At 36.5% G+C, this 225,445-nt stretch overlaps 1 protein-coding gene across 1 annotated transcript; it reads right to left on the bottom strand.

Annotated features, from left to right (window-relative positions):
* Positions 1–20,192: 20,192 nt before the first annotated feature.
* Positions 20,193–185,501, bottom strand: NOX4 (NADPH oxidase 4). The gene is made up of 18 exons (XM_042905676.1): positions 185,418–185,501; positions 184,666–184,761; positions 162,893–163,003; positions 160,968–161,052; positions 157,532–157,629; positions 153,659–153,686; positions 146,887–146,959; positions 142,224–142,304; positions 123,986–124,202; positions 121,485–121,649; positions 121,290–121,352; positions 96,813–96,873; positions 70,439–70,520; positions 44,237–44,356; positions 41,902–42,010; positions 33,969–34,037; positions 32,438–32,538; positions 20,193–20,723 (listed from the first exon to the last, which is right to left on the bottom strand). The coding sequence occupies exons 1-18, from the start codon at positions 185,472–185,474 to the stop codon at positions 20,603–20,605; spliced, it is 1,737 nt and encodes a 578-aa protein (XP_042761610.1). The 5' UTR covers positions 185,475–185,501; the 3' UTR covers positions 20,193–20,602.
* Positions 185,502–225,445: the final 39,944 nt, after the last annotated feature.

The raw sequence follows: 225,445 nt of genomic DNA, 5'->3' as shown, positions 1-225,445 counted from the left end.
AGGCTGGCCTAATTTCTTCCATAATACTTAAGATAGTTACCTTTTTATGTATTATACATCAGACATAATTCTAAGCACAATTATTACATAATTGCTACTTCTTGTACAAATCCTTCAAGTGGATGTGTTATCTTAATTTTAATAAGGTAGAAACTCAAAGAACAGAGGCCTGTCCAAAAGTCACAAAACTGGACTTTCAATTCACACCTGTCTGCTCTACCATACTGTTTTTAGACTTTCATACCCATCTTCTCTATTTAATAAAATTATCATTGTTATTCACAGCATTGAGTACTTACTTTGTGTCCCTAAAAACTTCACATCTATTCATTCATTTAATTTTCGTTCAATAGATAAGAAATCTAAAGCTAAAAAAGTTAATTAAAAAAATTGCCCAAGATAACAAAGCCAACATTAGGCAGGATTTTAACTAAAGCAGTATGACTCTAAAATTCAGGGACTTTGTCTCAAAAGGGAGTGTAACCATTGTGTTATGTGGTCAACTCTTGAATTCCATGGATCCAGAAAGACACTGATAAATGAAGTGAATTAAAGCAAGTCATTAGCCTCCATCTTGACAGAAACCTAAAGGCTGCTTGACAAAGCATAACCCTAAAAATGTGGCACTTGATACACAATCAAATTGGCATCATCGTGTCATGTGTTGACTGTATGAGTGCTGTTTCAGGTGGGGTGATTCTTCTGTATGAAATAAACCAAGTAATGGTGGGAAAACTGGTCTCTGGTACTTTTGAAGTGTGTAATAAAAATGGCTGATGGAGTAAAGTTTGTTTTTTCCTGGGAATATAAGCTGTTCTGTAAGTTAAGTAAGTTACAGTTAGAATTATGAGATTTGATAAAGAGAGATAGGTTGGACAATGCAAGCGAGAGAAAAAAGAAAAAAAAATGCTATCTTAGAACAGCTAATCCTCACAGCACAGCCCACATTCACCACAACGCACTAAAAAAAAAGCTGGGGACAGACAGGTTGGAGAAGAGGATGGGTAGAAAATAAAAAGAAACTGATAAGGAGTATCAGGGTTGTGTGTGGTATTTTAATGACATTTAGCAAAAGGGATCAAAGAATGTTTGAATCCTGCTCTGCCAATTACTTCTGTTTTGCGTCAGGTACTCTTATTTTGTGTGTGTCAGGTATTATATAAGAGGTAACCAATATGTAAAGGGGAGAGAAAGTGGTGTTAGTAACCGGGCCAGTGTCTAACCCCAATTTGGGGTTCTCTGGAAGAGGTAAGTTGATGCATAGGACTTAAGCGATAGTCTCAAATGGAGCCTTCAATTGTTTGTAAAGGATGACTCCAAATCGAGGGTATTTGCTGCCCTTAGGCTGTCAGATGGAGAAAAGAAAGTGAAAAGAGAAAAGACACAACAAAGAAGATAGCAACTTTCAGACAGGCTGCTTTAAGGATCAGCTATACGCCCTTAGAAATGGGGGAGACAACTGAGAGTATGGGATAAGGGCCTGTGTCCACTGCCTCCCAGGCACATAGGGGAATAGTGAGACACAACATACCAAGAGGCATGAAGGTTGCATCGGGGTGCCCAATACAACATAGGTTTGGTGACTCTCTAGGAAGACTCACAGGACTCTGTGTATAGTTGTACTCACAGCTAAGATTTATTACAATGAAGGATACAAAGGAAAATCAATAAACGGGAAAGGTGTGTGGGGTGAAGTACAGAGGAAAAAGGGCACAGGCTTCCGAGAGGCTCTCCTAGCGGAGTCATACAACATACACATGATTCCTCCAGCAACAAGTTGTGAAAATCTTTGTGAAATATCTATAAGGAAAGCTCAGTAGGGACTCAAAATTTTTGCTGGGGATTGACCACACAGGTACCCTCTGCCTAGCACTTATCAAAATCTCTGACTCCCAGAAGAAAAACAAGTGTTCAGTATAAACCTTACTGTTTTTTTTATTAAAAAAAATTTTTTTAACGTTTATTTATTATTGAGACACAGAGAGACACAGAGCATGAGCAAGGGAGGAGTAGAGAGAGGGGGAGACACAGAATCCAAAGCAGGCTCCAGGCTCCGAGCTGTCAGCACAGAGCCCGATGCGGGGCTCGAACTCACAAACGATGAGATCATGACCTGAGCTGAAGGCAGAAGCTTAACCGACTGAGCCACCCAGGCGCCCCTAAACCTTACTGTTTTAAAGTTAAGTCACATCAAGCCAGTCTTATCAGTTATGGTGGTGGGAACACACCTGAAATATAAGTTCCCAAATGCCAGCGAATAGCCAACCTTGCAAGCGAATGGCCAACCTTGCAAGCAGGCCTTGCTAACAAGGACATCAGTCACAGGGCTGGATGTTAACTTTTTCCTGAACACAAGTATATGCACAATCTTTTACACACAATAACCCTACCTATTAATAAATACGAGCAAATAAAAATTTCATACTCTGTCCAATCGAATCAACATTTTATATTTTTGAGGTGGAGGAAGGAAAAGGGTTAGAAGAGAAGAAGACCAAGATGGAGAAGTGCCTTTCTCATCTATAGAGAAGATGCTACAGGTTAGTTCAAAATCAGCAATAAGTGAAGAATAAAGATAAAAGCTACCAAAGGGCACAGAATCTTCCTTCCCAGTCACAATATCTAGGAAAAGTAGACATAGTCGAACCTTGTTATTCATGGATTCCTTATGTGCCAGTGACCTACTTGATAAATTTTTTGTAACCCTAAAATCAATATTTGCTGCACTTTCTTGGTCATTTGCAGACCTGCACAGAGCAATGAAATATTTGAATCGCTTGAGGCCCGTGTCCCCAGCTGATGTAAAATATGGCATCTCTCTGCCTTCTTGCTTCAGCTCCCATAATGCAGTCAAGTGTCCTGTTCATGGTTTATTTAGTGCCACATTTTTTTGCATGTTTGTGCTTTTTCTTGGTGATGTTACTGCTTAAAATGGTTCCTAAAAATAATGAAGTCCCATCTAGTGTTCCTAAGTGCAAGATGGCAGTGATGTGCCTTATGGAAAACATACTGCATTAGATAAGCTTCATTTGGGCATGAGTTACAAGTGCTGTTGGCCATGAGTTCTACTAAATGAGAAACACACATATGGTTATGTACCGATTGGTTGAAAAAGTATTGTGATCAGAGGCTCACAAGAACTGAAATGGGAGTAATGGTTTAGTGTTCACTAATTCTGTATGTGTGTGGCATCTTTATAGAAGAAAAAACTACCAGAAAAAAACAAGACCTATCTGTAGCTGGAACATCACTTCACATGTGAATAAACTCTAAGTATAAAGTTTACCATAATGATACATGGTTCTATAGTATACTGTGTGTGAATGGCAGTCAAAGTGACCATGGGCACAGAGAAGCCATGGCTGGTCAGGGCCAGTGCCTGGATGACTCCTGTAAGCCCTGAAACAAAGGAAAGTCATAACCAAGGACAGTAGGTTAATTCAGGGGTTGAATGGAAAACAGAAGCAGAGCCTAGGTTAATCCAAGGACCTAAACAAATAGGCTATAGGACCCAGGGGTTCTAAGATCTACAGCTGGGTTAGGAAACAACAGAAAAAAATTATATCCTCACAAAGGTTCCAGGTTAAAGCTGGTTTCAAGGAAATAGATAAAGAATGGAGTTTATATAGGCCATGGAAAAGAGAAACTGTGGTCATAGCAAGGTTTCGGGTCATGGCTGTGGCTCCCAGGGGTCTGCCAGTTGATCTACTTAGGAGCACCCTTCCTGTAACTGACAGATTGCGGTGAAAGGGGAGGCCAACAGCTCTGAAAGGCAAGCCTCACAAAACCTACACAGTTGTAACACATCACTAGGCATATTGTTTCCATCTGCTCTGGAAGATCAAAATGTGTTTTCCCCCCAAGTATCCCATCAGGGATTTAAAAACCAATAATTAACCACTTCTTACCACCATCATAAAAGAAACCTGAGGCAAACAGACAGCTATTTTAAAAACTTGAAGTCTGGATTTGTTTAATAATCAAAACCTCCCACTAAAGTCTTTTGTTGGAACAAACTGGACATTTCATTTCATAACTCACCTTGTCAAAATGCGTGCAAGGTGACTTTGAAATCTGTCACAATTAACAGTCACTCTAAGTCACAGAAGTGTTTTTTACACAATACCTTGGGTCTATATCTGAAATGCAAAATCAAGTTTTAGATGTTTGCTTACATTTCCCAGTTGATGACACATTTATTAGCAAGCTGCAAACAGAGTCCCTGCAACACAAGCCACTTAAAAAGATTTCTTATAGATTTCAGTGCCTAATAAAAAGTCTGATGAGGAACTTTTACTGTCACACATTTTCATATTTCTGAGCTCTGGCAAACACATTCCTGACAGCAGGGTAATCAATATGAATAAAGGAAGGCATTTTAGAGGAACTTTTAATCTTCAGAATTGAGATTTACATCAAAGTCTCCTTGATTTTCACACCCCCAAAACATTTTTTCCCCATTATCTTTTGCGGTTTTCCCTTGCTGGCTGCTGCCGCTGAGTAATTTTACAACACTAATGCTATTAAAGCATGCACTCATGACCCCTTTGCGACACAAAGCAAATAATGCACGTAGGGAATGCGAACACATAACTGCTAATCTTGCCTTTAAATGCATTTGAACCTGACCTATTGAAATGCCCATTACAGAATGCATGACATCCTGGCAAAATACAGGACTAAGACACCATCTGAGGAAAGCAGACTCTTTGAACATAAATCACTTGGAGGACTGCAACGTGGTAGGAACTGATTGGGAACAATGCACACTACCACACAGTGAAATAACCTGCTTAAACCCTACAAACAAGTCACCACTTATAAGAGCTCCAAAATTAGAGCCCTGTAGCATCTTACTTGACCCATGAATGATGTTCAGATTAGAGAAAACAATGAATAATACTTTAATGTAAAGAACATACATTTATAACCACGGAAAGTATAACATCCTTCACTCTGAAGCAAATAGCTTTTCATTCTCCTAGTGCAAAAGGGCTTTTCAACTTTGTATACCTTGAGAGGCATATCTTAGGACCTAAAGGTGGACCACAATCATACATACTGAAGCATTTTCACTCATCCTGTCCACCATCAAATTAAAGGTTCACAGCCAACACAAGAAGACCACATGGAATGAGTCTTAGAAAAATTTCTCATCTGCGTTATTCTGATGGGAAAATCACACAGCTAGTTTTCAGATGGTGCTGGAACACAGGTGTCTCTAAGACAGAGCTTATGGCAGCCTGCTCATTTCCCACCTAAGTAAATGTCAGGAAAACCTGAGTTACTCTACTGGTATCCTTATTTTGTGTAATTCACAGGCTTTTAAACAAGGGAGATGGGGATATGTTGGAAAAAATATGCCTCCTGTCCATTTCAAGACCCTCAGTGGATGCCTGAAACGACAGTAGTGAACCCTGTGAATACCATATTTTTTCTATGTATACATATCTATGATAAAATTAATTTATAAGTTAGGCACAGTGAAAGATTAAAAAAAATAAAATGAACAATGATAACAATATACTGTAATAAAAGTTATGTGAATGCAGTCTTTTTCTCTCTCAAAATATCTTATTGTACTGTACTCACCCTTCTCGTGATGATGTGATGATAAAATGCTGACGTTAGGAGATGAAGTCAGGAGAGGGGCCAACATGATGGAGAAGTAGGGGGATCCAAAGTTCCCTCGTCTCTCATACAAAGCAGTGTTGAGGCCAAAGGACTTTGAACTCCAAGAGTCCGGGCGGCAAAGCAACAGAGATGCTTCCAGGGACCCAGTGAGACAAGACAGGCCATAGGTGTGTGATTGAGAACTGAGAGAGATAAAACAAACAGAGAGGAGGGATCCCCTTCTGCAGAGAGACTAAGGGAAGAGAAAGAGAGGCTGCGGAAGTATAGGATTGTATCTGGACAACAAAAAAACCACGGAGCCGACGGAGAAAGGTCCAATCTCTAACTGCGGGGCTTTCTCTGGACTGGGGCCGTTCGCCCTGTTCCCGCAGCTGGGGAGGAGTGGAGCCAGCCCCCGGCTCGATAAGTAGCTCAGAGGCACAGCCCTCAGTGGAAGAAAGCAATTTCCTCCCCAGAGTGCTGTGGGAAGAAGGTATATATCCGCTCAACAGACCAGCACTTCCCTGAAGTCAGGGCACACAGAGGGGGAATCTTAAATACACTGGGGTTTAAGCCCCAGCCTAGTGCCAGGGAAGCATGGGAGTCAGCAGAGTGGGACAAATGGCCTCGTTTGTGCCCATGGCACAGTAAGGATGGCTTGAACAGAGTGGTTTGGGACACCGGGTTGTAGAGGAGGGACTGGGGTGTCGCATTTTTCTCCCCACCACCACCAAGGCAGGGCCTCAGGGATCGGTTTGGCGGAGCCCACAGCGGAGGCGGGACCCGCCTACACCAAACCACGCCCCTCAGTGCCTGATAACTGAGGATAGACGCTGATGAACCAGACAGGCCCTACTCCAGACCAGCGCTGCTGTACTGCCTGGATTAATTCTTGGAAGATTCTTATTATATAGATATAGTCTTCCTTCCTTTTCTCCTTCTTATCTCTTCCCCCCTGTAGTCTGGTTACTTTGGTCGTTGGTTTGTTTAAGCAGACATATTTAATCTATTCTCTTGATACATGTTCTACACCTCCTTTATTTTCCTTTCTCTCTGGATTAAGCTGTATAGTTTCTCTGGTCAATTTTCTTTTCTTTTTCCCTTCCTCCTTCTTTATTTTCCTTTCTCCATCTCTGGATTAAGCCATATAGTTTATCTGTCTGGTCCATTTTTATTTTATTTTTCCCTCCCTGGCATTTCTCTCTTTGTAAGGAAAAAGGCCTCTTCCATCAGCACTGCCTCCACTCTGTTGTTTAATTGTAGCTGGGGTTTCTAGTTTTTTGGGTTTTCTGTTTGTGGGTTTGCTTGTTTCTTCTTTTCTGGTTGATTTTGCTTCTTTGTTTGTTTTCCTTTCCAGGGCTACATCAAGGAACAAATCAAAGCACATCTAGTGGAAGGTCTAAAACATCACTATGAGTAGGGAGATAAAGTGACTAAAGTCACACAACAGAGAGCAAGTAACCCTCTCAAAACAACAACAACAAAAAACCTCCTGAAGGGCCAGGTCCTGGATAGCGTATGACCCCTCTTTGATGTTAGTGCTCACAGGTTCAGGGCACATAACAAGCTTTTAAAACACATTAGGGACAGAAAACTAGCCAAAATGATGAAATGGAAGAATACTCCTTAAAAGAAATTCCAGGAAGAAATGACATCTAAAGAATTGCTCAAAACACGGGGCGCCTGGGTGGCTCAGTCGGTTAAGTGGCCGACTTCGGCTCAGGTCATGATTTTGCTGTCCATGAGTCCAAGCCCCGCGTTGGGCTCTGTGCTGACAGCTCAGAGCCTGGAGCCTGTTTCAGATTCTGTGTCTCCCTCTCTCTGACCCTCCCCCATTCATGCCCTGTCTCTGTCTCAAAAATAAATAAACATTAAAAAAAAAAAGAATTGCTCAAAACAGATATAAAGAATATAACTGAACAAGAATTTAGAATAATAGTCATAAGATTAATTGCTGGGCTTGAAAAAAGTATTGAAGACAGCAGAGAATCTATTGCTTCAGAGATCAAGGAACTGAAAAATAGTCGTGATGAATTTAAAAATGCTGTAAATGAGGTGCAAAATAAACGAGAGGTGGTAAAAGCAAGGATTGGAGAGGCAGAGGGGAGATTAAGTGAAATAGAAGATTAAATGAAATAGAAATTTTGGAAAAATATGAAGCTGAGAAAAAGAGAGATGAAAAAATTCTGGTCCATGAGGGGAGAATTAGAGAACTAAGTGATTCAATGAAATGGAACAATATCCATATCATAGGAGTTCCAGAAGAAGAGGAGAGAGAGAAAGGGGCTGAAGGTGTACTTGAACAAATCATAGCTGAGAACTTCCCTGATCTGGGAAAGGAAACAGGCACTGAAATCCAAGAGGCACAGAGAACTTCCTTCAGATGTAACTTGAATCAATCTTCTGCATGACATATCATAGTGAAATTGGCAAAATACAAGGATAAAAAGAGAATTCTGAAAGCAGCTAGGGATAAACAGGACTTAACCTACAAGGGTAGACACATAAGGGTACTAGCAGACCTATCTACTGAAACTTGGCAGGCCAGAAAGGAGTGGCAGGAAATTTTCAATGTGTTGAATAGGAAATATATGCAGCCAAGAATCCTTTGTCCAGAAACCCTGTCATTCAGAGTAGAAGGAGAGATAAAGTTCTTCCCAGATAAACAAAAACTGAAGGAATTCATCACCACTAAGCCAGCCTTACAAGAGACGTGAAGCTATGAGTGGAATGTTGCAAAGACCACAAAAGACAAGAGACATCCCTACAAGCATGAAACCTACAGATAACACAATGACTCTAAACCCATATCTTTCAGTAATAACACTGAATGTAAATGGAATAAATGCTCCAGTCAAAAGACATAGGGTATCAGAATGGATAAGAAAAACAAAAAACAAAAAACAAAAAACAAGACCCATGTATTTGCTGTGTACAAGAGACTAATTTTAGACCTGAAGACACCTTCAGATTGAAAGTAAGGGGATAGAAAACCATCTATCATGCTACTGGAAGTCTAAAGAAAGTTGGAGTAGCCATACTTATATCAGAGAAACTAGATTTTAAACTAAAGGCTGTAACAAGAGATGAACAAGGACATTGTATCATAATTATGGGGTCTATTCATCAAGAAGAGATAACAATTATAAATGTTTATGCAACCATTTGGAAGCACCCAAATATATAAAACAATTAATCATAAACATAAGCAATTTTATAGGTAAGAATGTGGTAATTGTAGGGGACTTTAATACTTCACTTACAACAATGGACGATCATCTAGACAGAAAATCAGTAAAGAAACAATTGCCCTGAATGATATATTGAACCAGATGGACTTGACAGATATATTCAGAACTTTTCATCCTAATAGCAGAATATACATTCTTCTCGAGTACACATGGAACCTTCTCCAGATAGATCACATACTTGGCCACATAACAGCCGTAAATAAATAAAAAAGAATTGAGATCATACTATGCATGCTTTCAGATCACAATACTATCAAACTTCAAATCAACCACAGGAAATGCATGGAGGCTAAAGAACATCCTACTAAAAAATGAATGGGTCAACCAGGCAATTAAAGAAGAAATTTTTAAAAATACGGAAACAAGTTGGGACGCCTGGGTGGTTCAGTCGGTTAGTGTCCAACTTCAGTTCAGGTCATGATCTCACGGTTCATGAGTTCGAACCCCACATAGGGCTCTGTGCTGACAGCTCAGAGCCTGGAGCTTGCTTCAGATTCTGTGTCTCCCTCTCTCTCTGCTCCCCCCCTCCCACTCACACTTTCTCTGTCTCAAAAATAAATAAACATTAAAAAAAATACAGACACAAGTGAAAATGAAAACACAATAATCAAAACCCTTTGGGATGCAGCAAAGGCAGTCTTAAGAGGAAAATACATTGCAATCCAAGCCTATCTCAAGAAACAAGAAAAATCCCAAATACAAAATCTAACAGCACACCTAAAGGAACCAGAAGCAGAACAACAAAGAAATCCCAAACCCAGCAGAAGAAGAGAAATAATAAAGATCAGAGCAGAAATAACAATATAGAATACAAAACAAAAAAGAAAAGAACAGACCAATGAAATTCAGTTATTTTCGTTTTGAAAAAATAAACAAAATTGATAAACCCCTAGCCAGACTTCTCAAAAAGAAAAGAGAGGAACCAAATAGATGAAATCACAAATGAAAATGGATTTATCACAACCAATCCCTCAGAAATACAAGCAATTATCAGAGAATACTATGAAAAATTATATGCCAACAAATTAGACAACCTGGAAGAAATGGACAAATCCCTAGACACCCACACCTACCAAAACTCAAACGGGAAGAAATACAAAATCTGAACAAACCCATAACTAGTGAAGAAATTGAATCAGTTATCAAAAATCTCCCAACAAATAAGAGTCCTGGAAGAGATGGCTTCCCTGGGGAATTCTAGCAGACATTTAAAGCAGAGTTAATACCTATACTTCTCAAGCTGTTCCAAAAAAATACAAAGGGAAGGAAAACTTCCATAATCATTCTATGAGGCCAATTTTACCTTGATTGCCAAACCAGACAGAGACCCAGCAATAAAGGAGAATTACAGGCCAATATCCCTGATGAACATGGATGCCAAAATCCTCAACAAGATACTAGCAAATCAAATTCAACAGCATATAAAAAGAATTATTCACCATGATCAAGTGGGATTCATTCCTGGGCTGCAGGGCTGGTTCAATATTTGCAAATCAAACAATGTGATACATCACATTAATAGAAGAAAATATAAGAACTTTACGATCCTGTCAATAGATGCAGAAAAAAGCATTTGATAAAATACAGCATGCTTTCTTGAAAAAAAAAAAAAACCTTCAAGAAAGTCGGGATAGAAGGAACATACTTAAACATCATAAAAGCCATTTATGAAAAGCCCACAGCTAATATCATCCTCAATAGGGAAAAACTGAGCTTTCCTCCTGAGATCAGGAACACGACAGGGATGTCCACTCTCACCACTGTCATTTAATATAGTGTTGGAAGTCTTAGCATCAACAATCAGACAAAAAAATAAAAGGCATAAAAACTGGCAAAGATGTCAAACTTTCACTTTTCACAGACATGATACTCTACATGCAAATCTAAAAGACTCCACCACAGGCTGCTAGTACTGATACATGAATTCAGCAAAGTCGCAGGGTATAAAATCAATGTACAGAAATCAGTTGCATTTTTATATACCAATAATGAAGAAACAAATAAAGAAATAAATAAATGGATCCCATTTAAATTGCACCAAGAAACATAAAATACCTAGGAATAAACCTAACCAAAGATGCAAAAGAAATGTATGCTGAAAACTATGGAAAACTTATGAAGGAAATTGAAGAAGACACAAAGAAATGGAAAAACATTCCGTGCTCATGGATTGGAAGAATAAATACTGTTAAAATTTCAATACTACCCAAAGCAATGTACACATTCAATGCAATCCCAATCAAAATTGCACCAGCATTCTTCTCGAAGCTAGAACAAGCAATCCTAAAGTTTGTATGGAACCACAAAAGACCCCGAATAGCCAAAGTAACATTGAAGAAGAAAACCAAAGTGGGAGGCATCACAATCCAACTTTAGCCTCTACTACAAAGCTGTAACCATCAAGACATTATGGTATTGGCACAAAAACAGACACATAGACCAACGGTATAGAATAGAGACTCCAGAATTGGACGCACAAAAGTATGGCCAACTAATCTTTGACAAAGCAGGAAAGAATATCCAATGGAAAAAAGACAGTCTCTTTAGCAGATGGTGCTGGGAGAACTGGACAGCAACATGCAAAAGAATGAAACTAGACCACTTTCTTACACCATACACAAAAATAAACTGAAAATGAATGAAAGACCTAAATGTGAGACAGGAAACCATCCAAACCCTAGAGGAGAGAGCAGGCAACACCTCTTTGACCTCAGCCGCAGCAATTCCTTGCTCAACACATCTCTAAAGGCAAGGAAATTAAAAGCAAACATGAACTATTGGGACCTCATCAAGACAAAAATCTTCTGCATTGCAAAGGAAACAATCAACAAAACTGAAAGGCAACCTATGACATGGGAAAAGATATTTTCAAATGACATATTGGATAAAGGGTTAGTATCCAAAATCTATATAGAACTTACTAAACTCAAAACCCAAAAAATAAATAATCCAGTGAAGAAATGTGCAGAAGACATGAATAGACACTTTTCCAAAGAAGACATCCAGATGGCCAACAGACACATGAAAAGATGCTCCATGTCACTCATCATCAGGGAAATACAAATCAAAACCACACTGAGATGCTACCTCATGCTGGTCAGAGTAGCTAAAATGAACACCTCAGGAAATAACAGATGCTGGTGAGGATATGGAGAAATGGGAACCCTCTTGCACTGTTGGTGGGAATGCAAACTGGTGCAGCCATTCTGGAAAACAGTGTGAAGGTTCCTCAAAAAATTAAAAATAGAACTACCCTATGACCCAGCAATAGCACTACAAGGAATTTATCCAAGGGATACAGGAGTGATGATTCATAGGGGCACATGTACCCCAATGTTTATAGCAGCATTTTCAACAATAGCCAAATTATGGAAAGAGCCTAAATGTCCATCAACTGATGAATGGATAAAGAAGATGTGGCTTATATATACAATGGAATACTACTTGGCAATGAGAAAGAATGAAATCATGCCATTTGCAGCAACGTGGGTGGAACTGGAAGGTATTATAATGAGTGAAATAAGTCAGTCAGAGAAGGACAGATTTCATATGTTTTCTCTCATATGTGGATCTTAAGAAACTTAACAGAAGACCATGGTGGAGGGAAGGAGAAAAAATAGTTACAGAAAGACGGAGGGAGGCACACCATACAAGACTCTTGAATACAGAGAACAAACTGAAGGTGGATGGGGGGCTGATGGAGAGGGGAAATTGAGCAATGGGCATTGAGGAGAGCACTTGTTGGGATTAGCTCTGGGTGTTGTATGTAAGTGATGAACCATGGGCGTCTACCCCCAAAACCAAGAGCATACTTTACACACTGTATGTTAGCCAATTTGACAATAAATTATATTAGAAAAATAAAAAAAAGAGATGAAGTCCGGTGAACAACACAGGCAGCTGGACATAGTGTTTTGCTGCTACAACGATTAACCTTCTGACTATATGTCAGAAGGAGGATCATCGGCTTCCAGAACACCGTTGACTGCACATAACTGAAGCCAAAACCATGGAAAGCAAAACCGCAGATAAAGGGGAATACTGGAAACAAAATCCTTTGAGCAAGAGTTAATATATGGGCGTAAATCTTTACAACATACTCAATGTTTAGGTAAAACTGAAACCATCAGTGATAAAGTATAAAATCTCACCATTTAGACTTCATAATGAACATTACATTTTATTAGTTTTCTATGCATAAAAATATAATGTTGACATCTTAAAATTGTATAAATATTTCAATGTTTTAATGGACATTATTATGTCATTTAGGAATAATACCACGAAAAGAAACCAAGGTAAAGCCTTGGAAAGGCTAAAGCCAATATCCCAAACCCAGGATATTAAACTTAGAGATTAGAAATCTATAACTCCCAATTATACATCTGATGAAATGAAAGTTACAAGAGTGTTGAGAAACTTGAGATTAGAATACTTTCAAGGTTTCAAAGTAACATGTCTTAAACACTACTTGTTTAGTATCTTCATAAGTAAGATTAGTGTGATAATTGGGTCCTTCATTAGGATGAAAATAACACTAACTTGTTCTAAAAACCCTGGAAAAATTCTTGATTATTAGCGCCAACGGTACACAATTAGTTTTTAATGAGAGGGACTTTAAGTATATTTGTCCAACTTTTATTTGCTTAGCTTTTAAGCACTATGCCATTTTCTGAAACAATATTTTCTAAAACATACCATGTCTTTACAATAATAAAATTATTTTTAAAAAATAACTGTATATATTTTTCTAATTCTTTCCAAGTTTTGAATCTGGGTTAGTGCTTCCTCTCTAGCAGTGTATAAACACACACCTCAGTTTAGCCAGACAAGAATCAAATGCCACACCTGGATTGCTGAGCATAGCACATTTTGATGGGAGAAATATGCTTCCTCCCTTTGCATACCTGCTGCCATCAGATGCTTAGTTATGAAAGTTGGAAAGTGTCATTCTACACTACTGCAGAATGTCATTTTCATTCAGGCAATTTACTCTCTCTCTCTCTCTCTCTCTCTCACACACACACACACACACACACGCACACACACACACACACACAATTTAAATACAAATATCTACGATATAACAAAGTTTTGATGAAGATACAGTGTGAAGTATCTTTGGTGAGAGTTAAAAAAAGATAAATTAATTTTATTCCATCTAGGAAAAAAGTAGCTACTGTGTAGTGCTTTTTTTCCCCCTACTATAGAATTACTTAAAGTTCTAAGATAGAGGCCTTGGTTTTAATTCAGTAAGATGTCTCATATACACCTGCTTTTTCCTACACCAAACCTTAAGTAAGTAGGATAATGTATATCACCCTCCAGCAATTCCTAGCTTGATTGTCATATCAATACAGCTATCTCTAGCCATATTGGGCCTGACCAAAATCTTAAGAGGAATCCAGAAGGCAGCTATATTGGATACAACAACTTTGTGTAGGGGAATCTCCAGAAAACAAAGATAGAGAGTGGTGTTTATGTTTTCTACTTGTCCAGAAAACATAATTAAATACTGACCCTTTCAGTTACAGTGGACTGTGACTCATAAAAGCCTGGGTTTTTACTTTCTCAGAGTGGCATTTTATTTTTACTATATTATCAAAAAAAACCCACTAAGGAACATTTACCTAGGACATTTCTCTTTCCTGACCATTCTTTTCCTCTTCTCCCCCATATGCTTGCCCCACTACATCCCAGTACAAGGGATTTAGGTAGAGGTAGAAATTACACACATTTTTAGGTACATAACTGAATACTCTTCAGGGATAAAGGCTGCAAATTCTCTGATTTCTAACCTAGGGTTCTGTTTACTCTATACACTGGAGGTGGCTGGATAAAATGATGACACTGGCATTCTCCGGGTAAACAGAACTTCAGTCAATCACTCCCACTTTTCAAAGTAATTTCTACTTTTCCCAACTTTGAATCTGAATCACATTTTAATGAGACGAGAAAAAAATTTCCCTGTTAATGCCATTTGGTAAGCAAATAACGGCCATCTTTAAATAAGGATATAATTGCACCTGGTGGGCACCCAACCGTGTGATGAAAGATGCTAAGCTGACTTAAGAGCTAGAATTTTCCTGAACTGGACAAAATCAAGAGTAAACCATCTAATCACAGAGCACGGAAGTACAACTCAGGTCATATTCCAACATATGTGTGCTAAGGAATTTTATAATCCTTTAAGAATCAGTGGAGAGGAAAACCTAGAAGATTGAAGTACTTCTCCCTAGCCAATGTTTTTCTACCATATATTTTTTAGCAGACAAGCAAGGCCCCCATTTTATTGTGGAGATTTCTCACCACTAAAATGGATTATAGTCATCCTAATTGATAATTAGTTTCAAATGAATGTGCTGATATAGGTGAACAGACACATTGTTAAGATACAAGAGGGAATTTCTGTATCTCAGGATCCCCATTTGTTAAGAAGGTTTCATTCTCTGGGTAGAAGGATAAGAACTGAGAAATATGACCTTGCACTGACAGAATTTTAATATGCAGTGTATGCAGCTGGCAAAATCCATGGCAGACTCCCCTTCTTTATTGCTACATATATTAGAGCATTTACACAGGGCTGGCTCTCATCTAAATGGGGTTGTCTCTAGGTCAACCAGCAGCTTGTCAAAGCTCTAATTCTTATAGAAGCCAGATGTAATTCTGATCAAAGGTAAAGTTTCTGCTAAAATTCTAGTGGCAATCAAAATGTGAAATGACCAAACATTACATCTTCCCAAAACACAGTAATAGTCAGTTCTGCCACACACTTGAACATCTATAGAGTTATGAAAAGAAAAGCATTATCATGTCCTGATGTGTTAAATAATTTTTCTTTGACTCCTTTTTTTCTTCCTCCTAGTTTTGCTTTTAGGAGGCATTTCTTGCCCTTACCAAGCTTACATTGTAGCCTAATACTGCATTAAGATTACTGGTAATATTTGCCAGTGTAAAATAAGAAATCCACTTTTAGATATTACCAAGAGGAATATGAAATTTCGTATAGGAGAAAGTAAAAATTCTGTATATTCACTTCAAAAAAAATTCTGGTCTCTGTTCTAAAGCAACATTGCTTAACTCTTTACTAATTTTAAATTACTGGTATGGTCTTTTTTTGCTTTTTCTCTTAATGGACCCTTCTTTGATAAGTATTGGAAGTCTTCTGCTTCTTTTCTTTAGAAAACTTCATCTAGCTAGCTTTTGCAACTCTGTCCTTTGAGAATACCACAGTGTGGAATAAAGAAGCAGGGGTAATGGAGTGGAGATTTAGACAGAAGGAGACAGAGAATTCTCATTGTTCTGTGCTGGTTGAAGTAAATGCTCATTATGCTTGATTTCATTTATTTCCTGTCTTACTAGTTAACAAAAAGCTGATTCTTTTCTCCTCAACATTATGGTCATATGAGTAGAGAACAATAATCATCTGTTTTAATATCAACATTTCCCTGGGAGGTTAGAAAGCAGGGAAGTTATGACTTCTGTTTACGAATCCAAATTTAAAGTTAAATATTAGTTTTTCCTAAAAATTACACTATTACACATTTCTCCACAACAAAGTTCTGGAGAACATAATCCCTTTAGCACCATTGCCATACTTCAAAACTGACTTCTGGAAATAGGTTCTAATTGCAAAACATAAAGGACTGCCACATTTAGAATCGGAAGATACATAGGGAATAAGAGTGATTCTCTGCACCTGAATCTGGAATTAACACATAGCACCTTTTTTCCACCTACCACTAAATAGGCTTCACAGGGAGTAAGATACGTCTTACTAGATGTGTATGTATGTCATGGGGAGGGAAAACACAGAGATGGGGAAAGCTGAACCCCAGTTTCAGCTCTGTGACAAACTCAATGGATGACTTTTTTTCCCCACCACAAAAAGTGCAGCCGCCACCTGTAACCATAAGTTACTGCAATGTTACTATGTATTCCCTATGCCATACTTCTCACTCAGTGGATGACAAGCAAGTTACCACTTCCCTTTATGCCTCAGTTTTCTCGACCACAAAATAAGAGTACTCCTAACTTCAGTTATGTTTGGATAACATGGCTGGATATGAAAATGTCCTGGATAGCACACAAAAAGGAAATGTTTACCGTAAGTAGCACTTAAAAATGTGTCTCATTGTTTTAAAACAACAACAACAACAACGTTCAGCTGAGTTAACCTTAAGTAAATTTTTTTCCTCTTTAATATAATGAACACTCTTTAGCACTAGCATTATCTGTTGATGACTGTGGCTCATTTGCTTCTGGTCATCCTCTTTAACAATGCCTTAATTATTATTAATTAATATTAATTAATATTAATTAATTAATAATTATTATTATTAATGCCTTAATAGACTTATGATTTAAGTCTATTACCTCTCTGAATGCTCCAAGTAAACACTGATTTGGGGAGTTGTAAGTAACTTGGAGATGGAGACTAAATCAATTCAGCCTATGCTTTGTCATGTTTTTATTTCTTTGCTTTAAGTGACTCTATCATTACAATCCTCCAACTGGCATTTGAAATCGCTAAATAAAAAAAAAGAAAACTATCAATCTTTTCATTTTTAACCTGACTTAAAAGAAAAAAAAGGAAGCCCTGAATTTATGTGTGGTATATATGTATTTATGTATGTATATATGTATGAATGTATGTATGTATCTGTATGAATCTGAGTCTTTCATTATTATTGTTATATAAAATCACAGCCTTCTCTTGCATAAAGCAGGAGAACTTGGATTCTGTTTGAGAGCATATGAAGAGAATTTCCTTTCCTTTGTCCACAGAGTTAATTTCCTAATATAATCTTATAAAAATGGATGGTTTCTTGCAAAAAATATCACAGAAAAGCATAGGTAGAAAGACCTAGAGTGATGGATTATTTTGTTCAGAGGTTCTTAAACTGGGGTCCTTGCTGTTGGAGGTTATTTGTAATCACACTGTATGTAATATTGTGTATTAATGTCATAATATTCACTTTTTAAAAAAAGTTTATTTATTTTGAGAAGGTGAGAGAGCACGAGCAGGGGAGGGGCAGAGAGAGAGAGAATCCCAAGACAGAGAATCAGTGCAGAGCCCAAGGTGAGTCCAGAATTCACCAACTATGAGATCATGACTTGAGCTGAAACCAAGAGTCTGTCGTTCAACCAACTGAGCCATCCAGGCGCCCCTCCCCCCATAATATTTACTTTTAATCAGGTTTCCAAAGAGATATATTACCCAGGTATGATTGATAACTACTAATCTAGTTTAAATGAAAAATTTTAATCCCAGAGTGGGAGCAACTTGTTATATTCACACCACTAGCCAATGACATCCAAGGCCATAGAACTCAAAACCCCTCGTGAAGGCCTGGGTGGCGCAGTCGGTTAACTGGCTCTTGGTTTCAGCTCAGGTCACGATCTCGTGGTTTGTGGGTTTGAGTCCCACATCAGGCTCCACACTAACAGTGCATATCCTGCTTGGGATTCTCTTTATCCCTCTCTGCCCCTTCTCCTGCTCACGCTCGCTCTCTCTCTCTCTCTCAAAATAAAATAAAATAAAATAAAATAAATAAACTTAAAAAAAAACAAAAACAAAAACTCAAACCCCTAAGGTTGCTCATGCATGCTAACATGCATGCAAATAGACTGTTTCTTCAACTTGCATCATCTTGCGAAAAAACTGTCTGCTTGTTGCAAAGGGTGAGGTTATAGACATCTCAAAGATTCCATTTCAATTTTAACATTTATTGCCACCAAAATGACCGCATGACAAAGATCTGTATGACAAGAAGTAGCCCCAGAGCAAAAAATCCCTCAAAAAACAAAACTCTCTTCTACATGTGTGATGAAAACCTAATTTATTACTACCTACAGAAGCAAAGATTAGCTGTGTTTAACACTTCATGTTTGAACATCAGCTAGAATTTAAAAGAGACAGGATGTTCATTTAGAATAGTAGACCTACCAAGAAAGAGGTTTCTTTTTTTGAAAAATCTTCTACCTGTTTTACTGAAATTAGGTGTATTAATACAATCACATAAATAAATGATGATCAGTAAAGAGTCAGCATTGCACATCAAGCCTGTACTAACTCACAGTTCTTTTTCCTACTTCTGTTATGTGTGTTTATGAAAATTCTTTTTAGTTTAGCAGGTGTTGCCAAGATGTATTGGTTATCAAATATGCCTTCAGAGCTAAATCTGCAGGAATATTGCACATTTCCCATATCCTTTTCTGATTTTCCTTCCACAGAAGGAAGAAGAAAAAATTCCAAGGGAAGGAAGAAATATCTATAAGTAATATGTTTATGGGCATTCAATGCTAGATGTTTTAACATGCTTGATTGCTATCAGTGAATCAGAACAAAAAGTAACAGTAGCATTTATCATGTTCTATTATACCATGCAATATTTTAACAGACAAGTCATTCTGCTTATTTCAGCTATATTCAATAGCAATTGATAGATGTCTACACAACAAAATCACTAAACTGCAAAAATGCCTTAATTCTTAAAGTAGGGAAGAGGACTTTTCCTCTGAGCCAAGAATGAAATGGCCAGCAAGCCTAAATTGATAGGATCATGCAGTGTAGTCCCAACAGTGATTGAAATTCAATAATTAGATTCTATCAAGACTCAGAATACCAGATGGTGCAACAAATAATATTCTTGATTCTGAACCTAAATACTAATGAAGTATTTCTTCTTGTGTAGAAAGTAAAGTACATGTTCTTTTGTTCAGGAATGGCACTGTACTTTCATTGTCTCCAGTATAAACCAATGTGTGGCAAAAGAGAGATGTCTTCTATCTTGGTGACCACTTAGAGACACAATGCTCTTTGGTCTCAAAGTGCAAATTAAAGTACCTTAACAGGCTAAAAATAAGACAATCTATTCTGGGGCCGGGGGTGAGGGGGAAGTAAATAAAAATAATAGAGGCCAAAATGCTGAAAAAGGAAAGTCTATATATTTCTTTATAATTTAGAGTAATGATAGTTTCCTCATTACTATGCAACAGTAATAGATTAAGTAAATTGTGGATGGAAAGGGCCTATTAAATCACTGTCTCTAATGCATGCAAAGGAGGGAAGATTTCCTTATAGACAGGAAAAAAGAAGAAAGAAAAATGTAAAAATAGATACTATATCAACATTTATAAAAGTTCATTTAGCATAAAGTCTACAGACATCAAACAGAGGTATTAGCATCAGTAGTGAGGAAGATTAGATACAAAGTACCCGTATTAATAGAGTCCTGTGCTATATCTTCAAACATCTAATATATTTGCCTGAAGCTTTTCAAAATCAAAGCTACTCTTGTTTATACTCACGTAGAAAATGTAATCTGAGTTTCAATGAATTTTTAATTTTGTTCAATGTTGCATTTGTTCAACCAAAAACAATTTAAAGAGGACCAAGGCTATCAGCGTCACAGTGAGCAAGCACAGCTCCTCACTAGGGAGTTCTTGAATCTGCCATAAAAATCAACAGTGTGCATCTAATAGTTTTCTTTTAATCTGAGCATTGAAAAGTGAATCATCACATCAACTATTCTTCAGGGCCTCTTTGGTTTCCAGATTAAACATGTAATGTGACCTGTCATCTTGCCACATTCTCTGTATTTCCATTTTAAATAATCATAAATAAGAAAACCTTGCTACTCTTTGGTATGACACAGCTGGTTGATTCAGCTGAGTTTCAGTCTTAGAAATTGCACTCATTCCTTGTTCAGAGTCCTGGTTCATCTCAAAGGTTTTCAGCTGAAAGATTCTTTATTGTATTCAAATCTTGTCCCATATGAATTGTTTCGGTTACTCAGTTTATGAAGGGTCTTAGAAATTGAACTGGGTCCACAGCAGAAAACACCAACTGTTTTCCTGGTAAGACAGAGGAGAAAATGGAAAATCAGGTGAAAAATTAGGCAGAACATAACAAGAAGTATGTGCTACAAACATGTTTAAGGTATTAACAAAATTCATTTATTGCTGCTTTGCATACTGAGTTAATTAATTTCTCAATTATTTCCAAATGTAAGTGATCACCATGAAGATACATTATTTACTTCATGCTATTCCCACTAGAAATCAGGATAGTTCAAAGAATGCAACTACGAGCACATATTTGCTTATTATCAGACAGAAAGTGAGAAGTCTGCCTTTAGCCTTTCCGTTACATGCAGAAACAAAATCAAGAACAGCAAGTGATAGATGTCCGTCCACATTGGATCATGTCAGTCTTCTCTTACTAGATGCTTTATATGCATTTCTCTAAAGAGCCCATGAATTTGCACAGGCAGTGATGGTTAAGACAAAGAAAAGCTACTACCAATTTGAAAGGATAATTTTAAGTAACTAATTTATATCCAAGTTGAAACAAAAGCATATTAATCTGTATACAATTCATTTTTATTTATACACTCTAAGAACTGTAATAAATGCCAAACAGATTTTATTATTTGCTAACATAAAATTTTAGTAGATAAATTATACATATCCCTAACAAATAGACTAAATAAATCCCAGGAAATAACTAGTATTTCACATTGATCTTCTTCCAAAATTTATTATTTGCATTGAATTCTTCCTGGGATATCAAAATCACTAATAATTCATATCATATCTTAGGCAAATATAGTGTGTCCTCATTAGCTTGGCTGAGAATAATTGGTGCTGGAAAAAAAAAAAAACCTGGTAAATCCACTTAAACGGGTATCAAGATTTTATAATAAATACTTAAACAATGGTTTTACTAAAACATTTCACCTTGAAAAATGAAACAAAGAACTACAAAAATAGAACTTGCACTTGCAGCCATGATGGAGTAGTGGAGACTAGATTTACCCTCATGCATTGAAAAACTAGGGGAAAAACCCCAATATATGAAGTAACATATTTTCAGATACTTGACAGTGGGTAAAACAGAACAGCGATTCACTAGAAAAAGAGAAAAAAAACAAAAAACAAGAAACCAAGATGAGTCCAGCAATTGTCTCTGCTTATTGCCTGGAGGCAATCTACAGGCTGCAAAACAGAGAAATTCATGCTGAGATTGGGGCTCGGAGCTGAAGAGACAAAGAATGGAATTCACGGGGGACAAAACAGCTAGAATCTGTGAAGAATGTGGAAAGGAAGAGAGATTGGGGCACCTGGGTGACTCAGTCAGTTGAGTGCCCAACTTTGGCTCAGGTCATGATCTCATGGTTTGTGGGTTCGAGCTCCATGTTGGGCTCTGTGCTGACAGCACAGAGCCTGCATCATATCCTCTGTTTCCCTCTCTCTCTGTCCCTCTCCAGTTTGCATGCACTCTTTCTCAAAAATAAACACTAAAAAAAAAAAAAAAAAAAAGAAAGAAAGAGTGATCCACAGAAGGAAGCTTTGGGGATCTGTAGAGGTGAACCCTCAAGTCTTTGGCTGAATACTGATTTGCTCAGGTGTGAGAGGAAACTACATGAATCTGCGTAAGGAAGTAGCAGAAAGCAGTAAGACAAAACCATTCCGAGTTTACACAAGGTTGTAAATAATTCATATTCCCACAAACCAGAATGAAAAGATCTGTATTTCATATGTGGGCAATGGATAGTATTCTAGAAAGTTATCACCTTGCTTGAGGCAAGAGGAAGGGTGGATGTTGGAAAACTTTGCCATAGATGGAAGGTGCCCTGGATCTATACTAACAAAGCTTAAAAGCAAGACTTAGGAAGATCAGACTGAATCCATGTCACAAGACTGCATGCCTGAAACAAGTCCAACAATATTGAAAAGAAAGATCAAAATTTGGCACTTAACATCTAATGTTTATTTATTTATTTTGAGAGACAGTGGCGGGGGGAGCGGCACAGAGAGAGGGAGAGAGAGAATCCCAAGCAGGTTCTGTGCTGTCAGCCCAGAGCCTGACGCAGGGCTTGATCTCACGACTGTGAGATCATGACCTCAGCCGAAATCAAGAGCTGGATGCTTAACCGACTGAGGCACCCAGGCACCCCATGGCATTTAACATCTAAACTTCAAAATGTACAGTATCCAATAGAAAATTAGTAAGAGCTTTATAGAGCAAGAAATTATGAACCTTAACTAGGAGTGTTATGGGCTGAATTATGTCCCTTCAAAATTCGTATGTTGAAAAACCAAACCCCCAATACCTCAGAATATAGCGGTATTTGGAGATAAAACATTTAAAGATGTTATTAAGTTAAAATAAAGCTGTCAGAGTGTATCCTATTCCAGTCTTCGGAATGTTTATAAGAAGAGAAAATGTGTATACATGAAGAGACATGAGAGGAGACACATGCACAAAGCAAAAGACCACATGAAGAGACAATAAGAGGGTAGTCACCTGTAAGCAGAGGAGGGAGGTCTCAGAGGAAATCAACCCTGCCACCATCTTGATCTTAGATGCTCTGCCTCGAGAAACTTGAGAAAATAAATTTCTGTTGTTTAATCCACTCAAGTCTGAGGGATTTTGTTATGGAAGCAAGCCCTATCAAACTAATACAGGAGAAAGATCAGTCAATACAACAGGCCCAGAACAACAAATTTGATGCAATTATCTATCAGACATCATTGAAACAGTGATGAGAAACACCCTTCATTATATTCAAAGGTAAACATCAACATGATGGGAAGAGAAACAGAAGATTTTTTAAAGGCCTAAATGGAAATTCTAGTGATTAAATGCAATATTTAAAATGATAAATATACTGATGGGTTAACAGAAAAATAGGCACTGCAGAAGAAAAGATAATTAAACTTAAAGACCTAGCACTACAATCTATCCCAATGGACTACACCAAGAACAAAAATTGGGAGAAAAAAAAAAATGAATAGAGGCTCAGTAACCTGTGGTACAATATCAACTAGTCTAACATGGATGGAATTGTAGCCCCAACATGAGACAAGGCAGAGGGAAAGAGAAAAAAAAACACTTAAGAAATAGTGGCCCTTTTTCCAAATTTGAAGAAAACAAATACATAGATCCAAGGATCTAATGAACCCCAAAGAGAACATACACAAAGAAAACCACGGTAAGTCAATTTAAAGTAAAAGCGAAAATGACAGTTTTCAAAGAGAAAAACAAAAACAGCCAGAGGGGTAAAAGGACACTTTACAAATAATAAACAGCAGATGAAAGATGGAGTTCTTGTCAAAAACTATGCATGTCAGAAGGCAATGAAGTGACCTCTTCAAAGTGCTGAAAGACAAGAGAAAATGTCAACTGTACTATATCAAATTCTAAACAAAAATAATTTTCAAAACTGAGGAAGGAATACAAACTTCTTAAACAAAAGGTGAGAGAAATCAGCACCAGCAAACCAGCACTATAAAGTATATTAAAGGAAATTCTTTAGGACGGAGAGTGATATCAGAGGGAAATTTGAATCTACCTAGAGGAATGAAGAGCACCAAGATGGCAAATTGGCGAATAAACACAATGTGTATTTTACTTAATTTTTAATCTCTTTAAAATATAATTGATAGTTAAAACAAAAGTAATAACTATACATTATGGAGTTTACAGTATATGAAGAAGAAAGATGAATAAGAACAATAACCAAAGTGGGGCACCTGGGTAGCTCAGTTGGTTGAGCATCTGACTCTTGATTTTGGCTCAGGTCATGATCTCAGGGTCCTTAGATCTCAGTGCATTAGACTCTGCACTGAGAGTGGAGCCTGCTTAAAATTCTTTCTCTCTCAGGGCACCTGGGTGACTCAGTTGTTAAGCGTCCAACTTTGGCTCAGGTCATGATCTCACGGTTTATGAGTTTGAGCCCTGCGTTGGGCTGTCAGTGCAGAGCCCACTTCAGATCCTCTGTCCCCTTCTCTCTCTGCCCCTCCCCTAACTCATGCTCTCTCTCTCAAAAATAAATAAGTATTTTTTAAAAATTAATTAAATAAAATAAAAAAAAAGATTCTTTCTCTCCCTCTATCTCTCTCCTCACCCCTCCCTGCTCATGCTCTCTTTCTTTCTCCAAAGAAAGAAAAGAAAGAAAGAAAAAGAAAGAAAAAAGAAAGAAAGAAAGAAAGAAAGAAAGAAAGAAAGAAAGAAAGAAAGAAAGAAACAACAGCCAAAAAGATGCAGGGGGAATGGTAGTACATAAAGCAGTATAATATTATTCAGGGTGCACTGTGAAGCTAACGATATACACTCTAAACCTAGAAAGTTTCTCTGATTTCAGCCTCATCAAAAGTACCTGAGGGACTTCCCAGACCACAAACCACCTGGTCCATGGACCACCCCTAGAGCTTCTGATACAGGAGACTTTGGAAAGGGTTCAAGAATCTAACAAGTTCCAGGAGATGTTGGTCCAAGGAATGAAGTTTGGGAACCAATACCTCAAATAAAACACTAAAAGCAAACAGAGAAGTATGGCTAATATGCCAATATAGGAGTAACAAATGGAATCATAAATGTACTCAATCCAAAAGAAAGTAGATGAAGAAAGAAAAAGAACAAATGTGATAAATAGAAAACAACAGTAAACTGCTAGATATTTACATGCAAAAGAATGAAACCAGACCCCTATCTTACACCACTCACAAAAATTAAGTCGGAGAGAATTAAAGACTTAGAGGTAAGATCTGAAATCATCAAATTCCTAGAAGAAAACAGGGGAAAAGCTCCTTGATAATAGTCTTGGCATTGATTTCATGGATAGGACACCAGCAGTACAAGCAATAAATGCAAAAATAAATATGTGGTATTACACCGAATTAAAAAGCTTCTACACAACACAAGAAATGCTCAACAAAATGAAAAGATAGCATATGGGATGGGAGAAAATATTTGTAAAAATACATATCGAATAAAGGGTTAATATCCAAAATATGTAAGAAATACATACAACACAATAGCAAAAAAAAGAAATAATAGAATAATAATTGAAGTAAAAATAGGCAAAGAACCTGAATAGACGTTTTCTGAAAAAGATGTTCAAATAGCCAAACGGCACATGACAAAGTGCTCAGCATCACTAATTATCAAGGAAATGCAAATCAAAACCACACTAGGATATCACCTCACACTTGTTAGAAAGGCTATCATCAAAAAAGATAAAGAGACAAATGTTGGCAAGGATATGGAGAAAGGGAAACTCTTGTACACTACTGTTGGGAATGTAAATTGGTACAGCCACTATGGATAACAGTATGGAGGTTTCTCAAAAAGTTTTAAACAGACTAGGGCTCCTGGGTGGCTCAGTTGGTTAAGTGTCTGACTTCGGCTCAGGTCATGATCTCCCGGTTCATGAGTTCGAGCCCTGCATTGGGCTCTGTGCTGACAGCTCAGAGCCTGGGGCCTGCTTCAGGTTCTGTGTCTCCCTCTCTCTCTGCCCCTCCCCTGCTTGTACTCTGTCTCTCTCTGTCTCTCAAAAATAAAAACAAAATGTAAAAAAAAAAATTGTAAATAGAAGTACTATATGATCCAGCAATTCGTCTTCTATGTATACATCTGAAGGAAATAAAATTATTATCTCAGAAAGATACCTGCCCCTCCATGTTCATTGCAGCTTTATTAAAATAGTCAAGACATGGAAACAACCTCAGTGTTCATCAATGGATAAATGAATAAAGAAATCATGTGATATACATATAATTTATATATTAACTATTAATATCACACATACATACACACATACACACAGAACAATATTATTCAGCCATAAAAAAGAACGAAATCCTGCCATTTGCAACAACATGATTGCAACTGGAGGGTATTGTACTAAGTGATATAAATCAGACAAAGAAAGACAAATACTGTGTAGAAACAGAGAACATATTGGTGGTTGTCAGGGCCAGGCAAAAGAGGTAGGGAATGGGTGAAGGCTGACAGAGAATTATAAACTTCCAATTGTAAGAATAAGTTCTGGGAATGTAATGTACAGCATGGTGACTATAGTTAACAATACGGTGTTGTATATTTGAAAGGTGCTAAGAGAGTAGATTGTTAAAGTTTTCTTTACACACACACACAAATTGTAATTACATGAGGTGATGGCTGGCTGTGTTGACTAACTAACCTTCTTATGGTAGTCATTTTGCAATATATATACATATATCAAATCATTATATATATCAAATATTACATGGTACATATTCAATTTATATAATATTATATGTTAATGATATCTCAAGAAAGCTGGAAAAAATCAAACAATATTTTTTATTCCATGAAATAATAAAGTGTAATATATTTTGTAATGAATACATATAATATTATACATATAATAATAATAATAATAATAATAATAATATGTAATGAAATAGTTTAAACACTACAATTAAAACCTCCAACTAAAAAAGTCTGATATACATGAAACAAAAACTAATAGGACTATAAAGACAAATAAAGTTAGAGTTACAGTTGATGATTTCAACACTCCTCTCTGTAACTGATAGAAAAAATAGAAAATCAGTAAGCGTACTGAAGACCTAAATACCATTAACAACCAATTGTAACTAATATTTACAGTGAGCTCTATCCCCAGACAATGGAATATAAATTCTTTTCAAGTGCATGCGGAATGTTCATCAACACAGACCATATTTTGGGCAATAAAACACGTCTCAATACATTTTAAAGGATAGAAATCACAAAGAGTATATTTTCTCAACAGAACCCAATTGAACTAGGAATCAAAACCAAAAAGATATATGTAAAATCCCCACATGTTTGGAAATTAAACAACATACTTCTAAAATAACCAATGGGTCAAAGAAGAAATCACATAGAAAACTTAAAAATATTTTGAAGTGTATAAAAACACAAACAAAACATATCCACATTTGTGTGATGTAGCTGAAGTGTGGAGAGGGAAGGAAATTTATAGTATTGAACACTTTTATTAGAAAATAAAAAGGGTCTGAAATCAATGATATAAGGTTCTACTTTAAGAAACTAGCAAAAGAAAACCTAAGTAAACCCCAAGTGAGAAGAAAATTAAAAAGAAACATGAAAATAAATTGCCTTATACATAATAAAATTTAGATTATTATTAAAACCAGATCTAGACACACTAGATCTGAAACCTAGTAACACACTAGGTTACTTAGATTGAATAAAATTGAACAATTCAATTTACACCACCAAAAAACAAAAACAAACAAAAAACCTAGTGTGGCTTTCATGAAAATGAGTAGGCAGTGAGTCACTGTTTGTTTGTGTACATTCTCTGTCATGCTGCGTTACAGTAAGATAACATTACTTTCTTCACAGGGCAATTATAAAGTTCATTTTTCAATTTTTACAGATTTCCTGATGGCTTCTCTTAAATTATTTTTTTTTTTGAGAGGGAGAGAGCATGAGTGGGGGGGGGGGGTTGGGAGGGAGGGGGAGAGAAGGAGAGAGAGAGAGGCAGAGAGTGAGAGAGAGAGAGAGAGAGAGAGAGGGAGTCCCAAGCAGGCTCCATGCCTAGTGCAGAACCCCATGCAGGGCTCTATCTCACAACTGTGAGATCATGATCTGAGCTGAACTCAAGAGTTGGATGCTTAACCCTCTAAGCCATCCCAGTGCCCCTAAAATCATCATTTTTAAGGCACCCATATATCATATTTTTTACATTTTTGTATTTCAGTTGTTAACTAGGTTAACTCTAGTAGATCTTTGTGTAATTTGAGGAGTTCCCCAGTGTGAGTTTCACTAACAATGAGATCCTGTAACTTTTTCAAGATCTACACTTAATCTCTGCAATCCATTTGCACTATTTGTATTTGGTTTCTGCAGTCCAACAACCATCTGGAGATTTATCTACAAAAACTTTGCTGAGATGGGTAGAAATAGATGTTAAGCAGAGAATGTTGTTTGGGGCCAGATGTTGGGAACTAGTTCCATAATTAATGTTCAACATATTTGTACATATTGTATATTTGTGCATATTATACCAATCTTTGTTTTTCCGTGCAGATTTGCAAGTGTGGGATCTCATAATAATGACAGTTTATTCACTCCTTGTGAATATAGATTCAGAAGGTTTGAGTGACTTGACCCAGGGACATAAAATCGAATGTGAGAGATCAGACCCAGGTATATTTAAAAAATACAGCATCTCTTCTTGATAAAAACCCTCAACAAAGTAGGGATAAAGGGAACACACCTCAACATCATAAATATACAAAAGACCCACAGCTAGTATCATCCTCAATGGGGAAAAGCTGAGAGCTTTTCCTCTAAGGTCAGGAACAAGACAGGGATGTCCACTCTCACCATTGCTATTCAGTATACTACTGGGACTAGAGATCCTAGCCTCAGCAATCAGACAACAAATATAAATAAAAGGCATCCAAATGAACAAAGAAGAAGTCAAACTTTCCCATTTGCAGACGACATGATACTCTATGTAGAAAACCTGAAAGACTACCCAAAATTGCTAGAATGGATACAGAGATTTGTATTTTTTAAAACACCAGGAGGAAGATATACAGATACGGTCTCAAACATTTTACTCAATCCCAGAGTATTAGTTCTCTACTCCAAAGGCCACATAAAGTTAATCCTTTATTTCTCCTTTTGTATAATGCATAAATTTGACTAATTTATGATATGATATGCATTTTTATTACAAGTAAGAGGAAACTGGACTTTGGTTAGGCATAACAAAAAATTTCCTGACATGCTTTTAATACTGAATGGCTTACGAAGTAATATCTAGAATCTTTTTATACTTTTGAAAAATTAGTTGTTGACTTTTAGTGTATTATAGTTAATATTCTGCTGTAATACACATAATGGACACATCTCACTTGCAACATCTCACTGTCCCTAAGAGGGACATGGTAAAATAAAATTGCTATTCTTTCTATTTGGGACAATGTTTTGCTGTAAATGAAGCACATTGAACTTTACAGTCAGAAGATAGGGTTCATGTATAAATTCTGACTCATTAACCATGGCTTGAGATAAATCATTACCTTTTGGGCCCTAGTTCCTCCTTTTGTCAAATAATGATGAAAATAGGGTGACTTCAAAAGCTCCTTCACTTTCCTTGATCATGTAATACCATTACATAATTCATTTCCTGAATTTAAAAAAGCCACACAAGGAAGGAACCACCTCATACATGTGTGCAAAGTAAATTGAGCATAAACTGATTCAGCCTTTTGGTTTTGATAGGACAGTATTTAAATGTGTATACTCTTTGAGCCAGCAATTCCATTTCAAGGATTCTAACCTTGAACTGCAACTCCCAAAGAGCCTGAGAAAGTATGTGCAAAGATAATTACTATAGCACTGTTAGTAATGGTAGAGAACTGGAGGTAACCTATATATCCATACTGTAGAATACTGGGAGGTAGAATTACATGGAAATCATCCATGAACAATATATGAGTGTATCTGAAAAAGACTACATTAAAGAATTCTATGTAATAGATTCATTCAATTTGCATTAAAATTTAAGGTTCATATTTTCAGTATATAGATTTTAAATATATATGCATACATATACATGTACATGTATAAGTATGTATGTATGTGACTTTATATATTCTTTCAGTAATTCATGTACATGAGGTTAACCAAAATTTTATATCTCAAATGAGGACTTCTCTTTAAGTATCACCTTTTTTCTAGTTAATGAACCTTAAGATGTTCATCCATTCTTTTCCTAAATATGCCATGTAAAAATTCTTTAAAAATAATGCGTTTTTAGGTGTTTGGCCAGAGCAAATACAGAAAGTGAAAGTGTTGTACAAAATGTCAACAGCAGATGGTATACACTTGTTCTTCTTAAACCAGCTTTGCTGTTTGAAGGAAATGAACAACCAAGCAAATAAACATACAAAATCAATCTAAATCATGAACAGTTTAACTGATGAGAATTCTTAAGAAGGAACCAAAGAAATCAAGAATCCCAATCTAATTTCTTACAAATGATCCTTTCCTGTAATAGAGTTTGGTTTGAGGAAAAACAATAGCAACAATAACAAAATTGCAAGGTTTTCATCACTATACCAAGAAAATTAATAAAAGGATGCTTGTCAGGAGTCAACCATATATTTTTTTAAAATTTTGTTCCTGAGGCTCCAGGAGCCATTACAATTCCTAAAACAAAATCTCTGAAGATGGAGCCAGGAGCCATGATACATCAGTGATTCTTTCAATAAATTGTATTTATCTAGGAGTTCATGAACTGAAGCATTTTTAAAACTCTTCATCTGATAAGCTGTCTCATTCATTCACAAATATCCTTTTTATATTTATAAAAATGTATTTTTTTAAATTGTGAATTGATTAACTATATACTAGTAATTGTAATAGTAAATCAATCTAGGAGAGCAACAAAGGAAATTTTAAAAATTAAAACTTCAATTTATGTATATTCTTATTACAGAAGCATGTTTACTTAAGTAACAAAAATACAATTAGTTCAAATGTAAAAACATATTGAATTTTGATAAATTCTATAGGTTAAATACAATGGAAATACAAGTTCAAGTAGAAAAAATAATGTATGGGCGCCTGGGTGGCTCAGTTGGTTAAGCGTCTGACTTTGGCTCAGGTCATGAGCTCGTGGTTCGTGAGTCAGAGCACCATGTCGGACTCTGTGCTGACAGCTCAGAGCCTGGACCCTGCATTAGATTCCGTGTCTCCCTCTCTCTCTCTCTCTCTGCCCCTCCCCCACTCATGCTCTGTTTCTCTCTCTCTCTCAAAAATAAGTATTAATAAAAAATTTTTTTAAAGAAAAAATAATGTAAAATTTCCAATTGCTAGCGAAAGCTTTTTGTGTATCTTTACAAATATATGAGGTTGGTATCAAAAAACTGGTATTTCAATTCCAGTAGACAGGTTTAAAAGAGTTACATTAATTTTAAAATGTCAGCATGTGCAATATTGTTAGAAATTAGAGCCTTTGCAACTATTTAACTTATGATGAAACTATTTCAATACCAAATTTAAAATGTGTGAGTGGGTATATTGTTTTCAAAATACCCTTAGAATTCTTATAGACCACTGCCTTGAACAATAAGTTTACAAAAAAAGGGGGGTTGTGGCTAGTCTGTGCCTTACAGTGAATGCTTTCCTTAAACGGTAATCTCTTTAGACCATAGACACGTATTTCATAATACTAAGATTCTTCATAGAATTATAGCTTCCAAGAAAAAAAATTATGTTTGGAAATAATCCTGTATTAGAGACTCCATATTACCACTAAGGATTTTAAAAGTTTATTCATTCTGATAAAAAAAAATGCAAATGCCTGATTCTTAAGTGCATTCATTCATTGTTAGAAATGCTGGTAGAATTCCCTTGTTTGCCAACATGATTTTGAAAAGTTTTTCCAGTGATCACCTGATACATGATGTTGGAATGAATACCCATTTTAATATGGGTCTATGCAAATTTGAAAGTACGTAGGATAGTTTCTTCATAAATTCTTTATAGACTATTTCCAAGCCAAATTTTAATTATTTGATGTTACAGATATGTGTGAGGTGGTCCCTGACTTGCTTCCTTCTTTGAGAGTGATAATTGAGTGTTTAAGTGACTTTGCCATTTGTAAACCCATTACCTAATTCATCTTTAAAAACTACATGTTATGACTTGAGAATATTTTAATTTGATCATTAGCCACATGGTAAATTTCCTGAGAATTAGTACTTACCCTCTGTTACATTTTGCTATTTCATCAAACAGAAGTTTCCACCGAGGACGTCCAATAAAAAGTCTTGAATTCAGTGCTTGGTATTTTTCTCCAATTATCTTCTGCCAAAAAGAAAGCACTATATTTTATATGACACAGAGTTGGACGAATAACTTATTTCTCTAACATCATTTCTACTGGTGCTGTGGCTTCCTACCAAATTGCTGTGATTTAAAGAATATAAGTATCAAATGGCAAGCTATTAAGTATAGTCATTTAGAAACATCATTTCCTTCCTCTTTTCCTTTAAAATCCATTATCTTCTTGAATTCCATTATTACAAATGGCTGATTTTCCTAGACTTCAGTTAGTTGCTTCATTTTTAACAACCACAATGTTAAAGAAGGCATTTTAATTGCCTACTCTCAAAAAGGGTGTAGCACATAAACTTTATTGAAGTGTTTTTGCACTGCAAATACAGTTGTCATATTTGGCTCATTGTAGGAGTAAAATACTACAAATTGTCATCATAAATTTGGGGAAATGATCCTAGACAAGACAGCCTAAGACAGAAGAGCTCCACATCTTGAGTCGATCAACAAAATAACTTCTAACGGGTTGGTGTTTGCAATTAACAGAATATTAGATCTGGATCGGCAATGAAGGGTCAGAGGGAAGTGAGAAGAGAGGGGGAGAGTGTCTGAGTCCCAGGCAGACAAACGGAGAACCAATGCAATTTATGCTCCATACCTTAATTACAGCCATACCATGAGGAATAACGATACTGACTTGCTTCATGAGAATAGGAAAATGAAATATTTTTTTACATACCAAATGGGGTAGAAATCTGACTAGAAAAAATAGGGTTAGGTTAGTTTTGAAGTAACTGACAAGCATTCATAGTTTGTATTCAAAGTATTATAGAAAATATATAATGGAAAATACTAAAATAAAACTTGTAAAAGCATTCATGCCCAGATTTATACACCTGTGCAGCACTTCCATGCCATCTGTAAACCTCAGTTTCCTCATCTATAATGTGAGGATGGCAATATCATCTACCTCTTGGATCTGTTGCAATTACACAAGATAATGAATATGAGATGCTGAGCACAGGGTCCCTAGTATAGTAAGTACATGATGCGTAATGGCTATTTCTATGTTGTTTAGTTTCCCTTGAAGAGAAATAAGCTTAACTACATATGATCTTATCTTGTCTCTCCACATAAAAACTCCCCTTGATGAACACAATCATGAGACTGTTCGCTCATGGTCTGATTTCTGGAGGTGAAGAGTTTGAGATAACAGTGAAAAGGAGAGAGATGAACTCAAAGGTCTGTTCCCGCTCCCTGTGAGAAGGACAGATGAAAGACCTAATACCGTTAGCTTCAAGGACAAGCCATGGGTTTTCTGGACACATTCCAAAAGAGGCCTTCCTCTGGGAAACTTCTATTCAAACCACCTGCAGAAATGTTCTTCCAGCATGGCCCTTAGAGGAGATCTTCTATTATCAAGAGGCTTGTTTAATTTATGAAAACATCCAACCACATACCTGTATCCCATCTGTTTGACTGAGGTACAGCTGGATGTTGACATAGTCAGGTCTGTTCTCTTGCCAAAACTGAGAGGACATAAAAGTAAATAGACATGAGAATTCCTTCTGTGTACTCAGACTTTCTCCTATTCTAACATATGTGATTCTACAATTTAAGATGTATGGTGTCTAATCACAGTCAACCTTTACTAGCAAATGTGTATATATACATAGGTACATATATGTATGTCATATACATGCCAGATTCTGACATTAAAAACCTGCTCCTATTGGCACAATTAGTGCAAGCAGTAGTAGTAGTGATAAGGGAATAGTAGATGGTAGCAGTGCAAGACCATAATCCTGTCATCTTATTTCACTTTTTAATTTTTTTAGAGAGAGAGATAAAGAGAGTGAGTGGGCGAGAGAGGGACACAGGGGGAGAGAGACAGAGAGACAGAGAGACAGAGAGAAAGAGAGACAGAAGAGAGAGAGAATCCCAAGCAGGCTCCACACTCAGCATGGAGCTACACATGGGACTCAATCCACTACCCTGGGATCATGACCTGAACTGAAATCAAGAGGTAGGATGCTCAACTGACTGAGCCACCCAGGAATCCCTATGTTATCTTTATACATACAAAACCAAGCATGTGAAATATTACACTGATATCCCCCTAAATCCTTTCCCTATATCTCTTATTTTATTCCTTAAGAGTCCCTAAATTAGAACCAAGAGTTCACTCCTAAAGAACATGATTTTCTTTAAAAAAAAAAAAAAAAACACAAATAATGATATAAAATATGCATGCTAGGAATCACAAAAAAAAAAAAAACAACAAAAACAAAAGGCAGAGTTCTTATTCTTGCCTTCCTCTTAGTCAGCACTAGTTTTCCTTGTACAAAAATGTATGAGGCTGTAAACATACCTGCCAAAATAAAATAGTCTCAAAAAAAATCTCAAACATTTCAATGCCTTGAAAAATAAAATAAGAAAAATATCACCTACAGGAAAATAAACTCAGCAAAGAGGGTAAAAGGGTTGTTCTTGTCTCTGTATGCTGCCTTTTTCTAGAAGACAAAAATGAACCTACTAATAATTCGCCTTCCTCTGAATGAACCCTGACTTCTGAAATCTGTTATTTTAAAAATATTTTTGCACTTGAAATTAATATTACACTGCATGTTAGCTAATTGGAATTTAAATAACTTAAACTGGAATTTAAACAAAAATTTTAAAATATTTTTAAATGTTATACAAATACAAGTTTAAAAATAATTTTTATAATATATTTTTTTTATTTTTAAAAGTATTCTTCTTCTTAGGGCCTCCTTTCATCACCCCGATAAGGACAAGGCATCAAAAGTGGAAGAGAAGGAGAGGAGCACCTCCACCTGGTGGGCTCCTTGGAGAACAGAGAGGAGTGTTTGAGGTGTGGATCCCAGGAAAGGCATCAATAGGAACAGCACTTCTTCAAAAGACAAACCATTTCTTGAACAGAGATCAGCATAGTGGGTTTGCTTTAGATGGTAATGTTTTGTTGGACTTTACTGCAGCAAGAGGATCCACTGATTCAAAGTATTATTTCTATATTATACTATGATACATTATCTACATTACCTACAATGGCCAAGTTTATAGCAACATTATCTACAATGGCCAAGTTATGGAAACAGCCCAAGTGTCCACCGACTGATGAATGGATAAAGAAGATGTGGTATATATACAATGGAATATTACTCAGCTATAAAAGCAAATGAAAACTTGCCATTTGCAATGACATGGGTGGAGCCAGAGAGTATAATGCTAAGTGAAATAAGTCAGAGAAGGACAAATGCCATATGATTTCACTCATATGTGTAATTTAAGAAATAAAACAAACACGCATAGGGAAAAAAAGAGAGGGGGCAAACCAAGAAACAGACTTTTTTTTTTTTTTAATACACTCTTAACTATACTGAATGGTTATCAGAGAGGAGGTGGGTGGGGATAGGTTAAACAGGTTATGGGGATTAAGGAGTGAACTTGCAAAGAGCACCAGGTGATGTATGGAAGTGCTGAATCACTATATTGTACACCTGAAACTAATATTACAGTGTCTGTTATAACTAACTGGAATTTAAATAAAAATTTAAAAATAAGTATTTAATTTAATTTAATTTAATATAAAAAAATGATACATTGGGACTCAAAGTAGAAGTTTTAGGAATGCAAAAAAAAAAAAAAAGGCACATTGCAAATGGTGGGGGGATTAAGTAGGGTTTCATCACCCCTCTGGCCCCATTTACCGTGGGAGGAACACGTGGCAGGTGACTTGTCTCTCTTCCCATATTGGCCCTGAGACTTCTAAGGATTTACTCACTCATCTAGGCCTCAGGTTTTTTCATCAGGACAATGGTAGGGCTGAATGTCATCATCTCTTTTCAGATGTAAAACTATACATTTTCTGACAGGTGGAAACTCTGAGTTATAAAGCCCCAATAAAAACATATTTACTTTAAAAGTGATAAATGATCATTCTCAGCTCCCATCATACTCTTAAAATATAATCGTTAATTATATACCATCAAATAGCTTCCTCAAGTTACAGCCAAATGCTAAATTCATTTTTAGGCCCTTTTGGAACTGAATCAGGATTTATGACTTTTAGTTCCAAAAAAACAGAAGTTTCTAGATGCCAGTGATGAATAGCACCTCAAAAAACACATGGCTTTTGTTGATTCTTGTCTTAAATGTTTACCAGGATGCTGTTCTGAGATCAGTCCAATGACTCCTGCATCGATAACTGGTATTTGGTACCCACAGCCCCTAGTAAGAACTATGGAAATTTGAATGATGTTTTTAATGATGTCAATGTCTCCACTTTAACCTACCCCTCACTGAAGATAATAATATCTACTAAGGGAACAATTTTCTACAAATAAAAGGAAAAGGGAAAAAAAATAAGGGAAAAATAAATATATGGATCAACACAATCTTGCAAATAGATTAGGACTGTAGGATCATGCACAAATATTATGTTCTTCATTTTTACTTCTCCTGCCTATCACCCTTCCTTATTTTTCTCACAAATAAAAAATAACAGGATGTGAGTCCTGGAAGGAACTTTACAGATCACTAAGAGGAATCATGGTAATCATTTCTTAAATGCCTTCAAAATGATAGATACTTTAGATATATTAAAGCTAAGTCTCACATCAGGTTTCAAGTGCTGGTAGCCTCCTTTACAAATTGAAAGCATAAATCAGGTTTATAGAGATTAAGTGATTTACTCAAGGACTTGCAGTTCATATGAGGTAGAACCACTGTTCCATTGTAAATGACAGAATCCGAATGCCTGATGTAGCCTTGATCCCTCATTTTGATTTTGCCAATATGACCCACAGAGGTGAAGTGACTTGGAGCAAGTCATGTGGTTAGATATTAGCAGAGCTGGTACCAGATCACCTGACATCTGGCCCCGTGGTCTCCTTCATTCACCAGGTTGGACAATCTGCCCAAGCAAGATCCACTTAAGATCCACATTTGTCATCACGGCAGATAGTCTGACACCAAGACAGTCACTAGGGCAACTAAGGTAACTCTGTCTTAGGCATTCTAGAATAATGTGAAACACAGTTGGAACAAGATTGAAAGACTCTATATTTTCATTGGTTTTCAAAAACATTTTCACCTACTCTCACATAAACTGTATGTAAAGTCACTATGCTGTATTGCAGTTGATCTCTCTGTCTCTCTGTCTCTCTCTCTCTCTCTCTCACACACACACACACACACACACACACACACACGCTGAACTTGGTAACACAGTTGCAAACACATCATCCTTAGAAGCATAACTGAAGGACCAATGTTCATCCCGCTGATGTGAAAAATCAAAACCTGGGTGCAGAAGTGTGTATAGAAGATAGTCATCACTGTATTGTTTACACTAGTTTAAAGCTTGTATATTATTTACTCCACAGAATCTTAAGGATAAAGCACATCCATCAAAAAACTTGAAATGAAAACATAAATCTTAAGATTCAACTCCTTTGAAGGTCTAGCCACTTAACATTCTTGTCTTTCCTTTAATCCTTTCCTTCCCTACTACTTGCCTTATACAACATCTATTATTCAAATGTGCCTTTTCTCATCTTGGATCCACTTATGGCCTCTTATTTTAAAAAAAAGTACAGGTTTTAGATATCAGTTCAAGAAAGATTAAAAAATTAGAAAAACAAAGGTAGAATTAGGAAATCCCATAAGTAATACAACTGGTTAATAATCATATGAAGAGAGGTTCAATCTTATTAGCATTCAGGAGAAAATAGAATGAGATCTCGCTGTTTAAGAGATTGGTAGAGATTAACAAGATTGGTAATATAATGTTTTAAAATAAATGTCTCTCATACTCTTTGGTAGAAATGAAAATTTCTCTTTGGAGAGTGTTTTGTCAGTATATATTAAAAATTTAAATTCATTCACAACCTCCTCATAACCTCCAACTCAGGAAGTCAGTCTTGGGGATCAACCCAGGAAAAAATACTCACAAATCGAAGAGTGGTGATTTTGTTCTTAAAAGTTTTTCCTCTTTAGCCTCAAAGACAGAACTCTCTCATGGTTTTCCTGCTAACTCACTGGCCAGTCTGACCAGACTCCTTTGTTGGCTGTAATTCATCTTCTGTGCCTCCAGAAACTGCAATATCCCAGAGCTTGATGTTTTCACACACACTTCCAAGATCTACATTTATATCAGTCTTGCTCAAATCCTTTCAATGGCTTCTCATCCCTCCCGTTTGTCCCCTCCTGATTCAGCAGGTCCCTGGTAGGTCCCAGGAATCTGTACTTTTTTTTTCCAATTGTAGTAAAATATACATAACTGTCCTTAAGTGTACAGTTCGTGACATTAAATACGTCCACACTGCTGTGCAGCCATCACCACCCTCCACCTCCAGAACCGTGTCATCTTTCTAAACTGAAACTCCATGCCCATCAAACAATAACCCTCTGTTCATGTTTCCTGAGTCCCTGGCAACCACTGTTCTACTTTCTGTGTCTACGAACTAGACATCTATGTACCTCATATAAACAGAGTTGTACTATATTTGTCCTTTTACGTCTGATTTAATTCATTTAGTATAACATTTTCGAGGTTCATCCACACTGCATTTCTCAGAACTTCATTCTTTTTTAAGAAATATTATTCCCTTCTATGTATATGCCACATTTTCTTTATCCATCAGCAGGCGTTTGGGTTATGTGGCTATTGTGAATAATGCTGCTATGAACACCGGTGTACAAATATCTGTTCAAATCCTTGCTTTCAGTTCTTCTATCTCCAGAAACCATTTATTTTTTGCATAAAATCCAAAGACTTTATGTCATCCACTTTTCCCCCAAAACAGCATACACACCAGGTCTCTCTCTGATTGATTCTCTTACTATTTTCCCCCTTTCTTACTTTGCTTTGCCCACACAGATTTCTTTCATCTTCTTCCCAAACTACCAAGCATACCACTGCATCAGAGCCCTAGCCTGTGGAGTTAGATCCCCTTTTCCACAAGATTTCTGCCTAGTCTGCTCATTCATTTCACTAAGGGCTCTGCTAAAATACCTTTCTGGGAGTTGAATTCCCAATTACACAATATATAATTAGTGTGTCCTTTATGGTTTACTCTGTTGCTTTATCCCACTTTCTTTTTCTTCTTTGTCCTAATCAGAATCAGGCATCCTATGTATTTAGTAGTTTGTTGTCTATCTTCCCCACTTAGGATGAGCTCAAAAACTTGTTTTTGTTTTGCTCTCCAATGTAGTTCCAGGTCCCAGAACAGTCTGTGATTCATGGCAGGCAATGAGTGATTATTTGATGAGTAACAGAATGACAGACTGAATAAATGAAAATCTGCATACAAAGACATGTATGATACTCACTGCAGTGTTCTTTGTTATAAAAAAGATCCATCATTAAGGGACGGTTAAATAAAGTACTAAGTAATCTATATTGCAAAATACTCTATAGCAGTAAAAAGAATGAGGTAACTCTATTATGTGCTATTATTAAAAATGTTCAAGACATAGTGATAAGCTTAAAATAAGCAATTCATAGAACAATCAAATAGTACGGTAGAATTTATACAACACTCTTGAGTTACCTCTGGTTACACAGATTGGGTGAGGAAAATATTAAGGAAGGATTTGGTTTATCTGAATGATTTGACACTTTTCCAAAGAAAGCATATGGATTACCAAGAGACACATGAAAAAAAATGCTCAACATCACTAATAATTGTGAAAATGCAAATCAAAATCACAATGAGATATCACCACACATCTGTCAAAATGGCTAGTATTAAAAAAGAAATACTAAGTGTTCATGAGGACATGGAGGAAAAATAACCCTCATGTACTGCTGGTGGCAATGCAACCACTGTGGAAAACAATAAGAGAAGTACCTTAGAATATTAAAAATGGAAATACCATATGACCCAGTAATTCCACTACTGGGTAATTTACCCAAAGAAAGTTCAAACACTAATCTCAAAAGACATATGCACCCCTATGTTTATTGCAGCATTATTTGCAATAGCCAAATTTTTGAAGCAACTTAAATGTTTTCCGATACATGAATGGAATGATCATATATATATATGTATATAAATAGAGAGAGAGATAATTGAGAAACATATATATATATATGATATATATATAATGAGAAATAAATCTTGTCATTTGCAACAATATGGATTGACCTAGAGGGTATTATGCTAAGTGAATGAAATCAGAGAAAGACAAATACCATATGATTTCACTTCTATGTAGAATCTAAAAAACAAAACAAATAAGGCACCCAGGTAGCTCAGTCAGTTAAGTGTCCAACTTTGGCTCAGGTCATGATCTCACGACTCATGAATTCAGGTCCTGCATCAGGTTCTGTGCTGACAGCTCAGAGCCTGGAGCCTGCTTTGGTTTCTGTGTCTCCCTCTCTCTCTCTTCTCCTCCCCCACTCACACTCTCTCTCTCAAAACTATAAATATTAAAAATTTTTAAAACACAAAACAAACATACAGAAATAGGCTCATAAATACAGAGAACAAACTGGGGGGTAGCCAAAGGAAAGGGGGGTTGTGGTATAGATGAAACAGGTGAAAAGGATTGAGAGGTACAGACTTCCAGTTATAAAGATGAAAATTATAGCATAGGGGAGCTAGCCAATAATTTATAATAACTTTTTATGGTGAAAGATTATGACTACATGTATTGTGGTAAGCAGTTTGTAATGTGTAATTGTCAAATCACTATGCTATACATCTGAAACTAATAAAACACCGTATGTCAACTATTCTACAACTAAAAAGAAAAAATTTATAGCAAAAATGCATATTTGTATTACTTGTATAATTTGCAAAAATTAAGATATATATATATCAATAGATAAATAAAAAGCTACATGTAGGATAGATGAAGGAGGCCTGCTTTTTATTTAAGAAATAAAACTCAGAATTTGGGATTTTCGACATTCTGCCTAGTGTGCCAAAAGTTTGGTGATGGTCCATTTGGAATATTAAAGGTGGAAATAAGAGATTAGAGCTAACAGAACGAAGGATGGAAAGTGTAGTAGCAACCACCTGCTGATGTGGCCCTCTACGTGCTTTCCCTCTTCACCCCATATGCATACCTCACCGACCATAAGCCTACATTTCCAGGTTAAAATATTCTACATTAAAACACAAATATGAGCATTTCTATGTTAAAAAATACCATAGATATATACACATATTCTCAGATAGCAACATCTGAAAATGTGTGTACTAAATTATTAACATGCTTTTCCTGTTCTCTTAAGAATTTTTTCTCGTTCTTTCAACTTATCTGCATATTTCCTGGTTTATTCTATAATAAGTATTTATTATTTTTGTCATTTGAAAAAAATACTATTTTTAATGAAAAAAATAACCAACCGAATTTTACCTTGTTATGTAACACACAGAGTAAGTCTGCAAACCAACGGAAGGACTGGATGTCTCTGCACACCCAAATAAAATATAGTCTTCTGAGCTTGTACGGTTCCCAGTCATCCCTGTAAAATTAAAAGAACGCAGCAGGGATTAGGATGAAAAAAAAATTAAGAATCCCTGTATCTGAAAATTTGCTTTTCATTAGTAAGCAAGCAACCCACAGAAAAACCAGTCATTTACATTTTATCATTTGTCATAGGACTTACTACAGCTCTTAAACGAATTTAAAATGCAATATACCCACTCAGAGGAATGATACACTCCATGAATTAAAGTGTTTATTATTTGTGAATATTATATGCAGATCACCCATTTCCAGTGTGAAGGCAATAAACTCCTGGACCAGAATAATATGAACCCTGCATCTCAGAAAAAAGTTCTCTATTTTCTGTGAATTCTATCACTCAGCAGGGCTCCACTGGTCATCAGGCGTGCCCTGGCCTCCAGGCAAAATGAGCCAAAACCATTCCAGAAAGCTGGTTGTTTATCCCCTTCTCAATAATCCTTAAAGAAAGAGATGTAACAGCCACCTACTATGTAATGCATTCCAGTAACTCATAATTCCAAGTCTGGATTCCTATTTATAATTATGAAGTCGACTTGAGGTTAAGAAAATATTTTCTCTTTTTCTTAACTTGGAGTGCCCAAATAACTTGCAGTATGTTTTCAGAAGCAAATGATTCCTGGCTTGGAATATGGTTATTTTTCTAAGAACCTCCAAAAAGTCCCAAATTTGTAACAAGTATTTAAAATTGAATATCATTCAAACACATCATTTCAACTTTATTATTCTTTGTTTTAGTACACCATAAAAGAGTTTTAATGCAAATTGTGCCTTCTTGAAAAGTGAATGGAATACATTTGAGAATAATTTTTTACTATTATGTTTATTTTTTCATGAAAATTAATATTAATCAATTAATTTTTGCTTATAATCTTAGAACTAAAATAACTGAAAAAGTATTTACTCGGTAAGCAGTCTCATATTTGAAATTTTTATTCTTCAGTCTGTTATAACTTTGCTGAGTAATAGGCCAAGGCATCATGTGCTCATTTGTTAACTCCTGAGAAAAACTTTTCCTAACCAAAATTCTACAATGACCCCAACCCTTTATTTTTTTTATCCCATTATCCTCTCTTCTTTTTATCATAGTTCTAATATTTTCTGAAATAATGTTATTATGAATTTCTCACTGGTTTATTTTTCACCTGCTCCATCTGAATGGAAGCTTTTTAAGGGCAGGGACTATGTTTCATTCATGACTTTATTACCAGTCCCTATAAGATGGTTTGGCATGTAGGTGCTCCAAAGTATTTGTTGACAGAATGGATGAAGAGTACCACTTACTATTTATGAGGAAGTAGAGAAATGAAGGTTGGTGGAATAATTTTCAAAGGACACAGGAACGGGGAGACTGGGTTGCTCCATCAGCTGAGCTTCTGACTCTTGGTCTGGGCTCAGGTCATGATCTCACGGTTCGTGAGATGGAGCCCCACATCGCGCTCTACATGCTGACAGTGCGGAACCTGTCTGGGATTCTGTCTCTCTCTTCCTCTCTCTCTGACCCTCCCCTGTTCGCTCACTCTCTCACAGAAATGAAGAAATAAACTTTAAAAAATAATTTTAAAAAAGGACAGATGAATGCCAAATTGTGATATTTTACAAGAGAGCATGCTGAAAGCCACAGACCACATATTGAGAAACACTGAATTACTCCCCTCATCAATCAGTAAATGGAGTTCCATGAACAACAAGTAAAGTAGTGCCTCCTTATCTGTGGTTTCACTTTCTGTGGTTTCAGTTACCCTCAAGGTCATCCGCGGCAGGGAAGCAGATAATCACTGCTCCACCTGACATATTGTCGGAAGGTCAACAGCACACAATGCTTACATCATTCGCTTCACTTCATCTCATCACCTAGGCATTTTATGATCTCACCTCATCACAAGAAGGGTGACTACATTACGATAAAATATTTTGAGAGATACCACACTCACAAAACTTTCATCACAGTATATTATAATTTTCCTATTTTAATATTTGTTATTATCTCTTATTGTGCATAATTGATAAGTTAAGCTTACAGAAAAAAGCAGAGTATATGTAGGGTTTAGCACCATCTGCAGTTTCAGGCATACACAGGGGATCTTGGAATGTATTCCCTGTGTGCAAGAGGGAGGACTACTGTAGACAAATTCTGTGAGGAATTATCTCATACTAAATGGGAGATGTTTAAAATATTGATAGTTCCCTATTTGAACTAATAAAATGGATCAAAATGACATACAGCAGGGTGTTGAGTATTGATGCAAATGGAGTTACTCCAATGCCTCCGGCCACACAGAGGCTAACCTCGTAGTTCAAGGATTCCTCAAATGGACTTCCAAATGGACCATCAATGTACAGCCTGTGGAGAAGGCAGACAAAGGTGGGAAAAATGAAAAGAAGTTAAATTAATTCTCCTTAGTATGTAGCAAACATGCTGAATCCAATTTCTAGGCTCTGTATGGCTCAGGCCTTATTTCATCACTTCTCATACTGACAAACCTAAAGGAATAAGAAATGTTATGTATAAACTCTCAATACTAAAACAAGTACATCTGTTTCTAAGCCTTCCCTTTTGAGGGAAAATAAAATAAAAAATATTTTAACATTAATTAAAAGTATAGAGAAGCATTTATAGGACCATGACAGATAGCTAAGGACAAGTTAAAGCTCTGATCATATTAGTATATTTGATTAAATTAAAATATCAATTGGTTTACTGTGTCTAAATTCAGTAAGTAAGGGTTCTCTTCAATAGCAAAGTCAGTAGTAGCAATATTTACAGAAACATTTACTATGTGAACAGAAAAGTAATAGAAGAAAAAAATAAAGAAACTGTTCCTCCTCTCTCCCTATTGAGGTTTATTAGTATAGAAACAGCTGGAGAATAATCTCAAAGGAATCTCCACTTACTTGGGATTGTATATTCAAGCAAGTGTGTGTGTGTGTGTGTGTGTGTGTGTGTGAAATCCTTAACTTCAACAAAACTTGCTAATTGTTCACTTAATATTTTTCCTCCATACTTTCTTAATAACAAAACATTAATTTATTCAGGGAAGCAAAGTGACCAGCTGAAACACTACACTGCCTAAAATCTATTGCATTTATTTTGACTGTGTGACTATGAACTTGTTGATGTAACGTAAATGGAAGTACAACCGGAAAAATTGGAAGGCTTCCTGAAGGAAGCTGTCTCAGTTGAAAGGTGCATCTCTTTATTCCTCCCTTTCCTTTTTTTCTTTCTTCTTAGTACCTAAAATGTTGACTTGATGGCCTTAATACTTGTCTTTGATGGCTGTAAAATTAATATAGCCTCTAAAAAACTACCTTGTTCTAGGTATCTTAATGTTAAAGATATGTTAAAGGCACTGCCATTTTAATGCTCTTTTTTATATATTTTATATATATTTATATATATATTTATATATATATATTTATATATATTTATATATATATTTATATATATATATTTATATATATTTATATATATATTTATATATATATATTTATATATATATATATAAACTTTGCTAAAACATAGCAACTGTCCCCCGAAGTATATTTATGTTGTCAGTGTTATGATACACGTACCTTTTATTGTAAGGAACGACTGCAATGATAGATCATTTAATATCAAGCATTTGTGAACTTACTGGTTAAATGCTGAATGAATTAATGAATGGACGGTCTTTGGACCTCTGAGCTCTATGCATGTAGTCTAAGTTGTATACCACTACCCATGTCAGGATTTGGTTTCCTTTCCTCCTGGGTACTTATAGACTATACTTCTCGGAAGTTTTTGTGGTTATATTGAGCCATATATCTAATTCTGACCACTGGGCTGTGAGTAGAGGCAATACTTGCTACTTCCAGAATAAGGCAGAGAAAAGCGTTGTCCCCTCTATCAGAAGAACTAAAAGCCATGAGTTGAACCGGAAGATAAAAGGCAACTGAATCCCTGACTTATCACTTGAAGCAGTTGTTTTGGATCCACTGATTCACAAAAGTCACTTCATGAGTAAGAAATAAGTCTGTTTTGTGTCTTATCACATTTTCAGGATATTTCAAGGTTGACTAGTTACTATAGCAGAGCTTAGACCATCATGACCACCACGTATAGGGTTTATATTTAAATCCTCAAAGGACTTTGCAAAAGTACTGCTTTAAAAAATACTGTATCTAATAAAAAAAGCTACTTATTGTACCTCAAGGAACAATAACCAAAGTTTGAATGCTTAAGGTAGTGTTCTAAACACAGCAGAAATTCAGAAAATATTGACAGATCAGATACCACAATATACCAATTCTTACTACATCCATCTTATTCATACTTTATAAATTATTCACTCAATAAACATGCACTATGTGCCAACTAGCTCTGTGATACTATTTTGGACTCAAAGATAAAACTGACACCATGACATCAAAAATGACTTTACTAGAGGGGTACATGGGTGGCTCAGACAATTGAGCATCTGACTCTGGCCCAGGCCATGATCTCATGGTCCGTGAGTTCGAGCCCCTCATCAGGCTCTGTGCTGACAGCTCAGAGCCTGGAGCCTGCTTCAGATTCTCTGTCTCCCTCTCTCTCTGTCCCTCCTCCACTCATGCTCTGTCTCTCTCAAAAAATAAACAAACATTTTTTAAAACATTTTAAAGAATGACCTTACCAGAGCTTTTGCATCTTCATATGAAAATCACATTAAATGGATTGGAAGATGAAAAAATTACTACAATGCTTTGATCTTTTTGAAGATAAGATCTTGGGGCACCTGGGTGGCTCAGTCAGTTAAGCATTCAACTTTAGTTGGGTCATGATATCAGAGTTTGTGAGTTCAAGCCCCACATCAGGTTCTGTCCTGACAGCTTGGAGCCTGGAACCTGCTTCAGATTCTGTGTCTCCCCCTCTCTCTGCCCCTCCCCCACTCACGCTGTCTCTCTCTGAATAAACGTTAAAATGAATAAATGTTAAAATGAATAAACATTAAAAATGAATAATTTTTTTTCAAAAAAAATTTTAAAGATAGTATCTTTAAAAACATCAGTGATAAAATTGGCAGATGGTTTTAATATGTATTTAAAAAGCAGAATTTAGGATAGGATTCTTTATATTTATCTAAATGTATTTAGCTCCTCAAGTGCAATGCGTATTCTCATTTTATAAAGGTATTTTCACTAAACAGAAAAAGAACAACCTTAAAACAAAGCTACTAGAAGATATTTGAAAACTAAAGATTACTACATTAGATTATTGATAGAAATCTCAACATTATCCGTGGCTCAGAAACAACATATGTGAATTGATTCTACCATTTCTCACCATGTAAGCAAATCTAGAATATAAACATTAACTAAGAAAATTGGGCTTAAAAATAAATACTTCAACTGCAAAAACAGATCATTGCAAATGTCTACAGCAATGGAGGATTCTACTTTAGAATCCATTACACCTAGTACAATCTTCTCTTAGTCATTCATTCATTGAACAAATGCTCTTATGCACCTGTAATGTGACAGTGTTTGACGTGTCAGGGAAACAGAAATGAACAAGGAAGAAAAAGTCCTTGGCCCCTTGGTTCTTTGATTCTAGTGGACGAGGAGCTAGCCCATAAATAAAGACACAAAAATATATATAATGTCATAGAGTGCTAAGTGCTTTTAAAAACAGGTAAAATGTAATAATTACTGAAGTTATGTGACTGTTACATAAAAATGCATTATACTGTTCTGTTTACTTTTATATATGCTTGAAATTTTGCATAGGCAGTTTAAAGGGATAGTCAGAGAATGAGTCTCTGTGCATATGGCAATTGAACAGAGACCTGAATGAAGTGAAAGGGCAAGATGCAAAAACATCTGGAAAAAGAATCTTTCCAGCAGGAATAACAGGAAGTATAAATAAACAAAGCATTTTGGCTGAATGATATGTTCACACCAGCTAAACTCTTCTTGGGAAGTTTCAGCTCAGTTTCTTCATTCAATCTCCTGCTAACTTTATTTATGAATTTTTCTTTATCAGGACTGATACTCTGTTTGGATCAATCCCCGTCCTTTGTTCATTAACAAAATTTTTAGCTCCTATCCAATAAAAAGAACTTTTTAGGCTCTGGAAATTATGGCAGTGAACAAGAGACAAATATCCCTGTCCTTGGAGAGGGCTTCTCTCTGGTGTGATTATCTAACCCATCTTTCATTTGCATATACTTAAGAATCTTTTTTGTACAAAGTCCTAGAGATAGACAAGTATGTCTCCTCAATTATGGTGCTGCCCACTTCTTTACTTGTGTCTGCTTCTTATAAGAAAAAACAGACACAAGGACAGACATGTTATGTGACCAGCTAAGGATAAGAGCAAAATCATGAAAAACACCTCTCTCCTACTTGTCTGCTTTACAACCCACCCACCCCGCCCCCCACATACACCCTCCCCACGTCTGATGTTCCAGAATAAGTTTTAGAAAGAAGACAAGAATTCAGGGTTCTAGACATTTACTAGGGTTGGGATCATGGGCCACATACTTGTCCTCTCAAAATCTGATTTCCTTGCTTCAAAAAGGACCACTGAAATGTGGTGACACAGAAAAAAGTCTGCTTAAGAGTTGTACAGGGCCACCAATATCAGAAATGCTCTTTGTTAATGGCATCAATGAGCACCTGCAGTGCCCTGTCAGGCCAACTGAGAGGTCCAGTGTGACATGAGAAATGTTGATGGGAATGTGGTGTGAAGGACCTTAGATAATCAGCTGGGGTTTTTTCGTACCTTTCCATTTATTTTTTTCCTTATTTTTATTAAGGTTTTTTTTTTTTAATTCCAGTATAGATGATACACAGTGTTAAATTTGTTTCAGGTGCACAGTATAGTGATTCAACGATTCTATACATTAGTCAGTGCTCATTATGGTATGTGTACTCTTAATCCTCATCACCTATTTCACCCATCCTCCCACCCACATCCCCTCTGGTAACTATCAGTTTGTTCTCTATAAGAGTCTGTTTTTGGTTTGTCTCTTTCTCTTTTTTTCCTTTGTTGCTTTGTTTTGTCTCTGCATGGTATTTGTCTTTCTCTGACTTACTTCTCTTAGCATTATAATCTCTAACTCTATCCATGTCGTTGCAAATGGCAAGATTTCATTCTTATTAAAATTTTTTTTAATGTTTATTTATTTTTGAAAGAGAGAGAGAGAGCAGGGGAAGGGCAGAAAGAGGGGGAGACACAGAATCTGAAGCAGGCTCCAGGCTCTGAGCTGTCAGCAGAGAGCCCGACGTGGGGCTCAAACTCATGGACTGTGAGTTCATGACCTGAGCCTAAGTCAAATGCTCAACCAACTGAGCTACCCAGGACCCAAGATTTCATTCCTTTTTACAGCTGAATAATATTTCATTGTATGTATATACCACTTCTTTTCCATTCATCTATCGACAGACACTTGGGCTGCTTCCATAATTTGGCTATTGTAAATAATGCTGCAATAAACATAGGGATGCATGTATCCCTTTGAATTAGTGTTCCTGTATTCTTTGGATAAATACCAGTAGTGTGATTACTGTAGTAGGGTAGTTCTATTTCTAACTTCTTGAGGAACCGCATTACTGTTTTCTAGAGTGGCTGCAGCAGTTTGCATTCTCAACAACAGTTGTTGTTGCATTAGTGTTCCTTTATCTCTACATCACCATCAACACTTGTTTCTTGTGTTTTTGACTTTAGCCATTCTGACAGGTGTGAGTTGGTATCTCATTATACTCTTAATTTACATTTCCCTGATGATGAGTGATGTTGAGCATCTTCTCATGTGTCTGTTGGTTTTCTGTATATCTTCTTTGGAAAAATGTCTATTCAGGTCCTCTGCCCATTTTTTAATTGGATTATTTGACTTTTCAGATGTTGAGTTGTATCAGTTCTTTAAATATTTTGGATACTAACCCTTTATCGGATATGTCATTTGCAAATATCCTCTATTCAATAGGTTGCCTTTTAGTTTGGTTGATTGTTTTCTTCACTGTGCAGAAGCTTTTTATTTCAGTGTAGTCTCAATATTTTATTTTGCTTTAGTTTCCTTTGCCTCAGGAGACATATCTAAAAAAATGCTGCTACAGCCAATTTCAGAGAAATTACTGCCTATGCTCTCTTCTAGGATTTTTATGGTCTCATATTTAGGTCTTTAATCCATTTCCTGTTTATTTTTGTATATAGCGTTAAGAAAGTGGCCCAGTTTCATGCCTCTGCATGTTGCTGTCCAGTTTTCCCAACACCATTTGTTGAAGAGACCATCTTTTCCCATTGTATATTCTTTTATACTTAGTCAAAGATTAATTGAGCATATAATCATGGGTTTATTTCTAGATTTTCTACTCTGTTCCATTGATCTATGTGTTTGTTTTATGCCAGCACCATACTGTTTTGATTACTACAGTCTGTAATATAACTTAAAGTTTAGAATTGTGATACCTCCAATTTTATTTAGCTTTTTCAACATTGCTCTGGCTATTCAGGGTCTTTTGTGGTTCCATAAAAAATTTTAGGATTGTTTGTTCTGGCTCTGTGAAGAATGCTGGTGTTATTTTGATAGGGATTGCATTGAATGTGTAGATTACTTTGGGTAGTATAGACATTTTAACAATATTTGGTCTTCCAATCCATGAGAATGGAATGTCTTTCCATTTCTTTGTGTCATTTTGAATTTCTTTCATCAGTGTTTTACACTTTTCAGAGTATAGGTCTGTGTTTTACACTTTTCAGAGTATAGGTCTTTTATCTCTTGGTTATGTATATTCCTAGGTATCTTATTGTTTTTGGTGTAATTGTAAATGGTATCACTTTGCGCCACTTCATTATTAGTGTATGGGAACACAACAGACTTCTTTACATTGATTTTGTATCTTGTGACTTTACTGAATTCATTTATCAGTTCTAGTATATTTTTGTTGGGATCTTTAGGATTTTTCTATTTATACTATCATGGCATCTGCAAATAGTGAAAGGTTTACTTCTTCCTTAACAATTTGAATGCCTTTTATTTCTTTTTGTTGTCTGATTGCTGTGGCTAGGACTTCCAGTACTATGCTGAATAAAAGTGGTGAGAGTAAACGTTTTTATTTTATTCCTGACTTTAGAGGAAAAGCTCTGTTTCCCCCATATAGTATGACGCTCACTGTGGGTTTTTCACATAAGGTCTTTGGTAGGTTAAGGTATGCTTCCTCTAGACCTACGTTGTTGAGGGTGTCTATCATGAATGGATGTTGTACTTGTCAAATGCTTTTTCTGCATCTATTCAAATGATCATATGGTTTTTATCCTTCCTCTTATTGATGTGATGTATTACGTTGATTGATTTGCAAATATTGAACCACCCTTGCATCCGAGGGATAAATCACACTTGATCGCGGCGAGTGATTTTTTTAATGTATTGTTGGATTTGGTTTGCTAGTATTTTGTTGAGGATTTTTGTATCTATGTTCATCAGAGATATTGGCCTGTAGTTCTTTTTTTGCAGTGTCTTTATCTGGTTTTGGTATCAGGGTAATGCTGGTCTCATAGAATTAGTTTGAAGTTTTCCCTCCTTTTCTATTTTTGGAATAGTTTGAAAATAGGTATTAACTGTTCTCTAAATATTTTGTAGAATTTGCTTATGAAGCCATCTGGTTCTGGACTTTTGTTTGTTGTGTTTTTTTGATTACTGATTCAATTTCTTCGCTGGTCATCAGTCTGCTCAAATTTTCTGTTTCTTCCTGCTTTAGTTTTGGTAGGTTATGCCATTTGTGCTGTGGCTTGGTAGTTTTTCAGTTGGGACATATTTCTTTGTGTCCTCATTTTGTCTAACTCTTCATGTCTGTTTTGGTGTTTTAGGTAAGTCAGCTCAGTTATGCCTCTTGTTCTTGATGGTAATGATATTATGAAGAAGAGGTCCTCTAGTGCCCTGCAGTGCAGTATCCCCAGGGCCTGGCAAAGGGAATATCTACTAGGTGTGATGGTGTGCTCTGCTGTTGTCTTGGTCTTTTTCCTTCATTCCAGTTGCCTGCAGAGGCTCCCTTTTCTTGTTTTGGGCAGTGTTTGCTCCCTAGCTGGGTGGGACACATTTTAATGGGTATGCAGTGGTATGCCTGCAAAATGACACCTGCCACCACTGTGTGATGTGGCCCTGAAAAACATGCAGGTTGGGAGATATGGTGCGGCTTATGCAGGTCTTCCGGGGCAGGGGCCCATAGTACCAGGACTGAGGCAAATGTTACTGGGAAGGGAAGATCTGCTAAAGAACAGGGGGTGAAGTGTGGTGCAAGCCAAGTTAGGTTGCAGAGCCTTATTGGTTCCCACAGGTGGCTGTTGTTTATGCTGGGGGGTAGGGGAATGAAACCGCACAGACCAGCTCCTTTGTTCCTGGAGTCTCCCTGTGATCCCTGATCTCTGGGTCACACTCTGAGATGAAGAAATCACTCTCCCTCTTCTCATCCCACCGTTTTTCAAACTGCTGCTTCCACGTTGTGTCTCTGCTGATTGTGGTCCTTTATCTCTCTTTTTTAAATTTTTAATTCATTAATTTAAAAGTTACATCCAAATTAGTTAGCATATAGTGCCTTCTCTTTAAGGGTGGGGAATCAGCTTCCTAAAGCCGTCCAGGTTCTCCCAGAGCTGAGCACACTGGCTTTTAAAATTCCAGGCTTTAAGTCCCACTGGTTGTAAGAACTCATGAGATTGAGCCCCTCTTGCTTTCACACCCAAATGTTATGGTGATTTGTCCTCCCTGTTCAGGAGCTAGCCAGTGTGCAAGTCTGTTTCTCACCCTTCTCCACATCCCTGGCTCTCTCCCCACTGTGGACAGTCAGGGGGCCTGTATCTGGAATCCTTGGGTGTGGGTGGGAAGTTGTGGCCCCTCCTGCTGGGAGGGAAAAAGCCACCCATGCTGTGGGAAGCTGAGTTTGGAAGAAACAGGGAAAGGAGACTATTGGTTACAGTTGGTTTATTGTCCAGGAAACACAGAGTGATCTCCTGGGGTCATCTGCAGACTATTCTGTCTGTTTCACCACTGGCATCGGTCAGTATCATCAGGGCCATTTTACTCCCAAATCACACCTTCGCCCTTCCTACCTTCTGCAGTATGTCCCCTTCTCTATCTTTAGTTGTGGAGGTTGTTCTGCCAATCTTCAGATTGTTTCCTGTGTTATCAACACCGATGTCAATGAGTGTTACCTAGTTGTATTCATGCGACGAGGCGAGCTCAGAGTCCTCATACTTGGCCATCTTTCCAGCCTGTATCTTCTCTGTCTTTTTTAAATTTTGTTTTGTTTGTTTGCTAGAAATGTGTTTTCACACAAGGAGAAACAACATTTTGCTTCTTTGGGAGGAAAGATGAAGAATGAAATTACTGGTAATTTGGCAACAGCTGGGTTTTTGAGAGAGGCAGAAAGACAAACTACTGAAGTCATTTTTCGTATATTTAATGTGATTAATGTGTAAAATCCATTGCCTTTAATTTATGAGCAGTGATTTTTCTCCCATGTTAGTACCTGCTCTTTAAAGGAATGCTATATTCCTATTATTGTTATATATGTGACAAAATTACAGAAACTAAAAGCAACTCTCCAAAGTCTTGTAACAACATAATAGAGGTGAGATCAACCTGACATATTTTTAAACTTCAGCTGATGACTAATAAAAAGTTCCATTGTGAAGGACTCTGGAAAGAAAAGAATTCTAAGAAGAGGAGAGGTCCTCTTTCCTGGACCATTCGAACATATATAAACATTTTTTCAAAAACTCAGTAAGTTTTTCCTTGAAAGTAGAATCCACTTAACATATTTAAAATTGATTTACTTGTTTTCATGTGTAATGTTAATCAGCTGATAGACCAAGTATATCAGATCTCTTTTTTCTCAATGGAAAAATCCATCATCTGCAAATTGATCCAACTATATTAACAAATAAAATTACAACCAACACTTCTTGAAATCTTGTTCCTCAATAGTTCCTATTACTTCCCTCAAAACAAATTGATATAATAATAAATGAAAATAGAACTTAGACAATCTGAGAATTTATAAAATTATTGTAAGAAAGATGTTTATTAATTTAAGAAAATTGGGGCAGCTGGGTGTCTCAGTCGGTTAAGCATCCGACTTCGGCTCAGGTCATGATCTCATGGTTTGGGAGTTCGAGCCCTGTGTCGGGCTCTGTGCCGACAGCTCAGAGCCTAGAGGCTGCTTCAGATTCTGTCTGTCTGTTTCTCTCTCTATCTCTCTCTCTCCCCTCTCCTGCTTGCTCTTTCTCTCTCAAAAATAAATAAAAACATTTATGAAAATAAAAAAAAGAAAATAGATACTAATTATACCAATATTTCCCAAAAGGAGTTTCAAAGAACAATACTGTAAGGGAGAAAAAAGTATTTTGTAGTCAAATAAATTTGGGAAATGTGTTAAGGAAGTTTTTATTTGTTTATTTAAAAATTTATTTAATTCAAAACTCCTCTAGACCTTTCACATGCCAAGAATGCCTTATAAATCTCCAGGCAGGGGTAAACAATACTTTGTAAACATTATTTCATCATAAATTGTTTCTCCATAAAATATCTGCCAAGATTTTAGAGAATAGGGAACAAGTTAGAAATGGAGAATCAAGACAAAATATTACTCTTTAACAGACTCCTGTCCTTGCTAGGTTTCAGAAAGAATACCTTTTGCTACAATAGACATTGCAAAAATTATTTTAAAGATTAAGTGGGTGGGAATTAAAGTGCATTTATTTATTTAACATGTAATAATGGAAAGTTACCATAAGTAAAGCCCACTACTACCTGCTGCAGCAAAACAAACAAACAAACAAACAAACAAACAAACAAAAACAGAAAGACGATTAATTGTAATGTCTGTCCACAAGAGGGATGCAAAGTGGGAAGTGGCAGGGACACTGCACTTAGTATAAAACGAAGCACCATCTGAGAAGTTACTTAACGTGTGTTATATATCCATGTTCCATATATACACAACGCTTTGTACTTTTCACATATTATCTGTCATAATCTTAACACCTTATGAGGTAGTTATAGTACTATTATCCCCATGTAGCAAATGAGGACCCTGAGACCAGGAGAAGTGCCATGACCAGTCTGAAATTCCACATGTTCAGATGGAGGATGAGGAAGAGTAAAGGTGAGGAGAGACAGATCAGGGTCAGGGTCTAGTCTGTAAAGAGAACCTTCTAGTTTGTGCATCTGTCACAGATCTAAATACATCTTCCTGCTCAGAAATAAGATGTGCTTTCCTGATAGCCATTGGTCAAATGTGAGAATTACCTGGAACTAACTCTGCCTGCAGGAAAGGAAGAGCACCATTGCCATACAGCTGCTTTGTCTGAGCAGCCGTGGGTTCCATCCTACAGGTGATAAAAGTGGAAAAGAATGCATATAGACACTTTGCCAATGATAGTCTTTGCAGTGAGAGGAAGAGGAACCACTGCCCTCAGCGAAAGCTAAATGGGTTTAAATGTTGGAACTGTTCAGTGGTGTTTAGGTGTTACACCCATGCACTCGCACTGTTAAAAAACACTTCCGTTGTGGAGGTTCCACCAAGGACAGACATGGGGGTGGGGAGGTTGAATAGCTCTGTGGTTACCATTCTGAAATTCTCCATCCTTGATTTCTCTGTCACCATAAAACTACTGTTTAATTACATTTTGATAAACACAAGTTTCTTAGGAATTAAAAATATCACATTATAGAAGAATAGACTATACTCAATAAATATATTTTAAAAGAATAAACAAAGGATGCGATGTGCTAGCCTAAGACATAAAAGATCTTGGAATTATTAGCTGGATCCACTAGAAATGGAGGGTGTGAAAAGGCAGTATACGAAGATAAGATGAAATAAATATTTTTTCTTAATAGTCACTAGGTGGATAACAACACTCAACAATTCCATGGTGTTTTAAAGATTAAAAAACACATTTGTATGAATTTCTGATTTGATCTCAGACCAATTGTGTGTCAGCAAAATATGGCAAAAATGTACATTCCTCCATATATTCTCTCTGGGTTGATGTCAAAGGAAGTATTGCTTTCAATGATGTTTCAAGGGATAACAAGCCTCAGGAGCAGTGAGGTTTCTACAGGGAATTGCTATCTTTAATTAACTATACAGTCAAAGGATTATTTTTCTGACCATAATAAATTTATAGGCCTACTCTTTTTGTTTATGGAAAGATACTACAATGCAAAACCATCACCCTTTTCCTTGCCTATCCTGACAACAATGGAGCTATGTGTGGTTGGCACAGTGCTAAATGCTCTAGATGAATTATTTATCATTATTAAATGAGAGCTAAATGTTATTATTTGACTTCATTGATTAGGAGACTGAGGTTCTGGAAGTTTAAATATTTGCTCAAGGCCAAACATCTAATAAGGGGCTTATGTCTACCAACTGAAAGAACTCCATTTCTGTTTAGAAAACAAACAACCCAAAACTTTCCAAAACAGGAGTTTTCTAATCAGAGAAATAATAATTGAATGTTTTATAAACGATTAGTAACTCCCTTTACACACAGAAATATTTTTACCTTAAAGTCTATTTTATCTGAAATAATTTTGCTTTGATTAGAATTTCTCTACCATATTCCTCACCTGCTTTACTTTCAGCCTTTCTTTATCTTTCTGTTTTGAGCAAATCTCTTGAAAACTGCCTACTGCTCTATTATTCCAGTGTTACAGCCTTTTCTTTGAACTGTAGAACTGAGTTCAGTTAAGGCGAGCCACTTACAACAGTGTCATCTTGTCCTGTTTAGCTGTCTCTCTTTGACTATTTATTTCTTCCCCTCTCTTCCTTCCTTGACTACTTTTATATTGTTAGTCTCTGCTTTCAGTTTTCTGTAAGTAAATTGTAATGTTTCACATGGTGAATTTATTTTTATGATGTTGCTTGGGATTTACTGGTACCTCTGAATTTGAGCTATTTTTTCTTCAAATATATAGCCTATATTCTTTCTTTTTCCCCTTCCTAATGGAAGGCTAATATAAAGAAATGCAGGAACTTCTCCCTCCATCCACTATTTCTTAAGCCTTTCTTTCCTACTGTCCATATTTGTGTCTCTTTATGCCACATTCTTGATAATTATTTCAGTTCTATTTGACAATCTATGGTTGTGTTAATCTGCTAAGTTTATGATATTGTATCTTTCATTTGTAGAGGCTCTATTGGCCCCCTTTCCAGGCTGCCTTGAGAAGTTTGTCTTTTGTCTCTTAATCATTATTCTAATGCTCTGGTTTATTCTTTTAGATATACTAAGCATTTGTTTTATACTTTTTGAATATAAAATTTCTATTAAAATATACTCATGGTATTTTTCCCCTCATTTTTAGAACTATGAGCTCATATTCCTTGGTGTCTTGTATAGAGGAATCCTTTGGAGATTAAAATGTGTCCCCCAAAGAGGATTTTCATTTTTCTCTACCAGATAACAGGAGGATGCCATGAATTTACAATCACTCCAAATTTTTGTCTCTGGGTTTATTGGGCTACATACATATTATGATTTCACTGTTCCAATCCAAGCGAGATGGAATGTATGGTCACTAAGTATTGGGGAAGAATTTTTTTTTAATTCTTCTCAGAGCCAAGGACAAAGTGAGTCAATCATCCCCACTATCCCCTTCTGTATATCAGGCTATTTAATCTCTACTTAATACACTGTGAATGGATTCTAGGCCATTTGCAGGGGTCTCTGATTCACTCTCCTACCCTCCTCAGGGTCCAGACCTCATCTCTTGTCCATCAACATAAGCCCATTGAAACCAGCTCTAACATTTGGGGATAGATAGACACATTGGTAAGAGCAAATATGAGCTCAAGTACTCACTTCACTTACTAGTCTAGATAGCAACTTCTTATGGCTTATGACCCAGAGCAATGTCATTCATTCATGTTCTACCATCTCAAACATGTATTAAAAACTATTTGAGTGAGTGTGTGTGTGTGTGTGTGTGTGTGTGTGTGTGTGTTAGGAAACATTTTTAGATTTTTTGCATGCTGTATTATCTAGTATGCTATATTTATTTTTCACTCTTAAGCACACACACACACACATACACACACATGTAGATGAATCCTTACTATTAAACTTAGTCCCTATAGAAAATTAAGGAGAAATGCTTTTTCTCTTTTTATTTTGTTTTATGTATTGGCTAATGTAGGCTTGATCTGCTGGCATGCAACTTGAAACTTCTATTCATATGCAAAAAACAGTTAAAATAACATTAAAGAAAAGCCAGCAAACTGTTCAACTGTTCAAACACTAGTACTTAACTGGAAACATGAATTACAAGCTGACCAATCCCTACTAAATTTTCAAGTGTAACATCTAGGCAAATTTCACACCCCACTCTAACATATATTTAAACACAGCTGTAACCCTCACTAAAATAAAATTTCCTCTGAAAGCTTTTAGAGGGAATATAGTCAGTTAAAATAAACACCCTTTAAGATTGAGTTTAGATTTTAGACTTTTGTACTACAATCAGCTTTTCCAACCAAGAGTCCTATTTTATAAATTTTATTTAATTTGAACTGTTTTTTATTTAGATAATAATGAATTCTTTATTTCTTGTCAACTTCTATGGCTTTAGGCTCAAATATTTTACAATTTTTTTTTCTCAGACAAGTCATTCCATCATTTTCCTGTCTCTCCTTTTCCTACATGGCTACTGATCTTCCTGCTGAAAGCTAGGTGTAGAGAAAGCTTTTCTCTTAATTGCTGGCTAACTTTAGTTTCTTTAAGCTTTCATACCTGAGATTATATTTTGTTTTGGCTATTTCCTTTCCATTAGTTTAGAGAGAGCTCAATTTAATTAGGAAATAGACCATGGCTTCTACTGTATTATGCATCTTGCTGTCTTCAAAGCCAAAAAGGAAAAAAAAAAAAAAAAAGGAGAGAGAGAGAGAGAGACAGAGGAGAGAGAGAGTGGGGGTAGGTGGGGCAGAAAAGGTGGGACAAATAAGCAAAATAATGTTGCAGAATATAATTCAGTATAAATGAACCAAAGTCTTTCATTCAAATGAAAAGATTGTCAAGCTGCAATAAAAAAAAAAAAAAAAAAAAAAAAAACAAAAAACAAAACAGAGCAACAGGTCTTTTCAAGAGATTCAAAAGATTAGGTGTCTTATATCAAACTAATACTTTGTATACTTTATACAAAGAAGTTGAAAGTTAAAGGGTAAAGTATAGGAGGGAAATTCTAGCAAAAGCAAAATAGTTGTAGTTACATTGATTTCAGATAAAATAGACTTTAAGGAAAAACATTACTATAGATATACTGTTGCTAATTACTAATAATCCAGCTATCTATGCTTTCAGATGTTTCCTTTATCATCAAAGACAGATGACTATGAGGAGGAAGACTCGTTTCTACTCTCTTCTCTCCTGCTTTGCCTGCTGAACATGTATCTCTTCCCTGGCAACAGATGTAGTAAAATGTGACTGAAGGGAATGAAAAGCCCTTCATTAGGCTGTGACTAAGATGATGTGGCTCGTTTCTCTTCAAAGTGTGGTTCTCAGATCAACAGCATCAATTTTACCAGATAACTTGTTAGAAAGAGAACTTAAGTCCCAACTTCAGATTTATTAAATCAGAATCTGTGTTTTACTAAGATTTCAGGGTGATTCACATGTATATTAAAGTCTGAAAAGCACTGCTCCTGTGCATCTTCCAGGGAACTCCATAATGTCAATAGTGAAGTGGGATTTCCCCTTTACTTTTCTTGTGTATTCTGTGAACATTGTCTTCTCTGAGAGTTTCTGAAAGTGATGAGCTAGTGATTTCAAGATCTGGAGGATAATGTCTACTATCTGAATATGAATATTTCCCAACATTGTATGATCAACAAGGAATGCTAATAAAATCACACATAACCCATGACTTCAACATTACTAGGAGACAGGGAATATCTGTTATAGAAAAATAATCACTAAGCACTAACAGAAAAAAAAAAAGTGGTTGAAATGGAAGATAGGCAACTAATGTCCAAATTACATACAACCGTAGTCTCCAAAAACCAAACCAAACCACTACAATCGCACAGAACTAAAAAAATAAAGTCCAAGAAACTAAAAATTCAGGAATACCATCAATAAAATCTCACCCTATTAAGTTGCATGGGCTTTGGTAATTAACTGTAATATTAGTAGATTTCACGAGTGTATGGATTTTAATGTCCTGCCTCAGCTTCCCCTGCCATCCTTTTTTCCTTTCCTAGGTGAACTCCAAAATGTTGATTTCAATGTTGAGACATTTACCAACTGCAACATTTTCCAGACAGAATGAATAATCACTCTATTGCAAGAAGTTTAAGTCATTCTAGCTTCTATGCTTATTAAACAATTGATCAGAGATTCTTAGTAAACAAGAGGGAAATTATATAATTAATAAGTAAAACTGACAGAAGAAACAGGTGTAACAGGCAAAATACCACACATGGAAGTAGTTGGAAAACAATGAAACCCCATAAGAATAAAACATAATTTTCTAAGTACAGCCAGCCCTACTGTCTAGACATTGCCAGATTTCTTCCTTTGGTTTTATCACTAACTCAGAAACCCAAGAAAACCAGGATGCTGTGTTAAAATAGTGTAGCCCATTAGTTATCTCCAGTTGCTGGTAATTAGTAGGCACCAAACAAATATTTGTTGAAAGAAGTACTGAAAAAAAAAATCTGTTCAACATGTTCATTTGCCTTTAACTTCAAGACCACTATAGTCAAGTCCTCATTCACTGTTGGGGAGAATGCTCTTAGTAGGGTGAAATATTCTATTCTCAAAACTTCCACAGCAATTTTTTTCAGTACAGAAATTTTAACAGTAAAAATCTGCCTTTCAAAATCCTAGTAGGAGGAAAAATACAACTTAAAAGAGTTATTATGGAAAATTTAAGGAAGATAATAAAACTATGTTTTTAATATATAGTAACATAGAAAATTAGAATGTAGGTTCTCAGATCTAGTTTAAATCATGGCTTTACCAGATGGTGGCTACATGACCTTGATCAAGTTACCTATCACTCTGTGCCTCAGTTACATCCTTTGTAAATAGACAGGGATCTAAATAATACATGTCTCACTGGTTATTGTGAGGATTAAATGAATTAATTCAGGCAAGGCAAAGGACACTGGCTGTCTACGCTTTATCTCTTTTTCCTTCTTCATTCCTAACTCTTGGGTGGTGTTATAGTAATGTGCCCACTTAAAAAAGAGTTTAGGATAACTAGGTATAAGAAGTTCTCGGTTGGGGTTCTGAGAAATTCCTTGAAAGGGAGGCCAACTCAGCCCTCATGCACCTTGCATGCACTTTGCTCTTCTTCCTTCCGCCTGGAATGAGGATATGGTGGCTGAAGCTGAGAAGTCCTCTTGCAACCATGAGAGCAAACGGGAGGAGAGGTACAGACACCTCAGATGTGAGGTGCTGACAATGAACACATTCCAGCCACCAATTATCTTGGTACTTCCTGTTACATGAGAACAATAAGCCCTCATCATTTTAAGCTACATTTCTATTTTATGTAGCTGGATGGGAATACACCTGATCAGCTTTTAACACTGTTCTTGGACATGGTAAGCATTTGACAAACATTAGATATTATTATTAAAAATAATAAAGGGTTGTAATTCGCATCCATTTAATGCTAATTTAAATGTACATTTTTGGAAAATTATTTTCCTGTCTTATCTTTATCTGATTAGCTTTCACTTTAAATAAAAAGTTCTTCTAATGAAAAAAAAAATCAAAAACTATCCCAGACTCTTAGCTCCAAATCCTAAAATGAGGTGTACTAACAACAGATACTCTTCATTGAACATTTAATTTAATCCAGGGCCTACACTTGTTCTATATACAACTCCCCTCCTAATCCACATGATAGCTTTCTCAGGGGGTATAACCTCCCCTTTTGCTGGACCAGGAACTAAAGCTCAAAAATGTTAAGTAATTTTCCCGAGGCAGGAAAGACTTATTCAGTTCCTTTTGAGTCTGATTCCAAAGCTCATTTCCTTAATGATCACATATTAATTTATTACAGTAATAAATTATTTTGGTTAGGGATAAAACAAAAAGGCGAATAAAGTCTGAAAAGGGCACACTGTGCCAAGGAACTTCTGGAAAATCCTGCTTTGCAGGCTGGAAGGGTTTGGGGCCATCCTTCATATAACAATTCTTTCTTTATCTGGGAAAAAGATGAATGTCTCTGTTTCTCTGGAGAGGATGGTTTTGGAATTTTAGACCATTCTACTCCCAGGAGATAATCATATCAGTAAAAACAACTAGAAGTGAGAGGGTGTTAAAAAGGCTGAAACAGTATTTAAAATCTATCTTGCTGTAATGGTTCTCGAACATTAGTGTGCATCAGAATTTCCTAGAAGGTTTATTAAAAACACAGGACTGGGTTCCACCCCCAGATTTTCAGAGTCAGTAAATCAGGGCTAACATCTGAGATTTTTATTTCTAACATTATCCCATGTGACATTGATGTTGCTGGTAGAGCAGATAAAGAGGATAGGGAGTGAGCTGGGGCAGGTGGTGATTTTAAATATGTTGATCAGGGTAGGCCCTTAACATCTATGTCAGTTAAGACTTGGTGGGATTGATAGGTGATGGCCCACATTGTTTGGACTTTAGGAACAACTTAAGGAAAGACACTTCACCAGCAGCGGGTTAAGAAATCTCTACTTCATGTGTGATTTTTTTACCTAATTCAATCACGTATAAATAAAAGCAACACTGTTTAAAAAACCACTTTGACTGATGTTTGTTTCTTGGAAGTCTGAATTATTCAATCACGTCTTACGAATAGAAGCCATTAATTAATTTAGGGTTTGCAAAGAGAAAAATTCTGACAAGGAATTCTAACAAACAGATATATTATTAAAATTATACCACCATAAACCATTATGACTTGATAAGTTTAATATAAGGCTTTTTTTAAAGTTTATTTATTTTTTGAGGGGGGCGGGTGAAGAGACATAATCCCAACCAGGCGCTGTGCTAACAGCACTAATATAAGGCTGCTTTAAAATTCACCTAATCTAGGGGCTCCTGGGTAGCTCGGTCTGTTAAGTGTCCAACTCTTGATATTGGCTCAGGTCATGACCTCACAGTTTGTGGGTTCAAGCTCCAGACAGGGTTCTCTGCTGTCAGCACAGAATCTGCTTGGGATTCTCTGTGTCCCTCTCTCTCTGCCCCTCCCCCATTCTCTCTTAAAAATAAACACTTAAAAAATGAATAAATAAGATAAAATTCACCTAATCTATAGAATTCATAAACAGCATTTGAAATCATGGTTTAACTCTGATGACACCACCCTCTTGTAGAGCTGAGAATATTGTTAATGAGCTAGAAATCACTTTATGAAAAAAGGAGGCAGTTCCAGTCCAAGGAAGTTAAAGTGGGAATTTAAGATTTGTAACAAAAGAAGAACTTCAGGCCACTTTCTCTCTCACCTGACAGACAATCTCTGAGTCAAAACAAACAAACCAATGAACAGTAATCTCAGAAACTAAAAATACCTAGTGTCTGAGAAGATCTATGATAGCAGAGAGTGCAGGACGGGGCAGAACAACATAAGTAGACGGCTTGCAAAGGCGCTAGATAGAAAAGCACACATGCGTACTTTATCCCCTAGAAACTGTTTACTTTCTCAGCTCATTTTGGGATTTTGGCTGTCTGGCCTCCCAGCTGCAGGTTCCTCTTGGCCCTATTCTTGATCCCTTCCTTACTTGAGTCCGGATAAGCTCATCTCTCACTCAGCACTGAGGTATCCTTGCTGCCTTCCCACTAGCCTTGCACTAACATAATTTCTTGATTTATCACATGTCTGGGCCAGTCTTCCCAATTTCAGCACTGCCTCAGTTTTTGTAGGGTTGTTTGTAGGGTTTGGCGGTCCACTTTGCTTCTGCAATCCTGACAGCAGGGTTTCTATGCGTGACTGTCAGCCCAGGGGCTGGGACCTACTTCCAGCTTAATTCTGACATCTTGCTTGCCTACCTTTGCGAGTATCAAATGAACTGAGAATCCTCATTACTGCATTCCATACTCTAGTCAGAATATCAACTTGTTAGATCTCTTGCCAGATGGGTATTGGCATATCACCCACTACACAAAAGAAAACCTAAGTGTAGGGATGAGAAGATGAGAAACAATAATCCTTTAGGGAAAGGCAAGACTAAAATGTTAGGCATAGCTGTACTTGTGGAAGCTGTACACAGTTGCCTTTGTCAGAACAATGGGTGCCTTCTGGCAGGATCCAGACTGAAGACACTAAGGCAGGCCATATGGTAGGAACTTTCCCCCACCCTGAGTTAAGGCATAGCTTCGAGAAAAGGCAGAAGAGAGCTGAGAATGAGGACTGGTGGAGAGAATCTGCATTTGCAAGGTACTTTGTATTGTTTTATTGAACTGTCACAAAGTCTTACAGAGTAGAATTATGCCAGGCACTGTGCATTCCTCAAAGCAATATTAGAGAGAAGCTACTTGTGAAATAATAAGAAATATTGATTTTGGTCTCTGCCCCTGGCTCCCAACACAGAGCTCCTAAATCTCTTGGAATTTCCTGGGTGATGGGAACCTATTTTTTTCTAATGAGGTGCCTCTTGGTAGGCTCGTGGAAGGGGGCTACTAGTCACCACAAGCACCAGGCCATGATTAAAAGCTTCGAATGTTCAGCTCTATATTTTCTGGAGAGAGAAGCCAAGCAGGAAATGAAGTTAATAATCAATCATGCCTCTGTGATGAAACCTCCATAAACTCCAATGCTGTGGGGTTCAGAGAGCTTCCAGGTTGGTGAACACATCTACAGTCTAGGGAGGGTGGTGCAGCTCAACTCTATGGTGACAGAAGCTCCTGGACTCAAGACCCTTCTAGACCTTGCCCTATGTATCTCTTCATCTGGCTGTTCATGTTCATCTGTGTCCTTTATTATATTCTTTACTACATAGTAAATCCATAAAGTATTTCTGGGTTCTGTAAGCTGTTCTGGCAAATGATTAAATCTGAGGAGAAGGTCATGGGAATTTCTGATTTGTAGCCAATTTGGATAGAGATTGTGGGTACACTGGGGACCTACTACCTGCTGTTGGCATTAGAAATGAGGGTGGACAGTCATATGGGAATGGGGTCTACACTAACTGTGGTTAGTGTCTGAACTGAATTGAATGTAGGACACCCAGCTGGTATTGAAGAATTGGTTGGTGTGGGAAAAACCACACCCTACATCTGGTGTCTGAAGAATTGTATGTGAGAGTAAAAGAAATAGGGAGTTTTTCCTGTGGTACCATTATTACCTCCATTTGAAACAGAAACCAAAAAAAAAAAAAAAAAAAAAAAAAAATGCTCAGAGAGACCTGCCACTTGTCCCCAGTCATGGGACCATGAATCCAGGATGTGATCCAAGTGAAAATGCTTGAAACCCTTCTTTGAACTCCTTCTTCTCCCTGCCCCTCCCCTTCAGTTTTCATCCTCCTGCCCTTTGTCCAGTAGTCATGACATTCTTGTCATGTGCCTCCTAAAATCCTGAGATATCTACCTGCTTTTCCCTGTTACTATCACCACAAAATTGATCCTTTCTCATTGATTTCCTGAATATAAAATTATCAACTAGCTAGTGTGCTAGCCCTCATGTCCTCATGTACCTCATGTCCCTCTCTGGCTCCATGGTAAACTATGAAAATGTGAATCTAAGGATTTTGCTCCTTTGCTTAAAGATCTTTTATGATGTTCCATTGTCTTCACAACAAAGTCCAAGCTCCTGTAAATGACCATCCAGCTCCTTCATGGAGTGGTCCCTGCCCTCATTTCTCCTTACACCCTAGCCCTTCAGTGTGTGTTTACACAAACTGTATACGTGTGCACATACACACAATGTATACATGTGCACATACACACATGTACACACACACACACACACACAAAGGCTTTTCAGCAAGAATACCTGAAGGTGATCAATGAACAACCCACTTCCATGGCTCTATATGCTGTTATGCACCTCTTCATCTGGCTCCATACCATTTGTCAAGACTTTACTCAAAGGGAAAATTAAACATCACATGAATTACCTAGATAGGAAGACACTTGCTCTTCTCTTCTTCCACTGAATTTAGTGCATTGATCTATAACTATGGGCCTTTCCATTAAAGTCTGATTCTGCCTTTTCCTCACTAGACCCTAGGTCCCTCAAAGCCACATGCTATGTCCTTATTATTTTTGTATTCTCAGTAATTGTGACTGCCTCTAGTGCACAGTAATTGTTCAATAAATATTTGAAGGATGGATTAATGGAAAAGTGGAGAGAAGAATGAATGAGAGACAGTATGGCATAATTAGGTATAATTTAGGGACCAGGCAGACCTTGAGTTTGGGATCCAGCTCTTTCATATGACTTTGGATAAGTCACTTCACCCTCATTTACATAAACAGATGAAATCTGGAAAAGTCTTCTGAGGCTTCGCAGTTTAAGTGTATCACATGATATCACCATTTGAAGCCATTTTTAAGCAGTCCATTAGAAATGGTAAGGCATTGCTTTTATTGTCTAAATAATGAAGGTTATCCTGTGGTAGTAAACCACATCAAAGGGGAATAGTTCTGAATTTTATCGTAAATAATATTCCTTTCTCTTAATAATTATGAAATCCAGAGAACTTGATCTTCATGAGAACCAAATAAAGATATGTAACATTTTATTCCTACATTTTCACAGTATTTTTATGCACATTCGGGTTAAACTTCCAGAGTCATTGGATCATGTTTTGCTGGCCTAATTGCTAAAATGGTTGCAAGTCATTTGTGAGTAAAATTATTCCAAATGTCTTCCAATCGCTTTACGTCTCCAAGCTGCATCCATAAGGATATGAGTATTTATAGCTACTCTCTTGTTTAAATACATTATAAACCTAAATCCTTCAAAGTTAATGACAGTGACACCAAAGAAATGAGCAACAAACCTTATGTTTCATTATCTCCATTTCTTTCCTCTAACCTATGAATCAACATTTGTTTTGTACTGGGTATACATTCATTTTCTTCTTTTCATTCTTATGTTTCTTTTTTAAAAAAAAATTAATGTTTATTTTTGAGAAAGAGGGACACAAAATGCAAGCAGGGGAGGAGCAGAGAGAGAGGGAGACACAGAATCCCAAGCAGGCTTCGGACTCTGAGCTGTCAGCACAGAGCCAGATGCGAGGCTCGAACCCACGAACTGTGAGATCATGACATGAACCGAAGTTGGACGCTTAACTGACTAAGCCACTCAGGCACCCCTCATCTGTCTCTAACAATGGTCACACCTATTCATGCTGCAAGAGTTTTCATGATGCAACATCTCCAAATACATCCTGATGAGAATGGATGTGCTGGGCTTTGGCAATGCGTCAAATGGAAGATCACAAATGTAAAAATGTGATGAATGAACAGTATTATATTTTGGAATAATGTTTCCCAGCAGGGAACATTTTTTTTCCCCTAATGGCTTTCCATTAAAACACACACACACACACACACACACACACACACACACACACACACTTCAAGAACTGGTCAGTTCTCTTCTTCACAAATATTTTTTCACTGAATAAAATGTACTCTTTTCCCTATTTCATTATCTGTTAGGTCATCTCTTGATAACAAGACGCTTAAGATTATAGGTACGATATGCTGACTGAAGATCCTACCCTCAATTCAATTACCACCGTCCACTTATCAGCTTTTATTAACCAGGGTAGAGTGTGGATCACTAGAAGGTCAGCTACACTATGCTCTGCGAAAATCACCCTGTAACACTACACGATATAGGGCAACAAGTTACTTCTTAAACAATATTTCAGCTTTTAAAACATGTCTCACTAATAGAGTCTGTATTTAGTGAGTCACTAAAACAAGCAAAAAAGTGAGGGGAAAAAAATCTTAGCGTAAACAGGTATACTGCATTATGAATGAAAGCAACAAATACTAATGGTCTGATTACATTTTCAGCTTTCTGGAAATTTTTGCATGTCACAAAATTACAAATTCCTTGACTTATTTGTTATCTTCAATAACAAATAAATGATATTATATTTGCAAGTGAATACAAATGAGAGACTAAATGAGGATATTTAAAACCATGAATAATTCAAAAATAGTTTAAATTAGGTCTAGACATACACAAATCCCTGCCCACTTATATTTACTGAATGGCCCTTAGCACAATGGTCTCTTCTACCCCAGCATTCTTTACATGGGCATTACTACATGCCCAGAGTTTTTGTTCCTATGCTCTATTCTGGACCAATTTAACACTCCTCAGGCACAGCACAAATAGAATTCTATTATCCTTTCTCTGTTCTCAGCACCTCCTAAAATTCCACTGCCAAACTAGACATTATATGGGCAATGGGAGGATGCAGATGCTTAATATTCTATAACTTGAATAAACTAACTGTATTTAATCCAGAATTTTTTCATAAATGTTATTCAGACCCAGAAACCTTTAATTAGCATGCTTTCATTTGATAGTTCAGAAAACTGAAACTCATAAAGCTGTTAAGTGGTCACCAAAGCAGTGCCTCACATCAGCAATAGTTTAGAAATATTAAATAAATAGTACTTCCCTAAATATTAATAAGGGCAGGTTAACAGAAGTATCCTGTTATAAGATCAATGAACGATCTATTTCCCTAAGGTGTTTGGAAACATGCAATTCTAGTTAATTCTATATGTAATTTTAAACGAATAACACTTGCAGCTAGAATGAAGTATGTGTCAAGTTGAGTTCTAAGTATTTTTTCATTTATTAATTTATTCAATCTTCGTAACACCCCTAAGTGGTTAAGTATTATTATCTCACACCTTCCACACAGGTGGATCTGAGGCACAGAGGGTTAGGTGACCCAAGTCACAAAGTCAGCTGGTAAGACAATCTGCTTCAGAGTCTGTACTCTTAATCACCACGACATGGGGTATGTGGCATCAGTGGACGACTTTTATTCTTCCAGTCCACAGATGCAAACAAAACAAAATGAAACAAAACAAAACAAGTTTACCCTAAGGATTAGACACTGACAAAGGATCGCCACATGGCATCTCTGTTAAATATTAGCATGAATCACATCACTATCAGAAAAGTAATCTAAGAGCAAAAAAGATACATGTAAGAACATACAGCTAAGGAAACTTAGGGAAATAGCTGCAAACAGATTACCAACAGAGAAATGACTGTGATTCCCCTCTTCAAGCAAAAGTATCAGGCGGACAGTAAGCCTAAGAGGCAGAAGAACAGGCATCAGTGGCCTCTAAACAGCAGCTGGAGACAAAAACACTGACAGACATGTGTCAATTCCTTTGGGTTCCTCTGTGCTCCCTGTCAATACGTATATGAAACACCATGTATGCATGGAAGGCTGTCCAGGCTTTTTGTCTGTCCCTGAGGAGGAACCCCATCAGGGGACTAGAAGATTATTACTTAAGATTAAATCTGGATTAATATCAAAGACAAAGAACAGGTAATTTGGATTCTGTATTTAATTTTGTTATCAGAGTTAAAGAAATACTATCAAAGCTAAGTATTAGAGGAAAAAATTATTCTAGAAAGTGAAATTCAGTGGATACTTGAAAACACTGCCAAACAAAAGAATGAGTCATTTATCATATTGATTGGCTTTGATGAAGTATATATAAATCAAGCTCTAATTCTTTAACTTGGTGAGCTTCCTTTTCTATATCAGATACCAGATTATTCACTCTCCAGCTTGTTGTATGGTAGCTAGTAAATACAGTAAGACATTCATGAAGTAGAAGGTGCACCAAGCTTCTACAGGAGGGATCAAGATACTAGCATCCATCAGCTTTTAGGGAAAAGGATGCCTAATAAAAAAAAAAAAAAAAAAAAACCTGCTACTTCCTTATTTTCTGGAAAGATGAAGGCATATTCCTTCAACCAATACGTAACCTCTGGCATCTAAGAGAAGAAAGAGATTCTACTTCCCATAATTATCAAGATAGTAAAGAGGAATATACAGAAATTACTAAAATCATAGCTAACATGTGGGTTATTTGAAAACCACTTATTACAACATGAATGAATCCTTGCATTTAAAGGTTAGAAAACAGGAAACCAGATGAGGGAACACCCACAAAATATCTGTTGCTACTGATACAGATTCAAGCAAAAAGGAGCACGGCCAGGCACCTAGAAGAGCAGGTAACTTACAGTCTGCACTCTGCACATGCTCCCAGTCACAGCTGGGCTGTACCACAAGCAAGTCTTTTTTCTCTGACCCAGCTGTGGGTTAAGACATTACAGTACAGGAGATGCCCTACTTAATTAGGTTAGGGTATTCTAGCTTTTTCAGAAATCCTTAGAAAGAAAACATTGTTTTTTACCTCCCAAATCTCTCCCGTCACCACACCCCTCCCCTTCCCAAGATCCACTGAACTCCTAGTGCTTACTTGGGATAATTTCTAGATTGAATGAATGGTAGAATCTCCGAGTCTTGACTAGATGGAGGAAGTAGTAAGTCTCGAAATCGTTCTGTCAAAAGAAAAATAAACATCAAGTTGTGAAAAAAATCATTCACGGAAATAATGTCAAAATTAAATTATTACCTATTCTTTTAATTTGTCAATTATTTTGACTGCACATCTTTTATTAGAAATGTACCCACCATTTTATGTAGTACTAAAATATGTCTATTTTACTTTAATGACTCTCTTTTTATGATTAAGATATTGCAACAACTACAAATACAAATATAAAAAGTACTCATTAGTGTAGACTAGCAAAATCTTGTAATTGAAAGATTAGAAGAGATATTTATGACCAATAAATATACCTAGAAAATACACAATCTCAGTAGTAACCTGGGAAGTGGCAATCAAAACTACATACGGATAGATAGCATTCACATCATGTGGCATTAGATTGACAGAAATTAATCTCACAAGATGAAGTGTTAGAGAGGATGTGGATCAACATAAGCTCATATATTTCTGGTGGGAATGCAAACTGGTACAATAGCTTTGGAAAACAATGTGGGATTATCTTTTAAATTTAACCTCTGCACAACCTAAATGCCTATATTGCCATTCTGACGTATATACTTGCAGAAACGTTCACATAATGTCTTAGGCAGCAAGTAAAAGAACATTCATAGCAGTACTATTCATTACAACATAAAGACAAACCACTCAATTGCCCATCAACAGAAGAATTGACAATCTGTAGCATAGACACACAATGGAATATTAATTGAAGTGAAACAGAATGAATTCAGTTACAAATAAAAGCATAGTAAAATAGTGAGTGGAAAAAATACTAGTAGATTACATACAGAAGAATATCATATATTGAGTTAAAAAAACAACCAATGTATTGTTTACATGTTATATATGAAAAAAAAGCAGCCCAGTAAAGAATAATATACATAAACCAGGATAATGGTTATCTTTTAGAAGGGGTAAGAAGATGAAATAGAAAAGCAAAAGGTAGGTCATAATTGTTAATATTTCATATCTATGAACTACTGCATCATAAATGAATAAATAAATCAATGCAGACCAGGGATAATCCAATGATGACACTGGCCCATGAACCAAAAATTTGATTAATAAAATTCTGTGCTTATGAAGTTCATAATGAAGGAAGGAGGGAAGGGAAAAGAAGGGAGAAAAGAGGGAGAGAAGAAGGTAAGAGAGAGGAGAGAGAGTAAGGAAATGGGAGCAAAAAAAAAAAAGAGAGAGAAAAGAGGAATGTAAGGAAGGATCTTCAGTTCTACTTTAGAAACAGTTGTACTGCACAGTGATCTGCCTTGCATAAAGTAGTCTATCACTCTGATACTAATCCCGTACTTCCAGAACTAGATACTCATTACCTCTAGTCTTTCCTATGGGAAGGCTTCCTTGATGCCACCTCTTTTTTTTCTCTCTTCCTACAAAATCTGGAATAGATGGCCCTACTGTGTGTACTCTGAGTATACTCTGTGCTTACACTTACAGAATGTTTCATCCTACATTTCTAATGTTACGTGTAATTGTCTACACACCTCTCCTTCTCCCTCTAGAAGTATAGTGCCACCAGGATACAGAACATTATCTGATACAGATTAAAATTTTAGGTAAATATTAGTTGAAATGATATTTCCATTTTTATTGCATAAAGAAAACTTCCCCAGTTAATCATAATGCCTTTTAGAAAAGCAAAACTGGTCATCTATCAATCATGAAAAGCAAGGGTACCAGACCTCCAGCCTTGAGAGGGTCACACCATCAGGCTGAGACAGAGTGCAAAGCTGAAACTCCAATCTGCAGTAAATCCATCTCTAACTGAAGGTGTGCAATTTCCACAAAATACTGAAAATCTGCAGTTGATGACAATCCCCACTTCCCAGTTACTGAAGAGCCAGATGTTAAACATTTGTGAACACAGTGTTTACAAAGTAGGCTGAGAAGCAGGATGTGGATTTTTCTTCATATTTATTGAAACACACTGAATCAGATATTTAATTGGCCTCTATTCTCCTGCTTGTGTTCACCACTCTGACATTCGTACAGTGCACCTGGGGAGGGACTGAGAAAGAGTCCACAGAAACAAAAAAGCACAATTTATTTTTCTTCTTCAAGTACACTTCCTCTTTGAGTTCATATTTTCAAAAATCAAATTATATTATTGACTTATCTACCGATATTTTTAATGAACAGAATTAATGTTTATTTCAATGAAATGACTAGTAAATTCTTCTGATAGGACCATTGTCTTTCAGTGCACTTTGCAATTTATTGTAGCATTTCATTAAATGAATGATTTGTAGTGTTTCTCCTTTTCCCTTTCCCCCCTCCATTTATCCCTTTCCCAAAACAGATCTTGAAAAATAAAGCCAAAACCCAACAGCAAACATGAACTTTATACCTCAAGTAAAGAACTGTTCAATCAAACAGCTACATTGAATACGATATATCCTTGGGCGCTAAAAATATAAATACAAGTTTTACTGAATGATTCTCAAACTGATTTAAATGCAAAGAAAAATCAGAATTCCTAATGTAAACAACCATAACATAAAATAGCTGGAGGTTTTCACACACACACACACACACACACACACACACACACACAAAATTTGATTGTAAATCTGAAGACAATCTCTAGAGATAACATATTGATAGGATTTAAAACACACACACACACACACACACACACACACACACACACAGCAAAAGTAGCATGTAAGAGATTATTTACAAAGCCACCTGAACTATGAAATCTATAATGAATATTCCTACATTCAAAGCATCCTTTAATCTGAATATCATAAATGCAAACAATACCAAGCAAACATGAAGATCCTTCAAGTAGCTATCATGAATGTCAAAAAAAGTTCACATATACACAAATAGAAAATAGCAGCCTAAAACTACATCCTTTTAAAATGTTTTTTATCATTATATTCATAAATTCCAAAATATGACCAACTTTATCCCATAAATGTATGATTGTTCACTTTTTCTTTATGAGAATAAAAGTACACAATAAAAATTATCCTTAGAGGGGCACCTGGGTGGCTCAGTCGGTTGAGTGTCCGACTTCGGCTCAGGTCAGGAAATCATAGTTGGTGAGTTTGAGCCCTGCATTGGGGACTGTGCTGACAGCTCAGAGCCTGGAGCCTGTTTCAGATTCTGTGTCTCCCTCTCTCTGCCCCTTCTCCACTCATGCTCTGTCTCTCTCTGTCTCTCAAAAATGAATAAACATTAAAAAGAAATTATCCTTAGAAAAATCCAAGTATGTGAAAAATCATTTAGAATTCTTACATTAGTCCTTCTTTACTCTCCTAGATTTCTGCCTATCAACTAATTAATTAGCAACCCATTGTTTATCAGATGCTGGGAAAAAGACCAAAACAGATGGATATTTCCTTTGTTAAGAAGCAAAATTTTTAAAATAATACTTCATTCTCTTGCAGCAAATGTCACACCAGATGAGCTGCTTTCTCAGGAGGCCCAAAGTCTATTTCTTAAGAAAATGACAGTTATGCAAACACTGGATCTCAGTCCTTCTATGAAGCTCTTAGAATAATTTCACTAAAGCCAATGAAAAGAACCAGAGGATTTTCTGAAAAATGGTATTTTGATGAGTTGACTAATGATGAAATGATGTCTGAACATGATTTTCTACCAGTCGGAGATATACTTTAATTAACATAAGCTTTTGTAGACTTTCACCCACTCTTCCCTTCTCCCTATCAACAGAATGATCCTGAGGCTTTCAGATCTGGAGGGCATACTACACATGATTACACTGATTTGGGCTCTCTGGACAATCAATTGTGACACAATACACTTAATTATTTAAAATCAAAGATGAGAAAAATAAAATAATCTTTCCAATCCTAACTCAAAATTTTGTACATTTATTGTGACTCAATTCTTTATTTTCCCTTTTGTAAACAACAGCCACTTTGTAATCCTCCCCAAACATAAGATGTAACAAATACAATAAGAATTCCCATAACAACAGGGGTGCCTGGGTGGTTCAGTTGGTTGAGCATCCGACTTCAGCTCAGGTCATGATCTCACAGTCCGTGGGTTGGAGCCCCGCATCAGGCTCTGTGCTGACAGCTCAGAGCCTGGAGCCTGCTTCGGATTCTGTGTCTCCCTCTCTCTCTGCCCCTCCCCTGCTCATGCTCTGTCTCTCTCTGTCTCAAAAATAAAAATAAATACATTAAAAAAAATTGAAAAAAAAAAAAGAATTCCCATAACAACAAAAGACCAAAATGCAAACTCCTGAGATAAGAAAATAAAATCTCCCTGTCACAATAAAAAAAGAAAAGAAAACAGAAAGAAAAAGAAAAAGAAAAAAGAAAGAAAGAAATTAAAGGCACAAAAGAAAACGAAAACATGATGCCATCCTTCTGTAACGCAAAAGTCCTTTGCATCTAAAGATGTTATCATAGCCACCTAATTGGTATCTTCAATAAGAACCTAAGAAATAGTTGTTGTTTGCTGGAGGAACACTGTCAAAGTTTTACCATTTCCAAATCACGGTTTCTTTCCAGGTAATCCATTGTCCTTACCTTTGTTTCTCCATAGTCTCCACTATGGAAATGAGTATTTCAACTACTTCAAGTATTATGTTATCATGGGCAAGGAAAGAAACTCAAATAAAACATCTCTACAGAGTGATAATGTTGCTTTAAAAAACCTGGTAAGAATTTACTGATATTTTTATTAATAGATATAAATTTTCTCCCTCTTCTTTTTCTTTTGAGAGAGAGAGAGAAAGAAAGATTATTAAGCAGGCTCCACATTTAGCATGGAGCCAACTCCTGGCCTGATCTCACAAACCTTGAGATCATGACCTGGGCCAAAATCAAGAGTCAGATGCTTAACCTACCAAACTACCCAGATGCCCCTCTCCTCTTTCTTTTAATGCTCATATTACACTTAATTTTCCAGTTTTAATTTTTTTTTCTTCAAGAAGAATTAAAATAAAATCCTTAAGGGATATTAAAGAGACTTGTTAAAGACTTAATCTTAGTTTTAAAAATAACTAGTATAACCTTTTGGGATGAGCACTGGGTGTTGTATGGAAACCAATTTGACAATAAATTTCGTATTAAAAAAATAAAAATAAAAATAACTTAGTATAATGTAATGTAGTATCAGAAACCATAAGATAAATGTTGCAAGGAAACAGACATCATCCCCATGCTCTTAGTATTCAAGCAAAATCCATAAATGATTACACCATAACATCACTATTATTTTACAAGGAAAACTGAAGATTATCTCATAATACAGGCAGTATTATCAATGAATATGCATTATACAGGGTAGACCAAAGAACAAATCTTCCTTTATAGTTTGCAGTACTTAGAAGCAACAAGTTATATTAGAAAAGATACCAGACTGGTTGTCAGAAAGTCTGAGTCCTCTATCTATTTCTGCCTCTATTCTTAATCCCTTCTCTCAATACACAAATGAGTGAGATGAGTTCAGTGATTTTCTAACCACTTTTCAACTTCAGGTCCCTTAAAGAACATATGCTTCTGGAAGGGAATCTTACAGGGAGATATGAAGGGAATCTTACAGGGAGCTGTCTTGATTTACCTAGGACGGTTCTGGTTATACTTGCTAGCATTCTGCTCAATTTAGTATTCATCTCAGAATCTTATTTTTTAATTAAGTGTTACTAATAAAATATGCTAGGGATGCTGTGGTTGATACAGAGAAGCAACCCCCTCCCCCACATTCTGCTTCAGTGAAGTATCTGTCATCTGGTATTTGCTCCGGGGCTTCCCACCAGTTAGGCTAAGGTTTCGTAGAGTCTGCATGGTGGTTCAAGTTCTTCCTCAACCCAATCCCACATCCTTCCTTTTCCCTTCAGGGGCGCTGATCCCTAATAAACATTTTACATTCATAAATTACTTCTCAGACTCAGTTTCTGGTGAGCCCAACCTGCAGCAGATGGCCTTGTTAGACCTCCACTTTGTGCGTAGAGCTTCTGCTATGTTTTCGGCTACCACTGGGTAAGATGCACATGCATGTAGTTAGGTCAGAATAAATCAATTTCTTTCCAGCCCTTTCTAGAAGTAACCTAATTAACACCTTCATTACAAGTACAGATGCCCATTGTGAAAATGAAGTGCTCTCAGACACACATTCCTTGGGACAAATAACACCATTCAGTTGAGCTGATAGTGGAAGAAGTAAGTAAGTACCCTGCAGGCCATGTGGTATACTAGCCTGTTGCACCAGACCCTGTGCTGTAGTCCGTGAGATACACACAGACGTCAAGGTTTCAGGTGATGGTGTCGGTGGGAAATGCAGAAAGCTATAATTTAGGCTGATATGAAAATTATACAGGAACTAGAGTTAAATACTCCACCCTAAATTGTACAGAGCAGCCTGAAAGCTCTTATTTTGTCCTTTATTATGAAGTATAGGAAATCATTTCAACAGTACTAAGCTAAAAAACATAATGATTAATAAAAAAGTAAACACTAAATTTACTGTACTTTTTCAGAAGAGTTGAACGTGTAACTTGAGCAAAATGTTTGTCAATATCTGCCACCCACCCAGGAGGCCATAACGATTTCATTGAACACATGAAAACAATCAAATCTGTTGACAGTGAATCAGCACCTACTTTACAAGTTACTCATTATTTTATGAAAACTATGCACAAGGATGATAATTTAACACATAAATATGTAGAAGGTCTAGTAGGTGATCAATGTTATGGGGAAAAAAATAGCTTTACAGTAATTGGGATCTATTCAGGTGGCCTGGTCTCTGTGCATAATGGTGAATATAGATTGACAATTCATCAAAAGATACTAGTAAAGCAATTCTAATTTCATATTATTGCTCAAAAACAAATCATTGATACATGGGAAGGTGGGGAGGAGTGAGGAAAGAATATTTTCTAAATGTCCACAAACCTCTTACACCTTCCTTTACACTCCTTCCATGGCTTGTGTAACTTAACATTCTCTATTACAAGGCAGCTTTTATATCCCAGGGGTCTCTAGCTCATATGCTCATAGGGAAAAATAGGTATTTATTTCAATTCACTTTTTCTTTCCTATTTTTCCTCTCTCGTATTCAATTTTCTGTTCTTTCTGTTTTTTAATGAAAACAAGTCATTTCAATGAAAATTCCTGTTTCTCACTTCTCTATTTTCCACCCACCCCCTTTGACTGTATCATAAAAATGCAATAATAGTTCCAAAGGACATTCTTCTCTTTAGAAAGGGAATTGCAGGTAAGAAAATAAGCTGGCAAAGACCATGTTATGGTTAACGAGGTCTTTAAACACATATCTTTAACAATATTTATACAAACACAAAAGAATGGGGTCTAACTATTGGACTTCAAGAAGAAAACAATGGCATGGATGATGAAGTAAACTTAAGAGAGACAAACAATAAAACATGGGAAATGTTCCTTTCCACCTAAAAGCACAAAACATCATGAGTAAGAAAAATATAATATAAAAGAGGGAGGGAAGGAGATTATATAGACAAGGGTGTCTAACAGTGGCTCAGTATGTTTATTGCAATCATGCATTCTGAAATTGGGGTGGAGTCAGGGACCACTGGGCCTATGGCGATACACACTGGAGTCAAAATTCCATTAAGTTCCCAACAGCCCTGTTAGTGGTCTGCTACAGTAATGTTTTGGTTCCTCAGGATATAGTGTCACCGTAGAGTCAATGTTTAGTTCCTCAAAGGTTGAATGTTCCCCTTTCACCCAGGCACTCACCCTGCCAAATCATAAGATCATTGTACAGTTTAATTTTGACAAATAAAAGGGTCTTTTCTCAAAGGGACCTGACTATCCCTTTATTAAAGGGGTTCAAAATCTATGAACTGGCTCAAGTCTGGAAAGTGGAAGGACTGTACTTTGTAGAGAGATGATTCAGGTTATGCCTTTTTTTTGCCATAGGTTGCCCATCTATTTGAGTTCTAAGGATGTCATTGTCAGTTAGTCAACACCAAATATCTTACAAATCAATCGAATCAGAACATTGTTTCAGCCATCTTGAGTTTATAAGTTAAGTGTGGTCTTTTAGCCCCCGCCTCTCAGGACCACATCATCTCCCCACTTCAATAATGGCCTCTCTCACTTATCACTCTTAGCCTAACAAAGAGTCATCATGGGAGTTTTTCAGGGTTCTAGAGTGCCTATCACCAATGAATTTCCCAAAGCCACAGTGAAAAATATCCTTTACGGGACTTAAGGAGTTGATAAGCCATCATACATAATAAATCTTCTCCAGCAGTGCAATTTCCCCAAGGTGCTGGATAACTTCATCTACAATATATGTAAGAAGTCTGTAAAAAATATATTCAAGAATGAATATATTTAAGGATATGAGATGAAAGAAAAAAAGGCATTAACTTTTATTTTACCTATACCCTGTTTGTATTCTCCATAGTACATACCTAAGAGTAGTATTTTTTTTTTTAATTTTTTTTTTCAACGTTCTTTATTTATTTTTGGGACAGAGAGAGATAGAGCATGAACGGGGGAGGGGCAGAGAGAGAGGGAGACACAGAATCGGAAACAGGCTCCAGGCTCCGAGCCATCAGCCCAGAGCCTGACGCGGGGCTCGAACTCACAGACCGCGAGATCGTGACCTGGCTGAAGTCGGACGCTTAACCGACTGCGCCACCCAGGCGCCCCAAGAGTAGTATTTTTTAAAAGATAGATGTGTATACCATGATTATACATACACATGAACATGTCTTCAAGAGTACTTGTCATTCACATTTCCTACATTTTAGTTGTTTTAACACTGTCCACTCCTCTACCTTCTAAGGAAGTCATAAAACCAATGAAGAAACACAATGTGCATGCACACACACACACACACACACACACACACACACACACACACACACCGGCTGCTTAAAAGAGAAGGTACAAATTTATTTTTCCATAACATTTAGGAAGTACTGTTTAAATATATAAACAAAATATGAATATTTAAAAATTACTTTTTCAGTCAGGCACCAAGTTAGGTCCTCAATAAGCTTAAGGTCTAGTAATGAGCACATATGTCACCAAAAGATATGTATCCTGCAAATAAATAAGTACTAAATGTATACTCCAAGGGTCCATAAAAACAGATCAACCAACATTGCCTGGATCTGCTGGTAATATGAAGCAAAAGAATCAGGAAGGTTTTATTTAAAAAGTGAAACAAAGACCAAAGAAGAAGTTCTTCTGACCCATGGTGCTAGATGAAGTAAATAATTCTGCTGATATTTTTGTGGTCTACTCTATATCCATAATTTGTAATGGAAGAAAACTTAAAATTGGGAGTGAAACTAATATTTTGAGCAGGAGGAACTTTTATCAATTAAATCATATGTTATTCATTTATTCACCCACTCGACAAACTTTTATTAAGTACCTATTATTGGTCACACATGATGAATACAAAAGATTCTTATTCTCAAGGGCAGCTCTGTTTATCACAGGGAAATGCCAGGACAACAAAAGAATTGCAATTCCATTAGAGCTACTTGAAAAAGGATTTAAAATGTAATTACAAAATTACTTAAAAAGGGAAAGAAGAGCTGTTCTACTAGGGATTTAAAGAAATTAATGGTTTGTAAAAATTTGATGTTTTATTTTTCTCAAAAAAAAAAGAAATATGCACAGTAATCTTAGAAAAACAAATTACTTCAAAAATAGGAACAAAAGGGCACACTTAGAGTGGTACATTCAAACCAACTAGAAACATATAGAGTCTAAGTTTTCCTTTTCTGAAAAGTTTAAATCAAGTGAATGTTCTTTATTACCATAGTAACGGTATTGAATAAAAATAGTTGCTATTTAAAATACTGCTTTCAAAGCAACATCAAAGGCATTCAAATTAATACTATTTTAGGTAAATCAGGAAATCTAGTTGCAGAGCAAAAGTATTTTGATATTAGAGATACAGAAAAATCTGTTGGTAGAATTAAAATGGAAATGGACTGCAATTCTAGAAGAAAAAAGCAATCAGCTAAACCCTCTGATTATTTTAACTACCTTCTCCACAAATATGAAGGCCAATGTCAAAGGAATATAAAAAAACAAAATCTTGGGGTGCCTTGATGGCTCAGTCAGTTAAGCGTCTGACTCTTGCTTTTGGCTCAGGTCATGATCTCACAGTTCGTGAGTTCGAGGCCCACATTGGGCTCTGTGCTGGCAGAGAGGAACCTGCTTGAAGTTCTCTTTCTCTTTCTCTCTCTCCCCCTCCCCACCTTCTTTTAAACATTAAAAAAAAACCATGCTTGTCTTGTACAAGGAACAAAAATTAAAACAAAAAAACAAGCTCACATTAGTAAGTCAGAAGATGAAGACATACAGCACAATGCATATACAACTAGAGCAAATAAGTGAACAAGAACCTTAATAAATGGCAGAAGAAAGAGAAGCATAAAAATCCTGTACTTGACATATATCCTTCTACAAGAGTCCCTTGGGCTTTTCTCAACTATACCAACATTAATCTTTTTTTATTATTCTTACTTTATGTGGAATTAAATTATCCACATTCTAGAGCTTATTTCTCTGAAAAGAATTATACAGCTTTATACAAGCAATGAGCTGAGAAATGAGACAGCTCCCTCAATGCAGCTTGTTGTAGACGAGGAAGCTAAAAACCAGACAGGCAGACTGACCAACCCAAGGTCACATGGCTAGTGAGAGGCAAAGAGATTAAAGAACAAAGCAAACTCCTCAAAATTCAGTCCAGTGTTCCTTCCGCTGCCTTACTGTTCCTTTCCCTCATTCTTGGGAGAGAAAATGCTGGTGTATTCCCTTTTCTCTCCTCCTCCCTTTCTTGCTTTCTTCTTAAGAGTTACAAAATGAAGGAAAAAGGCAGCAGTGTCATATACAGTCTGTATATACGTAGACAAGTGGTACTTTTAACATCATAAGGTCTGAAGGTAGTCAGTGCACTATTATATGAAGGTAATTTATTTAGTGGATTCTTTTATTTCCAGAGGAAACATAGTGATAAAAGTATGTTTCTTTAAAACTCATTATTCTGGGTCCTACTTGTTAAACATACTTGTTAAAAAAAAAATTCAAAAGCAGCTTTTGAAAGAACTGCAAACAGACTTCTTGGCCTCTTAATACATCAGTGAATCAATGTCTATAACTAGCCTTCTTAAAAAACATAAATTCCCTTCCGTTGCCACAGAGGCTAAACTACAATAAAAATTGACAAGGGAAAAATAAAAGAACAGAGGTTCAGGGGAAAACAAATAAGAGAGGCATTTTTGGATAAACACATTATTGCTACTAAGCTTTCCACAATCCACTTCTTAAGGAAAATGTTATATTTTCATTTGTCACAGCAAATGCACTTTTGTAACAATGTTGGCATTCAACAAAAGAAACACCTCAAAGTGATCAAGACTCAGCTTGATACTAATTCAGTTCCTGCTTTCTGCACAAACTCTGAATACCCACTGGGTACATATTCTATAAGGAACAGGCAATTTTATCCAAGATCCAAAGAAACTGGAGGTTTTCTTTTATGTTTTTATGAAGTTCTAACCTAAAACCCTGGGCTAACAAAATTAATGGCATGCAATATATGGTCTTTTCAAGCTTATAAAAACCAACTACACAGTGAGGGTCTTCTCTTTTCTTAAATACAGGAGCTCCTGGCCAAAGAACAAGCCTATAAAATGGATTAGGGAAGAGCAACAAGCAAATACACGAATCTGCTTCCTTTGTTAGGTTGTTTCATTGGACAAACTTCTGGTTTTCTTTTTACATATGCATTCCCAATGTCAGTATTTTGCATCCTTAACAGCAATAAATATTATCAATAAAAAAACTGTTAACTGATAGAATAACTATAATACTGTATTTTACCTAATGAACATTTATTTGAATACTATTACTATCTTCTATGTTCACATAATTTATCCCTTTTTGAGATTCTTATTAAATTGAAGGGGCTCTTTTATTTTTTTTAACGTTTATTTATTTTTGAGAAAGAGAGAGAACGCAAGCAGAGGAGGGCAGAGAGAAAGGGAGACACAGAATCGGGAGCAGGCTCCAGGCTCAGAGCTGTCAGCACAGAGCTCAATGTGGGGCTCAAGCGCACAAACCATGAGATCATGACCTGGGCTAAAGTCGGAAGCCTAACTGACTGAGCCACCCAGGTACTCCAGGGCTCTTCTTATTTTTAATGTTTATTTGTTTTTGAAAGAGAGAGAGAGACAGAGTGTGAGCAGGTCCAGGCTCTCAGCTGTCAGCACAGAGCCTGATGTGGGGTTCAAATTCACGAGCTGTGAGATCATGACCTGAGCCGAAGTTGGGACGCTCATCCTACTGAGCCACCCAGGTGCCCCAGGGAATCTTTATATATTGATCAATACATACGTATGATATATGTTTATACCATATATATGTATTGATGCTCTTTATATATTTATAGATAGATAAAATTTCTGTTCAATTCTATTTTCTGTTTTGATGGAATTTTTATATTTTTACATAGTGTAACCTACTTAGTTTGCTCTGTGTATTCTTCTAGATAGAAAGTCCTTTCATATCCAAAGGTTGCTGATTATTAATTTCTATTTTCTTCTGATTCCTTTACAGATTAACTTTTTTACGTTACAATATTTAATATATTTGGAATTAATTTTGGGTCATCTAAAGTAAAGATTTAATTTTTTTTAAATAGTTAAGTGATAATTTTTTTAGCTATTTACAAACTGATACTTTATATTGATTTATGGACCTTCCTTTATCTATGATACATACTTTCACATAGTTAAGGGCCTGTTTCTAGGATATCTTTTCTCTTTTGTTAAAAGATTTCTTGTCATTTTTGTTCTAGTAACATAGAGATTAAACTAGGTCAACATTATAGGAGGAAGTGTGGTAAATTAGCACAAGCTTTAGCATACAATGAGCCTGAGTTCAAATCTCAACTGATCCACTTAATAGCTTCATGTTTCTAAGTACATCTTTTTAGCCTTATAAATTCTTAGCTTGTTTGTAAAGTTTATTTCACTTTATAGCATGTTTTAATAGGGCCAGTGTTACTTTGTTACTCGAAATGTTCTAGATTTTTAAATTTATTTTTAATTATTTTCTTCTGATTTTTCAAATAAGCATTAATACTGTTTTTGACTTTGAATTTTGATTTATTTACTCATTTTTATTTTAGAAAGAGAGAGAGTGTGTGCAGGGGAGGGAGGGAGAAGGAGGGAGAGAGGGAGAGAGGGAGAGAGGGAGAGAGGGAGAGAGGGAGAGAGAGAGAGAGAGAGAGAGAGAATGAATGAATCTGACATGGAGCCAGACTTGGGAGCTCAATCATGGGAAGGTGACCTGTGCCAAAATCAAGAGTGGAATGCACAATGGACTGAGCCACCCAGGTGCCCCTGAATTTTTATTTTAACTGAAATTATATTAAGCCTGTAATTTACCTTGGGGAGAATTAACAGTTTTAAATACTCAGACTTTATAGCTAGAAACAGCATGTCCCTCTGAACTATTCTATCCTTAAAAAAAAAATCCTTCATTTTCTTGATATTGCTTGTTTCTCAATTCTCATTGAAGTTATATCAGTGTTTTTTTCCTCTGTGCATTCTTTTTAGTATGGTAAAAATAATAAATACAAAATTAATGTCTTTGATAGGCTTAGGGAATTTTTTTTGTTAGAGGACTGCTTACAAAGGCTAACTTCTCCAGCTAAATACATAAGCAAACAAATATAATATGTAATCAATACAACTAAAAACCTCTTTTGGAGGGGTGTGTGGGTGGCTCAGTAGGTTATGTGTCCAACTCTTGATTTTGGCTCAGGTCATGATCTCACAGTTTATAAGTTTGAGCCCCATGTTGGGCTCTGTGCTGACAGAGTGGAGCCTCCTTGGGATTCTCTCTCTCCCCCTCTCTCTCTGCTTCTCCCCTGTTCATTCTCTCTCTCTCTCTCTCTCTCTGTCTCTCTCTCTCTCTCAAAATAAATAAATAAACATTAAAAAAAAATTTAACCTCTTTTTGAAAGTTAATGTGGAAAATGTTGCCTTTTGTTCCCACTCTGTAGAAAAAGCAAGAATAAGAAGACTTATTCATGTAAATAAAGAAAAAGAGAAGAAAAGAGAAAAGCAAAGCAAAGCAAAGCAAAGAAAAGAAAAGAAAAAAGAAAAAATCCCCATGCTATTGGTTTGGATCTTGGCTCTGATTTTCTTTTCTCCTATGCTCACTGCCAGCCTTGAAAGTCTGCATGGTTGAGTACACTATCTCAACCAGATCAGACACAATATTCAAACTGCCATTGAACAGTCCACCATTCCAGCATCAACAAAAGATTTTTCACTATTACTGTGAAAGTAGAAAGTCAGAGAACTATGTCATAAATGAGAAGGAGTTGGGAGACAAAAGGATGACAAATCACGTGACTATTCCTTAAAGGACAGTCTCACTCTTAAAACACATTTTATTTGTTCTAATTAGAGGCATAGCTTTCTACGAGGTATTGTCACTAAAAATGGTGGAATATGCAAAGTTTTTAACATAGATCTTCTCTTCTTTCCCTTCTTCCCTAATTATGTTGATAGCTGCACCCCAAGACATTTTACTAGTTTCTCAGTACAATGCCAACAAAAAATAAGATCACCTCCTATTTTTAAGCTCTTCATCATACTACATACAGCAGACAGTTTTAACTCTACTGTCTATTTAGTTTGGCATATTTGGGGGGGTTCTCTAGCATTTCATGTCCATTATTTGTCGCCTCCAAATTTTCTAAAAATCTTACTTCACACAAGGATGTAATTTTACCATTCTATTTACATTTGTTAATGATATCTCACCCTCCTCCTTTGTTAGACTTGAAAAATCATAAGAGCAGTAGCATTTTCACTAGACACTATTCCCCATATTCCCTAACTCAGTTTCCTTTGAATGCACAGAAGATAAGCACCTTCCTTTGGTATTAACATACTTAAAGTCTTTGGTGTGTTCATTTGGAAGACATTTAAGAACCTTATCTGGATTGTTACAATCCATCAAGTTACAATTTTGCCTTAAAAATTATAGTATGTGTAGAGAACAGGAACTACATCCATCTAGAATCCTTTACAAAGTGCTTTGCAAGTGCATCAAACAAACGAATACTTAAAAATGTTCCTCATGATAATGATAATGGCACAAAACTCTTGACTTTTTGGCTTCTTGTAAATTAGCTAATCCAGTAACACTAGACTAACTTGGCAAAATGACATACATGTTCTTGGCTGCCCAGTACATTACTGTCATATTTTTAACATTCTTAAGAAATTATATCAAGTAAACTCCTCACTATTCTTATTTTCTTTCATATTATAGTATAAAACCAAACAGAAAATAGTAGATAACAGAAAGTCCAAACTTCTCTTAGAGACAAAAGAGTTCATACTAAAAACATAATAATTCATGCAAACAAACCACTTTGCTATAACAACTCTATTTCCAGGTCCAGAAATTGTAGAATTTGCTTATATTCAGGACTTAAAAGTCACAATTTTTATTGGCTAGAAAACAAAAATTTTGCATTTTACTCTGTCTTTGAGGTTGTAAAATGACTGCAGTAGAATAAAACTTAATGAGTAGTGAACTCCAGTCATTTACTGAGCAGTCTCAACATATTCTGTGGCATTATAAGTGAGCTGTCATCTACTAAAGAATGACAGCACAGATTTCATGTTCATAAACTGAGAAACCAAAGGGAAAATAATTTGTACTCTCTTCTGAGAGCAGATGGGCATTTAAATTATAATATAAATTACTCATTTCCCTGATAGAAAATTTTCCTTGATTTCTAAGGCTATGGAATGTGAAATTTAACCCCAGTTTATATTTATTGAATTATTTATTATATTATGATAGCAAATGCATTATATCAAATGCCATCAAATTAACTAATTGTCCTCAATGATTTCCACATAGACTCACATCAGACCAGAATTAGTGTTCCCTTATACATGTAATATATACATTAAGACATAATATGTTAATCCTCATCCTGACCCAGACTCACCTAGATAAATACACAAGGAATTGCATATGTATTTGCTACTTAACTCCTCCTACGAATCACAGGCCAGACCACACTATAAATTCAGTCACTCTCAGAGATCTGGGAGAATTTAGAAATAGGAAGAATTTAGAAATAAGCTTATTTGTTATATGCTTCTTTTTGCACACTAATTTTCTCAATTTACTGGTCTCTAATATACTCAGTAATTCACAGCAATCTATACCATCCCCAAACTTCTCCCCTGCATTTTCCCAATAAGTTTTATAAAGTTGGCAGTAATCCCATAGTTGTTGTTCTCCCATAGTTATTGTTTGGCCCTATTAAATTGGACACCATAGATCATTCCCTCAATAGAACTTTTTATTTCCTCAGCTTCCTAGACAATATTACAAATCTTCAATTTGGTGTCTTTGCTTCTAACCTGATCTTTCTTCTTTTCAATCTGTATAATACCAGCAAGGTGATCCATATAAAGTGCAAATTTTACTTTAGTTCCTATTTAAAGCCCTTCAAATTTTCACCAACATCTTTAGGGAAAAAAAGACCAAACTTCTCAGCAGTTCCTACAAGCTCCTCCATGACATGGCTTTAATACCATCCCAGCTTGGCCTCGCAAACCCATGACATTTTCCTCACATTTCATGATAGTTCACACCTCTGAGCCATTATTCAAGCTATCTCCTTCCCTGGAATAATCTCCTACCCTGGACAAATCCTGTTTACCCTGACACTGCTTGGCCCAGAAAGCCTCCTAAATTCCCCTCCCAGAAGCATCTGTACCCTCCATTTTGGGGGAGTACAGCATTACACTTTGTTTATGTATTTGACTCCTGTCCCTAATAGGTTGGGGGTGTTTGTAAAGCAGGGGACATGCCTGCCTGCCTCCTTGCTTGCTTTTCTCCTTCCTCCCTCTCTTCATTCCTTTTCTTAACAAATAATTACATGTACCATGAACAAGCATTTTAAGAGGCCTTTGAATATAATGGTAAACATAAAAAAAATACAGCCCCCTACCCTAAAAAGGTTTAGTCTATTGGAGGAAACTCACTACACCAATGATAACACTTTGAATATATAGTTATCAACAGAGATAACTGCTCTTAAAGAAAGAAATATAGCATGGGGCGCCTGGGTGGCTCAGTCAGTTAAGCATCTGACTTCCACTCAGGTCATGATCTCGCGGTACCTTAGTTCAAGCCCCACGTCGGGCTCTGGGCTGACAGCTCAGAGCCTGGAGCCTGCTTTGGATTCTGTCTCTGCCCCTCCCCCACTCATGCTGTGTCTCACTGTCTCTCAAAAATAAATAAATGTTAAAAAAAAATTTAAGAAGGAAAGAAATATAGCAGCCTATAACAAACACCTAAAATTGAGGTGTCTAGAATGCTTCTCAGAAGAAGACTCTTGAGCTGTGGTCTAAAGATCCCAGGTACATGTATGGGTAGGGGTGAGCAGGATGCTGAAGAGTACTGTAAACATATGGATCAGGACAGACATGGGGTGGGAGGAAACAAGCAAAATAAAAGGAACCAAAAGGCCAGTGCTGCTATAGTGTAAAGAAGAAGAAACAAATTGAATCAAGATGAGAGGTAGGTCAGGGCCAGAGCAGGGAGCCCTTCTAGGCCACTATGAGGATTTTTTTATCTTTATCCTAGGAACAATGGGAAGCTATTAAAGTGATTGAAGAGAAGTGATTTAACGTGATTCGGGCTTTGAAGTGTCTTTGGCTGCACTGCAGAGAATGAATTGGAGGTGACAGTTGTAGCGAATTCAATCAGAAGTGGACCAACGCCGGTAAAATCCAACACCACCATCTCCCTACCTGCTCAGTAGCTAATCTGAAGACCAGCTATCCTGGGGAAAAAACTCACAATTATTCTAAGTTGTCTCACTTAAATTTTGGACCACATATCTTAGTAGGCCTACTGGCATATCTCAGAAGGGCTACCATGCTTCATTCATCAATTTACTTCCTCCTCCTCAAAATTCAACATATCTTCCCACATCCTCAGTCTCAGTGATAAGCTTACTATTTTTTCACCAAGGAAACAGAAGAAACCAGAAGAGAAATCCCACACTTCCCAATCCAAGCCTACCAATCCATTGGTAGCCATGCTCTGGAACCATCTTCTCTGTCTTCCAATCTGTTATGAAGCATGAACTGCCTAATGCCTTATCTACGGTCAATTCCTCCCCTGGCACATTGAAATCCAATTTCTGTGAAATGCATTAAAAGGCCCTTGTGGACTTTGCTCTTTCCCTCTACTTCATTCTCATTACTCATTGTTCCCCAAAGTATGTAAACATATTACAATAGTTCACATTAAATATATGTGTGTGTGTGTGTATGTACCTGTATTTATGTTGTATGTGCTCTCACATCTGCCTTGTCTCTATATCCTCCTTCCTTCAGCTACTGACTTATTTCTTTATTTCATTTATATCAAAACTCCTTAGAATTTGTCCAGTAGTGTTTTGCCAAATACTTAACAGGCAAGTCTTTAAAAACATTTCTTAAATCCTTATTTTATGATGTCTGTCAATTTCTGTGGAATAAATACACTGTGGATGATTTTAAAGCTGTCAAACATGACCTCACTTAACAAAGTTGGAAGAGAAGCATTCAATGACCCAATGAACTCATAGCAGCTGCCCCCAACATATCTCTGGATTTGTCTATATGGACCATCTCTACTTCTCTTGCTATCTCTTGAGCCTACTTCAGACAGACTTCTGTTCCCAATACTTCATTAAAAACACAGCTCCCAGTGTCTTTATTCAGCCCTCACTCTACTCCACTTCTCAGTAGCATTTGTTTCAATTGATCAATGCTTTTTTCTTTCTTTCTTTTCTTTTTCTTTTTCTTTCTTTTTTTTTTTTTTTTTAATATTGCCCTATTCTGTCCAGGATTCAAACTCTCTCTCTTTCCTCAGAGGCCATTCCTTCTTTGTCACTTTTGCTGGACTCTACATGTTAAAAGTCTCAGGGCTCTGTTATAGTTCTTCTCTATTTATACACGTTTCCTTGTTTTTAAGTTATTTATTTTGAGAGAGAGTGAGAGAGAGCACGCAAGCAGGGGAGGGGCAGTGAGAGAGGGAGAGAGAATCCCAAGTAGGCTCCATGCTGTTGGTACAGAGCCTGATGCAAGGTTTGATCTCACAAACCATAAAGTCAAGACCTGAGCTGAAATCAAGTGTTGGATGGTTAACCAACTGAGCCACCCAGGCTCCCCTCTACACACATTTCTTAAAGTAGTTACTCTTGACAGGACAGTGCCACTTCGTAGGAGTAGTTTTGAGAATTTGGGGAGGTAATTTGGATCTCACAATGATGATCAGTGGTTACTAAAATTTAGAGGGTAGGGATCAGAGACATTAGACATCAGGAATTGTCTCACTTCCTGCATGCTTTTCATATGACTTGCTAGACATTCACATAAATGAAAAACTCATTTATAATGATAAAAAATGCAAAGGTTTTGTATGACCTAAATATGTGCCAAAACTCCCAAGATTGCAACCACCCTGTACACTGAAGTAATATTGTAAATTATTGTGACTAGAATTTAACCAAAAGAAGTTCACTATTTTGTAAAATCACACCATAAAGAAAACAGTGCTCATAGTATTTCAGTTGTATTGGGATTCTATATTTAGAAGTGTCTTATTCATGATCATCTTATATGTGGTTTAAGTCACCTATTTCATTATGACTTCTAATATAGTCATGCTTGAAAATTTAAATATGAAATGTAAATCATTTACTATAAATTACTTTATCTTAATAGCTCCTTTATATTAAGGTTAGGACATTATATTGGTTTTTATAAGTTATTTGTGTACATAATATCTGTAATTGCATTTTAAGAATGTAAAGCAGGCATATAAAATGTACATAAATTCTATAAAAGATATATTAATGTAATGGTATACAGTGCAAATACATATAATGTCGATATATAATATATACAATGTAAAATATATAAAAATGTACATTAAAATGTATATAAATCTTACATAGATGAGAATTACTACCCAACTTCGTATCTTTAGATCCATGAACATAATAATAATTCTCCAGTTTGGATCTCTACTCTGACCTCCAGACTCACACGTGTAAAGACCTATTCAACGTTACTTTTTGAAAGTCTAAGAGGCATCTCAAAGTTAAAATGTACAAAACTGAATTTGAATGTCCACTCTTGTGCCTCTGATATGCTGCAATGTTCTTGATCTCAATACACAGAAGCACTGTCCACTTACCTATTGATACTAAATACCTTAAATTGTCTTTGATTCCTAACTCTTGTTACATCCCACCTCCAGTCCCTCAACAACAGCTGTGAGATACCCTCAGAATCCACCCACTCTTCATGACCCAGTCACCATCACCCTACGCATACCAGCACCTTCTCTTGTCTAGACAGCGGCAAGAGGTTCTCTCTTAACTCATCTTCTAATTCCCACTCTTGTCTACCCCTATCATATTCTCTATACAGCAGCCACAGTTACCATTTTAAAATGTGAGTCAGACCCAAGTCAAAATCCTTCAATGATTTTCTATAACATTTATAATAAAATTGAAGTTTATAAGAGCCTACCATATCCAGTCCATGGGTATTCTCTGATTTTATTTCCTACAACATTCCACTTTTAACTGGTCCTTGAACACAAACATTGGACTGCCTCAGGGTTTTACATGTCCTCTTATCTTCCCCATTATTACTTCTCCAGATTCAGAGTTCTGTTCAAAAAGGCTTTGCTGACCTCCAAATCCAACCAAAACCAAGAATGATTTAAGTGAACTCTTCACGATTTAAGTGAAAGGAATTTAATACAGGGAACTAATGACTTAGGTGAAGGAAGTACTGAAGCTAAATCAAAAACAATGGAGAAATCCAGAAAGTAGAAAGAAGCTACGCTAATGGGACCCTAAGCTACCAGAACCTGTAAACCAGCACCATATGGCAGAAGATAAAAACACTACTGAATCATCTCTAAAATGATGATACATTCCCCACCCCAATAAAAAGTTTGACCTGTTTTCTGCAATGCTCTGAAGCTCCACTTTTTCTTCCTTCTCCCTAAACTCAATCATTTAAAATAAATAAATAAATAACCTTAGCCTGACAACCACTAGGTAGTATGTATTAAAACAAAATGGATGATGATTCAGATTTAGATTTCAAAACCATACCTTTTTTCTCAATCACATAAAAATGCACTGGATGTTATAGGTAAGTGATGAATCACTGGGTTCTACTCCTGAAACCAATACTACACTGTATGTTAACTAACTTGAATTTAAATAAATTTTAAAAACTACAAGGTTTCCTACAGTCTATAGTGTCCAATCCCCTGCTCACTTCTCTGATCTATTTTCTATTACGCACCCCTTCACTGTCTCTATTCCAGACCCACTGGCTTCCTTGCTGTTCCTTGAATATCCAAACTTATTACCGCCTCAGGGACTTTGTACTTTCTCTTTGCGTACTCTAAATACACTTCTTCCTGAAATCCACTTGACTTATTCCCTCATCTCCTTGCATGTAACTAAACACCCCATCTAAAACAGCACTCCTACCCTTCATCATTCTTACTCTCTTACCTTTATTTTTCTTCATAGCATTATCACTATCTAACATATTATACATTGATTTGGTTTTTTGTTTACTGGAGATCTCTACTGACTAGAATATAGTCCTTATAGGTGCAGATACCTTATCTGTGTTGGTCAATTCTGTATCTCCGGACACAGTGCAGTGTCTGGTATCCAGTAGGTGTTTATATTTCAGTATTAGCCAAAGTAACAAATAGTCTAAATGTTATTTTCCACAAATGACTAACCACTGTAATTTGCTAGTCATATCAACAACAAAAAGAGTATTTCTAGTCACTCCTTTGTACAGCAATTGATAATTCATACTTATTTTGGGCTTGAATGAATTGATAATTCATACTTATTTTGGGCTTGAACTAAAGTTTACACTGTGTGAATATGCACTATGTAAGATCCATGATATTTCATATGTGCAAGTATGATCTGTGCTGTTCAAAAAGGTCAGTTTACTCAAACTTATTTGGAATCTAGTTTTTTGGGTGCATGTTCTCTAAAATAGTATTGGTATTCAATAGGAGTATTTTTAATTTTTTGCTTTTCTTACAGCAATTAAAAGCCATTCACAGATACATATAGTGTAAGGTGGATACCACAGTTGTTCAAAATCCATTCTTTTAATAAAATAAAAACATTATTACAATTCATACAGTCATAATCTGACTTATAAAGAACTCCCCAAATGAAAAAAAAATACTTTTAATACATCACACATATTGTTTTAATCTTTTCATAAACAATCAGCTAGATGAAGTATAAAACACGTCTAGAGAGAATTATCACCTCTTGCTCTGGCCTAATCTTTAACTAAAACTGTAAGGTTACTTGTTCTGTGAGTATCAATGTATTATGTAATCAAGGCAAATTCATGATGTCACATGGCCTTGTTTTCCTACTTTTAGTCTTCAAAGTCAACCATATCTTCTGACTGTAGCAAGATTTTTCAATAGACAATATGGAAATGAATACCCAAGATTCAAGGAAAAGCTGTTCTGTGATACATACAATAAGCCCTCTGTTGCATATTTATCCACTTGTCAATCCATTAATTACTGAATGGAAAAATGACAAAATTTTCAGATTAATTGGAATGCAGATATTATGTATAAAAAGGTTTTGTAGTAAAACTTAAACCTCTCTAGAGTAAGTTGTTATCTAGGCCATTAAAATACCCAATAGTTTAACATGATCTCAGACATTATTCAATAGTAATGACATCTCATGTAAAAAGTAACAAAACAATTTTGGATAGTTAGAATGGTAATCAAGCCAATAGGCAATCTGTAACCATGCATTTGAAATTGGAAAGCATGACTTATTCTAGAAAAGCAACAAAATGTTAAGTCAAAGATAAATCCACTTGAGTAATTCACTCTACCCCCTCTATTCCCATCATTTAAAGAAAAAACCTGAAATGTGTTTAAGAGGTTTGAAGAGTCTTCCAAACTTAATGAGTTCTTCCCACATTTCAGAAGTACAACAGAGACCTGGTTAAAATAAAAAGCTAGTTGGGGTGCCTGGGTGGCTCAGATGGTTGAGCATCTGATGATTTCAGTTCAGGTCATGATTGTAGGGTCATGGGATTGAGCCCTGTATCAGATTGCATGCTGAGTGTGGAGCTTGTTTATGATTCTCTCCCCCTCTGCCCCTCCTCCACGTACATGTTCTCTCTCCTTCTCTCTCTAAAATGTAAATAAATAAATAAATAAATAAATAAATAAATAAATAAATAATAAAAAGCCAGACTTGTCCTGTGCTATGTAGCTGCTTTGATTGCTTCTTGGTCACTCTACTGCTGGGTATCATTGATTAGTCTTAGAAAGATCATCCATGGGGCAGTCTTAAACCTGTTCTTTAGGCCTGCCCAGGGCAGAACATATTTCAGGGAAGAAAAAGTAACTATAAAATATATCTGTCAGTTTGGAAAAGCAAACCTCTGGTATTCTACTTGTTACACACCCCTTTGGTATTTCCTACCCTTACTGCTCTTAATACTGAGTTTTAGTCAATTCTTTTAGAACAAATCCAATGATCCTTGATCTTAGGAGTAATGTCCCCAGTTTTCCTTCCATAATTATAATTCCATTGTTTTAAGGCAGCTAAACCTTGTTTTTGAACTAAAGTGCCAGATAGTGGCAGAATTATTTAGGGGTTCTATGCATGAATGCTTGACATTTTTTTCCAAGTTAACAAATATTTAAAATCAACAACGAAGAAGGTCTATTAATTGAAAAGCATATGACTGGAACTAAACTCTGAATAGAATGATCTGTTTTCTCGCTCAATGGCACAGTACATAAAATAGGAAGATAAAATTAAAACTATTAAGTGTTCCTAATAGAAAAGATTGAAATAAATGATGAGATAATCATTTATTCTAATGAGCTACTGACAATAGAAAATAACTTTATAAAGAAACTCAACAACAATAGCCAGTAATAATCTATCATGAAGTTTCTCCTTACCATGATAAATTCAATTATATCTTCAATGTGCTGCCCTTCAGTTTTGGAATTTAAGTGATTACCATTTGTTACTGAAGCTAATTCTTACTTTATTGGGATTCTTACCAGAGAAGAACTTTGCTCTTTCTTCATTTGTCAAATGGGTGAAAAACAGCTGCGATTATATCCCCTAGTTCTGGGCTTATCATGAGAATTACTATTTTCATACTACACAAGCACTTTTCTTTTACACCAGTGTTTTTCTAATAAGAGGCTACCATGATATTTTCTTGAGTGCAATAAAATAAACTTTATCTATTTTTTATTTTAATTTTAGTTAACATACAGTGCAATATTTGTTACAGGAATAGAATTTAGTGATTCATCACTTACATACACCACCCAGTGTTCATCAATAGTACCTTCCTTAGTGCCCATCACCCATCCTCCACCCACCTTCCTCCATCAAACCTCAATTTGTTTTCTATCTTTAAGAGTCTCTTATGGTTTCTCCCTCCCTCCCTCTCTCTCTCCCTTTCTCTCTCTCTTTCTTTTTGTCCTTCCCTTCCCCTGTGTTCATCTGTTTTATTTCTTATATTCCACATATGAGTGAAATCACATGGTATTTGTCTTTCTCTGACTTATTTCACTTGGTATAATACATGGATGGAGCTAGACTGTATTAAACTATACTTAAGCCTGATGTTTCACAGTTCCATAGGTCATTACTGCTCAAAGCTCTTTTGATTAATTTCATTGTTTTCCCATTAAATACTATGTTGCATATTTTCTCCATTTTCATTAAGTCTCCAATTCCAAGCTGGCTACCTGTTCTATAGACAAAGAATTTATGCACATTATTATTTTTTTAACTGTATAAGCTCTTTCAACTGTCCTTCCTAAAATATCCCTTTCTTATTACACAATATCTTGTTCTTTACTGATTTTCCAGAAATTAGCCCCCCCTTTCCAATGCTAATTTCCCAAACCTGTGCTTTTAAAACCACTCCTTCGAGTCCTGTACCCATTCCCACCCCTCCCCACTGACTCTTCTCTGTTTTCCAGCCTTAGTCTTTCCTTGATTCTAACCTATCCAACTGGCAAATTATTAAATACTATTTTTTTTATGATGCTCTAAATCTTTCAAACGTTCTCTAGCACCTCTAAGTTATTTTAATATCTTGTTAAGGCATTCAAAATCTTTACCAAGCTGACTCTAAATGGATATTCCATAGTATTCCCCAGAACAAAATCTTTGCTTCTGCTAAGCTGATTGACACACCTTTCTCAAATATGGTTTACTCATTACCTTCTCTGATTTTTGACAATGCTGTGAATTTTACTTAAATGACCTACTTCACTTGTGTGATTTTCAAGGTTTGGCTCAAATACTATCTTCTCTGTAAAGCTCCTATAACCCTAGACTACACTGAATCTACCTTTTGCTGATTCCCTGTAGTTTTCACAAACCAACTCCTAGTTTAGCATTCTATTCGAAAATATTTTTATTTATACTTACATTCATGTTTATACCTACATCCTTTCCCTGAGCAACCAAACTAAACAACTAGCCAATAAGCTAATATATACTGAGCACTCACTTGTCAGTTACTCTGTTGAACCAAGGGAATAGACGAATGAATAATGTTTCTTTTTATTTACTCAGAACTCTTAATACAATGCATCTCTCGGATAACACAAAAGTTTTTATTGAATAAATAACATATCATCCATCAATAGACTTGCTATTAAAAATGACCATTATTCCAAAGATGCTGTGTAATTGCTATGTACACATAGGTAATACCACAGAAAGATCATGTAAGAACTGAAACATAATTTATGTGATCTCAATCGCAGGTGTTGATTATTTTGAGAGTAAAACCAACCATTAATTTTAAAATCATGTTTTCTAAAACATGCATTTCATTGTTCCTTCTATTGCCAGTGCATCTGACAAGTAGGCAGAAACCAATGATTTGCAGAGAAAACAATACATTATTAACAATTATTGATATCCAAGGTATTTGAATTGCAAAAATTCATCCTACAAAAAGAAAATGTGAATGCCAAAACTGAATAAGCAAAGAAAGAAAACAAAACCACAGCCTGAGAACATATACACATCTAAATATGTTGGTAGTTCTATTACTTAAACACATGCAAACTATTATATGAGCCATTATTTTCAAAGCATGTATCTTAAAACTCTATATTCTACATACCTGTCCAGTCTCCTACTATTTTGAGGTGGACACCAAATGTTGCTTTGGTTTTAGTAGGACACTAAAAAAAAATAAAATAAAATAGTAGAATCAATTCTGATTAACAGTTATGTATGACCAAACTATGATTTAATTACAACTTTCATTCTCATAGCAAATTCCCCAAGTCAATAGAAAATAGGAAGGAATGAACTGAAAATCCATATAGATCCTCATTAGTGAAAAAAAGAACAACGTCAACCAGTTAATAAGACAATATATCTTTCTCTAAAAGCTCCTAAGTATTTAGACAAAAAAGGTAAAATATGCATAGTCTAAAACTGTTAGGATATCACATCTAAAGACAAATATTGCCAAATACTTTTTGAATTAAAATATTTCAGAGGACATGGCTTTTAACCACAAAGGAAGAAATGGAGACTGATTGTAACGTCTTTTTCTCCCCAGATATTATTATACACTTTACATCTTAACAAATTTCAGGAATAAAGAAAAGAAATATTTCTCAATGTGACCTAAATTTTCCATGTCCAACAAGGAAACTCCTACAGAGAGAGTTGTATTTCACTCCCTCCCTTAATTCTCAGAAGAAATAAATCTGGAGTGAACTGGCAAGGGTATCTGGGGAGGAGAATGAGCCATGGGTACTGGAAGTAAGAAAAGTACCCATGGCCTCATGTTCAGGAAATACAGAAAACACCCACATGGTACTTTTTGGCTCACAATAAGAAAATGCAGAATCTCCTTTTATTTTTCAGAACCCCAAACACTTATCCATAACCCCAAGATTCAAAAATTGTAACAGTACGTTTTTTCATAATTCACTGGGTGTCACTATCTAACTTGAATTTATGGGAGATAATGATGGGAGGCTAATACTTCTGTATAAAAATTCATACATAAGTGTTTCCTACATAAATATCCATTTGTTTAAGAATGTTACCCCATATCCTGCTAGAGATCTTATGTAATATATGAAATATACATACCTTTTAAAATCTACAAAATTCTGAATTCTGAAAACACATCTAACCTGAGAGTTATGGATAAGAACTTTATATACATTATTATTTTTAACTGTATGATACATGCTCTTTCAACTGTCCTACCTCCTAAAACATCCCTTTATTACCACACAATACCTGTCCTTTCCTGATTTTTACAGAAATTAGTTCCCCTTTCCAACACTAACTTCTCAAACCTGTGACTACCAAGCTTCCCTTGAATACCACGTACCAAGGGCAGGGCTAAGTGCTTTATTTCCAAAATCTCACAATAACCCTGGTGAGCTGTCCTTTATATCGAAGGAAACTGAATTAACTGAGACTTAAAAATATTAACTTGCCCAGTCATACAACTAGTAAGAAGACAAGACAGAATTTGGACCCATGTCTGTCTGACTACATAGTTCTTAACTATGGCAAGTCGCTCTCTCCACTAAGGTAAGCACGAGAGATCAAATGGAGTAGGAGGGAGAAAAGTATTTGTTGAAGATTACAAGAATAATGTACAACAATAAGAACGAAGAAGAAATATGGGCTGAAATCAAAGCACCAATGTGGTTCGGTGGGCCCTGAGATAGACAAGGGGTTGCAATAGAGCAAATCCAATACCCTCAAATTCACTTTGTCAATCAACTAATGTAGGTCACACTGGGGTGCTAGAAGGACAGGAAATAAGGGAAGATAAACACACCACGGAGATACATAAAGAACTCACAGTCAAAAAAGGTAGCTTGGAAACCAGTGAAAACACTAAAATAAAAAGGTAGGTATTATTCATTTGGTCATAGCAAATCATAAACTAATAAAAAGTATGTGATCAAGTTCAGGATTGGGAAATAATGTGACATGGAATTTCCAAACTACTGCTCTGCAATCAGTGGGTTTTTTTTTTAAATTTTTCTTAATGTTTTTATTCATTTTCGAGAGACAGAGAGATACAGAGTGCTAACGGAAGAGGGGCAGAGAGAGAGGGAGACACTGAATCTGCAATCAGTGTTTTTAATGGAATCATTATTGTTAGCACTATAAAAATTAAAAAAGAAACACTTATAAAATATTTATTTATACTATTAAAATTATAATATATACTATTAAAATTATAATTATTAAAATTATTTATACTATAAAATTATAATTAAAATTATAAAATTATAAAATTGTACTATTTATACTATTAAAATTATAATTAAAATTATAAAATTATAAATAAAATTATAAAAATTTATTTATACTATTAAAATTTATAATTATAAATTTATATAGTATAAAATAAAATTTATACTATTAAAATTATAATATTTATTTATACTATTAAAATTATACTATTAAAATTATTATAAATTAAAATTATTTTTAATAATTCTGAGATCAGTTTTATAACTAGTAAATCTTAATGATCATACCTTTAGTAAGATGATGTGATCTGTAAAAACTGCCCATAATTTTTGTAATGTTTATTCATTTTTGAGAGAGAGAGAGAGCATGAGTGGGGGAGGAGCAAAGAGAGCAGAGGACAAAGGATCCAGAGCAGGCTCTGCACTGACAGCAGTGAGCCTGATATGGGGCTCAAACTCACAAACCAGGAGATCATAACCTGAGCTGAAGTCAACCAACTGAGCCACCCAGGCACCGCCATTGTTTTCACTTCCTGCTACTTAAGGCTGGCCAGAGCCTCAATGCAGTAAAAGTTGTAGCTCCCAGAAAGCAAAAACCCAAGCTACCAATCTGTCCACATGTCACTTGATGATTCCCTCATTGTGAACTACATCTTAGGTTAAAAAAAGATCTAAGTCAAGGAGGCATCAGAATAGAGAGCAAAAAAGGTTAGTTTTGGTAAGTCTGAGTGTGCATTTGATTTAATCTCATTCTCTAAAGGAAAACATATAACTTGCCAAATATTCATATCTCTATTCCATTTTTCAGTGTAAACATTGCAAAAGATAATTGCATGTGGTGTTTAACACCCCCTCAGGTCCTGTAGGAGCCTATAAACCTCCCTCATGTGATGCCAGCCAAATGCATCAGTATAGTTTTTAAGGTTGATCTGATTTCAAACAGATAAAACATAGTATGGTTTCTTTCAAAGTCTGGGAAAGATGCCTTTATGTTACTGATACTTTCTCAAACTAGCTAGGTATAAGAATACAGGATTTAACATTGTCTTTGTCCAATCATATCGCCTCACATTTGAAGGAGGCCTGCACAGATTAACACACAGAATGACTTCAGCATGTGTGGTTTGAAACAATGACTAGAGATCTTAGAATCACATTCTAGCAGCTTTGCACAAATAATGTTCAGATTCACTAGTATAGCTAAAAACATAGTGTAGTGATTCTTTAATGTCTCCTCACTATCTTTTTTATTTTTTTATGTTTTTATTCAAATTCCAGTTAGAATAATATTAGCTTCAGGTGTACAATGCACTGATTGAACACTTCCATACAACACCCAGTGCTCATCACAACAGGTGCACTTCTTAATCCCCATCACCTATTTAACCCATCCCACAATGTTTGTTCTCTATAGTTAAGAGTCTATTTCTTGGTTTGTCTCTCTCTTTTTTTTCCCCCTTTGTTTGTTTGTTTTGTTTCTTAAATTCCACATTATGTGTGAAGTATGTTATTTGTCTTTTTCTGACTCATTTCATTTAGCATTATACTCTTTAGCTCCATTCATGTCATTGCAAATGGCAAGATTTCATTATTTTTTATGGCCGAGTAATATTCCATTGTGCATATATAACAAACTGGAGAGCAACATGCAAAAGAATGAAACTGGACCACGTTCTTACACCTTAAACGAAAATAAATTCAGAATGGATTAAAGATCTGAATGTAAGACCTGAAAGCATAAAAATTGTAGAGGAGAACACAGAGAGTAACCTCTTTGACAACGGCCATGGCAACTTCTTCCTAGATAAGCCTCTTCACTATCTTTTTAATAGCGTTTAGAAAACTTCTCAACAGGATGAAATAGTAAAGTACAGATATCCATGGCTCTCTGACTTTCCTAGAAGCTTAATAAGGAAATATACTTATGACAAGTTTTCGGTTTAAAAAGTTACAGGATAATATACATACTTAAGTTCACATTATTAATATAAAAAAAGATATGAATTTTTTTATATATATAGAAATAAGTTGAAGAGAATACATAACATGGCATTAGGAATATTAACTTCTGGGAAGTAAAACTGAAGACAGAAAAGAGAATTCATTTCATACATATCTCCCTTTTAAGATTTATTTTTAGCCTTTATAATGTTTATAATTTTAAATATTTTAAAAGTTTAAAATGTAAGCAATAATACATTACTGAGTCTCAACTTAGTCTCATTTAATTTTTTTTTAATATTTATTTATTTTTTGAGAGAGACAGAGTGTGAGCAGGGAGGGGCAGAGAGAGAGGGAGACACAGAATCCGAAGCAGGCCCCAGGCTCTGTGCTGTCAGCATAGAGCCCGATGCAGGGCTCGAACTCATGAACCATGAGATCATGACCTGAGCCAAAGTTGGACGCTTAACTGACTAAGCCACCCAGGCACCCCATCCAGTTATATTAATTCTATATAAGTAACCAAACCTAAGAGGTGGATAGAGTGAATGTGATAAACATCTCCAGGACTATAAATTTCAATAATCTTAAGCCATTTTTTTATATTAAAGCATTTGCTAACCATCAAATATAATGGGATAAAAAGATTTAAACCTAGAAATATTTTGGAAAAATTTCTGAATGTGAAGGGAAATTATGTAAGCTTTCAGAATGCAAAACATAAACAACTTGCTTCCGAAGAAATAAAAAGAATTCAGATTGGTATCACATTTGGCTACTACCACCCATTCCAAGCTTGATGATAAAAGGGGCATTGTCTTCAAAGTTCAGACTTAAATCATCTTTTTTTTTTTTAAGTTTCCTTATTTTAAGAGAGAGAGCACACATGTAGGAGTGGGGGAGCAGCAGAGAGAGAGGGAGAGAGAGAATCCAAAACAGGCTCCGTGCTGTCAGTGCAGAGCCTGATGTGGGGCTCAAACCCACAAGCTGTGAGATTATGACCTGAGCTGAAGTCAGACGCTTAACTGACTGAGCCACCCAGGTGCCCCTCAACTTAGTATCATTTAAGTTTCCTAGATGAAGACAAAGAGTATGGCTTATGTTGACTATAATATATACACCAGAATACACAACACGTACTTTAAGGGTAAGAAAATAAAGTGACAGAATTTGTAAGAACAGATCTGGAGGAGTTTCTATTTTGATATCCTTGAGTAAAAATGTTTTCCTTCAAATTATTTGTACATTATGGCATTGAGTTTTAAAAGTACTCAAATGACTAATAATTTTATAACAGCCCCACAAAAATATAAACAGATATTATGTAATCATCTTACATTTAAGAACTAAATGTAAAAATGATGTCACTGCACAATGATTTATTCAACATGGAAAAGAAATTTAAAAGCCACAATGTGTTTGTTTTTAAATCAAGAGCCTTGCAATAAAAAATAAAAATGATTCTAAAGTGGATGTTACTATATTAAGAACTAAATTTTCAATGTAACAAATTTGTTAAACCACAGAAAACGATCACAGAACAGAATGTGTCAGATCTTATTTTTAGTCCCTTCTTCCAAAGCTCTAGTTTCTACCCCTGTTAGACATTCCCACCTGAAATTCACTCTAAATGTAATACATGTAAAAACCCCGGTATCTTCCCATATTGCCCTCTTTTCTGATTCCTTTATGTCCAAACATAGAACCCATGCCCTTATCAGAATAGGGGCTCAAATATCAGAGGAATATCATGTGTATCTCTTCCTGCCAACATTCAATCAATTTTTAAGTCCTTTACAATAATCTTACCAAGGAAAATGTATGATTATAGCAATCTCCTATTGATTAACCTTTTGTGTCCTCCTAAGGAAAAACACCCACATTCTTTCCTTCCTAGAGTCTATAGCCAACCACATCTGCTCCAAATTCTTTCCAACTTTATATTGCAAGTTCCTCTTTGACCACTCTAATCCAGCAAAGACAACATGGATCAGCTAATATATTTCCCTGCCCGTCACTTTCCCACTTACTAGCCTCCATTCCCACTTCTCATATTGAACACTAGCAATTCGTTAAGACCCATCTGAAACGCTACCACTTTCATGAAGAAATCCTAATTTTCCCTGCCATGAAAATTCCTCACTTCCCTGACCCCTGCTAAATTATTTGACTTCTGTGCCCTTTATTATGGTCCATCTCTTTAACTGTATAATTTTTTTCTCTGTATGAGTATACATTTGCAATGTCGTGAGATCAAGGCCTATTTCTAAGTCATTACTGTATATCCATAGCATATTATCCATAGTGGGTATACATTCAAATGTCAATTCAGTGAAGTATTGGAGAATTAACCTGAGAATGAATAAGGACTTCAATAATGGGCAATTCTTCTATAATTTATTCATACATTCAACAAATGAGTCCAAAGTGTTCCAGAGACTATACTAGGAGCTCACGCAATTTCACAAATAAGGATTGTCTAAAAGTAAGAGAAGACATAATGAGCCAGGAGCACAGAACTCATTACAATTAATGCAACATGTGACTCCAAACATTTTGACAAATACAACGTCTTAATGTCTCTTTGTTAACTTGAAGAAAAAAATTAGTGTTTACTTGCATACTTGCATGAAAAAATATACTCAATCTTAAAACAGACAGATCCTGGAAAAGCATGTACATGAAATGTTTATGAACTGTGATGGAATGTGTGTATTTATCTCAACTCTTTCATAAAAACAAAACACTAACATGACGGTTGAGGGATATAAAAACACAAACTAAAACAGCAAAGATAAGATGGGGTGTGATAACAACAATGGAGAGGTATCAACAAAATCTGTAATGGAGAAATGTGGATGACATGGTGGCTGGGGAACAGACTGAAAGAAACAGATGAAACTGAAACCCCACTACCTTCATAAGTGGGGTCACCTTGAGAAGTAAGCCCACCTTTTGCTCACAGAAGACCTCAGAGCAATAGACCTCAGAGCAAAAGAAGCAGCCCACCTTTTGCTCACAGAAGACCTCAGCTTATGATTAAAAACAAGAGAAAGAGAAACTGTTCTTATCTGTATGTGAAATAATCTGACCCCTACAATTATCTTACCCCTCCACAAACCCGAAGACAATCGGAGGTGGGACAAAAGGGGCTCTAGATGCAGGAATAACCCACACAGTGGAAAGTAGGGCTGGTATTTGCTACTTTTATAGCAAAAGCAAATATTTAATGAATATTTATATTTATATTTACTTATATAGCTCAGCAAATATTTAATGAATGCACACTAAATGCCATCTCAAATTTACATTCCAAAACTAAGCTCTACAAATGCTCATCAGGATTTGCTCTCTCCATGGTCTTCCCTATCTCAATGCAGCCCCAGCTGCTCAGACCAAACACTGTGAAGATAACCTTGACTCTTCTATTGCACATTCCATACCCAATCTATCAAGAAATCCTGTTAGATCGGGGTGCCTGGGTGGATCAGTCAGTTAAGCATCCGACTTCGGCCCAGGTCATGATCTCACAGTTTGTGGGTTCAAGCCCTGAGTTGGGCTCTGTGCTAATAACAGCTCAGAAACTGGAGCCTGCTTCAGATTCTATGTCTCCCTTTCTCTCCCTGTCCCTCCCTGACTCGTACTCTGTCTCTGACTCTCAAAAATAAACAAACATAAAAAAAAAAAAAGAAATCCAGTTAGCTCTAACTTGAAATATACTCAGAATATGACTACTTCTCACTACTTCCACTGTCACCACCCTCATCCAAACAATCATCATACCTCAACCAGATGTCCACAACAGCCTCTCAACTGGTCTTCCCACTTCTGTTCATTTCCCTTCATCTACTCTTAGCACAGCAGCAAGAGTAATCCTATGAAAAAGTCTCATCATGCTCTTCCACTATTCAGAAGCCTCCAATGGCCCTTCCTCACTCTAAGTCCAGAATCTTTACAATGTCCTATAAACCCTACATAAACTGACTCCTCGTGACTTCTCTGATATTATCTCCTACCATCCTTCCTTTTTCTTAGTGTGTTCTAGCCACACTGACCTCCCCTCTTCCATGCACACACTTGGGCACACACATATATACACTTACAAGTCAACAGGCATTAAGTATAACTCATGGTGAAAACTGGCTGATTTTGAGCAGAGAAATGACATGATCTGATCTGCATTTTAAAATAGTCACTCCGGCTGCTTTAGATTAAATGGCATGTGAGCAAGGGCAGGCAGAGGGAGATCAGTTAGCAGGCTATCCAGACGGTAGTAGACTGGACCAGGGGGCCATGGCAGAAATGGTGCACATGTTTTGAAGACAGAACTAAGAACATGAGTGGACAGATTACTAACTATATATAAAAAAAAAAAAAAAAGAGTAATATCCAGGTTTTCAGCATGGGCAACCTGAACAATGGAGCTGGAATTAACTGTGGTGGGAAAGATTGTGGGTGAAACAGATTTGGGAGGTTGAAGATTATGAGTTCAGTTTTAGACATGTTAAGATATCCTTTAGACATCCAGATGGAAGTTTCTGGAAAATAGCTGGATACGTGAGCTTGAATTTTAGAGTTGGGAGGTGGGGCTGGAAATATACATTTGGGAGATGACAGCACACAGATGCATCAGTAAGACTGCATGAGATCACGAGAGAAATGAGTTTAGCTAGAGAAGACAGGGGGTTCAAGGAATGGGCACTGAACTGTTCTGATATTTAGAATTTGTAGGATTGGCAAGAAACAGCAAAAAGACACTGAGTAAAAGTGGCCATAAAATGAGAAGAAAAACCAGGTGAATTGGGATGTCCTGGAAGCAAAATGAAAAAAGTGTTTCAATAAAGCAAGTGATCAGCTGTGCTAAATGCTGCTAAAAGGTCAATTCCATCAAGGACTCAGAAATGACCACTGGACGCAGCAGTAACATGGTCACTGCTGACCTTGAAAATGTTTTTGTAGGGTGCTGTGGGCAAAAAGTTGGTGGATTTAAGAGAAAATGAGTGGAAATGTACCTGGAAGGAGATGTGAGTCAAGAAAGGAGCTTTTATTCACAATTTTCTCTTTTGTACCTAGGTAAAAGGAGGCATCTAAAAATACCAATAGGATAAATCAAATTTAATATTAAACAGCTGGTTTTCTCTGAATACATTGACCTATTTAGGTTCACATTTATCATGCAGGTTCTCATTAGGCACTGAAGGAATATTTTCTTTACCCCTGGAAAAAAAAAAAATGAAACTACAGCAGTTAGAAGATGTTTAATTTTCAGGGAATTCAGATGTCCTGTTATGTTTCATGAACATTCGTGACCTTTTTGGGGCAATTTCAACCATGTCTGGTCTATGGTTAAGGCACCTTGTTGCTTTGCTAATCTATCATCTATCCCAGCTGAGCTTCTAAGCTGCCCAAGCAAAAGATTTGTGAAACGCTAGAGAAAAACAATTTTTTTTTTAAGAATTACACAAATGAAAGCAAGACCCAAGAGCAAAACAGCTGATGCAGACTTCCTGGTTGTATTTAAACCCAAGACATTAAATAAATAATAATAACAAAAAATTTGCCAATCTTTAAGGAATCCATGACCATTCTTGTCTGGTTTTCATTGAAAACTGGAAAGACTATTCCCAAAATGACTGGTTAAGAGATTAAAACTACAAAGCAGAAAAATGATGGCAAGTACAGGCTTGCTATGTAAAAGCACAGACAATAACAAACCAACAGCTAGACTTGCCTCTGACTCATGGAAAAATATGTGAAATCAGGTTATCCCAGCTTAAAAATAATGAATCACACAACTTAGAATACAGATGTCAGGAAAGCACATGTGTACTTCTGATTAAAAATAATAACGGAAGGATATAGAGGTATTCATGCAAACTTCAATTCCATAAAAAAGCAGATTCTGCATTATTTCTTTAGTTGAGAATCCATGAAAAATATTATTGAACATAATTAATGTCTATCTCAGTTAAATATTAACAGATGCTATATTTCATTGTAAGCAGTAGTTTTCATACTTTAAGTTTTGGTATTCATTCATTCATTCATTCATTTTCTAAGTAGGCTCCATGCCCAACATGGAGCTCAATGCAGGGCTTGAACTCACAACCCTAAGATCAAGACCTGAACTGAGTGCCTTATGCCCAACCAACTGAGCCACCCAAGCACCCCAGCCTGGGCTTCTTAAAATCATCTCCGATTCACATATATAAATTAGGTGAAAGCATACTTTAAAAGAATAGCTTAAAGAACAGAATAAAGAAAAAACCAGAATAGAATAGATTCATTTGGGTAGAAAATCCAAACTTTGGCAATTATAGAGCATGACAGGAAAACACTGTTAAAGATCCATTACACAGTTGAAGAACAACATGTAAAACTCTACCTGGACTTTAAGCCAATGAAGGCCCAAAGAGGGAGAAGAACCTGAAAACATGAATTCTGGATCTAACTTTGTCATCAATGGTGTTACTTGCTTTGATCACTTAAAGAATCTATGCTTTAGATATCCCCTCTCCCCAACAATAAGCAAACAAATAAATCTGGTGCTTGGACTACAAACTGTTTTTTAATTGATGTATAGTTGACATATGATATATTAGTTTCAGGTGTACAACACTAATTCAACAATTATGTACTTTATAAAATGCTCACCATAGCAAGAGTAGCCACCACCCATCACCATACAAAGTTATTACAATCTTATTGACAATACTCCTTATGCTGTTTTTATTCCTGTGACTTTTATTTTATTTTAAAGTTTATTTATTTATTTTGAGAAAGGGCACAGAGCAAGCACAAGTAGGGGAAGGGCAGAGAAAGACTCCCAAGCAGGCTCCACGCTGCCAACAGACAGCCTGATGTGGGGCTTGAACCCACGAACCATGAGATCATGACCTGAACCAAAGTCGAGTCAGACGCTTAACCAACTGAACCACGCAGGCACCCCTGATTCATTTTATAGTTGGAAGTTTGTGCCTCTTAATCCTCCTTGGACTACAATATTTTTAAGTTCAATGAATTTAGATAAACTAAAATTTTTTATGTGTCTCATATATAATTTCAAGTTTTAAAAAAGTAAGATTTTTTCACAAAATATATATTTCATATACTTTTTAATGTATTTATAAATACATAAGTGAATGTAAATATATAATTTAAATACATACATTTAAATGTCATTTGTAGTGGAAATGGTGGTGCACTGTTTACATCTTCTTCCTCCCCCACTTCCCAATTTTCAGGTTCAAAACACGAATTCCTCAACCTCCCCCACTGCTGAAAATTCCTCAACCTCCCCACTGTTTCCTGTAGAGCTCATTCCTGAGGCCCCTCCCCAGAAACTGCTAGCCACGGAAGGAAGCTTGCATGCCCATCTCTAAGTGTCTTTTCCTGGAGATATCTCACCTCTAGTGACTGGCCAATTACAGAGCACAAAGATGTAGCTTCCTGACCTCAATACAGGACAACCTGAACTACCATTTATGTGTAGTGGCTGTCAGAGCTGCTGAGGCCTCTGTTGAGCCTTTACCCAGCATTTCAACTCCTGTCTTGTGTTCTCAGGTGCTGTCTTGAGTGCGCTCTCCACAAACTTCCCTCAGGAAAATCTCTACCTCTCAGTCTGTTTCCCAGGAAACTCAACTTAAAACATTTATCCTACAGGCTAGTAAACCACAGGAGGCAAAATTTCCATTGCTCCAAATGACTGTTTCTAAACCAATCTGGGGCCAGAACTTAGTCACTGCATGCTGCAGAATGAGGCAAACAAAATGAAACAAACAATTCCATTCCATTTAATCGCATCGTGGCTCTCCAGTCATTCTCTGAAATTACAACCATAACAGCTTCTAACTTACTGAGAACTTACTGTATACCAAGTACCAGGCTTAGCACTTGATGATATCTTTGTGATTAAGATTCAGAGTAACTGCATTAGAGAACTTACTAGTATTAGCCACATTTATTTTTTTAATACGAAATTTATTGTCAAATTGGTTTCCATACAACACCCAGCGCTCATCCCAACAGGTACCCTACTCAATACCCATCACCCTCCCTCCCACCCCCCATCAACCCTCAGTTTATTCTCAGTTCTTAAGAGTCTCTTATGGTTTGGCTCCCTCCCTCTCTAACTTTTTTTTTTTTCCCCTTCCCCTCCCCCATGGTCTTCTATTAAGTTTCTCAGGATCCACATAAGAGTGAAAACATATGGTACCTGTCTTTCTCTGTATGGCTTACATCACTTAGCATAACAATCTCCAGTTCCATCCACGTTGCTACGCAAGACCATATTTCATTCTTTCTCATTGCCACGTAATATTCCATTGTGTCTATAACCACAATTTCTTTATCCATTCATCAGTTGATGGACATTTAGGCTCTTTCCATAATTTGGCTATTGTTGAACGTGCTGCTATAAACACTGGGGTACAAGTGACCCTATGCATCAGCACTCCTGTATCCCTTGGGTAAATTCCTAGCAGTGCTATTGCTGAGTCATAGGGTAGATCTATTTTTAATTTTTTGAGGAAACTCCACACTGTTTTCCAGAGCGACTGTACCAGTTTGCATTCCCACCAAGAGTGCAAGAGGGTTCCCATTTCTTCACATCCTCGCCAGCATCTATAGTCTCCTGATTTGTTCATTTTAGCCACTCTGACTGGCATGAGATGGTATCTGAGTGTGGTTTTGATTTATATTTCCCTGATGAGAAGTGATGTTGAGCATCTTTTCATGTGCCTGTTGGCCATCTGGATGTCGTCTTTAGAGAAGTGTCTATTCATGTTTTCTGCCCATTTCTTCACTAGATTATTTGTTTTTCAGGTGTGGAGTTTGGTGAGTTCTTTATAGATTTTGGATACTAGCCCTTTGTCCTATATGTCATTTGCAAATATCTTTTCCCATTCTGTTGGTTGCCTTTTAGTTTTGTTTGATCGTTTCCTTTGCAGTGCAGAAGCTTTTTATCTTCATGAGGTCCTAATAGTTCATTTGTGCTTTTATTTTTGCATTTTTAGTTCATTTTCCCTTGCCTTTGAAAAGGTGTCAGGTAAGAAATTTCTGCGGCTGAGGTCAGAGAGGTTTTTGCCTGCTTTCTCCTCTAGGGTTTTGATGGTTTCCTGTCTCACATTCAGGTTCTTTATCCATTTTGAGTTTATTTTTGTGAGTGGTGTAAGACAGTGGTCTAGTTTCATTCTTCTGCACGTTGCTGTCCAGTTCTCCCAGCACCATCTGCTAAAGAGACTGTCTTTTTTCCATTGGATATTCTTTCCTGCTTTGTCAAAGATTAGTTGGCCATACTTTTGTGGATCCAATTCTGGAGTCTCTATTCTACTCCATTGGTCTATGTGTCTGTTTTTGTGCCAATACCATGCTGTCTTGATGATTACAGCTTTGTAGTAGAGGCTAAAGTCTGGGATTGTGATGCCTCCCACTTTGGTCTTCTTCTTCAAAATTACTTTGGCTATTCGGGGTCTTTTGTGGTTCCATACAAATTTTAGGATTGCTTGTTCTCGCTTCGAGAAGAATGCTGGTGCAATTTTGATTGGAATTGCATTGAATGTGTAGATAGCTTTGGGTAGTAGTGACATTTTAACAATATTTATTCTTCCAATCCATGAGCATGGAATGTTTTTGAATTTCTTTATATTTTCTTCAGTCTCCTTCATAAGTTTTCTATAGTTTTCAGCACACAGATCTTTTACATCTTTAGTTAGATTTATTCCTAGGTATTTTATGCTTCTTGGTGCAATTGTGAATGGGATCAGTTTCTTTGTCTTCCTGTTGATTCATTATTAGTGTATAAGAATGCAACTGATTTCTTTACATTGATTTTGTATTCTGCGACTGCCGAATTCATGTATCAGTTCTAGCAGACTTCTGGTGGAGTCTATAGGGTTTCCCATGTACAATATCATGTCATCTGCAAAAAGTGAAAGCTTGACTTCATCTTTGCCAGTTTTGATGTCTTTCATTTCCTTTTGTTGTATGTTTGCTGACTCTAGAACTTCCAACACTATGTTAAACAACAGCGGTGAGAGTGGACATCCCTGTCGTATTCCTGATCTCAGGGGGAAAGTTCTCAGTTTTTCCCCATTGAGGATGATATTAGCTGTGGGCTTTTCATAAATGGCTTTTATGATGTTTAAGTATGTTCCTTCTATCCCGACTTTCTCAAGGGTTTTTATTAAGAAAGGATGCTGAATTTTGTCAAATGCTTTTTCTGCATCAATTGACAGGATCATATGGTTCTTTACTTTTGTTTTATTAATGTGATGTATCACACTGATTGATTTGCAAATGTTGAACCAGCCCTGCATCCCAGGAATGAATCCCACTTGATCATGGTGAATAATTCTTTTTATATGTTGTTGAACTTGACTTGCTAGTATCTTATTGAGAATTTTTGCATCCATATTCATCAGGGATATTGGCCTGTAGTTCTCTTTTTTTGCTGGGTCTCTGTCTGGTTTAGAAATCAAAGTAATGCTGACTTCATAGAATGAGTCTGGAAGTTTTCCTTCCCTTTCAATTTTTTGGAACAGCTTGAGAAGGATAGGTATTATCTCTGCTTTAAATGTCTGGTAGAATTCCCCAGGGAAGCCATCTGGTCCTGGACTCTTATTTGTTGGGAGATTTTTGATAACTGATTCAATTTCTTCGCTGGTTATGGGTCTGTTCAAGTTTTCTATTTCTTCCTGTTTGAGTTTTGGAAGTGTGTGGGTACTTAGGAATTTGTCCATTTCTTCCAGGTTGTTCAGTTTGTTGGCATATAATTTTTCATAGTATTCCCTGATAATTGCTTGCATTTCTGAGGGATTGGTTGTAATAATTCTATTTTCATTCACGATTTTATCTATTTGGGTCATCTCCCTTTTCTTTTTGAGAAGCCTGGCTACCGGTTTATCAATTTTGTTTATTTTTTCAAAAAACAAATTCTTGGTTTCATTGATCTGCTCTACAGGTTTTTTTTAGATTCTATATTGTTTATTTCTGCTCTGATCTTTATTATTTCTCTTCTGCTGGGATTGAGGTGTCTTTGCTGTTATGCTTCTAGTTCCTTTAGGTGTGCTGTTAGATTTTTTATTTGGGATTTTTCTTGTTTCTTGAGACAGGCCTGGATTACAATGTATTTTCCTCTCAGGACTGCCTTCACTGCATCCCAAAGCATTTGGATTGTTGTGTTTTAATTTTCATTTGTTTCCATATATTGTTTAATTTCTTCTCTAACTGCCTGGTTGACCCATTCATTTTTTAGTAGGGTGTTCTTTAACCTCCATGCTTTTGGAGGTTTTCCAGACTTTTTCCTGTGGTTGATTTCAAGTTTCATAGCATTGTGGTCTGAAAGTGTGCATGGTATGATCTCAATTCTTTATACTTATGAAGGGCTGTTTTGTGACCCAGTATGTGATTTATCTTGGAGAATGTTTCATGTGCACTCAAGAAGAAAGTATATTCTGTTGCTTTGGTATGCAGAGTTCTAAATACATCTGTCAAGTCCATCTAATCCAATATATCATTCAGGACCCTTGTTTCTTTACTGATTCTGTGTCTAGATGATCTATCCATTGATGTAAGTGGGATATTAAAGTCCCCTGCAATTACCACATTCTTATTAATAAGGTTGCTTATGTTTGTGATTCATTGTTTTATGTATTTCAGGGCTTCTGTATTCGGTGCATAGACATTTATAATTGTTAGCTCTTCCTGATGGATAGACCCTGTAATTATTATATAATGCCTTTCTTTATCTCTTGTTATAGCCTTTAGTTTAAAGTCTAGTTTGTCTGATATAAGTATGGCTACTCCAGCTTTCTTTTGACTTCCAGTAGCATGATAGATAGTTCTCTATCCCCTCACTTTCCAACTGAAGGTGTCCTCAGGTCTAAAATGAGTCTCTTGTAGACAGCAAATAGATGAGTCTTGCTTTTTTATCCATTCTGATATCCTAGGTCTTTTGGTTGGAACATTTAGTGCATTTACCTTCAGTGTTATTATAGAAAGATATGGGTTTAGAGTCATTGTGATGACTATAAGCAAGATATGGGGTTAGAGTCATTGTGATGACTACAAGCAAGGTTTCATGCTTGTAGTGATGTCTCTGGTACTGTGTGGTCGTTGCAACATTTCACTCACAGAATCCCCCTTAGGATCTCTTGTAGGGCTGGTTTAGTGGTGATGAATTCCTTCAGTTTTTGTTTTTTTGGGAAGACCTTTATCTCTCCTTCTATTCTGAATGACAGACTTGCTGGATAAAGGATTCTTGGCTGCATACTTTTTTTCTGTTCATCACACTGAAGATTTCCTGCCATTCCTTTCTGGACTGCCAAGTTTCAGTAGATAAATCCATCACTAGTCTTATTGGTCTCCCTTTGTAAGTTAGAGCCTGTTTATCCCCAGCTGCTTTCAGAATTTTCTCTTTACCGTTGTATTTTGCCAATTTCACTATGATATGTCGTGCAGAAGATCAATTCAAGTTATGTCTGAAGGAAGTTCTCTATGCCTCTTGGATTTCAATGCCTTTTTCCTTCCCCAGATCAGGGAAGTTCTCAGCTATGATTTGTTCAAGTACACCTTCAGCCCCTTTCTCTCTCTCTTCCTCTTCTGGAATTCCTATGGTATAGATATTGTTCCATTTGATTGCATCACTTAGTTCTCTAATTCTCCCTTCATACCCCTGGATTTTTTTAACTCTTTTTTTCTTACCTTCCTCTTTTTCCATAATTTTATCTTCTAACTCACCTATTCTCTCCTCTGCCTCTTCAATCCGAGCTGTGGCCGCCTCCATTTTATTTTGTACCTCATTTATAGCATTTTTTAACTCCTCATGACTATTTCTTAGTCCCTTGATCTCTGTAGCAATAGATTCTCTGCTGTCCTCTATGCTTTTTTCAAGCCCAGCGATTAATTTTGTGACTATTATCCTAAATTCTTGATCCATTATTGCTTAAATCGTTTTTTGTCAATTCATTGGCTGTCGCTATCCTGGAGTTTCTTTTGAGGAGAATTCTCCTGTTTTGTCATTTTGGGTAGACCCTGTGGTAGCTCCAAACTGCAGGGCACTTCCCCTGTGCTGTCCGGAGAAACCTGTGTTCATGGGCAAGGCTGCAGTCAGACCCAATGTCTGCCCCCAGCCCACCTCTGGGGCCACAATCAGACTGGTGTGTACCTTATATTCCCCTCTCCCAGAGGCAGGACTCACTGTGGAGTGGTGTGGCCCTGTCTGGGCTACTTGCACACTGCCGGGCTTGTGGTGCTGCTCTGATGGGATCTGGCATATTAGCCGGGGTGGATCCACAAGGTGCACAGGGGCAGGAGGGGCAGGCTTAGCTTGCTTTGCTGTCAGTGGTCCCCTGCGGGAGGGGCCCTGCAGCACCAGGAGGGAGGCAGACCCTTCAGAGGGATGGATCCACAGAAGCACAGCATTGGGTGTTTGCAAGGTGCAAGCAAGATCGGTGACAGGAGCTGGTTCCCTTTGGAATTTCGGCTGCGGATGGGAGAGGGAGATGGCGCTTCCCAGTGCCTTTGTTCCCCACCGAACTGAGCTCTGTCTTCCGGGGCTCAGCAACTCTCCTTCCTGGTGTCCTCTCGCCCTCCCCGTTCTCCGAGAGCAGAGCTGTTGACTTTTAAAATTTCAGATGTTAGGTCCCACTGGCTGTCAGAACTCATAGAGTCCGGCCCCTCCGCTTTTGCAAGCCAGACTTTGGGGGCTCTACCTTGCCCGGCAGGCTGCCCCTCCACCACCCCAGGTCCCTCCCACCAGTCCGTGTAGCAGGCATCACCTCTCCACCCTTCCTACCCTCTTCCGTGGAACTCTTGTCTACACTTGGTTCCAGAGAGTCCATTCTGCTATTCTTCTGGCAGTTTTCTGGGTTATTTAGGCAGATGTGGGTGGAACCTAAGTGATCAGTAGGAGTAGGTGAGCCCAGTGTCCTCCTACGCCACCATCTTCCCTCGAGAGCCTTCGAAACCTAGCCACATTTAATAAAGAAGTGAACCAAACTATGTCAGTAGTCATAGGACCAAGTGGGGGAATCTAGGCCTCCAATCCAAGCTGTAGGATTCCAAACTCCATGGTCTAACACTACAGGATGGCCTCTGATTGCCATCAATCTTGTCAGCAAACACATGCCTGGTGGTTCTGCTGGAGAGAATGCAGGTGCATTAGAAGAAAATAATCACGACTTCCTGGGAACAACCACCAGATTAACACATGTTCCTTGTGTAAGAAAGTCAATGTCAAGAGCAAGAAATGCTGAAGCACTTTAAAGAATTAAAACTCCAACCTTTGCATGCCTAATTAAATCAGTACTCAAAATTTAGTTTTACTTTGAAATTGTGAAACGTAACACAGTGCTTCTGTACATTATCTTTTGTACTCAGTTTTTGTATTTTCAGTTTTAAAAGTTTTATCTTCATTTTTAAAAAATGAGATAAAAGTCAAACTATTGAATTTATAGTTGTATATTTTATAGTTTTTATTTTTCTGTGCATTGGCACAGTATAGGAAAATAGGCATTAGATTCTTTTCTAGTAGAGGAATCTGAACTTCAACTCTGCACTACACAGAAGAACTTAGTAGTATGCACAATCCAAAACTTTCAATTGCATATTTATCTAACATTTTTATAGTTTCAGTAAATTTCTCTCTTAATGGCAGTTCTCTTTTCTCCAGCAACAAGGATTTCCACAAGCAATAGGAGTCTCAGAACTATGAATGCCCTGAACATCGATGGATGATGAGTCAGGAGAGAGTATAGAATAGCTTAGCTGGCAACATGATTTTCTGCCAGGCAGGTCTGTGTTTGAATCTCACCTGTGCCACAAAAGAGCTGTATGACTTTGGATATGTTATTTAATCCGAGGCACATACAAGATGAACAATACATGTTTCATAGGAATATAATAAAAATTAAAAATATACTATTTTCAGGGAGCCTGGTGGCTCAGTCGGTTAAGTGTTCGACTTCAGCTCAGATCATGAACTCGCAGTTCATGGGTTCGAGCCCCTTCATCGGGCTCTGGGCTGACAGCTCAGAGCCTGGAGCCTGCTTCAGATTCTGTGTCTCCCACTCTGTCCCTCCCCCACTCACTCACACTCCCCCCCCCCAAAAAATAAACATCAAAAAAATTTTAAAAATAAATAAAATATAATATTTTCAAAGCTTATGAAAGAACTTTGAGGCACTTAATTAGTAGGGAGTATTAACCTTAATTTACATACTTTTTAGTGGGAATCAGCAAGTGGGAAATTGCTTTGTTTTGCTTTATTTTAAAGGAACCCTTAAGGGAAACACCCAGTGAAAATGTTTGAGAAGCATGCATTTTACATGTAGTGCCAAATAGAAGTAATTGGACAAAAACAAAGAAATGGCAGGAAAAGACAATAAATTAACATAATGGCATGACATAAAATTTAGCTTAGAAATGTTTGTTTTACTCAAATTCATTTCTAGGCAAAAGCAAGATTTGCCTCTTTTCCCTCTTATGAAAATAGAAACTCCCTTGGGGGATAGTAGGAGTTGAGTCCGCCAGTAACCCCCCGAAATCTGGGAAGGCTACAAACCATTTCCTAAGCCTACACAAGTACACGATACACAGATGGTCCGATGAAAAGAATTTCCTTTGCCTTAATTTTTTTTGGAAACCAACCATTGTTACAATTTAAACTATGAGATAGAGATACAAATATATATATATATATATATATATATATATATATATATATATATATATACTTAAAATAAGAACAAAACCTAAACTTGCAAAACAAAGACCTATTTCAATGTATGGGTTGCTAGTCAAACCTGAGAAATACTGATAGGATTTGTCAGATAAGCACAGAAATTAGGAACAAGGAATTTTTCCACTGTGAGCCCAGGGAGTGGGGGATGCGAGGTGAAAAAGGACTTATTGTTTCTGACCAGATGTTTTCCATGGGTTGTTTCCCTTTGCCTTTAGTGTATCTCCTCCAAGCACCTTTGCCATAAGTACATTCTAGTTGGCAGAGGCTAAGGATGTTGGTAAACATCTTATAATGTGCAGGACAACATGCCACATCAAAGAATTATCTAACCCAAAATGTCAATAATGCTGAGGTTGAAAAGTCCTGATCTATCACAAACATCCTTCTAAACATCCTGGGGAGACAGCTTTCTAAGGTTCTGGACTGGTGTCTCACTGTTAGAAATGTTTTTATCATATTGAATCAAAATTTATTTCTCTAAAACTTTTTAGCTATTTGTACACCTTAGGATCCCAGAGGAAAAACATCTAATTCTTCATCTACATGACAGATTTTCAAATGCTGAGACTACTGTCATATCCCCCAAATTTCTCATTTTCAGATTGAAAAACCACATGTTGATGTCCTATCCCTGCTCCTCAAAAACAACAAAAAGAAAAAACAATATACCATAATTGCAAAAGTGAAGGCAATAATCCAAATTAAAAGGAAACATTTTGAGATTATGAAAAAAAATAATAGTATAGTTACCAAGTACTGACCCCCATCAGAGATACACTCCCGGCACAGAACTCATAAGCAACAGAGCTGGGGTTGAATCATCAACTTCATGTTCTTTGTGTGAATACCCACTACCCTTTCACATCACATATAATCCCTTTCTCAACTCTCTCTCCTACTTTCAGTTCTTCTGTCTTTCGCCTGGCCCCTCTTCCTTCCCTCCTACTGTTACAGAACCTGGTCTGGATTACCCGGAGGAAGAACCAAGTGGCACTCTGGCACTCGGAGATCTTGGAAGGCAGGAGGTTTATTTCACACCTGCAGGCTCAGAGATCACTCTCCAGAGGTCTGAGCCCAGAGCGTAAGCAGAGGGAACCATTTACCGTCTGTTACTTCCGCATTCCACATTAGTAGTAACTTGGCACACGTGGCAAGCGGGGTAGGCAGAAGAACCCGGAGGGGAGTCTTCCGGCGGGACTGGAATTTCTCTATCAGTTCTGTCGGCCATCTTATTATAACAGATTTTTCCTATCACTACCCGTGCCTGCAGCCAGCTCCACGGCTATCACAGTTTTTCCCCCATTACCTGTTTGGGAAACAAATTAGGCCACTGCACTTGCCAAAAGCCCTTATGTCCTACATGCCACTCTTAAATTTCTCCTTTTGCCCTGTGAAATGGTCCTAGGACAACCAAAAGAGAGTAGATCTAGAAGCTTCTACTAGGCATGTAGCATAGGAGAAAAATTCTTGGCTTTTCGGTTTTGAGAGAGCATAAACATTTTCAGTGATACAATGTAAACTATCTTTTCTGTTTTTAATTGAAGCTGGATGATGAGAACATGGAGGTCTATTATACCATTCTCTCTACTTTTATGTATGTTGGGAAATATTTTTGTAAAAAAGTAAAAAAACCCTCTTCTCTGTATTTAACATTCAGCAACCATCTTCCTTTCTCATTCCATATTCTCTATTTAATGCTATGGTGAAGAAACTATTTTCAAAATAAAGCCTCATGTTGTATACCTTAAATATACACAATTTCTCATTTTTCAATTACACATCAATAAAGCTGGGAAAAAAAGAGAGTCAAACACAAGATTAACTTCGGAAGTAAATTTTGTATGACCCCAAGAGTAGACCAAACTTTTTAAACTACTTACATAGAGACAAACATACGTGTGCACTTTCTCCCTTTTCCATTCTTCCCTTTCTCATTACTGTTACCAATTTCATGTTTATGGGATGTATGAAATCAGAGACATGGAAATGCATCATACAACTACCAGAACTAAACACGGTGTGGTGGATGCAATTGTGTGAAAATGGCTTCATGATTCAGCCAAACCATCATACAGGAAGGTCTTTTCATCACATTTACTAGCCAAGTATCCTACTGCCTCATGGAACAAGGGCAATATTTAACCCCATTGTAGGGTATACATATCCTAAAAGAGTGAAGGCCATGACACGGCTCCGTGGCTCCTGGTAACAGCTGGGTCCTAGACTCTGTGGTCCTGGTTTTGAATCCCATGAGGACAACTAAGTTTGCACTGGTCTTCATAACAATGTATTTCCCTTCTCACTCTATCCAGCTGCCCACATGGCACCAGATGAAAGGGTGTCATCAGACTGAATAAACAACTGTAAATTAATGTCTGCCACAAAGTAGGCCAGCATTCCCATCTTTCTTGATAAAACGGGATATTGTCAATCACTGGACTAGATCCCAAGCTACCTTTCTTTAATCATTAATAAATAAGTTTGCTATGTACAAACAGAATGAGAAATTTGAAGCAATTAAATACTATTGAGCAAATGTCTGTGTTTTCTCTAAACATTTGACACTTCCTTTCTGCTTCCTTTATCCTTTAAATATAGATTTTTCTGGCCTAGCTGTCTTTACAAGGATATGTTCTCAAGGGACAAACTCACAATGAAAATACAAATCATAATAATTGCTAGCACACGTTTACATGTACCTGACACTTTCCATGTTCCAGGCTTTGTTCTACATACTTTACTTGTAGGAGATCATTTAAACACACAACATACCTAGGAATAGACAATGTGTTTATATGGCAATATTACTCTGGTGGAATAAATACACAGAAAAATGAATAACTTGACCAAGGTTTCCAAGTTTTCAACATAACACATCAAATTTGAGGGGTGCCTAGGTGGTTCAGTCAGTTAAGCGTCAGACTCTTGATTTCAGCTTAGATCATGATCTCATGGCTAGTGAGTCTGAATCCCGTATGGGGCTCTGCGCTGACAGTAGGAAGCCTGCTTGGGATTCTCTCTTTCTCTCCCTTTCTCTCTGCCCCTCCTCTGCTCTCTCTCTCTCTCTCTCTCAAAATAAATAAATATACGTTAAAAAAAAATTTTAGGGGCCCCTGGGTGGCTCAGTCAGTTGGGCATCTGACTTTGGCTCAGGTCATGATCTCACAGTTCATGAGTTCGAGCCCCACGTCGGGCTCTGTGCTGTCAGCTTGGAGCCTGGAGCCTGCTTCCGATTCTGTATCTCCCTCTCTCTCTGACCCTCCCCTGCTCTGTCGGGCTCTGTCTCTTTCTCCAAAATAAATGAACATTAAAAAATTAAAAAAAATTTTTTTTTAAATAACACATCAAATTTGAAAGTGGTTGCCATTCCCAGTACAACCCTACCCCTGCGTCCCAGCACTTAGGCACCGGTGATTTGCTGCCCACCCCCCCACATCTGTTCAATTTTATTTGCATATCTTAAGCATATATTTAAACATGTGGGTCCTGCTCTTAGTTACTTTTGCTAGAAATTGAAAAAAAAAATCTCAATTTCCATCATCAATTGGAAATATTAAACTAATTACAGTACTTTCCTACTGTGAAATATTATGCAGTCATTAAAAACAATGCAACATACACAAATATAGTAACATGGAAAGCTGTCCATGATATATTGTGTTTTCTTTTGTTGTGTTTATTTATTTTGAGAAAGAGAGAGAGAGGGGCAGAGAGAGAGAGAGAGAGAGAGAGAGAGAGACAATCCCAAGCAGGCTCTGCACTGTCAGCACAGAGCCCAGTGGGGGGGCTAGATCCCATAAACTGTAAGATCATAACCTGATCTGAAATCAATACTTGGACACTTAACAAACTGAGCCACCCAGGCTCTCCAGCCATGTTATATTGCTGAGTGAAAAGAGCAAATTATAAAACAAATGATCTAGCAAACAGATATCAAACATCTATATATGCCTAACTCTACAGGAAAATGTCTGTAAGAATATATGCCAAATTCTGGAAGAAAGGATTGAAAAGTGGGGGGAATGAGGAAAAGTTCCCATTTTATCTCATCTATTTGTGAATTGTTTACTTTTTGATAATAGACTCATGTTATATTTATAATGCAGAAAAGAATGTTAAACAATGTGCTGACAGGCTAAAAATATCTGATGAAGTCATTACTTAGCCAGATCTTCTCCCTACCCATTATTTATTCCATTTTATTTCTCTAACTTGATTTTCCTTTCCCTCCCAACACACAGCCTGGGCTCCAATTACACTGGACTTTTTCTTTTCTAAACACTGCTTGGATTTTCTTAGGCTTCCACTCAACTCGGAGTACCCTCTTTATCATTAAATTCAACCTCTCTAAAGAAAACCATACATATTATATTTGGATACACAGTTCATAATGGGAAAAATGTAAATAGCCAGGAAATTTTCTGTATTTTGAATCAATAAGCTTTAATACATTTAAATGTATTGCTTCCTTGATTGTAAACTCTCAGAAAATAATAAATAGCTACAAAGTTTCTGAACAGATATTTTTTGGATAAAAAAAAAAAAGGCTTACTTAGACATGTAGGATATTGTGGTAGCCTTGCATGATTTTTAGAATGACGTGGAATATACACACACAAAAGAAACACACATTTCACTCTAAAAAAATTCTTAAAATCAAAAACAAGTTTCTTACCATTGTGAGGGTAAATGGATGGTTTTCTAACGCAGACACACTGGGACAATGTAGAATAATATACTAAAAAACAACAAACATAGTTTCTAAGTGACCAGAAAAGAAGTTCAAGCATTCCAATGATGGCATGAATGCTGATTTTCAAAACTTATATAAAGATAAAGGGAATTTAAAAGTTACTAAACACTGACTCACCTGGCCAGGTCTCGCTTTAAAATTTTCTTTGACCATTCGGATTTCCATGACATCTGAGGGATGACGTATGACTGAGATGATGGTGACTGGCTTATTGCTCCGGATACACCTGTAAAGTCTTTCAGCACAATACAGGCACAAAGGTCCAGAAATCCAAAGCCAAGTCTAGTGGAGAATTTTTGAAATACACTTTAAGAAATACTTGTATTGTAGGAATCCTTATCTCCTGCTCAGTTGTTTATGTCATACATTACAGTAATGAAATTTTAATCTATATTTTGAATAATAAAATGTAAAGAAAAATGAATGAAAAATAAGATGCTCACTGCAACTTATTCACACAAGACTAAAGTATGAAATCAAAAGGGAGGAGCCCCCGGGTGACTCGGTCAGTTACACATCTGACTCTTGATTTCAGCTCAGGTCATGATCTCACAGTTCGTGAATTCAAGTGCCACAGTGGGCTCCATGCTGACAGTGCGAAGCCTACTTGTATCCTCTCTCTCTCCCTTTCTCTTCCCCTCTTCCACTCTCTCCCTCTCTCTCTCTCAAAAATAAATAAACTTTAAAAATAAATAAATAATGAAAAATAAAAGGGGAACCGATGTGCCATATTAACAGGTATGCATACATTGTTTCATATGTCCCTCTATGTATACCATAAACACATAATGCATGCATATACAGTATTTTATCTAAAGAGAGAAGGGAAATTAAGTGCTCAAATCAATTTGAAGATGATTTCAGAAAAAACTGTACCACTCCAATATCTGTTAAAAAAAAGAAAATCCTGGATATATATGTATTTTTCTTTCTATTTTTAAGGTATTAAAATGTTTTAGTTTGCAGGAGTAATTGGAATTCTTCAGAATGGAAGGTAAGTTTATTTAGAGTATTTTTTAAATACTTTTATCTATTTATTTTTTATTTGAGTGTAGTTGACACACAATGTTACATTAGTTTCAGGTATACAACTTAGTGATATGGCAAGTTTACACATTATACTATGTTCACGATAAGTACAGCTACTATCTGTTCCACGTTTATACAATGCAAAATATGTTTATGCACAGATTTTAAAATATAGGACATACTACGCACACTGCTTACAACTTTTACATAATAAAAGTAATAGGAGCAGAAGATAACATATAGAATTTGGGCAGTGTGACAATTTCACATGTGTGCTGTATAGATATCCCAGATCCCAGGATAACTAGCTGCATGCTCTCAGAAGTACGGAAGCCTGTGTGGTCAACCCTTCCTCTAGAACTGCACACTTTATTCCCCTCATCACTTGGAGACCTCTGATCCAAACTTATTTTAATGGTTACTTTTTTAAACCTTACTTACATAGCTATTTCAGACCTTCCTCCTTCCTTGCAGACAGATCATGCCTCTTCCTAATATTTTGTTTGCTACTGTGTGAGTAGCAGACATCACAAGACAAGCTCTGCAATGCAGCAGGCTGGCAACTCTGAGATGGTCACTTACCCTTTGAGCATCAAGTGTCATGTAAGTAAAATGGGAGTCACAATACCTGCCCTGCCTAACATATAGCACTGTGTGAAGCCCGGAAAATTCTGAAAACTGCAAAGTCTATTAGAAATCTAGAGGATTGTTACTGACAATAAACACAAGACTAATATACTTATTCCAAAGTCATCTACAAATTCACTCTACTTTTCGACTCCTTTTTCTCTTCTGAAAACAGACATTTGACATACTGTGCCATACTTCCACCTGCTATAGGCAAAGAGTACAGGGTGTTAATTCCCATGTGGACAGCTCCCATAGCCACATGGGAAGATCAAGGCCCTTGCTGAACTACTCACTGGGTATTTGGGTAAGAATATTTTCTAAGAGTAAACATTTTAGTCAAAGACCTGGTTTTCTACTCTACTTCTGTCATGTAGTAGGTTGCAGAGTTTGCTAAGGTATTTTATGTATTTAAGCCACAATTTTATCATCAGAAAATTAAGGATGATAGTAATGGCTTCAAAGAGCTATTGTGAACATTAAAAGAAATTATGCATACAGTACATTTTAGCACAATACATAACAGATGAGACTAAGCATTCAACAAATTGACTTTACAATTTATTATTTATAGTATTATACATAATATCATACTGTAACATTATTCTATACCATAATAATAATTACTATTAGTGTTAGTTCTTTCACTATTGTTTTTATTATTCAACCTATTTTTCTCAACGGATAGGGCAAGCACCAGTGCCACAGTATGCAAAGATTACATAGTCAGTTAAGCAGGAATTTTCCATAGTCTGTAATATCATAGGGCTTTCTCCTTGAACACCAGCTACCTATAATGGAAAAACAGGTGCTCTCTTGCTGTTGAAACATCCTAGAATGTTCTTTTCTACAAGAACAATTGTTTTATATACCTCCAAAAACATGTTTAAATGTACTGTTGGTCAATAATTATGGAAATATGGACTGTGCAGAGACCATCAAAGATACAAAATCAATCTGACCTGTGGAAAATTAGCTTGGAACCTGGGCTCTTCCATACAAATCTTCACAAATCTGTTTTGGGTAAGTTCATCTGGCTTTGCAAATCCTTCAGGAAAAGATTCACGAAAATGTTCTGAGAGATAATCTTGTAAATGAATATTCTGGTAGTGGGTTCCATTAAGATTGATGCAGCCAGGAGGGTGGGTATCTAAATTAGTTTGATACTTCAGCAGTCCTCTGAAATTAAATTAAAAAAAAAAGAAGGTGAAAATGAAATGGAAATCAGGGGACATAGTATGAGAAAATAGCCTCTTTTTCTTGTTAACTTTCCATAGCATTTATCTGGAAAGTGCTTTTCATATATCTTACTTAGGAGCAATTGAGAAATCCTAAAACTTTTAATTAATTCTTTACTATGGGACTAAACCAAGATTTTTAGCCTTAAAGGCCACAAATACATGGCTGGGAAGAATACATCAATATTTCCAACTACTCTTGAATTTCACAGCCTTTATTTCAACTCTATTAGGCATTCGTACAACCATATACAAGTTTTCACTTCAATAAATACTATAATAATGAGTACTTTTGCTATATCTTCAAACACAAATGGGAAAGTGTAGGGATCATATTTGATTTGGCTGAGACTGGATAAATCAGGCCTTGGTGATTTACAGAGAAATATTAAACAAACACAGTAACAAGAACTAGAAGTTGGCATCTCATTTGGTCTGCAAATTAATATACAGCAATTAGACCCTACCCATGTTTACTTTTCAAAATTTCTCCATAAAGAAGACCATATAAAAGACTCAAAATAATTAATCAGGAAGGAGGGCCTAACCCCTAAAATCAATTCTGATTGTTGTATATTTTCTGACATTCTAAGACAAACCATTCAACTTTCTATGTTTGTATAAAAACATAATAAAAATTTTTTAAATAATTTTTTAATAAATTTTAATAAAAAGTCAAGACCTACTTCATGGGAATAGTGCATCAATGGATAGATTATATAAAACATCAAAAAAGATCACTACTGCATAAGCAAATCTTGAAGGAAAAAATTAAGATTTTGAAAAGCACTGGAAATTTGTCAGTGTGTTTTATCTCTATTTTAAGGCCATTAAAATTTTGGTGTCCAAAATTATTTTTCCTGGTTAGCCAAGAATATATTTTTAAATTACCCTTTAAGTTACCAAATAATTAATACATTTAAAAAAATGTATATTTTAAAAACATCACAGCTATAGTGATTTTATAAGTGATTTTACAAAGATAATATTTTGGAACAACAAAAACTATAACACGAATAATAAATATGAAAGTTAGAAAGGGCCAAAGCAGTCTTTTATGGAATTCAACATCTACTCAACCTGATCGTTTTCCTTTTGCTCATGTTCATTCCTTTTATCCCTTCTTTTTATATTACTTTATTCCTTATAACTAATCATAATGAAGTCATTAAAGAGCATATAGTATATGTTATAGTATATCATTAAGGAGCAAGATGTATTATGTAACATCAATGGCAGGCCACACACCCATCTTTTAAAGTAATGCAGTAGATATGGCCTAGGTACAGAAGAATTAATTATTATTACAGAAATGTGAACCAAATACAGAACCCTTCATAGAATTCTAGTCATATAAAATAATCATTGTGGCATTATAGTTAGAAAACCTATGAATTTGATTCAGCGGCCATTACCCAAACCTGTTGCTCCTACTGACCATCCCAAAGGTGGTGGTTATCAGGTAGGTAGGTCAAAAATCTCAGACATTTATTCTACTAGCCTCAAATTGAACAAACATTGGCATAATGCACTTGGTACTATTCTAGGTGGTTCTACAAAGTTCAGTAAGGAGTCAAATCTGGCCCCTGAACCTCTAAACAAATAAAATCTAGTTAGAAGACATCTTGGGAGAAGCTGAATGGAATTGAGACCACGAATAACTGGAATAAAGTATTTTAATACACCTTAGTAATGTTTGGTAGACATCAGGCCCCAAACATAGCAATTCATATACATTTCACATATATACGCAACAACTGCAAGTAATTATTATTCCCATTTACAAATTAAGAAACTATTTTCATATATATTAAATACACCCCAGGGTCACATAGCTGGTAAGGGGCAGTGCCAATATCTGAACCCATTTCTGACTGAAATTCTAAACTCTCCACCTGTCACTATACAGAATGTTAATTCATTGGATCCTTATAACATACCTGTGAAAAAGGTAAGGAAGAGGAAGATTAATATTTATTAAGAAAGTATGTCAAGAATTTTTTAAACATCTATTTCTCACTTAAACTTGAAAACAAAATAATCATACAGCATAAGTGTTTTGATTTCCCATTACACAGATGAGAAACTTAAGGCTTTGTTTGGGTAAGAAATTAACCAAATGGCAGTCTAAGCATGGGACTCAGAAACATCATCTCCTTCCTTCTACAAACCTATATCATATAAAGCAAATCAGTTGATTAAATAAGTAGACATCAAGGAAGAAGGTTCAAAATGAACAAACGCCTGGAAATAAAGCTGGATCATGTGTGTGTGTGTGTATTGGATGGGCTGTTTAACACACCAGGAAAAGGAACATTATTTACTCCTCCTAAGTCTTAACAGTGTTCAGGTGGGCAAGACCCATGTGCTGAGGTCCTTAGAATGACAAACATTACTATGCAGTACAAATCTTTGGGCCAGCTCAGTCAAACAAAACACTGCCATTCCTGGTATTTCAAGGGCTATGTAATATGCTAAAATCCCTTTTTACTTTGAAAGCTGTATGTTACTTTTAAGCTACACTCAAGCTAAATGGCATAGGTTACCTCTGTCTTAAAACCCCATTAAAATGTTTTCTTTGTCTCGGTTTGCAATTGTTGCTAACAAATAGTCATGGATAAGAGAGAAAAGATCTATAGAGAGACAATGATAACAAAAAACATCATTCATTAAAAAAAAAAACCCACGAGCACAGAATCTCAGGTTAGATTTGGCTAAATAAGGTAGTAAAAGATACTGATGGGTTCATATGGAAGGATACTGGCACATTCCGAACTCCGTATTTACAGGGTAAGTGCCAGGCATACCAGACAGGTGCTTCATGCCTCACTGCCTATTTTTTTATAACAAATTTATGTAGTAAAGATCAGTTGCCCCATCTTAGAATAAGTGAAAACATTTTGAGCTGTTATCTGCCTAAGACCACACTGTCAGCCAGGGGCCAAGTCCAAACAAAGGCCATGCTCCCTCCCCTGTACAAGGCCAACCCTCTCACCCTTCCATTCTTCCTATGAACAAAGACCTATGAAATTAAAGACCAATGTATATATTGAACAAAAATTTACTGGTGCAGGCAAAGACCTGAATTTGTCACATTATTTCATTTTAATTAACTTAAATTGAGTAGCTATGATCAGACATGAAAGCAGTAACAAGAAAAAAGCAAAGTGAGCACATATTGGAGATTAGTAGGGTGACCCTTGAGAGTATATAGGGATGGTGAACTTTGATTATGAAATTTGGAAAGGGATTCATGAAGGAAGCAACTGAAAAATGTGAAGATGTTAATGGTTTAACAACAGGAGAATGGCATTCCAGTAAGAGGGATAGTATGAACAAATGCACATGGTTTGCTCCCAGATTAGTAGAGGGGATCATGTCTTATGCATTTACATATCCACCCATATGTCCATACTCACTGCCAAACCCTGTCCTCTCTCTAGCAAGTTTCTGGCAGACAGTAAATCTTCAATGAATTTCTAGTGAATTGATTTTAAGAGCAAATAATCCCATAATTTGTTTGAATATAACAAGTGCATAGAAGTTAAAATAAAAAGAAAATATTCTTGTATGTTTTATTGTATCTTTCATATTAAATGATAAATAATTTGAAGGGAAAAACCGGGAAGGGAAAAAGATGTCCATGAATGGTAAACAAAGAGTCTTGCCAACTTAAGGCAGTGACAGAGCAGGCGGTAAGGGGAGGAAGCACACAGACCATGTAGGAACAGGAATACTTATTACTCATTTTTTTTTAGTTTTATTATGTTCCAAAGGAGAGATTTTGAAATATCTTTGGAATGTCTAGTGTTCTTCTATCATGAGAAATCATGGATTTTACGGTGTATCAAATACGTGGTTGTGGATGCTATTATTTTTTGTACTCATAAGGATTTCAAGATGTGCTTTCAAAACTCAACAGAGTTTCAAAAAATAGGTTTCTTTCTTTTTGTCCTTTTTTTCCTTAAGAGGCATTATAGACATACTACCATTTTTTTACATGACAAAGTCACAGAAAATAATACAATACACAGAATAAATCCCACTAGGTTACAACATAGAAATCATAAAAATATTTTATGGCAAAAATTAAATATTACAAAATGCCACACTGCAGAAAGGAGAAACACAAAATCATTCCTACTTTAACTGCACGTTAAAAATGTCTAACAAATGCAGTGTCACTTACGTAACCTTTATGTTTGTGATTTTAAACCTTTTTTACTGTGGAGAAAAAAAAATCCTTGTCCCATGAGGAACCTATTTTTTTCGTAGTATTCTGTAACACAAAATGTTTCTTGTCTTTACAGAAAAAATAGAACAACCTGTTTCAGACTGTTATTTTTACTCTGCTTCAAGTATTAAAAAAAAAAAAAAAAAGAGCTTAAGAAAATACACCCAAATTCATCATTTCAAAACCCACTGGAATTCACTGGATTGTGTGGAATCCACTAGAATGCACACTACTTAAGGTCAAGGATGTGTCCTGTACCTCAGCTGCATTGCTGGTGACTAGAACAGTGCATACAATCTATAGCAAGCATTCAATATCTATTCATGGAATGAATTACTGAATGACCAGAAGTGTACAAACAACTTTTTGTTTTGGTTGTTGTTGAAACACATGATTGAGTCATCATCTGGTTCTAACAAACACAGAAGGGAATTTGAACTCATAATCCAACTTCAAAAAAGATGCCTAGATGCTAGGAAATGATATTTAGTAAATAAAGTAAACCATGTATACAAGAAATAGCATGAAATCAGTCTGCAACTTACATCATCCCTCTTTACCCTTGAGTACTGCTAAGTTTAACCCAAGATTTCAGCCCTGTCCTTACCCTAAGCCAATTCTTATCCAAGCAGACAAATTATCAAGGGAGTCAAGTTATCAACCTACTTAGTAGCAGCATGTAGAAGTGGAGTGCTTGCCTCCACTTCCAGCACACATCAGGGAAAGCCCAAGCACCTGAGTATGTATCAAACCAGAGCTTTTATTCCCATCCCTACTTGGTCTGGTCTAGCCAGGTTCTTGCCTCTGCATTCTCTCCTGGGCACTTGCAACTGACGCCTGAGTGTATTCGCATCCTGCAACTTGACTGTAGCACACACTTTGTCTTGTTCTTGCTGATGGCGTTGTCCAAGACATGAGACTAGGCAACACAGGGCCAGCATCACAGGTGTGTGATTTTTGCAGTCTCAAGGAACCTTCTCTTAGAAAGGTCCCGTGGCTGGTTCAATGCTCTGTTGTCACCATCTTGAAATACTTAGTAATGTTTTATCAAAGAGCCTCACAGTTTAATTTTGCAGTGGGCCCTGCAAATGAAGTTGCCAGCCACAGACACTATGCAGCTGGCAAAACTAACCATTAGAGCCTAAGAACACAGGATCAAGACCAGAATGTTTCCTAAGTGTGTGAAGTGAAATAGGCCATTTTACTAAACAGGCCATTTTACTCTTTTTTTTTTTTTTTCTCATTTCCCTTGGCTGAAAAGTGAGATAGTACATGCTACTGTCTAAGTCACAATATAAAGGAAAGGACTTTGATCTCTTGGGAAGAAAAAAATATGTAAGTATCCAACATATCTTAGTATATCCTCTGCCTTCAGGCTTTAAAAAACTGGCAGTGGGAATAAAAGGATTACTTCACATTTCAGAAAAACATGAATGTACTAAAATGTTTCTTAAATGTAGCCCTTGTTCCTTCTCCTTCCCTCAACTTTCTTACCCTGTACCTCCAGCCAGGACCACTTGTTATTATGCATAAGGTCCCAGGAGGAAAACTGAGATTAAAATTACGTGAGAAAGTATTTGGTCTGAAACTCACTATTTCTATCCTCTAAGTGGGGGAGAAGTACACTCAGTTTAGACTAAAAATTCATGAACAAAAGTAGCTTATAGCACAAATAAATTTATGTACATGAAAATTCTCTGTATATACTATATCTACCTATACATATGGCATCCTTATGGGAGAAAATACCACATGACCTCAATACTTACCCCTACTTTTTTCCAGTATAAAATATCAGCAAAAGTAAATAAATCATAAGACCTTAGTCCAGATTGGATAATATAGAGGAATCATTTTTACACAAAAATGAAAAACAGTCCTACGAATAGGAACTTAGAAGTGGGGGGAAAAAGACACTTCTTAAAGACCATATTTGTATAGAACATGATATTATTAACATATGGGAAATATGTAAATATTATATGAGGGAGATTTGAATCTCATATAAGAAAGACTTCATTCTCCAGGAATTTTATTCACCCTATATACTTGGATGAAAAATTCAAAGGCCAAAAAGTAAAAGAAAACAAAGAGATGAATTTTTTTTCTTCTGTGATCCAAAGAATTTTTAGCCACAGAATTACATAAAAATCCCCAACAAAAATTTGCCAATCTACAAAACAACCAAAACAGTTAAGACCTAAAAGTTAATTCCTTTGGCATAGGAATTGATATTCTAGTCAGTGTAAGAACTTATTACCCAGACAACAACAAATATAAACGAGAGTCCCAAAATGGGAATCCAAGTTACGTTTAAACAAATACACATATTATTTTTTATTGTTACCGAGAGTGCTTTGATAATTGAGGAAATTTGGAAGAGCTTAGATGGACAACAAATTCCTAGCAAAAAGCCAATTAATATAATTCCCCTTAATCCAACATAAACTGAGTAATGGTTTGTGAAAGGGATTCCCTTGATAAAAATGGGTAAGAAACCTTCTGACCCTCAAAAACACCATAGTTTACCTACGATATATCACTGCTGTGTTGCCTTTTCTCTTTTATATTGGAACTCACAGACACATAATGGGGTAGGCAGAAAACAACTCTGGAATTTTCTACTATTCAACTTCGACTTCAGCTATAGCCCAACATTCTCCCTTTTACGTAAGGATTTACACAGTGTATACTTTTCTGTACTTTAGGATTTTTGGTGGTTATGTGAAATTCCTCTCTCCCCTGGATATTTTCAAAGAGTGTATCTGTAGGTTCTTTTTTTTTTTTTTTCTCTGTGCAATTCCCATTCTCCTTAATCTATATTGTAGCAATGACAGGCACCATTCTGAGGCTTGGTAACAGACTTTAAAAGATGTAGGGCACCTGGGTGGCTCAGTTGGTTAAGTGTCTGACTTTGGCTCAGGTCATGATCTCTTGGTTTGTGAGTTCGAGCCCTGTGCCTGGAGCCTATTTCAGATTCTGTGTCTCCCTCTCTCTCTGCCCTCCCCTGCTCACACTCTGTCTCTCTCTCTCAAAAATAAATAAATATTAAAAAAAAAAGATGTGGACCACCTGTTCACTGGATGAAGAGCCACAAACCCACGGTGTGTAACAAGAATACTGGTGAGAGTATCTCTTCTACTGTATTTTTATTAGCTCTAGTATAGATCCTAGCTTTAATCATTGCTATTTTCAAGTTATGTGGAATAATTTTGGAGGTTAAAATACTATATAGATATAATTTTATTATTATAATTATTGTAGAGTTATACTTACTATATGCCTTAACAAAGTTGTACATTTTAAGAAACACTTATAAAGCAACACAAAAAAAGTTCCATTTTCTTAAAGTTTTCTGGGAGGACTATATTTCAAAACCTTGAAATCTATGTAGCTTGTAACAAAACTGAACTTCTTACTCAAAATACACAGAACACACACATACACACTCACCAACTTTTATAGATAAATTAGAAAATTATCCCAGATTTTCACATGACATGAATATATTTCATTCAAAAGCAAAGTACCCTCCAAACCATGAATAAATAATTCATTAATTCAAGAAAAGTTTAGAAATTAAATGTATAAATTTTGGGGTCAGAATGTGGGTCAATCCCCAGCCCTATCAGGCACTAGCCAGGTGCCTTTAAATAATCATTTAATTTAACCTTCTGTGCCTCATTTTCCCATCTGTAAAATGACCTCATAGTGCTATGAGATTAAAAAAAAACAAAACAAAAACAAAAAACAAAAAACTCCATAATGTGTGCATGTGAGAGGTTATATATGTATATATGTATGTGGCATAAATTGCTAAGAACAGTACCTGTAACATATTGAATATTACATAAAACTTGGAAATTATTAGCAATAGTATCATTATTATCCTCTAAAATGATAATGTAGGGGCACCTGGGTGGTTCACTCTGTTAAGCGTCCAACTCGATTTCGGCTCAGGTCATCATCTCATGGTTTGTGAGATCGATCCCCACCATCAGGCTCTGAGCTGACGCACAGACCCTGCTTGGGATTCTTTCCCTCTCTGCCCTTCCCCTGCTTGCACACATGCACACACACATACACACACTCTCTCTCTCTCTCTCTCTCTCTCTCTCTCTCTCTCTATCTCTCAAAATAAACAAACATTTAAAATAAAATAAAATGATGATGCATAACCATATTTATCAGTAAGTTCTCCTTACAGCAACCTTCATGTGAGAAGAAAATTGTCCCAGTGTTTCTAATTTTCCCCACAATCTATTGTTTCTAACTTTGGATAAAACAAGTGAAGATATAAGATGTATCAGTGTAATATTATAGCTCTCTAGTAAAAACCTAGCTTAGGCTTCATTCAGTTATTTTTAACTTCCTTTGGGACACAAATAGCTTTGGGAATCTAATGCAAGCTACTGTGGGGGTGGTGGGTGGGTGTATTCCAGGAATTCATGGATCCCCGGCACCCATTCAGTGATTCCTAGAGATTATGAATCCAAGTAGAGAACTCCTACTCTATTAAAAAAGAAGTAGGATTTTGAAGTAGAAATAAAGGGCATCAACGTTAAAATAATTATGCACACCTAGTAGAAATTAAGCATCTAGAAACTATTCAGAACAGGTCACTTGTAAGGGTGACACGTAGTATACAAATGATTGAGCAATTCCCATGAACGTGCAACTCCTCAACCTTCTATCTAACATGGTAGAGCACATCCAATTATGATCTCTAAAGTGGGACAAAGCTAGGCAAATCTACTGTGTTTATTATTTGAAGGTTCTAGGCTCCCACATACCCATGTAGAGCCCCTATTTGAGGTAAGGTTTCCTTTTGTGATTCAGTCTCTCTAGAACTTTCCCCTATGCCTAGGAATAGGTAGAATAACCATATGTCCTGGTTCAGTCACAAGTCACTGCTTAATTATCCACAGTATCCCATTTCATTCTCTGTGTCTAGTTTGAACAATAAATTATATAGCCAATTCAAATATAGAGGCAATGAAAGGAAAATTGAAAAGAAAGTGTAGGGAAATAAATTTTTCTCTCCCAGTGCTAGAATAGAATTGGCTTAACATAAAACCTCTGGGCCTTCCTTTCCCTGGGCTTCACCAAATTCCCATTGACATTTTAAGTGCAAATGCCTCTCTCTAGTAGGAAGATCATACAAGCCAGTGTGGGTGAAAAGAGAACTCAGTGCAAGTGGCTTCTAGAAGAGAAGATATTTGGAATCAGCAACTTTCAGCACTTGTCTATACTGCATAAATACCTCCATCCCCCAACAGAATGTTCTTAATTTCCTTCTCCTAAGGGCATAGTAGAAGGAGGATAAGCCAGTGCATTAAGCCTAACCTCATAAATATTTGTCTAACCCTGGTTAACTTCTTGAGCCTAAACTCCTATGAAGCCAACAGTGCCTCTCGTTCATTAATGTCACTGTTGACAAAGGCTGCCCACTGTGTCCCCCTGGTTTAAAGAACAGATGATTTTAGAAACATGCACATGGAAATCCATTCTTTTAAATCCCCCTAGAAAACACGATTCAAACAGAATATAAATCACACTCTACAATGAACTCTTGCCAGCAAATAGTCCCAAATGGCAAAGAGCTCTGTCTAAAAGAATAAGTATTATGTAATATATAAATAATATGTATTAATTTATACAATAAAATGAGGTCTGAGAGGCCCAGCAGAGCTAGCACAAAAAAATTATTTATACAATTAACTGGCTCTCATTGCCACATGTGCTTTTGAGAAGGCCCTTCCCCCTCTCTTTTTAAGAATTGTCACATTATAATTCCTCTCTCATGTAAATAAAAAAACAAAATACAATTATTATCCACCCAACATACAAGCTAAAGCCAGTGGGTGGTGACTGTGGTAAGACTGAGAGGCAAGGGTGCCAGATCTCATTTACAATATGTTCTCTCCACATGCCTGTCAAAGGAGTAGGGTTAGTCTCTCCGCTGAGGCTCTGTGACACTCATAATTGCTTTTCACTCCAATATCCCTTTTATCAGTAAGTGAGAACGGCAGTATATATCTCCTCCTGATGAGTTTTTCAAATGAAAATAAAGAAGTGTCCGGTTACATTCATGTCTGAAAAGAGGAAACAGTTTTGGCTTTTTTTTTTTCCCCAAATGTCTTCCAAATTGAAATATCCATAATATAGCACACAAATAGCAAACCTCCTAGAAAAGTGTATTAAAAATTAAAAGAAAAAAATTCCCCAGGAGGATGCTTGTCTTGCAAATCCCAAAATAAACCTTTATTGTTAACACCAATTGAATTTTTGAGACCTAACAATGTCATAAAAAATGTTGCCCTTTCAAGGAATATTCTTTTGATCTGCTAAGCTGTTTTCATTATACATTTATCAGATTACAGATAGGAAAATCTGGGCTCTTCAAAAGTTCTGTGTATTTATACAAAAAAGATTCTTCAAACAGTTAAATGTAGAGTTTCATCCTAATACAGCCATTAGTATTGGTATAAGTATATTTTTTGTCCTAATACTTGAGTATGTCTCTATTATGCCTATATTGCTACATTCACTTGTTTAAACCTGAGACAACCTTATAATGTAGGTGACTTTATTAATCCCATCTAATAGTTAAGAAAGAGGACAAATTATCTGGCAAGGTCATAGAGCTATTAATGGTATAGCTCTTAATTACCATGCTCTACTGATCTCTTGAAAAGGAAAATTAGCATATTTTAGATACATTTGACCACCGAAAAGAAACATCTGATTTGGTTTATATGAAATGTGTTCTTTTAAGGATGTCATGCAATAAATAGATTTGCTGAGAAAGAATTTAAAAATTCCAAAACATAGGTAACAAGTATAAAAATTAAGTTAAGCTAAGTGCATGGATAATCATGGAACAAGACAATCAGGTCCTAAATAATGACCGTAATATTTGCAGCGAGAAAGATAAACTTTCTATGTTGCCAATGTCATATTACATACACCAGAGCACTACATTTAGTTTGGTTTCCAGCTTTAAAAGGGATACAAAGTTCTCTCTCTCAAAAATAAACAGATCAGTAAAAAAACTTTTAAAAAAGGGGGGTGGGGGAACCTGGTGGCTCAGTTGGCTAAGTATCCGACTTCGGCTCAGGTCATGATCTCATGGCTGGGGAGTTGGAGCCCCACATAGGGCTCAGAGCCTTGGAGCCTGCTTCAGATTCTGTGTCTCCCTCTCTCTCCGCCCTTCCCCAACTCAGGTGCCTGTGCGCCTAAACGCCTGTGCTCTCTCTCAAAAATAAATAAAACTTCAAAAAAAAACTTTAGAAAAAAAAGGGGGTGGGGGGGGATACAAAGGAAGCCATACCAAACTGCAGCCAGCCTAATTTAGTGATTAGGAATGTGGCCTCAGGAATCTGATGATCCCTGGGTTCAAACCCAAACTCTTCTACTTATTATGTACGACTTTTAACAAGTTCCTTCACCTCTCGCTGTCCCTGTTCTATCACCTGGACAAGATATAATAGCAATAATGATAATAATAATATAAAATAATAATAATAATGATAACAACAGCATATTTTACCAGGGCTGTTGGGAGGATTTAATGAGATCAAACATTAGTAAGGTACAAGATAAGTACTCAATGAATATTAACTATGAATATGTTTTTTTTTTAATTTCAAATAATGATGAGACTTGAAATATCATAAAGCAAGGAACACATGAACATAATTTAAAAGAGAGGGACTGAATTTTGATGGCCTACAGAGTCATAGACATTGAAGTCATTGGATTAAATTAAAGTAAAATAAATTCTGGCTCAAAAGAAAAAGAACTTTGTGAAAACTGGAGCTTCCCAAAGACAGAATGGGCTTTTCAATACTAGATATTTACTTAGATTGCATGGGAGACAAAAATCATCTTTCTCAAGATATCGTTTAAGCTTCCTTCAAAACTGGAGATTCTACAAAAGTAAAATGGACCTTTGAAAACCATCAGAAGCAACTGGTCTTCCTATTGCAAAAGTCTGCTTAGATAGAGAAACTAGTCAACAATTTCTCATGGCTTCATCCTTGAAGCCTAAAATTTTCTAAAGTTTCTAGCCTACATGGATTCTTCTGTTCTTTGAACTACTAGAATTCTTGAAAATAAAATAGGTTTATGGCTGGAAAATATGCAGTCTAAAATTCTCTCTAGTTCTTTTTTAAGTTTATGTATTTATTTTAAGAGAGTGAGAGAGCACGTGCACATGGGGAGGGGCATGGAGCAAAGGAGGTAAAGAATCCCAAGCAGGCTCCATGCTATCAGCCCAGGGCCTGACACAGGGCTTGATCTCATGAACCATGAGGTCATGCCCTGAGCCTGAGCCAAAATCAAGACTCAGACACTTAACCAACTATGCCACCCAGGCACCCCTCTCCAGCTCTTTCAACTGACGTTTTTAATTGCAAACTAATTACCAACGCTGGAAGACTAAAGATCATATATTGTTCTTCTATACTTCATTAGAGTAGTTAGCACACTGATGGAGAGATGCCCAGAAAATACTGATTTCCTGTTCCAATCTAAAGTATGCTCTTTAACAGAAATCTCAGTATATATCCAAGAAACTTACTTTGAATAACTGCACCTTACTCATATAACCAAAAGTTATAGAATGAAATTATCAAGATATTTCATAAGCAAAGATACGTCTAAGTTCTCAATATTGGCACAAATGATAATAATTTCAACAGATTTACTTATAGACAGATCCTTTAGGAATAAAAAGACTTTTTTGAGAAATGTTTCATTTTGAAAAAGCTGTAAGATTTACCACTAGTAGGGGTGCCTGGGTGGCTCAGTCGGTTAAGCGTCCGACTTCCGCTCAGGTCATGATCTCACGGTCCATGAGTTCGAGCCCCATGTCGGGCTCTGTGCTGACAGCTCAGAGCCTGGAGCCTGTTTCATATTCTGTGTCTCCCTCTCTCTCTGGCCCTCCCCCGTTCATGCTCTGTCTCTCTCTGTCTCAAAAATAAATAAACATTAAAAAAAATTTAAAAAAAAAAACAAGATTTACCACTAGTAAGTTTTCCCACACCAGAAGCATAATCTGTGTGACTGTATTCAAAATTTAACGTCATTGGGTTAAAAACTTTTAGCTATAAGAAGAATAAGTTTTGAGGATCTAATGTACAGCATGATGTCTACAGTTAATAATACAGTATTGTATACTTGAGATTTCCTAAGACAGTAGATCTTAAGCGTTCTCACCAGCAGAAAATAAAAAAAGGTAACTGAAGTGATATGAATGTGTTAATTCACTTGGTTGGTTGTAATCATTTCACAACATACATGTTTATCATCACATTGTAAAAAAAAAAAACTTAAATGATATATAATTTGCAATATAGTATAAATATATTATTTTGTCAATTACACTTAAATAAAAATTTAATTTCATAAAATTGTGCACTATACAATGCTTATAGGATTATGTATTTGTTGTATGACACTGATTTCAATATTAGAATAATTGTTTTTTACTAATAATATATAACTATTAAATTGGTATAAGAAATTGATTATATGTAATTCATCCCGCAGATGCTTTGTTATTTCTTTGCAAAAATGAAAGTCACTTTCTGTTTGTGACCCTTGTTCTACAAAAGTAAAATCAAAATTTAAGAAGGCCTTCTTTTGTGTCCAAAAAATGAAGAACTCTCAATACAATCCTCTTTAAGCTTAAGAAATCTGTTTGAACTCCTGAACCTTTAAAAAAATTGACTCTATTTTGAATTACAAAGAGACAGACATTTTCAGTTTTAACTTAATACAACATAAAGGCAAAAGAATGCATAATTAATTATACTAAGAAATGATTGCATTTTTCTCTCTGTTACAGATAGATGTATGAAAGAGATCACAATCCCAGGTAAATCAAGATATTAACCTTTAAAAAAAAAAAATCTTAACACTAAATTCTAAGTACAGAGCTCTCTAAAAATACAGAACCTAGCAGTAAAAAAAAAAAAAAAAAAAAAAGGAGGTTTTGAGTAAGAATGCCTGAATTTGTATCCAGGATCCATCAGTTAGGTAAACTTTCAGAAGTTACTTACTCTCTCTATACTTCAGTTTTCTGACCTGTTAAGGAGTTGTGACAGTATTGTTTATCTTCATAAAACTGTGATCCTTGGAGACATAAAGTATCTCAATTATTTTGAATTTATCCTTGGCATATAGTAAGCATTATGTAATTGTTTTCAATTACTGTTATCATCAGTAACATCTGCTTACTCATAGTCCATTTTATGATAATAGCTCTGACAGGCAAACAAATTTTCTGTACAGAGAGATTTCTTGGTGTCCTAATAGTCCATAGAACATATTATCCAAAAAAAAAAAAAAAAAAAAAGGAAAAGAATAGAATCCAGAGCTTCCACAGACCATGGCCCTCTTCCCTGTGTGGCAGGAATGACTAACTGGAAGCCATGATTATAATATGTGGCCATGCTTCTGATGCTCTACAACTGTATGTTCTAGAACCCAGTATAGAACAAATTGAGCCAAGACATGGAAGAGAGACTCATATAAAACTGCTATTTAAACCAGTGGCCTCCAAAATCAGAGAAAAAAAAAAAACATTTTGAACATGCACCCTGAAATAAATACATAATTTATGTATATGACCTACTGTACTGACAAAGTACATTATAAAACATTCTGAGGAAAAGATTAACAGCAAATCTGAAGCTTTCTCCAAACACTGTCTCCCTGGAAACATTTTGGGCTACGATAAACAGGGAATGCCAGCTGTGTTTCCAGGCAACATTGTTTATTAATGGTGGAATGCATTTGCACCAGGAAGACTATGAATGAACTATGTAGGACTCACAGACCTCAGTTTCCTGTGTGCAGTGTATTCTTGTAACTGAGGGTATCCCTTGAAGAGACCTGGGCCGCTACCAAGAAACTGGTTCCTATGGAGCATGAGTCTTACCCAAAGCAAGGTAGTCTATGCCTTGGAATTATTTATTAATTATTATTTATTAATCTCAAAACTGAGCTACTACATGGGAGGTAAGGGAGAGGAGGTGGGAGAACAAGAGAGACCATCACAGAAGAACGACCTGACATTATCCTATTGACTTTCTATATTTCTATCCTGTATCATTTACTCAATCAAGTGAACCTGATGCCAAACAATGGCCTATTGTGTCATATTAGTATGAGTCTCAAGACAAAACCATAGTCCACTCTAGTGATCATGCAGACACATGCATACACAAAAATGTATTATTTCCTTCCTCTAACCAAATAGATTATTTTAAGCACTATACCTTTGAGTACACTGCTTGGGTTGACACACATTTTCAGAATAATTGGTGTATATTCTTTGTAACAAGCTTAGGATACTTTCTTTTTCCCTTTGTGATCTGATGTTGACAGATCCTTCTCTCAGATCATTATAAACCAATGTAGGCTTTCTCTGCAACTACTACTGTGGGTAGGCCTTTTCACTTTGTTATTTTGGCTTTTGTTTTTTTTGTTTTTTTTAACATTTATTTATTTTTGAGACAGAGAGAGACAGAGCATGAACAGGGGAGGGTCAGAGAGGGAGACACAGAATCTGAAACAGGCTCCAGGCTCTGAGCTGTCAGCACAGAGCCCGATGCGTGACTCGAACTCACAGACAGCAAGATCACGACCTGAGTCTAAGTCGGATGCTTAACCAACTGAGCCATCCAGGCGTCCCTGTTTTTTTGTTTTTTTTTAATTCTTAATTTTTAATTTTATTTATTTATATTAAGTTTTGTACCTTAATTCCAGTATAGTTAACATACAGTGTTATATTAGTTTCTTGTGTACAATATAGTGATTCAACAACTCTATACATTAGTCATTGCTCATCATAATAAGTATACTCTTTAAGCCCTTTCACCTACCTCAGCCATCCCCCCACTCACCTCCCTCTGGTAACCATCAGTTTGTTCCCTAGAGTTAAGAGTTGTTGCTTGGTTTGTGCTTCTCTCCTTTTTTGTCCCTTTACTCGTTTGTATTGTTTCTTAAATTCCACATGAGTGAAATCATATGGTATTTGTCCTTCTCTGACCGGCTGATTTCACTTAGCATTATACTCTCTAAGCGCATCCATATTGTTGCCAATGGCAAGATTTCATTCTTTTTGTGGCTGAATAATATTTCATTGTGTGTATATACTACATCTTCTTTATCCATTCATCAATTTATGGACATGGGCTGTTTCCATCATTTAGCTATTGTAAATAATGCTGCTAGTGATATGTGTATCCCTTTGAATCAGCATTTTTGTATTCTTTGGGTAAATACCCAATAGTGTCATCACTAGATCATAGGGTAGTTCTATAGTCCTATTTTTTTTTAATTTTTTTAATGTTTATTTATTTTTGAGACAGAGACAGAGCATGAGCTGGGGAGGGGCAGAGAGATAGGGAGACACAGAACCTGAAGCATGCTCCAGGCTCTGAGCTGTCAGCACAAAAGCTAACATGGGGCTTGAACCCATGAACCATGAAAGAGTGACCGAGCCAACGTCAGATGCTTAACCTACTGAGACACCCAGGTGCCCTACAGTTCTTTTTTAACTTTAGAGTAACCCCCATAATGTTCCCACAGTGGCTGCACCACTTTGCATTCCCACCAACAATACAAGGGGAGAGTTCTATTTCTCTACATTCTTGCCAACACTTGTTGTTGCTTGTGTATTTGATTTTAGCCATTCTGACAGGTGTGAGGTGATATCTCAGTGTGGTTTTGATTTGCATTTCCCTGATGATTAGTGATGCTGAGCATGTTTCCATGTGTCTGCTGGCTATCTGGATATCTTCTTTGGAAAAGAGTCTATTTTTCAATAGGATTAGTTGTTTTTTTGGTGCTGAGTTGTGTAAGTTCTTTATATATTTTGTATACTAACCCTTTATCAGATATGTCATTTGCAAATATCATTTCCCATTCAGTAGGTTGTCTTTTAATTTTGTTTTTTCCTTTGCTGTGCAGAAGCTTTTTATTTTGATGTAGTCCTAATAGTTTATTTTTTGCTTTTATTTCCCTTGCCTCAGAAGACATATCTAGAAAAATATTGCTACAGGCTGCTAGGCTTTTTTAAACTAAAACCTGGTAACTCTATTGTTACAAATTCCACAGCAGCAAGACATTAGGAATTCCTAAACTTTTAGGAAACATTAAAATACCTTCTTGAAGTTCTTTATTTCTTACTAACTTTCTCTTAGAGGTTATCACGATATAACTACATGGACTTTAAAAACTGCAACATTGTAAAAGAAGTAACTGTCTTTCAATTTTAATATACTTTTATACTAGATTCATTAAAATATGCTATGATAGGGATGCCTGGGTTGCTCAGTCAGTTAAGTGCCCAACTCTTGGTTTCAGCTCTGTCAGGATTTCACATTTTGTGAGATCGAGCCTGTGCCGGGCTCTGGGCTGACACCATCATGGAGCCTGCTTGGGATTCTCTCTCCCTCTCTCTCTGCCCCGTCCCTCCTGCTCATGACTTATGTGTGTAAGTTCTCTCTCTCTCTTTCAAAAAAATAAAACTTTAAAAAATATATATGCTATGATAAAAACAGAACTATTTCTTCATTCTTGACACTACCCTCAATTCCATATAACCAAATAATTTTACCACTTTCTATAAAAATTTCTCTAGATTTATCTATCATTACCCTATTTTTAGGTATACATGATTTTAAAAATATTTTAAATATTTTTTAAACTTACCCTGAAACATGCAACATCAGCAGCATGTAGAAGACAAAGAAGAGATTATGAGTATACCAGAAGATGTCATAATTAGAAACTCTGAAAAAACAAATAACTTAATTTCAATGCCACTTTACATTCCATCATTTCAAACATATGTCAAAATTGAAGAAAGTTAAAATAGGAGTTCATCTGAGATTTATCTATTAAGACAAAAGTATTAACATATCATGCAGAGAGAACTGACAAAATTATAACTAACACTTCATAATTTTGAAGATTCTTTGTATTTCAAATAAAGATACATGGAAAGAATTAAAATGAAATGTTGAAAGTAATTATGAGTTTGAGGAGTAGGTAATAGGCTGATAATATGTACTTTCACTGTCCTTTTGATCAATATTCTCAATTTTCAGATGATACCTAAAACAAATAATCCTCCTATCCTAATACATAGTGTGAGAGTAGTCCAAAGGAAAGTAAAATTGAGAGAAACTAAATAGATGCTCATTAAAGTTTTATATTCTTTTCCTGAACAGCCTACATGTTAAAAAAAAAAAACAAAACCAAAAAAAACCAAAAAAAAAAAACCACACACCTTGGTGTTACGGCCCTGGGGGAAACAAAGAGCCTCAAAAGAAGTGGTATGGTGAGCACAATTTATGGAACTTTTGAGAAAAGTAAAAAGACTAACATATTTTATTTCATATGTCTGGGTAGATATTCAAATATTAGAATCTTGGAGGTGGAAGGCAGATATTAGTAAAAGCTTCTTAGAGGATTCTGATACAACCCCTAGAACTTTCAGAACCCCTGAGATAAGCAATATCCAACTGGTTTGACATTTACTTCATCTACAGCTTTTGTTATTATAAGCAAGATCATTCATATCCTTGGATCATATGCCTTTTTGCACATAGCTGATTCTTTTTGAACCTAGATTCCTAGAAGTGGAATTACTACATTGAAGGACACTCATTTTGTTTTTCATACACACTGGCAATTGCTCTCTGAAAATGTTTATCAATTATAAACCCAACTGTACAGTAGGAGAGCCTGTTTCCACAAACCCCAACTCCACTTTATACATTTTCATTATTTTATGTAAGTGGAATTGGATATGATTTCCTTTCTGTGTTACTCACCTTAAATTCTTCTGTAGAATTTATCTATTCATGATAATTATCCATTTCTACAGTATATTTTTCTTAATTGTTGTGTGTAAACTGTTTAAATTTTAAGCATGTTCCATATAATTTAAGCATGTTCCATAAGATTGTAAGAATTTATTATTGGGCAAAGTTTCTTTTAAATTTTAATGGCATAATTTTTTTACAGTTACCTCTAATTTATCTCAAATTTCATTCACTTAAGCCACACTTTCTTCATAAGTTTGTAATGGCATCTTTATTATTTAGCAGCTTTTTATATATATCAAAGCCTCCTACAGGGCTTTCTATCAACTCTATCATTAGGTTCAATTCCTTGGTAATTTTTGCAATTAAGTGCTATTCTGTTCGAAGTTACTGAAGCTTAATTGTGGTAATGTTTGGTAAGCCACATTCCCTTTTACTTCTCTTTGGAACATGTACTTGGATATTCCCTCAGGTGAACTTTAGAACTGTTTTTGCTGAATTCAAAAAACAAAATAATCTATCTTTGATTTTGATGGGAATTGCAACAAGTCTACAAAATGACTGAGGAAGAACTCCATTTTTGCAGTATGCAATCTTTATTAAAATATCTACTTATTTCCCTCAATGCAGTTCTGTGTTTTTCTATATAGATTTTAACTAGTTTCTTATTAAGTTTATTTCTAGATATTCCATGTTTTTATTATTCAGTTTTATTCAATTTCAAACTGATAATAGCTATTATATAAAAGCTATTTTTAATATTTGTTTTGTATTCATTTACCTATTACAATTCTTTTCTTTGGTATAACACTAATGTTTTTTTTTCCATAATTCTCTTGGATTGTCTGGCAGAACAATTACATATACCTTTCTGGAAATAATGATGATTTATTGTTGCATTCTTTCTACTAATTCTAAATGTTTCATTTCTTATCATATATAATAATGGTAGAATTAAAAATATCACTTTTGGCATAATTTTCTTAGGAATGTATCTCATGTTTCTTTTATGAGTTTAGTTCTGGCTTTTCTATTTTTTTAATTCTATAAAGGAAATTAATTCCTAGTTTACTTATTTTAATTCATAACTAGGGCTAAGATTTAATAACCACCATTTAAAAATCTATTGAGATAAAAATATGTTTGTATTCCTGTCACCTGCTATTAAAATATTTACTTATTTTAATAGATTGACCCATACTGAACCATTGGTGGATTACTAGACTACATTCAACTGTTAGAAATCAAACATTAGGGGCGCCTGGGTGGCTCAGTCGGTTGAGCGTCCGACTTCGGCTCAGGTCTTGATCTTGCAGTCCGTGAGTTCGAGCCCCGCGTCAGGCCCTGTGCTGACAGCTCGGAGCCTGGAGCCTGCTTCTGATTCTGTGTCTCCCTCTCTCTCTGCCCCTCCCCTGCTCATGCTCTGTCTCTCTCACTCTCAAAAATGAATAAATGTTTAAAAAAAATTTTTTTTTAAAAAAGAGATCAAACATTAGAAGAAAAAAAGAAATCAAACATTGGAGCCATTTATTCTCTTAATTTCTCTAATGCTTTATTTCCTCACTGGTAAAGAGAAGAGGAAGAAGAAGATTATCTCTGTGATCCATTTAAGAATTCCATGATTCTCACAATAAAGCTTGGAGAAAAGCAGAGTTGGTTTTAGTCTCTTTTAAAGACATGAAAAACTGAAGATTGATGAACATTCACTGAATTATTATGAGTACAAATATAATGGCTCGGTTGAAAATAGAAGCTGATCTTTATACTCCATTTTATAAAACTATCTCTCATTTAAGGATTTTTTTTTTTAATTTTTTTTTCAACGTTTTTTATTTATTTTTGGGACAGAGAGAGACATAGCATGAACGGGGGAGGGGCAGAGAGAGAGGGAGACACAGAATCGGAAACAGGCTCCAGGCTCCGAGCCATCAGCCCAGAGCCTGACGCGGGGCTCGAACTCATGGACCGTGAGATCGTGACCTGGCTGAAGTCGGACGCTTAACCGACTGCGCCACCCAGGCGCCCCTCATTTAAGGATTTTTAATCGATGTAGAACATTCATAGATCTTCGATCTTGCAAATAAGTATGTCAGATGCCCTCATTTTCCTTTAAGAGCACTGAAAACTGAAAAATGTATGTTCTTTAATATGCCTTACCTAACTAAAATAAAATTTCTCCCCACAAAATTGGCACTCTTAAACACTAATGTTAGAGATTTGATTTGCCTTTCTGTAAGGTGAGTTTTAATTCTTATGAGAAGTCTTAAAAGTGTGCTTACTGTTTTGCCAAGCCATTCTACATCCAGATAGTTTTCCTCAGGACGTAAGTGCAAAAGTATGCAAAGACATATGGATGGGGGTGTTTGCTTCAGAAATGAAATACTATAAAAAATGGAATAAACCTAAAATATCCAACAATAGGGGAATTGGGAAAGTTATGTATATAGGATGATATGCTGTTCTAACAGTAAAGAGGATGACAGAGAGATATTTATTAATGTACAAAAATGTTCCTAACATATTTAAATAAAAAGCAGATTTAAAATAACATCTATAACATGATTCTGTATTAGTGACATACATAGACATATGAAGAGAGAGATCAGTAGTGTGAAAGAGGGAAAAAGAGAGTGATGGTGGAGGTAGGAGGTGAGGACTGAGTGAGTAGAGGCAAGAAAGATTAAGCTTATAAACGTCAAACCAGAAAGTTTATGGTGCTAAACTCTGGAGAGTTTACTTGCGACATTTTGGGGTGTGTGAATGTGTGCAGAGATGTTCTCAGAAGTGCAAAGATAGAATCATTTTAATATTCTATTAGGTAATTATTTTCAAAATGTGTATACATGTTTTTCCATTAAATTTCCCATCTCAAGTACAATAATTGGGGATTTTTGTATACTATGTATTATTTCTTCTTTCTGCTTTCTGAACCAAAAAGTTGGACCTAGAAACACAAGATGCTGTAAAATATTATGACATACAGAATGTATCTATCAGAAAGAACATGTGAAAGTGTTCATGAAAATGTATGCCTGCAATTGCTCAAAATCTCGTAACCAAAAGAATAAATATGCATACAGATATTTTTGATTATTTTAGCAGATGTCAACTAACCATGTTCCCAAAGCTTCATTTAAAATACTACAATAAACTGCAACAGGAAATGAGTTATAAAATAATTATGTTATATTCCTTTGCATACATGTTGATTTCAATCTCATGTCTTGTAGAGATACACTATCCTTCAGAAGGATGACCCTGAAGAACTCAAATTTCCTCAGTCATCAAAAAGTCTCCACATGTTTCCTTACCAACACAGAACATTTGACTAAACAAAAAGATTTTTCAAAAGCAGGAAATGATATATGGAAATGTCTCTACTTCACTCTTAGTTTTCCAGAATAGTACATTAACCAAAATACTGGCTGCACTTGCTAAGCATTCCAGTTAATCAACACTTTTTCTGCATATGAAAACGAAGATAATCTGAGGAAAACTTAAATACTCGGGCCAGTAAACATTGATATAATGGGTCTGACACTCACCGTATTGCGTATGTAGAAGCTGTAATCATCAGGAAGAGCACCAGCACCATGCAGACCCCTGTCAGGCCAGGAACTATAAAAAAGGTATATAAGTACATTTAACTTAAACCATACTGAGAAAAAAAGTACAAAAAATTATTACCTTAAAATCCAAAGGGCTACGGTGCTCTGTGGGAAGCCCAATTCAAATCACATATCTCTTTGTATGTTCCTTCTCAAAAAAAGCCCTTTTAAAATTAGCACAGATTCAAGGTACTTAAAACAAAGCAATCTTTTCTACCTTTAAAAGAGTCCACCTTAGTATTTTCACGTATCCCACTCAGAATGCTGGATGTGTACATACTTCTGCGGGGACATGCTATCCCAAATGCACACAAGATATCAAATGTCAATAATGAAAACAACAGAGAAAAAGTAAACATGTTTAATGGGGAGGCAAGGAGGAGCAGGAGGGAAAGACTTCTAAAGGCACAAAAAAATTTTAAAGGGTGAGTGTTAAGATCTATTCCTTATATTGATAGTGATGATGGTTTTGTAAACATACCAAGTGTTAAAACTTATGAAACATGAGTGTGTATTAAAGAGATGCAATTAATTGTATCCTAATTCTACATGAATAAAGCTATTTTAAAGGAGGAAGAAATATGCAATGGGACTGAGTTGATATCCAACACCAAACCGTTTTGGTTTTTCCACCACAGTATGAAAACTCCCTGACTCCCTCAGCCCTCCTTTTATGGAACTAATAGCTCCTCTAGTCTCAATTCAAATAATTTCTTTTGGGCTTCACTATCCGGAGTAATTTTAAAGAAAAAATAAACAAAACCTAAAGCTCTCTAAAAACCACAACTTCAACTGTAGAACAAAAAATGGTAGAGTTCAAGAAAAAAGAATTACAGTGCTGCTGTTTTAAGAACACTTGCAGGCCTATCACCTTAGTATGGAAAAACAGGCTGTTAATCAGCGTTTCTGATATAATAATCATTTTTTAACAAAAAAAAATGTGCAATGCTTTGCAAACTTAATACTGATGTGATAGATGGCTAAATCCAATGTTAGTCGGTACAGCATATCCAAAATGAATAGTTGATATGCTGGATCAAAAACAACTAAAATGACAATAGTTGCATTTCGATTTATCTTATTAATACCAAATAAAATATCCTGTCTATAAGCTACTGTTATTTGCTCTTACAATCATGCAAGCAACAGTAAGCCCTAAATAACCTGAGAGATTCCATCTTAAATCTTTATGGAAAGCTATTGAAACAATTGTGTCTCCAAAAGTATAGGCATTCCCCAACTTCTCTCCTTGCCAGGGAATCACCTAGAACATAGAAGGGCCATCATGAACTGTAAGCCTCTGGCAGAAGCAGACAAGCTGGGAACAATATAGGAGCAATACAGGTGTGCATCATTAGGATTCCAACTGTTTGGAATCACTGGAAAACGCTAGAAATCTCAGTACAGTAGAAACAAGTTTCTACTTATAAAGGGCCACATGAGAAATTAAGGAGCTAGTTTTTGTATGCTTAACACTTGAACACTCTCTCCTCCTTGGTCTTCCCAATATACAGATTTGGAAGCCTAACAAGACTTGCCTTTCCTGATATGCCTAATCCAAATCATCTCTTCTCTACACTTCTTTTCCAGGGCCCTCCCTCCCCTTCCTCTTTGCCATTGCCCCAGGTGAATACTAACTTCCTAGGGGTAAGAGAAGAACAAGACAACTATATATAACTAGTTCACACTTAAGGTCTAACAGTACAGAAAAATGGTATTTACAAAAAACAGCATGCCTACAAAATGGTCCAGCCTTTCCACCCCCAAGTATTTCCCCCAAAGAATCTCAAATACACATCTACACAAAGACTTGTTCAAAAATATTCATAGCCACTTTATTTTTTTAACAGTTAAGGCCTATAAACAATTGAAATCTCCATCAACAGATGGATGGGTAAATAATTGTGGTATCTCTACCTGAAACACTAATCAGCAATTTAAAAAAACCACCATGTGCTATATGCAACAACATACATGAATCACAAAATTATTAGACTGAGTGAAAACAGCCAGACATTCTTCCACTTAAAAAATCCCAAGAGTACAAACTCTGTGATTCTTTTTACATAATATTCTATAAAATCCAAACCATTCTCCAGTGATAGAAAGCAGATCAGTCTCAGGATGCATTATAAAAGCACAAAAAGCTTTGTGGAATGACAAATATATTTGTTATCTTGATTTTGGTCTTGGCTTCACAAGTGTATATATATGTCAAAAATCAATCAAATAGCATAATTTACATATGCATTATCTACTGGGCTCCAATTATAAGTCAATAAATTTGAAAAAGAAAAAAAAAGAGGCAGTCTTTCTCTCTGGCTTCAAGTAATTAAAAAAAAAAAAAACTTATTTGACCAAATGAATAAATAAATGATAGAATCCCAGATGGCTCCATGATGTAAAATTTGTGGTTGCAGAGGCCTTTCCAATAATTTTCTTGGGACTTTATTAAGGTCTACTGTGTCTGCATACAAGGCTTCCCATGTGGTTCTAAATATGCCAGGATTAGCTATGGAATGTCTACAAATCACTTCATCAGGACACCTGAAAAAACTAAGTATGTTTAGTGTAGAGGCATAATTTCCAAAGTATATTATTTGAACAGTAATTCTTTGAGATATTAATTTCTATTTCTCAAAAGTACAATAATAATTCCTTACAGAGTCACAGAACACATTAGTATATTAAAGTCTCTGGGAAGTACTAGCACTAAGAAACCAGAAACAGATCTTTCCTCAAACATGTAACCAATGAACACCTTTTAGAACAGAACACAGAAAACATACTGGAAAGATTCAGAGGAGGTGAAATAATTGACATCAGTCACTTGAAGATGAAGTAGACACCTTGGCCGATGGGATGCACATCCTGGGATTAATGCTCCTATTACTGTCCCTTAGGCCAAACTCCAATCTCACTGGAGGAGAATCAATTCAACACTTTTTAATGTTCTTTCAGATTTATGAAGTTATCTTTTTTATCTAAAGGATTCATGTTTCCTTTCTATCTCCCAGAAATATAAAAAGATCAGACTTTGTAATTTATAAAGTAATAGGCCAGCTCAATGAAGAAGAAAACGTTACTTATAATTAACAATGAAAAGGAAAAATTATTATAATTACAATGGTCAAAAAAAGGGGAGTACCTTAAGAAGTTACAATTTCTGACATTGGAATTAAACAAAGGTTAGCTAACTGATTATCTAGATGTTGTAAAGATCTATGTAACAAGTAGTAGAGTTACACAAATGGCTTTTATCTTCAGTGTATTTTTTTCTAGGTATCTGTAATGTACTATTAGGTGATAGCAAAAATGAATCCTGCTCTAAAAGAAATTCTAGTCCAGTATGGGAGACAAGATAAGCAGACAAATGCAACAAAGGGCATTAAGTGCTGAAAGAGAGCTAAGCATTGAGTGTTTTCAGGGTACATCAAGGGGCGCCCTAACCTAGCTTTCGATGACAGCTCATCTAAGACCCAATATATTAGTTTCTATTACTACACACATTCCAGAAGTCAGGAAGCACAGGTTGGAAATTATGGAGCTAGTCAAAGCCTACTGGGCCATCATACCTGCCAGAAAGTACATTATGAACTCTCTGAATCCTTCAAATTATAAAGCAAAACCTACACTTGTTTCCTTAGGAAATGACACGCTTGTATGTTTATTCTTATTACTTTTTATCTATGCATATTAGATTTCATTAATTAGTTGCCTTTAAAAGGACTGCAGTATACTCCCAAGTCTAGATGAAACTGACAGAACGTTTTCATCCACATCCAGATGTGGTCAGAAATATACCATCTTGCACTCATTATCCTGTTTTTTTCCAACATAACTGGAAACACAATTCTATTTGTTTTTGAAGGCTTTTCTAATTGAAACTGGATAGTATGCATTTTATTCTCATCATACAAGGTACTACCAAATTTGGAAATGACACACTAAATATTTTGAAATCCATGTTTGAATAATACAGTCTTTTAAACTTGTTTTATTTTATAAATTCTTAATGTTTTTAACATTTCTTACTGAGTGATCTAACTACCATATTTCATGTCACTTGAACTGCCACAGACTTTATTTTCTACAAAACCGTCTTAATTTCTCAGTTGTAGATTACATTGAAAAATATTTAAAGACAGAGAGAAGACTCTATGTAACATTAAACAACCTAAAATCTAAGAAATATATTAACCAATAAAAGGTAGACTTTATCACTAGAACATCTAAAAACATGCATGCATTCCTCCATCAGAAACTTGATTTTTGGGGCACTAGGGTGGCTCAGTCAGTTGGGTGTCCAACTTTAGCTCAGGTCATGATCTTGCGGTCTGTGAGTTCGAGCCCCTCATCAGGCTCCGTGCTGACAGCTCAGAGCCTGGAGTCTGCTTCGGATTCTGTGTCTCCCTCTCTCTCTGTCCCTCCCCTGCTTACACTCTGTCTCTCTCTCTCAGAAATAAATAAACATTAAAAAATTTAAAAAAAAAGAAACTTGATTTTTCCTCGGCACTGTACCTAACAACATTCATAGCTATGAAACAGTATTTTAATCATAGACTTACTAGTAATACAAAGCTAGACTAAGTCTATTTGTAAAAATCATCCCTTCTCCCATTGCCATCCTTTGATTCTGCTTTGTTCTCTCACCTACTACTCAGTAGGGTCAATCAGATGGTCTAGAAGCTCCAGACTCATACATAGGGCTTCTGGGCTGTGTTCCAAGCTGACAACCTGAGAACCTGGCACCTTCTGGCCAGCACTGAATTTCTTTCATGAAATGGTGTAGACTGGAACACTAAAAGGATAGTGATATACTGGTTTGTTTTTCAAATTGTTTGTAGTGACAGAAACTCCACAAAACAAAACAACACAAAAAAATGTACCTGAGGCTCTGCATGCCCTAGGGGAAGCCCTGCCTTACACTGGAAAAGCTCACATTCAGGTGGAAAAGACCATTCATGTACGGGAAATAAAGTATTCTCCAGCATAGTATTTTACTATGTGTCTTTAGGAACCCATGCCAAAGAAGAGAACAGCTCTGCCTCCAAGGAGGAATTTGTGCATGATGGGGTGTGTCAGCTGAGGCTGGAGGCTGAGCAGAAGCTGAGCAGGTTAAAAAAAAGAGAGAGAGAGAGAGAATAGGGTAAGAGAGTAGACAAAAGTTAGGTGTTGCGAGAAGGGAATTACAACAGTATGATGAGATGTTCAGTAAGGGTGAAACAGAAGCTCCTGAGATACCTGGGAAGGTTAATAACATTCATGGTCAGGTCACACTACAGAGAGAGGTTCTTTAGAATGGAATCTGGAAATTCGTATTTTTAAGTATCATCTCTACTTAGTCCAACATCACTCATGGAAACTTCTGGGAAAAAACATGGGATGGTGGGGTTTCATGCTAGATGGAGAGATCACCTGCTTATATATAAGTATTCATTACACTAAGACTCTGAATGTAGTATCTTGGTCATATAAGACATCTTTTTATATGTCTGTAAACTAAACTTTCCCAAACATTTTAAATGTCTCCATGTTTCACCCATACTTTGTGCTGTACAAAATAATATTAAAACAAAGTTCTTGGATATTTCTGTAAAATTAATTCATATGAACCAAAAAATACATTGATTCACACATAAGGTTCTGTTTTTCTGCTTTTTCTGCCTCTTATTTCTCATCCAATTCTTAAGGCTTAAATGAAAAACATATTTTCAATGAGCAAAGTTGTAAACAAAACTAAATTGTGTTCCTACAGAGAAAACTGTGGAATACTTTGCATACACAGACAGAAAAAAATATATATTTTATAAATCAAAATATATCATTGTGTCCTCACTTGTGACAAGGAAGGGGAAAAACATCAGAATTATTATTATTTTCATCATAATATTGATTGAAAAGAAAAACAATGCATTTGACAGAGCCATGCACCTCAGTCTCCGATGCAATTTTGATCCTTAATAGGGTGTTTGTGATAGCCAAGCCTTTATGATAGACCGTCTCAACTACCTAATTGTCCTTACCACTGAAATATGTGCTAAAAATCCCCCAAATGCAGTTTTCTCCTTTCATCGTGTAAGGTTGAGAAAGAGAAGAATCTTAGTAAGAATTATACTAACAACAGGACAAATTTTGAGATGCTTAAATGCGCTTTAACAAATTAATAGTCTAGACTGAGATTTCATGGACAACATGCTTGGAAAGGAAAAGTAAATGACAAATGAAAAAGGAGTCCCATTGCAAGAAAACTAATGGATTTTAATGACTGTTTCTCCCCTTTTTACATAGGTTATAAAGATGACAAAATATCCTACTAAATTACTGAGTTATAAGAGCCACATTGATATTCAGAATGCTTGGTGTTTCTTTCCAGTACCTTGAGGGCAAGAGACTATTCTATGTGTATCATCTCCAACAGGACTATCACAGCCGTGGGCACAAAGCCTATGGCATCACGTTGTTGTTATTGGAAGAACATATGGAAGGCAAATGCATTTACTTATTTTTACTCTTAGTTCATCTGAACCCCACTGTTTGCCTTGTCCCCTGCTTTCGTTGCAACTTACGCTTAAACTCCTAACATTGGTTCTGATTGCAAATTTTCCATGTTATATCTTAACATATATTTAATTGCTATGTAGTTTGATGATGCTTATTTTCAAAGATTTCCCTGAATCTGCAGAAAGAGCAATGAATAACAACTTACCAGTTGTGAAGAGAAGTTTTCTAGGATCCTGAGAAAAAGGGAAAAAAAAATGACTGAAAAATAGAACATTGATAATGTAAAATTCTACAAGGAATCTGCTGGGTATCGGATCCATTAGGCATTTCAGATGCATTCTCCCAATGGAAATGAGAAATTCAATTAAGTTTCATGATGTTTTCATGACACTAGAGGAGATCATAACAAGTACAAAATCACACAGAGAAGACTATCCTTCTGAGAAAGAAAGAGCACGGGATGAAGAGTCAGAAAGTGTAGACTTTCAACTTCATGGCTAATTACAAATTAGTAGCAGTGGCCTGAAGCCCACACTATGACCATTTAGAGACTCAATATCTTTGGCTATAATGTGGAAACATTCATACATACTTTGTCCACCATAATTGTCAAATTGCACCTTTAAGATGTCAAGACAGTGAAAATCAAAAGTAATAAAATATATAGGGAGGGCTGTACACTGTAAATTCAGTGCAAAGAATACTAATGGAATACTTACAATATTTCAAATACTGTGAAAAGTAGTGACGGTATTCAAATAAAGAGGATGGGTTCCTGTTACTCAGAAATATAAAAATTAATCTTGTTAGTGTAATCTTTCCTTTAAACTACATCTCTTGTGGTGTAATGGACTTTAGGCAACTCCCTTTGTATCTTCTGAGATCAATCCCCAGTAGATTTGTGGATTTGTTTTTCATCCTAATGGTGCTTAATATTGCACAACTTTTGAAATTCTTTCCTATGCCTCCATTGAAGCTGGAGTCAGCCCAACCTATATACAAAGTGGGAAGCCATTTATATGAAATATTTGCAGAAGCCTTGAATAAGGGCCACCTGCCCAGCAAGAGCATAACTTCATCCTGCCGGGGCCAGATGACTTCTATCTCTGACATTAGGAACATAGCTAAAGGGTAACCTAGAGTAACCTAATATATAAACAGCCAGTGAAAATACAAGACCAGCTGAACAAAGAGGTAACACCAGAAATCTGAACCAATAGCTGTGGGAACTCAGAGGATGGAACAATTACTACTGCCAGGGAATGAGGATGGAATGTGAGAGAGCAGGAGACAGTTTCACACATAACAGGATGAGGCAGATTCGGGTAGGCCATCAAGAGTGTGCCACCCAGTAGCCCGAGGGTGGGTCACTAGAAATCTGGAGAAGACAGACAGAGTCCACAAAGCATGGACAAAGGTTGCTTGTCACAAATCCTTCTTTCTCAAAGACAACTCACAGAAGACTCTGTTTATGCGTGCAGTGTGTGTGTGCGTGCGTGTGTGCGTGTGCGTGTGTGTGTGCGTGTGTATGTGTGCTTGTGTTTTCATCTTCATCTAGCACATTGTCTGATACCTCCAAGTTGCTCAAAAATAAAGAAGAGAGGGAGAAAAAAGAGAAAGAAGTAAGGAAGGAAACAAAGAAAGAAATATAAATTAAAACAATGAGTTACCATTTTTCATCCATCAGACTGGCAGAAATTAAAGAAAAACAAAAAACAAGGCAGGTGTAGCTATAAGCATTCTGACAAACTTGGTAGAAGTATGTCCACTGGTGAAGCCTTTTTGGAAGGCAATTTGGCAATGTCCAAAATTAAAAATGTGCAGGGCGCAAAAATTAAATATGTGGGTGGCTCAGTCGGTTAAGCAGCCAACGCTTGATCTCTGCTTAGGTCATGATCTTGCTGTTTGCAACTTTAAGCCCTGCATCCAGCTCCTCGCTGACAGCACAGAGCCTGCTTGGGATTCTGCCCCTCCCCTGCTCTCTCTTGCTCTCTCTCTCTCTCAAAATAAAAATAAACTTTACAAAAATTAAAAAAAAAAAAAACTAAAAATGTGAACACCCTTGAAACAAAATTCTACTTCTAGGGATCTGTCTAGTGGAAGCATATAAAAAAATCAATTTATTGGAGAGTGGTTCATAACAAAGACTCAAAAACAACCTAAACATCTGTGAATAAGGAAAAGTCTAAAATAAACTATCACACATTAGTATGAAGAGAATGATAGATCTATACTCTTTGATACAGCAAGCTACCACACATGTAATTATGGAAATAAGAAAATTGTTGATGAGTATGTTTCATAAAATACCACTCAAAGTATCTTATAAGAGAACAGAAAGTTATTAACTGTGGCTACTTTTGGAGAAAAGGGTTTCATTTTTTAAACTTCATTTTCTTGAGAGTTTTAAAATATTTTCTTTTGAGCATGTAAGCTGCATAAAGTTAAATAAAGTTAATAACTACAGACCCTAATATGACTAAAAATATTAAAATATTAAGCAAAAGCATATGACATTTAAATGATAGAACCTTTAGGGGCACTTGGGTGGCTCAGTTGGCTAAGCGCCTGACTCTTGATCTCAGCTCAGATCATGATCTCACGAAAGATCAAGCCCCACATGGGACTCTGCACTGACAGCGTACAGAGCCTGCTTCAGCTTCTCTCTCTCCCTCATTCTCTGCCCCTCCCCTGCTCTCTCTCTCTCTCTCTGTGTCCATCTCAAAAATAAATAAACATTTTTTTTAAAAAAATGATAGAACCATTATAGTTATTAAAGACTTAAGATTACCAAAACAAAAGAGAGAAGCAAAGAAGGAAAGATAAAGACTGGAGTCGCTTCGGTCCTGGCAACGTCCTTGGCATGGCAGGATGTCTCTGTGTGGCAGAGGCAGGAAACCAGGAAATCCGTGTGCTATGGGCAGAGGAGGATACAGGAATAGGAGTAGGTAGCAGGAGATGGAAAAAGTGGTGGCTCCATTCTGAAATCATTACACATGAAGAGCTTCCACTGGCATGCAACGAAGCTGGATTTGTCAGTGGTTCTTAATGCTGGGTGCTCAGTGCAATTATCAATGCTTGACCCCAATGCACACCAGTTAAACCATTTTGGCTTTAAGAATACTAGTGTCTGGTCAAAGAACTTAGCAAAGGCTGCTTGCTATTTTGGTTTTGTGACTTGTTTCTGTGTTTGTTGTTGGTGTTCCCTTTGTTTTGAAAAAGAGATCAAGCACATAACCATAGCAGTATTCGTCTAGATAACTCAGGTGATACGTGGAAGAGAAAACGGAGCTGGGGAAGAGAGGGAACAATCCTACAAAGTCACTACCAGACTTAGCAGAACAGGGTGGGGGTGTGATCAAATTCGATGCCCAGTAGTTTGATTTTGATGCAGTCTTCCCATGAAGCAAAGGAAGACTGAGGAAAAGTCAGGATGAAAGTACTGAGCAATAGAGAGCTAACCAGGGTTATACATGTGTTCATCAGGCTCTTGCCCGCCACCCCGCACATACAATTTCACCTCATGCGTAGCTTCACATGGAGAAAAGCAGCCCTAAATAATAATGCCCGCACCAGAATTCAGCTCCAGGTCACCTATTTCAAGGATTAAAACAAAACCGAGTAACCACTAGAACTCAATAATATTTTTTTAAGTCAAATAAACTGATTACTCAGGATCCTCAAATAGTCAACCTGGGTCTCTGCCCTTTCTTGCCCAAGTTCTTAAAAAAAAAAAAAAAAAAGAACTTTTGCCCTGTAAAGACACCGCTGGCCGTCTCCGCTGGATAGGAACCAGACAACGCTGTTGGGAGGCAGAAGGCAGGCCTGAGTGGCAGCCGTCGGAACACGGCGAAATATAAAAAGTAGACACTCTCCACCTCCCATTTGCAGCAGGAGAGACTGTGAAATAGTAATTACCTATATTTTCTACTGAAAAGGAACAAAACTCAACTTGACAACTGCATTTTAAAAGCACTCAAAGGGAGCAGCAAGGTACAAATTTTCCGTGAAAATCACAGACCTTCATCAGTCACCTCACCACAAGTGAAAGGAAAATGAGAAGAGGGAGACCACCCACCTCATCTCGGTATCTTGCAGCATTCAGTTCCACGAAATCTTCACTGTAGTTCACTGAGAAATTGAGGGCGTTCACCAGATGGGCAGCCACGTGCACACCTACGGAATCACATGAGGCCCAAATCAGTGGGGCTTTTCTATACGCTCCACAAAGAGGGCTCATTTCCTCTCCCTCAGTAAACACAGGGTCAAACTTTGACAGCTGATCTGAGCAATAAAATATTAAATTGAAAGGGGAAATTTTAAAGACACAAAAATCTTGATTACTGACAGTTTAGTATTAGAAATCATGTAAAGAAACTGAATTTTCAAAAGCTAGAATAAAATAACCCTAGCAAGTGAGGGTTAGGAAATACATACACACTTACACACGTAAATGTATGAGGATATGAGTGTGCATTTACTTATTTAACAGCTCCTGGATATTTGAGTTGTTCTACATTTTTCATCTCTCCTCTAGCTCTAAATCTGTTGCATATATCTTGTGATTTTCCACTGCCACTCAACCTAAAATATAGACCCCCTGGAAGGCTTTTAACTAGTCAAAATTTCTCAAAACCCATAAATTCAAGTCATAGCATCCTAAACCCAACAGCAAAAGTGTTGGCAATCACTTCGTTGGTATTAAAAACTCGGGAAAGTAATAATTACCATTTAACAATCTACAGTGGCACAGTAGACAGAGAGCTCAACTGACTCAGAGCTCTTGCAAAAGATGCACGTGTTAGGAAGTTACTACAGAGTTGAAGACAAATTCATTTTGGCATGGCCAGGGAAAAGGAAAATTATCTTGAAGAGGCTGGAAAGGAAGCAGAAAACAAACTTGTGCATTGAATGATACCACATCCCCCCTTCCCAATCTTTTCTTGTAGGTGAAATAAGGGAGGTGAAAGAACAACAGATAATAGGTGGAAATCCAGTTTTATTGGCCACACTGTTTACCTACCAATGCCTCAGATTAGTTCTCTGTAAAATGACAACGACAGAAATAGGAGATTTAATGAGATAAGTAACCTGAAACTGGTTTGTGAACCATTACAGTCTATACAAATATACGGAGTGTAGTTATTCGACAGAAAACATGGTATGGAAACTGGAAAACTCTGTGGTCCCCTCCAACCTAGCATATGAGATGTAGATATGCCAAAAGTTCTAAAGTACTCAGAAAGCACACAGAAGTAAGAGAAAGACTAGAATGCTAAATAAAAAGTTAGCTAACTGATTGATAAGCTCCTGCCAGAATCAAAAAGGGAAAAGGTCCCATAAAAAGCAGACAGGAAGTTAGAAGTGGGTTAACTAACAAGCAAGTACAGAGTTAAGGAAATTTTTAAAAGGGTGTCCAGGTGAGACTCAACTATGGCATAGGCATAAAGCGTAATTTAAGCAAAATTGTGTGTCCTATAGCTTTATCATGTCTGAAATATATAAGCTTTAAAAAAATCCCTTCATTTTAAATTAAAGGTTTATATGTTAACTACATACATAGATTATGGGTCATTCTTTCTGAATTCTCCTGAAAAAAAGCCCTAGGTAACAGCTGTATGAGATATACCCTTAAGGGATACATTCACCTTCTTTAAAGATCTTTTACATCAAAAGCATTCAGGGCTTCTAATTTTAGGGAGCAGGGAGAAAGCCAGGCCAGACATTTTGAATAGATTTTCCCATTTAATTCTCACAGCAAAACAATTAGGTGGGTAGAAGCATCCCTATCCTACAGATAAGAAAACTAAGGTTTGGGGCACATGAGTGCACAGGCGGTTAAGTTAAGTGTCCAACTCCTGATTTCCACTCTAATCATGATCTCACAGTTTGTGGGATCACAGCACGGGGCTCCATACTGTCATCTTGGGATTCTCTGTCTCCTTCTCCCTCTGCCCCTCCCCCACCTGCACACACGTGTGCATTCTCTCTCTCCCTCTCTCAAAATAAATAAGTAAACATTAAAAAAGAAGAAGGAAAAAAAAAAACTAAGGTTAAAAGAGGCAACATAGCTAAGGTCAGACAACTAGTGAGTGGAAGAAAGCAAACCCTCTGGAATGTTTATTCACGGCAAGACTCTACCGGGTCGCAGTCTGGTTGTTCGCCAGCTGAACCAGAATATTTGGACACAGCTACAGTTTAGAACAAATCAAGTTACAAATATGTCAACATTCCCTGATGCTCCTCCTTTTCTGACCTTTCACTCTCTGTGTCCTAATCCAGCCCTAACCCTTACCACACCCTTGGTCCTCATCTCATCCTGGATTCTTACTCCATACCCAGACTTTTGGGCTGGATGGATTCCTGATCCCACCCCTGAGCCTCTCCCTGTCTCTCGCCTCCAGAGGTGGAAACCACCAATACGAGGATGTCCAGGGATAAAACGGTGCAGATGCCTATTTTGACAATACTTGGCAACTTTTTAAAAGCTGAAAGCTTAATGATCTCTTGATAATAGCTGCATCAAAACACGTCTGATTCAAAATAGCCATACATACATATCCAGACCAATGTCCCTGGTATCAAAACAGCTATGTCCTATCAAATAATGGCCAGACAGAAATGTCAGTTGCTACGCCACTGAGATAATTAACCCCTGAGATTACAAACCATAACTAATTCTATCCTAAAAACTTCATATGGGTGATCTCATTTTAGTCTTAAAACCATGAGGCAGGTGCTATTGTGAATCCATTTTATGATTAAAACAACAACAAATCAAAGATCAGAGAACTTATGACACACAGTAAGGCAGGAGGGCGTTGGGGATAGAGCGTACACAATTCATCTCCAGAGTCCATGTAGTTAATAAATATGTTTATTATTTTCTGTTCCAAAAATTTGAAAAGTATCATATAAATTCTCAAGATAAAAATTTATTTTAAAAGGACTCTTTTAAAAACCAAAAGATTCTCACTTGATACTTTAACTTGGAATTGAACAGGATACATTTCCACAAGCTTTTTGACATTTACTCTTCAACCCAAGTATTAATATCAAAGAAGCATTTATCAAATATAATTTTGAATAGACTCACGTTGTATGAAGGTACAGTTCACATTCTAATTTGTATGCATTTAAAGTCTTATCATATCCTCACTTTTAAACCTTAAAAACTTTTATTCTATTTCTTTTCATCTTTCTGAATGAAATTATTTACTTTTGGGAAACAATTATTAGCAGCTTGAGGGCCAACTTTCATACATTATAATGTGAAACACACACACACACACACACACACACACATATATATATATATATATTTAATGTATAAGATATGTTCATTTTCTGTAACACCATTAGGCAACTCTCTTTAAATACACAGTAAAGAAAAATTAAGGTATGTAGTAAGAAAACCACAAGTTGGACAGCAAATAATTTATGGAACAATAAAAATACCATTCATAAAATGTGTTCTTCTAACACAATATGTTAATATCTTTTGGTTTTCTCACCTGAAAAAATGCAGATAGTAACACCACAGGTTATATGGAATGTTCTGCTTTTATCCAACAGTCTTCTGGTTCTCCTGCTTGGAACCTAAATAAAATTTGGCATAGTGAAAATCATGCAGCAAATAAGATACCTGTAGAGTTTTTCATTAAAGCATTGTTTATGATGTCAAAGTTTTGGAAATACAGCAGAAACCTAGGAAGTAAAAGCTGGTGAGGTGAACTATGATATATCTAATCAGTGGAACACCCGAACATTACAGAGAATGTAAGAAGGCTTATTACTGATGTGGAAAGATGTGTGAGACAACAGCTAGGTAAAGCAATTATAACATGTAAACTATACTATAATCCCATATTGTTTAAAGTCAATGGCAGTATATGCCAATCTGAAGGCATTTACCCCAAACTGTAATCAGTAATATTAGGAGAAACTTTCCCTGATCATGATTTCTGTAATGTTTGAGTTGTACAATATATATTATTTCCTTTTGTAGTCAAGAAAATAAGATTATTTTTAAATGAAGCATTTTCATCTATGGTTTTAAATGTCTTCATAATCTTATAAAAAATAAAATGTCAAGCATCTTTGAGTACCTAGTTTCACATCAGGGGACAGTTCTTTAAGACTTATTAAATACTGAGAGACTTAGGTGGGCACGTTTCATTTCCTGCTGTTTATCTTCTCTTTCTTCTCACCAAGCCAATAGCCATCCATAGGCATCAAAACCTAGCATTTTACAATGGCAGGCAACCTACAGAAAGAGTTATTTCCACAAATTACTGTATTAAAAGTAAAGAGTTTCTAAATATAATTACATGAAAAGGTTGAGAAGTTTTACTGCAGTAAATCTGCTTATATAAACTTCACAGAACATCAAAGTGACCTCATATTAACAACTTCTTTTAAAGTATCAGTATTGATCCAGCAATGCCTTACTATCTCAATGAAGAAACCACACACACACACACACATACACCACACACCAGGATAACCGAAGACAAAAAATAATTTCAATTGAGTTTCAATTTCCAAAACGTTTTTCTGTTTTCTTACAACCTTCATTTTACAACACTAAATATCACACACGACATCACATCTTAATCAAGACATCTTCTCCAATCCTACTACATAGCTTAAAACATGTCTGTGTTTGAAAAGGAGGTAAATCACCACCAACACCAGCAGTCACCCTATATATTGCCCAAAGTCCACAAGGCTCTTGCTTGCTCACCTGCACTTAACTAAATGAAAACACAAGGTCTCAATGAGGCATAGTATTCTGGAAAAAGCTCAGAACTGGGACTGATCTTAGCTCTGCCATTTCACTAGTCTCATGATGTTGGTCCAGTTACTTAATGTCTCTATGCCTCAGGTTCTTCATCAGCAATCCCTGCAGAATCACTGTGAAGATTCCTAGCTACATGTGTGGAATGCTTCGCACAGTGCCTGATACCACTGTTAATAACCATTTCTTTTTTTTTTTTTAATTTTTTTAACATTTATTTATTTTTGAGAGGGAGAGACAGAGCATGAGCAGGGAAGGGGCAGAGACAGAGAGGGAGCCGCAGAATCTGAAATAGGTTTCAGGCTCTGAGCTGTCAGTACAGAGCCTGACGCAGGGCTAGAACTCAGGAATGGTGAGATCATGACCTAGGCCAAAATCAGACGCCTGACTGACTGAGCCACCCAGGCGCCCCTATTAATAACCATTTCTACCCATCCACTGCCCTTATCTAGCGTTGCAGAGTAGCTCACGGATCATCCTGACAGATGATGAGGTCTTTACTCTCATCTAGTAAATGACAACCAGTAAGAGAAATCAGTCTAGTAGAAAATCAGACCATGAAAACTAAGTGCTACTAACATGCCACTGTTACACTTGATTTCTGTGCTGGAATCTGTGACTAGGATTATTCATGCTTACCTTCTGGGATCCTCGAAGGTAGGCCAGGAGTGTCCGGCACATGGGTAGAAGGATAAGGCTGCAGTTGAGGTTAAGAACAGATGCGGAGGCTCTGCTTAGACACAATCCTAGCTGAACAAATAAGGCAAGGGTCAAAACACGGCCAAGGCAAAAACAGACTACAAACTTACTACAGGCCTCACCCTGTTCCTCCTTCAAGGATCATGGCAAAAACGCCAACTCCTTCAAGAATCTTGAACAACTCACCTCTCACCAGAAACCCCTAAAAGAAACTGGTCTCTTTCTCCTCTATACTGCCATGAAACTTAGTCTCCCCTCTTTCTACTAGTGTTAGAATCACCCCAGTACATTTTTCTGGTGTGAAGTCAATTTCTTATTCCGCCCCCACTATACTGTTCTGGGTATTAAGAACCCTAGAGAGCCCCAGTATTTTATGCACCTCCACACTGGTGTAGTTGAATCCTTTTTTTATGGATAAGGTACCAAAAAATTCAAAGCTCTGAATACACAACCCCCTTCCAAACCACTGCCTTTCAGCTCTTAACCTTACTGACTCTACCCATCTTTCTGGTTTCACCTTAAGAACTACACCTCTAGAGTTCTTCAGTGACCCAAAGCTAGGAGGGATCCAGATCAGCTGTGTCCCATACGAAGATTATCAAAACCACATTGTGCAATCTTTTTTTTTTTTTTTTCAAAGAATTGGAACCCTTGGTATCCAGGCAATACTTCATGGCAACTATCTTGCTAGATTGTCATCTGCTCTTGTCTGGTACTTATCTACATTCTTCATATAAATAATGTAGCACATGAAAGCAAGAGATGGGGTCAAATCTGTACTCTCCTCCTAAAATAAACATAAAAGTATTTGTTTTAAGGATATTGACTGAGAAATGTGCGTAAGTCAGATGCTTTTCTTATCTTAAAATTCTTCATGCTCGTGAGATTTCCAACTTAACTCTTGGCAAATAGCATCTCCGTTACAAAATGTTTATTGTTAGCACATGAAATATTGTTCCGGAAGGGGAGAGAGGGTAATAAGTCATGTCAGGAAAACAATAATTTTCACTGACTTATATAAAAAGTAATTAATATTTCTAGTTAGGCTATTTTTACACCATGAGTTAGAACACCTTAGAGATATATTGCAATGAATATACCATTAAGTAGACAAATAGAAATAATCCCCTCCAGACTATCTAAAAAAAAAAAAAAGTTAAATCTAACATTCTTTTCTCAATCAGCAAAATTATTACCATTTCAGAGTGACGGGTTTTTGTTATTTAGGCCTCCAGAGAAATAGAATAATTGTTATCTCTTTTGATCTGGCATCTGCACACGATAAGAAAATTTTAGCTCAAGGGATTTTAGATGATAATTTTATCTGCAATCTTAATGTACCAGGACAATAATTCACTTAATTTTTTTCAGCTGAAATCTATCATATAAGTGTAGGACTTAAAAGATACAAATAAATTATTCAATTTTCCTTTGTGGTTCAATGATTTAAAGAAAATTCTTATATTCCTCATTTTCTAACCATTTACTGCATGTCTGGAACTGTTTTATTGTTGTGCTTACATTAAATCACATAGTAATTTAATTCAAAGTGGCTTTAACTGTCCCCTTAGGATAGATGGGAGTTTATCTTTGGCATTCCACCTCTTCCTTACAATGCTGTAAAATCTAACCGGAAATTTTATCAAGGACTCATTTCTACCTACATGTTTGTTCCTGAATATCCTTAGTTCTCTAAACTAAGATGAAAACTTCTTTTTATTAGGTTATCAGAGTACAAACCTCCCTCATTCTGAAGCAATGGAAAGAGTGAGGAAAATGGAGACAGATCCCAGTCAATGATTTCCCAGGAATTCATTTTATCCATTTACTACATGGGTAATATTCTACAGCTAAGGGAATTTGTTTTGTTTCGTCATTATTAATGCATGATCATTGAAAGAATCAACTATCTCAAATATTCACTAAAAAGAAATGACCGCCCAAGTCTGGTGCCCTGCCCACTCTACCTGAACGGCTTGTGTCACCATTCTGAGAGAACTTAATTGCTGCTTTGCTTTTCCAACTTCATTCAAGTTAGTTGTCACTAGGTGGCAGTGTTACTTTCATGTTTCAAATTCTACCTGTCAAGGTCTCTAAAACATAACTAACTGAGAAATCCACATGTAATTTTAAAACTATGAATATATTTTAGATGAGCAAATACAAACAAAACATAGCTTCCTCCTTGTTATGGACTGGATGTCTGTTCCCCCCAAGTTCATATGATGAAATCTAATGTCATAGTATTTGGAGGTGGAGCTTGGGAGAGTTTACCAGGTTTAGATTAAGTTTTTGAGGGTAGGGCTCCCATTATGCAATTAGTGCTTTTATAAGAAGAAGAAAAGGCCACAGCTCTCTGTAGACTCTCTGTGAGGACAGAGCAAGGTGGCTCTCTGCAAACCAGGAAAGGGATCTCACCAGACCAATTCTGCTGGCACCTTGATCTTAGACTTCCCAGCCTCCAGAACTGAAGTAAACATTCGTTAAGCCACCTAATCTATAGTATTTTGTTATAGCAGACTGACCTAATGTAATCCTATAGAAAAATCATAAGAAAATATGCCATTTGAAGCAAGTTATAAACGAATATAACATCTGGGTATAACAAGTATATGGTTATTTTTCTAAAAATCTCAAACACATGGTTTCTTATCTTAAATCTGCTATTTAATATTCATCTTGAGCTAGTTAACTGTCCTTTTCTGCAAAATTAAGAGGGATAATTTTTCTTATCTGTAGAATGAATGTAATATGCTATGATACAATAATCCTAGCTCTTAGAACTTTTGTGAAAACTAAAAAAATCAGTCTAAAATATGCAAGCACTATACAAAATTAATTTATTGCCTTGGTGTCACTATATCGCATCTTTTCTCTAAATTTTCTCTTCTATGCTTCTACTGTAAATGTTATCTGTTCCATTTATATCATTCATTCAATACATATTTTGTGTGATATGTACATATCCCAAGGCACCAGGAGTTCTAAAACAGAGAATGCCTATTCCTTAAGATGTTTGCATTTTAGTAGGGGAAACAGACACTAATCAAATAGCTATATAATCAAATGTAAATTCTAACAATGATCAATTCTGTGAATGAGAAATACAGAGTATGAGCACGTATAACAGGAAATGAAAGCTAAATAAGAAGGTCAGGAAGGCTTCCCCAATTACTTGAAAAGTGAACTGAGATCTTGAGGGTGATAGTACAAGTCATTCAAAAAGGAGAAAGACATCCACGCAGAGAAAACCAGCGTGAAAACCAATGCACAGCAAATGGGAATATGGTGTATATATGAGAATTTAATAGCAGGTCAGGATTCCAATCCAAGGATTGGAAATTGAGGGTGCCACAACATAAAACTGGAGAAGGGATAGACCTGGCTGGCTTGTGTAGGTCACATTAAGAATGTGTGTCTTTATCCCAATATCAGTGCAGAGTGAATGTGTTTTAAGTAGGACGGCGGTATAAAGAGGTGAGAATGTGCTAATGATTAGTCTGAAGGAAGTATGCAGAGCAAATTGGAAGAAAGTAATTTGGGCCATCACATTTCTTTGTGTGGCTAATCATCACAAAAATTTTGAGACAAGAATTACATCTTATGGTAACTATGACCCAGTCTTGCATATAGAAAGGATCCAGTTTTGACTAAATATGGTACGCATAAGTGAATTTATTTGGCTAAATACTTTACTGAAACATGTACCTCTAAAACTGGAGTACTAAAAGAGCCAACCCCACACCCCACTGTCCCCCAGAGTCTCACTCCTTCTATGATTGCTCTGACCAAAGGTAATCTACACTTCTGTTGAATTGTTCCAGAGACAGCAGCCATTCCACTGTCAAAAACCTCTTTTGCTTTCTTACATTTACATGAAGTCCATGTCTCTGTAACTTCCACCCACCAGGCACCTCTAGATAATAATATTCCTAACCTGAAGATAAAAGAATGATTTCTTAGTCCAATCTTGTTTTCTTCATGCTAAACACAATTAGTTGTCTCTGAAATTCTTGAAAAAATTTTAGGACTCCCTCTCACCTCAGTGACCTTTCACAGTTCACCAGAATTCAGTACATCCTCAACATAGACTAATAGTAGCAGGCAGTACTGAAGAGCCTCATCTCCCTCACAAAGCACATGATTGATCTCTGCTAATTCTAAGACTGTGCTATATCATAGGGCAACTATGTTACATAATGGCTCATCTTGAGTTTACAACATAAGAGATTTCTCCCATGAGTTACTACAAAGCAATGACCCCTATCCTACAGTGGAAAAAAAAAAAAAAAATGAAGGTGAGAGAGAGCATATATATATGCAAGAATGATATGGTTTTAGACTATTCTATCATATTGGGTATAGATACTATATTCTGATATTTTTTCTTCTCAATTTTGCTTTAGCTGAAAACTTTACATTCATGTTTTCCACCTCTCCATCCAAGTGTTTGACAGACCTATTAAAGTGTAAAAAAATCCCGTGGAAATAGTTGACTTGCAAAAAAAAAAAAAAAAAAACAAAACAAAACAAAAGAAAAAAACTTTTCTGGTAAATTAACTTTCAAATGAACATTTTGCTCTCAAATGGGAAGTTTCAGCTCAGGTCATGATTTCATGATTCATGGGATCGAGTCCCACTTTGGGCTATGTGCTGACAGCACAGAGCCTGCTTGGGATTCTCTCTCTCTCTCCCTCTCTCACTCCCTCTCTCTCTCCTCATAGGGCCAACTGGCTATACTTTTATATTTAATGCTGCTCCTGGATGCATTACCCAGACTAGTCATTCCAAGTTTCACCCCGTATCTCCATTCCCATCCATGGCTCATGCATTGCCATTCCTTCTGTTTGTGATAGCATTCCACCTCTTCCAACCTCCACACTTCCTCTACAGAACTTTACACATTATATTGTAATATTTTACCTGTTTATCTCCTTGTGCCCCCCCCCCAAAGTTAGAGAGTGGCAGCACTGCAAAATGGCAATGCCCAAACTGCCTCTTGTTGTTGGGGACCTCAAAAATTCATGTTTGTTAATAGTGAAAATTGTCTTGAAAAAGTACTCCTTGAGGAAAATATGCTTTTAGCAATGAAAGCCAAAGAAAAGTAACCATGAGACAGTTACATGAAGAGAGAAAACCCCATAAAGTAGTCTACAGAATTTTCCAAAGGAATGGTATTTTTTATTGTCTTTATAGTAACCATGACAGACAATCAGAACAATTTAATTTTCCTATACCTCTAAATCAAACTTTTGGTCCTAGTTTAAATTTCACTTTGTACCATTAATATATTATAAAAGAGATATAAATTTAGAATATGATAGCTATTTCATGCAGACAAGATTGTACTTAAGGATTAAAAAAATGATATTTCAATGAAAGGTTACTTCAAAAGTTGACTACCTATTTTGACACAGTTTCATATGAAAATAATGGATAAAATGCCATGAGCTATCAGAAAGCAGTTAATAATAATTGGAGTAATTATTTCTTTAAAAAAATTCTACAATAAACTACCAATTCAGTGGTCTTGGGGTATATCCAAAAGCTCATGAATGTCCCTTATTCCATTATAAGCTATAATTCATGCCAAATGATCCTAGCTGGTTTCTGTCAACTAACTGCCCTGGAAACTTTTAACTATGATGTAATTTTTGACTCAAATTGACCTCTCTTCCAATCTATAATCCTTTTTTTTTTTTTTTTTTTAACACTGTCTCTAAAGAAAGAAGCTGGAGGAAAAAAAATTGTTTCCATATAATTAAAGGGACCACTAAAAGAATAGAAGTCATCCTGACTTTACATCCATATTTCCTTATGCTTAACTCAAATCTTTCTTTTATATGTCATCACCCTCCATTCTACCCTTTCTAGAAATAAACTTTATTTCATTTTCAGTAGGACTACAGTAGGAATGTAGTCTTTCCTTAGAAGTCTATTATAACTCAGAAAGAAATGTAGCTCTTACATAGAGAGAAGAAAGCAGGATTGTAACATGGTATTTCTGTCCGGATTTTGTCCACCTTGTTTTTCCTGTGCCAAAAGCCCAGAGAACAGAAGAGATTCACTTCTAGACCATGTGTCTGTCTACAAAAGTTAAAGTTCAACATAAATGGGATCCAGAATTGCATTGAACACATTCCTGGCTTTCTACAGGCAATGCTGTCTACTGAACAGGTCACCAGATTAAGAGGTATGGCATTTTTATCACAGCTAATACCTGTGACCTCTACCAAGGTCATTGTCTCTAAAATGTAGAATTGCAGAACTTAACAAAACAATAATAAAAACCTCCTCCACTTTCTCTTATAGACCTATTCTAAAGGGTAAAAATATATCAAATAAAAATGGTTTGACCTTTTTAGCTGACAAAATGGATTTTTTTTAATTCACCCTTTACATTCCTGTGGATGTTCACTGCTTATCTCTCTCTTATCTTCTGCTCCTATCTACAGCACACGAACAAGGATCTCAAGAATTACAGTGCATTTGCTTTCATGTCATTGCTACATTTCTTCCTCCTGCAGGAATTATTCATGCACAGGGAAAGGCACCAAGGAATGGCATGTATTTCGTAGAGCATGGGTGGCTGGAAAGCTGAGACAGGCCCTGTTTCTCCTCCATCACAGATCCAGCACATCTGATCATAATTACTGAATATTTATTTAGTCACCCTCAGCTACTCTTCATCAGAAACAATCATTCCAAAACCTTGCATCATTCTTCCTCATCTTTAAACCATTTTTAATTTCTCAACATTCCTCCTAAGATTTAGAAGCCAAAACAGATATACTAGTGGCTTGAATGCATGGAATAATTTTTGAAAGGAAACAACAGTCATAGCAATGGTACGCTCTCACTTGGTTAAGACTGCAATCAGACTATCCATAATGACATATATTAAAACTCATGGACTGAATATAGGATTTCAAAATTAAGATTTTTCTCACATGAGTGTCAATTAAGCATTTCTATTTTACTCCTCCTGAACTCAACCCTATTTGTTAATAACTCTTCTTCATTGAATCTATAAAGCTATCTTTAAGTGCTATCTTTGCCCTCAAAACACTAGCAATCTAGTTAGCTAACTCAGCTTGTCTTTTAACCCTAGCTTTCAACTTTGAATCCAGGTGAATTTCTTCCAGTCTTTCTTTAGAGGAAAATCAAAACAAAACAAAATGAAAAACTGTCTCCAAGAAGAAGCTGTCAATTCTAAGAAAAAGAATTCTGGATGCATCAAAATGGCCAAAATGCCTGAGAGAGTAGGTGCTCAGTAAAATGGACTGAATGAATGGATTGTTTGGTACAGACTATCTGTCTAAACTTCCTGATGCATACATATTTACACATTAGACTCTTCCAACAAATTCTTCAGAGTTTAACTGGTCAAATTACAGTGTAGAACAACACATTCCATCAAATGTAAGATGATAAATCGGTATAGGAGAGGAAGTATAAATCAAAAATAATATTTTTTTCCCTAAAAAGCTAACACTTAATAGGTCCAAAATAACTCATGTTGGAATTTCTTAAAAAAAAAAAAAAAAAAAAAAAAAAAAAAAAAAAAAAAAAGCAGCACACAGACATACTTGTCCAAGTGTGCATGTAAACTTCTACAAGGATTCTCACTGCAGTATGGTGTGTGATATAAAAACAAAACAAATACAACTAAAATGACTAACAGTGGAGAAATATACAACAAATTAACTACACATTATGGGATAGTATTTAGCCATTGGAAATAAGTCAAACTTGTATAATGGAAATTAAATAACAATATCCATAATATATTGCTGAATTAATATGCAGGTGCATATATGTGTATTTGTATATATAGGCATATATATATAGAGAGATAGATGCAGACTAGATTAACATAGATTATATAGATTCTATGTTTATAGATTATACAGAAGTCATTAGTTACCTCTTAGATGTAAAGGGGAGTTTCTAATTTTTTTTCTATTGTGACACCAGTATTCAAGGTACAGAAGTATGTATTTCTTTTGAAATGTACTTTAATTTTAACAATTAAGTACCAAGAACTAAACAGATAGATTACAATAAGAAATTCACAGTAAGTATAATTAAATGAGTTATTATACTTTGAAATTCTAATAACATAGCCAAAGGAAATAATTATAAAAACAGAGGGGGGTATTCTGTACAATGATTTTTTTTTTAAGTTTATTTATTTATTTTGAGAGAGCATGCAGCATGAACAGGGGAGGAGCAGAGAGAGAGAGGGAGAGAGAGAGAATCCCAGGCAGGCTCCATACTGTCAGCACGAAGCCCGACATGGGACTCAAACTCCCAAACCATGAGATCATGAGCTGAGTCAAAATCAAGAGTCAGACACTTAACCAACTGACCCACCTGGGCTCCCCACAATGTTTTTCACAGCATTTTCTGGAATAGTGAACAGAAGCCAACTGGATGTCTAAAAATTTGGGAATTTTTTTTTAATTTTTTCTTTAATGTTTTTATTTATTTTTGAGACAGAGAGAGACAGAGTATGAGCAGGGGAAGAACAGAAAGAGAGGGAGACACAGAATCCAAAGCAGACTCCAGGCTGAGCTGTCAGCACAGAGCCCGACGCGGGGCTCAAACCCACGGACCGTGAGATCATGACCTGAGCCGAAGTCGGACGCTTAACCGACTAAGCCACCCAGGCACAAATTTGGGAATGTTTAAGATAGGTGTATTTGTATTTATTCAGTGAAATATTAAAAATAAAAAATGTATGTTTAATAATGTAAGCTTCATAATCTATAACAATAGAACTAAATCTAATGTAATATTTAACACTAAATGTTAAAAGGAAAATACAAAATTGTTTATTCTAAATGATCATAGTATTGTGTGTTTTTGTTTTTGTTTGTTTTTTAAGTAGGCTCCATGCCCAAAATGGAACTCAGGACCCTGAGATCAAGAGTCACATGCTTGGGGCACCTGGATGGCTCAGTGGGTTAAGCATTCGACTTTGGCTCAGGTCATGATCTTGTGGTTCCTGAGTTCCAGCCCCGCATCAGGCATCAGGCTAGTGCTGACAGCATGGAGCCTGCTTCGGATTTTTTGTCTCCCTCTCTCTCTGCCCCTCCCCACTTCGTGCTCTCTTTGTCTCTCAAAAATAAATAAAGATTAAAATTTTTTTTTAATATTAAAAAAAAAGAGTCACATGCTTTACTGACTGTGTCAGCCAGGTGCTCCATGAACGATCATATTATTAAAAAAAACAAAAACAAAAACTTGTATTTAGGAAATACACCAAAATGTTCACAGTGGTTATGTGTGGGTGCTGAGATATAAATGACTTATTTTGCATTTTCTCTCATTTTCTATAGTAAATATGAAAAAGATTTAATAAATTTGAAAGTCACAAGAAAGATTGTTTTCCAAAGAAAATGGAATGGGAAAAGTCTTAAAAGTAATGTTTGAGGAGTAATATTATCTTTAAATAATGAAAATATGAAAGGCCGCTTTCCTTTTGTTTCAACTTTTGTTCATTTTTCCATTTTTCCCCTTAATCATATGCATTATTTTCATAAAATACATGACAAACCTTTATAAATTATGTTGCAAATATTTCCATGGCTTAAGGTGATAGCCTTCAGAAGAACATTAAGCTACTGGCCTCTTTTTCCAGACTTTTGATAAATGAGAAAATATTTATGTAAAGTTCAGGATCAACAGGACAATATAGGATAGGAAAGGACAGTAGAAGACAAAATAGGATGCAGCAGGACAGGGCGGGACAGGACAAGACAGAACAGGACAGGATGAGATAGGACAGAACAGGATGGGACAGAACCAGGCAGGAACAGGAAAGAGGGCAAGTTATGAGTGACATTACAGCTGGCAAGGGATGGGGGGTTCCAGTTAATGAACAGAAGAACTACTGGGATCATGGGAGGGCGTGAGAACAGTTACTGATTCTTTACCACTACTACAACTTAAATGGGTCTCAACATTAAATATCACAAAACTGAAGGACAACTAACCTGTTCAAATTGTAACACACCGTAGGGTCTTTCTATATACTTGTTAATATGGTTTTTAGTGAGATTAAGATGAAGGTGGAGGTGATGTCAAACATGGAGCACTTCTAAAAATGGACACTCAGTTGTATTTACTGGTTTGCAGTGAGAAATCTAAAGGTTACTGGATGACTAAAGGGATGAAAGCAGCAAATATTTTAAGTATTATTTAATTTCTGTATTCCCATGGCTTTTTTCTTCTGTGTTGCCCATAATATTAACCATTTAAACAAACAAACAAACAAAAAGTCATATAAACAGTTATGGTAAGGGGCTCCTGGGTGGTTCAGTCGGTTGAGTGACCGACTTCGGCTCAGGTCGTGATCTCACAGCTCGTGAGTTCGAGCCCCATGTCGGGCTCTGTGCTGACAGCTCAGAGCCTGGAGCCTGCTTCAGATTCTGTGTCTCCCTCTCTCTCTGCCCCCAACCCATTCACATTCTGTCTCTGTCTCTCTCAAAAATAAGTAAACATTAAAAAAAATTAAAATAAAAAACAGTTGTATTAAAAAAACAGTTACGGGAAAAGAAACAATGATAACACATACAACATCAGACTTAGAAGAATAGGAAATGAATTAATCTAGGAGAGAACATGTAAAAGATAGGTGGATTGAGTGGAATGAATTATAGAAAAGATAAACAGGGCACCTGGGTGGCTCAGTCAGTTAAGCATATAACTCTTGATTTTGGCTCAGGTCATGATCTCATGGTTCATCAGTTCAAGCCCCTTATGGGACTCTTCACTGCGGAGCCTTCTTGGGATTCTCTCTCTCCCTCTCTGACCCTCCCCTGCCCATGATCCCCCACCTCTCAAAATAAATAAAGAAAAACATACTGCCACCTGCAAAATCTCTTTAAATAATTCAGAAGGTATACATTGTATGAAATGAGTTGAGTTAATTTCTCTTCAGTGCTGGAAATTTTTAGTCATTAGCAACCATTTATAAACAGATTTCAACATCAAAACATTTTTAACTTCAAACTGTAGCCTGAAAGAAATGATTCCAGCATTGTCTACTACAACTTCCCAGAAAGGGAAGTCATACTCCTTTTTCTAAGTTTATTTATTTATTTTTGAGAGACAGAGAGAGAGAGAGAGAGAGAGAGAGAACCAGTGGGGGAGGAGCAAAGAGAGATGGGGACAGAGGATCTCAAGCAGGCTCCATACTGACAGCAGACAGCCTGATGGGGGCTCGAACCCACAAACTGTGACATCATGACCTGATCCAAAGGTGGACACTTAACTGACTAAGCCACTCAGGAGCTCCGGGGAGTCATGCTTTTTGAAGGCCTCATACTCATTTCTTCCTCATCCTACTCAATCCTCTCCACAAAACACAAAACAAAACCCTACAAGAGGTATTAGGTTAAACTATGTTAAACTGCCATTTTTGTAAGACAGAACATTTTAACACTGGAATTTTTATGTAGTTCAACTTAATATTATAATTCTCAATTTAAAATTGAGGAAACATAAGCTTTTCTTATGTTTGAAACTATTTCAATATATTTCTTAAAAACACATTTCTTAAAAGGCAAAGTCATGACAAACTTGGTCAGTTTGTCTACAAAATCCATGTTCTTTTCATTACATTATATTGTTTCCATTGGTATTTTGGAATCTTCACAGGTATTACTATATTTGAAATTTAAACTAATAGTCCATGCTGAGGAAAAGGTGATCACAGACACTTGGTTTTAACAAGAATTAGAACACATGTCATATAAGACTTTAACAAATTAAATTTCATATATCTAAAATCTGTGGGTTTAACAAGATATATTGTCTTCTTTAAGAACAACATGTTCAAGGGGCATCTGGGTGGCTCAGTTGGTTGAGCATCCAACTTCGACTCAGGTCATGATCTCATAGTTCATGAGTTCAAGCCCCACATTGGGCTCTGTGCTGACAGCTCAGAGCCTGGAGGCTGCTTCGGATTCTGTGTCTCCTTCTCTCTCTTCCCCTCCCCTGCTTATTTGCTCTCTCTCTCAAAACTAAACATTAAAAAAAAAAAAAGAATGACATGTTCAAGCTTTAAAACAAGTACAAGACTAGTTTTCTTCAGGCAAAGCAAAATTAAGTAAACTTATAGACCCATTGTAAGTATAAGCTCTTCTAAGATGTTCATTTGACTCATTCCTCCTCTCTTACATTTTATAAAATGTGCAAGATCAAAATGAATAATTCAGTGATGGGTTCTACACAGTCCAAGCCAAGCCCCAGCCCTACAGAAAAATTCCATGGGAGGTAACAAATGGGATACAGACAATGCCCAACAGCAAAGGCTAGTTCTCAAGTGAAGAAGAACATTCATATTGAAGCTCTGCATTCTTGTGGCTTAATATGAGTCATTTCTTTTTCTAACTGGAATCCATTAATATAGACCACTGATGAAACTTTGTTAGTTTTGCCTTTTGATAGTCTGAGCTATAAGGGCGGGTGGGGCGGGGGGGAGAGAGAGAAAGAAAAAAGTATTCTTCACCTTTGTTTGCGTGACTCAAAGCACTTTACAAATGTGTTTTTGGGTCCATGCTTTTCAGACTAAGAGAATTAACAAAGCTTAAAGGCCCAAAGTAACTTCTCAAAAGCAACTTGGCCAAGGGAAATCAGTGAGAGGTAAAAGTACTCTTATCACCCTGTTTCAACATATTCTCAAGAGGTGGTTCTTCTTTTCTTGTTCCACAATTCTCTTGGGGCACCCTCACCAGCCTGGAAACCAATGTCCTCATTCAAGGTAAGGTGACAGCCAGTTACTCAGGTAAGATGCTAATTAGAAGGCACAAGGCAGAGCATTTGGGGCGTGGGGGAGGAAGTTAGCAAAGAGAATCAAAAGTGTAGCATGGAGAAAAAAGAAACTTGTTTGGATCACTACCATTTCATACCCTTCCTATGCACCTGAGCTTTTGAAGATCACATGAAATGAAATTACTTGCACTTTGAAATCAGCTATTTGATAATCCTATCATAGGAAAAAGGAATATAGTCAGAAAGGCATTCACCACAAATCATTTCTTAGATTTATCTTAGCGCTGAAGTGCCTACTTGTTTTTTTTTTAATTTCAGGTTATAAAATACTTTCACTTTGTGTACATCACTCATCTCTTCTTGCCTTTAACTCTGATATCCTTGGTATGCGTCTGGAGACCTTTAACAATTTCCTAGTTCATGAAAACCATTAAAGCATGTAATTTAAAGCAAGTTCCCCATAGAACTTGTGTTTGATTCATTTATCCATAGATAGGCATCAATGTCAAATTCAAGTTTCCAATTTTTAAAATCGTAAACATTCTACTGCTCATGCAAAGTCCATCTCCTCCTTAATCTACTTTTTCTCTAGTCCCACTCTGCCAAAACACTAAAGAAACTACTTCTCACAAGGTCTTTTACCACATTGCTCAATTACAGTCACATCACACAGTTCCATTAAATTGTGGATACTGGGGCGCCTGCGTGGCTCAGTCAGTTAAGCTTCCGACTCCTGATTTCAGCTGAGGTCATGGTCTTAGGGTTCATGAGATCAAGCCCCACAACGCGCTCTGGGCTGGCAGTGCAGAGCCCACTTGGGATTCTCTCTCTCCCTTTCTTTCTGCTCCTTCCTCGCTTGCTCTTTCTCTTTCTCTCTCTCTCAAAAATAAATAAGTGAACGTTAAAAAAAAAATAGTAATATAAGTTCTGGAACCAGGATGTTTGGGTTGAAGTCCCACCTCTGTCACTCAGTAACAAGTTACAGAATTTCCCTAATTCAGTTTCTCAGCTGAAAAATTAAAAATATCTACTCTTTAGGGTGTCTGGGTGGCTCAGTCAGTTAAGTGTCCAACTCCTGATTTCAGCTCAAGTCATGATCTCATGGTTTGTTCATGAGTTTGAGCCTCATGCTGGATTCTGCAGTGGCAGTGTGGGGCCTACTTGGGTTTCTCTCTCCCTCTCTCTCTTCCCCTCCCCTGCTCATGCTCTCTTGTTCTCTCTCTCAAAATAAATAAACATTAAAAAAAAGTATATCCACAGGATGTATAGAAAGATTAAACAAATTACTCCATACAAAGCTATTAGACTAAAACCTGCTATCAAGACAGTCTTCAATGAATGTAATCTGCTATTAATGTTACTAATATTATTAATAACAAAATGAAGAAAGATTTGAAAATCTCTGAAATTAATTCCACCTCCCAATTCTATACTGTTTTGGATAGTATTGATAAAAGAAAATTATACAGAGGGCATTCAGATGTATATAATAAGGAAGTTAAACATTGCTAAAAGTCTTATGAATATTATGAAAACAGAAATAATTGAAATAAAAATAAGTTTCATAATACCTTAATTATTTGTCTGAGACAAATCTAAAACAACTATAATGCTGAAAATAATGTTATCTTGAGGGTAAATCAGTAATTTTCCTTGACTTCTTAAATTGCTAAACATCTAAATATCAGTTCACTTAAGATGGAAAGCTAGTGGTCTATACAGTGTGGTGTTTAATTTGTGCATATGTATTGTCAACTAACGGACTGAATATTGGACCGAGAGGATTAATGGACCAGAAAAGTGACCAAGCCACTCATTCAGTGGGTGATGATGAGCAAATCACTTTAACTGCATTTTTCTGATTGAGAAAATGAGGAAGAAATCTAAGATACCAAAGCTTACTTCCAATTCTAAAATTCTACAAGTCTCTATCTACCATAAACAGTTTAAGAATATGATCGCATCAAGAAAATGTAAGTCACTTCACCTGTTTATAGAGAGGAAGTAAATCATTTTCAAATAATAGAGTGCTAGAAACAAACAAAAAACACAAACAACCATTCAGTTAAAAATATCTCCTGGATTGAAACCACAATGCATACCTGGGCAAATCTAGGTAGTAACTTTTATATTTTGTGCAATAAATGGAAAGAATTAATGATCAAGCCTTTTCTAGAAAATAATAGATGGTATATACTCCTTCTCAACAGAACTAAAGCCACCTGGGCCAGCTATGAAACCAATACCAACTTAAAATCCTGGGTCCATTTGTACAGAGACTCTAATCTTTGACCTTAACAAATTCACATGGCATCAGATTTCTGTCTCAGAAAATAGTTAATTATGATAGAACTTCTAGGACTTTGGAGACGATAATGATTGACCAAAGAAAGATCATCACCAAGACTAGAAAAAAATCTCAGTGCTCACAGCTCTCTTCCAATTAACATACATATCTCAATCAAAGTTTAAAAAATGAGGGGCACCTGGCTCAGTCGCTTAAGCGTCCAACTCTTGATTTTGGCTCAGGTCATGACCTCACTGTTTGTGAGATCGAGCCCCACTTTGGGCTCTGTGCTGATAGCCTAGAGCTTGCTTGGGATTCTCTGCCTCCCTCTGTCTCTGCCCCTCCCCGGCTTGTGCTCTGCCCCTCTCTCTCTCTCTCTTTCAAATTAAATACATAAACATTTGGGGGGGGGGGGGTAGTTTAAAAAAAAAAGAGAAGATCTTCATGACCATGCAGCAGATCTAAAATAATAATTGTGAGGGGCACCTGGCTGGCTCCATCAGTAGAACCTACAACTCTTGATCTCAGGGTTGTAAGTTCAAGCTCCATGCTGTGTGTAGAGATTACTTAAAAATAAAATACTTTAAAAAAATAAAATAATAACTGTGTGACAAAGCAACAAAATTAAATTTCTCATTATGGCACCATGAGAATAACTGAGATGAAATTAAACAGTCATTAAACAAATGTTAGTTTAGGAGGAAAAAGATATAAAATGAAGACACATTGAATCTGGTACCATAAAACACATTCTCTTTTCAAATTAACATGTTCTTATCATTTAAATTATATCTGTTAATTATTAAATGTCAGAAATATAACTCAGAAACAGGTGAACTTGAGTATGAAGGCTTCTATGGGTAATATTTTGAGTTGAACTCCAACATTTCAAAAAATCTAGGAAACTAAAGTTCTGAGTCGGTCACAACACATTAGGACTTTCTAGTAAAGTACAAGCAATCACATTTTCCATTCCTTGAAAATAAATAAATCAAAAATAGATGTCATCTTAAAAAATCAAAGTACTCCTTTATTTAAAAGGTTGTTATGGGAAGTAGGAGGGGGTTATTGTTTGGTTGTGTGTGAGTTTGTGCGTATGTATGTGTGTGTGTTGTTTGTTTTGCTTCCCTCAAAAGACTTTCATTTCTTCATAGCTTAATTTTAAGATTCCAAAACTCACAGCATGTCATAATTAAACATCTCCTAAGAAGTACACAGTCTGATTAGCACATTAACTCAGGCATAAACCAGCCGTGACCATGCTGCCTCCAGGTCTGGGTCAGACCAGCCTGGGAAAGAACAGTCATGATGAAAACTCCTTAAGATACATTAACCTCAATGTTATTTTATCTTCCATCAGTTTAGATCTTCTTTTTTCTATCAATTCTTATGCAATTGTTTTAATCGTTAATTCTGGTCTGAACAATCACCCAACTTTTTAAAAATAAAAAAATAAAAAAATGGGTACACTGGTTCTGAGAATTAAATGATTTTACCTTCATTCTCAAAGGTTCCCACCACCAAAAAGTTCTGATATTTAGAGAGAAGTAAGAGATCTGTTTATAGTTACACACCAATAACTAGGGCCCACAACTTCCCATCCAATATCAACTCCTGTTTTGGAGACAGAGAGCAAGAAAACTACCCACATCCCAATGTCTTTTTATTGGGCTGGTTAGTGGCCAGCTGTTTGCTGTAAAACAAAATGATACATGCATATGACCATGAAAGTAGGAATATTTTCCCCCACAGTCTACACTCACACTGTCCAAGATGGAGCCACTCACTGCAGGGAGTTACTGAGCATTTGAAGTGTATGTAGGCCCACCTACCAAGAAACAGTTTTTAGGTTTATTAATTTTTTTTAAATTTAAACTTAAAGCTGAGGGGAGCCTGGGTGGCTCAGTTCGTTAAGCATCCAACTCTTGACTTTGGCTCAGGTCATGATCTCATGGTCCATGAGTTCCAGCCCCGCGTCGGCCTCACCTCTGGGCTGACAGCGTGGAGCCAGGTTAGGATTCTCTCTCTCTGTTCCTCCCCCACCCACGGTAGGCTCTCTTTCTCTCTCTCTCTCTCTCTTTCAAAATAAATAAACTGTACACATTAATTAATTAATTAATTAAGAGCTGACACTCCTTTGTGTTATCAGAAAATGTTTAAATAAGTTTGGAACAACGTGGGTATGTGGATTCATTCACTTTTTGATTTGTAGAATTTTACAAAATCTAAACACAGGTCAAGTATTTCTGAGGAAAATTTGGTGACTGAATTTTCATGTGCACAAGTGTAAAATGCATACTATATTTCAAAGAGTAGGCAACAGCATATAGAATATCTCATGAATATTTTTTTTTAAATTTTTTTTAACGTTTATTTATTTTTGAGACAGAGAGAGACAGAGCATGAACAGGGGAGGAGCAGAGAGAGAGGGAGACACAGAATCTGAAACAGGCTCCAGGCTCTGAGCTGTCAGCACAGAGCCCGACGCAGGGCTCGAACTCACGGACCGTGAGATCATGACCTGAGCCGAAGTCGGACGCTTAACCGACCAAGCCACGCAGGCGCCCCTCTCATGAATATTTTTAAAAATACTGACTACAGGGGCGCCTGGGTGGTGCAGTCGGTTAAGCGTCCAACTTCAGCCAGGTCACGATCTCGCGGTCCGTGAGTTCGAGTCCCGCGTCAGGCTCTGGGCTGATGGCTCGGAGCCTGGAGCCTGTTTCCGATTCTGTGTCTCCCTCTCTCTCTGCCCCTCCCCCGTTCATGCTCTGTCTCTCTCTGTCCTAAAAATAAATTTTAAAAAACGTTGAAAAAAAAAAAATTTAAAAAAAAAATACTGACTACATGTTGGATACTTCAATCTATTACAATACTTTGGATATTATTATTATTTAAAATAAAATAAATTATTAAATTTAATGCCACTGCTTTTTACTTTTCTAGTGGGCTATAGAAAATTTTTAATTGCATATGACTCATACTACATTTCTACTGGGCAGCAATGATGGTGAGTAACAGTAACCAGTGGCATAAGTATCAGAGATGAGCCAGTGAAGTGATTTAGAAAATCTGCGTAGCATGAGCAAAAAGCAAAAAAGGCCAGGCAGGACTGTATTCACATCCTAGCTCTGACACTGAACAAGTCGCCAGCTTCCTCAGCCTACATTTTCCTATGTGTAAAATGGGAAGAATAGTTTCCTCGCATAAACAAAAACATTTGTAAAGTGCCTGCTATATCATAGTAATAAAGAAACAGTTGAATAGTTGTTTTTCAGTAGAAAGCAGAGATCTCAACCTACTAAGAATTAACTACTTCTCAATATCTATGCCTTCTTGCAAATGGGCTATATTCTGTGGACCCTTCCTTACCCTAATACTAGTGCAACTTTATTATTACCTTACTTTTAAAGATGAGTAACAGCAACCTTTATACTCAATGTTATTATCAAAATATTCAACAACTGGAGGTACTTTTTCCATTTGTGTCTTCTAGTGGAAGCAAATTCATTTCCAGGAATACCATCATGATTTTTATGAACCTAGGATTCACCTTAAAGACACTTAATAATATCGGAATACTTATTATGTTCTTTTCAGGCTTTCTAAATTCATCACAGTGGGACCTTGTTCTTATGAGTGTTTAGTAGGCCCAAAGACACTCTATCTGTGACCTTAAGTTAATAATAATGAAGCATAGTTATTAAACATGTAAAATATGGGAGCCAGAAATATTTATTTAAAAATTAATTATATCTTATTGTTATACTCTATTTTCTTTGCGATTTGAAAAATGCCTGCAAATTCTTATACTATGAAGTAATACCATAATAATCAAAAGATTAGGAAAGATAAGCTTAGGACAAATAAAATTAAATCCTCCTTCATAAAGCAAATAGTTAAATTATAGAGTTCCCTTTTCACTAAAAAGTAGAGTAATATAGACTGAAAATATTCCAAAATGATTTAGATAAATTAATGCCTGGAAAACTCAATAGGTGATTACTGAAAAGTGAGAAGTTTGGAAGTCATCTTTCACATTTCAGCAGGATGCCAAGAAGAAAAACCATCCTTCCCCATGGTGACTTTTCATACAATGTTGACTCCTGACAGGATGGCTTAAGGGTCAGCTCACTATGATACAATCATTCTTATGTTTTCATAAAACCTAATTTACAGGGCACCTGAGTAGCTCAGTCGGTTAAGCGTCCTACTTTGGCTCAGGTCATGACCTCTTGGTTCTAGGGTTCAAGGGTTCAAGCCCAGCATTGGGTTCTGTGCTGACAGCTCAGAGCCTGGAGCCTGCTTCAGATTCTGTGTCTCCCTCTCTTTCTGCCCCTCCCCTGATCATGCTCTGTCTCTCTCTCAAAAATAAGTAAACATTTTAAAAAATATTTTAAAAAATTAAAAATTAAAAAAAAACTAATTTACAACGACCTCTCTCTTCTTTAATCTGTTTCTTGTATTTTTCACTCATAGTTTTCCATTTAGTCCTTTTATCATTTTTTTCTTTATTCATCCGATGAATATTTATTGAGCCTTTCCTGTGTGCCAGCTGGTCTGCAGGCCTCACCATTGTACCTCACTAGCCTGTCATATTATTCAAACAAAAGCACTAATGTAAGATGGAAGTAGAGAGAGGCAAAACACACATAGCATTGTTTTTGTTTTTTTTTTATTAGTTGGGTTATATGTGTGTGTGTGTGTGTATATTCTTCACCATATCTGACTTGTCAACAAAAATAAATTTGAGGTTATCACACCGCATCCAAGCTCAGAAAAATTAACTCGGTTTCCAACATAATTTGTAAGTAAGTTATTATTTTAGCTTATACAAATGTCATAGAGTGAGATCCAATACTCAGTTGTGGCTTCCAACTTGTCTATTCTTAGATTTTATTTTAATACAAATATCTCCTGGTGAAAATGTACCACTTTTGATAGCAAAATTTACCATCATAACTCTTTAGAGTTTTCTCCAAGTTATTCATATAGTTACATAATAGGCCAGCTATCTCCTACTGAAAAATCTCGTGTTCACTAATTCACACCTAAGGGGGACTTTCTAGGGGGAAAAAAAAAATTAAAAAGATAAGTCAGCAGACCTTCATATGTCTATTAGAGAAAATTTTTCTTAAGCTGTTTCTTCAATTATAAGTATTTACTTGTTTGATTTTCCATTAGACTATAAGCAACTTGAGGCCAGGGGCAAGGTCTTACTCTGTATGTACCCATTTGAAAAGTGCAGGTTTCACAACAGTTTGCTGGTTAAATGGAAGGTTGGTGAAAAATGAAAGAAAATTTCAGATTTAAGAGTTACCAATGAGTTTAATCTTTGAGACTATTATTCTTAACCCATTAGTTAAAATCAGAGATGAGCAATGATTATGACATGTCGGTTAGGTTCATCAATTATAACATGTTATCGCCCTGGTTGGGGATGCTGATAATGGGGGAGGCTATGCATGCGTGGGCGTAAGGGAGCATAAGGGAAATCTCTGTACCTTACTCTCAGTTTTACTGTGAACCTTAAACAGCTCTAAAAAAAAAAAAAAAAAAAAAACTCTTAAAAAAAATAGGTGTTAAACTTAAAAATATCCATTGTGTGATCAGTAGCTAATGAAAAATAGTATTCTGTTATATAAAAATACCCGCTAACTAATTCAGCCGCAATTTATTGCAGTCTTAGCACGTACCAAGCACACTACTCTCAGAGCTGTGGCTTAAAGATAAATAAGATCTGTAAATGTAAAGCAGGAGTTGGAAAGCTGCTTCCACCAAATTCATGTGAGCTGATAGCAATTTTAAATAATCATTAAACTATGGAAAAGAAAACCATGGATCTATTACTCACAATGGGTTCTCTTGCCCAATGAAAAGGAAAGACAAAATCTACCTTTTCAGACATCCCAAAATTTTTCAATACATTTTATACTTTTTGCTTGTTGCTTAGAAAATGCTATCTCCTAATACAAAGTAAGAAGTCCTCAGTGCCTCTGTCTTTCGTTAAGGAGTCAAGGAGAAAGGGAGTGGAAATAATGAGATCAGAAATGTCATGGAATAGAGAAAAGAATATCAACATGAGATAAATCAGAGTGAAGTTCTGCACAAAATCATTCTCATATTAGACCAGAACCCTGCAACCATAACCAACCAGAAACCTAGGGTAAGACGTTGAGAAATGCCCAGAAATGAATAACTGCATTGGACACAGACTTTGTGAGAACTGGCAGTAAAAGGAAACAGTGCAGAAATCCTCCGGATAAGCTTATGGGCAGGCTGAAGGCTTGACTGGTAAAAACTACAAGCCCGTCAATTGGCTGGTCCTGATGGTGAAGCAGATCCTTCAAGGCACTCGGCAGCTGGCAAGATGTAGCAACTTCTCTCAGGTACTACTAGCCTGGTATTGCAGGTTCATTCCTTTGACTTCAGCAGATAGTTATCTTTTGGTTCTTAAAAGAGTTGATCATTTTAACATAGACGAGTGTAAATAATGCATCAGGAAAACCTGACCGCTTTAGAGAATGACAAACCTTTCTGAAGTGAACAACCATGTTTCTTTAATAGATGGAAAAATTGACCAAGCCTTGTAGCAATGTCTTCCCGCCTTAAACACATTCTACCAGGTCACCCAAGTCCCACTTACCCCTAACATCTGGTGGAGGTAGTGATACTCTTGCCCTTGGTTATACAGCAGGAAGGTTTTCCAGAAAAGCAAAACATTCAGGGAGAGCCAGACAAACTAGATCACACAAAGAAAGAGAGAGAAAAAAAAAATTAAAAATAAACGTTACCTGATAAGTGTAAACCTCACGTGCATTCGTTGGACACAATACTTTCAGTGGAAGCTGGATTAGTAATTGCAGAAAGCATTCTTAATTAACCAGCAAGCTGAAGACCACTCAGAGGAAAACAAATCTGACCTCACTCAGTCCCTGCACCTGAGATTAAGCATTCTGGGTTGCAAGCAGGTCTCCTAAACCATCTGCAAATATCCCCTGCAGCACAAAACGAGACTAAGAAATTAGTGACATCACCCAGTCCCGAGCATGGCATGTTGTTAAAATGCAACACCAAACAGAAACAATCCGGGAAAAGAGCAAAGGGGGAAAGAACTTTAAAGGGTTAAGAAAAACTTGTGTTCACTAAAAGTGATCTCTCTTCCTCCACATCTGCTCTCCCAACAGTGTGCAGGAAAGTTCCCATGCACTTGGAGTAGGGGTGAGGGGAGGGTGTCGTTATTATCTCCAGGTATTAACAGCGAAAAGTTTTGTTAGTTCAGAATGTTGGAATTAGAGGCAAAACTTCCAACTTCCCACCCGCGCACGCTCAGAGAATGAATCAAAGTTGCTGCACGACAGACAAAACGCAGGGAGAGAGCCTTGCCCGCCATCCTACCAGGCAGAGGTGTTTAACCCCTTCGTTGGCCAGCCAGCTCCTCCAGGACACAGCCATGCCGCCGGCCCCGCCGCGCTGCGCTCTCCGGCCGCCGGCCCGCGAAGGAGCGGCGGCGGCCGGGACAGCGGTTACAGTTGTGCGGCCTGCGGGGGGGGGGGGGGGAAGCCGGGTGGGGACGGAGGGTCAAAGACTGAGTGGAAGCGGAGGCCGGCGCCGAGCCAGCCCGGGCGGGGTCTGCGCCCCGGAGCCGGGTCTTCCGGGCGCCGCGGCTGCGGCCCGCGCGGGGTCTGCGCTGCGCGCTCGGCGGCCCCGGCCCCGCGCTCGGAGCGCGCGCTCCCCGGCCCCGCCGCCCGGCTGCGCGAGTCTGCACCGCCGCGCCGGTCCCTTTGTCTGCGGGCGAGCCTGTTGTTGTGGCTGCCGCCGTTCAGGATGTCCCGGCTGGGGACTGGGAGGCGCCCCCCGCAGGCTCGCGGAGACCGACCACGATGTGGGGAGTGATAGCCGTACCCTGGGCACCCCGCCGCCCCTTCGTACGCTCGCACGCACCTAGCTCATAGGCACGGGTCGTTTTCCCCAAAAAAGTTCCACTCAAAGACGCTCGGGAACGAAATTTGAGCCGGAAATAGCCTTTTGTGTACTAACATCCCCCTTCTCCCGCCCAACCTCAGGAACGCATCCCAACCCCAACGAAGGCCCCTTCACAACCTTCACCTAAACCTTCCCTCTGCCTCCCTCTTCGCAGTCCCTCACCCCTACCCCAACCCACATTCTTGGGAAGCTTTTAAGAAAATTTTGAATAGAAAAGAGCCCGGCGGTTTAATGGTTAAAGATGACGTCATTCTCAGGGGCTTTAGGGAAGCTCCGATTCACTCTGTTTAGAAATGTGCGTCTTATTACCCAGTATCAGAGTCTGTTTAGTAATAGGAATCCTCTCAAAGTTGTGCCAGAGGCCTGGTGAAGGGTGGGGAGGGTATGACATTGACACAGGCTACCTACCTTTCGCACACCGCAAATTATCAATATTAGGAAAGAAAAAAAAAAAATCATTCACATAGAAGAATGTCGGATACACAGTAAGTGTTCAACAAAAGTTTATGAAATCAGGACTTTCCAAACTTTAACAACTAACAAGTGGTAGAAAAGGTAAACCACTAGTGGCCTAATTTCATGTCTTTTAAGCTTTTTTTTAAAAACAAAATTCATTTTAAAACACATGCCTTAATATGTAATTGAAACTGAAATTTCTTCTCTTACTACAGCAATGTACTTCCCTCACTAATTTCATGAACTGATTAATGACTGCAACCCTCAGTTCAGAATTTGAATTAATCCCTATCAAGTGTGGGTTACATTTCTTGCAGAGAACTTTCTAATAGTCTGTCATTTTCCATTGGTAAAGGACTTTCCTGTTTCATGCAATATCAAATCCTGAAAACTGCTTTAAATCTTTCCGGGGATAAGAAGCATGTTATTTATAATTTCATATTGAATTTATTATTTATTACTTATTGAATTTATTATTGAATAAACCCATGTTTATAAACTCATATTGACCATGTAATATCTAAAGGACCCAAAAAATACCACACAAAGAACCCAAGGAGAGTCACCACTGGGGAAAGTCAAATTCTGGGACACACTGGTACTCCTCAAATTACACCCTAAGTAACCATCCCAGAGCCATAAGTTCAATGGATGCGAGGTATAGAAGGTCCAGAAAACCGTTTTGGTTCTTGCCATGAGTGGAGAAGAATGAAGCAATTGAAGAATAGTAAAATAAAAGGCAATTTTTCTTGACTTAATTGATCTAGTTCTTTTTTCCCCCATTTTATTGAGAAATTGACACACATCACTGTAGAAGTTTAAGGCATACAATAAGATGGTTTGATTTACATATTGTGAAATGATTACAATAATAGGATCAGCTAACATCCATCATGTCATATAGAAATATATGAATAAAATAAAATGAAAATAAAGAATAATACGAATAAAATAAAATGAAAAGAAAGAAAAAGGAAAGGGGGGGGATTTTTCTTGTGATGAGAACTCCTAGGATTTACTCTCTTAACTCCTATATATCCTATAACAGTGTCAGCTATGGTCATCATGTTGTATGTTATGTCTCTAATATTTATTTATCTCATCATTGGAAGTTTGTACTTTTGACCACCTTCCTCTAATCCCCTCTCCTCTGACCCTCTGCTTCTGGTAACCACAAGTCTGATCTAGTTTTCTGAGTTGTTGTTGTTGTTGTTTTTTCTCTAATTCCCCTTATAAGTGAGATCATATGGGGCATCTGGGTGGCTCAATCGGTTGAGTGTCCGACTTCGGCTCAGGTCATGATCTCGAGTCTGTGAATTTGAGCCCCGTGTCAGGCTCTAAGCTAACAGCTCAGAGCCTGGAGCCTGCTTCGGATTCTGTGCATGTCTCTCTCTCTGGTGCTCCCCACTTGTGCTCTGTCCCTCTCTCTCTTTTTCAGAAAATAAATAAACATTAAAAATTTTTTAAAAAAGATAAGTGAGATCATATAGTATTTGTCTTTCTCTGCCTTATTTCATGTAGCATAGTGTCCTCAAGGTCCATCCATGTTGTCACAAATGGCAGGGTTTCCTTTTTTTTAATATCTGAATAATATTCCATTGTATATAGATGTACAACTATATTGTTGTACATATTATTATGTTAACTGAAAGAATAAGAACATTAAAATAAAGACAACTTCTTTGTCCATTCATCCATCCATTCACACTTAGGTCATTTCCATGTGTTGGCTACTGTAAATAATGTTGCCATGACACCAGGGTGCAGATACCTTTTCCAGTTAGTGTTTTCATTTTCTCTGGATATATTTCCAAAGGTGGCATTGCTGGATCGTATAGCAGTCCTATCTTTAATTTTTTGGAAGATCCTCTGTACTCTTTCCATAGTTGCTATACCAATTTATCATCCACCAACAGCGCACAAGGGTTCCCTTTTCTCCACATCTATGCCTTGTCTTTTTGATGATGGCCATTCTAATAAGTAGGGGATGATATGTCATTGTGATTTTAATTTGCATTTCCCCAAAAACTAGTGATGTTGAGCATCTTTGCATATACCTGTGATCTTTCATATATCTTCTTTGGAGAAAGGTCTTTTCAGGACCTTTGCCTATTTTTTAATTGTTTAGGTTTTCTGTTTGTTTTGTTTTTGCTTTTGGTTTTGCTATCGAGTTGTATGGGTTCTTTATATATATTGGATATTAACCACTTATCGGATATATGTTTTGCAAACATTTGTTCTGATTCCATAGGTTGTCTTTTCACCTTGTTGATGGTCAAAGACCATTTTTTTTTTTTTTTTTTTTTTACAGATCAGCTACTTCTAGGGGGGAAAAAACAAACAAAAATAATGGACCCAGCTCTTGCTATGTACCTACTACTTGTCAGCCACTGTCCTTGGTACTTCATATTCAAAATCTCACTTAATTCACTCCATAGTTCTCCAAGTGGATGTCAGTGCCCCTACTTTAAAGATAAAGAAGCTGAAACTTAAAGAGATTACCCTTGCCTGAGAGGGTGGGAGAAATAGGCAGATGTTAGTTAAAGAGTATAAACTTCCACTTATATAATGAATAAGTTCTGGAGGTGTAATATATAGCACAATGATTATAGGTAACAATATTGTAATATACACTTGAAAGTGTCTAAGAGAGTAGATCTTAAATGTTCTCACCACAAAAAAGATATGAGAGGGGTGCCTGGGTGGCTCAGTCAGTTAAATGTCCAGGTCTTGATTTCAGTTCAGATCATGATCTCACAATAGTGAGATTGAGCCTTGTGTTCAGCTCTGTGTTGAGCATGGAGCCTGCTTAAGATTCTCTCTCTCCTTCTGCCTTCCTCTTTCTCAAAAAAGAAAGAAAGAAAGAAAGAAAGAAAGAAAGAAAGAAAGAAAAAAAAGAAAGAAAAAGAGAGAGAGAAAGAACGAACTACATGAGGTGATGGAGGTGTTAGCTAAGCTACAATGGTAATTATTTCACAACCCATAAGTATCAAATCAACATATTTAATACCAAATGAACATAATGAACACTTTAAGCTTATATAATGTTCTATGTCAATTATATCTCAATAAATCTGGAAAAATATTATGTTAACCGAAAGAATAAGAACATTAAAATAAAGATAGAAAAATCAAAAAGCAGAATAGCATAACAGGATTTGAGATGGGAAAACAGGATTTGTTTCCAGTTCTAACAACCCATAACCAGACCCGTTTGTGAAATCCTTCTGTAAAACAACAGAATGCCATACAAGTGTTGATTATTACATTGATCACTATTATCTCGCATGAGCTCTGTAGAAGGGGCCCAGGTTCTGACTGGGTGTGTCGCCTTACAGGGAAACAATACTGCAAGCTATCCTCAGGGGACAGAGCTATTACTCTGTCATGCAGGAACTCTCATTAATGCAATTATTTTCAATACCATTTTCCCTAGGCCAGATTGTTTAGTGAAGTAGTTACTGTCTTTACCAAGATAGGAAAGCCTGTCCTTGAAAGTAATGAGGAATTCTGTTGCTATATCAGCATTCCAAAAATCATAGTAAAAGAAAGAAAGAAAGAAAGAAAGAAAGAAAGAAAGAAAGAAAGAGAGAGAAAGAGAGAGAGGGAGGGAGGAAGGAAGGAAGGAAGGAAGGAAGGAAGGAAGGAAAGAGGGAGGGAGGGAGGGAAGGAAGGAAGGAAGGAAGGAAGGAAGGAAGGAAGGAAGGGAGGAAGAAAAAACAAATCACATTTTTGCCAGGAAAAGACTTCACAGGAAAAAAATCAAATGACAAATACCTTTATTTTTGGCTTAAATAATAGTAAAATAGTAGTGACCATCCTATGCTGATTATAATCTCTGTTTGGCAGTTAGAGATGTTTTTGATCTATTATTTATTACTTAATAAATACTGGCTAAGGTAGACAGTGTCCTTCAGAGTATGAAATCCATGGGGAAAAAAACTGATCAGAGTTTACCCCTCTGGCCTGCTTTCTTTGTTCACTCCTTTATGTGTCAGCTCAGAAGCATGTCTTTGCCAGGAAACTTTTCCTAGCCACCGCCCCCCACTCCTGTGCGCTCATATACTCCGTTCCCATAATCACTACTGCATTTTCCACATATTCATTTAATTCTAGCGGTGCCTGGGTGGCTCATTCAGTTAAGTGTCCAACTTTGGCTCAGGTCATGATCTTGCTGTTCCCAGGTTTGAGCCCCTACATCAGGGTCTGTGCTGACAGCTCAGAGCCTGGAGTCTATTTCAGGTTCTTGTCTCCCTTGATCTGTGCCCTCCCCCTGCTCATTCACTGGCTTTCTCTCTCTCTCTCAAAAATAAATAAACATTAAAAAAACAAAAACAAAAAACACAGCAGGACCTTACAGAGTGAATAGTAGTTAAGTATATTCTCCTTCTTTCTGTGCCTGTCTCAAACTCCAGTGTCTCCAGTGTCACTTTCTGGTAATGGAAAAAAAGTCTCTGCTCTGCTTGGTAGTTAATTACCAGTAAGGACAAACAATAGATCAAGAGCCCCTTAATATAGGTGTCACCTAAACCACAAACCATAAGATATGCAATCGAGACAAGCTGGCACTTGATTTGTTTCTTGGGGCTGCAGTAACAAATTATCAAAGTTCAGTGGCTTAGGGGTGCCTGGGTGGCTCAGTCTGTTAATCTCCCAAGTCTTGATTTTGGCTCAGGTCACGATCTCACGGTTCATGAGTGTGATCCCCCTATTGGGCACCGCACTGACAGTGTACAGCCTGCTCGGGATTCTCTCTCTCCCTTTCTCTGCCCCTACCCTGCTGGTGCTGTTTCTGTATCTCTCAAAATAAATAAATAAGCTTTATTAAAAAAAAAAAATTCAATGGTTTAAAACAACAGGAATGTATTCTCCCACAAGTCTGGGAGCCAGAAGTCTGAAATCAGACTATTAGTTCAAAATCAAGGTGTTGACAGGGCCACACTCCTTCCTGAGAGTCTAAGGGAGAATGTGTTCCTTGCCTCTTCCCCAGTCTGGTGACAGCTGGCATACCTTGCCTTCTGGCCGTACCACTCCACTCTCCACCTCCACGGGCACTGGCCTTCTATGTATGTGTCAAATCACTCCTGCCTCTCTCTTCTAGGGATGCCTGATTATATTTAGGGATTTAGGGTCTGGCCCCCCTCTGAAGTAATCTCCCCATTTCAAGATCCTTAACTTAATCACATCTGTAAAACCATTTTCCCCCTTTTCCTTCTAAAGTACCATTTACAGGTTTACAGGTTTCTGGGATTAGAATCTGATATATTTTGGTGGTCATTTTTCACCCTGCTATAACACCAAAATTAACATGTGTTAATTTTATTTCCCTAGTAGATATGTCAGGCTTGTAGTAGGAAATTCACCTTAAGAAATAAAAGTTGAGGGGTGCCTAGGTGGCGGTAGGTTAAGAACCCAATTTCAGCTCAGGTCATGATTTCATGGTTTGTGTGTTCTAGCCCTGCATCGGGCTCGTGCTGACAGCTCAGAGGCTGGAGCCTGCTTTGGATTCTGTCTCCCTCTCTCTCTGCTCCTCCCCTGCTCGTGCTCTGTGTCTCTAAATAAACATGAAAAAAAAGTTTTAAGAAAGAAGTAAAATTTGAGACTCCTACTAGTTAGCAAGAAATCAAGAAGCCAGGAACCATGCCCCTTCCTGACTTGATTGGATTTACTATTTTTGTTAACCCATATCTGATTATCAGGAGTGATAAGCATTAAACTCAAGATGAAAAGAGCCTGTGTGTTTTTCTTATGAACAGAAAAGAGGAAAATAGGAAATCTGTCCTAGGATGCCAGTGTTACTGACAGAGTGGACAGAGAATCCCAGAGGTGGGAGTAACTGACATTAAAGAGAAAGCAAACTACTTTGTAAGCCTTATTTTCCAACAAAGTATCTTTGAGGGAGTAAGAACCTCTTTAGCTTCTTCAGTATTTCTCAAAGAACTGACCTAGCTGTGTGAGTGCACAGTAGACATTCCAAAATAACTGAATCAGATGATGGTTTACACTTGTTTTTGTATAGAAATGACAATGAGTCACTGTCTGGAACTTGTCCCCAGACTTGTGAATTTCTCACTGGTTTCCTGAGGGGCTCTTTCTTGCCAAGGGTCTCAGGGACATAGTTTCATTGAATACAACTGAATAATAATAAATTTTTGTTTGGAATTGCCCTATATAGAACAGTTTTCTAAACTTCCAGATTTCATAGACCGACAAAATTTCCAACAGAAAAAAAAAAAAAAAAATGAAACCAACACAGACCATCCAAATTTTGCTGCAAAGGATAACTTCTAAAATGAAAAATAAACAAGAACATCATGCACTTCCTGGGGTGCCTGGGTGGCTCAGTCGGTTGAGTGACTGACTTGGGCTCAGGTCATGACCTCACAGTTTGTGAGTTCGAGCCCCACGTGGGGCTCTGTGCTGACAGCTCAGCGTAGAGCCTGCTTCTGATTCTGTGTCTCCCTCTCTCTCTCTGTCCCTCCCCCACTCATGCGCTATCTCTCTCTGTCTCCAAAATAAATAAACATTAAAAAATTTTTTTTTAAAAAGAATATCATGCACTTCCATATTTATTAAAGAAAATTCATTTCTACCAAAAATAAATAAAAATTGTCAGAAATTTTGAATACCTTTAGCTTCCACAGAAACTCATTATATTCTCTCTCTCTCTCTCTCCCTCCCTTTCTCTCTCTTTCCTTCTCCTCCTCTCTCCTCGGATTATTTTTCATTACTTGAGCCTCAAATCTTTTCTATAAGATGGGTAGAGACATTCTTATCTTCACCCTCATTTTATACATGAGGGAACTGAGGCACATGAACAGTAACTAGCTTGCCCAAGGTCACTCTTTTGTTTCTGGACCCAGTTCCAATGTGTGGAGAGTGAGAAGGAGGGGAGTTTCCTCATACCAACAAGCAATTCTCCAGACACCAGCTGCGTGTCCTGCAATTCAACGCAATTCTGACACTATGTATGTAGAGATAGCATCAGATTACACAGGTTAAGGACACAGTCTTAAAAGACTGTCCCTACTCTGTAACCTACTTCAGATGGCAGTCTCATGCCCAGGTTGTTACCTGTACTTCTGACCAGAGGTTCCCACCACCCCCTTCTCAGGTTCAATTATTTAGCTAAAGCAGCTCACAGAACTCAGAGAAACATTTTACTAACTGGATCACTGGTTTATCATAAAATGATATAACTCAGGAACAGCCAGATGGAAGAGATATAAGGAAAGGAATGTGGAAGAGTGTAGAGCCTCCATGCTCTCTCCAGGGGTGCCACTTTCCTAGCACCCCATGTTTACCAAGCCAGAAACTCTACACTTTGTCCTTTTGAGTTTTTTGAAGGCCTCGTTACATACACATGACTGATTAACCCAATCACCACGATTGGCCATTGGTGATCCATTCAACTTCCACTTCCTCTCCCCTACCTTTCAGGGTTGGGGTAGGGGGATGGAAGGAGGTTGGGACTGAAAATTCCCACCTTCTAATCACATGGTTGGCTCCTTAGGCAAACAGCCCTCATCCTTAGGTACTTTCCAAAATTCACCTCCTTAATATAACAAAAGATACTTTTATATCTTTTATCCCTCTCTTTGGAAATTCCAAAGGTTTTAGAAGCTCTGTGCCAGAAATGGGAACAAAGACCAAATATACATTTCATATCATAAATCACAATATCACAATCACCAAGACATTAAGGAGTAGATTCCAGAAGCCCATACCCTGTTCCTTCCTGGACACCATGGACTAGGGTTTCCATGAGTTCTGAGCTAATATTTCAGACTCCAAGTGGAGCTATGATTGGCAAGTCACCCAGTCATCTGAGGTGTACCAGTGGGCTTTTATACTCCCCAGATGGTGCATATTCTCAAAAGACTGTCTCATCTATTGTTTATGATATTATTTGGCCTTTTTATTGCATGGCATTCCCTAAACATAGCCATTAACAGAATAATTCCTGGATGTTTGTGTTATTTTATTGTTTTTAAAGTTTTAAATAGAAGTGTCCCAGGGTGCCAAAAGATATTCTTAACACCTGCTTCCATATTTCTGCTCACATCCTCAAATAGCTTTGAACTATTAAGGAAGTAAGTTTGGACTTCTTTCCCAGAATCGCATCACTTTCTGAACATATCATAAAAATCTGAAGTCATAGCTGTTAGAATCTATGTTAAATGATATGCATGTTAGAGTCACAAAAACATCTGAATAAGAAAAAGCTTTAGAGAACATCATAACTTCCACTTATAGAGAGGAAGCTGAAACCCTTCTCTCTGCTCTTAAAATTCACCAACATCCCTCAATACCACTGAGCCTTTGCACAACCTGAAAGCTTGCATTTATATATTCATTCATGAGTTTACTTGATTCATGTCCATCTCTGTTATAAAATGTGAACTCCCCAAAGGTAATGTTTTTGTTCATTCTCATTTCCCAGGGCCTAGAACATGACTAAGTGCCCAGTGATTATTTTGGGTTAAAGAGATGAATGCCAGGAGGAGAATAGATTTCCCAGCTTCTCTTACCATAATATTTACACACTGACTTTTGCTTTTCTACACGGACATGGTATTCTGAACTTCTTTAATTATTTAGCTTCCCCAAATATATTATCCTGTTTTCCCCCATCTTCATCCATGTGTGCATGTTATTTTTGCTTCCTGGCACACCCTACCTAGTGGTACTCAGTTAGTCTCCAAACTCACAACAAGTATGCTTCCCTCTTAGGGCCCGCATGGATTCTTCCCAGCTGGATCAGAAACACAGGCTCACCCTGTGTGCAGCCCTCTCTCCAAGCAGTTATCAAGATGCATTTACTGATGCATTTCCTAGGTTGTTGTTTTTTCAACTAGATGTGAGCACTTTGAGAACAGAAAAATCTTCTTCATTATTTAAAACCTGGCACATACTAGTTGCTCACAAAATATTGCATGAATGAGTGAACGAATGAAAGCCTAGCACACAAGAACAGTTAAGGATATTTTCAAAATAAGAAGTCAGCACTCACCAATCTTATTCTAATTTCCCAGAATGTGCCAAAGGTTTAACATTAGAATTGATGGGAAATAAGTTCAAGAACATAAAAGAAAAGAAATTCACTTTTCCTTGTCTATCTCCTCCTCCATTTTCATGGAATTTAACCTTCAGGTAAAACTTTTTTTTTTTTCCACTCTCCAAAAAGTTGAGACTGGAGATTTCGAAGTATTGTTTTTATTCCCATGCTCTCATATTGACTCACTTAGACCAACAGAGCAACTTAAATGTATGGGTAGCCTAACTGATCTTGAAAAAATATACTGTATGGGATCAAAGGTTTAAAAGAAACTGGAATGATCTTACAACTTAGAGTTCCAGCTTCATATTCTACAATTGAAACTTTTGGAGAAAAGCTTTGCATTCTTGATTCCTCTTCCCTTTTTCTTCAAAGTTTCCTCAATTCTTTAGTTGGAGCCCCTTTTGAATCAGATTCCTACCAAAGGAAGCACTGTGCCTCCTCTAATCTTTCAAATTCTTTAGTTCAAACTTAGATAGGCTCAGACATTACACTGTGATGTAATTATTTGCTACCCATATTTGTTTCCATATCAGTGGGATTTCATTGGAGTGGCAGAGTTTGCAAATCTTCCCCTATTATATACCTCTTCTTCATTTTAGTAATAAATCACCCAGAGGTTCAGCTGAATCATAGCTGTCCAGCTGGCTGTTACATGCCCTAGCCTCTCTGGCAGTCAGGAGTAGGCACTGACTATGTTTCTACAAATGCCATGTGAGCAGAAGGGATGTGTACATCCCTACTACAAAGGAAATTGCTTGCATTCCACTTTCTTTTTTGCCTGTCACGCAGCCTGGAAATATGCTTCGAACATGAAGGTAAGGACAATGAATGGTAATGAAGAAATAAGATACTAAGAACCTAGATAACTTTGCAGGTGAGTTATAACTTCCCCTCTATAGAGCTCACTTCTTGATTGTTGTAAGGGAAAGAAATAAAAATTCTGCTTTATTTCAGGGGCTATATTTTAGGTTATATCTGTTGAGCTTGTACTCTATTATTATAGAAACTGGCTCCTGGAAATGAAATACCGTCATCATAAAAATTAAAATATGTGACATTCATTTAGCAAGTTGTGTTGCAGGTAGAGAGGACCATAGTCAGGCTAGAAAGGTGTTTGCTGCTTGAAAATATATGCTAACTTGGAAACAGACCACATTGCTACCAAGCCTGTAGCTTTGGAGAATCAGGTAAAAAAAACAACTTTGAGAACTGGCTGCTACTTGGAATTTTTAGCCAAGTGCTAGAAGAGGCATGAGGTAAAGTTAGACAAAAATGACCCATTCGCATATAGAGATGGAAAGGAATATAGCTCTGCAAATGTGGAGCCTATCTGTCTGTGAATGCAATTTAATGGATTAAAATGCCATTGACTTGAAGCCCTAGAAGGTTGGGAAAGTCAAGTGCTTCCATTCCCCAAAGAGCATGATATAACATTGTGGTCAGAGCCAGCTGAGGGGCAAAGATCAGTTAAAGATTACCGGCTTCCCAGCCAGCTTCCCAAGACTTCAGTTTCAAATGGCAGTAAGGTAGCCAATAGTAAGTTAAGGGGAAGAGAGATGAGCAGTGGAGAAAATAAATTAAAGATGAGTGACTAAAGGCTCTGTGGAAATTTATCCAAAAGAGGTCTTTGAATGTGGCTATTGCACGTGGAACTGACTAGAAGCAAAAAGACAAGAATACTACTAAGGTATTGAGGAAATTTGTTACCCAAGAAATCACAAGTCTAGTGTTCAAGAGCCTATGATTATTAAATCTCTAACCCAATGCGTAGTTTCCTGAAGCTGCCTCAAGGAGAGCACTCTTTCTTGCCTTCACTGATATGGATGGTGGACAGGAGAAACCTCCCAAACACTCATAACAAAAGCCTAAGAGAATAATGAACAAGGGAGATACTTTAGGGCAGGGTGACCAAGAAACTTCCTCCACCAGCAGTAAGCTTTCACAGTTCCTGCCTGGAAGAATTTCACATTTGAATTTAGCTGAAAAGTACTGAGATTTACATTCCTTACATTTCTCAAAGGGTGTTTTTTTAAATTTCTTTCTTGAATTAAAAAAAACAATTGTGGTAAATATAGATAACATAAAATTTACCATTTTAACCATTTTTTAAGTATGCGGTTCAGAGGCATTCATGACATTCACATTATTGTGCTACCATCACCAACCATCCATCTCCAGAACTTTTTCACCTTCCCAAACTGAAATTCTGTACCAATGAAACAACAACTTCCCATCCCACCCTGTCCCCTCGTAACCACTATTCTGCTTTCTTTCTTTCTCTGTGAATTTGACTCTTCTAGGTGCTTCATATAAGTAGAATATTACAGTATTTGTCCCCTTTTTTGTGTCTGGCTTATTTCACTCAGCATAATGTCTTCAATATTCATCCATGTTATTGCATAATGTCAGAATTTTGTTCCTTTTTATGGTTGATTAATATTCCATTGTATATATTCGTGACTCGAAATTTCCATAGGCAATGTGTCCTTCTCAGGATAACACAACTGGGGGGAAGCCCTTTTCCTACTCTACCATTGTATATTGGAATTGGGAAAGACTTACAACTTGTGTTTAGTTGATGGGTTACCAGACCATAAGACCACTTTCAGACTGAATAGTGAAGACTATTATGCTATGATCCTGGATTTTCAACTGCATTAGATAGGATTACTAGAAAGGATTTTAGGCAGCTCCCTTGTAGAAGGTTTGACTGTATTTTTGAGGAAAGATGAGGATACATACATAGGTAGCTAAAAGGGAAAAGTATGATGGAAATTGCTAAGTGTCCATGTATATTCATTCTGCCCTAGTCTACTAATAATAGAACCCCCAGAGTTTCTCTAAGCATAGAACCTCCAGTAAGAAACTGCATTTCCTGACCTACCTTTAAGGTAAGAGAGAGGTGACTAAGTTCTGGACAACTGGATGTTAGCAGAAGTAATGTGTTAAACCTTCTAGTCACATCCATTACATAGGAATTGCTTACATTTCACTTCCTCTCTGTTTCCCCTTTTATAGCACTGGAACAAAGATGGGTCAGCGAACTGTTTTTTTATCAAGAGGACCACACTCTGGAGGAAAGTTGCACAACACAGTAGGAGAAATTGTTTCCCTGAATGATCCCCTTGGAGCAAAATCCCTGCTAGTCAAGATTGAACAAACTCCTATATTAGAGAGAGAAAAATGTACCACCTTGATGAATTCACTGTGTCTTTGGTGCTTTTAATCTTACAGTAGCTTAGTCTAAACCCTATGTATTATAATTAGATTATAAAAATATAGATTGATCATGAAGAACTATTTTTGATATTTAGAAACACAACAATATTAACATTCTAAATGTTTTCAGTACATCTTAAGTTATTGATAAGTAAGGGACTGTATCTTTATCTTCATATTCCTAGCATTTATTCTATTGTCTGACATGGTAATCAATGCATATTTCTCTCATTAATTAATCAAGTAATTCACATAATGACAATAGCAAAGTATAAGAATGGCTGTGTGATTCAAATACCTTTTTAAATGAACATTAATCTGCCTCCTTTATCTATTAATTATAGTTGTTGCCCTAAAGTCTAGCCTTGTGCCTTCTCATCAAGTTTTGAATTGAATTACTTACTACTCATCATATCTGTCCTATCTGAATGAAAAATGCCCTTTATCCTGACTTATTTGTCCTAGAAAATTCTAATCATTTACTTTTACAGCAACAGAACAGCAGAAGACAAAGTATTTAGTAAGTAAGTGTGGAGATGTGCTTGTTAGCAGAAGATTTAAAACTTCCTTTTCATATTTTTTATAGTCTCACAGCCAAATTTTCAGTGGCAAATTCCATACTACAGTATTCCAAAATATTATGAGGTCACACAGAAATAAGTCCTCAAATAACCTCTTCCATGCAAACCCAATTTAAATAGGAAAAGCATCCAGTTCTCATTGTGATAATTACTTGGGTGGCAATACTCATTAATATGGTCGCTAACAGAATAAATAAAGAATATGTGTGGAGAGCACAGGAATAATATAACTGGGCCACAGTATTTAACACAATGGAAGGAAAAACTACCACTCATTTTCCTGTTGATTATCAAATTTCATTTCCTCCTTCAAGCTCATTAATACTGGATATGGTATTGTTTTCCTCATAAGTGAAATGTCGGTTATGAAATTGCAAATGCTGTGTTAGGGAGGCATTCGGATCTATTGGACAGAGAAATGAATTTGGAGTTCAAAGACCTGAGTGCACTGAATCCTGGCTCTGCCACTGAATTGTTTTCTTTTACTTTGGAAAAGTAATTTAACCTTTCTAAACTTTGAAGTCTTAACTTACGAGATGAGTAGGATGGGCCAGATGATTACTAAGGTGTTTTCTGGTTGTAGAGTTTTATGATTCTACACATTTCCCAATCCATCCTGTAACATTAAAAACTCATCTAACATATGTTAGTTGAACAATGCACTTTGTGTTAGGCACGATGTTAGATCAAAGTTGAAGGTAAATGACCAAGATAGACATGATCTCTGCCCCTCTGGAATTTACAGTCAAGTGGAAACACAAGGAACATAATAATAATTATAACACTAAATAATTAACAGCATTTTGGAGAAATTCTACCAAGGAAGGTAGACAATGATATAAGATATAAAGCAAACAAAGCTGTTTTAGTCTAGAGTGCTAGGGAATCTTCTCTGATTAAGAAATGTTTAAGCTGAGGAGTTCTTGGGTGGCTCAGTCAGTTAAGCATCCGGCTCTTGATTTTGGCTCAGGTCATGATCTCACAGTTTTTGAGAAAGAGCCCTGCTTTGGGCTCTGTGCTGACAGCGCAGAGCCTGCTTGGGATTCTTGCTCCCTCTCTCTCTCCCCCTCCCCTGCTATCTCTTGCTCTCTCTCTCTCAAAGTAAATAAATAAACTTAAAAATAAAAAATAAATTAAAAAAACAATGTTTAAGCTGACACCTAAAGCATAGGGGAAATCCGTGTAAAGGAAAAGGCTGAGCAAATTCCCTGTGATGGAAGAGAGTTCTTAGCCCAATTAAGTTGCTGAAATCAAGCTAGTCTTGCTGGAGAACACAGAATGAGGGAGAAAGTGGTGCAAAGTGAAACAGGACAAGCAAGCAAGGTCAGTTCTTTTGGAGCTTTAAACACAAATGTATGTATTTTGGACTCTGTACAAAGGTATACGGGAAGAGATAGGAGGGTTTTAAGTAAGGATGCAATGTGGTTTTGCCTTTAAAACATTATCTCTTCCTGAGGAGTACTGTAGGTAGCAATTGCAGATATGAGGAAACCAGATCAGAGGCTAATGTAGCAGATAGATGAGAGATGACAGTGATTTTAACAGGGTTCTTATAGTTAAAATGGAAATAAATGGATAGATTTTTGATATATTAGAAGCTAGGACTACCAAAATTGTGATTAATTTGGATATTAGTGTTGAAGAAGGGTGAGATTTCAAAGGTCATTCCATATTCTCAGGCTTCAGCAGCTAGTAGATGCAGATGACATATACCAACCTGTATTACATCCCCTTGTGAAGAAGAGAGAATAAAGATTGCAACCTGAAATAATGAATTGTGCTGCCTATGTGACACCCAAGGAAAACATTGAGTAGCATTTGGATATACAGGTCTAAATTTTCATAGATGTTTGGGATCTATAATGTATATTATATATACATTATATATATGTGTATATATAATGTATATAATTAATATATATCATATATATTAATTATATACATTATATATATTGATATATATAATATATAATGAGGACAGGAGCTGTTACCATGTATATGGTATTTAAAATGATGAGAGTGGGGGCACTTGGGTGGCTCAGTTGGTTAGGCGACTGACTTCAGCTCAGGTCATGATCATGTGGTTCATGGGTTCGAGCCCCGTGTTGGGCTCTGTGCTGACAGCTCGGAGCCTGGAGCACGTTTCGGATTCTGTGTCTCCCTCTGTCTCTGCCCCTTCCCCGCTCACGCTCTGTCTCTCTCTCCTTCAAATGTAATTAAACGTTAAAAAAATAATAAAATAAAATAATGAGAGTGGATTGAGCTGTCAAGGTAGAAAAGTATAGAAAGAAAAGAGCAGAAAAGGAGAGAAGCACAGAAAAAGAGAGCAGAAAAGGAAATGGGAAAAGGCCCAGGACAGAGCATTGAGGATATTCAACATCTAACGCTCACATCAAAGAGGAAGAAAACCCAAGAAAACTGATAAGTGATCAGAAAAGTAGCAGAGGTTGGCAGCAGTGGAGGCTGCCAGAACACTTAGTGTTAAGAAGTCAAAATAAGATGGTACTCCTAGAAATAGAGTATGACTGACTATACAGAAAGCTGCTTAAAAGTCAAATAAAGTGAGGACTTAAAGAAGCTACTAATATAATTGGCACAGGAGTCATTAGAGAGCTTAGCAGAAGTGGTTTTGACTGACGAATGGTAAGTGGACTAAGAAATTAATAGGAGATAAGTAATGGAGATGGGTACTTTTGCAACCGTTTGACCATGAACGGGTGAAGAAAAATTGGACACTAGCTGAAAGTTCAGGGTGAAAAAATCCAGGGATTTTTTTTTTTTTTAATGATGGGAGAATGTGTTTAAATATTGCTGTAAAGGATCCAATAAAGAAGTAGATAATGGCGAAAGAAGAAAGAGGAAGGACAGGAGGAGGAAGGTAGAAGGTGGAGGGAGAATGAGGGAAGGATGGGGAGGAGGAGGGAGGAGAAGGAGAAAAAGGAGGAGGAGGAGAAGAAAGAATAATAATAAGGATAAGAATAAGAGGAAGAAGAAGAAGAAGAAGAAGAAGAAGAAGAAGAAGAAGAAGAAGAAGAAGAATGGGACTAGCTGTTAGGAAATGTTCCTAAATAGGTAGAAGAGAATGAGATCCATATCACAGGTAGACTTTATCCTTTAACAGGAAGGAAGGAGAAAAAAGATAGTAAAGATACAGGAAGATTTATAAATTTGGAAACAGGAAGTTGAAGTGCTTTCCTCATGATGACTTCCATTTTTCTCTGAAAAATAGAAGAAGTTTTACCTGCTGAAATTGGTGGAAGTGGGGTAAGAGATCAGAAGTTTGAAGAGAATGGAGAAAGTTTAAAATACTAGTTTTAGAAAGTAGGAAAAATAGCTAACCTGCGAAACACAGGAATACTGCCAGACCTGGTTGAGACAGTTAAAAGAGGCAATCATGAGTCAGAGAACAACTTCCCGGCTTCACTGGGCCATTGTCTTTAAGTGAATTTCATGAGCACGGAGCCAGAAATCCAGAGAGAAGCTTGTATTTAGTCACCTGTGATGCTTGGCTGGACAAAGGGGCAAGGAAACGGAAAGATGACAAAAATGCTTGTGGCAGCAGACTAAAAAATATATGCTAGACGTACAGGACTCGAGGGAGAGGAGGCTGATGAATAGAGAGAAAATAGAAGGGACAACGAACTGGATGCCATAATTCTGAATGGTAGAAGAGGTCTCATGTAAATAATTTGGAAGCGGATCTCCAAAACAAAGGAGGTTTGGTCTGAGGATTTCAAAATGAGAGCTTTTTTTTTAACTGGAGCAAGTCTGAGTAGTGTAAATGCCCAGTATGCGTCCAAAGTAAGCGCTGGCGGCAATGAAGGAGAGAAGCATGTAGCTGGACATGACAAGAGTCTTCTGTCTCTACCCTCGCCTCAGTTTCTCTTATCATTAAAAAAACACTTAACAACATTTGAAGAATTTATTTCGAAGCGATGCCAAAACATCCTGCCCAGAATGACCATTTGTCTAGGGTCAGCACGAACTGAGGAGGAGGGAACAGCAAACCAGCTGCTAGGAGGGAAGAGTAAGTGCTGCAAAGTACTCACTAAGTACTCTTAAGTACTGATAGTTGTTCAGGGAAGACTTTCTGAAGGAGGTGACTGCTGAGCTGAGTCTTATGTGTAAGTACTGGTTAGCAAGACAAAAGAAGAGGTGTTAGGAAAAGTTCTAGACAAAAAACAAACAAACAAACAAAAACAACAAAAAACAACCATGTAGAGATATGTAAATCAATTCATTCTTAAATTGTTGCTTTCATTCAAGGAAAGGTCTGCACTAGCCACGTTGAGGACACAAAGATGTTTCAAAAAAGTTCTCAAAGGAGGAGTATTGCATGTAAAGTCTCACTGCTGTATCTGGACTGATACTTGCTAGATTTCAAGCTCAAGGACAGGAACTGGGGCCATCTTAAAGACCTCTATTCACTTAGTACCTATAATAATAATTTGATATATAGTAGGTATCCACTGCATAATTGTTGAATAAATGAATGGATAAAATTAATTGCTAGTCTAAGTCCCAGTGTAAATTATATTTCAGAGTCCTTGTGAATAGAATATTACATTTTGAATGAATGCGGAAATGTACACATTTATTCCTTTAAGCTGTGGTCAGACAATCTTTGAGCACCTCCAATTTCAGAGAATTTACTGCATTTTAAAGATAATTGGTTTTTGGACAGTTTCAGATGTGAGAGAGATCTTCCTGATACTGTGTCAAAATGTCCTGACTTTAATTACCACCTTAATTCTCTTATCTCACCTCTGAACACCAAAGTGATAGAGGTTATGATTAATTCCTCTTTGACAAGGCACAGTTCAAACATGCCAAGGTAGCTATGCCACTTATCACCTTTCCTTCTACCTCTGTCTAGCTTCCACAGCAACCCTCTTTTCCCCAGGCTAAGTACAGGAATTTCTTCTTTACCCATCGCTCTTTGTTAGCTGTTACTCATCTATTTGGCAGGTCTCAGATTAATGACCACTTTGGTCTCAGAAAAGCCTGACACCGGACGATTAGTTCTCCTCATTATAAACTCCTGTATCACCTTAGTTTTTTTTTTTTTTTTCTTCATGGCACTTTTTAAGTTAGACATTGTTATTGTCTGTCTTAACTGCTAGACACAAAGTACATTAAGTGAATTGGGTCCACAAGGGGGAAAGACAAAATAAGTATAGAGAGATTAAATTTGAATGAGACAGATAATTGTTAAATGAGTAAACAATATAAATTCAGAAGTGGCATAAATCTTAAAAAAAAAAAAAAAAAAGCACTGGATGGAGAATAAATGGGAATAACGGAAAAGTGAGGGTCAGGAAAGGCCTTTCTGAGAAGCTGATATTTAAGGTGAAACTCAGAGGAGTCGAATTTAGTTAGGTGAAAATTTGGGTTCAGGATATTCCAGAAAGAATATCAGTGTAGAAGTCCATGAGGCTTAGCGTGCTAATACAGGCAGACTCGACCTAGTAAGGAGATAACTGGGGGAAGAATTTACCGAAGAGTAAGCATGCTGTGTTATTCGATGGAATTGTAATGTTAAGGAAACACAGAGATCTTGAAACTCTAAAATTAACTATAAATTGTGATACTATTTATCAGCATAAAAACATTCCAATACAATTATTTGGATGTCTGCTTCCAACCCGAATGGTAAAGCAGGGAGTAGGAGTTAGTCTTCCTTCTGAATCAACTAAACCACCAGACAAAATATATGAAACAATGGCTTTCAAGACATCGGACATGAGATGATGAAGCATAATGAACTCTAGAAACGGGAAACAATAGAAGGTGAGTCCTACAATTGCTGCAGGTACTGTATTACGAGTTTTTAGGTTGAGGTGTGGGGAATGGGGACAAGGTGGAACCCAATGGCCTTCCTGAATTGGCAGGATGCTGCTGAGAGTCTGGAAGACCAAGGGGTTTCACATAGAAGAGAAAATGCACAGCAAGAGAATTACAGAGATCTTCAGAGGTCTCCCTTGAGTATTTGTCAGTAAATGCATGTGAAGAAACTACCTGAAAATGGAGAAAGACTATCCAAAAGTTAAGAGGGAACAACACAAAGTGGCCAAACAGGGCCAGGAAGAGTGCCCCTTCACATCATTCAGCCTGGAAATTATGCAATTCACAGGATATCAGGAAGTGCACTCAGGAGGCTCTTATGTCAGTTGTGGAGAAAAATTTGCCTTAGATTAAATGTTGTCTTGATCCACAAAACAAAACTTAAAATCAATATGCAACAGAACCACTGTTTTTATGTAACTTAACTGAGACCCAGAAAAAATCCTCAAGAATATCTACAGAAATACAAAACTATCCAACACCAAATAAAGTAAAATTCAATGTCTACTATCTAATATAAAATACCCAGGCTTGCAAACCTATACCTAGTAAATACATCTTTCACAAATAAAGATGAAATAAATATTTTCTCATATACACAAAAGCTGAAAGGATTTATCACTAGCAGACACACACTATAATAAATGTTAATGAAATCCTTCAGGCAAAAGAAAAACGGTACCATATGGAAATATAAATCTATACAAAAGAATAACAATCATTGCAAAGGAAGACTAAAATGGGTAAGTGTATAAGATTTTTTCATATGATTTAAAAAAAAAATTTTAATGTTTCTTTTTGAGAGAGACAGAGTGTAAGTGGGGGAGGGGCAGAGGAAAAGGGAGACACAGAATCTGAAGCAGGCTCCAGTCTCTGAATTGTCAGCACAGAGCCTGACGTGGGCTCGAACTCAAGAACCGCAGGATCATGACCTGAGCCAAAGTCAGACATTTAACCGACTGAGCCACACAGGCGCCCCTTTCATAGTATTTAAATGTTAAAAAATCAATAGAACAAAACTATCACAAATGCAATATGGACTTTAACACATATGTAAAAGTAAATATATGACAACAGTAGCTGAAGGTTGGAGATGGGGAGAAAAAGAACTCTCCACTGTAGGATTCTTACACAAAATGTTTAGTGGTATAAAATCTCTTGAATATAAATTGTGAAAAGTGAGAGATGTATATTGTTAACCCTGAGTAATCACTAAAATAACAAAACAAAAGGTTGTTAACTAACAGACTAACAAAGGAGATAAAATTAAATCATTAAAAGTGCTCAATGTATCCAAAATAATGCACAAAAGGGGTAAAAATTGGACAAAGCAGAGATGTGACAAATACAAAACAAAATTAATCACATTAAATTAAGATGATCTAACTATACCAATTAATAATCTGGAATTGTCCAACTGCATAAAATAACTGTCCCCCAAAAAGCAAGAAGCAACTATACAAACCACTTGAAAACACACACTTTAAGTACAAAGACATAAGTAAGTTGAAAATAAGATCTTTAAAAAAATATATACGAAGATATATTATTCTAGCTTCTAAAAATAGAAAGATGGGTGGCTATTTCAGATGGGACAAAATAGATTTCATAGTAAAACATATTGTCAGGGTTATTTTGAAGTTTATCACTTGGTTTCTAATATTTGGGGATTTGCTCAGAGGCTTTTTGTTTTCAGTTTCCAATTTAATTCCTTTGTGGTTAGAGAAAAAAACTGTATGACTTGAATCCTTTTAAACATATTGTTAATTGTTTTCTGGCCAAAAATCTGATACATTTTATTAAATTGAAAAGAATATATATTCTTTTATTTTGGTGGAGTCTTCAGCACATGTCAGGTCAAGTTGGCTGATAATGTTGGTTAAATATTCCACATCTTCAAATTTCATTTTTTTGTCTACATGTTCTACCAGTTATTGAGAGAGAGGTATTTAAATCTCTGACTGTAAGTGAGGATTTATGTTTCTGTTCTTTTGTTGTGTCAGTTTTTCTTCATGTATTTTAAAGCTCTGTTATTAGGAGTAAAATGTTTAGGATTTTTATGTTTTCTTGATGAAGTAACCTCTTAATCGTTATTAAATGGTCCCTTTTATCCTTGTAATGCAAAGTTTGTTAATATTTAAAAATAAATATAGGGGCACCTGGGTAGCTTAGTTGGTTAAGGGTCCAACTCTTGATTTCAGCTCAGGTTACGATCTCATAATTGGGAGATCAAGCCCCGTGCTGGGTGTGGGTGTTGGGTGTGGAGACTGCTTGAGTTTCTTTCTCTCTCTCTTTCTCTGCCCTTCCCCTGATCTCACTCGCTCTCTCTCTCAAAAAAATAAAAATAAAAATAAACAAATAAATATAAATACACTGACCATAAAAGCTAGAACAGGGAAAATATAATCTCAATAACAAGTATCAATCAATATTGATAATTTCAATATCAAATGCAGAAAAGGCATTTAATAAAATCATAATTACATATCTGATAAAAACTCTATAAAAACTAGGAACTGAGAGTAACTTCCTCAACTGGGTAAAGAGCATCTACAAAAAGCTTACAACAAACCTCATATTTGATGATGAAAGCCTACTTTTATCCCAAGATCAGGAACAAGAAGTTGGCATCCCCTCTTACCATTTCAACTCAACATTACATCGTTCAAGAGGTTCTGGCCAATATAATAAGGAGGAAAACATGTGACCAGATTGGAAAGAGAGAAATAAAATAATATTAACTCACAAGTGACATTTTCATCTAAGCTGAATATTCAACTGGAATCTAAGGGGGAAAAGAACTTTTTCTTTTTGGGGGGGCACAAGTGAGCGAGGGGCAGAGAGAGAGAAGCAGGGCTCACCCAAAGTGGGGCTCATGCTAACCTGAAGCAGGGCTCATGGTCACCCAAAGCCAGGCTTGAGCTCACCTGATGGGGGAATCAGACTTGCAAACTCTAAGATCAGGACCTAAGCAGAAGTCAGATGCTTAACCAACTGATGCCCAGGTGCCCAGGGAAAAAACTTGTACAATTCATAAGGAAGTTAGTCAAAGTTGCAGGAGGAAAGATCAAGGGAAAAAAATCAATTGTATTATGTGCTAGCAGTGAAGAATCAGAAATTGACATGAGTGGGGCACCTGGGTGACTCAGTGGATTAAAGGTTTGACTCTTGGTTTCTGCTCAGGTAACGATCTTGTGGCAGTTTGTTTCATGGGAATGGGCCCCATGTTGGGGCATGGAGCCAGCTTGGGGTTCCCTCTCTCCCTCTCTCTCTGCTCTCTTATGCACTCTCTTTCTCAAAATAAATAAATAAACTTGAAAAAAAGATAAATTGTTATTAGAATGTAATACCTTCTACAATAACATCAATAAAATTTAAAAAAAAACTGCTAAATCTTTCCAAGTGTGTTAGTGAAAAACTACAAAACATCCATAAGGAAAATTATGAACCTGATTAAAGAAATCCAATAACTAAATAAATGGAGAGATATTGCAAGTTCATGGATAAGAAGACTCAATATTGCTTAAAAGACTGTTCTTCCCAAATTGATCTATAGATTCAATGCAATCTCAATCAAAATCCCAGCAAATTATTTTGTGGATATCTACAAACTTCTTCTAAAGTTTATATGGAGAGGTAGAAGATCCAATATTGGATATTGTAGGTGACACAATATTGAAGGACAATATCAAACTTAGAAGGCTATCACTACCTGATTTCAAGACTAGCAATAAAGCTATAGTAATCAGAAAGTATAGTATTTGTGATAGTACAGACATCTAGATCAATGAAACAAAATGGAGAATCCAGAAATAGATCCATATAATATAGTCAACTGATATTTGACAAGGGGGTAAGACAATACAATGGAACAAAGATAGTCTTTGCAACAAATGGTTCTGGAACAACAGTCATCCACATGCAAAAAAGTGAATCTAGACACAGGCCTTACACCCTTCACAAAAATTAATTCAAAATGGATCACAAGACTTAAAAATGACTCAAACTATAAACATCTTAGAAGAAAACCTAGATGATCTTGGATATTTTAAATTCAACACCAAAGGTATAATCAATGAAAGAAATAACTGACAGTTGAAGTTCATTAAAATCTAAAACGACTGCCCTGTAAGAGACAATAATAAGAGAATGAGAAGACAAATCTGTCACAGGGAGAAAATATTTGTAAAAGACATATCTGAAATAAAGGATCATTATATGAAATATACAAAGAACTCTCAAAACTCAACAATAAGAAAGAATAAATAAATAAAACAAGAGCCAAAAACCTTTAACTGACACTTCACCAAAGAAGACATACAGATGATAAATAAGCACATGAACAAATGCTCCACAACTTAAGTCATCAAGAAAAAGCAAATTAAAATGAGATATCACTACACACCTATTAGAATGGTCAAATCCAGACCACTGACATCAAAGGCTGGTGAGGATGTGGAACAACAGGAACTCTCATTCATTGCTGGTAAGAATGCAAAATGGTGCAGCCACTTTGGAAGACAGTTAGGCAATTTCTTATGAAACTAAACATACTCTTACCATGCAGTCCATCAAATGTACTCCTTGGTATTTAACCCAAAGGAGTTGAAAATTTATTTCCACACAAAAACCTAAATGTTGATGTTTACATTAGCTTTACTCATGGTTATCAAAACTTGGAAGCAACCAAGATGTCCTTCAGAAGGTAAATGGATAAAATGGTACATCCAAATAATGGAATATTATTCAGCACTAAAAATAAATGTACTAATTAGCCATGAAAAGACATGAACTTTAAATACATATTACTAAATGAAAGATCAAATCTGAAAAGGCTATATAGTATATTATTCTGACAATATGACATTCTGAAAAAGAAAAACTATGGAGAGAATAAAATGATCATGGTTGCCAGTGGTTAGGGGTGGGGATGGATAAATTCGCAGACCATAGAGAATTTTTAGAGCAGTGAAAATACTTTATAATGCCATAATGATGGATATATATGATTATATATTTATTCAAATCCATAGAATATACAACACTAAATATAATGTTGTAATGTAATGTAATGTAAATCATAACATAAACTATGGAGTTTGGGTGTTTATGATGTGTTAGTTCAGGTTCATCCATTGTAACAAATGTACCACTCTTGTGGGAGGTGTTGATAATGGAAGAGGTTGTGCATGTGTGAGGAGGTATATGGGAAATTTCTGTACTTCCCCTTCTATTTAAAAATTTTCTTAAAATATAAAACCTTAATAATAAAAAAAACTAAAATAAAATTTCTGAGAGGTTTTAAAGAATATCTAACATATGGACCAATATACCATGTTCATGGATTGGAAGACTCAATATTGTTAGAATGTAAATTCTTTCCAAATTTATATGTAGATTCAATGCAATCTCAATGAAAAATTTTTGGTAGAAATTGGTTGATTCTAAAACTTTTATGGAAATAAAAATGACCAAGAATAGCCAGAACAACTTTTCAAATAAAGAAAAAAGTTGAGAACTAGCACTACCCTGATTTTAAGACTTATAAAATAATAGTTGTCAAGGCAGTATGGCATTAGAATAAATATAGACAGAGCAATGGGACTGAATAGACAACACAAAAATAGATCCACACATGTACAGAAAACTAATTCATGACCAAATTTCAATGACTATTCAGTAGAGAAAATGTATTCTTATTAAAAATGGTGTTGAAATACTGGGATACTCCTCTATGAAAAGGAAGGAAGGAAGGAAGGAAGGAAGGAAGGAAGGAAGGAAGGAAAGAAGGAAGGAAGAAAAAAAGGAAGGAAAAGTAAGCAAGGAAGGAAAGAAAGAAGGAAGGAAGGGAAAGAAAGGAAAGAAGCAAGAAAAGAGAAAGAAAGGAAAGATGAGGAAGAGAGAGTTCTATTTCTATTTTCCATTATTATGCAGATATTAATGTAAAATATATTATAGCCCTAAATTTAAAACCAACAATTACCAAACTTCTAGAAGTAAATATAGGAAAATAGATGGTGTAACCTTGGGTTAGGCAAAAATTTCTTAAATACAACACTAAAAGAAAGATTTATAAGAAAAAGTGATAAACTAGACTCCATCAAAATAAAAAAAAAAACTTCTGCTCATCAAAGCTAGTGTTAAGAGAATGAAATCATAAGCTATAGACTTGGAGAAAATATGTGCAATCTATATATCTGAAAAGCACATGTATCTGGAATATATAAAAGACTTTCAAAACTTAATGATAAAGAAAAAAATAGTTAAATGAAAAATATAGAGATACTTAACTAAAGTTATATGGTTAGCAAATAAGCATAGGAAGAGATGTGAAACACCATTAATCAGTAAGAAAAAGTAAAATTAAGGGATGCCTAGGTAACTCAGTCAATTAGGTGTCCAACTCTTGGTTTCAGATCAGGTCATGATGTCACAGTTCGTGAGTTCAAGCCCTGTGTTGGGGTTCTTGAGTTTGAGCCTGGCATCAGGCTGTGCTGTGTGCTGACAATGCAGAGCCTACTTGGGATTCTCTCTCTCCCTCTCTCTTCTACACCCTCCCCTGCTCTCCCTCTCTCAAAATCATAAATAGACATTTTTTAAAAAAGGAAAAGTAAATTAAAACTATAATGAGATATCACTGCATACCTATCAGAATATCTAAGAATAAAAAAAAAAAAACTATCAGTGATACTAAGGAATCAATAAATAATTTAGGGGAAACTTTGAAATACCCATACAATGCAGTACTATTCACCAATAAAAAGGAATGAACTCTTCATATATACTATGTATATGAATCTCAAAATAATTATTCTGAGTGAAAGCCAGACATAAAAGGGTTTTCACTGCATGATTTGATTTTTACAAACATCTAGGAAATACAAACTATTCTATATTGATAGAAAGCAGGTCAGTGATATTCTGTGGATGGGGTAGGATGGACTAGGGAGGGGTGCCTAGGAGTAATTACAACAAGGGATTGTATCTAGGAGGGAGGACATTGAGGGATCTTCTGGCAGCGATGGATATATTCATTATCCTAGTTGTAATGGTATCATGGATGTATTCATATGTCAAAATTTATAAAATTGTACCCTTTAAATTACTGCATTCTGTGTGGCTTAATTTATATCAGTGATAGCTCAATAAAGTTATATGCATCCGTGCATGTGTATGTATATACAGGTATCCCCCATTTTGCAAAATGTCATGTTACAGAAGACCCACACTAGTACCTGTTTCTGTTAAATGGAAGTAATCTGAAAAGGACTTTCACTTTTATGAAAAAAGGGGAACAGCAAAAATAGCGTTCAGCACTTGTTTTGCAGGGAGACATAGAGGCAGCGCCCAACAGGAGGAAGGAGAGGGGACCCGCCAAGCTCCTGCCCAGGGAGCTATGCTCAGCATCTCAGTGTCTCAGCATTGAGCTGCCATGGCTTTGAACTGTGCTTTATCTCCATTTATTCTGTGCCTTCATTAGCAAGATGTATCCTAAGGTATCAGAAAAGCCTAAGAGAGGTTATTTTTTGAGTGTAGGAATGCTCAAAAATTTTGCCATATAAAATTGCACACCATTGTGTACTTGTTTGCTCTACACCATTTTGGCTTACAGAAGTTTTCATAGAAATGTTCTACTTTTGGGTAACAAGGGAAACCTGTATGTAATACATATGAAATATGTAATAATACACAATAATATTATGTATAATATATAATAACATTATAAATGATACAAGGATGTATATATACATGTATTAAATATATATTGCAAGAAGATTAAGTGACTGGAGTGTAGACATATAAGTAACTTTCTGTTGAAAGTCATTCTTAAATCTATCCCTTGCTGCAATTCAGTATCTTAAATGTATGGGATTACCTCACTTTAGATGTCTCTTGTAATATTCTGCTTTATTGTACTTATTTTCCTCTACTCTTCTCTTGTTTTCTGCAGTGCCCAGCTTAGTACTTTCCAGATGACAAACTATAGCTAGGTCATGGGTGACTTTAGTAGAAGTAATCTTCTAGATGGAATTATTTTCCCCCCAAGGTTATCAGTGATGGGACTTTACAAACAAAAATGACCGAGGGTTGGGGATGGGCTAAATGGGCGATGGGCACTTGTGTTGAGCACAAGGTGTTGTACGTAAATGATGAATCGCTGAATTCTACTCCGGAAACCAATATTACACAAACCAATATTACACAGTTAACTGACTAGAATTTAAATAAAAATTTGAAAAAAAAGATTTGCTTTTTTTTTAATGTTTTGTTTTATTATTTTTTGAGAGAGAGAGAGTGCAAGTGGGGGAGGAGCAGAGAGAGAGGAGGACAGAGGACCCCAAGAGGGCTCTGCACCGACAGTAGTGAGCCCAGTGTGGGGCTTGAACTCATGAACCCTGAAATCATAACCTCAGCCCAAATCAGACACTCACCTGACTGAGCCACCCAGGTGCCCCCCCAAAAAAAGATCTCTTATAAAAATCAGTTTAATTCAAAAGTCAAAGAACCTAAAAAATTTGGAAATAAAACCCAAACAGTTAAGCATTCTCTTTCACTTCAACCAATGGAAACCTTGTATCTGCCTTCATAGTTTATACAGAACAAAATTTATTTTTATACTAAGCACCCATTGGTTTAGAATATATAACACTAGGAATATCAAACATGCTTTTTTAAAAGGCATAATGCAGTAACTATTGGTGTACTAATTAACATTCCTCTAATCCCCAGGATTCTTCAGACATAAAAATCTTTAAAAAAAAAATTTTTTTTTAACGTTTGTTTATTTTTAAGACAGAGAGAGACAGAGCATGAATGGGGGAGGGTCAGAGACAGGGAGACACAGAATCTGAAACAGGCTCCAGGCTGTCAGCACAGAGCCCGACGCGGGGCTCGAACTCACGGACCGCGAGATCATGACCTGAACCGAAGTCGGCCGCTTAACCGACTGAGCCACCCAGGCGCCCCCATAAAAATCTTAATACCACACAGTTATATGGGCCACCGATCCAAACCATTATGTGGAAAAAACTGAGGCTCAAAAACGACTTCACCTAAAGTCTCAGAGTTAGTATGTCTGTTCTATCGATATGATATGTCCTATAAATGAGTGCTGACCCTCTAAAAAGTGCAGTTCTCTGGCTGGCCCGGGGACAGACAGCCCAGGTCCACTCTTTGTTTAGAGCTTGCCAGATAATCATGATTATCTCAAAACCGTTTTTTCTTTGGTCTAAGATTACTCATGTTGGGAAATTAGAAGCAGTTGTATTCTGAAAAAAAACAAACCCTATTTTATCATGTTTGTAATATACCCAGGATGTGTCAGTTTCTAACCACTGAAATAAGACCTAATCATTTGACAAATGACATTTATTCCCTTACTCTCAGAATTGACCAGGGATTGCTCATGGGGAGACATTTCTTTGGGAAGATTTATGAGGGTGAAGTTACAGAGATAGTTCAGGAAACTAATATCAACAATCTACCAGGTACTACCCCAGGCATGTTATACATGTTGTATTATATAATCCTCACAATATTCTGTAAGGTAGCTATTATGAAGCCCATTTTACAGACTGAAAAACTGAGGCTATGCAATGTTAAGCCAAATTCACAAAGCAACAAAGTAATAGTTGTTATTTAAACTCAGGGTTGAAGGACTATATAGGATTTCCACTGCACTACATAGCCTCCCAGGCAGAAAGATTCAGCACAGGGAAAAACTAAGTGTTTTCATATCATTCAGGAAGCATAATTCAGATCCAAATTCAGATCATGTCATGGAGGACTTTAAGAAAATATGTCTTATACTGCTTTTATTTTTTTTTAGTTATGAATGCCATGATTCTTTTCCTCAAAAAAAAAAAGAAATAATAGAATCAGAAACAATGAGTAGGATATATTCGTAAGGAATAAATCACTCTGAGCAAACCTAATTACTTTCTTTCTTCCAGCGGAATTACATGGCCAAAAGATAATGGAAGTACAAAAGACACAATATATCTTGATTACTAATATAACAGATAGTGTCTCTTAGACATTAACTAGCACAATTAATTGAAAATAGTTTCAATCTGGAATAAAAATGAACTTCACAGAAACAAAAGGGCAATATCATATGCTGTCAGGGGCCATTCCAGGCTTCCTGTCTTGCCCCGCCCCCAACTGCCATTTGTCATGGTACTTGTAAGGGCAGCAATTGTCTGGAATTACAAAGCAGACGAATCCTGTCTAGTGCTGGCTCTGTCCATCTAGGAGACCCAACTTGCATTAGATGGAGATAGAAGTTGGGGGCGGGGCATAGAGAAGTACACCCTAGGGACATGAGTAGCAATTGTAAAACAAATGCATAATCATTCAGGAAGGAACTGTGCAAAACCACCTACCTGAAGGAGCCATCATGACCTCCAGAATTTTGTTACTGAGCTTAAACTAAACTTCACAAGGTATCTGAAGAAACAACATATCAGCCAGAGTCAGCCTTGAAGGCATAGAGAAAGGAACCACAGGAAGTGAACCATGTTGGATTTAGCCAAGTTCAGTAACCTGCCCAAGGGCACATGGTCATTGAAGGTTGGAGGCAGAACTAAGCCACAAGTGTGTCTGTGTCTCCGGATTTTAACCACCTAAACCCCATGGTCACTTTGTGTAAAGATGTATCCCATCAACACACTTCTCTACCTCCTTGAAGCCAGGCAACCTCTAAGTTCCACAAGTCAATAAGATGACCTGGGGGCAGTTGGTAGTAGAAATAGGCACAACCTCCTGTAATGAAGATAATTAGAACCCACAGGACAATAAATAGATTCCTGCTTTCCTCCTAGGAACCTGTGGGTACTTATAAAGAGATTAGATCCTGGTTTAATCAGAAGGTATGGAAAAGGCACTTGCATTGTACCTTTAGGGCCTCTAGACAGGACAGGGATGGCCAGGCTTGCCAAAGCGATCACACCCTCAGGCTTATTCTAGGAGGTATCCTCCTTCAGATTTTACACAGAGTTACCATTTGAACTACTTGTTAGGAAGAAAGCAAGTTCGTCATAAACCATGCAGAACAAAGAAGCCTATGTTCGCTATTTAGAGATAAAAACTGTTCCAAGGCATAGCTTCTATTTGCCTAAGCTGAAGAAGGGTAAACTCACTCTAGGCAAAAATATGAAGTCAAAAGGTTTTTCCATATTCCTAAGGTCACATTTTGCCTCACTGAGTTTAACAGAATAAGACTACTTAACCGGTTCCCTGCTTAACTGACTGAGCCACCCAGGCGTGCCTGAAGTTCCTATACCTTTTTGATATAGAGTATTAGGGAAGATTTTTCTGATATAAATTTCCTAAGTAGGGTTATTGTTTAAGGTTAGCCCTTTTTGGGTTATCTAATTGCAAACAGATATCCTGATGACAAAGGTAAGATCCTGTTCACAAATACTATGTATCAGAAGACAGCCTAAGTCTTCTTTCAAATAATACCGAATTGGATCAATTTTTAAAGCTGGAGTAGAACCTCCCTAAAATTGATTCATTGGAGCACATTTAAGGATTTAGAACCACCATTTTCCAAGATTCATGTTCTTCAAGGCTTGCATTTATCTGGGCAAAGTAAAGATTTCTAAAGAGAAGAACCACTGTCTAGATTTTCCTTGGCCTCTGTAACACCCCAGACTTGTTTTCAAACAGACCCTACTCCTCTTAAAATCATCACAATTTACTGAATTCACAAACATACTAAGGGAACATCTTCTCGCCAAGATCACCAATCTTCTCTGTCTGAATATTATAAATGTAATTTGTAGGTACTTGTACTGCTAAGCTTGATGCTGAGTTCAATAGAGCACTTTAAAAAAATGTTTTAATTGATTCATTATAAGAGTTGCCTTAGATATTGCATTTTTTCCTCTTGTTTAAGCCAATATATTCATCTTAATCTCAGGTTAAACACCCCTTGATCAGCCCGAATCTGCCATGTGTTTCAAATTATCCCCTTCATCACACTTATAGTTACTGGTCTGCATATACCACCACACTTGATGCTATGCAAGTCACATCGGAGTACGGTTCTGTCCTTAAATACCACTGCATGTCCTTAAAGACCACTCTAGCAGAGTGCTGAGAACATACTCAACACTGAAAATATGTCGAATAAATGAATTATTTAATTGAAATCTTTGGAGGAATGTTTGTGAGACTCTTTAAACTCTTTGTTATAATATTACTACACTTATAGAAAGAATTCCAACCAAGCTGTGTCTTAACTCACCGGGCCCCATGAAAACCTTGACTTTAAATCGCATTGAAAAGCAAACACAAAACAGAAATTCAAAACAATGGGAAACTCGCTAGCCAGTGAGACTTTATAAATCATGTGACCACAGGCCACACACATTAAGGGATCTGTTTATAATACAATTTTTCAAACATTAGCAAAACTATTTTTGCGATGCAGTCAGCTCTATTCAAAAAAATAAGTTCACCTGCAAAAGAAATGCAGGTTTTGTTTTTTTTTTTTTTCTAGTCATTAAAAATCCCTGTTTAGGGAAAATATCCTCCAGATGGTCTGTAAACTTACTTCCCTACAGGTTTAAGCATAAATGAGAAGAATTTAAGAGAGTACCTGCTTTAAATAAATTGAAGTCCCCCAAACTGGATAAATTTTATTGGGGAAAGTAGAGACAACCAGCAGAGGAATTTGTTAAATAAGTGTCAATTGTCCTTAAGGAATTTTGGGGAATAAGAGACATGGCAAAAGTTTAGAGTTGGGAAAAATATGATCTTCATATACATAAAGGATGTATTCTGTGAATCATCAATCTATGCATTGAGTAGAGATCTCAGAAAAAATTCTAGGGGATATTATTAAATAATGGTTTTTAAGGGGCGCCTGGGTGGCTCAGTTGGTTAAATGTCCGACTTCAGCTCAGGTCATGATCTCGCTGTCCATGAGTTCTAGCCCCATGTCTGGCTCTGTGCTGACAGCTCAAAGCCTGGAGTCTGCTTCAGATTCTGTGTCTCCTTCTCTTTCTGCCCCTCCTTCACTCACACTCTGTCTCTGTCTCTCTCAAAAATAAATAAATATTTTTAAAAAATTATTAAAAAATTGTTTTTAAGTGCTTAAAATTCAAGGAGAATGGGGGAAAAATGTTTATTTTCTGGATTATTACATATTAATGTACCATTTAAGAATGCAGATTAGAAATTTTGCCCAAGTAAGGGCTATCTTTAGAGGAAATGATGTTCAAATTGTTTTATAAGAGGATTTTTTTTAATTTAATTTTTTATTTTTTAAAATTTACATCCAAATTAGTTAGCATATAGTGCAACAATGATTTCAGGGGTAGATTCCTTAGTGCCCCTTACCCATTTAGCCCATCCCCCTCCCACAACTGCTCCCATAACCCTCAGTTTGCTCTCCATATTTATGAGTCTCTTCTGTTTTGTCCCCCTCCCTGTTTTTATATTATTTTTGTTTCCCTTCCCTCATGTTCATCTGTTTTGTCTCTTAAAGTCCCCATATGAGTGAAGTCATATGATTTTTGTCTTTCTCTGACTGACTAATTTCACTTAGTATAATACCCTCCAGTTCCATCCACGTAGTTGCAAACGGCAAGATTTCATTCTTTTTTATTGTTGAGTAATACTCTATTGTATATATATACCACATCTTCTTTATCTATTCATCCACCGATGGACATTTGGGCTCTTTCCATACTTGGGCTATTGTTGATAGTGCTGCCATAAACATGGGGGTGCATGTGTCCTTCAAAACAGCACACCTGTATCCTGAGAATTTTTTAACTTGGTGGGGCATAGATTAGCTTCATAAAGTCCATAAACCTCCTGAAATTATGAGAAAATATTTCAAGTATGTCTAAGTACTTTGCCTAGAGAGAGAACCCATAGTTTCCCTATCTCAGCTTCTAACTAAAACAAGTTAAGAACTTTTCAGTTAAGTTCAGTAAAGTCTAAGAATCCTCATGGCAAGTAATATTACTTAGGTGATATTGGTTAGTCACAGGTAATGTGGATCTCAGAAACTACAATCTTCAGAGGGTTAGTTTGAGAGATGCTAGGACCTTCCAGTATTCCCTGCAGTGCACACAAATGACTGGCTGCAACTATAGGCTGGCATTTCGGTGATACATAAGGTACTGGCGGCACCACGTATTTATCACCTGTAAAGACACCAGACAGGGCATTTCTCATTATCCAAGAAGCTGAAAGCTTCATAAATCCCTCAGTATGATGATTCTTATTAGCGCTATTCAAACTAGGCTGTAAAGTGTCAGTACAATTGTTTTCACAAAGAAATTCATTAGTCATTGCACATAGGGAAATAGAAAAACTTCTTGGTAAGAATATCACTGTGAAATCATGTTTAAGACTTCAGTAATTCAATTCTGTATTTTTATTTCATTTTATTCAAAAATTTTAAATGTTTTTTAAAATTTATTTATTTTGGGAAAGAGACAGACTGTGAATGGAGGAGTGACACAGAGAAAGACACAGAATCCAAAGCAAGCTCCAGGTTCTGAGCTGTCAGCCCAGAGCCGGATGTGGGGCTCGAACCCACAGATCATGAGATCATGACATGGGCTGAAGTCAGACACATAACCTACTGAACCACCCAGGCGCCCCACCAGTTATGTATTTTTTGAAGAGTATGGGGTTTATGATGGTAGTCAGGGAAATCCCCTATATTCAGTCATTAAAGCAGTTCATTACAAGTTAGAACCTCTGATTTTTTTTATTGAGATAGAGTTGACATATTTTATTAGTTTCAGATGTATAAGGTAATGATTCAACATTTGTGTATATTGTGAAATGATCACTGCAATAAATCTAGTTAATGTCTATCACTGTACATAGAACCTCTGATTAAAGATCTTAATTTTTGCAATTACTCGGACACTGGTTTAAAATGAATTGTCCTGTTCACCACAGGGAAGGTGGGTGGGGGAATGTGTCAATAAGTGATAGAGATTAAGGAGGGCACTTATGATGAACACTGGGTGTTGTATGTAAGTGTTGAATCACTAAATTGTACACCTGAATCTAATATTACACTGGATGTTAAATAACTGGAATTTAAATAAAAATGAAAACAAAAAACCAAATAATCAATCAATCAATCAATCAATCAGTAAAATTGTCCTGAAATAAAAATTGACATTTTTAGGGTGGAAAATACAATTTATAAGTCCCTCCAATTTGACATAAGGTAAATAAGGCACTTTTGAAATTCTACTTATTTAATCATCAAAACAAATCTGTGATGTATATACTCGTATCCCCATTTTACAGGGAAGAAAACAAGTCTAGTGTGGGTAAGTAATTTGCCTAAGAACACTGAATAACTATACCATGTTATAAATCCATGTTCCTGTCAACTATTCAGCTTTCTTCCTGCTACTCATGACTCTTTAAAGATTGAATTTAGGAGCGCCTGGGTGGCTCAGTCAGTTAAGTGTCCAACTTCAGCTCAGGTCATGATCTCTCAATTCATGGGTTTGAGCCCCACGTGGGGCTCCGAGCTGACAGTTCAGAGCCTGGAGCCTGCTTTGGATTCTGTGTCTCCCTGTCTCTCTGCTCCTCCCTCACTCATGCTCTGTCGGTTTCTTTTGTCTCTCTCTCTCTCTCTCTCTCAAAAATAAACATTAAAAAAATAATAAATAAAGATTAAATTTATTGGGATATAATTATATATATATATATATATATATATATATATCCTAATATAATGTTCAATAAAATGCATCCATTCTAATGGTATGATTAAGTGAGTTTTGATAAATGTATACACCCATGGAACAGCCACCACAATTGAGATATTTCTCAGGTCGTAGTTCTAGGATATTTATAGCATCCTCATAAGTTTCCTCCCTGTCTTTGTACTCAGTCCTGTCTCTACTTCAGGAAATCATTACGTTTTTATTTTCACTTTTTACATCTTTTACATCTTTTACACTTTTACATCTTTATTGACTATAAGTCACACAGTATAAAATTCAGCTGTTAAAAGAGTTCGATTCAATGTCTTTAGCATGTTCACAGAGTTGTGCCACTATTACCATATTTTAATTTTAGGACATTTTCATCATTTCAAAAAGAAACCCCTTACCCATTAGCAGTTACAGCCCAGCTCCACCTTTTCTCCCTAGTGTTCCCATCCCAAGCCCTCAATAAACACGAGTTTACTTTTTGCCTTGTCTGCACATTTCACATAAGTGGAATCATTCCATATATGTTTTGGGGGGAGATAGGCTTCTTTCACTTAACATAAGTGAAAATTCATCCATGTTGCAGCATGTATCAGTATTCCACTTCTTTTGATTACCAAATATTCCACTGTGTAGATGTACCACACCTTATTCATCCATTCATTATTTCTTGGACATTGGAGTTGTTTCCACTTTTTGACTATTATGAATAATGCTGCTATAAACTATTATTCATAAACTATTATGAATAATGCTGCTATATATTTTTGTGTAGAAATGTTTTTGTTTCTCTTAGGTATGTACCTGGAATAGGACTTCCGGTTTCCTGTCCATCAGGTAAGGAGTTTGGAAGTCATCACTTCCATCCACACAACAGGAAAAAACTGAACAAAACAAAAATCAACAACTCTTCTTGGATGCATTGTAGAATGGAGGTCACAGGGCAGACCACTGCCTCCAAAATTGGAGAGACAGACAGGCAGATAACAGAGAATCACAATTAGTGAAGCAGACACGCATGAACTGAAGTCTCTGGGAACTGGTACCAGAGTGGGTAAACCCAAACTGTAATTGATGAATTGCTAGAGTCTCAGTGTGGGCAAGTTTGAAAGTTAAAAACGCCAAGAGGACCTAGTCTTTTTGTTGTTGTTGTTGTTGTTTTTTAATGTTTATTCAGTTTTGAGAGACAGAGAGGGTGAGTGGGGGAGAGGCAGAAAGAAAGGAAACAGAATCTGAAGCAGGCTCCTGGCTCTGAGCTGCCAGTGCAGAGCCGGATGCAGGGCTTGAACTTGCAAACTGTAAGATCATGACATGAGCCTAAGTCAGCTGCTTAACCAACTGAGCCACCCAGGTGCCCCCAGGAGGGGCTAGTCTTGAAGGCCCTCACACTTTTGTAAACTTGACCTTCAGAATCCTGCCTGGTTCTCATAATGAAGACCATGGAAAACTACTCTCAGACTTCCAGCAAGGGGAGGAGCAAAGCAGCCTTTTCTAAATAAATACTCCAGAGAATTCTGTCTTAACAAGAACCGTTCTTAAAAGAAACTTTACCAGAGCCTAACCAACTGGGATTATACCAGAACCAAACAATCCTGGGAGTAATACGGAAGGGAAATACCCAATTGCAACCTGTTACACCCTTCCTATGAGGAAGGCAAATGCCCAGCTCTAGTCCTTTATAGCCTTCTAGTCTCAAATAAAGGTGAGGGGGGACTGAGAAGCACTTGTGAAAGTCATAGCAGGGAGCACAAGCTCACTGAAAGACCAACTCACAGTGAATGTGAAGTGATTTCTCATATGCTTTCTTTAATGCATAATAATGTAGGGTGTCTTTGCACATGATTCTTGGTCATTTATAGATCTTCTTTGGAAAAGTATCTATCTATTCAAATCCTTTGCCCATTTTTAACTGGGTTAGTTGTCTTCTTCTTATTAAGTTGTAAACTATTTTTCTATTTTCTGGATAACAGTCCCTTATCAGATGTATGATATCAGAGATATGACTTAACTAACATTTTCTGTGGGCTGTCTTTACATGTTCTTGATGGGATTATTTTTGGCACATTTAAAACATTGTGATGTCGTCCAATTTATGTACATATGTATGTTTATGTATATATGTGCTTGTGTATTTTTTCAAGTTATGCTTTTGGTGTCATGCCAATGAAACCGTTGTCTCATTTAAGGTCAAAGAGATTTACTCCTGTTTTCTAACAGGTTTATAACCTTGACTATTAGAATTATGTCTGTGGTCTATTCAAGTTAAATTTTGAGTGTGGTGTAAGCAAGAGAACCAACTTGATTCTTTTGCATATGACTATTCAGTTTTCTTCATGCCATTTGTCAAAAAGAATACTCTCTTTTTATTAAATTTTCTTGACACTCTTGTTGAAAATCAGTTGCTCATAAATTTTTTTCGGGACTATTGGTTCTTGTCTATTTATGTCTATCCGTATGACAGCCCACACTATTTTGATTTGAATTCAGGAAATGTGAGTACCCCAATTTTGTTATTTTACAAAATTGTCTGGTCTATCTATCCTATGTCCCTTGAGTTGCTGTATGAATTTTATACTCAGCTTGTCAATTTTTTGCAAAAAAAAAAAATAAACAACACAAAAAAAACCAGTTAAGATTTTGTAGATATCACATTAAGTTTGTAAATCAATTTGGAGAGTATTGTCATCTTGACAATATTGTCTTTTGATGCATGAGCATGGGATGTCTTCCCATTTATTTAGATTTTCTTTAATTTCTTTCCATAACATTTTATGATTTCCAATGCATATGAGTGTTACACTTCCTTGTGAAATTTATTTCTAAGTACTTTGTTTTTATAATGCTATTTTTGTAAATGAAATTTTTTCTTCATTTAATTTTCAGATTGTTCATTGTTAGTGTATGGAATTTTAGTTGATATTTGTAAAGTGATATTTTATCCTACAAATTTCCTGAACTCATTTATTAGCCCTAATAGTTTTTTATGTGGATTCCTTGGATTTTTTATGTACCTGATCATGTATCTGAAAAAAGAGATAATTTTCTTCTTCCTTGAAAATTTGTATGCCTTTTATTTCATTTTCTTTCTTATTTTCTCTGACTAGAACCTCTGGCATAATGTTTATTAAAAGTAGGACAGGACAACTTTGTCATGGTTCTGATCTTAGGAAGAGAACATTTTGTCTTTCATATGATTTTAGTTGTGGGTTTGTTGTAGATGCCCTTAATTAGGTTACGACTGTTCCCTTTATTCCTAAACAGTCAATGGATTGTTTTTCATTTTTTGCTTTGTGCTGTATTTCATAATGACAAAGTGCTAGATTTTGTCAAATGCTTTTTGTGTCTATTGTGATGCGTCATGTAGCTTTTGATTTTTATCCTATTAATATGATGTATTACATTTGATTGATTTTTGTATAATCAACAAACTTGCATTTCTTGGATAAATCTATATGTTGGTTTGCCAGTGTCATATACATTTAATCATTTAATAAGTTCCTGTTCTTCAGACCAGCATAATATTCTTGAGATTCATCCACGCTCTTTCATATAACAGTAGTTCATTTGTTTTTATTGCTAATAGTGTTCTGTGATATGGGTAGAACATGATATTTTTCACCCATTACATGTTAATGGCTATTTGGTTTGCTTTTAAGTTTTGACTAGAATTAATGAAACTGCTATAAATATTGTGTACAAGTCTCTGTGTAAATATTCATCTTCAATTACCTTGGATAAATACTTAGGAGTGCAATTTTTGGTCATATGGTATATGGAAGTTTACCTCAACAAGAAACTGATAAATTTTATTCCAATGTAGTAAATACCATTTTAAATCTTCACCAGCAGTATATGAAAGTTCAGTTGTTCTACAACGTTGCCAACACTTTTTATTGTCAGTCTTTTTTTTAGCATTCTTAATGGATGTATACAATGTTGAAAACCTTTCCATGTGTTTATTACCCATGTCACTCACATATCTTCTTTTCCAAAGTGTTCAAGTTGTATTTCCTCTTTTGTTTATTTTTTTCTTTGGATTCAAGTCATTTTTCACATACATGTACAATAAATATTTTTCCCATTCTGCCCCTGATGCAGATTCATTTTGCTAATGTCTTCATAAACCAAATGCTTTAATTATTATAAAGTTCAATTAATTAATATATTTAAAGTTTATGATTTTTACATTCTGCTTAAGAAACTTTTGCCTATTCTATGTCTCCAAATTTTTATTCTATGTTTTGTTCTAGAAATTTTATAATGTTGGCATTAACATCTAGGTCTATTATCTATGCATTACATCTATTACATCTATTATCTAGCGTTTACATCTAGGTCTATAATTTTGGTATGCCATCTAGGAGATGATGGTACCAGGAGATGATGGTACACGTTTGTTTTCTTACATATGGAATCTGCTGTTCTAGCATCCCTTGCTTAAAACACATTATTTGTTGAAAATCAATTGACCATGTATACAAGTGTAATTTCTTAGATTTACTATTCTGTTGCAGAAAAATTAGCTGAATATATCCCAAATATCTTGAAAAACATTTCTTACACCAATTA

This window comes from Panthera leo, chromosome D1 (assembly GCF_018350215.1).
Source record: "Panthera leo isolate Ple1 chromosome D1, P.leo_Ple1_pat1.1, whole genome shotgun sequence".
Lineage (NCBI taxonomy): Eukaryota > Metazoa > Chordata > Mammalia > Carnivora > Felidae > Panthera > Panthera leo.
Note: the sequence above shows the minus strand (reverse complement) of the source record. Positions and strands in the feature narration are given on the sequence as shown.

What these genes read in the sequence shown, in the direction of transcription:
- NOX4 (XM_042905676.1), bottom strand. Translation starts at nt 185,474, where the DNA reads ATGGCTGTGTCCTGGAGGAGCTGGCTGGCCAACGAAGGGGTTAAACAC. An exon ending in TCCAAGCTAATTTTCCACAG is followed by an intron (nt 121,650 to 123,985) that starts GTCAGATTGATT and finishes ATTCTCCACTAG; the next exon opens with ACTTGGCTTTGGATTTCTGG. An exon ending in ATAGCAAAATGTAACAGAGG is followed by an intron (nt 20,724 to 32,437) that starts GTAAGTACTAAT and finishes CTGTCTTACCAG; the next exon opens with GAAAACAGTTGGTGTTTTCT.